This window comes from Siphateles boraxobius, unplaced genomic scaffold (genome assembly GCF_051911475.1).
Source record: "Siphateles boraxobius isolate OS27281-9 unplaced genomic scaffold, OSU_SipBor_1 41, whole genome shotgun sequence".
Taxonomy (NCBI): Eukaryota; Metazoa; Chordata; class Actinopteri; order Cypriniformes; family Leuciscidae; genus Siphateles; species Siphateles boraxobius.
Window position 1 is genome coordinate 18,476,546 of NW_027509042.1, and position 288,358 is coordinate 18,764,903.

The following is a 288,358-nucleotide window of genomic DNA, read 5'->3' on the forward strand; positions in this document are numbered from 1 at the left end:
TTTATGAAAGTACAGATGGCGCTATGATACAAAGCACACTTTCTTCTCTTTGTGGGTCTTCATTACAGAGATAAAATGTGTGTGTGTTGTTAAGGGAGGGACACATTTTCTCAGTGACCTGTTTTGGAATACTCAAGTTTAGGTATGTGATCTGCGCTCCATTCAAGGTCATTTGTGGGAGGCAGCAGAAGCAGAGGTGAACCCACCTACACCACGCATACACATGCACTGAGCCATAGAGTTTCAGTCATTCAATAGTTTTTTTTTTTTTTTTTTTTTTTCTTCACTCATTTTTCTCTCTCATAAACCATAGTGTAACAAGTGCAGGTATTAGTTCCTGCAAACTGGGATTACTGGTTCTTTATTTGAGTTTGGGGGAGTCTGTTTGACCCCAAAGCCCCATACATTACAGTTACATTTAATTAATTAGTTAAATGTAAATATTAATGTGTTTGGCACTTGAGTGATACGAGAATGTGATGTTAGAACACTGTATGCTTAAACTGCTGTATCTCTTAATAAATCATCAGTAAATGGGTGCATGTATTGTGGGTGTGGAGCTTCAAACATGTACACACAGGTGCTTCCACTAGGCCAATTATGACCTGTAATCCATATAATTCTCTCACTGCAATACGTTTCTTTTTGAAGCCCAAGGTACTTTCATTGAGAAAAAGAATGAATGAATCAATGAATCCCTATTATAGTGGTAAATGTTGTGAATGATCTAAAATGATTGATAGATTCATATCTATCATTACAAATTTTCATATGACATTTTATATTCATAAAAAAGTAAGGTACAATGTACTTATTGTGTTCATGTTGCATTGCAAAACTATTTTGCTGCTATTGAGGTGGGATATGGGTATGGTTAGGGACTGGTTTGGTGGTGTGTGTGGGGGGGGGGGGGTAGGTTTAAAGGTGGGTTAAGACATAAGGGAAAGGTCAATAGTGTAATTATAGATGTAATTACAACAAAAATATTACAGCTGTAATTACATGCAGTATTTTTAAAGTACAATGTAAAAACATGTAAACAATAAATGCATTGTATCAAATTATTAATTCAGATGTTACTACATAGTTAAAGACACTTAATATAAATTGGGGCCTAAAATCCTTATTCGTAGACAAACATATATTTGTAATGTTAAAGGGATAGTTCACGAAAAAATAAATCAGTCAACATACATTTTATTCATTTTTTTCTTCTGGAGAACAAAAAAGAAGATATTTGAAGAATGTTACGACTTTTTTTCTGTACAATGAAAGTCAGTTGGGACCAAAATAACACTGGATGCCATTGACTTTCATTTTATTGACCCAAAACACACACACACATGAGACATTTTTATATTTTTTGTGTTCTGCAGGGGGGAAAAATTTGTTGCAATGGTTTGGAATGACATGAGTATACTATGCAAAGGTTTATGTGAGAAGATCATTTAAGTGACATAAACATCAACACATTTCTGAAGTTCTACTGAGAAGGCAAGGGCTTAGTATTTACATAGATTAGGCTATTGGCAAGTCCTCTGGGAGGTTCTGCATTCCAGTATAGGTTTGCTGATTGAATGTGGCAAGTGCATGAACTGCCAGATCCCAGTTCATCAACAATGCCATACCTGTGCAACGGCACGGAAAGATGGCATCCTCTTGAACACACTCGTCTGTTCCCCCTCCCTTTGACACTAAGTAAACTCTGCCATTACTTTCAGCTTCAAAACAACTCTTTAGCTGACAAGCCGAAGTGTAGATAGTGTGTTGAGCCCTTTGATGCCTGAACTATTCTTAGTGGTGGCTTTTTTCGGTGCCCTTTCCCTCCCAGCCAGTGCATCGTCGAGTATCAGCAGTGTTTTCTTGATCTGTGTGGAACACAGTTGTGATCTAATTAAATAAATCTAGCCTGATAGTTTCAAAGACTGCCTGGAGCTCTAGACGTTTTAGAAAGCATGAAGTTTGTGGCCCCTTTTGTGTTTATCTTAATGACACTGGCTCACATTGCCAGTAGAGAGTATGGATGGTGATAAGGGTTTTTCCCCCTGGCCTCTAATGTGCCTGGGATGGATATCTCTCAACCTCAGCTGACAGCGGTGTGCGCTGCAGTGACAGCAGTGTCAAAATTCAGTGTAGATCTACACTAAATGACAGAAGAGAGGGTGACAGAACATTGTGATGTTGCTAAATGAAATGATAGAGGTATTCATTTGTGCTTATATTGCATAATTGGTTAATTACTCAACAACACTCAAAAACACTCAAAAATTTAGCATACTTTTTATATGTACTTTAAAAGTTTTCTTTGGGTAAAACATTGCATCATGATTTTGGTGGAGCGGCAGACTTTTCATGCCACCTCTGTGTCATATTTACATAGAGCCTTTGCTCTGGAATGCAACCTCTGGCTGGAAGGTGGAACATTTTAATGACTAAGAATAATAAAATGACCCCATTTATCCTCTCAGTGTAAACAGAGTTACGCATCTGTAGTGTTTAGGCCACTTCTTGCTTCACAGGTGAGTAGGCTTCATCCAAGTGAGCTGAAAAATATTTGTGTCCAGGGTAAAACAGTGAGGGTATTTTCTCAACACATGATAAGCAACAGAGCATGGTTAAAAGCTAACTTAAAAAAAAAAAAAAAAAAAAATATATATATATATATATATATATATCCTAAATTGTTTATTCACAATTATTTATAGACCTAATGATATATTAAATAATGTTTTTAAATTTAAAAATGACCTTATTTTTGTAAAGCGATTTTATTGTAAACTACAGTTCTCAGTGTTTTTCTTAATGTCAGGAGGGTAATATGAAGATCTTGGCAGTGATTCAGCTACCTAATAACTATTTTATCATTTATTATTTTAATATGTTTTAAAATGTAATTTGTCCCTGTGATTGCAATGCTAATTTTTTTGGACCCTTTAGAAATCATTCTGGTGTTCAAGAAACATTAGTAATTAAGTTTAAAACAGTTGTGCTGCGTAATACTTTTTAAAGGAAACTAGTATGCATTTTTTCCCCATCAGGATTCTTTGATGAATAGAAAGTTCAAAAGAACAGCATTTATTTTTCTTCTTTATTTATTGCTGTGTGTTTTATCTGCAGCCATTAGGACACGGTATGAGTACAGCCCTGCAGTCATGGCCTTTATAATGAGAAAAAACAGGTGTGGGGAGAGAAGAAGAAAAGAAGATGGAAGCATTTTCATTAGTGATCTCAGATATTTGGACCCCACTTTAGACTACGTCAAATATATGTACACTACAGTCAAAAGTTTTGGATCGGTACGATTTTTAATGTTTTAAAAAAAAGTCTCTTCTGCTCACCAAGGCTGCATTTATTTGATTCAAAATACAAAAAACAGTAATATTGTGAAATAGTATTACAATTTAAAACAGCTGTTTTCTATGTGAATAGATAGTCAAGTGTAATTTGTTGTGATCAAAGCTGAATTTTTTAGCATCGGTTGATGCTCAAGAAACATTTTTCATTATTATCAATGTTGAAAACAGGTATTTACATTTTTATTTCAGGATTCTTTGATGAACAGAACGTTCAAAGGAACCACATTTATCTGAAATAGAAAGATTTTGTAAAATTAAACACTACCGTTCAAAAGTTTGGGGTCAGTAAGAATTTTTATTTAATTTTTGGGGGGAAAGAAATAAAAGAAATCAATACTTTTTTTCATCAAGGATGAATAAAATTGATCAAAAGTTACAGTAAAGACATTTATAATGTTACAAAAGATTATATTTCAAATAAAAGCTGTTCTTTTGAACTTTCTATTCATCAAAGAATCCTGAAAAATCTGCATCAAATCCGCATATTAGAATGATTTCTGAAGGATCATGCTGAAGACTGTTTAACAATATTACCGCTTTCTTTGTTTGTATTTTTAATCAAATAAATGCAGCCTTGGTGAGTAGAAGAAATTTCTTTTAAAAACATTAAAAATCGTACCAATCCAAAACTTTTGAACGGCAGTGTATATCAGTATTCTCACTAACAACAAAACTAGATGTTGTGCAAGCTGAGCATAGCAGGAAGCTGTTAGATGCTAGTAAGATGTAGTTTCCATCACGTAGGTTTATTCTTCTCTCTCGCCTCATGTTTCTGTCAGGTCTTACTGGAGCCAGCAGGTCAGCGGGGTGCCTGAACTCATCTCCCCACACGCAATTAGAGGAGCTATCTAGGAAGCGATGAAGAGACAGCCAACACAGTGCGGGACACAGCCCGAGGGAAGTGTGGGCCAGACTGACAGCAAAATCAATAACCCTCCTGCTCCAAAAAAATGACACGCTATTTACTGTATGCGCTGATTTACCATCACTTATATTTAAATATTGTGTGCATTTGTGAGTTTGCAGTTGATGCTGATGTGATTAACCCTCTGCTATGTGAATACATTATGCCAAGAATATTCAGTAATAGGCTGTCTTGTTGCCAGTTTAATCTGTTTTTGTAGTTATCCATCCATCAGAGTATGAAAGGAGTGCAAAGCATACATGCACTCCTTGTCTCTCAAAGATCATCCAACATCTGGTAAACTTCGTGTCAGTGAAGAGAGTAATTCATACAAGCTAACTTAATCAAGGGTGCATCAGCCTTTCGTATTAGTAAACAGAACACAGACATCACTGGAGCTTAAACAAAAAATCTGCTATGGCAGATAGGCTCACTTAATTTTACAGGCTCGTAGGCTGCTCCACAGTGACATGTGAGAGAAACAAAAGTCAATATTGTGCTTTCAAACGAGCAAGTACTACAATTGGTCTTGATATGAAGGTAACCCACACCCCTCTGTGGTGAAAGCCACCGATAGGTGGAGAACACTTAGGCTCCGCCCTTGAGTGGTGGCTGTTTTAATGAAGCACTCTATTCACCAAGCCATGTGAGAACCCTATTGGTTATGTACTCACTAAAGGACAGTGAGACAGAGGATGTCACAAGGTCATAGTAATCAATGTAGAAGAGTGAATGAAAGTGTATTTGAAAGACCATCAAATATTTTGACACAGTAAAAACATTTAAATATATTTATTTATATGAATATATACTTTATACTATTACAGTAATACACTTTATACTAACATTCTTTGGGGTCGGTAAGATTTTGAAAAAAAAATACAGTAAATCGTGAAATACTATTGCAATTGAAATGAACTGTTTTCTATTTTCAATTTAAAATATAATTTATTACTGTGATGCAAAGCTGAATTTTCATCAGTCTTTATTCCAGTCTCCAGTGTCACATGATATTTCAGAAATCATTCTAATATGCTGATTTGGAGCTTAAAGTCCCTGTAAAGGCAATTAAAAAAAATCTAAACATATTATAAATGTTAGAAATGTATTGCTAAAACACATTACAAAGACTGTGAACTGTGAAGTACTGAATTGTGGAGTTAGACCGTTAAACAGTTTTTCACCATTGATATTTTATGGATTTTTTGGGCGGGGCTAAAAGGGTACTCGATGACGCACTGGAGTGCCTGAGCTCCTGGCCCCGCCCCTACCTGATGACGCACTGGAGCCCCTGAGGCTGCCCGCTCCCCTAACAATATAAATAGAGCACATTTGCATCAGTTTGCCGCTCAATCGCGAGTTAAGGCTGATTTATACTTCTGCGTCGGACCTACGCCGGAGCCTCTACGCCGTAGACTACGCATTGGTTTTAATTTATACTTCTGCGTCGTTGTCCGCGTTGACGCACGCAGAGGGAGCATGTGAAACCCGAGGGAGCGGTTTGAGGAGACCAATCACAGCGCTTGCGTCCGCGTAGAATTGACGCGTTGTTACATTTTTGGAGATGTGCACGTCAGGGTACGCCAAAGGGTACGCGCGCTACGCACAGCCTACGGCGTAAGTTTTATAAACTTTCGTCGGAGACAACTGGGATTCACTGATAATCTGCTGTTACTGGTGAATGTACGGTGGCCGAGAGGTGCAAAACAAATCACAATTATAAAAACAAAATAACAAGTCAGAAAACACAACGACAAATTTTTATTTTGTTTTCTGAATTGTCAATGTTTTTTCTGAATTATTGTGTTTTCTGAATTGTTATTTTGTTTTCTGAATTGTCGTTGTGTTTTCTGACTTGTTATTTTGTTTTTATAATTGTGATTTGTTTTGCACCTCTCGGCCACCGTATGAATGGGACCGAACGACTATCTCCCGCCTCGGCCTTCATCCTCCAGTCGCGCCGACAACTGGTGACATCATTGGCAGTGCGTGCCCACCAATGAGTGTAAGTTGCCTTGTGCGCTTATGTTATAATTAACCTCATAAGCTGCTAGGAGCATCCATTCCAGCTGTAGCGGGTGACAGTTGAGTGTGGCAACGGCAGCTTTACCGCGAGTGGGCATGGTTTCAGCGCAGCCAGCGGACACGCCCCCAGCGTTTGAGAGCAGAGACTGCTGCTCATTTTTTCAAGATTTTGATAGCTTATTTTATGTACTTGCCGGCTTTTTTTATCATTCAAATTTGGCTGGGTGTCTAATAACACATTTTTCTGTGATATGACAAACTCAGAACACATATTTCATTTTGACTTTACAGGGACTTTAAGAAACATATTAATGTTATAAATTAATTAATGTTAAAAGCACTTGTGCTGCCTAATATTTTTGTAGAAACTGTGATTTCTTTGATTGTTAGAGATTTGATTGTTTGAACAGCATTTATTTGATTTAAAAAATATTCTTACCGGTACGTCATAAATGTCTTTACTGACACTTCTAAACAATTTATTGTGTTCATTAGTGTTTACATTAGATGGCATCCAGTCATTGCAGTGGCCTAGAAGCTGTTGTAGTAAAAGCTGGATTGCATCCCTGCATGGTGGCAGCCATGTTGGGCTCACATGACCAGTCGAAGACTACTCATTTTATAAGAACCCTATTATCAGACACTTACACTTGTAGAATTCTACCATAGTTATCATTACAAAAACAATTAGATTAGTGTGCTATTCCGAATTCAGCACCATACACAAATATAATATAAATTAAAATAAAATAATCATGGTTGACTAGTGCATTTCCATTTTGAATGATGCTGTATCCACACCAAGATGACATATCTGTCAGAACAACATTAATACGGATGGCTAAGTGCACCTTGTCCATAAAAAGAGCAGGAGTAGGCTACTGTACAGAAAGTCAAAATAAGAAATATAGCTGGATATCAGGGCTCCTGATTCACAATAGCTGTCTGTGACTTCATGTGGATGGAGTGATAGGAACATTTACATTTATTCGTTAGCAGTCATTTTCCCCCCATGTGACTTACAAATGAGGAACTTTAAAATATTCTTATTTTCTATAGTGAGTGTCTTTGGTTTGAGGTTTTTGAGTGGTAAGATGTCTTCAAGAGGTGTCGTCAGCTGCATCTTGAGGTTGATGACTCCTTGGTGTGCAAATAGTTTTAGTTTTAATGAAAGAAGGTTTAGGGCGACACAAAGAGAAATGGCAAGAGCCTTCTAAAAGTCTTCTGAGGCGTGATTAGTTTCTAACCCATCATGCTCTTCTCTCCCATTATTCCCCTGTCAAGGCAGCTTACAGTAAAATGCCCACCGCCTTCACAAAGGCTCTCGACACTTCTTCCAAGAAACCGTGATCCATTGCTCTAATGAGGTGGGTGCCCTGGAGTCAGGCATGTGCCTCTTTTTTTTGAGAACCCTTTAATGCATGGTGGCCTTTTTAACTCTTTTCCCTTAATACATCAGTCGATCTCTCTTAATCAAAACAGATCTAAGAAAAACAAGCCCTTGCTCTATTAAACTGCACTGCCCTATTTTTACGGTATATACACACTAAATTCTTTACAGTGAATTTTATACACCTGAAATACTCTTGAGATTTAATTGTTATTTGATAGATTATGTTATAAATATTAAATATGATTTAGTAAATATTCTAGGCATTACAAAATACTTCTACATCACATGAAAGATATACATTCATTTCTGAAAATTTTCCTTAGTGACATGCTACTCAGTGACATGCTACTCAGTGACATGACATTATTTCACATGACACTAGAGTCATTTCCTGTATTATGTAATGGAGTTGAGTATTCATAAACACCAGACTATAAAGTTATCAAAACATTTAAAAGTGCATGTTGCAAACCTGGCAAATATCAGATTATTTACGGTATTATGAAGTCAGCCACTCCTCCTATTACAAGCTATTGTGTAATATCTGATAGATATTGAAAACCAAATAAATGTTTGTTTTAATAAAGCTATCAGAAAAGCTCTGCGCTTAAGCAAAATGGCATGATGTAGCAGAAATAGCTAACATTTAAAGATGTATGAAGCTGGATCATGGGAGCATCAGTTATGTGATGAGTGGATGATGCAGCTGTCAGTAAAAAGCCCTGTTGACTTTTGAAAGAAGTTTCTTATGCTCGCCACAATGCATTAAAAAGATCCAGTAAAAACAGTAATATTGTGAACAAATTAAAAATGTAATTTATTCCTGCTTAGCTGATTTCTTTTAGCAGCCATTACTCCAATCTTCAGTGTCACATGAGGATCTTTAAAATGCAATTCATCACAGAACCAGCAATATTCATATTTTCTATAGTGAGTGTCTTTGGTTTGAGGTTTTTGAGTGGTAAGATGTCTTCAAGAGGTGTCGTCAGCTGCATCTTGAGGTTGATGACTCCTTGGTGTGCAAATAGTTTTAGGTTTAATGAAAGAAAAAATTTCATTAAAAAACTATGTATGAGCATTTAACAAGATAAAACTAGGCAAGCAGAAGGAGTGCTTGTATGTATTTGGGTCAAAGGGGTGGTGATGGTTGTGTAGCCACACAAAAGGGAGAAACTGCCGTTTTTCTCTTCCTGAAAGCGTGCACTGAAGAACAGATATGCTATCATAACCACAAACACTCACTTACACGTGCAAAATGGGTTTCCACAGCCACAAGTTGTACCTTATTTGCAACTATATTTAATTTGTCAGGTGTCAAATGCTGTCAATAGCAAACATTTTGAGGGACACATGGCAATCAATTAAAAGAGAAATAAAGATTAAGTATTCAGTTTTGTTGTGGTGGAGATTATGATTTGCAGGGATGTAAATGGATCTCTCGAGTGATGTGCAGCTTTGCTGTGAGTAAACAATGATATTTAAAAACAAATTAATGAAACCGCATGTGTCCATGTGTTTTTGTTTGCACATTTTCATATTTATCTTTTTAAAACTGTTTTAATGTACACTCTAAAAACAGAACAGTCTAAAAATAAGGGTCAAACATGGAGAAACACTACTGGAAGTTTAAATGTTTGAATACAATTTTTAAACCCAATGGTTGGGGTTGTCCATGTTTGACCCAAACGTTTAAACTCTTGACACCTTACATTCCCACTCAATGGTGCAAAATCATAACCGTTATCACCTTTTCTTTCCTTATTCTTCTCTTATTGTTCACTCAAATCTCCACAATTGTAGAGCAGCTTTTGTTGTTATGGTTTGTAAATGAGATGGCTCAGTTGTGAAGGTGATTAGGGGAACTAAACCTTTTGGCCAACAGCCAAAGCTTTTTAACAGCTTTTTAGGTTAGCGTTCTGCACCTCTGCCAAGACAGTACGCTGACCCACCAATCCACTGTAAAAGAAAAAAAGCAGCTTTGCAAATCGAGTGATCAGTCATTCTCCATTATGGAACATTGGAAATGCAATTTGTTTTGCGATTAGGAGATTATGTGAATGTGTGGGCATATCGGGAGTGGCCTTAGATTGGTTTACCTGATATCTTTCTGATAGAAGTTTTAATGTCTATATTGATGATTCCCACTCTGTATCATCACCCCTGTTTTGTGGTGTTCCACAGGGTTCAGTGTTGGGCCCAATATTGTTTATTTTATACTTGTTGCCTCTGGGTCAGATCATTAGTGATTTTAACATTTCTTATCACTTCTACGCAGATGACATTCAGCTTCATTTTACTTTCAGGCAAAATGAGTCATCCAAACTTACAATACTCTTAGACTGTATAGACGCCATAAACAGCTGGATGGCTGAACGTTTTCTGCTGCTGAATCCAGATAAGACGGAGGTTTTAATTGTAGCGCCAGACAGCGCTATTCCTCTGATAATGCAGAACATTGGACCTTTGTCATCTGCGGTCCGGACTAGTTTAAGGAACCTTGGGGTAACATTTGATAAATCCCTATCCTTTGAAACCCACATAAAATCGATGACCAAATCCTGTTTTTTCCACTTACGTAATTTAAGTAAATTGAGGTCTGTGGTCTCTCACTCAGAACTGTAGATGCTCATTCATGCCTTCATTTCCTCCCGTATTGATTATTGTAACTCACTTTTCTCTTCACTTAACATATCTGTTCTTCATAGATTGCAATCCATTCAAAATTCAGCTGCTGGGTTACTTACTCGATCAAATAACCATATCACCCGATACTCTGCTCCCTTCACTGGCTTCCTGTAATTTACAGGATCCAATTCAAAATACTAACCATAACCTATAGGGCTTTACATGGTCAGGCCCCTGCTTATCTTGCTGACATAATTCATTTTCATACCCCTCTCCGGTCTCTCAGGTCTAATAATCAAAATCTGCTATCTACGCCACGCACTCGTTTAAAGACATGTGGGGATAGAGCCTTTGCCGCTATGGCACCCAGATTATGGAATGCTTTGCCAACCAGTATTAGGTTTGCTGAGAATGTGGACAGTTTTAGGTGACAAGTGAAGACTCATTTTGTTCAGGTTAGCTTTTGGGTAATCTCTGTACTTTATATATCGATAAATTTATCTGTTTTAATTTTATTTTTATATCCATTTTTGTCTATTGTAAAGCGCTTTGTGACTTAGTCTGTGAAAGGCGCTGTATAAATAAATTTAACTTACTTACTTACCTCCACGTGTGGCTCCTAGTCTCATTATCTAGTCTCATGTAAATTACATTTAGCCAAGGCTGCAAAGCCAACTCTGTGTTACAAGTATGTTAGACCTATCACTTCTGCTATTAAAGATTGCTTTATCAATAATCTTCCTAATCAGTTTCATCGTCTCAGCATCCCAGGTAGCTTAGAAGAACTTGATATTGCAACAGAAACTTTCAACTAGTGGTCGACCGATATGGGTTTTTTGATGGCCGATGCCGATATCTTAGAGAGCAGGGTGGCCGATGGCCGATATAAAGCCGATATTTTTATATATATATATATATATATATATATATATACACACATACATATTATATATATATACACACATACATATTATATATATATATATATATATATATATATATATATATATATATATATATATATACACATACACACACACACACATTTTATATTTATATAAATCAATATTTAATAAATTTGATAAATTTAATAAATATTTAAAAATCTTTAAAATAAAACATGCTTAGGCCCTATACTTTAGATGGCAACTTCTTGAATCTGCAATCCTATTACAGAATTTTTCACAAATAAAGTAATTGTTTAAAAATATATGAATATGTGAATAAAAAGGAAGTAAACACTGTAACAGGGCACTCAGTAATCTGGCAATTAATCAGTAATCACTGATAATCATATTTTTTCAAATAAAGACTTTTTTTTACTTTGACTTTTGACAAGGTAACGCTAATTTTACATACAGCACACAGTGAAAACGACATGAATATGACACAGTGGGCCACTGGATATAGCACAGCATATTTTAAAATGAAGGATTTTAAAGTGTTTCGATAGAGTCTCCTGTTAAGCTGATCCGTCACTCGCAGGAACACGTTTATGCAGGCTACAAATGCACACTTCACAAGATATCACAGCTGGATTCGATTAAATCTGCAAGGTTTGTTTATTAGATATTCAGAGATTTGTTTAAATTATGTAGATGTGCATTTGCTGAATGTTGACGGTAAATGAGAAAGTATTTTAGGCTGATTGTTTGCCTTTTTGGTTACAAATAATATAAAAGCAAACATATTACTTTTTCGCATACCATTTACTTTCTTTGACCAGTTCTGTAGCCACCGGTTCTGTCTAACAAAGTATTAGATCTGACTGACAGAGATCGTAAACTAATGAAGACGGAGAATGTGAGTGAGCGCTGTGGGATCAGGCGCTGCTGTTCTCTTCTCAGGTGCTGGTGTTCTCAGCGCCGCCCGTCAAAATAAAAGTCAGCAGCGCCGTCCAAATAAAAGGCCCGCTTCCAACACATCGGCCAATCAGAAAAACTTATCGGGCGATGCCGATATTTTAAAAAAGCCAAATATCAGCCGATAGATCGGCCATGGCGATATATCGGTCGACCACTACTTTCAACTCTCTCCTTTCCAGCACTTTAGACACAGTTGCTCCGTTGCGCTTAAAGAAGATTAAAGAAAATAGTCCAACACTGTGGTACAACGAGCACACCCGGGCCCTTAAGAGAGCAGCCAGAAAAATGGAGCGCAACTGGAAGAAAACAAAACTAGAGGTATTTTGGATTTCATGGAAGGATGGAAGGAGAGCTCGATTGCTTACAGAGAGGCTTTAAAAGCTGCTAGATCTGCTTATTTTTCAACCCTATTAAAAGAAAATAAACATAATCCAAGGTATTTATTTGAAAAAGTGGCTACACTAACAAAAAAGAAAGCTTCAAACCCAGAAGTTTCCAAGAAACACAGCAGTAATGACTTAATGAACTTCTTCACTTATAAGATTGATAATATTAGGGACAAAATTATAACTATGCAACCGTCTACTACAGCATCACATCAGGGAGTGCATTATAGTCTCCCTGAGGTAAAATTTGATTCATTTGTTGCCATAGGAGAGGAAGAATTTTGCAAAATCGACAACATGTATGTTAGACCCTATACCGACTAAACTACTGAAAGAGATGCTTTCAGAAGTCATAGATCCTCTTCTTAACATCATTAATTCGTCTTTGTCTCTAGGATACGTACCAAAACCCTTTAAGCTGGCTATGATTAAACCGCTTGTTAAAAAAACGCAACTTGATCCTACAGAATTAGTCAATTACAGGCCGATCTCAAATCTACTTTTTCTGTCAAAGATACTATAAAAGGCAGTATCCTCACAACTGTGTTCATTTCTTGAAAGAAATGGTATCTGCGAGGATTTCCAGTCAGGATGTAGACCGCACCATAGCACTGAGACAGCTCTCATTAGATTTACAAATGATTTGCTCTTATCATCCGATTGTGGTTGTATCTCTCTATTAGTGTTACTTGATCTTAGTGCTGCATTTGACACCATTGACCACAACATTCTCTTAAATAGACTAGAAAACTATGTTGGCATTAGTGGAATTGCATTAGCATGGTTTAAATCATATTTATCTGACCGCTATCAGTTTGTAGCAGTAAATGAAGAGAGGTCTTATCGATCACAAGTTCAGTATGGCGTACCACAAGGCTCAGTACTAGGACCGCTGCTGTTCACTCTGTACATGCTACCTTTAGGAGATATCATTAGGAAACATGTAATTAGCTTTCACTGTTATGCTGATGATACTCAGCTCTATATTTCTTCCAAACCTAACGAAACTCACCAATTCACAAAATTATCGGAATGCATAGTTGATGTAAAAAATTGGATGACTAGTAATTTCCTACTACTAAATTCTGAAAAAACAGAGATTCTAATTATTGGACAAAAAACTTCCACACGTAATAACCTAGAATACCGTCTAACACTTGATGGCTGCTCTGTTACAGTAAGTCTTCGTCGTCAGTTAGGAACCTGGGTGTGCTCTTTGATACCAATCTTTCATTTGAAAGTCACGTGTCTAGTGTCTGTAAAACCGCATTTTTCTATCTTAAAAATATATCTAAATTACGTCATATGCTCTCATTGACAAATGCGGAACAACTAGTTCATGCGTTCATGACATCAAGGCTAGATTATTGTAATACTCTACTGGGTGGTTGCCCTGCACGCTTAATTAACAAACTACAGCTAGTTCCAAACGCAGCCGCTAGAGTTCTTACCAGAACCAGGAAGTACGACCATATTAGCCCGGTTCTGTCAACACTGCATTGGCTCCCTATTAAACATCGTATAAATTTTAAAATATTGCTGATTACTTACAAAGAACTAAATGGTTTAGCTCCCCAGTACTTGAGCGAGCTCTTAACGCATTATAGTCCTTCACGTCTATTGCGGTCTCAAAACTCTGGCCAGTTGATAATACCTAGAATATCTAAATCGACTGCTGGCGGTAGATCCTTTTCCTATTTAGCACCAAAACTTTGGAACAATCTTCCTAACATTGTCCGGGAAGCAGACACAGTCTGTCAGTTCAAAGCTAGACTAAAAACACATCTTTTTGACCTAGCATTCACATAACACTCTATAGACTTCTATAATTCAATATTAGGCTGCTTAGATTAGGTCAGCCGGAACTGGGAACGCTTCCCTTAAATCCTGATGTACTCGTTACATCATAAGAAGAATGGCATCTATGCTAATTTTAGTGTCTTTGTTTATCCCGAGGTTTTCACGCAGCCTGCCGGATCCAGGCCGTTTCCAGATCTGACGAAGGACTTTCGCCTGGACCTGATGATAGGGCTGGCTGATTAATCGAAAAATAATCGAAACCGAAATTCAGAGCCTAAAACCGACTTAATTTTACCATGTCGGTTATTTCGGTTTTTTAATACTATTAATATTTCCGCCCACTGTGTGTTAATGTACTTTCCCCTTAAAACATATTACCGCGTGTGTAGTCACATAACTCCGCCCCGTCCAGTCTGCGACATTGAAGCAACATGAGCCCCTTTCACACAGCACGTTGATCCCGGGAAATTGCCAGAACAAACACCTTCTGTGTGAACGCAAACACGACCCGGGATTGATGCCAGGTTGGGGACATAGTTACATTGCCGTGTTCAGTCCCGGAACGCGTGCTGTGTGAACAAAAGCAGTAATGAATGCCGTGTCGCAATGATGGCGCTAAGCCGGGATCGTTCGCCAGCGTGAAACGGTTCGTAATGCCCTAGTTTATGATCGAATCAGAGAAAAAAAATGCACAAGCGTGGTTTCTCGAGAGAAATCGCAGCTCATAAGCAAACTATAGGCGCCGCTGGGACATGTCACGTGTCTTTGCGGGTTGTGTGTGTCTGTGTGAACGCATGCTCTCTTGATTCCGGAAAATCACTGGCAGTGTGAATGAACCAAAGTCAAACGAACCCGGGTCAAATCCCTGGCCACTTTATCCATGTATTTTCTGGAATCTCTGTGTGAAAGGGAAGTCAAACACTGAGTCAACTCAGCAACAGGAGCCACTTGTACCAAAGAAACACGCGAAAAAAGAGAGAGACTGACAAACGCCCAGCAACAAGTGCCTCCACTCCACAAAGCAGGTTTCGATAACACAAGCATTTACAAATGCTACACAATATGAAAAGGATTCGTTTTTTTAGTTTTATACAAGTTATATTTTACTTTTAAGATGGCAATATTTGCAATAATTTATTTTGTTTACAAAAAGAACTATTTTCTACATTTTTAGGAAACTTTCTTTTTGTATTAAAACTTAATCACTTTTTTATAAGACGTTTTTATTTCAAGCATTGTATGCTTTGTTTGATTCAATTGTTTGAAATATTTAATGAGTAAGCATTAAAAGCTATCTGTGCGTTTCGTTATTTTAGAATCCCAAAGATAGGATTATGCATTCTTTCATTAAAAAAATAAATAACCGAGAACATATTTACAGTATAAGCCTTGGCCAGTGACCCATGAGAAATAATTTTTTTGAATAATCGTTCAATAATCGTAATCGAGGTAACTTGTTCGATTAATCGCGATTATGATTTTAGCCAAAATCGTCCAGCCCTACCTGATGACAATGCAGTGCTGAAGTGCCAACTAGCCTCTCCCTATGGAGGATCCCTATACCACTCTACAGATAAAGCGTTGTGGAATTTTTCGGTTTGCGTACCTACCGAAAGTGATAAGATAAAATAAAATTCTGTATCAAAATTTATAGACAAGACAAGTAGTTTGTTTAGGCATGGTTTGTAAGGAATTACAAACCTGCTCACATATATTCAAACGCACAAAACTATAGAATCAATTCTTAATGCGCATGTGAACGCCATCAGCGTCTATCACAGGTTCACGTTTAAAGTCTGTTTAGAGAGAACGGTGTCGTCTTAGCGGCCCCTAATTTAATAACAAATGATAATTTAGACGGAAGTGAATCAATCAAAACTAACTTTAGCTGGAAAAACATTTTTCAAGAACCACTATAAAACCAAACCAATCTCTGTTACCTTAAATTATATGTTTATCTCTGTAAAGCTGCTTTGAAACAATCTACATTGTTAAAAGCGCCATATAAATGAGGATGACTTGACTTGACTTGACTTGGCTCCTGGACGGGACGAGGCAGGTTTGAGTACCCTACCACCACCGGTGGTGGCTACCATCACTTCTGCTAGAGCATCGTCCACTGACATGCCTATGCGTTGAAGTGGAACCTCTTCGTCAACTGGTGCTATTCCCACCGAGAAGACCCCTGGAGATGCCCGATCAGTGTCGTGCTTTCCTTCCTGCAAGACGGGTTGGAGCAAAGGCTGTCTCCCTCCACCCTGAAAGTGCATGTTGCCGCTATCGCCGTACATCACGACACAGTTGATGGTAAGTCCGTGGGAAAGCACGACCTGATCGTCAGGTTCCTGAGAGGAGCAAGGAGACTGAATCCTCCTCGCCCTCCTTTTGTGCCCTCTTGGGACCTCTCAGTGGTTCTAACTCCCTGCCGAGTGCTCCCCTTGAGCCTCTGCAATCAGTCGAGCTTAAGTTTTTGTCAATTAAGACAGCACTCCTGATTGAATTGGCGTCCATCAAGAGGGTAGGGGAACTGCACGCATTTTCCGTTGACGAAGCGTGCCTGGAATTTGGGCCGGCTTACTCTCACGTGTTTCTGAGACCCTGGCCTGGATATGTGCCCAAGGTTCCCACCCAGGTGGTGAACCTGCAAGCTCTGCCCTTGCAGGAGGCAGACCCAGCCTTGGCACTGCTCTGTTCAGTACGCACCCCTGCCTACATAGACAGAACGCAGTGTTTCAGGACCTCAGACCAGCTCTTTGTTTGTTATGGTGGGAAGCTGAAGGGAGAGGCTTCTCCAAGCATAGGTTGTCTCTCGGGATGTGGACGCCATCGCTTGGCTTACCAGCAGCAAGGGCCCCCTTGGTGTGTCAGCCCACTACACCCGGAGTGTGGCTTCCTCTTGGACTCCAGCGCATGGCGCCTCGCTAACAGACATCTACAGAGCTGTAGGCTGGGCGACACCCTACGCATTCGCCAGATTTTACAATCTCCGAATGGACCCTGTGTCCTCTCGTGTACTCGCTTCGTCCAGCCAGTACTAGGACCCGCTCAGGTGTCTCGCTTGCTCGCCATTCCACTCCACGGACTGGATACGTGCGATATTTCCTCAGGTGAGCTTCCCCGACAAGCCCTGAGTTCCTCCAGCACGGGTGACGTCGACGCCAGTGTCTATTGCCTGTGCGTTGGCTAGGTGCCTCCATGTGCATGGTCCCCCCTCTGGGCAACCCCTACATGTGTATTTCCACTGTAAGCCTCTCTGAGCATGTGTCTTTCCCTTGGCAAACCACCTTGCCACCCCTGGGGTTGAAATAATCCACCCTGCGGGCTGGACACCCCAGTGTTCTCCATATGTACCCCCCTCCGGGTCATATGTGTGTTCTGTAAGTACCCCCCCCCCCCCCCCCCCCCAATTGGGTTGGCATTATTTGCATATTCCCTCTGAGATATGAGATATGCTCCCAGTGTACCTTGGTATTCCTGTGTTAAGTAGAAGTCCTTCGTCCGTGCCAGTCTCACGACAGGGAGCTCAGACTTGCGCAGGGCACTGGAAGACCGCTGTGAAGGTGGCGTGAATAGACTGGAACCCCATTTATTGTCACGACGGAACTCGTAGTGACAACGAAAGGGAACGTCTTGGTTACATATGAAACCGTCGTTCCCTGAGTAGGCAACGGAGACGTTCCGTCTTCCTGCCACTTCCGCTGTGCCGCGGGGATCGCCTGAGCTCAGTCTTGGCTCCGAAGCGAAAACATATCTGCATGTTGCCGGCGTCCTCGTTTTATACCCACAAGGTGGGGCGGAGTTGCGCCATGCAAATTCTGCAGACCCATGGCATTTCTTTGCCATTGGCTCGTTTTGTAATACTCGAAGTCGATAGGCTTTCTAAGCGAAACCCCATTTGTCGTCACAACGGAACGTCTCCGTTCCCTACTGAGGGAACGAGGGTTACATATGTAACCGAGGTGCTTCCTTTACTATAACAGGGGAAATGGCAGTTGATGTTGTTGTTCAGTTTGGATTCTGTGTGTTGTTGTTTTTTATTTTTGCCTTGAGCTGCTATAAATTAAACTTTAATTACTGGTGCCACAGGACAAAATAACAGGAGAGAATGAATAAGGGAATGAACAAACAAGTTTGAATCCCACTGTCCCAAATAAATGTGCTTTTAATGGAATGATCCATCTAAAAATACACATATCTGTGATCTGCTCCATTTAAACTGATATGAAACTCAAGATGTGACTCACACACTAAGCATATGCAGTTATTTATTTTTGTACACTTTGAGAGTGGCGCTTCTCCAAACAGATCAAAGTCACTGTGCCAGATGAAGACATACAGAATTAATCTCTGTAACACAGATTTGAAGCAAAATGTAGACCAAAATGTGGAGAAATACTTAATAATATTTTTGCATCCAGATGAAAATGTAATTTTACAGAAATATGTTGTTTTTCACAAGTAAAGATATGAATTATAATATATTTTACATTTATTAAATCACAGATACCTGCAAACATTTGGGGATACTTTTATCCTGTGCATTAATACAGGAACTAGCCTGATACTCTTGTTTCAGAGTATTATGAGCTATTTATGATTTGTTAGCAGTTTTGGTGAAAGGCCTAATACACAGCACTTGTAATGTGTATCTCATTATTTGCAACTTGAAATACTCTACATAAGAACTACTGGAGCAGTGGGACTCAGAGGATTCATTTCCTCTTGGAGTTGCCAGGCTTGAACTCATGTCCCACATTACAGACCAGAAGTCATTTATTATGTTCTCTTTACTCAAACTGTACATTAGCTGATATCTGCAAATGTTTGGGCATATTTATAATAGTGATATTAAATTACTTTACAGTTATTATTTTCAGGCTTGTAAGACTTATTTTATTATTTTAAGTGACTGTTACATGTGAGGGGAGTTTACATATAAACATCAGTGAATGGATGATATAGAAGTGCAAATTATAAGGGCCTACATAAATTCTGCTGCCTATACTGAAAGTCAAGACTAAGATTAAAATCTAAACTGTCATTATTGGTCTTTTGTATAATATAATTGTCACAGCTTGATTCACACAGGGAGAGTAGAGGGTCTAACCACAAGCAGTACTTTTATTAATACAAAAATAACAACACTTGGAAACCTTAATGTATGACCTGCTAAAACTGACCTTTAACTTCTATCGAGATTCTGAGGTGTGCATCCACTGGACACCTTACTATCCTATGAGGCCATGGGAGAGGATTTGTGAATGGCATTGAAGCGACCCAACTGATGCCAGAGGTCACATGAGTGACAACATGGCTATGTCACGATGTGGGTTTGTGTCCTGTCATGTTCTTTGGTTCCCTGTCTTGTTCATTAGTTTTCCCAGGTGTTTCTGATTTTCCCACGCCCCCTTGTTATCCTGTTAGCTCGTTTGTCCCTGATTATTTAAGCCCTGTGTTTCTGCCCTGTCTTTGTGAGTTGTTGTATGTTTCAGGATCAACGTGAGTGTGGGTCGTTCCCTGTGTAAAGTTTTCTTGTTCCACGTTCTGAGTCTCTGTTTAAGTTTATAGTTTGTTTAAATAAAGCGTGTACACTGCGTTTGGATCCAGCCTCATATCTGCCTTCACCGCATCACGCGACAGAACAACTCACCACGAAATGGATCCAGCAGTTGTCAGCAACCGGGCTCTGGGAGAATACCTGTCGACGTTATTGCAAGAGGGCCAGTCCGTCCAAAGGTACGCGAAGGATTTTCTGTCCATTTGCCATCTGGGAGCGCTAGATGAGATCCAGCTCATGGACCTGTTTTGGAACGGGCTGGATTATAAGATCGCTCGATGGATGCCGAGGGATCTTACTGAATGGACTCTTGACCGGTATATTGCTCAGGCTTGCTCCTTGGATGATCTCTTCTCGATTACGGGCTTGTTCTACTCGACACCTGCCGGGCTTTCGTCGCCTCTCGTAAGCCCAACCGAGGCCGCGCTTCACGTGAGCCTCGACGAGCATGCATTTCACGTGAGCCCCGACGAGCATGCATTTCACGTGAGCCCCGACGAGCATGCATTTCACGTGAGCCCCGACGAGCATGCATTTCACGTGAGCCCCGACGAGCCCGCACTTCTCGTCCGCGCCGCCGAGTCAAGTGCCGCCGAGCCAGATGCCGCCGAGCCAAGTGAGTCAAATGCCGCCGAGTCAAGTGCCGCCGAGCCAAGTGAGTCAAGTGCCACCGAGTCTACCGAGTCAAGTGAGTCAACTGCCGAGTCAAGTGCCACCGAGTCAAGTGAGTCAAGTCCCGAGTCAAGTGAGTCAATTCCCCAGTCAAGTGAATCAAGTGCCGAGTCAACTGCCGAGTCAAGTGCCGCCGAATCAAGTGAGTCAAGTGCCGCCGAATCAAGTGAGTCAAGTGCCGCCGATTCAAGTGAGTCAAGTGCCGCCGATTCAAGTGAGTCAAGTGCCGCCGATTCAAGTGAGTCAAGTGCCGCCGAGTCTAGTGAGTCAAATGCCGCCGAGCCAAGTGAGTCAAGTGCCGCCGAGCCAAGTGAGTCAAGTGCCGCCGAGCCAAGTGAGTCAAGTGCCACCGAGTCTACCGAGTCAAGTGAGTCAACTGCCGAGTCAAGTGCCACCGAGTCAAGTGAGTCGAGTCCCGAGTCAAGTGAGTCGAGTTCCGAGTCAAGTGAGTCGAGTTCCGAGTCAAGTGAGTCGAGTTCCGAGTCAAGTGAGTCGAGTTCCGAGTCAAGTGAGTCGAGTTCCAAGTCAAGTGAGTCGAGTTCCAAGTCAAGTGAGTCGAGTTCCAAGTCAAGTGAGTCGAGTTCCAAGTCAAGTGAGTCGAGTGAGTCAAGGTCCAAGTCAAGTGAGTCAAGTTCCAAGTCAAGTGAATCCAGCCAAGTGAAAGTTTCTAGCCCAGTGAAGCGCCGTCGCAGGAGGAGGAGGACTCGTTTTGCTCGCCAGGCTCCGGAGGGCGTTCCCAGATGCCTCGCCCTGCCGGCCCCGCCTCTGCGCCTCGCCCTGCCGGCCCCGCCTCTGCGCCTCGCCCTGCCGGCCCCGCCTCTGCGCCTCGCCCTGCCGGCCCCGCCTCTGCGCCTCGCCCTGCCGGCCCCGCCTCTGCGCCTCGCCCTGCCGGCCCCGCCTCTGCGCCTCGCCCTGCCGGCCCCGCCTCTGCGCCTCGCCCTGCCTGCGCCCTTCAAGCTCCGGGAGGGCTTTCCTGAACCCGTGGATTTCCCCAAGTATTTTTTGGGGGGGGGCCAAGGGTCCGGTGAGGAGACCATGAGGGCTGCGCCGCCATGGTCGTCTGCAGGGGCTTCACCTCCATGGCCGCCATCACGTCCTGCTCCGCCCTGGCCTTCGCCTCGTCCTGCTCCGCCCTGGCCTTCGCCTCGTCCTGCTCCGCCCTGGCCTTCGGTCCAGTCTGGTCCGCCCACGCTCTGCGGCCCAGGCCCGCCTTGCCTAGGTCCAGGTCCTGTTCCCCTGCATGGGCCTGGCCCCCCATCCCTCCCCCAAGACCGCCCTCCTGGACTTTTGTTTGTTTTATTGGGCTTCAGGAGCCGCCCTTAAGGGGGGGGTTATGTCACGATGTGGGTTTGTGTCCTGTCATGTTCTTTGGTTCCCTGTCTTGTTCATTAGTTTTCCCAGGTGTTTCTGATTTTCCCACGCCCCCTTGTTATCCTGTTAGCTCGTTTGTCCCTGATTATTTAAGCCCTGTGTTTCTGCCCTGTCTTTGTGAGTTGTTGTATGTTTCAGGATCAACGTGAGTGTGGGTCGTTCCCTGTGTAAAGTTTTCTTGTTCCACGTTCTGAGTCTCTGTTTAAGTTTATAGTTTGTTTAAATAAAGCGTGTACACTGCGTTTGGATCCAGCCTCATATCTGCCTTCACCGCATCACGCGACAGGCAGATGTAGTACGTTCGATTTTCATTCACACTACACCCATTCAAACTATATACAACATATTTTTTATCAGTCGCAAAGTAAGTTTCAAACCAAATGTACCTATGTACAGTATATATCAAGAGACTAAACAAAGAAATTACACTCAAAGAACATATAATGTAATATAATATAATATATATTATTATATAATATAATATAATATTTGATTCTCTGGACCATATCCCATTTCTATTATGCATTATGTTCTGATATGCAATATTGCAACAGTGTTAACTTATACTGTCAATATTTGTTGTAATAACAAGAGCCATATGCCTGGACTGTTTTATGTTACATTTCTGCTTTAGGTGTACCAACCAGCCACATTATGGCTTTGTAGCTCTGTTAGTCGCTATGCTAGTACAAAGTTTGCTTTGCATCCATTCATTGATAAGACAAGTTAATGTTTAAACAGAACACTATGATAACTTAAAAAACTCTGCAGAAGCCCTAAACACTGATTGTTATCTGAGCTCCAGAGACAAATGTTTGTGTTTTACAAGATTGTGCCTGAGACTTATCTCTCAGATAAAGTTTTAGGGGATCAAAGGCTTATGGCATCTGATGTGGCATGACATACCAAATAATCAGTTTTTATTGTTACCAAATATTACTTACATCAATATGTTGGATTTTAAAATAAGCAGAGGATGAACTGGAATAAAACTGCAATACAAGTGCTCTGCAGTCGATTGAGCTGAAAAAAAGAGAGACTGTAATCATTGCAGGCACTTGCATTACACAATGTTCCTCTGATAGTGACCTTGAGTAACTAGTGAAGTAGAGGTAACTACCAGTATTCCCAATTCTGAAGGGTTATTGCTATTTAATATGAGCATACTTTGTATAAGTGTTTTGCTAGATAACCTAAAAACTATAACCTGCAATTCTTACTTATACTTTAAGGCCTGATATAATCTTTAAATTTAGTTTTGTTTGTGTTACTAAATTTATGTAGGTTAAAGTCAGAGATGTTAAAACATATTTTTGACATGAATTAAATCATGTCTTTAATAAACAACTTTTTAAGTCATATTGAATATATAGTTCCTGTGGGTCCTCTATTTTACCAAACTTTCTTGATTGATTATATAATCGCAAAATCTAACTTTTATTATTACTCAGTAATATTTTTTAATGGATATATAGTACAACTACAACTACATACATACAATACATACACTCACATAAAGCAATCCTATTCATAGCAAATGTCTGCTGCATGATTGTTTATTTCGACGCAAAATTTAAACTATATTATTGCACAGATCTATAAAATGTATGTTAAAAACAGCTCTAAAAACACTTCGTAATACTTTTTTACTGCACGCTATTAAGCATTAGTAATACTTTTTTACTGCATGCTATTAAGCATTAGTAATACTTTTTTACTGCACGCTATTAAGCATTAGTAATACTTTTTTACTGCACGCTATTAAGCATTAGTAAACAGTTAATTAATCATTTATGAAACATTAATATACATTTATGAGCAGTTTATAAATACAGCTATAAATACTTTATTCTTGATTTAAAAGCATATGTATAATGTGTTTAATAATTGTATTTTCATACTTTATTAATGATAAATTTATCATTTCTAAATTAAGTATTGCATCATTTACACACCAGTTATTTAGGAGTTGTCAGTGGTTCGTAAGAACGTGTAGGGTTAGTTTTTATTGTTCAGACATATAGTAATAGTTTCTTAGTGTGTTAATAAATACTTCATTAACATGTATTCTTGCTTAATTCATGTAGATATAAAGCATTTAGTAGTGGTCAGTTAACTATTTTTGTGAGCTCATCTAAAGTGAGCACTATTTATGCCTTGTAAAGCATTTACAAAGGAGATTTAAAGGCTCTTATCTTCTAAACAGAAAAATGAAACAAACACAAGTAATACAGAACATATATTTAAGATGTATGAATATACATTCTAATAGTTGATTAATCATTTACTTACACTTTCTAAGTGATCTTATGAACCTCTGAAAACTCCTAAATAACTGGTTTGTAAAAATTGCAATACTTCATTTAGAAATGATAAATTGATATAAAGTATGAAAATACAATTATTAAACACATTTTAGATGTGCTTATAAATCAAGAATAAAGCATTTATAGCTGTATTTATAAACTGCTTGTTAATGTTAATTAATGCTTTATAAATTATAAATTAACTGTTTACTAATGCTTAACTAATGATTAATAGTGTGCAGTTATTATGAAGTGTGACCTAACACTTTATTTAACAGTATCTTTGTTACACGTTACACATATGTAATTAGATGCAACTAAACCCTAATCCTAATCTTTACACTCTGTTGTTAATTGATATTACAACGTAAATGTATAATTACGCTGTTATTAAGAAACCAAGAGTAACCAAGGTATGCATATAAGTACTGGTCATCTGTCCAGGGCATTTCTCTGCCTATGGCCCAAGACCGTGGGATAGTCTTCAGTATCCTTGCAGACAGTTTGGAAAATGGTTGGGCGAAGATTATTCTTAATTCAATTGTAACCATATTGTTGTATGGTAACCATATTGTTGTCAACTGTAACCATATTGTTGTAACCCTATTGTTACAGTTGTGGTTACAGTTTGTTACCCTATGTGAATGTGAAATAAATTTTGTTAAAAAAAAAGTATTTATAAAATTACTTTGTGCGGTAATGCCTAAAAGAACTGGTCAAATATATTATTAAATGATACATGAATCTGAATTAATTTGGTTATAGCCTATAATGAAGTAATTCTTAAAGATTCAGATCAGCTAGAAAAGTTATTTGAGGTAACAACTATCCATATTTACTTTTTACAGTATATATTATTGAAAAGAACACATTGTCTTAGTCCAAATTTCATGGAAAAGTTCCACACTCCATCACACCGTTTAACACAAGGAATGATGGATTGAAAAAAAAAACCTTTCCGTTTACACAAACATTTGGCCAAAAAGTGAGATTTTTCTTTAAGACATCCAGCTTAGGGTCTACGGCAGAGTTTGTGAGGAGGCTGGAAACATCGTCCTTAACCATACAAGAAAAAGTTCAATCCCTGACCATAACTGTCTGCTTATTTAGAAAATTATCACCCCTGGATCGGGACACAGAACATCTGGACAGCACATCCCAGAGAGCCTTTAAGACGGAGGAAGCGTTGAGAGGTTCCACAGAGTTTCACTTCAGGATGAGCTCAGCATATGTTCTGAAGGCTCTGTGCCTGCTGATGCTTTTCTCCACGGTCAGTTCTCAGCAGGGCTACATGTATGAAACCGGTGAGGATTGGGTGAATACCTGGCGCCAGGGCTTCAACTTTCAGTGTCCCCATGGTGAGGCATTAGTGGCAATCAAGAGTTACTTCAGTGAGAAAGAAGGCTCGGACCGCCTGTGGAACTTTGAGTGCCAGAGAACTCCCTACGACTGGGGAGAGCCTAGCGAATGCTGGTGGGACGATATCAACAGAGCCGGGATGGAATGGTATGTCTGTATGTATGTGGATGCCAGTGTCCTGTCAAACACAGGTCTATGTAGTTCTAATGCTAATGTACAAAACACATTTGTGAGTATGTTTTAATAACATTCACTGTAGAAGAAAAGACGATGAAAGTCAGTTTAATTTTTAAAATGTGTTATATATATATATATATATATACATAGAGAATATACAGTATATGGAACTAAACAGAATATTTTTGGCTTGTTAAAAGAACTGTAATAATGCAAAAATGCCTCTTTATGAATTAAAATGATTATTTTAGAACTTTGCAGAGTTTCAAGTGTCCCAGTCAATACTTATAAATGAATGAAAGACATTAGATAAGGAACAGTTCATCAGTTTAAGCGCTTATTTTAGTTTTTGATTGTAACCATTTTTGATAGAATAATTTTTGATATTTTGCTACACAGATATCTCAAATATGTTGTTTGGTATAATAACATTTAGAAAAGACAATGAAATGACACCCAGGTTTATTATAATTAATATAATTTTTAAACGGTGTGTTTAATATTATAGAGAATATAGATGATTTTTTTCTTTTTTTTTGCACAGTGTCCAGGGAATAAACATAAATTAATGAAAGATGGATTTATAAGAAACAGTTAATTTACAGTTAATTTTTGACGCTACATAGATATCCCTTGTGTTGCAAATATTTTTCTGATGACTCCTTAAAAAGTTTTGGTTTGTGTGTGCTTGGTTTATATTAAGCAAAGTGGAGAGCTCTCTTGCATCTATGATTAGACTCAGATGTGAATGTTTACTGAAAGCACTAGCTAATGCTAGCTTTCAGTGTTGAGTGCTTGCTTTGACAACATCATGATAATTTGGAAACAATGAAAGTTTCTTAAATAGGACTGGAGAGAGACAAGCAGATGTTTGGGCCAATCCAGATTTCATAAGTATCATTTAATCCTTGCCTCAAGTCAGCTGTTCTCAAAAAACCATAAGCCACAGAAGAGATATAATGGCAACACTTAAGTTAAAGAGCCTTGTTTACTGCCTAAATGAAACCTTAACAATCTGCCTCAAATATACCTCAAACATGTTTGAATGCACATTTGTGAATCACTTCAGTACTATGACATCTTATTTATAAAATCACCATGGCATTCCAAATTTAAGTTGTGTTATATGTTGTATTAAATGTTGTACTTTGGGTTTATTGTTCCCATCACAGCAGAACATCTTGGCATGTTATTATTTCTTCTTCTCTTCTAATGAACTGTCATGTGGCCCATCCATACACGCTATTTCAATTATAGTGCCAATATCTGACATATTTCTTGGATAAACTTTACAGACACACACAAAAGCATTCCAAAGGAATATGAATGAGAAATAGAATGTTGAAGTGTCATTTAACTTGATAATATAAATTAAACAACAAAGTGTCTGTCAGCCAGCTTTCATCCAGGACCAGGAAGCACAAACATTGAAATGGAGAAATTAGACTAAATTATTTGGTGCAAAGAGCACAGCCATTATAAAAAGTGATTGTGATGATAAACAGGGCTTGACATTAAAGCTTGACAGCTGTCACATTGATGTCAAAATAATGTCCAGGATATTGCAAACAATAAAACATCACAGTCTCTCATAGTACGTGCAGTTCTGACTGTCGATTACAACTAAACCAACTTAACGAAATGTTCGATGCAGTATTCTCTCGTTTTCGCCAGGTTTACAGAGACACTATAACTTCTCAGGGTGAAATCTGACCAATGATTTCACCCTATTGCTTGAACCGTACTGAACAGTATAAGCTTTGTTGTTTTGAACACATTCAGGACAAACTTTCCCAGAAATAATAAGCTAATTCTGTACTCACAGTGCTGCAATGCCATGAATGGATGTTTTGATATTTAATAGCTGCTGCCTTGATATAAAAACATAAAGCACAAACAGAATGGATATTTTGATATTTAATAGCTGCTGCCTTGATATAAAAACATAAAGCACTAACAGAAGGTAAACACAAGCAAAAGCATATTGTGCACTAGTTTAAACATTATAGTGTCTACTTTCCTTGTCACACACCTTTGACATGCTGCTTTGGAACAATAAATATTGTGAAAATATCTTTTTGTCTAGAACTTACTCACGTGTTTGACAATGCAATAGTCTTTCCTGCATCTAGAGTCTGGTTGGCCACAGGAACGTGAATGTTTGCCCAGAACAGTCCAACATGAAAAATGATTCAGAGCCCTGTCATGTTTTCCCCTCTACTACAATAAGCATAATGTCTTGATGTGACATGGTTGCCTTATTTCTTTCTCTATTTTGTTCTAATTATGTGATGTGTGGTGTAACACCATAAATTTCACAGTAACTTAATAGCATGGCTATTACTATGACTTACAATCCACGTAATTCTCACAACAAAAGTGACCCTATTTTACCAGTTCTCCAGCTTGGAAAAGTGTGGTTGCTGCAATAAGTCTCTGAGGGCATCTGAGGGAAACAGCGCCAAGGGCCATTCAGTGTTCCAAGTTCTCTCTCCCTACCCCAAAAGCAATGCGAGAATTGTTTCCAGAGGGTTAATTAGAATCAGTATAGTTTTTCCCTGATCTACTGCCCACCTTGTGAGATTTCCTTAGTGCCAGTGACCTCAGCACCCTGTCTGCTGCTCACTGCTAGCACTTTGTGAGGGAATACTGTCTGCCAATCTTACTGCATGCTGGGAATTTCTCAAGCATGCTCAATAAATCATATTATGCAGTCTTATGCTCTTTATTTCACAAGTTTTGGTCTGCTAGCCATGCCCAAAATATATTGGTAATAAAGATAAAATATGTTTACATGCATTTACTTTCAATTAAATTTTTAGTTACTTATATTTCTTGATATGCATTTGGCTATTTTAAATATAGTTTATAATTTAAAAAATATAAATATATTTATATTGGCCAAAATATATTTAAAAAGTCAATTTTGCATTTTCCCAAATCCAAAAGGTAATTTCTTGCCACTTGAAGTACATTTTACATACATTTTAACATTTGACGGTTTAATCAAAATATTCTTTCAATTTCTATATAAATGAATTTAAAAAATATTTATTTTTGCCATATACACAGTTTTAGCCGGCCTTACCCTGTAACTTGGACATTCATCTGGATGGAGAATCAGTTTTAATTTACATAAGTTTTAAATTACATAATCTGGATATGTACCTCTAAATCAAGAACTGTCCTTTAAGAGTATCTTCTTTTTTGTCTCCCTCTTCACATCTGGAGCCAGTTGCACCAACAGGGCTTTACTAAGCCTGGTCCTAACTGCTAAGTAGGTCTTAGTTAAGACCAGTCTTTAGAGTTGACCTAACGTCGGTTGCACCAACCAAATTTAAGCCTAGGCTTAACTACGCCTGGTTTTAGCGATGTGCGCTCCTGTGAATGGCCACGGAACTATAGCGGTTGCCTAGCAGCGTGCGGTTTAACTATAGCGGTTTGCTGGAGTTACGTTGTAAACTATCTTCCGGTGTTTCATCACCGCAGACTAGGCCTCAGTGGGGAGGTGAGCAGATCGCGGAAGGTGACGGCTCAGTGCCAGTGATACTCTGCGGATGGCCTGACATGCGGTGGATTTGTGGACATTAATCATGTCTCCAACAGTGTTTTGAAACGCACCATTTGCATAAAAACGTAGCATTATTAACAGCTGTAATGCCGGTGTCAATGCGGCGTTGTGGTTCGACACAAACTGTAAGTCGGGTGACAGCTCTTCAACAAGTTCAACAAGTTCATATACATTTCTCCGACAGATTCGAAACCTCTCAATCAGCTCCTCATCATTGTAAATGTCCAATGGATTGCTTCTAACTCTCTCCCGTCTAAAAGCCCGCTCATTGTAAAGTCTGTATAAGTCTTTACTGCTGAGTTATCAAGTGGTTACTATAGAAACTTGCCTAGATTTTGACTTTACGCCTGCTACTGACTAGACGTAAGATTTACGCACAATCTTAACGTGAAGAGGACTTAAGCCTGGATGGTGCAACTGTCGTAACTATTAGGTCGGACTTAGAATGCTAAGTTAAGACCTACTTACCTTAAGACCAGGCGTAAGCCCTGTTGGTGCAACTGGCTCCAGATTTGCACTAAGGCATAGATGACATTCTACTGGGAGAAGGCTCTAGCCTACTTCATATTGGTGGAATGGTTGCCCATTGCGTTAGTGTTGCTATGACAAAAGTCTGATACTGCTGGTGGCTGGGAAGCAGTGCAGAGCTCATGATTGTGTCCCTGTTGTGATGACAACAGTTTGTATGGGCCACAAACAAGTAGTATTTACAAACCTGTATTTACAGAAAACCTTAAAATCTCACTGTCTCCTCAGGGGTGACATTTGCTGAGTTAACAAACTTGAATGAAAAGCAATTTAAGTTTTCTAACTATTGACTAGTCAAATCAATTTAGAATTGCTTGTAATGACATGTAAACTCCTTTAGCTTACTAGTCAAGACAGGTAATCATCTACTGTAACAAACATTAATGTGCTATTCAATTTGCTATTCATAGTCAAAACTCAAAGTTTATCATACCTGTGGAAGTTTAGGGTGAAATGTGCTATAAAAAAATATTATGGGTGATGCATGAAAAGTTATAAAATGGTTAGTTCCGGCCCTTGAATAAGATTAGTCTAGACTAGAGCATTACAAAGAGTCTGATATAGGACCCTGATAGACTGGGGCTGCGTTCGAAATCGCATACACTCTTGAGTAGTATGTAATATGGTAATATAGTATAAAACAGTATGTATGTAAATAATCCCACTTTAGCATAGTTTGAGCTTGCAGTTTAATAATCATTTGAAACTTAGCAAACTGGCAGCTCCAGTATAATGAAAAGTTTAATCTTAAACTCTGTTATGGAAACTAGCATGTTTAAATAATTAAACCATTTAATAATCAATTAAGAAGGGATTTATACCTGTCTGATATTACGCTGTACCCTCATTGGACCAGTGATTTGGAAAATGGATGTAAAGTGCTGTAAACACTACAGGGAAACGCCCACCGAACCCGACACAGAAATAAGCTTGCTGTGAAAACAGTTGTGTGAGCTTAATCTCGCGACCACTCGCTGATCACGCTGTCACACCAACACTGAAGAGAGAGTTTAAAGGAGTCTCCAACACAGTAGCAATCTTGTAGATTCAGAAGACAAACAGAAGCTTGATTCCGAAGTGAAAGACAATAAGTGCGTGCACTCGCTTCCTGTTTATACCCGCGCTGCGGAGCAGGGCCCGTGACTCAATTCACGTACGCCAACGTTCATTGGCTCATTCTGTAGACACTAGAATATGATAGGGCTCCCTGAAGTGATCCAAATTACGTCGTTACGTCTAACGTGAGCGACTGATAGGGAACTCACTTGAAGTATTACTGTTTTTTTTTTCCTGAATACCGCAACGGCCTGCAGTCAAATAACTCTGATATTTGGAACCTGTGGAAAGTTCTAAAGATTAATTTTAAGATCCTCATTTAAAGCCCTGCAAAATGGAACAAATGGATCCAGACAAAGGGGCATAACTTCATGCATGTTTGTCAGGCACATTTTGCTCTTGCTGTTTTAGACAGCCCTTTGGTATAAACAGGAAGATGCACACAATACAAGGTAAATTAGCTAATAGCAGGCACACCTCACAGGACCACATGCCACATTTGAGACAGGTTCTTTGAATCCACGGAATACACAAATATTCCAAAGCTTTGTTTTGAAGGACTCATATTCATGTAACAAATAACAGATGTCTATTGTTCAGCATTCGCTCTATATAAAAAACATATTTGTACTGTCTACAGGTCCTCAGTTTGCACTAACAATGGGCTGGTTGCTGGCATTCAAAGTAAGTACTTTGAAGCGGTTCTGGATCGAGAATGGCAGTTCTACTGCTGTCGATATGCCCGCAGATGCCCGTATTCCTGCTGGTGAGTCTTTTAACACCAAATGGGGATCTAATCATACAAGTTAGGTGAATGTGATTTCACCAAAAAGAACATGTTCCTGGATCAAATCCTTGTTGGAACAACTTTCCAATCAACCAATCTCGGGTGTGTTTCCCAAAAGCATCGTTAGCCAACTATGTTCTCAAGTTCCGTTGTTATCAGCGTAGTTCAATGAGTCTGTGTTTCCCAAAACCATCGTTCCAACGAACATTCGCAAACAGCATCACAAAGTTGAGAGGTTGAAATGACAGCTCTTGACCTGTAGTTAGAAGCATAGTTTCCTGTTTGCATGACATTTTGACTTAATAAATACTTGTCTTGAGCAAAATAAGCATGCTAACATTCAGTACAACCTGTGTCTCTTATTTAGAATACATACAAATGTCATTTACGTCTTTTAGTTTGTCAAGAGTTTTAAAGTGTCGTTTTTGAAGACTACTCATGTGCGAATGTGCTCTAGAAAGGAAGAACGAGCCTATGATTGAATCTGGAAATTTTTACAACAATTTACAACAATATGATTTCGGGAAACAGTCGTGACTAGCTAGTTGATTTATTCAACGATGCATCGTACTATGGGAGTTAACCAGCAAGTTACGTCGTTGTACGGGAAACGCACCCCACATTTGTTTGTTTACAGTTTAGGTCAAGTTTAGGCTTACAACCAGAGTTAGATTCTTCTACATTAGAGTTATTCACCAATCATTTCCCTCTGATTTTAGGGATAAGTTATGGGTATGGTTAGGTTTAGGGGTAGGGATAGGATTAAGACAAAATTTTCAGACAGAAATATTGTTCCAGGATCAGCAAAATATATTGATCCAGAACATGCTTTACTTGGCAAAATCATGGTTACTAAAAAACCTCTACACGTACACACCACAGGTTATTCACTACAATAGATATTAGGATTATTTGTCCTCTGGTAATTAGATTAAAACTGCACAATAGAATGACTTTCAGATCATTTATAACCTTCCTTTTAATTGCATTTTCATGGTTTATGCACAGGAAGACGTCTGATGTTCCAGAGTACCACAGAGAAGAGGGAGAGATGGTAACTCCCAGTTACGGCTACTTCATAAGGGGGGCTCAAACTACTTTCAGTGGTGTACTGAGGTTTGTGAACACTTCATCTGCTTTTGCACTTTGAGCTGGAGGTTTTGTCTGTAATGCATTTATGTCAAAATAACATGTTAATAACATAACATTTTTATAACAGATGCATGCATTATTTTATTGGCTGTTAATGCATTCAAAATTGTTTTCCTTATGTGGGAGCTAAGCCTGTTTTTTTTTTTTTTGCAATGCTTTGCAGGGATCGCCAGTGGAAGTACATCTTGTGCCGAATGACAGACTTTGATTGTCAATTTAAAAACTTCTAGACTGCATGTATCACTTAATGTCCTTATCGACACATTTATGCTAAATGTCTCCACAAGAGCAATTAATATAGCACTCACAGACAACATATATGACATTCTCCATTTGTTTTATTAGCTTAACAGTTTAAAATGATTGTTTTACTCTCTCTGTAAGTGAGCATGGACTGCCATTTTCTCATATTTTGCAGTTATTTCTATGTTTACAAATAATTTGTAATCATTTTAAAATATAAAATATCCAACAAAAAGGAACAAAAACATTTTTATATTGTTGTGTTTTATGTATAAGCTGCATATATATATGTTATGCAACCATGTAATAAAACTGCATGTTAACAGTAGTTTGAACACTTTGAGTATCACTCAACACTTATAGCAGTGTAACAGTTTACATTACATTACCACACTAAAAACACCTTTGCTGAAAATGTAAAATATTGCTATCAATTTTGCAATGCATTTTTGAATGGTTGTTGAAGAAGTTCAAAAGACTATTTTGGTAAAATTTTAAATCAAGGTCTCAACCACTCAGATGAAGCCTTAAAACATACTGAATTCTTTGGAAGAAAAAAAAAACAAATAAAGCGAGGGTTTCTCCCATGGTCTGCTTGTTTTTTCCCCCTGAATTGTGCAACACTCATGACGGTTGTTTACCTCTTTATCCTTTCTACATCTGTTTTCTGCTTTGCTTGAACAAGTTACTTACTTCTCCAATGGATCTGGCAAGATTACATTGGATCTCTGTGTATATGTGTAAATGTGCACAGATGTAGCCTATTTGTAGGTGTTTATGAACGGCCTACTTAATACATCATCTACCTCTTTTTGAGCTATGAGAGTGTATGAGAAATTCCTGCAGTAATTTAACATAGCTTGAGTCTTATGAGTTGGTTCTTTCAATGAATAATTTAAAAAGACAAATTGTCTGCTTGAATCAGTCTGACAAATCCTTTACTGAACTGAATTAACATCTCACTCAGTTAATGAACTATATACTATTGTTATTTTTAGTGATGTCTGCATTGAAAATGTTATACACATTACTACTCCAAAGAATGGGCTCAATGAGATTGTTTTTTAAAAGTATGTTACACTCACCAAAAATACAGATTTGATCTTTGAAACATTATATATATATATATATACAAAGAAATGGTAAAACATAATTCAGTTTAAGAGCAATTCTGGTTGAAGAAGTCCTGGAAGATTCTACAGTGGCCATCACAGTCACCTGACTTGAACCCCATAGAAAATTGATTGTGGGATTTGAAGAAGTCAGTTGTAGCACGCAAACCCAAGAATATTAACTAAACTGAAGGCCATTGCTCACGAGGAATGGGCTAAGATTCCTCAGAAACTGGTGTCTGGTTATACATCTCATTTGCAGAAGGTCATAAGAGCAAAAGGTTGTTCTAAGATGCTTGCCATGAAGGCGTTAAATAACTTTGAGACTGCAGAATTCATTCAAAGTTGCATTTTCAGTTGAATTTGGGGAACCACTTGAGCTATGTAAATTACTTTTGTTTGATTTGTTCACTGCAAACAGCTGACAGTCTGTAAATTTTGCCAATAAATCTGGGGCCTATACCATGAAGCCGGTTTAGGTGGCTAGCCAGCTATGTTTCAGTTTAGTTTGCGTCAACCCTGGGTTTTAGGGACCATGAAAGTGGTTTGGCTTTTAGCAGTGTTCATCGCCATAGTAACTTACGCTACACGGCTAACCTGGTCCGGGGCAGGTTATGTTCTAGGTAAGAGGTTGCAAACTGAACTTGGACCAATCAGCTGTGAGCAAAGTAACACATGTCTGATGCGATAAAGTCACTCCACCTGTTTCTACTCCAAATTAAAGGTCACTACATAGCAAATGATTTTAAAGACAAAATCGTCTGGTTTTTAGTGATGCTTATTTAGAATATTGAATTTGTATGATTTAGATATTATTTATGTAATTATTATACCCTTTATCAATCACACATGTACAATTTTAGTTCATCAATTATTATTACGCAGTTTAAATGAATAAATATATAAAGGTAATATAAATACGCTTTAGCATCAATAGATGAAGCTATAAAATGACAACATGTGAGCTTAAATGTTCAATTCTCTCTATACCTTTGTCAGCTGTATAAAATAACTTCAGAACTTTTACTTGCACTGATATATAGTAGCGAGACTTTTTCTTTTAGTTGTCCTCTTTCATAGACAGCTGTTTTCTTCTTGCTGTGTAAATTTGTTTAAATTCTTACGATTTTAATACTTTTATTTAATAAGTGAATTTCGCTGCTTCTCTCGTGAGAAATTAATCTCAGTTTCACTCTTTCTCAACGTGTGATTGGCTGTTCGCTACTGATGTCACATCTAAACTCCTAAACTCAGGATCAAAGCCTGAGTTGACAGAGAAAGTTGATGATCAGCATCATGGTACCAACAAAGCCTGGTTGGATTGTTTTGGTTTTGTCAACTCTAAACTAATCCTGTAACCTTGAGTTGGTTCAACTACCATCATGGTACAGGCCTCTGATTTGCAATAGGGGTTGAATAATTTCGGTAACAACTGAAGCATTTCAGATAGCTTGGAAAAAAATAAATGATCGCTCATTTTTACCATCTGTGTCTGACAAAATATTTTCAGTATTGAAATAAGTGAGGAAAAGCTCCCTTTTAGCTTAGTAAAAAAAAAAAACATGACAAAATATAACCAAGAAATGTTATTATTATGGATCTGTACTGTTGCCTTTAGAACATTAAAATATGTGGGTCAATTTGACTCACGAACATCACAAGCATAATAGTAATTATGTGTGTACATGTCAAAAAACAAACCAGTGTGTTGAAACTTTGCATGCATGTATGACCATAAAAAAACAGGTTAACCAGCATTTCAGTCAACTCAAAATCTGAAAGTCTAACTGACCCGCAACATAACATGAGGGTTAAAAAGAGCAAACACACACATGTGTGTGTATATATATATATACACACATACACATTTCTCAGCCATTTTGGTTGAGCACTTGCAGGGTTAAGGAGAGGGTCACTGAGGCAAATTCTGTCCAGCAGTCTTTCTACTCCCCTCTACTGTAGACGTGGTTGGGTGTAAGCCAGTGGCTCTCAACACTGTTTATTTATGGCAGCTGCCGACTTGAGGCATGGAGCCAAGCATCACAAAATGACATGGCTGTACCCAAGTCAAGCCTTTCCTTTGGGGTCAACCGACACACTGTCTATGACTTACTGTGCACTTCTACAGGAACAGACCACTGCAGGGGGTTCAGCAGGTCAGGCCACAATTTCATTCAGGCTGCTTTGCTGTTTTCACCCGGCTTCTTTCTGAGTTTTAATTACACAGGGTTACATACATGCATTATCAATAGCCAAATTCTACTTGAATGGCAATGTTGTAATTATGGTTGTTTGCAGGAACAAGAATAAAACTTTGTTAGAGTGGTGATGGGTTTTGGAACTTGCGCTCAGCTGTAATTACGGGATAAATTCGATGAGACGCCAGATTTAAGAGCAGGCGAAAATAAACAGATGCTAAATCCAATTCCGAAGAAAGCTTTGGAAAAAAAAGGAGACTGAGGGTTTACTTCTTAAGACAAACAGATTTAGCCAATATGATGTTCCAGAAGAGGTTGACATTTAGAGTATTTGCTTTTGTGCACTGTAAATTGAAATGCATGTTGAAAAATGGATTAAAAAAGACAATGAAAGGAACTCTCTGTCCCTCTTTTTATTATGACATAAACTTCATAATTGTCATGCGATGAACGATGAAGCCAGTTGCAGTGAATGCGCTTTATTACAATCAGAGGTAATACATACAAAGGTTGTTGATGAAGAAGGAGAGTAGATCACAGTAACATCAAGCTATGAATAACACATCTAATTATAATCTTTCCTTGCAGATCTCAAGAAAAGGATTGCATGCGAAGTATGCGGGTCATACTCACCCGAGACAAGATAATAGGGGTGAGTTGAGGATAAGTTTATATACCGTCCTTGATTGGAGAAGTGATGCGGGACATCACTCTGGCGAGCGTGACAATAATATCATCCAAAAAAAGCTAACAAAACTTGAAACCTCATAGGGGAGCCAAGGGTTGATTAAAGCAATTTTTTGCAATAAAAAATTACATGTAGTTGTGCCAATTAACCAACCCCAACACCAATAATATCATAATTGAAAATAAAATATAACAGTAATATTTAAACATTTACCAAACATTTAACATTTTGCAAAAGAGGATTGCTACCATTAGTGCATTAGGTATAAACTCACAATAAACAACAACAACAACAACAACAAAACACAATAGTCATTTGGTCATTGTTGGTTCATAAAACATTAACCAAAGCTAAATTTGAAAAAATTTAATGCTAAAAATGTATTTGTATTTGCATAAATAGAGCACAGCCCCTGGTCTGTATACATGTAAAGATATTTGTAATGTTTACAGAAGACTGTGAAAATGCTACTGTAACTGTACAGTAAGTTAATACTCAATTTTCAGTGACAAATAGTAAATGTTTTAACATCACATTATATGTAATTTTATTGTAAAATACATCATATGTGTGGTTTTGGTAGGTAAAATCCCTGAATGATCATATCATTTATGGTGAAAAACCGTAAAAAGACTTTTCAGAAATTTTCAGAAGTCCCTGAGCGACACATAACATATTATATATTTTATTTAAATTGTTTTGCTTCTTATCTGTAATCAGTAATGTACATGCGCGTTAACCTAATTGTGTCTTTGTGTTTATGTCCCATCTATATACGAGTATTAGCCAAGTTTTATGGACAGTTGAATCCATCATGTGGCTTTCTGTTTTACCTCTTGGTTGTTATCTTTAAATTTTGGCAGTTCTGTCAATTTTGGCAGTTCAAGTAGATAGAAATATTCTGTTTGTGTGGTCGATGTAAGACACACAACTACGGTTATGGGCCATCTTGAGGGTAAGCAAACAATGACAGAATGTGAACTATCCCTTTAAAGTAACCATGTACAGTATGCATTAACCTCATCAGCTGAGCACAGGTTGATCTTCTTTTTTCTATGTGGTTCAGCAGGACAAAATAAAGATCTAAATGGCTGAAAAGAAAACAGAACATTTCCAAGCTCCTACTGTGGTATAGGTCAGTGTAAATACCACCATCCCATTCTTTCTGCAGGAGTATATATCCACTTTCAACTCTAAGGGTCTAGGTTACCTCTTAAAAATACTACACCCCTAACCACTTCAATGTGTGAACACTTGCATAAACACACAGACTGCTGAAGTGTAAGTGGCTTCCACTCCAAAGTTTTGACAATGACCTCTGCCAGGACAATGATAATATTTCACAAATAAAAAACAAATAGCATTATTGAGATCTGCTGTGCCCTGGGAATCAACCTTTGTGACCTATTTTGGTAACCTCTGTGGTTAATAGTGGGAGAAAGCTGGATGCCTGAGTCACTTGTGTTAATGGTTATAGAGCAGATTTAAGCTCAACCAGGAAACCTGACTCTGCTGACCTTACATACTCCACAACCTGCTCGTTCCCTCCTCTTTCCTCCTTTCTGTACTCCCTCCTTCCTCCCTCACCTCCTTACTCCATTGTTCTTTGTGTCCAGTCGCAAGACACATCAGAAGTACAGGAAAGGTGAAAACCAGAATCCTGCCTAATAATGTCTCATTTCCAAGCTGTCATCAAGTTTTCATTGCCTCACGCTCATACTTGTACAACGACACAAGATACATGCTGAGTACACAAGAAACGCCACACACCAGACCTCTACGCTTCAAGGTCAAATTTCTAATGGACGCAAGAATCAATGTTTCTAATCTTTGCTCTTGTCATTTCTCCTCCTGCGCTGTGCTAATTCCTCCTTTACTAGAAATGTTAATTTTTGCATTTTTTATCATATAAGTGAGCTGAGACCTAGACAAAGTTCATTGACTTCAAGAAATGTTCTGTAATTCAAGGTGCATGTTCACGAGAGTAGGCAGGACTACAGGTGACTGAACCATTTCTGAGAAATCTGTCCACAATTCTTTTCATAATTACTATAGGAATACGTGGATACACTGGGAGTCTCCAGGAATTGCTTTCTCCTTGAATGCAAGGTTATTTTCTGTGAACGGCATATTTGAATTTTATTGCAGCCTATTTACAATGTTTTAAAGGGAACAGAACACATAAAGTATGTTGATTTCGGTCCTTTGATAGAGCTTTGCATATCAATAGGTTGTTTCCAAATGAGTGGTTTGTGAATGTTTCATTCACCATCACATCTATCCAAGCAAAGTCAACATTGGGTCACGTCTATTGTGGTCCTTCGGGAAGCAGCCTGCTGTTGCATTCTGGGAAACAGAGAGGCCCCTAGTTATAAGATGAACCAGTGCCTCCTGTTTGCTCTCAGTGTGATTTGAGAGTCATCTGACAAAGGGCTTATTATTAGGGGCTACATTGTGTAGTAGTTACTGCATGGCTGCTAGTTTGAAGCGCATGAATCACGCTTTTACAGCCTGTGATGGCATAACCAAATGAGGTGCTGTGACTAATACTGCCCCAAACTAATCCTTATTACCCCACTTTAGGTATTGTGTTGTCTAAAGAATAATGGTGATACCCTCCTGATTTATTTAGGCTGTCAGGTAAGAATTTAAACCGCATTTAAATACAATATATATTTTTAATCAGGGTGAATATAACATAGTATAGTATAGTATAGTATAGTATAGTATAGTATAGTATAGTATAGTATAGTATAGTATAGTATAGTATAGTATAGTATCGTATTGTATAACATAAAATATAATAAAAACAGTACTATTTTGAAATTTTTGAAAAAACACTTTAAAATAACAGTTTTTAATATATTTGAAATGGTAATTTATTTCTGTAATGGCAAAGCTGAACTTTACTCCAGTCTTCAGTGTCACATGATACTTTAGAAATCATTAAAACATTAAAAACGTTGTGCTGTTTAATATTTCTAAAGAAAGCATGATATATTTTTTCAAGATTCTTTGATGAATAGAAATAACAGCATTTATTTGGAGCATAAATCTTTTGTAGCATTATAAATGTCACTTTTGTTTGATTTAATGCATCCTTGCTGAATACAATGATTTCTAAAAGATAAAAATAAATAAAAAATAACACCAAACTTTTGAACGGTAGTGTTTTATCAGTGTACTGATTTTCATAATACAATCATTGGGCAAAAGGATCACAGTAATGATGCAAAGCTCCCTATATAGATACAACATACAAAAAAAATATAATATATTAATAGGAATAATATTTTTAACCACAAAACTGTATACATGCAGACTCCAGTTTGAAAACGCTTGTGTTAGGTGTGAGAGCCAGTGAAGTCAATGGAAACAGTGGCAGTACTTAGATCCTGCAACACTTTATTAAAACTTCACTCTCAAGGCATGACTGGCTTGCGTAATGGAGTAGGGGGGTGTGGGGGAATTTCAGGGTGTTACTAATCCTATGCTTTGGCTATGAGCCGATGGAAAGACAGCATCTCCATTTTCCCAGCATGGTCTTAAACTAAACTCATCCCTGTTCTCTTACTAACTCTCCATGTTTTCCAAAGCAACATGAAATATTCCTGACCAAACAACCAACAATAGAGTCCATGTATCTGTTTTAGCTCTTAATTCTGGAAATTTTAGGTTATACATGAGCAGTTCATATTCCAATATAAAACTGACTTTTAAAGCAAAGCTCAAAAATGATTTGTGTTAATGATTAGTTTTTAATTAGTTTGTATAGGTTGAATATGCTTTCGGGAGGTCTTGCTCGTGTTTCAAGGTTACTAACAGGCTCGTAAACTCCTTGTGCCTCTGGGATTTTTCCAGCAGTAGAATACAGAAAGTCACCTTGTAGCATGCATCGTCCTCTCCTGGACACAGTTTGAATAGGGGACTTGGACATTCTGTTCTCTTAATGCTCAAAACCGCTTCACATGACCTTTTGTAGCCTTATGTAACCTTTTAAACACAGGTTAGCCAGAGAGAGACAAATTATGTTACTGTCTATCAAGTGGAGCTTTCTTTCAGCATGAATGCTGTGCAAAAAACTTGAGGAAGCTTTTATCCTATTGAAGGATTCCAACGTTTGGATCATTTGACATATCCGGACAGCTGTATAGTTTAAAAAGTCTACCTTTTATAAGATGGGTCCACATTATCAGGAACTTCTGGTTAACATCAGGGTGATATGTGTTGATTCAAGACCCCAGTTCAGTCTGTACTTCCTCTGAAGCAGTTAAATCAGTTTGTCTTCCTGTTTGACCTCACAGAACCCCCATATCCTCTTACTTCCATAAACAGTAACCAAATTAGCATCTATTGTGTCTTGAATTATAAGAATTTTCCCAATTCAGTACAAGTTCAAGTTAATTTACAGCATTTGTGGCATAAGTCTGACTACCGCAAAAACAAAAAATCCTATTCCTCCTTTTTTTTCTTAATTTGGGTTACAGTGAGGCACTTCAATGGAAGTTATATATATATATATATATATATATATATACACATTTATTTATTTTTGTATAGCCACAGGATGAAAACAGAATGCACATTTACAAGATTGTAGTGTGAAAACTGCTTACTAACCTTGCCATGACAATGCTATAAAACCTAAAATAACTCACAGTTTAAAGGAACAATTGTTTGTGGTTATCAATATTATGCTACAAATTCTGTCAGTTCAGCTTAATAGGTACTTAACTCAGAATATTTCTTCACTAGAGTGTATACTTATTGTATAGGTGGATATTTGGGTGTGATGTTTGAATGTACACATGCATTTTGCACGGATATTGTCTGCAAACCTAAACTGATACTCAGTTATCAGTATGTTCTTGCACCCGTATTCAGCACTAGAGAGCCCCTGATATCTTTAATGTTCTGAACAAAAGAGCAAACACAGACACATATTCAAGCAAACTTTAAACTGCTACATACTTTTATCTTTCTCCCTGAATCATATAATCCATCGACACTCTCATACTCTTCCACATTCAGCTTGTCTGCCTAACAGGAATACATACATGTCTTATAAATAGGTTCTGATTACAGAGAGAGGCAGATGCAAATTTGATCTCTTTAGCTGCAATGAGAAATAATGGAGATTTTTGCTGAGGTATTCTGCTTTTCTGATTCTTCTCCTGTAAGACCACGCACCTGTAATCTCACATGTGTCACCTATAGTTTCTTTGGTGTCTTTTGAGTGATCATTTGAGAAATTTTGGAGACAAAGTTGATACTTAAAGGATTAGTTCACCCAGAAATTACTATTTTTCCCCCCCAGCAAACAGTATTCCTGTTGCTTCATAACAATAAGGTTGAACCACTGTTGTCATATGGACTATTTTAACGATGTCTTTACTACCTTTCTGGGCCTTTAAAGTGGTAATAACTTTGCTGTCTATAGGGGGGTCAGAAAGCTCTCGCATTTCATCAAAAATATCTTTATTTCTGTTGCGATTATGAACGATGGTCTTACAGGTTTGGGACGACATGAGGGCAGGGGCGTAGCCATCATTTCAAAAGTGAGGGGGACAGAATGTCAAGTGTAATACCAGTTTTATTTTTCTTCAGACTTTTGTTGACAGATTTTTGCTTAATTGGCTTAATATGCTATTTATTTTAAAGCAATGAAGCAGAAAAAAAGAAAGAAAGTTGTCCAGTACTTTATATTGCACATGCAGGGTTTTTCCTGGCTTAAAATGAGGCGAAGGTGGTAAAATCCTGATCATGTATTTTAATAAGATAATAAAATATGTATTTTTCATAGACCATCATATAGTCTACTGTGTTACCACAGTATTTTCGTAGGTGGATCTCTGTACCTTTAGGGGGGTCCGGGGGCATGCCCCCCTGAAAGAAAATTTTGTACATTTTAAAGATAAATTCACTAATCTGGTGCACTTTGAGTGCCCCGAATCCACTGTTAAAAATAAATAATCCAACTGCCCAAACATATGATATTCTCTGATTTAGATATCTGATCATTGCATTACAATTATTCAAATTATCAGTGTTAAGCATGATAATATGGTTAAATATCATACTGAATCTGATTTAAAAATAACATTTACTTAAAATAAAAGTTCTTCTTTTGGCAAAATTACATTTTCTTACTAGCCTAAACAAAGTCTAAACTAAAACTTTTCAATTGAAAACCTTCAAACTTCAAGCTTTTAAAACTACTACAAACTTTCTAGTTAGGCTTTTTCAAGAGAACTTAAAGTTTGTCTACAAACTTTTTTTATCTAATTGTAAAGTGTTACCAAATTATGATAAACATCATGTAGGACTACACATGTTACAACGCTGCCTGATTCAAGCAGATCGTGGCTGTTAATGCATGGAAATACAAATTCAGCATTAACATTCACCATGTTCATTCTAATTTGAAGGGCTTTGATAACATATCTGTGAAAATAACATGCATTATGAGTAAAAAAAGAATAGACAATATTGCATGTTTGTTCTTGTAGTGAATTTACAACAAAACCTGTTAATTATTCAACAAGAGAAATGGGCGGAGTTATTCATCATTGTGCAACACAATTCGGATACTACATGACAACTTACTTACAGTGCTTGACTTTTTCGTGAAAAAGGAGTGAAGAGTTTTTTTTTGCCATTTTGAACTCTATGAAACTGATGGATTCGGCGCGGGTGCGGGCGTGTCGTAAGCTAATGCACGAGTGACTGATTACCATGGAAACGTGAAAGTCACGTATAGACTATCCTTGACTCTTTTGATTTTAAATATCGATGTATACACACCCGTGAAAACCTCAGCTTGTCGTTGAGACACTTGCCCTATGAAAAAGTGCGGGGGACGAATTTACATTGTATAAAAAGTGGGGGGGACACGTCCCCCCCGTCCCCCGCGTAATCTACGCCCATGCATGAGGGTGTGTAAATAATGACAGAAATGTCATTTTTGGGTGAACTAACCCTTTAAATATCACCTTGTAAACTAAAACTTTATCAACCCTCATGTCATGATTCCAAACCATGACTTTCTTACTTCAGTGGAAAACAAGAGAAGATATTTTGAAATAACATTGGGCCCCATTGACTTCTGGTATACTTCTGGTATGCAAAAACATTGTATGAGAAGAAAGAAGGTCATAAAGGATGAGTGATATGTTGGTGAGTAAATGATGACAGAATTTTCACTTTTGAGTGAACTATCCCTTTAAATTAAATTTAATTCAATTCAACCTTAAAGAGCAACTAACCAACATTTTACTCTAGGGTCCCTTTCTTTGTTTTCCTTTACTTCCCTTCTTCTACCACTTTGTTCTTCATTTGGGCATATTTCATTATTACCATGAAACTGTAACTCCAGAAAAATATATAAAGTATATATTTCTTCCCATTTCTAAATCCATTAATTAATCCCTGTCAGTGCAGTCTTTTTGTTTAATGCAGCTCTTCTCTGGCTTCTTATGCCTGTATTGGCTAGCTGACACTGTGTTAAAGCTGAGGAAACATAAAAGACTTAGTCTGATCTCAGAAAACCAGTTCATTCCAGTAAAAAGGAAGTGTTAGTCACATACCCGGTATTTATTGCAAGCCACCTCACTTGACAAACAAATTAAAAAAAGCTATGGCTTTGGCTAATTTAAAGGTAAAGTGTGTAATTTCTGTGCAGCTAACAAAATTACAAACAGGTTTCTCAAAAAAGTCCCCCTGTATGCTAGTTCTCTGCATAGATAGGAGAAAGCATTTAAAGAATTTCTTTACAAAGTTATACACTTCTTTTTTTTTTACCATCAAAATCACTTTCCATTCCAAACCATAATTGGGTGTGAGAACGACAGACAAAAATGTTCCCAGCTCTCAATTATTGCTAATTATTGGGCCAGAGAGACAAAGAAGCCTCTGTTCTTTAAGAGAACACAGAATTTCCACTACACCTAACTATTGTGATTTGGCCTTGTGTGTGTTTTTTCCACACATTTAAATATTTATTTATACACAAATCTCAGAAAAAGAGTAAATACATACTGAATCCCTGAATCCATATGGGGAACATGTGACATTGTGAGTTGACTTCCAGGTGCCGTGACACTGACAGGTGCTGACACAAATGAGCCATTTCTGCTCTCTTCCTTTCTTTACCTCCTCTCTCTCATGAGTCAGTTCTGTTCTTTTTCTTCAGGCTTATCTCTGCTCTGTATTTCACGTCAGGTTTGACTGTTTATATCAGTGCAAAGATGCTGGTCTGTTTCATAGACCTGTATATTACTGGAATGACCTTTCAAGGTCCATAAAATCAGAATTTAACCCTATTATTTTGAATAAACGGAATTAAAAAATGAGAACATGCATCTTTAATAAAAGGCTGGTCGTGAAAGATTAGTCTTGTCACATTTTGCAGTGCCCATGTGTTTCACAAAGCACAAAATGCACAATAAAAATGTTATTGAGAAAGCGAGAGAATAAAATGAGTGTCATTTTAAATTATAACGCACCTTGACTTAGGCCTAAATCAGTCCAATATGAATTGTTTTTAGCTGAGCATTCATCCACCACATCAAACTGTATTAATGCTCACTGTGAGTGAATGTATGTGTGTACAATATTACAACTATGCCTAATATGTTTACTATTACTATTCATTGTTTGCATGAATGGTGGAAATATATCTTTTCAAACTAGATTGAACAGTTTGAAAGATAAACTGTTAGGCAGTTGCTTGTACCATAGGTGGTTGTTATGATGCTATGGATGGTTGCTAAAGTGTTGCTAAGTAGCTGCTAGGGTGTTGCTATGCAGGGTTTTCTCAGTGGATAAATAGATCGATAATTATTGCAAATACATCAGAACAATTGCGGCCTGTCTGATTCATATGGATTAGATCTCTTTATGAACTCTTTGAAGCATCAACGTGGAAGTCAACGGAGAGTCAGAAAGCTCTCAGAAAGATGAACAAAATTAATATGGGTTTGGAACGACTTGAGGGTGAGTGATTAATGACAGAGTTTTAATTTTTGGGTAAACTATCCCTTTAAAGACTCAAGAAGGACCGACATCTTACCATTCGCTGTAACAGCACCCCCCCTTCTACAGACAACAGGAAAACAAGAAGGAAGAGCTCATCTCTCTCTTTTGGCATGATAAATCATTACATTTCGTATTGTCAAAGCATTAAAACAACATAGAAAATGATTTAGAACATCCGAACCTTTAGCAAATAGCCCTCTTCGTCCTCAGTTTAAATTATATGCTATTACCCTTTATTGTTGAATGTTGAAAAATTCTTAAGTGACAACAGACAGCACGATATCCTTTGAATTCATAGTAGCTAATATTATTTTCTAAAATGTTAGACTGTTGATTACATGATTACATCATACATGATTACTGGCAAACATAATCACACTTTCCATCTGTGATTGTGAGTATGCGTGTATGTGTAGCCTATTCAGCCATTATGAAGAGTGACTTTATAAGTACGGCAGGTCAGAAGTGTGCAGGGGACTAAATGGGTCTTCTCAATGGAAGGAATGCATCAATGATAAGGATGAACTCGGCTGTGTGGACAAACTGATGCTGTGAACAACCCACGCTTTCACAGAAGAGTATGTGATGAGTCGTTTTGGTTGCCTGGCAACCCTCTACAGAGGTGCTGGCTTTTCAGTTATCTCAGTCAGATGATGTTCCAGCAGAGAGAGAGAGAGAGAGAGAGAGAGAGAGAGAGAGAGAGAGAGAGAGAGAGAGAGAGAGAGAGAGAGAGAGAATGTCAGGGGGTGTTTAAAGCTTCACTCTTTCATTAAATCAATGCAAAAAAATGCAAGATTATTACAGACCAGTAAGATTCAAATTTAGCCAGTGTGTATTTACATCAAATGCAAATAGCAAACAGTCCACTAGGCTACTAAATTTCACCCCTAGTACAAATAACATATTGCTTCTATTTGGATTGTGAATAGCATCTATAACTATTTGTATTTTGTAAACTAGTTGTTATTTGTACCTTTGATAAATAACATTTACCTACACTTTTAAGCTCATTTTCAGTAGTTGTGCCACCTGCATAAGGGGCTTAAATAACAGAGAGATAAACAAAACATCAAATGTTAGTGAATATAAATTGATTCCTCGTTTGGTTAGTCAAGAAATTATGTAGGTCAGCTCACCTTGCATAACACTGGTACGATATTGTTCATGATTAAAACCAAATTATAGTGTTTCTTACCCTTGTGCATCCTTATGGACATTTTTGTCCTTTTCAGTTTTGTTTTTTTGATAACTTTGTCTGTGTTAATGCTAACTGCATGAAATTTGCTACAGGTGTGTATTTTTATTGGAATTTTAATATTTCACCTTCATTTCCTTTAAAAAATCTATTTTGCACTAGGTACAAAAAATACTCCCACTCAGCGCCTTTTGGACAAAAATGTCCCCATTGAAACCCATTAAAACTGCGATTTTTAATCCCAGTGCCATTCAACTATAAAATGATGCAATCTTTCTTAACAGGCTTTCATTCTGTTGGCAAGGCTTCAAAATTTACATTTTTACTATTTTTTATCAGATTGTGCCATTTTTTCAGGTTTGGCATATAAAGCAAATGATCACTTTATTGTTGTTTTCTGCTGTTTTCGGCTTATGCATATTATAGAGCCAATTAGATAAATTATGAAGCTATAATTGTGTGGGTGTGTTGGTATGGATGTCAGAGTGTGGTTTGTATGTGTGTACTGAAAGTTTTAGGTGTGTGTGTGGGTTTTCTTTCTTTCAGTTTGAAAGAAAGAAATTATATTGTACTGGAAATCACAAATCCCACCACATGTAAATGAGTCACACCCTTGGCAGAGTCACAGATCCTGCCATGTGAAAACTGAAAAGGTCAAAAAGTTACTGAGCTTTGAGGATTTTTTTCATTCAAACACATTTCTTATTACTTGCTTGCACCTTTTCATTTGTTATTGTTTTTTTACAAAGATAAAAGGTGAGCTTGACTTTGATGTAGAAGTTTAGAAGCTCCACAACACATTGTTTTTGTTTTCACAGAAAATGGTGATTGTTTTGTCTGGAGGATTTTCGTTGACACAAGTGCTCTCACAGCCAAACCTATAACATATCCAAGGTTGTAATATTTAAAGAAAAAAAAATCTGCTTAGCATTTAGTATATGGAATATTTTTATTATTATTATAATTTTTATAAAAAAAACAAGTGGCATTATGTAAAGAAACCAGCGTTTAAAGGGTTAAAATTCTGAAAATTAATGACTGTTTGGTCATTATGATTAGAACTGATGCTAGTAAAAAATCTAAGTCAGTGAAAGTGGAAAAAAATATTTATCTATAATATTTTTATGACACTTTTTTGACATGGAAATTTTTGTCCTTTATGGGCCTGAGTGGTAGTTTTGTTTTTTATCTGATACTGCATAAAAAATATGATTGCATCAAAATTAATATTGTTGTTAATTATTGACATATCCAAGGCTGTAATATTTAAAGAAAAAAAATCCTGCTTAGAATTTAGTATATAGAAAATTATTATTATTATTCTAATTTTTATAAACTTCAACAGTGGCATTATGTAAAGAAACCGACGTTTAAAGGGTTAAAATTCTGAAAATTAATGACTGTTTGGTAATTATGATTAGAACTGATGCTAGTAAAAAATCTAAACCAGTGAAAGTGTAAAAAAATATTAATCTATAATATTTTTATGACACTTTTTTGACATGGACATTTTTGTCCTTTATGGGCCTGAGTGGTAGTTTTGTTTTTTATCTGATACTGCATAAAAAATATGATTGCATCAAAATTAATATTGTTGTTAATTATTGACATATCCAAGGCTGTAATATTTAAAGAAAAAAAATCCTGCTTAGAATTTAGTATATAGAAAATTATTATTATTATTCTAATTTTTATAAACATCAACAGTGGCATTATGTAAAGAAACCGACGTTAAAAGGGTTAAAATTCTGAAAATTAATGACTGTTTGGTAATTATGATTAGAACTGATGCTAGTAAAAAATCTAAGTCAGTGAAAGTGTAAAAAAATATTAATCTATAATATTTTTATGACACTTTTTTGACATGGACATTTTTGTCCTTTATGGGCCTGAGTGGTAGCTTTTTTTTAAATCTGATACTGCATAAAAAATATTAATGCATCAAAATTAATGTTGTTTTTAATGATTGACATATCCAAGGCTGTAATAATCAAAGAAAAAAAATTCTGCTTAGCATTTAGTAAATTGAAAATAATTACTATTTTTCTTTTTTTCATAAAAAAACAACAGTGGCATTATGTAAACAAACCCACATTTTAAGGGTTAAAATTCTGAAAATTAATGAATGTTTGGTCATTATGATTAGAGCTGATGCTGGTTAAAAAATTGATGTCAGTGAAAGTGGAAAAAAATATAAATCTATAATATTTTTATGACAGTTTTTGGATACGGACATTTTTGTCCTCTATGTACCTATGAGTAACTTTTTTTAATTGATGCACAAGGGTTAAAGTAGGCTATATCATATATTTCCTCCAAATATTTCGAATGTACTATGTTTAGAGTGCTAATGATTTAGTACGACACAATAAATGTCTACTTGTGACATTCGTATGTAAAACGCAGAATGGTGAAATGATTTTCTGGTGAACAGCGCCATCTGCTGGTTTCGTGACTGTCCTACGCGTGAATTGCTCGGCGCTGCTTCCGCCATTTCAAACGCAACATCCGGTTGTGCAGCAGCCATTTTGTCTGTTCAGGCAAGTCCACCCCACACGGTCAAGAACTGACGTTCCCCCTTGGAAAATATTTCATAAATATCACAGCTGATACTTTTCCGTGTTATATATGGAAGTGGAAACGGGCTGAAAAAATAACTTATTGAATTCTACGGTCGAGAATACCTTTCGTAGGCTGATGTGTCTTGTTTTTGTTGTGTGAGCGTCATTAATCGGGGTTATGTCGAGCGAGGAGAGTTATTTAGCCATCCAGCGCTACTTGACCGATGAACGGGAGCCTTACGCACCGGGCACGCACGGCAACACCAAGAGAAAGATCCGAAAAGCAGCTGCTTGTTACATAGTGCGCAATGGGATTCTTTATTACCAGAGGCGGCAGAAAGGTCTGGATGAATTCACGGAGCTGGAAGTGGTGCTGCAGGCCGAGAGGCGGAAGGAACTCATCACGGAGGCGCACATCACGTCCGGAGGGGAACACCTCAACCAGCAGCAGACATGGGAGATCATCTCCCAGAAATACTGGTGGAGAGGTACACTAACCACAACTTCAATGACCGCAGAGCTTTCCAGCTCTTTGATGCTGTGTGACAGCTGGTATCGCTGAAATGTTTCTTGTCAGTATGTCAAATATATCTCAGCAGGTGACAGGAAAGGAAGCTAGCCAGCTGTAGGATACAGTGGATAAGTGTCAATAATAAACATCTTATAGAAAGAATATAAGATGATATATATATATATATATATATATATATATATATATATATATATATATATATATATATATATATATTATGCCAGTTTCTGAGATAGAGCACCATGAAATCAAAATTGACATTTTTTTATATTTTTTTTAAATATTGCATTATTTATTATAAATGATTTATCCGTGTACCTGTTTTTTTTTAATTCAAATCATTATTAATTAAATTCCTCTTGCGATGTCGTCTCTTCTCTGATGACGTGTTTACTGGCGCGGGGGTGGGACAAACTCACTCACATGACATCACAGCAATAGCAGGCTAAACCACAACGAACCAACAATCCAAACAGTTCCTAATAAAAAAAATAAACTCTCACCATACATATTTTCTTGTTTTTTCGTCTCTTCTTTATTTTACTTTTGTCACTTTTTGATGTTGTAGTTGTTAACAGGGTTGTATACATTTGTACATATTTTCTTGTTCAAGCAGCAGTTTCACTCAGATGTACATCATAATAGGGAAGAAAAAATTGCAACTTCCGTTTAATGCAACTTGAAGATTCTTGTAGATCTAGATATTAATAAGACAGTTAGATAGACTGATGCTTTATTAATCCCATGGAAAAATAGATGTAATTTATTGATTTTTGAGACAAAGTCTGTTATTATATGTACCCTAAACCTAGTCTTCTTTATCACAGGTGTACTGAAGCAAGTGAAGGATTGCATCAAAGAGTGCAGTCACTGCCAAAGCAAGCAGGAGAAGGGGAGAGGCAATGCTGAAGATGCCACAAAACAAGCTGTCCGACAAGTTAGACGAAAGACCTCTGCCTGTGCCAGCGAGGAAGAGGATGATGAGGCGAATGATGATTTGGATGAGGAACAGTCCAGTTCAGTTGATAAACATGAACTTGTCTTTGTAAGTACAGAATGCCATTTGTGTCTCTGAATACAAAAATATGTCCCCTGATATTTTAAATTTATTTAAAAATATTCTAGGTACAACAGTTTATTTATATTAAAATACAGAACATAGAAATCACTGTCAATTATATAAATAAATGTATTATTTCTTAAATTTAAAACTAATATAAATACAACTATTTTATATTTTTATTTTGTAATCAATACAATTATTTATAAATATATTTAATATTTTGTAGATAAGTTGGTGTATATGTTTCTTTCTTCATGCATGGTTATAGGTGGACAGTAAGGGAGTCGTCAAGCAGTTCTTACCAAAGCATGGGCAGACGATGCTGGACAGGTTGAACCAGCAGCGACAGAGAAATGAGTTTTGTGATATCACCCTGATCATTGAGGGTGAGGAGCATCGGGCACATAAAGCTGTACTGGCCTCCTGCAGTGATTATTTCTACGAGCTCTTTGTGGAAAAGGGTGCTGTGACCAGTCATGAAGCTGTCGTTGACCTCTCTGGTGAGAAGAATGCAGGATGCTGTTGATTGAAATGATGAAACATGAACAATTTACTGAGGTTTAATCTTTGTTCCAAACCCTAGTGGGCTATTTCACAGTCCTGTCTTCATATACGGCATCCAAACCAAAATGTGACCTCAAAAGTGACTGATCTGAAACACTAAATATGAGCAGTAACTCCTTTAGTCCTTTTTTTTTTTTTGCTCCATCCACCATCTTGGCATAAACTTATTACTGAGCAAATTGCAATGCATTCAGGAGCTCCCATGTCGTAACATGTCTGCTTTACCGTCATATAACAAATAAATTATTTGACAGAACTGTTAAACAAATACAGTTAGAAATCAGCAAATGCTCATATCATTTAAATAAGTTATTTTAATATTTAATACGTTTTTAATTCCATAAACCCATAAAAATGTAATTCCATAAAAAAAAAAATTCTTCTAAATTTAGAAAATGATATAAAATGAAATGCATTTGATTGAAGCATGTTTAATTTACTATCCTTAAATTAAATGGTATGATATAATTTATATCGGCTTTATATCATCCATCACCCACCTTGCTCTCTAAGATAATGCCATCAGCCATCATTAACACTATTTCAGTCAAGCGTTAATGTCTAAAATGTTGCCTAGATAGGTAGCTTCCTATTTGTTTGTAATTTGTGTGAGAGCATTAACCTGTTAAAGGTAAGTCTACACTATGGAACTTTTGCCCCATCTAGTGGTTAAAAAACAAAACTGCATGTATTTTGCAGAAGAACTTTGTTTTTGTTTGTGCTTTGTTTGTGTGACTTTGCGGATGAATATGAACTCTGTTTGATAGCTGCGTATGTCAATTTATCTGTTTAATAAATGCCTTACTCATCTGTTAAGAAATAAAAACGGCATCTCGGCATCGCTTTTACAGCATTTCAAGACGCATGTATGCGATTTTCCACAACAACCATCCCAAGTTGGTAAACTATAAACACTTATTATAGGTTTACCATAGCGAATCAAGATAAGACAAAAACACGGAAGAAGGATTGATGATGCATTGACTAAATATGTAATATATGCATATTTTATGCATTCAAATCGTAATTGTTTCTTTTGTGTTGTTTTACCTACCAGGCTTCAGCAAGGCCAGTTTTCTGCCCTTAATGGATTTTGCCTACACCTCCAATCTGACCTTTAACTTTTGTGTGATGGCAGAGGTAGCCACACTGGCACGGCACTTACTGATGGCTGAAGTGCTTCAGATCTGTGAATCTGTGCATAAGAAAGTAGAAGAACAGAAGCTGATGGTCTATCAGAGAGGAGACATCCACACTGTGGTGGCAAGCCCGCCAGCGCCCCCTCAGCCAGTCACACCCACCGGTTCCGAAACTTATGTGGTAACTATGCAGAGTGATGACACACCTGAAGCAGGACAGTCCCTGGCTGTAATCGCAAGTGAAATCGGGACGGCTGAATCGCTGGCCTTGCTTGCTGGTGCGACCATCGATGGCGAAACAATGACTGTAGTTACTCATAGTGGACAGGCTGGCTCAGCTGAGTCTCTCGCCATGGTGGCTCACAGTGGCCAGGCAGAGGAGGGCGAGACCATGACTTTGGTCACTCACTCCGGGCAAGCGGGTTCATGTGAGTCCCTGGCTGTAGTACAGGCTTGTTGGTCTGTAGAGGAGCCATTGGTTGGTGACACTCCTGTTGCAGAGTGTATTCAAACGGGAGCCTATCTCATTAGTGTGGATCCAGGCAAAATGGACGCTTCTGAGATTGTGCATTTAGCTGCGGCAGCGCCACCTGCTGTGCAGGATGAGCCCCAAGCTTCTGAGCCCACACGCCAACCTGAGCCGGCAGCAGCCCCACCACAGCCAGCCCCTGCACCGGTCAGGAGGAGGCCAGGAAGACCACCTAAAGTGAAGCAGCCCGAACCACCACCACCTCTTCCTTCAGAGGAGGAGCCCACGGAGATGGAGGGGGTTGAGGATGGATCCGGTGCAGATGAAGAGAGAAAAGAAGAGGAATGCAAAGATCCCAACAAGAGATACCTCAGAAAACGATCCGTGAAAGAAGGAGGGTACATTCGTCTTCATATGGGACTTGAGACCGAGGAGGAAGAGAGAAGCACGTCACCCCCTGCAAAGGTAAGCACTCCCATTCACTGACATATGATTCATCTGTAAATGTGACGATGGCCTTGTCCCAGATGATGCCCTTTTGTACTTGGCACATTTGTAAGGTCCACAAGACCCGTAGGGTGGCCCATCTGTCATGTTGTAGCTCAAAAGTGTGCCTGCTATGTGGCTATGTGGTTCATAGAAGTAAAATGTTAGTACTTTTTACACCTCATTACATTTACACCACAAATTTAAACCTTACTTAAAAATGGTATAAAGATTTTTCAAAATCACATAAAATCAGCATGAATACATTTACAATGCAAGAGTGCAAGCCAAAATGTTGGCACAAAAATTCATGGACACTATTATTTGTCATTGACAGCCAATATGCTGTTATTGTTCAATGACCCAATGATTGGATACAAAAAAAAAATCAGCCTGATTGTCTTCATAGAATCTTTCTGTGTCCCCAGACACCTCAGAGACTTGCCAAGAGAGGTCGACCGGTTCAGTCTGTGAAGAACAATCCTGATGAGATTTCATCAGAGTCAAACATAGAGGCTGTTCCTGATGCCATAGCACCTTTAGCAGAGGAACTGGAGCCTGTTGTTGACCAGTCAGAGACTCTGGAGGAGGAGGGCGCACTGCAGGGAGACCCAGGAGAAGTTGTGGAAGGTGAACATGCGTGTAATGAGTGTGGCATGGTGTTCCAGAGGCGGTACGCCCTCATCATGCACGCTCTGAAACATGAGAAGGCTCGCAGCTTCAAGTGCAGTGTATGTATCCTTGGGATTAATAAAAAGTAATTCTTGCCCGATCTTTATGCATTTTGGTTATTTTTCCTGACCTTTCTTTTGTCCTCACAGATTTGTAATAAGGAGTTCCAGTACGCAGCCTCACTCCGTGCACATTTGGCCCGTCACAAACATCAGAAGACCCAGAGAGCCAGCATGACACGGGCCATGGCCACAGAAGATTCTCAGGGGCCCGAAGATCAGACGAGGTACCGCACCAAACGGGAGTTTGTGTGCGACATCTGTGGCAAGACTCTGCCTAAGCTGTACTCCCTGCGCATTCACATGCTGAACCATACAGGGGTGAGGCCGCACTCCTGCAAGGTCTGCGGGAAAAGCTTTGCCACCAAGCACAGCCTGAAGATGCACCGGGCGCTGCACGACTCCCTCAAGAGATTTCAGTGCACTGTGTGTGATAAGTCATTTGTCACCAAAAGAAGCCTAGAGGAGCATACAAGCATTCACACAGGTACACACACACATTTTGCTTGTGCCAGGCCAAGACGAATACTTAAATATGCAGGCATTTAAATTGGTATTATGTGATTAGTATTAATTATAGGAGTTATGATTAAAAAAAAATAAAGCATTTGAATTATAAAATAATTTTCCGATTGAATTATTGATAACCTCCTATTTTACATAAATAGTGTTTAAAGAAGAATGTTTTAGTGGGGGGGGAAAATTGGTAATTTGGACTAATGTCATAGTTTCGATTGGAATACATCACATCCAGTCTGGCAGTAACATATGGTCTAGCCACACAAGTTCAGTCTAGCCACACAAGTTCAGATATCACATCCGAAGCTCAAATCGCATCCGATTCTGCTTACACATGATCTGAACACCACACATCCTGTACTACTCTCCATTGGATATATATATATATATATTCAATAAAATGTTAAATAAATTTTCTTATATAAAAATATTTAAAAATATATTTTTTTTGTAAAAGTCTACCAAATCTAGATTCCAGCATAAACACTTTTATTTTCTCCAATTACTGGTCAGCATGGTTTTGAAAGTATGAATCGACTTCAGTAGTCAACATTTGAAGTTGATCAAAAAATGTAAAAGGTAACAATTGAGTTGAATTGTTGTCGTAGCAAATATTTACGCTTTTAGTATTAATGTTGTCATTAACATTATGATAGTGCTAAATGAGCAGTTCATAATAGCAGTTTGTTTGACAGGTGAATCAAAGTACTTATGCACAACCTGTGGAGCATCTTTTCACCGTGCATCCGGACTGAGCAAACACCTCAAGAAACATCAACCCAAACCTGATGTCCGCTCATTCCACTGTACTCAGTGAGTGCCTTTTCCCCTTTATGCATGCACACGACTGCTTTCTGTGAACCCCCCGATTAAACTTTTATTCACGTATCTTCCCACATAATAGTTTGACACCTTTTGTTCCTTCATTATAGCTGTGATAAGAGTTTCTTTGAAGCAAAAGACCTGCAGCAGCACATGAATAAGCACTTAGGCCTAAAGCCCTTTCAGTGTCAGGTCTGTGGGAAATGCTACAGCTGGAAGAAAGACTGGTACTCGCACGTCAAATCGCACACTGTTGCAGAGCCATTCAGGTGAGGGTGAAAAACAAAGTGTTTTTTTTTTTTTTTTTGTGCTTATTAAAGAAAACTATCATAAAATTTCTTAACAAATATCTCTAATGATCTAGTTTCTACACTGCAAAAGGGCCTGTTATGGAAATTATATTTCTCTATTATATGATATCTGAACTTGGTGGCTCAAGCACTTGTTAGAAGTAGATGGTGAACTATATTGTGTGTTTTGGCAGGTGTAATGTATGTGGGAAGGAGTTCTTTGAGAAGGCCCTGTTCAGACGGCATGTCAAGAAAGCCACTCATGGAAAGAAGGGCAGAGTGAAGCAGAACTTGGAGAGAGAGTGTGAACACTGTGGGAGGAAGTTCACACAGCTCAGAGAGTACCGCCGCCACATGAATAATCACCAGGGTCAGTGGAGAATCATACATAAACACATTTAGAATGATAATAAATAATTTATATGCAGATTCAGGAAATGTATCACTCAAAACAAACAAAAATGTAAAAAGGAAAATGTGGTTTTACCACAATAACTTCTGGCAACAGTATGACTTTATCAATAGCTGCGTTTACATGGACCCTAATAATCCGATTGTGATCAGATTACTAGCAGTCGGAATAAAATAGTCACATGTAACCACGTCAATCGGAATGAATTGCCCAAATCCGATTAAAATTTAATTTGGATTGTAAGGGGTGGTTTAAACCTTTTCTAATCTGATTGAGAGGACGTGTATCTGATTTAAAACTAAAACTGGAAATTACTGCGCATGTTCAATGACATAGAGATGGCGTAATGACGTATGACGGGAGGATCAAACTGTTGTTGTTGTATGAAGTGTCATAAATGACTGTCGTGTCATTCTAAAATTCTCCTTCCACTCATCGTCTGTGAAGTGGAGTAGGACAACGTCTCACCAGTCCTTGTTTCAGCCGCCTTGTTCTGGGTGCGGGAAGGGTTGTTTTTACTGCATATAAGCAGCACGGCACAACGCTTCATAGTTTTTTTAGTTCCCCACAACTATACCATTTAATTTCTCCACTATTAATAATACTAATATGTTACACACACACACAGTCCCACATGCATGCATACGTATATATTTGTGTGTGTGTGTGCATGCATAGCTTCTTCAGGAAGAGGAAAAAAAAGATTCTGCTTTAAAAACTAAAATTTATTTTAGTCAAATAAACAATTTAATACTTTCCCCCCCGATTTCACAGACAAGGCTTAAGCCAATAGTCCCAGACTAAACTTTTTGTTTTAACTGAAAGCAACTTGCGCTGACATATCTTAAAAACCAGTGCCATTGTTTTGTCTCAAGATGCACACCAGTAATGTTTTCTTCAAAGGCACGTTTATAAAAGCTACTAAAATGTCCTGAGGCCTAATTCTGGCTTAATCTAAGCCTTGTCTGTGAAACCAGGAGCCTATACCATGAAGCTGGTTTTGGTGATAGGCAGGTATGTTTCAATTTAGCTTGTGCCAACCCTAGGTTTTAGGCACCATGAAAGTGGCTCAGCGTTTAGAGGTGTTCATCGCCATAGTAACTTGTGCTCCACGGAAAAAATTTAATGCTGTTTAAACTTGTCTGACAATTTTTGATATTTAAAATTGTTGTTAAAACAAAACTTACGCTCCACGGCTAACCTGTTTCGGGGCAGGTTATGTTCTGGGTAAGAGATCTCAAAACTAAACGGGACCAATCAGCTGTGAGCAAAGTGACACATCTCTGATGAAATAAAGTATAATTATTTTATATGAATTAAATATTATTTATATAATTATTATACCCCTAATCCATTATACAAGTAATTTTAGTTTTACAGTTATTATTAAACATGTATGAGCATGAACATATACCGATAATATGTAATAATAATGTTATAATTAATTATCCAATATATAAACTAACTTTACAACTTTTACTTGCATTTATATGGCAAGCCATTTTCTTGGTGTGTTGCATTTATGAACTTCATATTCTTCAATCTTGTAATCTTTTGCAGATGAGAGAAAATCTTGCTGATTCTCTCGTGAGAATTAAATTGCAGTTTCTCTGTTTCAAGGCATTTGATTGGCTGTTCACTACTGATGTCACATTTTCATGTGCACACACTCTATGAACTCTGGATCGAAGCCTGAGTTGACAGAGAAAGTGTCATGCTACCAACAAATCCTGATTGAATTAGTTTGGTTTTGTCAACTTGAAACGAATCCTCTAACCCTGAGTTTGTTCAACTACCATCATGGTATTGGCCCGGGCCAATATTTGCTTTAAAGATTTCTCTAATTTGCACATCTGCAATGTGGCTGTAGGTGGTGCTGCATGTCACTCTTGTTGATATGTTCAGCCTAATAGACATCTTACATATTTTCATGCTTGTATTTGGCAGTTTTACAGCCAACTGACATTTTGATTTAGGTGTCAGCCACTTGCAATGCGTATAAATAGCTGAGTATAACAGATGTCATGCTGGTCTTTTTTTTTCAGGAGTGAAGCCCTTTGAGTGTCTGACCTGTGGCGTTGCATGGGCTGATGCTCGTTCGCTGAAGCGCCATGTTCGCACTCACACAGGCGAGCGCCCTTACGTGTGCCCGTTATGCCAGGAGGCCCACATAGATGCCAGAACGCTGCGGAAGCACATAACCAAGTTCCATGGAGATCAGTTGCCCGGCAAGATCATGCTGGAAAAGGACACTCTGCAGTTCCACAACCAGGGCACGCAGGTGGAGCACGCTGTCAGCATCCTCAGCTCTGAGCTGCCCCCTGAACTCCAGCCTCCACAGCCTCCCATCACAGAGGAGATAGAGACCGTGCTCATCACCGAAGAAACCGTGGAGGCCGTGCAGGCTGTGAGTGACGGCACCGTGGCCACGTTGTCCGACCAGAGTATAATGCAGGTGGTGAACTACGTCCTGGCACAGCAAGCTTCAGTCAAGGTGGAAGATGCACCAGAGATCATCCAGACCATGGAAGTGGAGGTGGCCCATGTGGCAGAGGTGGAATGAGACATAAGTTCTCAGATCCGTCGACTGCATCATAGTGACTTGGCAGTAAAAGTAATATGAATAAGGGCAGGCTTATTCTTTTTTGTTGTCATATGCACCCTGTGTGATAATGTAAAAAGTGCTCATTTATTTTTGATGTAAAATGTAAATTAAAATAAGCTTAAAAGACTCTTGAGTTTACTGACATCACCCTTCTTACAGGTGTGTGTGTGTGTGGGGGGGGGGGTGTGTGAGAATCAGTGCATGATGTGTGTGTGTGTGTGAGAATAGGCTTGATTTACATTATATTTAAGCTTCTGTATACACATGTACATAAACAGAATAATTTGCATTGTAATAGTCATGATCAAGCATACAACAAGCAGATAGATCCCAATATAAATGTTTGACTTTTTTTGGAACTAGGTCCCATTTTTCTCATTATTACGGCTGTTTTGTTTTTCTTTCTTTTTGATAATTTGTAAAGAATATAAGCTCTAACAGTCTTAGCAAAAGGGCCATAGGCTCTTGTCTGTGGTATAATGCGGTGCCTCTCGGTCTCAGCTGACTACTATGTATAGCAGCAGAAATGACAACCAAATAAAAAAACTCCCTGTCTGCAGGGAATCACCATGTGCTCTATTTCTTTTCTCTTTTTTCATTTTTTCTCTGTCTTGAAGTGAAAATGAAAATGTGTGAAGTCCATATGCACCACTACCAGCATCCCAAGATTTGTGAGATCTGCCCTAATAAAAATGTACTATTATTAGAATTGTTAGTATTTTGCTGGATGCTGCATAGAATGAGATTAAATCTATTGTTAGGTTAGTCATAGTTTCTAAATGTGTTGTGGTTTTACTTTTCTTAAAATACAACATAGCATTAGAAGCTATAGTAATATTGCAGCCAGACATGATTTTAGCTGTGCACTCTGATTTTTTTTTAATTTACAGTAAATGCTATGGCCAGAACTTCACTTAAACTTCACTAATTTTAATTGTCTATGTCATTACAATGTTAACGTACTAACTGGAGCTAATAAAATCTTTGTTACTCTTAGTGTATTACGAATAACACAGTTGAGTGCTGGAAAATGATGATGTATGAGATGATGTAAACAAATTTGTGTCAAATTAAGTAATATATAAGCCTGTATTCATAATTTTTAATATAAAACAAGCTAATTCATACTTTTACATCTAAAAATATACCGTTCTTTTTATAAAATACACAACTTTTTATGTGGTAAGAGGTTGTGGTTGGTTAGTTGGTTCACCAACGCCATAAATAAATTATTACTTCTATGGTTATAATTATGCTTAGTTATTTGAATTTCTTTTTTTAATGGTCTGTGGCAATCATATTTAGTGTCATATCAACCCGTGTTTATCCATTGTAAAATGTTTATAAAAGCGAGCTTTTTGTGCAGCAACCAGAGTTTCACACACGGGTCTGACCTTATTTGGAGAAAAACAAATATGAGCACATTATCCGGAAATTAAGTAAAACGACACTGAAATCGCCAAAGCATTCTAAATGTGCACAAATTTCTCCAGGCTTCATCAGATGGTGATCAAATGAAAGATGAGTTGTCGTTGTCTCGTAGGCTACTACTTAACGCGAGCTCATCCAGTTGATGTGCGCGCAGATGTTGCTCATCGCGCGTTAGGTGCGGCGCCTGAGGAGCCTCACATACTCTTCTTCACCATCCTCTTTCCTCATGGCGAAAAAGACCTTGGCTTGGTAAAGGACATTTGTCGTTGTAATTTGTGTTTTATATAATTGAAATGGCTTTGACCGTGAACTAATGATTTATATGTGGTAGGTTAGCGCTGTGAGATGTGGTGTTTCAATCATGGCAAGAGGTCTGATACCGTGGATCTGGCTGAAGCGACCCGTCTATATCCAGGTAAGACGCCAAATAAGCATCGCATGTAGGCTAACTTGTTCATAAATCGCACCGACTGTTTCGTTTTATAACCATTTGTGTACTTGGAATAAATAGTGTGTGAGATTTGAAGGGACGAGGTGGGGACGCTGTTATCCCGTTTCGACTCTGAAGTTTTATCTCTTAAGCGTCACTCCATCTAACTAGCTTTAATGTAGCCTACTAATCGAGCGGCACATCCGCGACTCTTTTCAACCATTTTCTTCGACCTTTATGCATTACACCTCATTGTAATATTTTACTAAAACAGCGAAATGGTATTTTCCGCAACTGTATCCGTTGCGTTTCTCCTGTGATTTAATTAATGAATGTGATGGATCAAACTGATGTTGCTGCGTTTTATTCATCATTGGGTCGGTCGTTGCTGTAGCAACCGTGCTGTTGTATAACATTTTTTATAGTCCTGCTGAAAACATTTCTCTTACCTGTCAGAAACGTAATGCAAAATATAAACCATGATTTCCCAAACTCGAGCGCTGTGATTGAAAAGATTGACGACCTCGTTTTACACTTCTATTAGAGCAACGTCGATACAAACTCATATTTAACTCAAGAGAATAATACACCTAGTTTCACTATTACATACTTTTTTTCCAGGGATATTTACTTGGGAGTCTTCAATGCTTCTGCAAAATTTTGTTGATAGATTGTATATGTTCCCCTGAAATATCCCTAATAAAATGGAATAACCGCTGTTCGGTCATTTTTGACCAAAATTTTTACTTCAATGGTACAAAACTTGGTAAAGGCTTTGGCACTTGCTATGTGAAAAAAAAGAAAGAAAAATCATGGACATGATTCGAAAAGGTTAAATGGTCCTGAAAAAAAAAAGTCACACTTGTACTGTTCATACTGTTCATGGTAAAAAAAAAAAAGACCACATTGGAAATGAATGCGAAGTGAATTCATCGAATGGAAATGTTACTGCGCCCTAACAAAATCTTACTGAAAGCTCTTTTTTTTTAGATATCAACCTCAAATTTGGAACACAACAGCTTTCACAAACAGGGTGGCTTAGATTAAGCCAGGCCTGAGTTTAAATAGGACAATATAATAGCTTTTATAAACATGCCTTATAAACAAACATTAGTACATGTGCATCTTGAGCCAAAACAATGGCACTGACATATTTTAATATTGTAAGTGCAAGTTGCTTTCAGTTAAAACAGCTCAAACATGCATTTTAGTATGGGTCTGGCTTAAGCCTTGTGTGTGAAACTGGGGGAACTTGTTTAGAAAATGGCTTTGATTTTCTCACAGTTTTAGAGTAAAACATGTTTTGGATATATAAAATTTAATTTCATATAAAATTGGAACTTTATGCATTTTTCATCATAATAAACTTAAACCTCCATAACTTTTTTCACATCAGCAATAATCTGCCACGTGTTTCTTTAAAAAGAGATCAAACTTAAGTCTGTGATCCAAAGCATTCAAAGATTTATGCCAGTTTAAACTGAACATTCAATTTTCATTTCATAATTCATTTTTTATTTATGTTAATACAGACCTGTTCCCATATGGGCCCATGTTCCTGTATGATAGGCTATTAAGTGCTTTTTCTGCATTTTACACCGGTTTAAGAAAAATGGACTGGACAAATTGTACATAAATTGGACTAACAATACCACAGATTTAAGATGAGCAGCAACTATGGCTGTATTGAGTATTTTACCAGTACGTATATAAAATGCTATAAAATCACTTTCACTGCATCATAAAACCAACTTGTTTTTGCTTCATTAAGTTTGATTTTTTTCTTTCTTTCTTTTATTGGCAGCAAAGGCTTTTAAATATTTTAAATATTATCAATGTTTGAAGAACAGAGTGTGGCACTATGAGCAGTGTCATCATTATGACCACAAACTTAATTGGTTCTTGAATGTATAACACGCTTTTTTCTTTTTTTTTCTTTGGCGCATAAGGTCTATAAGGTGAAACCTGTGGTGGCCGGTAACCCTTGATGTAGTTCTTTTACTGTACATTCCTCAAAATGAAGAAAATGGCATCAGTGTTGTGGTGGGAGGGATGAGCGGTTCAGACTAGGACGGCAGCCCTCCTTTGAGCTTTTTGTTTATTTTCTGAAGACTGTAATCCTGCATGCTTTCAGCAGTTTACTGAGATTTCTTCAGCTCTGGCTGTCCTCACACTCAGTCTGGCTTACTTTCTGGTGTTTGCTTGCTCGAATAAAAGATTGATGGGGAGAGAACATGAATGTGAGATATGTGCTTTTTAGTGAGAAAAGTGAATTTTAGAAGTACGTAGATATTAACCACTTTGCACTGGTCCTTGTACACTAGTTTGAAGCAAGGGGCAGATTTCATTTTTGGGAAAATGTAAGAGTCATATTATAGATCTGTTCATATGCCCAAAAGATCTGCTGTAGTACTTTATTGACCTCTGGAGCTACTATTCTCTCTAAATGTATAAACTCTGAATAGAACGCTTTATTTTATCTACATAAAGCATTCTGTTTAGAGGTCATGTGCTCAGAGAATTTATTGTAATATAACAGCTTTATGCTCTTAAAAATGATATGGAAGGAATTAGGAGATCTTGCCTCATAAAATTCACGAGGTTACTGAGACTAAATGCTTCAGGACACAATAGTACTTGTTCAGGAGGTGAGTTTCTCTGTAATGTTCTACATTTCTGTCAGCCAGAGGCATGATTCACATATTTCAGATACAGCATTTGCACAATGCCGTAGTGATAACAACTGAATATAATATGTGGGAACAGGTTTTTGGCTGTGCTGTTTATTACTATTCTCAAGTTAGTAATTAAATCTTGACATCTGCATTTTTACTGAAATAGGTGGGTCAATGACTTGTTGCTATTTTGTCCAAATGTATTAATTTATTCAGAAATACATTTAAAATATATACAGGTGCTAGTTATATAATTGGAATATCATCAAAAAAGTTGATTTATTTCAGTAATTCCATTCAAAAAGTGAAATTTGGATATTATATTCATTCATTACACACAGACTGATATATTTAAAATGTTTATTTCATTTAATTGTGATGATTAAAACTGACAACTAATGAAAATCCTAAAATCAGTATCTCAGAAAATTAGAATATTACTTAAGACCAATACAAAAAAATGTTTTTTTTAGAAATGTTGGCCAACTGAAAAGTATGAACTTGAATGGCTGTACATACCTGAAGAAGTATGTACAGCCCTCAATACTTAGTTGGGGCTGCTTTGGCCTGAATTACTGCAGCAATGTGGCGTGGCATGGAGTCGATCAGTCTGTGGCACTGCTCACGTGTTAAGAGAGCCCAGGTTGCTCTGATAGTGGCCTTCAGCTCTTCTGCATTGTTGGTTCTGGCGTATCGCATCTTCCTCTTCACAATACCCCATAGATTTTCTATAGGGTTAAGGTCAGGCGAGTTTGCTGGCCAATTAAGAACAGGGATACCATGGTCCTTAAACCAGGTACTGGTAGTTTTGGCACTGTGTGCAGGCGCCAAGTCCTGTTGGAAAATGAAATCTGCATCTCCATAAAGTTGGTCAGCAGCAGGAAGCATGAAGGGCTCTAAAATTTCCTGGTAGACGGCTGTGTTGACCTTGGACCTCAGAAAACACAGTGGACCAACACCAGCATATGACATGGCACCCCAAACCATCACTGACTGTGGAAACTTTACACTGGACTTCAAGCAACGTGGATTCTGCCTCTCCTGTCTTCCTCCAGACTCTGGGACCTTGATTTCCAAAGGAAATGCAAAATTGACTTTCATCAGAGAACATAACTTTGGAGCACTCAGTAGCAGTCCAGTCCTTTTTGTCTTTAGCCCAGGTGAGACGCTTCTGACGCTGTGTCTTGTTCAAGAGTGGCTTGACACAAGGAATGCGACAGCTGAAACCCATGTCTTGCATACGTCTGTGCGTGGTGGTTCTTGAAGCACTGATTCCAGCTGCAGTCCACTCTTTGTGAATCTCCCCCACATTTTTGAATGGGTTTTGTTTCACAATCCTCTCCAGGGTGCGGTTATCCCTATTGCTTGTACACTTTTTTCTACCACATCTTTTCCTTCCCTTCGCCTCTTTATTAATGTGCTTGGACACAGAGCTCTGTGAACAGCCAGCCTCTTTAGCAATGACCTTTTGTATCTTGACCTCCTTGTGCAAGATGTCCATGGCCGTCTTTTGGACAGCTGTCAATTCAACAGTCTTCCCCATGATTGTGCAGTCTACAGCAGTGGTTCCCAAACTGTGGTCCGCGGACCACTAGTGGTCCGTGAGGGTACTGCAGGTGGTCCGTGGAAAGGCAAAATAAAATATAAAATAATATTTTTTTCCTTCATTTTACCAGGAATCCCCATAAAAAAAATAAAAAGTAAAAAGAATATGTAGGCCTATATTGATATAAAATTTAAATTAAATTGTCAGGTTATTGTGTGATTACTAAAATAGGCTAGTGGTGCTCGGCCGTGACGTTCAAGTTCAGTGCCGTTAGAACCACAACATGGATCGGTGGATAGCAACAGGTTCTCTGAAGAGGAAAGCGGCAGAGGCAAATATTTTGTCATTATATAAAATATTTGTCTGATTATAATTTCACCAACAGTAATTCTGGATTGCCTCCACCAAACAAGTAAATAGGAAATAAGCAAATCAGAATACTGCATGCCAAAAACAGCAGTATGCGCGCAAGCGTGAAACGCTAGTGTTTCTTCTTGGTGCGTATCTTTTACTGGGGTCTCCAACACGTCGCTCGATTGGAGGTAGCTCATCAAGGGGCCGTTCATATATCGTGTCTTTTGCGCTCTCAAGTTCATTATTTCATGTAGGCGCGCGGCAAGTGGGCTCATAATTGAAGTGACGCACTCATTTTTTTAGGCGCAGGGAGATGAAAACACCTCAACTTTTCATAATGCCGCAAACGCACCGCAGTTCATGTGACAAGAACAAACAAAACATTGAAAGCTCAGTCAATGAAGAATGTAAGAATGCACGTGCACCCAAACACTACGTGTGTTTTTCTCTTCTCCGTAAATAAATCTTGTAGCAGAGCTACAGCAAGCGTTTTTCGGTGGTGGAAATCTATTAGCTACTAAGCACAACTAAGTTGTGGAGAGCGCGCATAGCAACGACAGACGGCACGGGAAAATCGGACCGAATTTTACTATTAGCTAATAATAAAAGATAAGCTAATGTGCATCGATGTAAATGTCAAGTAATTTATCTTTTTTTGACTAATTCTTTTTATAAAAATGATTTAAATGCTGAAATATGTGAGGTTTATCTTTTTATAAAACCTTTTTTTGTTAAAACTTTATTTTTATTTCATTTTACTATATGTGCCTATAGGGGTAGCAGGGGTTGGCGGCAATGTAAGTATCTGGATATTTGCCGCGGGGCGAGGGCTTCGATTACCTCTCTCTTTTTTGACCATACATGTTTGCATCCCTGAAATGAACCTGATTATGCCCTCGGGCGGTTGAGTAAATAAATAAATTAAATATGTGGCAGCCGTTGTGTGCAGTAAACTTTCTTTTAACAAGCTGTTGTACTGATGTGATGACCAGTTATAGTTTTAATGTTAGTAAGCCTATTTAAAGGTGCGGATTAATTCAGGAAGGACTGTGTGTAGATATATTTTATTATGTGTATTATGAGGTGGTCCGTGAAAATTCTTGATTACAAATAGTGGTCCACACACACAAAAAGTTTGAAAACCCCTGGTCTACAGAACTAGACTGGGACACCATTGAAAGGCATTTGCAGGTGTTTTGAGTTAATTAGTTGATTAGAGTGTGGCACCAGGTGTCTTCAATATTGAACCTTTTCACAATATTCAAATTTTCTGAGATACTGATTTTGGTGTTTTCATTAGTTGTCAGTTATAATCATCAAAATTAATAGGAATGAACACTTGAAATATATCAGTCTGTGTGTAATGAATGAATATAATTTCCAAATTTCACTTTTTGAATGGAATTACTGAAATAAATCAACTTTTTGATGATATTCTAATTATATGACCAGCACCTGTATATATATAGCTGCAAGCAGCGATGAAGGTGCCAATCACAGAGAAGGCACGATAAGTCATGCCATCATGTCTGGGTATATCAGACCAACTGCAACAACGAGAATTTTTTTTGTTGGCATTCATGTGCAATATGATCTGTGATCAAACTCGTAAATATGATCTGTCTGACATGAACTGAACGCACCAATAGTTCTCACAAACATAGGACCTGTTTGCACTGTATTTCATACTTTTTACTAATTGGATAGCTATCTGATTTTTTAAAACTGTTCCATTAACACTTGGCCACATAAATGTGTCTCTGCAAAATTAATATAAATCCGATCTTTAATTTTCGCACTATACATCCATTTTGGTGTGCTCTTCATCAAATTTGTTCACATATTATTCGCGAATGGTTTGACTAATCAATTTCCATTACTTTGTCAGCATGATCTGAAGATGATCTTGTTCAAATTTCGTGAAAATCGGAGCAACATCCTAGGAGGAGTTCGAAAAAGTCATTTTTTTTGCTGAAAATTGTCTGTGTACCAAATTTCATAACTTTCTCGCAAGCGGTTCTATGGGCTGCCATAGACTTCCAGACCAGAAGAAGAAGAAGAAGAAGAAGAAGAAGAAGAAGAAGAAGAAGAAGAAGAAGAAGAAGAAGAAGAAGAAGAAGAAGAAGAAGAAGAAGAAGAAGAAGTGGAATGCCAACGGATACAATAGGGGACTCCAATGCATGGTCCCTGATGACTTGGATACATCTTTTCTATAATGAACACAGTTCAGACAGTTCTGACAGTTCATGTCTTGATATCTTTGTTACTGAGTAAATAAAACATATATTAATTCAAACAACATTAATTTAAGGAATCATAAATAAGTGAATGATATCATAGAGAGGATCCCTGAAGACCTTCATAAATGTGTAAAATATCAGATAATTTCACCTTTTTATGACATGGAAAGATTAGTTCAGGTAGAAAAGTGTCATATTGTATAGCCCCACAAAATGAATGCTATTTGTTAATTGTTAATTCATGGTATTTAAAAAAATATATTTTAATCATTAAAAATTATTAACGAACCTTTTTGTTTTTATGATTTATATTATAGAAATGTACTTGGTGATTATACTATAAGACATTTTCAGACTTAGATTCGATTTAGACTTTTGTTGAAAATAGCTTTTCAAAACCACATGAAACCAACTTGAATAAGCGCACTCTTATTTGTCATAAACCCAGATGTCAAAACTCTTCTCCTCTTGGGCCGGTTTCCAGAGGTTCGTTTTAAGGCCCCTTTTTTTGCAAAGGTTGGGGACCTTAAAACACTGTGACCATCCAGCCACGAGGCAAAAAGGGCATTCAAATTAAGAAGAAAAAAATTCCATTGGGAATATCAGAAAACAAGTCCAGACAAACTTTCAGTTATCAAGGACAAGAGCCTAAGGAAAGTAATATGAGCGGCCGATTCTCACCCTAGATAGGTTCCATTACACTGTTTATATGCAAGTGTAGCGGGCAGGGTGGTTGAGACGGGAAGTGTAGCTTGAAGGCCTCCCCACTGACACTGATTATTTGGATCAATGGACAGGAGATTATTTGGAGACATGGACAGGAGAAGATTAGTGCGGTGTGAGTTGAAGAGTGAGCCTCTTGGAGTATCAGCTGTGCAAACGGGAGAGCGTGAGTCTTTTTGGAAGGTTACGCTTATTTGTAGCTCGGCCTGGCGTCTGTGCGTATGGTGACCAGTAAATGGTACACACAGTTACGAGTCTACAGAATACTTTGCTCACATAATAGCGAGTAGTGATTCTACATTTGCAGCAACATAAGTTTACTGGCCCCTTTTTCGCTTAGACGTAACATGTAGTGTTTATAGCTCTGATCGTTTCCTGTCTGATATGGCCTATGAATAGAAGCAATGCTGGCGAGAGTGTGCACAGCTATTAGTCATCCACAATGTTAAACTTCATTGGTATGGTGCATATAGCTCTAATTCATCTAAGCTGGTTTCAAAAACATAAGATCATTTAATCCCCCTTTTTTAGTTATAGTCTTTCAATCAGAGATCTAATCTTTTTTTAAATTGTCACGATGTTACCAAACATATAAACCATTTATGCTTGTGATTACAGGAGGATTGCCTTCGTCTGTCCAACTAACCACTGTTTTTCCTGTGGGTTTAATCATTCTGTTTATTTTCATTTCTTTGGATGTATGTGCGTGCCTCGGAAATCTGCCACCATCGTTCTGTGCGGACCTGGAACTAGGTGGGCCTAGTATAGTATAGGGTGGAGGCCTGCTAGTGATAGCCTACTAACCTATATGTTTGTTTGGGTGGTGATGACGCAGTGGATAAGACACATGCCTTTGGTGTGATAGACCCGGGTTCGAATCCACTGTGAGACACCAATGTGTCCCTGAGAAAGATACTTAACCCCTAGTTGCTCCAGAGGTGTGCGACCTCTGAAATATAGCAATTGTAAGTCGCTTTGGATAAAAGCGTCAGCTAAATGTAAATGTTTGGGAATCATTATATCACCGTATTCGGCCTATGGGCATTGTGCAATATCTCCTGTGGGGACAGTGCTTATTTTGCAGTGTTCATTATGTGAAGTGTGAAACGCCGTGTTAGTGTGTGTGTACGGTCTATTTGGTGTGTAGTGTCTCTTGCAGTGTTAGTGTGTGTGTATGTGAACAGTATCTATTTATTCGACTTTATTCACTGTAGCCTATGTATTATGAGACACTGTAACTCATTTACTATGAGACTTTATTCACTGTGACTTTTTTTTTTTAAACTTTTTTGTAGAATTTCGTCCACTGTTACCTACGGGGTACATTTGCTTGCTCTGATTGCCTACCAGTTTACTATTGTCTCGTGTTTAATAAAGTTATGTTTGAGTACATCAGACCCATTTCTGTTCCGTCATTGGACATAACCTGCCTAGATAACTTGAAGGGGAGCGCTGTTTTTTTTTCTAGCCTAGTCTAGTTTATGCATTCAGATTGTGCGATTGAGAGCGCCCCCTGGGGGTCACGCAAGTATCAGATGTTTTGGTGTTAGTCATAATAGTCCAAATATACTGCAATGCCGTTTCATCCATTCCAAGCAGTGATTTGGTGAAACAGTTTTTATCAAGCCACAGCAGAAAAATGCTTGAAGATATATCTATGTTTCTTATTTGGCTGACTCACTATGACTCAAAATCCATACAGTCCTCTTTCAGCCAAAAGCATTCAATTATTTTGTATAAAACCGTATGATAGCAGAGGAATGCTATATCTATATAATTCGATGAAACAAAATCTTGGATGCTTTTAAAAAGAATGTCTCTAGGATTTTAGTACATCAGAAAAGATCTTAAAATTTCACTTTGTGCCTGCTACACTGTTCTAATTCTTCTGTTGTCCTAGTTGTTGCCCGGTCCTGTGTCTTGTGTGGCTAACCTACTGTCCAGTATATTTAGAGTTTAACCTAATTTGATACACCCCTTTTCTCTTGGTTCTCATTTCAGCCATATTTCAGCGCAGTTTAGGGATCTGTCACATTCAGATGACCAATCTCCTCTATTTTGTCCCTGTGGGTATAAAAAAACCAGGTCTCCTACTATGAGTGTCAGGTTGGCCTTTTTTGCTTCCAGTGCAGCCCAGAAGAACTGTGTCACATGCTAAATGAGGTTATATGGTAGGACACATTTAAATATATCACATATATATCATGAGGATAGCAGGAAGCTGGATTGAGTGTGGAATAGGGTGTTATTTTAGGGTTTTTAAACTAAAATTCTTGATAATTTTAGATGAAAGTAAATATACCAAACTTCTGATTGTCTCTGAAAAGTAATCTTTTCAAATGATTTTTAATAATACACATATATATTAAGTATTATTAGTATTATATGTTTGAATTTCATTTTTCCCTTATATTTAATGTTTCAAATATATCATTATATATATATATATATATATATATATATATATATATATATATATCACTATATCATATTATATGTATATATATATAATATAGATAAAGGCAAATATAAATATATATATATAAACAATATATATATAAATAACACACACACACACACACACACAGTAATACAACAGAATTGATTAATAGCTTGTTTTCTTGCGTACATTTCAGTTAGATTATTATCAGGATTTAACATTTATTTAATCTGCACTGACAAATGATCCCAATCACTAAATGTGAGAGAGAGAAAACAACACAAACATTTGTGACATTAGTCTTTTCACTTAATAAAAGAGCAGCTGCTTAGATGTTGCTATGACTAGATTATTTGTTGCTGTTGGAGACACACATCACCGCATATGGAACAAGGAGCAACTGATTGTCATTCCACAATAATCATGTGCTTTTTTTAATGTCAATCTATGTGCTGAATCACAACCTTCCTGAATCACAAGCTTCCTGAGGTCCAGTAGTTAGGTTGAAGTAAACACTTTGGACTGTTGCAGCATTGAGTCAGTGTGTAGATGGATGTGTCCCATGGGGAAATAGAAGTGAGAGAAACAGGCTGGGTTGCCTGATTGCTGGTTGTTCTCACAGAGATGAGTCAAATTAGACCTGCAGTGCCTGTGTGACGTCTGCTTCCATCAGAACGCCGCCGCTTGGGACCAGAGAAACGGGGAGGAAGAGAGAGAGAGTGGGAACTAACATCTCCCATCACACTTATAATGCACCAGAGAAGCTTTTTCTTGTTCCTCGTGCCTTATATTTCCTTTAGCGAGAGAATATTCTTGTTTTCTCTACAGTTCAGGACATTAAAAAACCTTTTGTTTTTGAGTTCATGTGTGACAGCAGCCATCTTTTCTCACTCTGTCTGTCTTTGTCACTTTTCCTTGCTCTTTTTGTTGCTTTCTCCATCTATCCGTCGCTCATTGGTCTGAAGGGGAGGGGGGCATTAGGGAGAAGCAGCAAGAAATCGCTTTATGAACATGAATTATGGATGAGTAGAGAGCAATGCTATGAAAACAAGTGTCAGTGCAAAAATTCTCCCCCACTTGATCCGCTTCTTCTATCCGATCATCTTTCACAGAGCCACTGAGGGGTTTGAGGATTAAAAGCAACAGACATGCTCCATATTCCTTTATGTATGACCCATTTTTTCCGCAGAGTACCTGAAATCGAAGGCTAGGCTTTGAGAGAGCAAAGAGTAAAGCGTGTGATGGAAGCTGTCAGCACTAGGAGGTTGAATAAATAGTAAGCTTCTGCGGACCTATTAAGATATCTGTCCCTCTGCAGTTCATCTCAATAGAGACACTGCTGTCAAACCAAACAAGCTGTCACAGCCTAAGGGAGACAATGGAATATTTTACCTTTATATTTATGCTTTTGGCAGATAGAATTTCATATTACAGAAACCAAATTATTTTTGAATTTTCCTTGATCTGCCCTTGAAAGTAAAGAGTTTTAAAACTCAAAAGTCTCACCCCTATCCATATAGAATGTCCATGTCACGGAACGTGCAAGGCAAAAGGTGAGGACTCAAATGCAGGATAATGGTAATTTATTACAAAAATAAACAAACACAAAGCAAAAAAACCCACGAGGGGGAAAAACACAATGAATAAAAATGAAACAACTGAACCTTAACATGAAGCGGTTCACGGGGAACGGGGGATTAGACAATCCCATTAGACATTAGACAACGATCCGACAAAGACTGCAAACGAGAGGAGACGAAGGGAACAAATCAAGAGGGGGCAGGTGGAAGCACTCAAGCAATAATCAGGTAACGAGGGGGAGGGATCAGACAACGACAAGAGCACATGGCCCAAAATAACAAAACACCCATGTGCAACACAAGACAGGACAGGGATGTGATAGTCCATGCTGCAAGAATGGGTTGTAACTTTAATAACTTTCTGACGTCATTAGATGAATACATTAATATATGTCTGCCCACATTTGCGTGTAAGGGATGCCTGGCGTTTGCAAACATGTCCTGCATTGTCACAATGAAGCGCTAAGGAGGAAGAAGGGAATTTTTTTTTTCCTTTTCAGTAGGCCTATTATTTTCTCCGCAATATTGTTGGCTTGTTTATTAGTAAAAACATGTGACAAACAAGATAGATTTACGTGTGTAGCAAAATGAGATCATGTGAATGATATTTTTTTATTAAAATATAAAAATTTATATTATTTCACTGTCATATATATTTAAAAAAAGAAAATAAATGAACACTTTTATTTAATATGGATGCATTAAATTCATGAAAAGTATATTAAAATGATTTCTGAAGGATCATGTGACACTAAAGACTTGAATAATGACTGCTGAAAAGTCAGCTTTGCCATTACATAAATTAATTACATTTAAAATATATTCCAATAAAATAGTTTTTTTTTAAATTGTAATAATATTTCAATATTTTACTTTTTCTGTATTTTGATCAAATAAATGCAGCCTTGGTTAGCACAAGAGACTCTGAAACAAACTTATGAACGGTGGTGTATATAAGATAGAAATAATGATAAAAAAACTACATTATCACAACAAAATTTTGAATAACATTATAAGATATAAGTTATGATCCCTTTCATGCACCTCTTCACTGGCTGGTCAGCAGCAGGTTAAATGTAGCTTTGAGAATAGCAGAAGATCTTTTAAGATGCAGACTATACCTCACTTAACACACACTCCCCTTTGCCTGTATGTCTTTAGATCAGTTTTGATTAAAACGTTAGATGAAAGCCTTTGAGGGTCATTGGGATACCACTGTTTCTGCCCACCTTTTCCACAGCCACTGGTCTTCACTCACTCAGCCACTAATGAAAAGCGGACACAAAGCCTCAATCAATAACCTCTCATTACATACTTCTGTTTGGCTTTGCCTGCAGTGAGGGACGATGTTGTCCTGAGGATGAACATGCCACATTAGCTGAGTTGAAATTAATGTCTCTGTGCATTGATTGAAAAGGTCAGGTGTGGGTTTGCTTTGTTTGTGGAGTACTGCACTTGTAATGGAACAAGGATCGATCTGAGATACCATGGCAATGAGCATTACAGCATGTCTCAGTGAGCCAAGTGAAGTACTTAATGGTTTAAACAGACTAGTATGCATACATGCTTGAGTGCATATGGAGGTGCAAACTGATTTAAACTCATGGGGGGCATTAAAGAAAATAAATCACATGCAGACAATAGGCTTTTATCTGTACTTAATTTAAAGCTGTGCATTTACATATGCAGAGACAGCTATGAGTAGTCATTAATTCAATTCACATTTATTTGTATAGCGCTTTTCACAATACACATTATTTCAAAGCAGCTTTACAGAGTCCATATTACAATTAATAGGGGATAGTTCACCTAAAATGAAAATTCCTGTCAGGAGTCCGGAAGTCCAGTTAACCAAAACTTGGATGGATTAATGATCACTCTTGAAAAATAAATTTTTAATCTCAGTCTTTTCCTGGTTAAATAAAGGTTTGATAAAAAAATCAAGATCAATTTAAGATCAATAACACGCATTTTGAAAATAGACATGGTGAATTTTAATTTCATACTCCCTTTTGCCGATACTATATTTAAAAATTATTTTGACAAAAGTTTTAACAAAACTACTTATCAATGTATGAAAAACTTCTCTCTGCCAGATGTGGTACAACTGGAGTCGTGTTTGAAAAAAAAACAGAAAAGAATATCATATATAGAACGCCAGGAGACCCTCATGAAATTCAGGGTGAATGTGATTTTACCAAGTGCAACATGTTCCTGGGTCAACATATGTTGATCCTGGAACAACATTCCAATCAACCAATCAGATCAGAGGGACAAGTATACAGTTTATGTCAAGTTTTGGCTTACAACCAGGGTTAAATTCATCTACATCAGTGTTATTCACCAATCATTTCCCTCTGATTTTAGGGATAAGTTATGGGTAGGGTTAGGGGTAGGGATAGGGTTTAGTACTACATTTTTGGATAGAAATGTTGTTCCAGGATTAACAATATTGATCTAGGAACATATCAAACATACAAATCACGGTGACCAATGAGGGAGAGTCAATGATAGTTATCAGTCTTTTAAAATATCCGATAATATGACATATTAATGACAAGTTAGTTCAGTTTGTAAAATGTCATATAGTTCAAATCTCCAATTTTTTAAACAGTTTTTGATATTTTGACATCAAGTCTTTAAATTGTAGCAAAACATGAACAAAAAAAGTAAATTTTTAGGAAACTTTTCCTTTTTTTTTTTTTGGACACGCTTATTTGTCATTTACCGATTTCTGTGATGATGTCCCACCAACACATAATCATATTGACCTATTAAGACTCTTAGCTTAGAGCTCCAGCTAGTCTCAGCCTCAGACGTTACGCCCACGGACCATTGACTAAACGTCTGATATTTGCACACAAAATTGGAAACACTTCAGGAGTTTCAAAGTCTTCATCTGATTGGTTGAATTCTACAGGATTTCCAGGAGACACGTGTTGCGTTCTTTAACGGTCCGCCTGGAAAGCTATTGTCAGGATCCTCTAAATGCACGATTTTCAAAAGTATGTGAAGTATGTTAAATTTGCAGCATAGACTTTTAAAAATACGTCCAAGAGTTTTATACGCCGGTCTGTTGTAGGGACATTGATATTATATTTTCACGCACCTAAACATGATGCTGAACAAAACGAACTGTAATTGGTTGCTTTACATGTTAGTCAGACGACCTCTAGGCGGTCCTTAGCCAATGAAAGCAGCGATGTCAGTCTGAAGGTCTGGCTACACGAGACCAATCCCCGGCTAAAAAGAGTTAATCTCAAAGTGCTGACAGACCTTAAAGCCCATAATTGTAAGATGAGCTGATAGAGCTCTCCAAAAAATGAAATTAAAGTTCTTATGAAGTGCATTGGCCTAGATGCGGCTCTCATCCTTGGCTCGCTTAATAAAGTCTTGCAAAAACTCCAAAAAATATTTGCTCCTCTATGCCTTTTCTACTCCCCCATAAAAGGGTACGAAGCCTTATGTGGACTTTTCTCTCCAACTTGTGATTGAAATTCCACACAGTCTTCAGTCGGCCGTGAACCGAGAGTGATGTGGGGGCCACTGCTGAATTTTTCACACTGTCTGTCGTCACATTGCATGTGAGTTCACAGCAGCGGAGCATCTAAATGCTGTTTGACACATACATACAGATGGTCCACTGACCAGCATGATCCCAGTGTACTAAACGATGAGAGCTTCCTGACACTGCGATCCTCTGTTCATTCAAAGTGCTGCCATGGAAACACTTCCTGTCACAAGGGGGGAACCCGTCATCCCGAGTGGCAAACTATAAAGCTATTGATGTTAAACTCACTCTATTTGATTTATGAGCTACTACTTGATACTCAAGAAGCAGTGCGTTGCTGTTTGTGTTGTCTTGTTGAAAAAAAGTTTAAATACAATGAAACCGTTTACATGCATTCCAGACATTGTGGGTAATGCTTTGTCTTTCGTAGCAACAAGGTTATGGATTCCTGAATGATAAGACTTGATCAGATTAATTGTCTTAATTTAGTTTGTGGACTGACTGATTTGATCATCTTCATCTTGTTATCTTTGGAAAGTCTTTGTTAGGCTTTCTTAGCTCCTCTCTCATTATGCAAGATACGAGTATGCATTCACATTTTACAGTTATGTATGTGAAAACAGTGATCATGTAAAAACATTAGAAATACGCCTAGTGATAGCTGGAAACATTAAATGAATAACTTGCAGCTGCAGCTGAGTTTTGTGAATCATCCTGGAGAGAGATGGGTCATTCTGAGGAAATAGTACCTTTGTAATGCTGAAAATTCAGCTTTGCCATTAGATTTTCAAGTTTATTCAGATACAAATATAGAACAGTTCATTTTAATTGTAATAATATTTCATAGTATTATTGTTTTTTACTGCATTTTTTATCAAATAAATTAAGGTGAGCATAAGAGACATGTTTCAAAAACATTAAAAAATCTTTTTTTTTTTTTGAAGAATCACACCATTGCATACAAAGGGAACAATTACAATTAATGACAACCAGTTTTAAATAACTTCCTTCTGTGAACTGATGTGGCTTCTACTCACAAAATGTGGCAGAAATTATATCTGTCACAATGTTTTGTTGATTCTTCTCATGTTTATTCAGTCAAAATGTCTCTTTCTGAATTTATTTCAGCTGCGGCAATATCTTTGTCCATATTGGAGATTTCCTGCACTTTCTGTGTGAGGGCGCACTCCGGTGTCGAGAATGAATGAAACATAAATTACATGTGAGAGTTTAGCGTTCCATAATGCTCTCATCGCCCTATTTTGGATTAAAAATAGAAAAAAAATACTGCTGTCTAAAGATATTTGAAGTAAACATACGATAATATATAAGTTTTTATCCGAATGAGCACACTTTTGGACTAAAAAAACAGTGGAGTGATGTAAATTTAATAAAACACAGAAATTCATCAGCAGTTAACAAGTCAATGCAACATTTCCTCTTTCAGGACTAGCAAAATAATTAGCTCCGTCCCAATTCAGAGGCCGCATCCTTTATAGGACGCGGACTTCAAAGGAAACACCTTCGGAGGCCACGAAGATCGGACCAAGCGTTGTTAAATGGGACGGTCTAGCCTATGGAGGATTGTGCTTATCGCCTAGCAACTCGAAGTCGACTCGTCCCGAAGTCAATGGGTATTTTGAATGGGTTTTCGCTGAAATAAGGTCTGTGATTAACACAAGCTCAAGCTGCTTTCACGTTTTATTCTACGACATAAAATACAGCAGTATTACCCCACGCGTTATTTTTTTGTGTCTTGAGTTGTTATGTGTCTTGAAACAGTTGCTGTCGAGGAGATTAAACATTACGCAGTCTCATTGCGCTTATAATCGCGCTATTACAAACTATTCTAACTCAAACTTTCAGGGAAAATGTTTTTAGATAAAAACAGAAAGAATTGTTGGAAGCTGGTAGTGACGTTGAAGTCGTGGGACCGTGGTTTGTTACTTCGTTTATAGCCTACTTTTACATTGTTACTTCTGCAGATTGTATTTAGGCTTCGAAATTCATTAAAGTTGTATTCATTTGTGAAAATTATCTTCATGGACAAAGCGTGTAAGTATCATTAAAGTTGTATTCATTAGTGAAAATTATCTTCATGGACAAAGCGTGTAAGTATCATACACTCTTATTGATCACAGAGCTTATTTTCTGCAATAATCCAAAAACGTAATTTAGGTTTTTGTTAAAGGGGAACCAGTTGAAGGAACCAGTGTGATGCTGACTTCCGGGTTGGCCTACAAATTTACTTCAGACCCGCACCACTCTATTGCAATTTACTCTCTGTACAGTGGTCAAATCTGTAAGGTAATAGAGATGGAGGTGAGTGAACAGGTCGGTGGTGTTGCTTCCTTTGCTCTCACTTTTGATCAGCAAGTCCTGCATACTGGGGTGATTAACGAGTCTTTTTCCAAATCCAAAATCCAAACAACTTTGGTTGTTTTGGAATCCAAAAAACTTCCGCACCGGCGAGCTAAATTTCTTGGAGTGCGGGTAGAGTGTCTCGTTTCACTGTTTCTACTTGAGTTTTATGACAGGTGGCAGCCAGCTTTAAGGTGCAATACCGCCACCTATACTGTGAGTTGGGATGTCAACACGATACTGCTGCTGGATTATTTACGTCAAATTATCATGTGTACTATTCTTTTGAAATATTATTGTTATTGCAAATACCGTTATATATCGCGATCACCGGTAAATTTGTTCAACCCATCAATAAATTATGTTTCATTAACAAAGTTCAGGAGGATCACATTCAAATTACCTATCCAATCAGCGGGCCAAATTCGGAGCCCTCCCCTCGGACAGAACGCCCAAATATGCGTACGCTTATCTGATTATTTGTAAGTGTGAACTCAAGAAATCAAAAAGGAAGTCATCTTACAATAAGCAATATTTTTTTTAAAAAGTGGCACACTAGACAAAGTCAGATCTTTAAAATAAAGTTATGTTCAATATTCTGCTAAACATTGGTATAAAACTTTTAATTACCAGGAGTATGTCATGGAGACATTCATAGCAAACAATAGCACCATTTCATTAGAATGCCCAAGATGGTTTAGGTATAAGAATTGTAAAGTTTTTAAAATCATTTTGAACTCTTAAGCACACAGACATCAGCCGAACAGGAAGGAGAGGATGGCAGTGGGAGGAATTAGAAAACTGATTTAGAATTGATGAATGAACCTCTTTTCCCAAACCTTGACTTTGGACTCAGGGAGACGTCTGCCTACAAAACTGAGCATTCTGTCACCCCATTGCCATGGCGACAGCTCCTCTGGGCCTTGTGAGGTATGAAAGGCTGTACAGGACGCTGGCCTGCCACAACTCTCCAACGCCTGTCATCCTGGCTTAGTGAGGCAGTGAGTTTTAGACGATGGGGGGAGAGACCCTGAAGGGCATGAAATTTAAAGAGTAGAGTAAGATGGATTCTCAGATGGAAATGGCAGAATTGCATCTCACTGAGTGCCGTAGCGGAGAGGGAGTGATGGCCTGTCATTACCGAAGCCACTGAAGAAAGAGACAATGTAAGAGAGAGAGATCAGATTAAATTATAGACAAACTAACAGATGAGACCAATGAGAGGGTGACTAAAACATCCTTTCAAATTATGTTGGAAAAAACATATATGTCATCTCAGTTCTGCTGACTGTAGCCAGACCAGGCTACAGACCGGGCAGTTCCGATTGTGAGGTTTAGTTCAATCATTTGGGACTTGAAATCAATCTACTTTACATTATTGTCATTTTGGTTATTGGTTTAGATCAGCTTGGCCTGGGATTTTTGGTTTGTATCTCCAGGCTCTGAAAATAACTGGATTTGCTTTATCAAAATAGAGTACAGATAAAAACTTACTCAGGCTTGTACCATGAAATAGGAGGCTGATTAAAAGAAGCTTACTGTCAGTTAGAAATTTGGATGTTCTCGGAGATAAAATGTCATTGCGAGAGAGAAACTAGAGAGCTGATCCATAAGCACTGGGCCATAAGCAAAATAGAGTAAAGAATAAGAAAGTCCATCACTTTCCAACTGACATCTCATCATCATTAATAGAGAGAAGAGGCTCCATCAGGTCTGTTATTTGTCTGCTTTTCTTTTGCAGCGTGCATAATAGGCAACTATCTTTGAATATGTTATGAGATCATTCACTCTAGAGTATTTAAAGATTGCAGGGGAAGTGGTTATATATGCAGCATTCCTTTGACTTATTTAGTAGTCTTGGGTTTTACAATTATAATGAATAATTTAATTAATTTAATATATATATTAATCGTGTCTGTCTTCTCTAATATCTATATATATCTCTCTACAATAAAGAAAAGATACTGAGAAAAGATGGTGCTTACACTTATGTCAGTCAGCATATTTATTGGCTAATGCTGATCATCTCAAAATGGCCAACATTTGGCTCATAATTTATTGGTCAATTTGATGTTTACACTGGATTAAATACCAAAGTACCACCAGTACGGTGTTATATGCTGTTTTAGAAAACTCATAATAATCATAATATTTCATAGAAAATCATAGAAAATCATAGAAAATCATAGAAAATCATAGAAAATCATAGAAAATCATAATCATAGAAAACTTATAATAATTTATTTATTTATTTTTTTCATACAAGATGGCGCCGCGGATGGCTGCCTCGGTGTGGGTCTCTCCAGCTATTTTGTTGTTTTTATTCATTTGTTCTGCTTTTAGTCATTCTTTTCCTATCAGTTTCACCAAAGACGAACTACTGGATATTAGGAAACACACACCAGAAACCTTTTCTACAGTTTTTGATTATTCGGACGTTTTGCTGGACATTCTCGTCGGAGGGGCAGTGGTGTTGTTCACGCAAATGCGGGAAGCGCGCCGGCGCGCTGGTTAAAATCCGTGAGCACGGCCTGCACACTGCACTTCCCAGTATTCATCTTGCGAATCTCCGATCCCTTCCTAACAAAACGGATGAACTTCTTCTCCTCACCCGCACTAACAAGGATTTTTTAAACTCTGCTGCTCTGTGCTTCACTGAAACCTGGCTGAGTGAAGCCATACCGGACAACACAATACATCTGCCGGGCTTCCGGCTGTTCCGAGCGGATCGCATCGCGGAGCTAACGGGGAAAACGAGAGGTGGTGGATTGTGTTTCTACATTAACGAAAGTTGGTGTTCAGATGTAACAACACTGAAGAAGATGTGCCCTCCTAATTTAGAGGCACATTTCATAAACTGTAAACCCTTCTACTCGCCTCGGGAGTTTTCCTTTTTCATTCTCGTGAATGTATACATCCCTCCAGACGCGTGCATGAGCGCGACGCTACAACAGCTGGCTGAACAAATAGCTGAAACGGAACAAAGTTACCCAGACTCTCTTCTAATCATTCTTGGGGATTTTAACAAAGCAAATCTTTCCCGTGAACTACCAAAATACAGACAGCACGTTACATGTCCCACCAGCGACAGTAATATACTGGACCACTGTTACACCACAATAAAGAATGCGTATCACTCTGTCCCACGGGCAGCTTTGGGGCTCTCTGATCACTGTTTGGTTCATCTCAAACCGACCTACAGGCAGAAACTGAAATCAGCTAAACCTGGAATAAGGACTGTAAAAAGATGGACTAATGAAGCAGAGCAGGATCTTCAGGCCTGCTTTGATTGCACTGATTGGACTGTTTTTGAAGCTGCTACCAACGATCTGGATGAGCTCACAGATACTGTAACATCATATATAAGTTTCTGTGAGGATACATGCATTCCTACCAGCACATTCTTATCATTTACTAATGATAAACCATGGTTTACTGGGAAACTCAAACACCTTCGTCATGCCAAAGAGGATGCCTACAGAAGTGGGGATAAAATCTTGTATAACCAGGCCAAAAACAGACTGACAAAGGAGATCAGAGTTGCTAAAAGGAACTACTTTGAAAAACTGAAAAAACAGTTTTCATCCAATGACCCATCATCAGTCTGGAATGGCCTGAGGAACATCACCAACAACAAGTCACCATCCCCCCATCTGTGGACAATCAACACCTGGCTGGTGATTTAAACTCATTTTATTGCAGGTTTGAAAAACCCTCATTCACACCACACACCGGCTCAGACCTGCACTTCACACATTCACCATCACCTCCTGCACTCCCATTCCTCCCCCCTCTTGCCATCCAACCTGAGCTTAAGGTCTGTGTGGAGGACGTGAGTCGAGTCTTCAAAAAACAGAAGACTAGGAAAGCCTCAGGCCCAGACGGCATCTCATCTGCTTGTTTAAAAGCCTGCGCTGACCAACTGGCCCCGGTCTTCACACAGATCTTCAATAGATCATTGGAGCAGTGGAAGTTCCCTGCTGCTTCAAGCGCTCCACTATCATTCCGGTCCCCAAAAAACCCAAAATCACTGGACTTAATGACTACAGACCTGTCACTCTCACGTCTGTGGTCATGAAGTCGTTTGAAAGACTGGTGTTGGCCCACCTGAAGGACATCACTGGATCCCTGCTGGATCCCTTTCAGTTTGCTTACAGAGCAAATAGGTCTGTGGATGATGCAGTCAACATGGGACTGCATTATATCCTGCAACATCTCGACAGACCTGGGACTTATGCAAGGATCTTATTTGTGGACTTCAGTTCGGCCTTCAATACCATCATGCCTGATCTTCTCACAGCCAAACTGACCCAGCTCTCCATACCATCCTCAATCTGTCAGTGGATCACCAGCTTCCTGACGGACCGGCAGCAGCGAGTGAGACTGGGGAAACACACATCCAGGACTCTCACCACCAGCACTGGCGCCCCCCAAGGGTGCGTTCTCTCCCCACTGCTCTTTTCCCTGTACACTAATGACTGCACTTCTAAAGACCCCACTGTCAAGCTCCTGAAATTTGCAGACGACACCACTGTCATCGGTCTCATCCAAAACGGTGACGAGTCTGCTTAGAGACTGGAGGTTGAACAGCTGGCTGTCTGGTGCAGTTATAACAACCTTGAGCTTAACACGCTCAAAACAGTGGAGATGATCGTGGACTTCAGGAGGAACAGCCCAGCACTCCCCCCACTCACCATCATGAACAGCACTGTGGAAGCAGTGGAGTCATTCAGGTTCCTGGGCACTATCATCTCTCAGGACCTGCAGTGGGATAATCACCAGTGGCGGTCTTAGCATAGAGGCATAAGTAGGCGGCTGCTTGGGGCCCCCTAACAGCGGTCGTAGTAGGGGGGCCCCCAACCAACCTAAAAAAAATATATATAGAAAAGAAAAAACATGAAAAAGCCTCTTATCATCGTGAACGCTTCAAAAGCATAGTAAATGTTATTAATATTCTTAAGAAATACGTTGAAATGTTGAAGTAGTAGTTAAAATGTCCAGTTCATGGTTATCTGTCCCTACACATAACACCCCTTACTTTCTCAATGAAATGGACTAGTCCGTAACGGTGCGCGCCGAGGCGCGAAACGGCAAAAGAAAAACGCAATGACAGGAGGACTGGGAAGTACACAACGAAACAAGACGAGTCTAAACGCGAAAATGAAACGAAGTAACCCAAGCGGCTCAAATAAAAGAAAAAAGACGCCGATATGTATTTGGCAACACTGCCAAAAAATGACAAACTTTTTTACGCCTTCTGTTAGGGATACATGCCGCTACAGCAGCTGCAGTTAGATGTGAAGTGACGCTAGGTGAGGATAACGTGTGTAACGTTACAATCTACAGAAAGGGCAAAAGTAAATATGACATTTATTATGGGTTTATGTGATGATTGTTTGAAGTTCACGTAAATTAAAAGTTGTTATATATTTTTTGAAGCCTAATAAATGTTAATTTTTCGGCTTTCAATTACACTGTCATGTTGGATGGCCATAATTAATGTTTAAAATTAGGGGGAATAATTTTTATCCAGACATCAATAGCTGTATTAGTATCAGTGATAGGTCTACTGACCTTCATTCATAAAAAGATGCCATTAAACAAGTATTTAAAATATACTGTCTTTATGTTGTCTCTGCATTCATTTGTAGATTAGCTGTGAAATTATTACATTATAAAATATATAAACTAGTATAAACATATAAAAAATTTTGTTTGTAGAATGTTTGAAATGTCAATCTCAAGTGCAATGCCAATTGCAACCTCCCTCACTCACTCATACAAAGTCAATTATTCATCTTGGCAATATTTGTATATGGCTAAAATAAGTATATGGCTGTTTGTGGGGGTTTACCCTAACTACTTGTCTTGCTGGATATATTGATATTGATTTGATCTTAAAAATAATAATAAACAGTGCTGGTTTTCCTGGCATTTTGGCAAAGACAGGTGTTATCTGAAACCGTATTCTCTGTTGGGTTCCATCATGACTATTAGTTTGTGTAGTGCTACACTTTGTGTGTTCTCTGCTTTCCATCTTCATTTTGGAGTAAAGAAATGTATGCAGGGTTTAAAGGGGAAGGCTTTTTTTCTCCTCTCCAACCTTTACTTCCCCGTAGTTTAGCTTTCAGTCGGTACATTTTTTTTTTCGTTCTCTTTTAAAGATGGGATGGGGGGGCCCCATACGTACCTTCGCTTTGGGCCCCCAATTTGCTAAATCCGCCACTGATAATCACATTGACTCCGTTGTGAAAAAAGCCCAACAGAGACTGTACTTCCTTCGCCAGCTGAGGAAGTTCAACCTGCCACAGGAGCTGCTGATTCAGTTCTACTCAGCCATTATTGAGTCTGTTTTATGCACTTCCATCACTGTCTGGTTTGGTTCAGCTACCAAATCAGACATCAGGAAACTACAACGGACAGTCCGGACTGCGGAGAGGATCATTGGTGCCCCCCTGCCAAACCTCCAGGACCTGTACTCTTCCAGAGTGAGGAAGAGAGCAGGTAAAATCATCACAGACTCTACTCACCCTGGACACCTCCTGTTTGAACTGTTACCGTCAAGACGGCGACTCCGATCACTGGCCACTAGAACATCTCGGCACAGGAACAATTTCTTCCCACAGGCCATTTCCCTCCTGAACAGTTAACATATCTCCCAAGGCATATGCCTTTAAGTGCAATACTCCCACTGTTTAATGCAATATCCTACAACTCAGGTGATACTTATATGTAGATTTATTTATGTATAATATTCAAAACACTGTAAATATGTTCATAATCTGTAAATCTGAAAATGTCTATTCTGACTAAACCCAACTGTGATACTTTTATTCTCATATATTTATATTTTTATTTTTTATTCTTATAACTTGTAGTATTATGTTTCTTGTTGTATTTGTATTTGTATATGTCCACTCGAAGCCTCAGTACCAAAACAAATTCCTTGTGTGTGCAAGCACACTTGGCAATAAAGCTCTTTCTGATTCTGATTCTGATAAGCAAACACTTTTCGCATGCTTGGCCTCATTCACACTCAAGCAGAATAAATAATTAATGATTTTATGGTAAAAACTGTTTTCAAGAAAAATCAAGAAAAACATCTATTTGGGATTAAATCTAAAGACCCATACCAGTCCATCATACGACCCTCTCTACTTAATTTTATTGTGCAGCTCAGGGCTATCATACCCACAACATTTAAACACTAGCTACTTTGATATAGAGATCGCATGGCTGCAATTAATGCACGTTGTAATTAATAATTCAGCATTTCTAATAAATTTTGCAAGTGGTATATAGCTGTTTGCACTGAGCTGAGCAAAGTTCAGAAAACTGTTCCTCTGAGGTTTGGTTTGCACTGAAAAACAATGTGTGCTTTCCTGTTCCAACCAAATAAGATTTAGAAATCTCCTTTAAATTATATTTTATATCACCCCACCACCTTCACTATACTCATCTTCACTTTGGTAATTGCACTTTCATACTTACCTGATTTAAAACCATTAACATTGTATTCCAATTTGGTACATGTCAAAAACAACACATTATTATTATAGTACTACAGTATTTTCTATAGATCTGTTCTGTTAGTGCAGACTATCCTTGCATCCGAATATGCTTACTTCCATATAGTAGGCAAAAAGAGTATGTGAGGCAAGCAGTATGTTTGAATTCATAGTATTCTAAAACAGTAGGCAAATAGTTCCTGAATGACCTACTATCTCTGATGAGATTTTGAAGTGTACATCCAATGGACACTTTACTATCCCAAGAGGCCACGGGCAGTGAAGCGATGCAACTGATGCCGTATGTCACATGCAGTGACAACATTGTCATTTCATTCATACTAAACCTTTCAAATCATATAGAGCATACTTTTTTAATAATATAATAATAATGATAATAGTTCATTACATTTATATAGCGCTTTTCTGGGTACCTTGAAGTGCTTTACATAGAAGAGGGCTCCCTCCTCAACCACCACCAATGTGCAGCATCAACCTGGCTGATGCGACGGCAGCCATATTGCGCCAGAACACTCACCACTCACCAGCTTATTTAGGAGAGAGAGTGATAGAGCCAATCAGTATATGGGGATGATTAGTACGCCATGATGGACAGAGGCCAATGGGCAATGGGTTTTTATTATTTTATTTAACGTCTCATCTGAAGGACAGTCACGAAGTTCCAAACAAAACATAGTATAGTTCGCGATTTCTGACGTAGCGATTGTTTCTCGTCTGTCATGTTATCACATATTTTCACTTTCCTTAGTTATTTGTTTTTGCTACTGTTGCTGTGTATGGATGTGTTTGCATGATGATCAGCTTAAACTCTGCATACAGGTGGTAAAGCACTCAGCAAACCACTGCTACCACACAAAGTTCCTCTTAAAGCACAAAAATAGACACCAGGGGCCTCATGTATCAATCTTGCGTACGCACAAAAACTTTGCTTACGTCAGCTTTCACGCTCACGGTCGGATATTCTAACAGTGAAATTAACGTGAGAATGTGCGTTCCTCCACGCCAATTTCATGTCTGGCGTACGTACATTTCTCATAGTTTTTGTCCGTTGGTGACTCTTACAGGCAATGAAGTTAAGTTGCAAACATTACACAGCGAATTGTTCTACAAGTCTATCGCACTACCACCTGTGGGAAGCATTGCTATTAATTTACAATTTATAAAATAATTTACATATATTGTCACACGAGCCTTATGGGAATATTCTATCAATTATGCAATTAAGTAAGAACATATAAAAGCGTATGCAAATTGATACAACCCTTAGTCTATGGCAATTGCAGCTTTGGCCTTATTAGAGGACATTGCTAATGGCAGAATCCGAAGAGAACGAGTTTTTAGGGACCACAATGATTGACTGGCTTATCAGCCGTTTCAGATTTCCCAGGGCTATCCTCTTGGAGCTCTGTGTGGAGTTGGGTCCGAATCTAAAGAGAGAGACAGCAAGGAGCCACGCAATACCCGTTCCCTTGCAGGTGCTGACAACACTTGGTTTCCTGGCAACTGGTTCTTTCCAAAGGGAACTGGCAGACCGCTCAGGAATAAGCCAGTCGTCTTTGAGCCGCGCAATGTCAGCGGTATGGGTCAGGATCATCCGCATGTCTACCAGGTATAAGATTCCCATATGATGCAGTTGACCAGCCAAACATTAAAAACCTAATTGCAGCGATAGCCGGTTTTCCTAATGTAATCGGAGCGATCGACTGCACACACATTGCTATAAAGCCGCCATCTGAAGAATAATTCGCATATGTGAATCTGAAACATTTCCATTCAATAAATGTGCAGATAATATTGGTTACCTTCGTGGCAGTCCTGTAGTAAATCCAAGTCTCCCAGAGCAGCAGATACTACTCCAGAGAGTAAGGTGTCACCCATAATTGAGGCAACTCTCTGCTCAAAGGGTGAAAGTTCATCGACCCCTTTACCACTGCCTGTTCTGCCCACACTTTGTCAGTGCGCAGAAGTTCTCTATTTCATGTCCAGCTTTATATCAGACCATTTCTTTTTGAGGTCATTTACAGTGCGACTTTCAGATCCCACCGCAATGACGGTTCAGCCAAACTGTCCCACTCATATTTTTTCCCTTTGTTATTAATTCCGGAGAAAAAAGTTCCATATATTTTTTTTCTCGTTTCTACCTCCGATTGTAGCACCTCCGATTCACTTTCTGTAAAGTTTCGTTTCTTGCCGCTTGCTTTAGCCATTTCTTACTCCTTTCTTTTGCCAAAGTGGACTCATTACCATATTTAAATGTATTTAATTAAGGGAGGAGACTGGGTGGGGCATTGTGCTCGTGCATGTGCGCTGATTTTTACGTTAATTGGGATGTACAAAGAGAATATGTGTGGGATCCTTCGTACGCAGAGATTCATACATCTGTTTTTTTTTGTTTTTTTTTCACATTTACAGCTTTGTCCGTACGCAATGTTTTAGTATGAATTCAACGCAAGTCTTTGTACATGAGGCCCCAGATCTACAGCCACGAGGCCCAATCCTCCTCCTTAATGCTGGAGGAGAAGTTCTGTCAGCTCAGATTTTGCAGATAAGGTAATGTCAGACCATGGTGGGCTGTGATGCTGCTGAAATTAGCTGGCTGTGTGCTATCCCGCTCACTCAAACGTTTGCTTGTAGTTTCAGGCGAGCTTTGACTCCAGCTCCTCATTTGAAATCTCTCTTCCTACGTCCTGACAGTTGATCTCTCTCAAAAACTTGCAGATATATTGAAGATGAAGATGAAGCTGTAGCATACATTAGATGGCTTTGTTCATCATGTCCCAAGGAAATTCTGCCCAGAGGAAAATATAGAAAATTGACTGTATAAGTCTCAAGCACTCTGTCACAGGAACACGCATCTGGGAAATGTTCTAATGGATTTGGAAACATTTCCCTGTTGCATCATAAAAACGTTTAAGAGAAATTCTGACCTCTGTTGTTTTTAGTAATCTAGGTAAAAATGATATTTCATGAAGAAAGTGCACTCAGTGGCTGAAGTGAGGGGGCTATCTATTTATAATGGATCACACATCCTGTGTGGCTGTCAGGAAGATAGTTTCCCACTGCTCTGAGCTTTAAAAGGTCACACATAAATAAAAGATGAAAGGATTTTTCTGGGTTTAACACCTCTATCATGGTTAAACGGTTAAATGAACAAAATGAAGGATACTATTCAGTTGTTTGTCCTCATAAGTAATACATTCATTTTAGCAGTACATTTTAAGTTTATGAAACTAGAAAGCTATGATTAATAATAGTTGAAAATAAATGTTCTTACTTATATATATATATATATATATATATATATATATATATATATATATATATTAGTGCTGTCAAACGATTAAAATATTTAATCGCGATTAATCGCATTAATGCCATAGTTAACTCGCGATTAATCACACATTTTTATCTATTCTAAATGTCCCTTGATTTCTATTTGTCTCATTATTTTTTCTAATTTTAATGCTCTTATCAACATGGAAAAGTGGATCAGCAGTAAGTTTGTTCTTAGCTGTGGTATCCATGTGCTTCTGTCTGAAGTCATCCATTGTAGAGCTTAGATCGGGCCCAAAAAAATCAAGCCCGACCCGAGCCCGTGCGCATTGTGTCCGAGCCCGGCCCGACACATAAACTGTAATTATGAGCCCAAGCCCGAATTAAACCCGTCAATTTTTTTCATACGTGGGTCGTTATAACTGACGTTCTCAACTATTTTCTATGTTACTTTCTCCCGCCCGCAACATTTTTGTCCCGCTCCCGCCCGCAAATAGACTCTTTTTTTTGTAGGCTACCTCCAAATACTTTCGCCTACGTGTCGCCACCATACACATCAGCATAAATGCTCCTGATAAATTATTTGTTATTAAAGCATTAACACACAAACCACTGTTATAACATAAAAGCAAGCAGGCTACTGAGTGCATGGTTTGGCATGACTGAATGCGCGCAAAGTGCGCTCCCTTAATAATTCCTAAAAAGCTGACATCAGTTCATCGCAATCTCACACATCTGTTATTATCAGTGAAGCTGACTGCACAATGCATCTTTCATAATATATACACTTTGTTTGTTATAATTTGAGGATTTGCCAGCTTACAGAATTCAGCACTGAACAAAAAGTCTGTTTTGAGCGGTGAGGGGAGTCTATTTTAAATGCTTCTGATTGGCCATTGCGTTCAAGAAATCAACACATATGTCTGTGATTGGCTACATCCCTCAACGCTGCAAACATGTTATAAAAAGAAACTCTGGCCTGTAAATCGTTTCTATTTTGTTTTAGTTGTTCTTGTTGCTTTTCTGCAACATATGAATAAAAATGTATTAGTTTTTTTGTTTTATTCATAGATATTTCTAGTTTGCGGGAGTCCCGCGAATCGTTTTATTCTCCCGTATCCGCACACAGAGTGAGTGCATTACCGCTCGAGCTCGCCCTCGCACTCGGCCATCAAATCTAGTCCCGCGCCGCACTCTACTGCGTTGAGAGTGCACGTCTCTAGATCGGCGTCTCGCGCTCGCGCCATCCACTCAAAACGTACCGTTAGCCTATTACTCTTTGGCCGGCGCGCAAGCCCAAACAAGTACGTGCGGCGTGCCTGTTGTTTTGTTTCCGGTCTAGCTATCCGGTGTGATGTTGTTTGCTAGGCCAAAAAGAGCGTTAATCTCGCGATAAAAAAATTGACGCCGTTAAAATGTGTTTGCGTTAACGCCGTTAATAACGCGTTTAACGCACAGCACTAATATATATATATATATATACACACACACACACACACCGCATTCCAAATTATTATGCAAATTGGAATTAAGTTTCATAAACATTAAATATTTTGTTTTTCAATCAAACTCATGGATGGTATTGTGTCTCTGGGATCTTTGGATCACTGAAATCAATCTCAGACACCTGTGATAATTAGTTTGCCAGGTGAGCCCAATTAAAGGAAAATGACTCGGTTACTAACGTAACCTCGGTTCCCTGAGAGGAGGGAACGAGTATTGCGTAAGTAGCTTACGCTATGGGAAAACTCCTTTTCTCGAGAATATTGAAGTCTTTATGTAAAACGCATTGCAGCTGCACAGCTGACAGCAATGAACGAAGGAAGCTCGGTCATTGGCTGTGCTGCGGCAACTTGCTCGAACCAATGACGGGGCGACTCTGAATGCGCGACCAATGAGCGCGTTTCGCGCCCGCGCGCGTCAGAGCCCGCCAAGCTATTTATTGGGCGCCCCGTCATGAGAGTTCTTTAGGTTAAAACGACTGAAGCGAACTAACCAAGCACAAGCACGGCAGCTTACGCAATACTCGTTCCCTCCTCTCAGGGAACCAAGGTTACGTTAGTAACCGAGTCGTTCCCTTTCGAGAGGTCTCTCCTATTGCGTAAGTAGCTTACGCTATGGGAACACCATGCAAAACGCCGTGCGTGCTGAACTTCGCTTTATGATAGCCAGAGGCAGGTGTCTGAGCTGAAAAGCAAAGTTATCATCCAACTAGCCGGCAGAGGCGAGCTTTATATGTGGGAAAAATACAGAGCGGCTAGAAGGCGCTCAGTGTGACACAAGCACATACATAATCTAGATACGAACTCGTAGTTCAACTAGTATCATGCTGATAGTACATTGGAATGCAATGTCGGGACCTGTAGGTTGTAGAACCTGATAAATGTGGACGGTGAGGCCCAGCCTGCCGCCGCACAAATATCCTCGATCGGTATCCCGCTCGACCATGCCCAGGAAGAAGCCACACTCCTGGTGGAGTGTGCTTTGACTCCCCAGGGGCATTGAAGTCCCTTAGCTTCATAAGCCAGCGCTATAGCCTCAACTATCCAGTGAGAGATTCTCTGCTTTGAAACGGCGGAACCTTTCGTATGGCCGCCAAAGCATACAAACAGTTGTTCTGTCTGTCTGAATAGGGCAGAACGCTCCAAATACACTCTGAGAGCCCTAACGGGGCAGAGTAGATTAGCGTCGTGTTCGTCTGCTGGAGACGATAGCGCAGTTAGGGAGATAACCTGTGCTCTGAAGGGAGTGGTGAGCACTTTAGGAATATACCCATGTTTCGGTCTAAGGACGACCCTGCAGTCGTTAGGTCCGAATTCTAGGCAGGCAGCGCTTGTCGAAAGCGCGTGCAGGTCGCCCACTCTCTTGACCGAGGCGAGTGCCAGCAAGAGCGCAGTCTTGAGCGAGAGCTGTTTAAGGTGCACGGTTCGGAGTGGTTCGAACGGGGGCCCTTTAAGAGCGTCTAAGACAGTAGCTAGGTCCCAGATCGGCACTGAGGGGGGGCGTGAAGGGTTCATCCTCCTAGCGCCCCTTAAGAAACGAATAATTAGGTCGTTTCTTCCCAATGGACGTTCCATTACAGGGTTGTGTGACGCTGTGATGGCCGCCACATATACTTTGAGCGTGGAGGGGGTGCGGCCCGCCTCCAGAAGCCCTTGTAGAAAAGCGAGTACGTTCGTGATCTCGCATGTCTCAGGGTTCAGGCCCTTGGCATTACACCAGTCACTGAACACTTTCCATTTCTGGGCATATAAGCGTCTCGTGGAGGGCGCCGGCGCCTCAGCGATGGTTTTTAGCGCTCCACTCGTGAGGTTCCTGGGAACCCGTTGAGGGGCCATGCATGAAGGGCCCACAGATCGGGGCGGGGATGAAATATCATCCCGCTGGCCTGACTGAGGAGGTCTGGCCTCAGTGGAATCGGCCGTGGTGCAGATTGCATTTGCATCAGATCTGGAAACCATGTTTAATTCTTCCAGAGTGGGGCTATCAGAAGCACTGCGTTTTTCTCCTCTCTGACCCGACTGATGACCTGTGGCAGCATCGCGATCGGGGGAAAGGCATATAAGGGGCGGCTCGGCCAGCTCTGGGCGAGCGCGTCCGTGCTCTTCGTGAAGAAAAGAGAGCAGTGCGCGTTCTCCTTGGAGGCGAAGAGGTCGATCTCCGCTTTGCCAAAGGTTTTCCATAACCATTGAATCGTCAGCGGGTTGAGAGCCCATTCTCCTGGGAGAATCTTGTCTCTGGATAGCATGTCTGCCCCCTGGTTCAGGGCGCCTGGCACATGCGCTGCTCTCAGCGAGCGCAAGTTGTGCTGGGACCATAAAATGAGTCTCCTGGCCATTGAATGCATGGAGCTCGACCTGAGTCCACCCTGGCGATTTATGTACGACACTACCGTCATGTTGTCCGTTCGGACCAGGACGTGTTCGTTTTTTAGATGTGGAAGCAGGGCTCTGAGAGCCAAAGCGACCGCTTAAATCTCCAGACAGTTTATATGTAGGCGCTTCTCCGGGTTTGACCAAAAGCCGGAGACAGGCCTGCCCTCGTAAAGGGCCCCCCAACCTATTTTGGAGGCATCTGTCGTTATCATCTTTCTCCTTGTGTTCACACCCAGACTCACGCCTGACTGGTACCAGTCGGCGGCTTTCCAGTGCGTCAGGGCTTTTATACAGCCGTGGTTCGCTCTGATTAAAAAGTGGCCCGAACGCCACGCGTGAGTAGGGACGCGGCTCTTGAGCCAGCGTTGGAGAGGGCGCATATGCAACAATCCTAGCTGGAGTACGGCCGATGCTGAGGCCATGAGACCGAGCATCCTCTGAAACCGCTTGACGGGGGCGCGCGCGCCCGCCCTGAATGATGTTGCAAGGCGCCGGATGGTGAGCGCGCGCTCTGATGAGAGACGCGCTGTCATTTGCATCGAGTCTAGAACTATTCCCAGGAAAGAAATCCTCTGGCTGGGAGATAGTATGCTTTTTGCAAAATTGATTCTTAGACCCAGGCATTCTAAATGGCTGATAATCCAAGATCTGTGTGTTATTATCTGACTCTCTGATTGTGCTAGGACCAGCCAATCGTCGAGATAATTCAGTATTCGCACTCCCCTTCGTCTCAAGGGGGAAAGTGCTGCGTCCATACATTTCGTGAATGTACGGGGAGCCAGGGACAGGCCGAACGGAAGTACTGTGTACTGGTAAGACTGTCCCTCGAAAGCGAATCTCAGCCTGTGATGAGGCGCTATTGGAATGTGAAAGTAAGCATCTTTCAGATCCACTGAGAGAAACCAATCTCCTGGGCGTACTTGCGCGAGGATATGCTTGGTTGTTAACATTCTGAACGAGCGAATCATTAGTGCTTTGTTCAGGTGTCTGAGATCTAGGATGGGGCGGAGACCACCATCCTTTTTCGGGACGAGAAAATAGCGGCTGTAAAAACCTGCCTCGCTCATAGAGGGGGGAACAGTTTCCACAGCGCCCTTTTCTATTAGTTTGCGCACCTCGGTGCGTAGAACCTGTGAACACTCCTTTCTCACTTTCGTCTCGACCACAGTCGTAAAACGTGGTGGTCTGCGAGCGAACTGGAGCGAGTATCCGTGCTTTACTATATTCAATACCCATTTCGGCATATCTGGAATGTTTTCCCATGCCGCTGCGTGTACAGATATGGGCTGAATACAGGCTAGGGGCGGGCCGCTGTGACGTAGGGACCCGGCCAGCGAATCGCCTGAGCTCGTAGCTCTCAGAGGCGCGGGCGCGCGCTGAGCAGCTGAGTGAATGGGCGCGTGTGTGCTTACAACAGCGCGCGCTATGTCTGTAAAACTCGCAGCCTGAGCTGGGGTTGTGTTTGACACTGTAAGGACCGTGTTTATAAGTGGGGGTGCATAAACAGTGGTAGGCACACGCGTCACTTTTATAATGTTTCCAGCTTTTACGGAGGATGAATTCATAACTGTGTGAACAGTGCTTGTGTGTAGTGGTGCGTACATGACCGTAGGCACGTGATCTACATTCATGGGGCGCGCAGCCTGAGCTGGGAATGAATTTGGCACTGTTTTGACAGTATCTGGGAATGCACACTTTGTGGACATGTGAACCCTTAGTGACACTGGCAGAAAAAGACTCTTTTTGTGTTTTCTGTGCGTCGCCGTAAAAACGGCGTTTGTTTGCAGGTGAGCAAGCTCTGTGACTGGCCCATTGACATTTCCAGCCGCCTGTAAGGGGACTGGGTAATGTTTGAGCGTGTGCAGAGAGAGTGGTCCGGCTTTTGCGAGACACGCACTCTCTCTTCTCTTTCCTGTGGCTAGGACGGCTTTCGAGGCTCAGGGTTCAGCACAATCTTGGGCCGAGGACCCCGTCGCTCAGGAGGCGGCTTGTGGTTGTGGGAGCGCGAGCGGCGTCGAGCGTCACCATGAGGCGCGGGCTGAGAGGCGGTGGGAGCTGTTCTAGCCCGCTGCGGCTGTGGCGGTCTCTGTCTGCTCTGCGATGAGCTGGAGCGCTTGGGCAGGAAATGGCGCATAGCTTGTGAAGCGTTCTGGGCCTCAGTGAAGCGTTCGGCGAAACCTTTAACCGCCGGTCCAAACAACCCGCTGGTGGAGATAGGCGCGTCGAGAAACGGTGCCTTATCCGCGTCCTTCATCTCCGTCAGAGTCAGCCACAGATGGCGCTCGAGAACAGTCAAATTAGCCATGGCGCGGCCAATAGACTGGGCGGTGGCCATCGTGGCTCGCAGAGCTATATCAGTTGCGCTGCGTAGGTCCTTCGGGTTCGGGGCCAGACTCGTCCATAGAGCGGAGAAGCTTAGCTTGGAACACTTGAAGTACCGCCGTTGAGTGAAGCGCTGATGCAGCTTGGCCGGCGGCGGCGTAGGCGCGACCGGCGAGAGCAGAAGTAGTGCGGCAGGGCTTCGAGGGGTGGGAAGCTTTGGCTTTCCATCCGGCGGTGGAGGGCGGGCAGAGATGATTGGCCACGGCCTCCTCGAGGGGCGGCGTTCCCTCGTAGCCTCTTTCCTTCGCGCTGTCCACAGAGGAGAGCGACGAAGAAAAAGAAGGCTTCAGACGCGCAGAGTGGGGGGCTTTCCATGACTTGGTGAGTTCGTCATGAACCTCCGGGAAGAAGGGAGAAGGCCTTTGCCGAGGGGCCTGCTGGCGCCCCTGCAGAAACCACTCATCCAGTCGGCTTCGGGTTGGTTCTTCGGGAGAAGACCAATCGAGCCCGAGGTCCTCTACGGCCTTCGAGAGGACGCGGATAATCTCCGTATCCATGGTGGAGCCCCCGCTCGTGCTAGCTAGCGTCGACGGGGCGGGGTCGAGAGTGGAGCCCGGCCAGTCGTCCGATGCAGCGTCGATGGACAAGCTGTCATCCATTCCCCCATCGTCCTCGGACGCGCCGAAAGTCACAAGGCCCACCGCTCTGCTAGAGGGGTGTGGGTCCGGCTGGGTGAACTGAACCGGCGGTGGGGAAGGCAAGAGCGGCGGTGAAGCACGCGGAGACTGGCTCGGCGTGACGTCACTGAGCTCCGGTTCAGGAAGCCTCTGTGAGCGGCGCTTTTTCTTAGTGCGCGGCTCAAACAGAGGGGTGGCGGCGATGGGCTCGCTCACGGCGAAAGCGGCGAGGCGAGCCCGCAGTGCGGAGAGACCCAGGTCATCACATTCCGGGCATCTGCCCTTGGTCAAAGCAGCTTCTGCGTGGTCCCGGCCCAGGCAGCGAGCGCAGATGATGTTACGATCCCCGTCCGGGAGAAGGTCTCTGCACGACGCGCAGGAAGGCATTTGAAACAACGCCTCAGAAAATTGCTCTTTTACAAGTGTCGCGGGGCGAACAGATGTAAAGATACTTGCATGTGTGGCACGCCGGATGGCTCAGTAGGATGGCGTTTGAAGGCGGCTGAAGGTGCCGACGTCCTCGTAGCAATCCCGCTGGTATGCTTTTCGACGGCGGCGAAGGCTTCAATAATCCGGAGGATCCAGCGAAGAAGGTGTTCGCTGAAGGAGATTAAATCTAAAGAACTCTCATGACGGGGCGCCCAATAAATAGCTCTTGGCCACGCCCATCTTGGCGGGCTCCGACACGCGCGGGCGCGAAGCGCGCTCATTGGTCGCGCATTCAGAGTCGCCCCGTCATTGGTTCGAGCAAGTTGCCGCAGCACAGCCAATGACCGAGCTTCCTTCGTTCATTGCTGTCAGCTGTGCAGCTGCAATGCGTTTTACATAAAGACTTCAATATTCTCGAGAAAAGGAGTTTTCCCATAGCGTAAGCTACTTACGCAATAGGAGAGACCTCTCGAAAGGGAACAACTGTGATTTGTAATAGATATGTAACCTTCGGCTTTATTATTGTCGACCAAATGGACTACGCCACCCCCAAAATCTGGGATGGGGGACCCTAACAATGATCTTTTTCTTCTACACAGGCAGTTCAATTAAATGATCCAGAAGCCAGAGTACAAAATGTTGTTATTTTATTAAATGACAAACACCTTTCTTCTCCTATAACTGGTATGACTTGGTTGGCAACAATGTTACTCAAAAAAAAAAAAAAAAAAATTAAACAAACCACCACGATTCACTCCACTCTCACCCAACTTTCACTCCTAATGAAAAACAAACTTAACAATAACTTCAAAAGAAATAACAACAATGCTCAAAACCAATCAAACTCAAATTAAAGAAATACAGTTAAAGAAAATCAATAATCTACACCCCAGATTATTTAACCAGACCAATCATAATTTAAATAAAGAACAAAAGAAATAGGAATAACACTCGAAGTAGCACAAATCAATCGGAAATCATGAAATGGGAAAGACACCCATTTCATGCCATTGAGTGAAGCGCTGATGCAGCTTGGCCGGCGGCGGCGTAGGCGCGACCGGCGAGAGCAGAAGTAGTGCGGCAGGGCTTCGAGGGGTGGGAAGCTTTGGCTTTCCATCCGGCGGTGGAGGGCGGGCAGAGATGATTGGCCACGGCCTCCTCGAGGGGCGGCGTTCCCTCGTAGCCTCTTTCCTTCGCGCCGTCCACAGAGGAGAGCGACGAAGAAAAAGAAGGCTTCAGACGCGCAGAGTGGGGGGCTTTCCATGACTTGGTGAGTTCGTCATGAACCTCCGGGAAGAAGGGAGAAGGCCTTTGCCGAGGGGCCTGCTGGCGCCCCTGCAGAAACCACTCATCCAGTCGGCTTCGGGTTGGTTCTTCGGGAGAAGACCAATCGAGCCCGAGGTCCTCTACGGCCTTCGAGAGGACGCGGATAATCTCCGTTTCCATGGTGGAGCCCCCGCTCGTGCTAGCTAGCGTCGACGGGGCGGGGTCGAGAGTGGAGCCCGGCCAGTCGTCCGATGCAGCGTCGATGGACAAGCTGTCATCCATTCCCCCATCGTCCTCGGACGCGCCGAAAGTCACAAGGCCCACCGCTCTGCTAGAGGGGTGTGGGTCCGGCTGGGTGAACTGAACCGGCGGTGGGGAAGGCAAGAGCGGCGGTGAAGCACGCGGAGACTGGCTCGGCGTGACGTCACTGAGCTCCGGTTCAGGAAGCCTCTGTGAGCGGCGCTTTTTCTTAGTGCGCGGCTCAAACAGAGGGGTGGCGGCGATGGGCTCGCTCACGGCGAAAGCGGCGAGGCGAGCCCGCAGTGCGGAGAGACCCAGGTCATCACATTCCGGGCATCTGCCCTTGGTCAAAGCAGCTTCTGCGTGGTCCCGGCCCAGGCAGCGAGCGCAGATGATGTTACGATCCCCGTCCGGGAGAAGGTCTCTGCACGACGCGCAGGAAGGCATTTGAAACAACGCCTCAGAAAATTGCTCTTTTACAAGTGTCGCGGGGCGAACAGATGTAAAGATACTTGCATGTGTGGCACGCCGGATGGCTCAGTAGGATGGCGTTTGAAGGCGGCTGAAGGTGCCGACGTCCTCGTAGCAATCCCGCTGGTATGCTTTTCGACGGCGGCGAAGGCTTCAATAATCCGGAGGATCCAGCGAAGAAGGTGTTCGCTGAAGGAGATTAAATCTAAAGAACTCTCATGACGGGGCGCCCAATAAATAGCTCTTGGCCACGCCCATCTTGGCGGGCTCCGACACGCGCGGGCGCGAAGCGCGCTCATTGGTCGCGCATTCAGAGTCGCCCCGTCATTGGTTCGAGCAAGTTGCCGCAGCACAGCCAATGACCGAGCTTCCTTCGTTCATTGCTGTCAGCTGTGCAGCTGCAATGCGTTTTACATAAAGACTTCAATATTCTCGAGAAAAGGAGTTTTCCCATAGCGTAAGCTACTTACGCAATAGGAGAGACCTCTCGAAAGGGAACAACTGTGATTTGTAATAGATATGTAACCTTCGGCTTTATTATTGTCGACCAAATGGACTACGCCACCCCCAAAATCTGGGATGGGGGACCCTAACAATGATCTTTTTCTTCTACACAGGCAGTTCAATTAAATGATCCAGAAGCCAGAGTACAAAATGTTGTTATTTTATTAAATGACAAACACCTTTCTTCTCCTATAACTGGTATGACTTGGTTGGCAACAATGTTACTCAAAAAAAAAAAAAAAAAATTATACAAACCACCACGATTCACTCCACTCTCACCCAACTTTCACTCCTAATGAAAAACAAACTTAACAATAACTTCAAAAGAAATAACAACAATGCTCAAAACCAATCAAACTCAAATTAAAGAAATACAGTTAAAGAAAATCAATAATCTACACCCCAGATTATTTAACCAGACCAATCATAATTTAAATAAAGAACAAAAGAAATAGGAATAACACTCGAAGTAGCACAAATCAATCGGAAATCATGAAATGGGAAAGACACCCCATGGGAGGAAATGATCAAACCACAACACAAATCAAAATAAATCAACCATAACACAAACACAACCCAACAAGACCTCCCATAAAGATATAATTCGACAAACAGATTTCAGAAAGGAATCATAACTACCACAAAAACTTAAAGTATAACAAATAAATAAATAAATACAAAGTAATCAATTCCTAGATTCGACGAGCAACCTTTGAAAATAACAAAAACCACAAAAATTAAATTATAACAACAAAATGTAAAGTAATCAAATTCCAAGTTTGGTGAGGAAAAGAAACGGCGGCCGCTTGCCAAGAAAGGGTTTGACCTGAAATCAAAACCCATTTAGTTTATTAAGCATACAACTTTATGCATTTAAAAACAATCATATAAAATACTCACGTTCTTGATACGCTACGACTCACTTATGGAAAATTACGATAAGTCTTAATGAAAGCAGGCGTGTTGTAACGCTGCCGGCAACTCGGCAAAGTATTAATACTCCTAAAAATACACATTTTATTAACCCCTTAACTGTCACGATATTTAACTTTACTTCGCTATATTACTATTAAATCCTAATCTAATTATGACAAACTATATATCATTGGAAAGGTCTAAGACTCCTAAATAGATATTTTAGCACTGTTTTTTCTTACAAATTATGTTTGAACAGTAATATATGAATTTATGACAAGAGTGCGCCTCAAAAAATCGACGTCATTACAGGAGTTTCGGACCTTTGTCACATAATTTAGTATTTGTCAATAATAAAAGATAAAATTAGATTTTAAAAAGTAAAGTAAGAAGTCCTCTAAAAAGTATAATATATTATATATATGTATATATATATATATATATATATATATATATATATATATATATATATATATATAAATATTTTTATTATTATTATTATATCACATATTTTAGTAGTTATCATAAATTAGGTATCATTTGAAAGCTTACGAGCTCAGAATTCATCCTGTGAAGACCGTTTCGAAATTGGATGTTGCGTTACCATAGAAACGGTATTTTTTATTAGGCCCCTCCCCTTTTGGGCATCATCTTTCATAATTTATTATCAAAACCTTTTCTAATATTGACAAAACACATATTGTCAGAAAGGTCTGAGTCTCAAGGTTCCATATTTAGTGACAGAAGTGATATTTGGATAGAAATTTATGAATTTGTTACAGCAGATTGCATACAATTAAATTCAATGGAATACAATGGCATCGGTGGCTATTTTTGGTTCTACGCCTAAACAAAATCTCATGGGAACTTCAATTTTTGTGATATCAACTTGAAATCTGGATCACAACTTGGTTAGATATATGGCTTTAATTTTATAGTAATTTTATAGTAAAAAATATTTTGTAAAATATTTATTTTATATAAAAAAATATTAATAAAGTGTATTTGATTCACTGTAAATTAAAACTTCCATAACTTTTTCATACTTTAATTTATTGAAGTGCTTTCACTTCAGTAATAATCTGCTGATTGTTTTCTTTAAAACAAGACCAAACTTAGGTCTGTATTCCAAAGCATTCTTGAATTACAACCATTTAAGTTTGTATAGTGCATTTTAATGTCAATTATCAAAAGGGGGGTGACAGCTAAGGGGTTAAGTTTAACAATTTAAGATAAACAAACGAACTCAGTCGTTCACTCACATCAGGTGGCCAAAGCTAAGCAAGAGTTTGACCTGAAATCACAACCCATTTAGTTTATTACGCATACACCCTTATAAATTTAAAAACAATCATATAGAAATACTCACGTTGTTGATACGCTACGGCTCACTTAATGGAGGATTACGATGCATATAAATCTCAATGAAAGCAACCGTGTTGTAACGCAGTCGGCAACTCGGCAAAGTATTAATGCTCCTAAAAAAATACACATTTTGTTAAGTTTAACAATTTAAAATAAACAAACGAACTCAATCGTTCACTCACATCAGGTGGCCAAAGCCCAGCCGACATGGCACACCCACTATGTTCTCAGAACAATCGTTGGTGCAGGAAAGATCTTTATCGAGCTCAATGGTTGAACTCTTTCCACGCGCCAGAAGAGGAAGAAACACAAACTCACTCCTTGAGCGTAGAACGAGAGCGAGAAAGACCCCTTTCCTTAACGCCCGCGAGACTCTAAGCAGCCGGCTCACTACGTCATCTGCCCATTTAAAAGGCATAGTCTACTCATTCCGGTTACAGATAATATAGTAAAAGTAATCTTTTAAACTAACCATGATTCTAACAACTCTAACACTCTGTAACACAATGTAATAAGACATCCCGTTCTTTGGATAAATGTATGTTTTCCCTTTGGTGAAACTCATGACTTTGGTTGTTTGAGTGTAAAAATAACAAATATGGGAAATTAAACTAGACAGATGTCTAAACTTGAAACCTTGTGATTACGCAGTAAACAAGAAAACAGTGTTTACTTCTACCTAGTAACAGAAGAGTTTGCATATGAAGAACCAATCAAATTGTAGGGAAATTATGTAATGTTTCATGTCATTTTATTTTGCCATGTTCCTAGTATATAAAAACTGTTGTATTCCTTTTACCAGTGGGATTCTCTCTGAAATTTGTCTGAGATCCTCCGGCCGTGATTTACGGTGGCCGAGAGGTGCAAAACAAATCACAATTATAAGAACAAAATAACAATTCAGAAAACACAACGACAATTCAGAAAGCAAAATAACAATTCAGAAAACACAATAACAATTCAGAAAACACAATAACAATTCAGAAAACACAATAGCAATTCAGAAAACACAATAACAATTCAGAAAACACAACGACATTTCAAAGAAAACGGAAAAGGTAGGTACATTTTGAGAATGGCAAACTTGTCGCTGATTGGACGAGACACCTGTCAATCAAGCTTTACAGGAAGTAAGAAATTTGTGATCAACTTTGTTTTGCTAAATGCGAAAATGGAACACATTAACCATTACTTTGAAGAAGGACATTCATGTGCTGTGATAGTGGACATGCTGGCGACATACCCCGATATTAAAACTATTTACAAGATTACTAAAAAATATTTACATGCGATCGTGAGGCGCACACACACGCAAGGTCTCTCGCTCTCTGTCTCTACCTCTCTGCCGTGTGCTACACGGTTTGGAGGTCGCAAGCTCTAGATTCTCTAGAGTTCCGAGTTTTTAACTAATTTGCGGGCATCAGGGAGCCGCTATCAATATGCGGGGAACTTCCGGGAGACTTGGGATGTCTGCATATCACTCCATGGGACCGAACTATCTTTGGCATGTTGATGGGTGTGATAAACTTAAGCCATTTGAGCACAAGCTCATTTTAATGTCGAGGGATGTCGCCAGCATGTCCACAATCACGGCATATGAATGTCCTTCTTCAAAGTAACGTTTAAATTTCTTACTTCCTGTAAAGCTTGATTGACAGGTGTCTCGTCCAATCAGCGACAAGTTTGCCATTATCAAAATGTACCTACCTTTTCCGTTTTCTATGAAATGTCGTTGTGTTTTCTGAATTGTTATTGTGTTTTCTGAATTGTTATTGTGTTTCCTGAAATGTCGTTGTGTTTTCTGAATTGTTATTGTGTTTTCTGAATTGTTATTGTGTTTTCTGAATTGTTATTGTGTTTTCTGAAATGTCGTTGTGTTTTCTGAATTGTTATTTTGTTTTTATAATTGTTATTTTGTTTTTATAATTGTGATTTGTTTTGCACCTCTCGGCCACCGTAGTGATTAAAGCATATTCAATGGCATTGTCTGTGATTGATGCTGTGCATCAAGTCAAGTCAAGTCAAGTCAAGTCAAAGTTTATTTATATAGCACTTTTTAAAAACAACAAGCGTTTAGCAAAGTGCTGTACACAAACATACTTATGCAATCAAACCAACATGACCAAAATACAAAAAATAAAAAACAGTAGAACAATAAAACAATAAAAGAATAAAACAGAACTCTCACACGGCGTCAAATGCCAAGCTGTAATAATAAGTTTTAAGATTCGATTTAAAAATAGTAATGGTTTGAGACTGCCTAATGAACAGAGGCAAACTATTCCACAACTTCGGTCCAGCCACTGAAAATGCTCTTTCACCCCTGGTTTTCAGTTTCACACGCGGGACTACTAAAAGCAAATGGTCAGCGGACCTAAGCGCTCTTGACGGAGCGTACTGCCTAATCAGTTCCGTCATATACCTGGGAGCGAGGCCATGAAGTGATTTAAATACAAACATCAAAATTTTGAATTTAATTCTAAAAGATACTGGTAACCAGTGAAGAGAGGACAAAACAGGTTTAATATGTTCTCGCTTTCGTGTACCTGTCAGCAAGCGAGCTGCAGCATTCTGGACCCTCTGCAGCCTAGAGAGAGAGGCCTGACTAATGCCTATGTAAAGGCCATTACAATAATCTAGACGTGATGAGATGAAAATATGGAGGAGTTTTTGAAAGTCTCTGGAAGACAGAAATGATTTCACCTTGGTGAGCTGTCTCAACTGGAAAAAACTCGATTTAACTACCAAGTTAATCTGTTTGTCCAGTTTAAAATCACAATCCATAGTGAAACCTAAATTTTTGACATAGGACTTCACTAATGGATTCAACTCAACTAGATCAAAATTTTGCGATTCATAAGTACCTCCAGGGGTAAAGAGTATTACCTCTGTTTTGTTTTCATTAAAACATAAGACATTTTTTGCCATCCAGGCCTTAATTTCCTCAAGACACTGCAGTAAAGGCGCTAACGTACAAGTGTCTTTTCTATTCAGAGGCAGGTAAATCTGGGTGTCATCAGCATAGATATGAAACGATATTCCAAATTTCCTAAAAATATGACCCAGGGGCAATAAATATAAGGCGAACAACATAGGCCCCAAAATGGAACCCTGGGGGACGCCAGATGTGAGAGGAGCCGTTGAGGAGACAAATTCTCCAATGCGAACTGAAAAAGTTCTTTCGGACAAATACGACTTAAACCAAGCCAACACATTACCCTCGATGCCAACACATTCTTCCAGACGTGAGACTAAAATCCCATGGTCTAAGGTATCAAATGCAGCTGAAAGATCCAGTAATAATAAAATCGCGCAATTTCCTGAGTCCGTAGTGAGTGCATCAAGTTAGTTAGGGGAACAAGTTAGAGTTAGGGAACTCAGCTGTAGTCGATGTGTAGACTCGCTGAAGTATAGTTAGGGCTATGGTTACAGCTGAAGTTTACTGTAGACTCGAGTATACATAAACTAACGCTGACTGCAGACGTTCGGGGACGTAGATTGTAGACGAGACCAGGTAGACTTGGATGCAAATAGAGAAAAATCGACCACAGTGCATTAGACGGATGTTCCACATTAGTAAGCAGACCACAGGTTTCAAGCAATATGGGAAAGAAAAAGGATCTCTCTGCTGCGGAAAAGCGTCAAATAGTGCAATGCCTTGGACAAGGTATGAAAACATTAGATATTTCACAAAAAGCGTGATCATCATTCTGTGAAGAGATTTGTGGCTGATTCAGAGCACAGACGGGTTTGTGCAGATAAACGCATAATGAGGAAGGTTACTGCCAGACAAATTCATCGGATTAAGAGAGTAGCTGCTAAAATGCCATTACAAAGCAGCAAACAGGTATTTGACGGTGCTGGTGCCTCTGGAGTCCCGCGAACCTCAAGGTGTAGGATCCTCCAGAGGCTTGCAGTTGTGCATAAACCTACTATTCGGCCACCCCTAACCAATGCTCACAAGCAGAAACGGTTGCAGTGGGCCCAGAAATACATGGACTAATTTTCAAACAGTCTTGTTTACTGATGAGTGCTGTGCCACCCTGGATGGTCCAGGTTGATGGACCACCATTTCCCAATAAGGCTGCAACGTCAGCAAGGAGGTGGCAGAGTAATGTTTTGGGCCGTAATCATCGGGAGAGAGCTGGTAGGCCCTAGCCGAAAATCTAGACGCACCCTATAGCGGCAGCAAAATTTATTTTGTAGCCAGTGTAGTCTAGCAACTCTCCGTTGGCTTTCGAGCTTTTCGAGTCAGGCCGATCACATCGTGTATAGTGTTGGTGGGCGGGCTTAACATAATGACGTCAGAGTTGTGACGGTTCCGTGTGAATTCCCAGCTACTTGAAAACAAAGAAGATGTATTCGAATCGGCTTTGGCCGCGACTTTGGAGGACTTGGAGTTAAGCATTTCTTTGGGAAAAGAACAGAGAACGGTACTTAAGTCATTCTTAAAAAAGGAAGATGTGTTCGGAGTTTTGCCGACCGGATATGGTAAAAGGTTAACATATCAACTAGCTCCGCTGGTGGGAAAACGCATGGGACTCACTCAGCCACAACCGTTCGTTGCTCTGGTTGGTTGTAGCGCTGTCCTATTGAGTGCAGAGGGAATTTGAAAGACAGCCGTTTATCCCGCCCCTCGGATTGAGGCATGCCAATGGTGAGTTCCTAGACCTAACATCTTGATGTGGGTCTGGCTTGCCATGCTAGGTAGGCCCCTTTAGGAACCTAAAGGTGTGAAAATGACTGTGGCAAATTATATTATATATGACCACTTGCTTCCATGGTACAAAAAGAAGAACCGTGCCTTCCGTAGCAAAATCATCTTCATGCATGACAATGCACCATCTCATGCTGCAAAGAATACCTCTGTGTCATTGGCTGCTATGGGCATAAAAGGAGAGAAAGACATGGTGGGGCCCCCATCCTCCCCTGACCTCAACCCTATTGAGAAGCTTTGGAGCATCCTAAAGCAAAAGATCTATGAGGGTGGGAGGCGGATCGCATCAATACAGCAGTTCTGGGAGGCTATACTGACATCCTGCAAAGAAATTCAAGCAGAAACTCTGGATGCAAGAATTGTGAAGGTGATATCAAATAAGGGGTCCTATGCTAACATGTAACTTGTCCTGTTAAGATGTGTTTGGTTGAAATAGCTTTTGCAGTGGGGCTCGACAGCCTTAGTCAAACGGGTGGGCGCGTATGATCGGGTTGTGGAGAGGTTGTGAGAGATTGTGGCTAGGTCAAAGGAGCAGCCTCAGCAGCAGGAGGGATGTAAAGGTCAGTAAGCTGGGATGAGTTGAGTGGGGGACGGAGGGGGGTGACTCTGGGACGCCAGAGTCACTGTCGAGCCCTCTTGAGGTGTCATGGGCTAGTCGACGAAACACTGAGGACGGAAGGTGCCCACTTGAAGACCCTAGAGATGTCCCCTACTCTGATCAATCCAGACGGTTGTCATGAGGGGACCGCACTGTGATTGCAGCCGTTGAATATTAACACCAGACAGAAGGAGATTCACATCACTATTTTGAAAGTAGCGTAAATGGATGGAGAAGTATAGGTTACTGTAAAGCTACATCTTAGTTAGTGCTTATTTGTACTCGGCTGAAAGTTTGTACATCTTTTGTAATGGAAATCATGAAGATCTGGATACGTCCAGTGACTGCGGTGAATAGTGCTGCTGGCAACAAGGGAAAGACCTTGCGACAGCCTGGACAGACAGCTGACAGGAGGAAAGAGACCCCAATGGGGCTGGTAAGGGTTAGTTACCCTTGTTGACAGTATCCAGCTCTGTGTTTACAGGATGCTGGAGACACCCGCCCAAGGCTTCTGAGAAATTAAAGAGGAAAATACCCCTAGAGTCTGCGAGAGCGGGGGCGGAAGATGACTCAATGTTGGACAACATGGTTTACGACTTTGGAATGGAAACGGATATGAGTATGGAGAGTACTTCACAAAAGACTAGTTCAGGTTCTGCAGTTAGCAAAGTCATTGAACTCCAAGCTTGTGTCTGTGGCTGGAGCAAGGCGACAACGGTCAGGGGTTTGAAGATTGATCATGGGAAAATGAAATGCTTGAGAGAGAAGGGACAAGGGCCTCGCATCGTTCAGTACTTCTTACGAAGTCAGTCAAGTCAGTCGAATGAAATCCAGCGACAGGAAGCATACCACAGTTCGCAGGATATCAGCACCTCTGTCATAGAGGAGAGGAGGGTTTGCACAGTTAGTGATGAACACATTGATACTTGTGAACCCGGTCAGATTAACCAGCAAAAGAGAGAAAAGAACCTCAACGGGCATAGGCCTGGAGTTAGATGGCCAAGAGCTTGTGAGAAAACTGCAGGGGACACGGTAAACACAGATCTATGCTTTGCATTGGAAAGATGAACTGGTACAGTTGAAAAGAAGCTGGATAAATTTGGGGACATCATTTACGCATATGGAAGTGAGAGGTTTGGTGTGGAAAAAAGGAAGGAAAAAGTACAAACTACTCCTGGAATGTCTAGACGGCAGCAGAAAATTGAAGGGTTAGTTAGAGAAAGGAGGCAGCTGAGGAAGCAATGGAAAAGAGCAGAAGAAGGTCAGAAGGAGGGACTCAATCTCTTACAAAGGGCCATAAAAGATAAGCTTGCAACATTACGCAGAGCTGAGCGCCTACGGAAACGCTACAAAAAGGAGCGTGCGAGGGCTAATTTCTATAAAGACCCATTCAAATTCGTAAAGAGGTTATTCACCAGTGAGAAGAATGGCACTTTAAAAGCATCTAGGGTTGAGCTAGAGAGATATTTGGAGGAAACGCATACAGATGCAAAAAGGCATGAGCCTATGTCAATTCCATCAGACATCCCACCTATCAATCCACCAGAATACCAAATGGTGGTCTGTGCACCTAAGTGGAATGAGATAGAGCAGGTTGTGAGAAAGGCAAGGGCTTCATCATCCCCAGGGCCTAATGGAGTTCCGTACAGATTGTACAAGAGTGCTTCAGGAGTTCTACAAATTCTGTGGAAATTGATAAAAGTGGCAAGGGAAAAACAGGTTGTACCTAGAGCTTAGCGCCGAGCAGGTGGTGTCTTTATACCTAAAGAAAAATATGCTACAAGCATCAGTCAGTTTCGTCCTATTACACTATTAAACGTCGAAGGTAAGATTTTCTTCAGCATTATTGCTAAGAGATTGTCATCCTACCTATTAAAGAATGGCTTCATTGACACTTCAGTTCAAAAAGCAGGCATTCCAGGGTTCTCAGGATGCTTAGAACACATCAATGTTATCTGGCAACGAATTCAATCAGCTAAAAAGGAGAGGAAGGAGCTCCATGTGACATTCCTGGATTTGGCTAATGCATATGGTTGAGTCCCACATGAGCTTCATTGGGCAGCATTTGATTTTTTCAGAGTACCGATGTCGATAACAAATTTAGTGAAAGCCTATTTTGGAGATTTGCAATTTAGTTTCTCAACTCCAGAATTCAGCACTACATGGCAATGCTTAGATGTTGGAATAATGGCAGGATGCACATTTTCTCCACTGGCTTTTACCATGGCAATGGAAGTAATCATTAGGGCATCAAAATGGGTAGTAGGAGGACAGCGCTTGGCTTCTGGGATGCGACTACCACCAATCAGAGCATACATGGATGACATGACAACCATGACTACAACAGTAGCCTGCACTAATCGGTTATTGGGCAAGTTAACCGATAACATTGAATGGGCACGAATGCATTTTAAGCCCTCTAAATCAAGGAGCATCTCGATAATTAAAGGCAAGTTGGTAGATAAAACATTCTTCATTAATGGTGAGGCAATACCAACAGTTTCTGACAAGCCTGTGAAGAGTCTTGGGAGATGGTACGATGGGGATCTAAAGGACACAGTTCGAGTGGGAGAAGTTAGACGACAAGCAGTGGAAGGGTTGAAGAACATAAACAGCTACGCTTTACCAGGGAAACTAAAACTCTGGTGCCTTCAGTTTGTTCTACTGCCGAGGTTGCTGTGGCCACTGACTGTGTACGAGGTTTCTTTGACGACAGTGGATAAGCTGGAAGCGTTAATAAGTTCATATATCAGGAAATGGTTGGGAGTTCCACGCTGCCTCAGCAGAGTGGGACTTTATAGTAAAGGAATATTGCAGCTGCCAGTCTCTGCTTTAACTGAGGAGTTTAAGTGCGCCAAGGTCAGACTGGAAATGACCTTAGTAGAGTCACGCGACAAATGTGTAAGGGAGGCAGCACCTGTGTTAAAAACTGGTAGAAAGTGGTCAGCAAAGAAATCTGTGGAAGAGGCAAAGGCTGCCCTTCAAATTGGTGATATCGTGGGGCAGATACAGCATGATACAGAGGGGGTTTTGGGCTCACTTTAGCTCCTCCTAAATGGCACAAGGCAGCCCCAGCTCAAAGGAGGAAGCTCGTAGTCAACGAGGTGCGAAAGCAGGAGGAGAGGATGAGGTGTATAAAGGCCATTTCCCAGGCCAAGCAGGGAGAGTGGATGAGATGGAAGAGTGTGGAACAACACAAGATGGGCTGGTAAGACCTTTGGTCAATGGAAGAGAGTAGGATCAGTTTCCTTATCAGGTCAACATATGATGTTCTCCCATCACCACAGAACCTAAACCTCTGGGTAGGAGAGGATCTCTCTTGTCCTTTGTGTTCATCACCTGCCACATTAAGGCACATTTTGACAGGATGTAAGGTGGGTCTTACCCAAGGTCGGTTTACTTGGCGCCATGACCAAGTACTCCGATGTTTGGCTTTAGGATTGGAAGACAAGCGTAACATGACCAATAAGTTGCCACCTGTTCTAGCAAAACATTGCACACAGAAGACAATATTCCTCCGCCCAGGCGAGCAACCACCAAGAAAAGGTGTTAAAACCAAGGAACTGGAAAATGCTGGCTGATCTTGATCCACGGCTTATTTTTCCACCTGAGATTGCCACCACTAACCTCCGACCAGATATTGTTTTGTGGTCTGGATCAGCACGCATTGTTCAACTGATAGAGTTAACAGTGGCATGGGAGGATGCTGTAGATGAGGCATATGAGAGGAAGAAACTGCGGTATGCTCAGCTGGCCACTGAAGCATCGAGTGGAAGTGGGTTGTCGAGGATTTGTGGCACACTCCACAACCCGGTTCTTCAGAGACGTCGGATTCATTGGCCAAGAGTTGCGTTGCACAGTAAAGAACTTATCTGAAGTAGCAGAGAGGAGCAGCAACTGGCTGTGGTTTAGACGGAAAGAGTCTGGCTGGCTGTGTACAGGCCGCCATGCTACGGTTTCGAAAAATTCTTGAAAATTTGATGAGTCTGTTAGTTTATTTGTATAGTTTGCATAGTAATTACAGTTATTACGTTCCTGTGCATTTTGCGTGAATGAGGATTAGTGTTTGGACAGACATTGTGTTTTGCGGTAGTATGCCATACGGAACCGTTGCCACTGACCGCTTTAACGTCTGCAGTGGGGCTCGACAGCCTTAGTCAAACGGGTTGCCGCGTATGGTCGGGTTGTGGAGAGGTTGTGAGAGATTGTGGTTAGGTCAAAGGAGCAGCCTCAGCAGCAGGAGGGATGTAAAGGTCAGTAAGCTGGGCTGAGTTGAGTGGGGAACGGAGGGGGGGGGGGGGACTCTGGGACGCCAGAGTCACTGTCGAGCCCTCTTGAGGTGTCATGGGCTAGTCGACGAAACACTGAGGACGGAAGGTGCCCACTTGAAGACCCCTAGAGATGTCCCCTACTCTGCTGAATCCAGGCGGTTGTCATGAGGGGACCGCACTGTGGTTGCAACCGTTGTATATTAACACCAGACAGACTTAGTTGGTGCTTATCTTGGCGAAAGCCGAGTACAAATCAGCATGAAGTTTTAACATCTACTCTTGTGTAATGGAAATCTTGATTTCAGTAATATGACCTCATAATGCTGCAAATTCAAAAAAATGACCATTTTCAGTTCTTTACAACCTATAAAATGTGTTCAAACTCTGTTGTGCATAATAATTTGGAACAGTGCATTTTGAGTTTTTTATTTTTGAAAAAAAAACTGTTTTCGTTGGGTGGTTTGTTCAATGAAATTCAAAAAAATTCAAAACTTATACTGTCTGTCATTTGCATTGACTATTTAGGAAAATCTGTGTAAAATATAATTTGCATAATAATTTAGAATGCAGTGTATACTGTATATAACCCAATTCTAATAATTTCATCCTCTATTCGAGAAAGAATCAACTCTTTCCCATTTCTTTAGGGATGGAGACTGTAAGTCTTTCCACTGAGCTGTGATTTTTTTTCATCTGGTTTTTAGCAGTCCTGGCACTTATCGCTACCATTGCAGTACAACCTCCAGCAAATTATATCGGCTCATAATCAGCGTACATCAGCACACAAATGTCTTCAAAACTGCCTAGAGCTGAAATCAAAGCTTTACTACAGTCCAAAACAGTTCAGCTATCATTTTGGGAGATGTTTTCAAAGGTAAGGGGTTTATAAGTGTTTCTTTGTCCCTCTCTGTTGGTGCACAGGCCCGGTTCTCCTACCTACACATGAAGTACCTGTTTTGTTCCTGGTTGGCTGTTTTCGTGGGCAGCTGGGTGGTGTATGTAGAATACTCTTCATACACAGAACTGTGTCGTGGACATGAGTGCAAGAACTCTATTGTGAGTTTTCAGTTCTTACATTAAATATGCTGACCAATATGGTAATCATTCTATACTAGACAAGACTTCCACTGACACCTAGCAGATTGGATGCAGTATTACAAAAGTAATAGTTTGATGCAAAAGTAAAATATTACGATACTGATACCACTGCAAAAATGTAGTTAATTTATATAGCACTATTCAAGTTTTATGGTTTTATTATTATTATTATTATTATTAAATAAGGGATATGTGCAGCTCCACAGCTGTTTTACAAACATTTTTACAAACATTTTATAGTAAGGAGAGCCATCTAGAGGAGAGTAATTGTAAAGACACTGACTTATTAAATGGATCAGGCAATCTTTGGGGAGTACAATGTAATGAAATAAAATGAATAATTCAGCGTAGACTCTGACGTATGTGTGTCTCCATGTCTTTCCAGTGTGATAAATTCCGGAAGGGGGTGATTGATGGTTCAGCCTGCAACAGCTTGTGTGAAAAGGACGGTCTTTACTTGGGGAAATGTCTCTCTGCCAAACCCAGCAATCAGGTCAGACACAACAAACTGTAGTTGCTCCTTAATATAACAATAATTCTTGTCTGATCTTTCATTGAGTGCGTGTTTTTGGTGATCTGGATCTGCTCAGAATTTGCTTGCAAAGTTAAAGTAAGGTTGGATCCATCCAAAATCCATCCATTCACTCTATCTAATACTGTATCCCCCATCGGCATTGTAATGGTATCTATAATTACTTTGATGTCTAACATAACATTGTATTTAAAGACCACTGGGACAAGTTATGGGGACAATTGTGGCTAATGAATACAAGACTTGTGCTTATGGAAAATAGAAATATGAAAAATCAAACTTTAAAATGACTTCACCTTCTTGTTTAGGTATATTCTGGCAGTTGGGGAGATTTGGAAGGGATCATAAAGTGTCAGATGGAGGAGGACCCTCATTATGATCTGGGTGCAGAACTGGAGCCCCGAAAAGAGTCTGCATCCTTTAACAGGCCAACCAAAGGGACATCAATGGAGAAGTTCAAAGAAATGGTCTTCAGCCATCTAAAGGTCTCAGATCCCATGCAGAATTGTAACATAAAATTAGCATACTTGTTTTTTCTGCGCTTTAACAATTTTAGCATTGGAGATTTAACTACTGAACCAGTAAACATGTGACTTTGACATTTATAACCATCCATTCTCCAAACCACTTGTCCAATGTCACAGGGAAGCTGGAGCCTAATATAATATTATTGGAAATAATAATAATCATAACTATATTTATTAACAGTATGATTGCACAGTAAATAAATTAATTAATTAAAACCTCTGCGCTATAGTGCACTGAAGGTCTGAAGCTTTAATAATTAACCCCCTTTTTGTGTGTGTACATTTATGTAAACATTCATTACTTGTACTCCATGAATTTGCCTGTTTAGTAAAATAAAACTAGATATTTTCATATCCTAAAAGAAGACATTTCTGCATGCAGAGAAAAATGTATTTACCACATCTCTTCCAGACAGCTGTTATTAACCCGTTTCAATGACACTTCTCCCCTGACAGGCAAAAGTAGGAGACCAAGCCAACTTAGCGGATTTGGTGACCCTTGTGCTTGGAGTCGCTGACAGCAACAAGGATGGCCAGATCTCCCTGTCAGAAGCACATTCAGCTTGGGCTTTACTGCAGCTGAATGAATTCCTGCTGTCCGTCGTGCTGCAGGACCGAGAGCACACCCCCAGAATGATTGGCTTCTGTGGGGACTTGTATGTGATGGAGAAGGTTCCTTACGTACCACTGTATGGCGTCAGCCTACCGTGGATGGTAGAGCTGTGGATTCCAGCCAGCCTGCGGCGAAGCATCGACCAATGGGCTGCTCCCTCCTGGCCCCGCAAGGCTAAGATAGCAATCGGCCTGCTCGAGTTCATCGAGGATGTCTTCCACGGCACATTCGGAAGCTTTCTCATGTGTGATGTTAGTGTCACTGGGTTTGGTTATACAGAGCGCCATGATATAAAGGTGGTAGACGCAAAGCGTATTGTACCCGAAGGTGCTTTTCAGGAAGCAATGCGTGAAAGGCGGTGCGAAGAGGACAGTGACTGTGTCTATGGAAGGGACTGCCTCACTTCTTGTGACCTCACTAAACACCGCTGCACTACGGAGGTCATGCAGCCGAATCTGGCTAAAGTCTGTAGCACACTAAAGGACTATCTTCTGTATGGTGCGCCATCAGACATTAAAGATGAACTGGAGAAACAGTTGTACGCCTGCATTGCTCTCAAAGGCGCCAGCGAACAGATGGAAATGGAGCACTCCCTGATTCTCAACAACCTCAAAACTCTGCTTTGGAAGAAGATATCTCACACAAAAGACTCATAATAATACATACAACTAAGTTATTGTTCTTATACAGAACACAGAATATACAGTATGAACAGCAGACTGGGGCTGTCTGAATGATATCGACCTCCTATATTTTGCCTAATATAATTACATATTTTTGTTTTTGGCCTGCATTTGTAGAGTACTGTCAATATACTCTTTATGGCACCTTGTTTTGTTACATTACTCAGTCTTGACTCAATCCCAAATTCTAAAAGCTTAGGCAGCAGAGAAAATTTCTGCTAATGCATGTTCTCTCCAGTGCCAAGAAAAAAAGACAAATTATTAATCTTACTGCAGCTGTTCAGAAAAACTGTGACAATCGAACTGTGTCTTGTCCAGAGGTTTTCAAACTGAGGCCGGGCCCCCCATTTTACAGAAAAAAATAATAATTTTACAAAGTTTTTTTTTTATTGCAGACAAAGTTACTTTGTTAACATGATAATAGGTTAGACACAATATACATTTTTTAAATTTAGTCCAGTGATAGCATTTCTTTTTACATGAAATATATATAATGTCATTACTTTATGTCAGGGATAATTTAAAAAAAATTCAATTATGTCATTTACTCACCCTCGTTGTTCCAAACCCACAAGACTTTCGTTCATGTTTGGAACACAAATGAAGATCTTTTTGATGAAATCTGAAAGATTTCTGTCCCTCCATTGATAGCTATGCAACTGACACTTTGATGATTCAATTCCAAATTTTCTGAAGACACACATAAGCTTTATATGATGAACAGATTGAATTTAGGTTTTTGTTCACATATAAACATCAACTCACTCATCAGTTGTGGTAAACGGACGCTGAAGCATGTTCGCTCGACGTGCGTGAACCAACATGGTTCATTCTCGTGTTACGCAGCACGTTTGAGGTTCCCCAAGGTGTTTCTCGTATCAAGCAGGTAACAGGTTCAGTTGAGCTGATTAATGTTCATCATATAAAGCGATTGAGTCTCTTCAGAACATTTGGACTAAACCATTTGATTCATATGGATTAGTTTCACGATCTCGTTATGAACTTTTTGAAGTATCAAAGTGGTTGCGTATCTGTCAATGGGGAGCTCTCAGATTTCATCAAAAAGATCATTGTGTTCCAAAGATGAGCTAGTCTTAAGGGTTTTGGAACTACATTAGTAATTAATGACAGAATTTTCATTTTTGGGTGAACTAACCCTTTAAGGCGAGACACGACAGGCAAAAACATCGTTTTTTTTTCACTGGTCAATTTTGAGATTTGCAGACTTGTGGTGAAAAAAGTCAGAAATACACATTTAGGTCTTTATTTTACTACACTATGTCTGTTTGCATCTGTAGATTTCTCATAAATTCATCAAAAGTTGTCGTTATAAATCATCCTTCTGCTCCGCGATCGCGATCTGCACCCTGTCATCACACACACCGTTAGAAAGCTCTGTCTCTCCTCTACAATATTGCCGGATCCAAATATGGTAATTTCCTTTTTATCAGCAACCAATCGTGAAAGTAAAAGGGGGGATTTTACTCTAAATGCGCAATCTCATTGGCTGATGCTAAATCTTTAAAGCCCGTTTTCTCAAAATGACATTTCTCTCATACTCCAAATCCGAAATCTGCACTTCAGTAGCACCTATATACACCAAACTTTCCAGTCTTGTACCTAGTTATATTATGAAGACATTTACTGAGGGATTTGTAAATATATTATTCCTAGCCTGATTTATATAACATTTTATTCCACAAAACTTGGCGAAAATCATTTTTTAAAGGCTATTGGCAGTATATTCTGATTTACAGGATAACAAAAGTAGATATCCATAAATCCCTCTGTAATTTTTTTCCCATCTAATATGTGAACACAATGAAAAAATAATTTTGAACCTGGCTTTATCCAATACTCAGATTTCGTTTTTTAAAACATATGCAAATTAGCACATATTTAATTAATGTCTCATTTTCATATTTAAACATTAAATTACAGAAAACTTGTAATAATTTTTTTTTAATCATCTTAATGTAGGTAATCAACTGGCAAAGTTTCATGGTGATATATGCTAGTTAATTTTTTTTAACCTATTCACTTGTAGTGTCTCGCCTTAAGGGGGCCTTGGCATCAGAAATTGTGAAACCCCTGCTCTAATCTGCCGAAGATATACAATTCAAATTTCAGAATGCTTGCAATTTTAACTACTAAAGATCTAAAATCATTTGCATGATTAATAATTTTCAGACTGAACGATAACAATTATGCTGTTGCTAATTTTCTTTGAGTCAAACTGAAAAAAAAAATCATTTTTAATGCTCAACTTGAGACAAGATGTGTGCAGAAATGTTTAAATATTATTTTTGAACTCATTTCCTTTTAATAAACGTCAAGCTCTTTATTTCATCTTTGTTTTAAATATGTATTGGTATATAAGATAGCACCCTTCTATAGTTAGGACGCAGGGTCCTTCACAAAACTTACGAGACTCATGCTGGTAAAATTAGTCATAATGAGCAATTTTTCAAAATTGAGTTTCACATTCTCTAAATTTGTTGGAATCAGAAAAAAAAAAACCTACACCTGTTCAAAGTCGATAGTCAGAGTTATTTTCTGAAGGTTCTAAAACAAATATCACCCAGCAACCATAGCTTAAAATCCTTTGTAATAACACCAAATATCTAAAGAAAAAATTTACTTTTCCCCATTATACCATAATTGTTTGATTAACATTAATGAAACAGACAATATATTAAGACCTACTGTACCAGGAGGATCTAATATAAACATACACATTATATTTTCCCCCAACAGTTCACCAAACGTTCACTTAAAACATAATAGATAATGTTTGCTTGAATACTCGCCAAGACAGACATTTTGAAATACTGTAATTCTGTGTATATCGGGATCACGCACTGTCTGAGCACAGGTCACATGTTTTGAACACCTGGCCTGACAGTGCATTCAGTTTATTCACCAATTCAGAAAATTGTTCACTATAATACAGCAAACAGAAAGATTAAATTGCCATTGTACGCCATTTCCTTAATTTTGTAAATGATGAAGGTTTCCCTAAAGTCAGGTGTTTAAGCATGGAAACAAACAAACCATATTTAACATTTGAAAATACACCTACTTTTTAAATGTAACAAGCAATCAGACGGAAAAAGTCTTTTCTGAAATATTTATTAGAACAAAAGATTTCTGCACAAATATGAGGAGACAAGGATCGCGCATTAGTCCTCCTCTGCAGCTTGAGCCCGAAGGAAGCTGGCCTTCTTCTGGGCAACACGGTCTTTTCTCTGAGCCAGTGTGAGCTTGGCACGGTTCCATCTAGAAAGAGAACCACTTAATTTTAGCAAACACAAGTAGCAAGCAATTTCTCCCAGAAAAATAAACTTTAAATACAGCAATGCATTTCAATTAAACAGTCATTTAGGTGAGACTAACCAATTTTCCCTGACCAAACAAGCATTAGTCAAGGTCATTGATTTACTCCCAATTTAGTCCCAAGTATAATAGATTAATGTTCTTTGCAGTCTATCTGAAAATTCATGCCCGTTCTGAAAAAACTCCAAAGTAGAGCTTAAAAAAAATGAAACTTCCTCTAATGGATCTTAGGGCTGGGCGATACGGCCTAAAAAAAAATCCGATTTTTTCCCCACCCTACTGCAGAGGAAAAGGAAATTGTTCAAAACAAGTTAGTTTTCCCCCTTGGGGTGAAAGTGCAATCAGAAACAACAAGCCAAAAAGACAAGATGGGAGGCCCTGCCTTTGTAAACATGTAAACGTGTAAACATGACGTGTTACATTTTCACTGTTTTTACAAAGGCAACATTACAAAACACAAAATGGGTGGATTGGGACTGGGGTGATGTATAAAATAAAATTAAAAAATTGCACCACAGTAACTATTGTGATTGTCAAAACATTGTGTTGACACTAAACTTAATAAAATTATGTTTAGTTACCCAATGTTTACATGGTACAATGACTGGTATGCTACTGTTTTTATTATTGCTTTACAAATTTCACAATTTCAATTCAATTCTTGTGATTTGATTCTGAGCTTGACTCAATATTGATTCCGTTGGATAAATATTAGGTACAGTGGATACATTAATGTTAATTGTTCTCACCTAATGCTGTAAACAAAGCCCTGTCAGCTGGTATTATTATTAAAAGTTAAAAATAACATCTCAAACTAAATGCGTTGTTCATAACTTATTGATAATTCAATGATATAGGTAAAAATATAATATGTAATAGTTATATTTAGCAAAATACTCTCTATAGCAATTCTTTAAAGCATTTTTTAAGTCTAACGTGTTATAGTCATTAAATGGCTTTCATGAGGTAAATGTAACGTTACGTGACATTGTTCTCCAGCTATATGGATCTCTTTCCGCGGTTGAAAAATACTTGATCGATCGATTTTATTACATTTCGGTAAGTTGCACTGTAGGCTCTTTCAAATTATGTGACAATTGCGCAAGTCAACGCTGAGCCAGTTCGGAACCAAGGGAACGTCGGTAAATGTTAAAGAGAAAACCTATTTTCATTCAAACAAGTCTAAAAACTACACATTCGAATTAATCGATAAAATTGATTTAGCGCCCAGCCCTAATGGCTCTACTGACCCGAAATGTCCAACTATTAACCAAAGCTGCTCTCAGCCCCGTCTTGAAATATGCATCAATTGTGCAAATGTAGGACCAACCACAATTTGCTCAGTCTGCAAGGGTATCATCATCGAGCAGCAGAACAGTTATTGTGGACATCAAACCTAGTCTAAATGGCTTAATTGACTTGAGCAAAAACATGACTAAGGCCTGGTTTCACATACAGGGTTTAGATTAAGCCAGGATTAGGCCTTTTATAAACGTGCTTTAAGAAAACTACTGGTGTGCATCTCAAGACAGAACACTGGCACTGATGTATTTTAGTCTGGGACTAGGCTTAAGCCTTGTCTGTGAAACTGAGGGTAAGGCTGTGATATGCTCATGGACATCAACCTAAGAGCACAAGACATGAAGCAACCAAACAAAAAGATCTGTACCTCTTCTTCTTGACTTCCCGCTTGGGCTTCTTTTCATGCACTGGGTTCTCCCGGATGGATGCGTGTGCTTTTTTGTACATTTCTTCCATCTGAGGAAGAGACACATTAGAATATAGCAAAACGGTCACAAGATATTACAGTAAAGCAGGCTGATACACAAGTTATGAATAGTGATGTATTAATCTTGTTAATGAAAAACTGAACTTGCATAAATGTGAAACCAAGTCATGGATTTGCAATTTTAAAAGGGAAACTCAATCCCAAAATGTATGGGTGTATGCAAGGGAAAATACACTTTTAAACTATAAACTAGGGATGCACCGATACTGCGTTGCAGTGCGCTCATATACTAATAACAATGCTCCGATACGAACAACCGATACCAGGCAGCGTGTGTACAGTGTTTGTGACCAGACAAAGAATTGATTACTTCTTAGACAGCCTTTTTTATCCCCATTATACTCCGTTGTCAATGTATCTAATTAGTGGAATATTAAACTAAATATAGTAACGATTATATAGCTGTGGTGCGCAAGCTGATAAGAGAAAAACACGCAGTGGATTGAGCGCGCAGTGGCACAGACGCATGAGCTGGTCGAGCGCATCCCCTTTTCACAGACGTAAGTGGAAAGGATGTAGTTCAGTCAGATGTCAATGGCAAAGAGTAAAATAAGGGATGTAGCTTATTAACATTAACTGATGAGAGAGAGCGTGTTCTGTTGAATGCTCTTGATAGCTGATCGTTCACTCAGCACATGTGTCATTTTGATTAAAATTACATCATATATGCAAGTAAAACATGAACTATTACCTGATTTATGTATAATGAGTGGTTCCCTACATTACAGGACTTTTGCAGGCCATGAACGTAAATATCCAAAATATATATCCATCTATATTTAATGTATACAGTAATGCATATGCAGTGTTATTTTACATTTCATTACTTTATTCAAATTTCTGTACCTGAACACTACTGTTAGATTTACCTGAAAAACTCTAATAACACCCATTTCATTTGTAGCCTTTCTTTGTTCTATTGTATTTAATTATAATTTTATTAATTGTCATTTTATTACTGACTTCTTGATTGTCTTTAATAATGTTTTAAATTCACATTAATTAGGCTGGTAGTTTTTCTTGTAGTATCAAAATTGGAATAAATAATTGACATTTCACTGGTGTCTGATCATTTGTACCACTGACCCAATCCTCAGCACTGAGCCCTGCTGGAGCTGCTCTAAATGCGTGCTGTGCTATTCAATGAAAGATAAAATATGATAGAGCAATAGAATGAACAGTGAAAGAAACAGAAGCATGGAAATAACTGAAGGTAATATATTTGATTAACAAATTAAGCCAACTAATAAGATTTATATTCTTTTGGTTTCACTACCCGATACATTTTAAAATTACAAATGCAGTGAAAATACAGGTGTCCGTAAGTACCAAAGAGGAAAGTATCGGTATCATACTCATTCTGAAAAAAGTGGTATCGGTGCATCCCTACTATAAACAATCACTTCCAGCCAAAAATCATACGCAAGTCATATGTAGACCTCAGTATGTTGTGAAGCATGATGCAAGTACATTGTGAAACAAGGAATAAGTGACCATTCTCCATGCTTCCGCATCACTTCTTGCATCAGTGTTTGTCACACTTTACAACACACTGACGTTTACATCAAGCACCTTACCTGGAAGCCATGGGTTCTAGTTTATAAAGGATTCAAATATTTTCCCCCCTCACATACCTAATCGCTTTGCTTCAAAAGACACTCCGGTCGTATGGATTAAAGTGGTGTAATTTTGCAAGGTTTTTGAGTCAACTTTGAATTTTCCATCCACTTAGATTATACACTTATAAAGATGGGATATTTATTTTTATTAGGCATGCACGCACCGATATGAAACATTTGGCCGATACCAATAACTCTTTATATTTGAAAGCTGATATGTTGGCCGATAAATCTAATTCCCAATTTGTATATAATCTGAGAGATTACAAACAAAAAAAGTCTCAAAAATAAAAGTCATGTTCCAAGCACACAATTATAAATTCTCATTTCATTTTATGTAGCCAATATGACAGATTTGTGCGGCATGTTGCACTTTTTTTTCTTTCTTTTCTGCCATATTTTTCTTTTATGAAGTATTTCAATCATATTTTAAAGTTATTCAAAACTATCATGGTGAACAGTGTGCATGTGAAGTGTCTAAGCTAAAGGAAATAATCCCTTATTTATCAGCTTTAATACATCGGCCAAATTTTCTTATCGGGCCGATAACAATAACTTTAAAAATGAACATATATCGGACGATACCGATATGGTGGCCAATATATCGTGCATCTCCAATTTTTTATTTTTAAAATTTGTTTGGAGTATTATCTTTTAAGCTCAACCCACTTTATATCAGGAGTCTTTAACTACTATGTTAAAAAACACCCAGTACATACTGAATCAGGGGTAACGCCGTTCTTGATAAAGCGAGAGAACTGTTTCTTGTACGCGTCCTCATCCTCCTCCATCAAGTATCTCATGTACTCTGAGATGTTCAGGCCCAGGATGTGCTTGCGGTGGACCTCTGCATTGAACTCCTTGCTCTCAGTGTCATAACCTGGGAATCGCTTGGTGCTAAGACAAATTACACAGTATTAATGAACAGAGCTCATGCAGTTTTGATGATTCCAACATGTCATGTAAACATGTCTTAAAATCAGTCCCGTCTTGAATTGCAATCACAGCAACAAGCTGCTCAGTTTCAAGTTGTCATCAAGTAGACAAAATTATATGAAATAGGAAAACCTAGAACAAACAGTAAGAGGGTAGATCTACCTGTGAGGAATGGAGAGACCTCCATCCACCGCTCCCTTCAGGGCCCCGAATACCTTATTGCCAGTGGTGGTTCTGGCCAGGCCTGCATCCAGGTAGCAGGTGAAAGCTCCAGGCTGTCCATCAATGCTCTCCACATTAAACTCGTCCCCGGTGATCTCCACCTGGCCGTCATACACCTTGTCAAGGCCAAATTTGTTCAGCAGCTGGAAGAAAGCACACAATTGTCCAGTTAAAACCAGTGTTTGTGCCCTCGTATCAATTATCTAGAATCAAATTCATTAAAGTGTTAAAGAACTGCTTAAGGACCCATTTACTCCTGAAATTAACAGTTAGAGAAGATTGGATTGCCAGAGCATTGTGATCTTAATACTTAAACCAAATTTTGAGGTTAGGGCTGGGCGATATGGAGCAAAAAATATATATCGATATATTTTGCTATATCTCGATATACGATATATATCTCGATATCTTTACAGGAAAAATAACCCAACAAAAACTAATGCAAAAACAAATATGCCAAATACCACAGTCTTTTTTTTTATTGGAGTGCAAAGAGGTAGGCAGTTCATCTAGTCCAAAGTGCTTCTGCGACATTTAAAAAAAAAATCCCTGTATACAAAAATAATAATTGTATACAAATTAATTGCTGTATACAAAAATAATTGCCACCTGTCCCGTTTTACCGGGATTGTCATCCTTTTTAATAACATGTGCCGGGAAATGTATCGTTTTCGAAAGGCTGTGTGAATGTTCAAACCATGGTTCAAACCGTGTAGCGTGCGCACGGCAGATAGGGAGAGAGCACCGTGTACCGCGCGCACGCCAGAGAGGGACAGAGAGCGAGAGACCTTGCGTGTGTTTGCTAGTGTGCGTGTGTGCCTCAAGAAGTGCATGTAAGACAGCATTTAAGACGATCTTTTTAGACGAGTTCTGTAGCCTCCGGGCTAGTTGCGGGCGCCGCCATGTTGAATGAGACAACACGCGAGGGGAGGGGGAACAAAAGCAAGGAGGCGGGGGCGAGCACAGCGCAAAGAAGACAAAGCGGCGAAATCAGAATTAAATATAAACAATATATCGATATATACAATATGTCAAAATCCATATCGTGTTTAAAAAATATCTCGATATATTTTAAATATCTTGATATATTTTAAATATCGAGATATCGCCCACCCCTATTTGAGGTAATTAAAAACACATGCGAAAACATTCCCTTTGTACTGTCAAAGCTAATTTGTCTGGATGTTTTGCACAACAGCAAGTGATGGGCTACTTATCCAACACAATGCTGGCAGCAATGCAAGGGTTTGAAACTTTGCCAGTTATTTATGATAACATGCAGTGATGCAGATCACAAAGCATGCACATCCAAACTTCAGGTTGAAGTACTGCACTTAAGAGCAACTTGCTTGAAATTCTGCATTTTTGACATAGCAAATGAGATATATAGTCAAGAAAGCAGAAAGTCACAAGTGGTCAAAGGAAGACACTTCCAGTTGTAAAAGGCTATCAGTCTCAGCTGAGCACTCGTGATTGTTTCGCCTGGGATGACTGTTAGTACCAGGTGTAAAATGCACCCATCGTAGCACATTTACAGTTTCTTGCTCAATGAAACGTCTATATCAAGTACCATGCATTATGGGACAATTTTACGGATGCACATTTGGATTACTCTTGCACTAAAGGTAAACATGACGTAATTCATAATTAAACAATTATAAACATTCGCTGCATCCCAATTGGCCTACTTATCTAGGCCCTAAAATTATGTACACTTGTGAATGAAAATGTATGTACGTTTGAGTGTATAGCAGAAGAGTAGCCAAGTTTTGGGACATAATACCAAATCATAATTGCATTGGAAATGTAACAGGCTGTCACTGGAAACTGAACTGTCAATCATCATGTCACGGTTAACATCCTCTTATAGACACTCCACATTACAGTTTCAGTGCACAACAATTATTCCCATTGTATTGGAGAGAAAAGTAGCATGTTGCCCATCCTCAAAAAGTGGCAATTTTAACACGGAAAAAAAAATGGTATGTGGGTAATTGTGTGCTAAACCTTTAAATACACACTCTGGGGACATCAGAGACGTTAAAAAGATCTTGTAAAAAGGGGCATAATAGGTGCTCTCTAACATTTTTACATCAAATTCAATTACTGGAGGGCCACTGTCCAGCAGACTTAAGCTTCAACCAAAGTTAAACACTTCTGCACCAGATTAGCAAGATCTTCAGGATTACTAGAAAATACCAGGCAGGCGTTTGAGCTTGTTGGAGCTACACTCTGCAGAATAGTGGCCCTCCTGTGCATTGGGAGTGCATGGATTTACACTTCAATTTTCTACTGGAAACAGTAGACCATCTGGGTATCATGGGATACTATTTCAACATAGTGTTTTGGGACACACTTATTCTAATTTTGAACACCATTTAGGAAGTGTAGTATGCAAACTGGGACACAATCACTTTTCATGGTTAAACAAAATACCTATATAATGATTGATCTTACTTTGCTAAATCTGGATTTACTTTAATCTTTTCAAGGTTTGAACAGATTAAAACTTGAGGTCATAGTACATGTAGGACTACAAATAAAGTGCTACCACTTTTGCAGTTTTAATTATGAGTAAAGCAATCCATCTTGGACAAATTTGATTTCCTGCAACTGAAATTACTCTTTACAGACATATTTCTTCATATCTGTCAACATGAAGAATCACTAGATAATAAGTTAATTATTTTGATGCAACTACTCTAGTTCTTGACAGATCTGCAAGGTAAAGTTTCATAAATCAATTTCAATGGGGAAATAAGTCAAAATAAGAGGCAAGTGCAAGACTCACCCTGCGGGCGAGCAGCAGCCCAGTGCAGTAGGCCGCAGCATAATTTGTCAAACCCACACTGATGCCGTACTTCGGCAGCTCATGGGAGTAGGCCGCACACACAATCACATCCCCTTCAATCTTTGCATAGGCAATCTGGAAAAACAAACAAATCTTAAAATCACATTCGACTCCACAGGGATATTTCTTCAGTAATTTCATATACAGACAAGCTTGATTCATCTTATGATGCACAATAATGAGAACATGCATGTCCAACATAGAATACAGTTTCAAAATCTACATTTAATGCATAAAATAGAACTACTATATACTAACATTAGCCACTTTTCCACAGTCGGGCCAAACCGTTCTCTTTGCTTGTTCCGTTCCATGTCGATCCGGCCCAGCCGGTGATAACGGATTTCATTTTCCACTGTGGGGCTGATAACGGAGCTCTTTGGAATGTAATATAAATACAAATACAATTGTTGCCTAGGTAATGCAAGAGTTTACAGGTGATATATGAGATAAATATTGACCATGTTATGGAGGATGATCAGATATTTCTTTTAATTCTATTATTTTGTTTGCGAATATCAAAATCAAATAGCACGCTTAGCCAGCTACAGAGAAACTGATAGTCAGACAGACAACAGAAGTGACCCAAATTGCAAAGTCACTACACACGTTCTACCAGCACGTTTGGCCAATTCCTGGCCGAGAACGGTTTGGAATCATGCCGTACCAGTCTCACGTGGAAATATAACTGGAACCGTTCGACCCGACAGTGGAAAATCGGCTATGGGATACCCACAGGACTATGGATTTACTGTATAACTATATGTTCATTATAGAAAATTCCCACATTTATTGCCAATGAGTTTGATGTATGGTTGGGAAGGCCAGCCTTATACCAAATCAATTGCTTGATTTTTTTTATTTTCTTTCTTTTCAAACCTATAGAAGCAACATTGAAAGCTCCAGTCACCGTTTATTGCATGAAAGCTCATGTGATTACCGCCAGCTCGCTGTAGTGTGCGCAATGGCTTATAAACTGTGACCGAACAGTTTGGGTTTCAATTAGGGGTAAAATTAACAGTGTAACAACAAATTTGACCCAGGCTGGCAAAATGAGTCAGAAACTAATAACTAACTAGAGGCAAAATAAGTGAAAAATGTCAATGAATTTGAGGTTCACAAAATTGATATTGCTTGCCCATGTCTAACGAAAAAAAAGTAACTTTCCTTTGTCCATAAAAAATGCAGTTTTTCTCTGCTCACTTCAGTTTTGGTTTTGACTAGGAATGAGCAAAATTTGGTATTACCAAGGATTTTAGGGTATGGTTGCTGGGTGTTTTGTTTTGGAACTTTTAGAAAACTTGAACTCGATTTCTCTCAAAATTGACTTTGCTGATTATCAAACGGGTCTAGTTCAGTCATTTTTTGTCTGATCCCAACAAAAATCATGCATCATTTTGAAGGTTTTTTTACTAGAGAATGACCAACTCATTTTTGAAAATGTGCCCATTGTGAGTAATTTTGCCAGCACGGGTAATAAATGTTAATTAAATGCAAGTACGTTATTAGTAACTGCTATGCACCTACATGTACACATTTAATAAGTATACTGTATAGTTAAATAAGGCTACCTAATATAAACTGTGACCAAATATTGCTTTTAGTGCTTAATAGTTTGTCAAGTGACAATTAAACTTTTCCCCATAATCTCCCATCCTATTCAAGTACTGATTTTCAGCATTATAGAATATCCTGCTGCATGAGCACTTCATAAAGGGTCATGGGTCAAATGGTGAGCAGCTTTACACCCACCTGGCAGATGATGTCCCTGTTGGAGGAGCGGACAATCATCCTGTACTTGGGTGTGTTGTACTTGTTCTTGTCTTGAATAACCAGGCGCTTTCGGGCAAAGTAATCAGTTTTTCCCTCTGAAAAGCAAAGAGAATACAATGAAAATCAGACCTGTCTGTATGACTTCATATAACTGTTCATACAAGTTCTGCATTTACCTCTCCTTCTCCTGAACTTCACCTGGTACCTCTTGAAGTAGGCCTTGTTTTTCACTACTTTAACAAATCCCTAAAGGACAACAAAGCACTTTAAAAGCCAATCACATCAGAGAATCAACCTGCAGACGCATAACAAATCGAAATGTCTCCTACAATGAAAACTGCAGTGAAAGGACTGCAAAAGGGTGAAAGGCCTGCAACAAAATTAAGGCATATCATGCCAACATAAAACATGACGAGAGAGCGCGATTAGGCGTTTAATAATATATTCATCTTGTGCTTTTTGAGAGCGGGTGAGGTTGCGGAAAAACATTAGCAATATTGCCAATATTCACTACAGTGTGCAACTCTCTCTGAAACTCATGTGGGAAGGGCTTGAAATCAGCCATAAGGCCACGTTTGAACTCGGTCTATCCGAGAAAATCTTATGCCATCCTTTTATTATCTTTCATCACACTGTAACGTAAGCGGCCCAAACATACAATTAACCTTTAGGGAACACAATAAAAGAAGTATTTCGGCGCGTACTGACCATTTTGTAGACTTTTCAGTCTCCTAAGCCGGAGCCTGGAGTCAAACTAGGGAGTTTTGACTCCGCTGCACTGGAAAAGAAAGAATGATGTGCGCATGCTCGGTAAATACCATCGACAACGGGGCAACACAACACTGTGAGGAGGAAAGCACAGCGACACCTGCTCTTTTGGATGTATATAGGCGAATATGAGCTAAAATACATTTGTATGACCAATGCTTATCAACAAATGACATCTGTCCAGCTCATATTGCTTTGTTCCAAGAAATAAGCCTACTGGCTTATGAAGATGAAGTTTAGCTGTCTAGGCTACTAGCTGTTATGCTGTAGCCTACTGTGTTGTATTTTTATAGATTTGTTTTACCTTTAGACAGTCAATTAAACTATGAAGGGCTACATAAAAATATAAATGATCGCATGTTTAACACAGTTATGATCTAAAGAAACAGGCTTGTCAAATAAACGTAAGTCATTTCAATATAGTTGTTTGTTTGTTTGTTTTACTTCATGTTTTTGTTGGAATAGAATATGTTTAGATTTAATGCCATTTTTTTTAATAGATTTATTTGTATCTTGAAGTCTATTTTGTAAAATTAGATCTATGATTCATTTCGGTGTAGAACTTTTCTTTTCTTTTTTCTTTTTTACTGATTGTTTGCAACAGGTTGCAACAATTGTGAAAATTATCCACTAGAAAATTACAGCAATCAAGCTGTTAAGCTGTACAGAAATAATTGTGGAAAAATGTATTATTTATGGGAAATTATTTGTTCATATTATTATTCATATTATTTAAAAATATTCATAAATATTTAAAAAATATCTTATTTAAATATAATTTACAAATCCATTATTTTCCGAACAAATATTAGTGCATAATTTCAGATGAGATGGAAGTGACATTGTGATGTAAACAGTGGTCATAAACTATGATATCTGGAGATCAATTATTCTTTTATAATTTTAACAGAATTCTCCCTAATATGTTTTCTTTTTGGAAATGCAGAGAAAACCGTTTTGACAGCTCGACTTTTAGGCGCACATTTAAAAGAGAAGACATTAACCTCATTACATGCGAAAGTGATTATCTTTTTGTGTCTTAAAATAGGTTCCACGTATAAAGCAGTTCTAATACTGATTGCTGCGTCAATGATGCATTGTTGGAGAGTGAGAGGTGTGTCCTACATCAGAAAGAAATGAGATTAACGTCAGCAAAACCAAGGAAAACCAGAAAAGTTAGTTCCAGTGTTAGTTGCTAGCTGCTATCCGAAATGTATATATGTCTAGTCACTAACTTCTAAATGAAATATACATTTTGCAGATGACCTAGCCATCTAATGGTGAGTTGTTTATTCAGTTATCTATTCTTTTCACTAGAGCAGGCTGTTTTAATAAAATATGAAAAAGTATGGACAATCTCTATACGGAATATAATTTAAAATATTGAGAGATTCTGATTGCAGTTATGAAATACACGTGGGGATTATCCAGAAAACATTGCAACTGCTAAATTTAAACTCTTGCTCACAAAGAAATAAAGTTGAACAGCTTTGAGTTCATTCTGTTGTGACAACTTATTGGCTAAGATATAGGCTTATGGCAGGGTATTGTGAGGAACAAATAGGCCTAGATAGACTCATTGTTATGTAAATAAGTATGAAATAACTAAATTTTCTTCATTATGTCTTCAAAGATTGCCTTTTGTTTATGAATTACATCTGTACATTTAATCACTGAAGATGCACAATTAAGATCCCTGGTAAAACATAGAGGTGGACCTTGAAATTGTTAGGTGTGGCTGTTTTTAATAGTGTACTTTTCTCTTGTACGGTATATTAATGTTGTAGCAACTCGTGTGTGTATATGTAGCCAACTGTTTACAGCAGATGGCGGTAAAGAGAGGATTTAGCCCTGCAGGCAGCGCATGTGTGCGCATGCGCAGTTGTGTCCAGCGCAGCCGCAGCGCATAGCCCGTCTTCTGATGGCATGAGTGACTGCAAGAGGAGCTGCGGTAACTGCCTTGCTGTCTGCGCACACACCACACGGGCTTTATACATTCAGCCTCTCTATGGACTGGACTGTTGAAATCCTGCCTTAGTGTGAAAACTGACCGTTGACGACGGGCTTGATCCCTCAGTGTGCGCAAGGTTATGCAACCTTACCTCGCTCCATGGAAAGTTAATATTTAGCTAAAACCCCTGGAATTGAAAAAGACTTCAAGGTAAACAGTTTGAGACAGGTTTTAATCTAGTATGTGTGTGTGTGTGTGTGTCTGTGCCTGTTGCAGTAGGGAGGTGAATGCCGACCAACGTCCGTTGTTTGTTGTGGTTGTTTATATAGTTGTCCATTTAGTTATTCAGGGTCAATTCATATAGCTTCTTCTTGTCAGCTAGTAAAACACAGTTTGAATACTAAAATAAGGTTTAACAGTTGTTATTTTTGAGACTCTCAAAACAGTTCCAGCATTACAGGTTGAGATCTAGACTGTCCGTTAGCCACCACTGCTAACTCCTTTAGCCAGAGTCTCAGACATCTCAATAAGACTCAGCTTAACACTGGTCAGAACGAATGCATAATTTATCATATTCCTCTAGTCTATAGTTTATATTGATATAATCTGCCATATGTTGGCAATTTATCATTGTTATAATTAGATTTACTCTAAATCATGCACGCGTATGTTGTACGACTGATGTTATGAGCTGGGTTGTTTGCCAAGAGAGAAATGCCATTGGATTGGCTTTGTATTTTGTTGTTGTTTTTTTGCGTTATAATTTTGAGTTTTGAATAAAATGTAAACATTTGTGGTTAGAGGTTAATGCACGTGTATGTGGTCACAACATTGTCACAGATAACAGTGCCACGTTTAGTCTAGGGTGGGGTGCTACCCAGATCAGAGGAAACTAGAGGAGTTTGTGATCACTTTAAAAAGAAACAAACACATTAGTTCATTGTGTTTTTATACTATGACACAAAGCAAGCATCAGGGATTCTGATGATCTGATCATCATGGTAGTATTTCTATTGTATGCATTTAAAATAACATCTTGCCAAGCCATATTTGCCATTAGGCCTATATGTTTTATTTATTTTTTATACATTGAGTGACTAGAAGGTTTTTGAGATGTTGAGCAGGGTACCAATAAGTACTGGGACAACATGATATTTAACCTTGATATTTCATAGTGCCATTTTCATAGTAACGAAAGTATATGTTTAAAATAAAAAACAAACAAACACAAAAAGTATAATAAAGACTCACTAAATATAAAAACCTCTAAAGCTGTCATATAAAAATGAGGGTTGACTTTGATTTTACCTGCTTTAAAAAAAACATTTGCGTAGTGTTTATTTTATAATTTTAATAAAAGACAAATATTATATGTGTCAAGAACATTCTAGTGATCATCTCTAATTCAAACTTCAAAGTGTAAATGTTTGTGGAAAAGCTGTTTTAAACATATTGCCATGGTAAAACTATTTTGTCCAATGTCTAAAGAATCATGTGTCAAAGGGCATTTTTGATGGCATATATTTGCTTTTGTTATAATCTGTTGCGCAATTAAACATCACCATTTAAATCCATTTTGATCTAATAGTTTTGTTTATGAAATGTAAACATAAGGGCCATACAGATTTGTGCGATTAATTGATCAATGGCTTTAGGAAAACTGCCAACTACTTTGACGTTTTTCTCCCCTCCATTTACCCTTGGTGTTTACATTTTCAAGAGTGATGAGATTTCCAGTCCAGGAAGTGTTTACTGGAGAAAAAAAAGCACCTTCTTCCAGGTCAGATACTTACTCTCACCTTCATCCTCTGACCCCATCAAGGTCGCTATAACCACGAGTGAAACGTGAACCACTGGATCTTTAACTCTGGCTTTGCAGTGATTACAGCTGATCCCCCTCTGATCGCTGCTGATCCACTATAGTTGTGAGCCCATCTTTCTTATTCTGTGCACACAAACTGCACTGTTATGTGCTGTTGTAGCACTTAACTGGAACATGCGGATTCAGGAAGTTGACTCTAGTGTGACCTGAGGTATGTTTTTCAGTCATATGATAAGATTTCCTTGATTTGTCAGGCTGATAATCTTAAATGTACATGTCTGTTTTGGTTGGAATGCTTGTTTATCATTGATGTGTAATCTTTGAGGGAAGATTTCTTAGTGATGGTGTCTTGTGGGTGTCTGTTAATGAGATTATAAAAGAATTCATGCGACCAAATGGCTTGCCTCTACTTGCCTTCTTGGACGATTCTTGTCTGGTAGGGACGACGTTGTGTTTTTATTTTCCCTGTACAAATACTGGGATCTATCATTGTTCTTATTCACACGACCCAGCCATGTTGGCACATTGCTCCATCTCAGTTCATACAATTTGTCACGTTGAATAGAAGAAGATCCCCTGCCGGAATGCTTTGTTAAAGTCCTGCTCTAAGTGGCCTTGTCTAAACTTGCTCTTTACTCCCTCTCTTTCTCTGTCCTTCCTTTCTCACCCCTTTACAGACATACACACTCAGACAAACATCTTGCTTCCATTTGGCCTGAGCAAATGGAGCTTGTTTGCTTTGTAGACAGGCATTATTGCAGTTCCTTTTTCAAGAGTATTTTGTATCTTAGACTGCATGACTGAGCGAATTTCTAGCCTTATACGACTGAGTCAGGCAGTAGTGCACAGATGTAAGCAAACCAGCAGATTCCCTCGAACAAAGTGCTGACTGGGGAAAGAAAGCGGAAAAATATAATGCATCCAAAATAAATCTGCTTAGTATAAGGTATCCCGAAGCCCTGTTTGCAAAGGTCTGTCTCTCACAGTGAAAGGCCCTTTTTTGGTGTAACAGTGACTCTGCTGTTATGTCGTGTCTTATGCTGGCAAAGACCTTTTCATTATGCGGTATTCAGATGTATTGTTGCTGCTCTGTCATCATCCCCTTTGATAAACAATGTGGAAAACTAGTGCAGCCATGATTTACACTTACTGTTGCAGAAGATCATTAGATAAGATGCCACCTTGGAGATGGCCTTCTACTGCAGACCCATACAGAGGACATCATTAAACTTAGTGTGGTTTGAACACTTAAACATTCCAGGGCTCAACGCTAAGGATTTGTTTCTACTGGCCCAGTTCAAATTTTTAGTTGCCCTGAAAAACTTTAAGAACTGCACAGATCCAATTTACTGTTACACATGCGTTTTATTTCTCAACTCTTTGTGTTCACTTAAGATCTAACAGATTATTTATTGTATTTGTTAATGTAATTTGGTGTAAATATGTCCGTTCAAGCGCAAAGACGTGAAAGAGAGCTCAATTTAGCATTTGCACGCCGTCTGAGAAGTGACTTGTGCTTCAGATGGGTGCGCACACAAATTTCTCACGCTATTGAATTGATTTCTGTTTTTCGTCTTCTTGCACTTGAATATTTAAATTGGCAAGGCTTAAAACACGTGCAAATGATAAACTTTCGTGATGCAACACTCACTGGCCTGATTGTTTACGCTTGCCCTGGCCATCGGGCAGTCCTTTTGTCGAGCCCGTCATTCCATTAAAATATTTCCAGAATGTGTGCTACTTAATACCGAAGCAGCAGACCATCTGGGCCATGTAGTCATTGACTATGTTAGAGCTGCACAATTAATCTAGGGCTGGAACGGCGCGTCAACATAATCGTAAATTAGTCTATTTGCGTGGAATGCGTCGATTTGTCTCACTTTTAATGTTCATCTCCAATAGGGATAGCGAAAACTAAAAAATATCTTGACCGACCACCGAGCCTAATTAGCCGGTTGAAACCGGTTAACTGATTAGTTTAAAATATGCCACGCTATTTGAAATAACAGCCATTTCGAGCCGCGCATGCAATTTCGCAACTCTGTCGCATCTCTCTCTGCCGCTGTGCCTCCCACACACACACACTCCCCCGGCACCGCCCTTCCACTCACGTCAATTTTTTTAAATCCCCTACAGCGCGAAACATGAGTCCCGCAAATGCGGCTCCGAGGAGCTTGTATGTAATCGGAGGACAAATGGCTCCTTAGTTTCGAAATGGTTTGGGTACAAGGTGATCGCGTTGAAAATAAACGCGTTAGTCTAGCGTTAGAAGCTCATGTGAAACATTGCCGTGGCTCATTTAAGAAAATAACAGCTCCGAAGAGACGCAGCTTTAGTTTGAGGTAGTGCTAACAACAATAATAAAGAAAGATGATGATCATCATCACCTTATCTGTTACCACTGAAATGTAGATGTAATGTATTTCCAAATATAAGCCCATCTTATGCGGAATGTTGCCTAATAGACTCCAACACGATAAAACCAATGGATAAAACAGGCACCTTCAGAATGCGTAAAACACGCACCGGCCAAGGCAGGTCTAACTCACTGTGTGCCTTCTAATAACGGACAGAACAAGTCGCGTTTTCAGGTGATACATCATAGATGACGTAGGCCTACTGTATTTAAGCACTGTATCACACAAGTTGCAACTTACATCTGTGTCATTCTTTTTGGTGAAATGGTCCCACACACTACTTTTCTTTGCACGCTTCATCCTGTCGTCTGCCCTTGCTCTAACCTCCAGTGTTTTAGCCTGTAGCCTTTACTTTTCGCAAACCTTGTGAGCGTGCAAACCCAAACGCTGTGACCTCGCGCCAAATGTTTTTATTGGTTTATTAAGTACAAGCAGGAGAGTTATGAAAAATTGAGTGTGAGGGATTTGTTCACTTCACACAAAAATATCTTGGAATGAGATGGATAACTGTAGTAGCGTTTAGTCCACTGTCTATAATAGCCTAATTTAGAGATCACTTTTTTTTTTTTTAACCGACTACCAACAACTTTGATCGGTTAACGCTGATACGGTCAACCATCGGTCAAACGGTCATCGGTTAGCATCCCTAGTCTCCAATGATTCCCGGGCATGCTGAAAATGAGCTGTTATTACAAAAATATCGAGCCTTATCGAAAGTGTGTAAATATCGAGCCTGAACTAAAGTGTGTAATTTTTTTAAATGGAGACCGAATAAAATGGTGCTCAGTTAAATTGAAATGGCATATGCTTACCATAGCAGCACAAGTTCAATACAGGAGCATCTGAATGGAAAACATCCGGGGCTGTCCTACCTCAAAACGACGAGATGCCAGCGTAAATATTTGGACTATTATAGTGAATTTCTATACAACACTAGAATACGGTTGTTAGTCCCACATTTTGTGCTTAATACGGCTGTGTTCATACAGCAAATTGTTTTTTACGAACTGCCGTAGGTGCAAGGTGCGCAAATCAAACATACTCTCTTGAACCGGTTACAAAGCATTTAAAGCTATTGTTGGTTATTTAACATATCTAATAGATGAACTCACGCCTCAATTGCACTCATTTACTAACGCACTATCAGTCGTGGTAAAACTGCACTGTTTTTTGGACACAGCCATGATTGAAACCGTGGCTATGGTTAGTTGGAATGTGGTTGTGACTTCAGCTGTTTGTTCAAACAGCTGAATGAACATATGCAAGCAGCTAATTTAATCCTGAACGAACAAAACATTTTAGGATTCACACTTTTAAGCAATTGCTGCTGTAAAAGTGACTGTGAACGCAGACATAGTAAAAAACCTTTCCTAATAGGGCTACACTGCATTTGCTTGTCTTTTGTGATAAATCGTATCATTTGGTAAAAGTTCATAACGTAGATTATTTATGGTTATTATTTATTGGTAAATTAACCAAAGGATTATTCGGCTATTCAGAAAAGGTAAACAATCGGTTAGATTATTCGGTAGAAAAAATAATTGTTAGTTACTATTACATGTTATTTTGTTTATTTGTCTGTTAAGAATCGCGATCTTTGCTTGAAACAAAAAAAATCAAGATTCTCAGTCCATCCAGAATCATGCGGCTCTACTGTTCGTCTGCTGTTTATGCAAAGTGAATTTGTGAGAAAAATTTGGGTTAAATGTAATTTAAGCATTTTGTTGCAGAACAAATTTTCGTTGCTAACAGCAAAGGAAGTCAAAAGCAGAATTGTGACTTGCATGAATTGTTCAGTAGAAATGTTAATTAATTCATTTGTGAAGTTGTCTAATGCATCAATTTGAGGTGGGGCTACAGTTTTCCATTTGGTGGAACTTCTGGTTATATTTTACAGAAAGACAAACATTCAGTAAAATTTTAATTTGAATGAACAGCTGTTAATGCCTCTGTTAAAACTCAAACATTCGGCTGCTGTCGATGCAATTTTTTTTAGCTTTTTTTTTACGTAGAGGTGTTCTAATCTCTTTCCCATCACACTATGGAAAATGCTGGCCAACCAACCAGTAAGTTTTGCGCTTTTGGTCACATGCCCAGAGCAACTGCTCTTATGTAAAACGATGGCTTGGTGGCACTTTAGAAGTAGGCTATCTCGACTGTTTTTGTGGTAGTTCAATGAGTTACATAGACAATGTTGGTAGACCAAGTGTCAACCTACAATTGTTATAAGGGAAATTAAGTAGGATAATTACACAATAATATTAGAAGTATTATTTTGACTGAAACATTGCTTTGAACTTAAATGAGTGTGAACTATAGTTGAATCTAGTATAGGTTACTGTGAAAAAAAACCTAAGTCCTGACTACATTGATGGATTTTGCCTGTTGTCAAAAGCCTAAACCTCTCCCTCATCTCACAGCGAGATTATTTTCCTTGTACCGGTTGTTTTCTAAAGTGCTGTCTTTGTCAGTTTTCCTGAAGCTCTCTCTATATTGGTGTGTGTCTTTAGGGCAGCAGGTTCAAGTGGCCAGGTAAAACCTGGCATTAGGGCTGCTCGATTATTGCAAAAATCATAATCACAATTATTTTGGTCGGTATTCTAATCACGATTATTTAACATAAATAGCCTATGTGGGCCATATGACCAAAAGCTTATAGAGTTACCTTATAGATTAATTTATTTAATTATATCAATTAGGAGTGTAACGATACATCGCTATATAAAAATGTGATTATGTATCTTTGATGTAACGATTTGATTTGCGATGAGCCCAAAGGTGCGCGCGTCAAAAATGGAATGACTGTAACAGCGTGCGCGCCTCCGCATCCCCTAGTCACCATTTACTAAACACAATAGGCCTTTTTTCTCTGATTTTGAAAACTCTTCGCGATCGACTTAAAATGCTTCCAAGATCGACTTGTCGACCGCGATCGACGGGTTGGTGATTCCTGTTACGTTGTTTTACGGTCAATGACAAGAGTACTAATCAGCTGTCTCACGACCAGCACATTTATCCCCACATAGCAAAGTCATAACACAGCGAGGGAGAAGAACTACGTTACATGAAACAATCCAACTACATATTTTACACCACTGACAAGGGAAAAGTCACTACTCACAGTGTTTATGGCTAGCTTCTAGCTTTCTGCTGCTTCCTTTCAAGGTAGTGACGAAACGCGCTCTGTTTGTTCGCTGTCGGCTACGGTAGAAACATGACGTCACAATATGTCGACCTTCATAGAAGGGGGTGCCCGCGGTTATGTAGATATAAATGTCTCATTCTAAGGTAATAAATACATTACGGTTTATTAAGCAAGTTCTTTATACACCACTGAACACATAGTTATGGATGTCATATTGCATTTCTGTTAATAGATACTCAAAAATTTTACACATTGCACCTTTAAAGTACTAGCCTATATATAAAATGTCTAATTAATGTAAAGGGGGGGGGGGGTATTTGTGGGTCCTGATAACAATAAAATAATTATAATATTATTTTATTAATAATAATAATAAAGTAATAAAATATTCTCTCTTCTCTATTTTGGTTTAAAACAGCTCTATAGTATTGTATCGTGATTTGTGAGTTCAGTATCGTGATTTATATTGAATTGTGACGTGTATCATTACAACCCTAATATTGATATATATCAAGCAGACTATATGTTTGCTTGAAATAAGGTTGCTAAATTTTAGATACCAGCGAAATTTCACATTTCTCAAACAGCACAGCCAAATATTAGGCTAACTAATGTAAAGTAAAAAGTTTTTATAAAAAAAAAAGTAAATGGGCCAAAATACAATAAAAATGTAATTACGACAATGGGACAAATGAAATAGATTTTTCATAGAAATAGAAAAGATTCATGCAAGTAAGTCTATAAGAAAACACAGCATTGTTGAATGGAAAATCGAAATTGCGATTAATTACACTTACCTAACTGGCGTGCCACATTGATGTATCGATGTGATTGAATGTGACAGTAAATGGTTTGCCAGGGAGAATCTAGATTACCTGCAAACAACAACTTAATTTAGTGTTTTTTCACAATATTATTGTAAAACTTGAGATGACTTGCAATATAGTGCCAAAGTTGTGTGTGCTTCTTTTCTTTTCCTTTTTGAGCTTGATTGTCATGGTTGTTATGACCTGTGATTGAATGGAACAAAGCTTTGTAAAGATTCTTCAAAATATCATGAAGGTGAGTAAATCATGACAGAAGTACAAGTTCAAGTTACATAAAACATTAGTGTACGTTGCAGTGAAAACCATTACAGTTTTTAATGTTGATGCATATCATTTCAGTCTTTAGTCTCTTTATCAGACAGATACATTTTTTCATTATAAATTTTGCAATCAAAAGGTTTTTTGCACATTAGCAAGGTCAGCGAAGGACGCAATGATAACTTTATTTGCTTTTTGTCTTTAATGAACAGTCTCTTCTTTGGCTCTCACTCTGGATCTCTACTCTGTCCATTTAATGGGTTGCTGGAAAGTGCTGTGTTGACTTCAGCATGTTCAAAAGTCCATGTAGTCTGTTTTTTCCTTCTTCTAAAACCACCAGCAGTGCGGATAGAAAGTGCATGCACATCACTTTCTTGTTCACCTTCCAGGATGAGCTGAGGTTTGCCTGTCAGGGGTTTTTGACAGTATATCATTGTCAGCTGGGGTTTAGTCTGGGGTCATGAAGGAGGCTTGGAGTCATGAACTAATTAGCCTCTGTCCTGTACATATACTCCAATTTCTCTAATGAAAAAAAAAGAAGAGAGAATTGGGTCACAGTATTTTTTTTAAACATCTCTAATAGGAATGGCAAATTTTGGCAAAATCTTCAACCTATACATTTATCAAAAAATCGAAATAATAATAACATAAAAAATATATCCATTTTCAATATTCTAATAATTGCGTTTTTACTAGTTGGCTATTAGTTCTGCACCAATTACTCATGCACATCCCAAACTGTATCCTGTATACTGTAACTGCATCCGAAAAAGTGAATTATAGCATTTTTCTCTTCTCACTTTTAAAAAATGGCGTGACTTACAATTAATTATTTCAATATCATCTAATATAATACTGAAATGGTTGTTTCCTTCTGCAGTTTGTTGATTGTGCAAGAAGTTCTGTTTTTCACAACGCCTTTTCACAGAGATGATATTTCTTGTCTAAAAATTGACATCTCATTGTGGCCCATGGCGCATAGATATTACAGATGTGTCTGTGTTGCCTTTCATGTGCCTGTTTCTGTTGTTGTACTTGGTAGATAATAGTTCCACTGTTAGAAGAGAAGATCTTTTTGGGGATTTTGATTAAACATAACGAAAATGCATGAGTCCTGACCTTTATTATAATTTTTTTGTCTTGTTCAGCAAACACAGCCCAGCACCTCTGCATGAATCATTTAGAAGGCCAGGGCAGAGGAAGTGATAGTGTTATTCTGTTTCCTAGGAGTTACTCTTCTCCTCTCAGGGTATGAAAACACTCGTTCCCCTGAGAGGCTAAGTTAGGCTTACCCAATGATATTTTTATTACAGTATTTTATATACAGGAGTTTATACCTTACACTGATCTTACACTGTAGCCACATTGGACCAGCGGTTTGGAAAATGGATGGATGGATAATAAGTCTGCGGGCGCCATCTTCTGTTCAGATGCGGGAATTAATTCGGTGCGCGACTCTCACAGTGCATTGTGGGTTTTCTCTAGCCATTGAGCGTACATCGGATGTATTCTTTTGCGGTGCATTATGGGATTGAATGAGTGCCATTAATAACGTGCACTGTGGTTTCGGACACCACGACAAATGGCTGTCCCCTAAAATAGTTCCATAATTAAGGTTATAGGGGGCGATATAGTCACAGTTGTGTGAGTTTAGTTCCCTTTGCTTTCTTATTTACATGTTGCATGATATTTTAAAATGTTTTAGCTAATAGCGGACAAGAGTTGAAATCTGATTGTGGTGTATGAAACCAGGCGAATTGTATTTGCATGTAGGCTATATGTTGTAGCCCCTAATGCACAGAAACAGCTGTTTTTAAGAGGCACAGCTGTTGGCATAATGAGCGACGCAGATCTCGGATTAACTGACCAGTACTGTTTGTTGAATTATATGAGGGTTTCAATGCAAATTTGGGAGTGATTGCTGCTGACTGTATTTAGCTGCAGTGTGCATAGAATTATTATTATTAATGTTTTCAGGGTCAGAACATGCAAAACTGAGGTTTGCATGAAGGGAATGAACATTTTTAACAGCTTCAGCTGTTACTAGTCTGACCTGTGCTAAGTGTAACTAATATTTTACTAGAAAGCTTTGAGCAGACCTTGTATGACTTGTGAGCTAAATTTGGGCTGAACTTATTTAGCAAAAAAGAATAAAAAAAAAATGTAATATTATATTGTAACAAGGGATCAGTGTATCTATAGTTAATATATACATTTTATTTATATCAGATACACCTGCTAATCCTTGACTGCTCCTTCATTTGTATCTGCACTTTGTTCCTTGTCTTCCTGTCTATGCCCCGCCTCTTTCTGTTTTACTCTTCTGACTGTAACGCTATCTAAGAAAGGGTGTTTCCAACTTTGACTGCTTAGTCATTTCTAGGCATTTTGCTGGGGAATACTATAACGTTTTGTTTTTGGTGGTTTGTGAAACCACAGAAGCCTTGCATAGGCGTGTGGTCATAATAATTTGTCAGAAATGGAGATCGCAAGAGGAAACGTGATCTGTCTTCTAGAGGATTCAGAGAAGTGCCACATGCAAATGAGAAACCTGCTTTGTTGTAAAGAGGTAGACTTCCCCTGGGTTTATCATTACAGCTCACTCATGTCGCAAAGCTTGGTGCGGTGAGCTCAGACGTCACAGAGGTTTTACAGGGAAGGATTTTTTTTTTCTCTGTCGGGTGAATTCCAAGGCATGAATTAGTGTTACAGCTGTAAAAGGGAAGGCAGAAGCTTATACAACTGCTTCTGTCTACTTTACAGCTGCCTCTGTGTCTTTCTACATGAGCACTTTGACCCCAGGTGACACCTAGACAACAGTGTGACTTTGGAATCTACTAAACGTCTCAGAAGACCTCTGAGATAAATCACAAGAGAATCCTGTCTTTAAATACCGTTATTTCTCCTGTGGATTTGTTTATGGAATTAGCGAGGACCTCCGTTAGGGTGACATCTTTCTTCAGGTAAGAGTAAAGTACACCTAGGAAATCCTAGATGGAGAAGGAGGAGGAGGAGGATTCTTGCCTTTCTAATGTTACACTGTCATGGCCTGCTGCTCCTAGTTGTCTTAAGTTTTTTCTTTGTGCCTTTTTAATGTCTTCACTAGGTTCAGTGCGATTCAGTTTTAGCGAGTCAGTGTTTTTACTACTGCCGTTCCAGTGGAAAGTACACCACTGTCCAAATAGTCCCTAGTCCAAACCTTCTAGAGGTCATCTTTTGAAAATATAGAATGACATACGGCATCGGTTTCCAATCTACAGTATACACACCTAATGAATGACCTAGTAAACCATTTTGCTTTTGTAGCTGTAAGGTATAAGTGTTTCATAAAACCCTTTATATAGCAGTTTAAAGAGTACATGAAATGGCTTCACAAATACAGTTTTCTTTCCTGTGCTGATGTAGCCCATTTTTCATTGAAAGAGGAAGTTGGTCCAGGACATATGTAAGGATAATGGACTTTTTTTTTTTTTTAATTTTTTTTTTTTTAAATGTCTAAAGGATGTTGGCCATGAATCATGGTTTGATATTTGCTTTGCTATGTTAAGTCAGAGACAAGTATTTGGTTTTGGGGTAAGGGACTTGCTCATTTTAGGGAGAATTTTATTGGATAAATGATTGGACTTGCCCACATCAACTGGAAGATGCGAACTCTATATTTTGGTTATATAAAAATAAGAAAAACAGCAAATGTCTGTATCTGCTAAACTATTTTCCCAAGTTTTAGGAGTACACTAGCATATAGATGACCTCAAAACTATGGACATGGACTAAAAGACACTAAAATCAAATCCAAGTCTTTCAAAGAGCCACTTTTGAAGAGGATGCCAAACAAAAGTGACGACTGATATCATGGAGCAGTTTTTGTCTGCAAAGGCTGTCTCTTATTGTCAGATGATTACAAAGGGTGATTTACTTATTTTTTTTATGGATGCTGTGCTTTTATGACAGATGAACAATGATTCCCTTTCGAGAGGTCTCTCCTATTGCGTAAGTAGCTTACGCTATGGGAAAACTCCTTTTCTCGAGAATATTGAAGTCTTTATGTAAAACGCATTGCAGCTGCACAGCTGACAGCAATGAACGAAGGCAGCTCGGTCATTGGCTGTGCTGCGGCAACTTGCTCGAACCAATGACGGGGCGACTCTGAATGCGCGACCAATGAGCGCGCTTCGCGCCCGCGCGTCAGAGCCCGCCAAGATGGGCGTGGCCAAGAGCTATATATTGGGCGCCCCGTCATGAGAGTTCTTTAGATTTAATCTCCTTCAGCGAACACCTTCTTCGCTGGATCCTCCGGATTATTGAAGCTTCGCCGTCGAAAAGCATACCAGCGGGATTTGCTACGAGGACGTCGGCACCTTCAGCCGCCTTCTAACGCGATCCTACTGAGCCATCCGGCGTACTGCTCACGCAAGTATTTACATCTGTTCGCTCTGCGACACTTGTAAAAGAGCAAATTTTCCAAGGCGTTGTTTCAAATGCCTTCCTGCGCGTCGTGCAGAGACCTTCTCCCGGACGGGGATCGTCACATCATCTGCGCTCGCTGCCTGGGCCGGGACCACGCAGAAGCTGCTTTGACCAAGGGCGGATGCCCCGAATGTGACGACCTGGGTCTCTCCGCACTGCGGGCTCGCCTCGCCGCTTTCGCCGTGAGCGAGCCCATCGCCGCCATCCCTCTGTTCGAGCCGCGCACTAAGAAAAAGCGCCGCTCACAGAGGCTTCCTGAACCTGAGCTCAGTGACGTCACGCCGAGCCAGTCTCCGCGTGCTTCACCGCCGCTCTTGCCTTCCCCACCGCCGGTTCAGTTCACCCAGCCGGACCCACACCCCTCTAGCAGAGCGGTGGGCCTTGTGACTTTCGGCGCGTCCGAGGACGACGGGGGAATGGATGACAGCTTGTCAATCGACGCTGCATCGGACGACTGGCCGGGCTCCACTCTCGACCCCGCCCCGTCGACGCTAGCTAGCGCGAGCGGGGGCTCCACCATGGATAGCGAGATTATCCGCGTTCTCTCTAAGGCCGTGGAAGACCTCGGGCTCGATTGGTCTTCTCCCGAAGAACCAACCCGGAGCCGACTGGATGAGTGGTTTCTGCAGGGGCGCCAGCAGGCCCCTCGGCAAAGGCCTTCTCCCTTCTTCCCGGAAGTTCACGACGAACTCACCAAGTCGTGGAAAGCCCCCCACTCTGCGCGCCTAAAGCCTTCTTTTTCTTCCTCGCTCTCCTCTGTGGACGGCGCGAAGGAAAGAGGCTACGAGGGAACACCGCCCCTCGAGGAGGCCGTGGCCAATCATCTCTGCCCGCCCTCCACCACCGGATGGAAAGCCAAAGCTTCCCACCCCTCGAAGCCCTGCCGCACTACTTCAGCTCTCGCCGGTCGCGCCTACGCCGCCGCCGGCCAAGCTGCATCAGCGCTTCACTCTATGGCGGTACTTCAAGTGTTCCAAGCCAAGCTTCTCCGCTCTATGGACGAGTCTGGCCCCGAACCCGAAGCCTTTAAGGACCTACGCAGCGCGACTGACATAGCCCTGCGAGCCACGAAGGCCACCGCCCAGTCTATCGGCCGTGCCATGGCTAATTTGACTGTTCTCGAGCGCCATCTGTGGTTGACTCTGACTGAGATGAAGGACGCGGATAAGGCGCCATTTCTCGACGCGCCTATCTCCACCAGCGGGCTGTTTGGACCGGCGGTTAAGGGTTTCGCCGAACGCTTCACTGAGGCCCAGAATGCTTCACAAGCTATGCGGCATTTCCTGCCCAAGCGCTCCAGCTCATCGCAGAGCAGACAGAGGCCGCCGCAGCCGCAGCGGGCTAGAACAGCCCCCACCGCCTCTCAGCCCGCGCCTCAGGCTGACGCTCGACGCCGCTCGCGCTCTCACAACCGCAAGCCGCCTTCTGAGCGACGGGGTCCTCGGCCCAAGATTGTGCTGAACCCCGAGCCTCGAAAGCCGTCCTAGCCACAAGAATGAAAAGAGAGAGTGCGTGTCTCGCAAAAGCCGGACCACTCTCTCTGCAAAAGCTCAAGCATTACCCAGTCCCCTTACAGGCGGCTGGATATGTTCATACAGCAGTCAATGGGCCAGTCACAGAGCTCGCTCACCTGCAAACAAACGCCGTTTTTACGGCGACGCACAGAAAACACAAAAAGAGTCTTTTTCTGCCTGTGTCACTAAGGGTTCACATGTCCACAAGGTGTGCATTCCCAGATACTGTCAAAACAGTGCCAAATTCATTCCCAGCTCAAGCTGCGCACCCCATGAATGTAGATCACGTGCCTACGGTCATGTACGCACCACTACACACAAGCACTGTTCACACAGTTATAAATTCATCCCCAGTAAAAGCGGGAAACATTATAAAAGTGACGCGTGTGCCTACCACTGTTTATGCACCCCCACTTATAAACACTGTCCTTACAGTGTCAAACACAACCCCAGCCCAGGCTGCGAGTTTTACAGACACAGCGCGCGCTGCTGTAATCACACACGCGCCCATTCACTCAGCTGCTCAGCGCGCGCCCGCGCCTCTGAGAGCTATGAGCTCAGGCGATTCGCTGGCCGGGTCCCTGCGTCACAGCGGCCCGCCCCTAGCCTGTATTCAGCCCATATCTGTACACGCAGCGGCATGGGAAAATATTCCAGATATGCCGAAATGGGTATTGAATATAGTAAAGCACGGATACTCGCTCCAGTTCGCTCGCAGACCACCACGTTTTACGACTGTGGTCGAGACGAAAGTGAGAAAAGAGTGCTCACATGTTCTACGCACCGAGGTGCGCAAACTAATAGAAAAGGGTGCTGTGGAAACTGTTCCCCCCTCTCTGAGCGAGGCAGGTTTTTACAGCCGCTATTTTCTCGTCCCGAAAAAGGATGGCGGTCTCCGCCCCATCCTAGATCTCAGACACCTGAACAAAGCACTAATGATTCGCTCGTTCAGAATGTTAACAACCAAGCATATCCTCGCGCAAGTACGCCCAGGAGATTGGTTTCTCTCAGTGGATCTGAAAGATGCTTACTTTCACATTCCAATAGCGCCTCATCACAGGCCGTTTCTGAGATTCGCTTTCGAGGGACAGTCGTACCAGTACACAGTACTTCCGTTCGGCCTGTCCCTGGCTCCCCGTACATTCACGAAATGTATGGATGCAGCACTTTCCCCCCTAAGGCGAAGGGGAGTGCGAATACTGAATTATCTCGACGATTGGCTGATTCTAGCACAATCAGAGAGTCAGTTAATAACACACAGATCTTGGATTATCAGCCATTTAGAATGCCTGGGTCTAAGAATCAATTTTGCAAAAAGCATACTATCTCCCAGCCAGAGGATTTCTTTCCTGGGAATAGTTCTAGACTCGATGCAAATGACAGCGCGTCTCTCATCAGAGCGCGCGCTCACCATCCGGCGCCTTGCAACATCATTCAGGGCGGGCGCGCTCGCCCCCGTCAAGCGGTTTCAGAGGATGCTCGGTCTCATGGCCTCAGCATCGGCCGTACTCCAGCTAGGATTGTTGCATATGCGCCCTCTCCAACGCTGGCTCAAGAGCCGCGTCCCTACTCACGCGTGGCGTTCGGGCCACCTTTTAATCAGAGCGAACCACGGCTGTATAAAAGCCCTGACGCACTGGAAAGCCGCCGACTGGTACCAGTCAGGCGTGAGTCTGGGTGTGAACACAAGGAGAAAGATGATAACGACAGATGCCTCCAAAATAGGTTGGGGGGCCCTTTACGAGGGCAGGCCTGTCTCCGGCTTTTGGTCAAACCCGGAGAAGCGCCTACACATAAACTGTCTGGAAATGAAAGCGGTCGCTTTGGCTCTCAGAGCCCTGCTCCCACAGCTGAGAAACGAACACGTCTTGGTCCGAACGGACAACATGACGGTAGTATCGTACATAAATCGCCAGGGTGGACTCAGGTCGAGCTCCATGCATTCAATGGCCAGGAGACTCATTTTATGGTCCCAGCACTCTGAGAGCAGCGCATGTGCCAGGTGCCCTGAACCAGGGGGCGGACATGCTATCCAGAGACAAAATTCTCCCAGGAGAATGGGCTCTCAACCCGCTGACGATTCACTGGTTATGGAAAACCTTTGGCAAAGCGGAGATCGACCTCTTCGCCTCCAAGGAGAACGCGCACTGCCCTCTTTTCTTCACGAAAAGCATGGATGCGCTCGCCCAGAGCTGGCCGAGCCGTCCCTTATATGCCTTTCCCCCGATCGCGATGCTACCGCAGGTCATCAGTCGGGTCAGAGAGGAGAAAGACGCAGTGCTGCTGATAGCCCCACTCTGGAAGAACCAAACATGGTTTCCAGATCTGATGCAAATGCAATCTGCACCACGGCCGATTCCACTGAGGCCAGACCTCCTCAGTCAGGCCAACGGGATGATATTTCATCCCCGCCCCGATCTGTGGGCCCTTCATGCATGGCCCCTCAACGGGTTCCCAGGAACCTCACGAGCGGAGCACTAAAAACCATCGCTGAGGCGCGGGCGCCCTCCACGAGACGCTTATATGCCCAGAAATGGAAAGTGTTCAGTGTCTGGTGTAATGCCAAGGGCCTGAACCCTGAAACATGCGAGATTACGAACGTACTCGCTTTTCTACAAGGGCTTCTGGAGGCGGGCCGCGCCCCCTCCACGCTCAAAGTATATGTGGCGGCCATCACAGCATCACACGACCCTGTAATGGAACGTCCATTGGGAAGAAACGACCTAATTATTCGTTTCCTAAGGGGCGCTAGGAGGATGAACCCTTCACGCCCCCCCTCAGTGCCGATCTGGGACCTAGCTACTGTCCTAGACGCTCTTAAAGGGCCTCCGTTCGAACCACTCCGAACCGTGCACCTTAAACAGCTCTCGCTCAAGACTGCGCTCTTGCTGGCACTCGCCTCGGTCAAGAGAGTGGGCGACCTGCACGCGCTTTCGACAAGCGCTGCCTGCCTAGAATTCGGACCTAACGACTGCAGGGTCGTCCTTAGACCGAAACATGGGTATATTCCTAAAGTGCTCACCACTCCCTTCAGAGCACAGGTTATCTCCCTAACTGCGCTATCGTCCCCAGCAGACGAACACGACGCTAATCTACTCTGCCCCGTTAGGGCTCTCAGAGTGTATTTGGAGCGTTCTGCCCTATTCAGACAGACAGAACAACTGTTTGTATGCTTTGGCGGCCGTACGAAAGGTTCCGCCGTTTCAAAGCAGAGAATCTCTCACTGGATAGTTGAAGCTATAGCGCTGGCTTATGAAGCTAAGGGACTTCAATGCCCCTGGGGAGTCAAAGCACACTCCACCAGGAGTGTGGCTTCTTCCTGGGCATGGTCGAGCGGGATACCGATCGAGGATATTTGTGCGGCGGCAGGCTGGGCCTCACCGTCCACATTTATCAGGTTCTACAACCTACAGGTCCCGACACTGCATTCCAATGTACTATCAGCATGATGCTAGTTGAACTACGAGTTCGTATCTAGATTATGTATGTGCTTGTGTCACACTGAGCGCCTTCTAGCCGCTCTGTATTCTTTCCCACATATAAAGCTCGCCTCTGCCGGCTAGTTGGATGATAACTTTGCTTTTTTAGCTCAGGCACCTGCCTCTGGCTATCATAAGGCGAAGTTCAGCACGCACGGCGTTTTGCATGGTGTTCCCATAGCGTAAGCTACTTACGCAATAGGAGAGACCTCTCGAAAGGGAACGACTCGGTTACTAACGTAACCTCGGTTCCCTGAGAGGAGGGAACGAGTATTGCGTAAGCTGCCGTGCTTGTGCTTGGTTAGTTCGCTTCAGTCGTTTTAACCTAAAGAACTCTCATGACGGGGCGCCCAATATATAGCTCTTGGCCACGCCCATCTTGGCGGGCTCTGACGCGCGCGGGCGCGAAGCGCGCTCATTGGTCGCGCATTCAGAGTCGCCCCGTCATTGGTTCGAGCAAGTTGCCGCAGCACAGCCAATGACCGAGCTGCCTTCGTTCATTGCTGTCAGCTGTGCAGCTGCAATGCGTTTTACATAAAGACTTCAATATTCTCGAGAAAAGGAGTTTTCCCATAGCGTAAGCTACTTACGCAATACTCGTTCCCTCCTCTCAGGGAACCGAGGTTACGTTAGTAACCGAGTCGTTTTACCTTATGGGAGAAATGTGCTAAGACCAAAACTTCACTGACTTATAAAAGCCATAAAGCCACAGTATAGGCTATATTGAATCCTTAATTTCACCAGAAATTTTTGTTTTAGACATTTTTATATAGACAAGTAACATTATCTTGAATGATGTCACTGGCAATTTACTTAATAACCTCAATGTAATTCTCTGTTACTTGGTTTGTTTAGTATCTTTTATAGTCACAAATATTGAAAATTAGGCAAAGTCAAATTAAAGTGAACCTATATGTGACCCGAGACCACAAAACCTGTCACAAGGGTCATTTTTACAAAAAAACTGAGATTTATACATCAACGGAAAGTGTATTTATTCTTATAGGACAATATTTGGCCGAGATACAACTATTTTAAAATCTGGAATCTAAGAGTGCAAAAAATCTAAACATTGAGAAAATCGCCTTTAAAGTTGTACATTTATGTTTGCGATTTTGCTGCATCCACTCACAAAAATATATTTTTTATATATTTACGGTAGGAAATTTACAAAATATCTTCATGGAACATGATCTTTACTTAATATCCTAATGTTTTTTGGCATAATAGAAAAATCAATAAAATAATTTTGAATTTGGCTATTGCCACAAATATACCCGTGCGACTTGTGACTGGTTTTGTGGTCCAGGGTGACATATTTGAAATCATTTGTTGCTTCTTGGGAACATTATGTGGACATGTAATCTAATAATTTTTTTTAACTTCATGAACAGCAGGCCTTTACCAGCAAGTCTGTTTACCATTTCTTAAAGGGGCAGTTAACCCAAAAATTTAAATTTTCATAATTTACTCACCTTCATGTTGTTCCAAACCTGTATGACTTTTTTTCTTCTGTGGAACATACAATTAATTTTGTTTGTGTGTGTGTGTGTTTTCCCCACCTATCCATACAATGTCAGTGGTAACCAACATTCTTCATAATATCTCCTTTTGTGTTCTACAGAAGATTGAACATATTTAAATTGTTGGTCGAACTATTGCTTTAATAGTCTTAAAAATAGTGTTTGTAATGATACAGTACGGTCCAAAACAAGTATGAAAACCAGTGTGTTTGTTTTTGGTAATATAAACTTTGCCACATTTAAATCAGTCTACATACACATTTTGGACAGTGCAAAGCTGTTTTCACTGACCTGAATTTTTTCATACACAAGAATGTCTGTGTAAGGGAATTTTCGGTCTTTCAGGCCATCCTTGCATCCTCACCAACAAGGCTAAAACCGTTCCTCAAGTTTCACTTCTTAAAACATCTCATTGCAGAAATTACCCCAGTTAGCTTCACAGTTTGTAAGATTGTAGTAACATAAACAAATTCGTCACAGATTTTGCTGTAGTTATTTTATCCAGGATTAATTTAATATGCACTCTACACTAGATAAAAGATTGCTAGTGTTGTGGACATCCTGCAACATTGTTGAGATGATGTTTACTAGATCTAGTTCAGATGTTCTGATATTCAGATGTCTCATTGTTCAAAACGTGAAAATGTAGCTTTACGTTAATGTAGCTTACATAATATTGTTCTGGTTGGTCAAAACCTGCAGTCGCTCCTGTAGATTTTTATAATTTTTTCATAAGCAAGAATGTCTGTTTTAATTTGTGTCTCATTGTTCAAAATAATGCCTTTTATGCAGCTTACATAATATTAGCATTATATGTAGTGTTTATTATCATTATATATCAGGTGTCAGAATCAGTTTACAATGGAAAAAAATGTAAATTGGTCTAAAAACTAAGTTGCATTAAACACACCTTATCCAGAAGAACATGATGATGATGATAATTTTAAATATTAGTATATAAAATCAAGAAGCACAATTTATAACAAACGTAAGAAACGTCTCCTAACATATTATTAGTTTGTTCGAATCAAGCCTTTTAGAAGTTTTCTGAATTCAATGTAACCATTTTGTTCTCCCACTTAAATGATCTTTATTTAATTTTTCCCCAGGTGGCGACAGACAAGGTAGCAGGCAAGCTGAGTTCGACTCTTTCATGGGTGAAGAACTCAGTGTCGCACACGGTGAGTCAGATGGCTAGTCAGGTGGCCACGCCCTCCTCGCTGCACACCACTGTGGCTTCATCCACTGCCTCACTGTCCTCGCCCTCCTCAGCCTCCCCGTCCCAGCTCAGCCCAGACGATGTGGAGCTGCTGGCCAAACTAGAGGAGCAGAACAGGTACGAGTGCTTCACACAATGTCATCTGGATGATTTTTGCATTCTTAGTGTTTACCAAAGCACAACACTTTTAACTATTTTCCCATTCCCAAAGCATTTTGGGAGCACTTTGTCAGAACATTGCAGTGCTTATTGGGTATTAACACCGTCTATTAGGGCTGTGTTCGAAATATTGATACGCTGATGTACCGTCACATACTCCTAGCTGATATGGATATGAATACCGATACAGAAGGAGATTCTGTAGCACATGCACAGACTTGTTGGCTGCGCTTAATTTGAAAACAAAAACAGCATTTATAAAGGAATTGAGAAGTGCTGGGTTTCTAAATGAATGAACATAATAAATAATAGGGCCGTGCGATTTATTTAATTTTTAGTTTCGATTTTGACTTCCAACGATCATTAAGATCGATAGTCGAGATAAAATGATTATTGTGCCTCATTCTGTTCTTTGTAGTGCGCTTTCAGCCCTCATTAAAAGTCCAAACTTAACGAATTAGTCAAATCATGTAATGTGACTGTCGTTTTATGAGGTATACTGTGGGATGTGGGCTGGGCAAAAAAAAAAAGAATTAATTTTTTTAATTTGTCAATTAATCGTATTTTTTTTTTAAATGTGGTCGATTCGATATTGATTTGCAAAAGCCATGAATCGACATTTTTTCTGTGAATGTGACAGATGCTGGTGCACCTCTCAGCGTGAAAGACGTTCTGGACAGTTGAAGGAACTGTCAACACTGTCCCGATTCAGTGAACGTATACCATAGAGAAAGACAACACGTGTACAAGCATTATTTTATGCTGAAAAGCAGAAAGTTAAAGTCTACAAGCTTTCTTTCATTTTTTTGAAAGGAAATATTTGTGTTGTTTATTTACTTCTAATTTGCCTTCAGCCTTGGATACTTTCCCTTTAAAGTTTGTCCAAACTTGTGTTGAGGAGCTCTAGTCTTGTCCAGTTTCTCTTCTGGTGTGGTCCAAATTTAGCCTACTCTTAATACAAACAGTGATATGTCAAGAGCACCGACATGATGTTAACACAGTGAAGCCTTTACTGGGGTGGCTGTGTTGTGTTCTCAGACAAGTGGTGACAGTACATTTCCAAATACAGAACCTGGGAGAGACAAAGGTCTGTGGAGCTGTCTGCGTATCAGTCTTCCTTTTTTGTCTCTGTCTTCAATTGTTTACATTATAACATCTTTGAGAAGTTAGAAAATTTGCTCCAAACTGTGATGTTCATGTGAGTGACACTGGTTCGAGTCTTGCTGGTTATGTGTCTTGATCCTATTCTACCTCTCACTCTGCAGTTTTATATACAGGTCCTTCTCAAAAAATTAGCATATTGTGATAAAGTTCATTATTTTCCATAATGTAATGATAAAAATGTAACTTTCAAATATTTTAGATTCATTGCACACCAACTGAAATATGTCAGGTCTTTTATTGTTTTAATACTGATGATTTTGGCATACAGCTCATGAAAACCCGAAATTCCTATCTCAAAAAATTAGCATATCATGAAAGGGGTCTCTAAACGAGCTATTACCCTAATCATCTGAATCAACTAATTAACTCTAAACACCTGCAAAAGATTCCTGAGGCTTTTAAAAACTCCCAGCCTGTTTCATTACTCAAAACCAAAATCATGGGTAAGACTGCCGACCTGACTGCTGTCCAGAAGGCCATCATTGACACCCTCAAGCAAGAGGGTAAGACACAGAAAGAAATTTCTGAACAAATAGGCTGTTCCCAGAGTGCTGTATCAAGGCACCTCAGTGGGAAGGAAAAAGTGTGGCAAAAAACGCTGCACAACGAGAAGAGTTGACCGGACCCTGAGGAAGATTGTGGAGAAGGACCGATTCCAGACCTTGGGGACCTGCGGAAGCAGTGGACTGAGTCTGGAGTAGAAACATCCAGAGCCACCGTGCACAGGCGTGTGCAGGAAATGGGCTACAGGTGCCGCATTCCCCAGGTCAAGCCACTTTTGAACCAGAAACAGCGGCAGAAGCGCCTGACCTGGGCTACAGAGAAGCAGGACTGGACTGTTGCTCAGTGGTCCAAAGTACTTTTTTCGGATGAAAGCAAATTTTGCATGTCATTCGGAAATCAAGGTGCCAGAGTCTGGAGTAGTGTTGTCACGATACTAGAATTTCTAACTTCGATACCATACCTTGAAAAATATCGATATTCGATACCATTTACGATACCACAGAGAAAAAAACTGCCACAATATTAAGGGGGTCTTTTTTTATTTAAAGCTAAATATAACAAGTCTAGAACATGACAATGAGGTATATTTTACATGAAAAAAATGTCCTGAGTTCTATCTGTTAATATTATTTCATTGGACAAGAGCTAACATGAGCCGTTGTTTTTTTATTACCTACTGTTATCAAAGATTAAAATATACTGTTACAAATGCATTGTTCATCGGTCATAAATGCTGGTTAATACATTAACGTAAATCAAAGATTAAAATATACTGTAGCAAATGCATTGTTCATCGGTCATAAATGCTGGTTAATATATTAACGTAAATCAAAGATTAAAATATACTGTAACAAATGCATTGTTCATCGGTCATAAATGCTGGTTAATATATTAACGTAAATCAAAGATTAAAATATACTGTAACAAATGCATTGTTCATCGGTCAAAAATGCTGGTTAATATATTAACGTAAATCAAAGATTAAAATATACTGTAACAAATGCATTGTTCATCGGTCATAAATGCTGGTTAATAGCCTACATTAACGTAATTTGATGAACAGATTTAAATGCAAACGTGCGTGCATCACGCGCGGAAACAATGCTCAATGGATTGGCATGAAGTCAAGTCACCTTTATTTATATATTGCTTTTAACAATACAGATTGTGTCAAAGCACTTAACAGTATCAAATTGGAGTGTGAAGCGCGTCTCCGCGCTATTCTCCGACATGCCCGCTCGCGGTGTGTAGCGCGTGCCCTGTCCACACTATTCTCCGACATGCCCGCTCGCGGTGTGTTTTTTTACACGTGTCAGCGCTATTCTCCGGCATGCCCGCTCGCGGTGTGTTTTTTACGCGTGTCCGCGCTATTCTCCGGCATGCCCGCTCGCGGTGTTCTTTATCAATCAACCAAAGCCGGTCGCGGCGCCACACTCGCCATCTTCCCATTCACTTTTGCTATTTAACCAGAGCGAATGAGACGAGTGCGTCACGTGTCGTGTTTGTCAACGCGCCTTTGGCGAGAAGTGAAAGTGACCCCTCGGCTAGTATCGGTGTATCGATACTTCGGGAAATTAGTATTGGTACCGTTCCGATATTTCAGTATCGATATTTATCGAAATATCGATATTTTTGACAACACTAGTCTGGAGGAAGACTGGGGAGAAGGAAATGCCAAAATGCCTGAAGTCCAGTGTCAAGTACCCACAATCAGTGATGGTCTGGGGTGCCATGTCAGCTGCTGGTGTTGGTCCACTGTGTTTTATCAATGGCAGGGTCAATGCAGCTAGCTATCAGGAGATTTTGAAGCACTTCATGCTTCCATCTGCTGAAAAGCTTTATGGAGATGAAGATTTCATTTTTCAGCACGACCTGGCACCTGCTCACAGTGCCAAAGCCACTGGTAAATGGTTTACTGACCATGGTATTACTGTTCTCAATTGGCCTGCCAACTCTCCTGACCTGAACCCCATGGAGAATCTGTGGCATATTGTGAAGAGAAAGTTGAGAGACGCAAGACCCAACACTCTGGATGAGCTTAAGGCCGCTATCGAAGCATCCTGGGCCTCCATAACACCTCAGCAGTGCCACAGGCTGATTGCCTCCATGCCACGCCACATTGAAGCAGTCATTTCTGCAAAAGGATTCCCGACCAAGTATTGAGTGCATAACTGAACATAATTATTTGAAGGTTGACTTTTTTGTATTAAAAACACTTCTTTTATTGGTTGGATGAAATATGCTATTTTTTTGAGATTTTCATGAGCTGTATGCCATAATCATCAGTATTAAAACAATAAAAGACCTGAAATATTTCAGTTGGTGTGCAATGCATCTAAAATATATGAAAGTTTAATTTTTATCATTACATTATGGAAAATAATGAACTTTATCTCAATATGCTAATTTTTTGAGAAGGACCTGTATGTATGTATATATATATTATTTTTTCAAATGTTTTTGAAAGAAGTCTCTGCATTTGTTTGTATACAGTAAAAACAGTAAATTTGTGAAATATTATTACATTTTCTATGTTCATATATTGCAAAATATAATTGATTCCTGTCAATAATAATTGATTCCAGTGTTTTTGTAACAATGTAAAAGTCTTTACTCTCACTTTTAATCAGTTTCATGCATCTTTTCAAAAAAGTATTAATTTTTTTAAAAAAAGAAAAAAAAGTCTGAATGGTAAATGATTAAAAGTAACATTTATGGTAATGGAATACATGGGTAAGTATTTTAACTAATTTATTGGCAACTAATTTATTCAAAATTTCATCCATGATTTCAGATTGGTTCGGATAACTCGTAGTTTAGTTTAGGAAAACATTTGTTTACCTGTATGATTTTGGACAGCAAACTGAGGGAGGGGAAAAATCAACTATGAATGTGCAGTTTTCCATCTTATTATTCACTTAACCTGTGAAGGCCTCCTTCCCTTTCCTTTACCTCTGTACAGATAAAACGTAGTCAAAATGATTCCAGTGCAGGCTAGACATGTCATTTGGCAATGTCAATTTGTAAAGAAAGACTACGCGCCTGCGCACATATATATTCAAATGCGCATGCTCCTATAGACTAAACACATAATGTGCATGTGCACACCGTCACCGTTTTCACAGATTCACGTTTCTGAAGTTAACACGGAACTTGTTACACGCGTTTTTGATTGTTTACACAATAGATTTTAGAAAAATTCTAAACTTACACCTTTGAACCTATTTTAGGGTATGCGTTCTCGAGCCACCAAGCACTGTTGTCGTGCGTATGAGCGGCTGGAACACATTAAAAGTTTTCTGTTTTCAGTTAAAACGGTGTCGTGTTAGCCGATGTCTAAGTTAATTAATAATGATCTTTGCAATGGAAGTGAATCAATCAAAAACTAACTCTAGCTGGACAATAACTTTATTCTAGAGCTGCTGTAAAGCCAAAACAATCTCTTTTACTTTAATTTCCTATCAGTGTAAAGCTGCTTTGAAACAATCTATATTGTTAAAAGCGCTATATAAATGAAGGTGACTTGATTTGACTTCAGATTTATTACGTTAACCCATTTTGACCTGCAACCTTTACTAAAAAGCAGAGCGGGTGTGGTGCTCAGGCTAGCTGACCTTTGACCCCAGTCTTCATCAGGACAGCTGGAGGCCACAGCTGGTCCCAGAGATCACTAACAATAACCTATCACCCGCTGTCTCTCACAGTATGCATGCCGTCACTGTAACGCTGCCTGGCACATGTCAGAGAGTGTGTCTTCTCTCAAGTCAACACAAGCCTCAGCACTTTCATAATGCTCACGTTAGGCAATTAATCTGATATTGATAGCAAAGCAGAGTAAAACCGATATATATTTGACAGTAAGGCCTTTTAAAATCAGCTGAATTTACTTAAACTGCCACATTAGAAACCAGGAAAGAGACATGTAATAAAATAAAGGCCTTTTCCTTCCTGGTTTCACATAAGAAATTGTTACTGTATCAGCATCTGCAACTAATTTCCTGGTCTTTTTAAAGTGTTAATGGGCATGTTGAACTTTTTGTGAGTATTTATTTGAATTTGTTGTTGGCAGATGAAACACCTACCCCTTTCCTCATTGAGTATTGAATTGATTAGGTTGGAGACCTATTGCTTGCCATCACCTCGTTGTTTTTGGTATCACAGACTGGTTTCGGTATTAGAGCGGAATCAGTGTGATCCGCTTGGGCGAATGCAACACCCACACAGAGTTCTCTCTGCAGCTAGAAAGTAGGGCAGAGGATCTGTGGAGTGTTTGGAGCTCTGACTCTTTACAAATGAGCTTGTCTTACCAATGCAGAAATAGAGCCTCGAGTGCCACTGATGAATCTAAGTTAGGGCTGTGCTGATACAATCAGATATGGATATATCAGAATTTAATTTCTTACAATATTTACTTGAAGTTCTTATCCATATTTTTATTTATTGTTTAATTCATATTTTCTTCAGTTCAGATAATGAAGAAGAAGCAGCTAGTCTAAACCAACATTTCTCTGTGAGGTCAGAGATTTTAGACCTGGCACTCAACAAAACTGAGGCACGAGATTGATACCACAGATGCGCTCTGTCTCTCTGAGACTCTCTCTGGTGTATCTGGAAAAGTTTCAAACGAGTGAAGTGGGAGGTTACCACTACCCAGCTCTACTTTACACTACTGTTCAAAAGTGTGGGGTTATTTATTTGAAAGAAGTATCTTATACTCACCAAGACAGCCGTTTAAGTAAAAAAAAAAGAAAGAAAGAAATATATATATATATATATATATATATATATACATACATATACATACATACTGACCCTTAAGTTTTAAATTGTAATGTATAGGAGCTTACTCCTACTTCTGAATAAAAAATAAAAAAGGTAATTGCTTTCTCAGAATTGGACTTTATAACTCGCAATTGCGAGTTTATATCTCACAATTCTGAGAAAAGAAGTCAGAATTGCAAGAAATAAGCTCGCATTTTTGAGAAAAAATGGCAGAATTGCGAGATGTAAATTTGCAATTGTAAGAAAAAAAGTCACAATTATCTTTTAAATTGTTATATTTTGTGTGGGAAATAAGCTTCCATAGTAATGTACATGGTCAAGACACTTCATACCATGGTCCAAAATGAAAGGCCAAATTAGAGAAAACAATTGACTGAGTAAAAAGCAAAATTTTTTTCTTCATGATTTTGTAACAGGTTATGTTTTACAGAGAGAGACAAAAAATGGATATATTATGCATACAAGTGAATATGCAAAAGAAAAACTGCTAAATAATTCGGTTGTTTAATGCATAATACAGGTTCATAGCCGTTAAGAAATAAAGGCCAGTAATTATTTCTAATTCCCCCACCATTAGCAGGTGCGGCAAATGGTTTTGAGCCTTCTCCATGCATACTCGCACAGATTTTAAACTCCATTGGGATTTTGCTTTGCCGCTGCACTGGTCGAGGGCCTTTGCACTTTAGATAAGCAGTGTTTGTGTGTGTATTTATGTGGGCTCAGAGAGAGAGAGAGAGAGAGAGAGAGTAGGGTGAGACCGAGACAACAAGAGTGTGTGAGAGAAAATCAGGTTGTTTCACTTCTCACAGGCACATTTGGGATTACTTGGAGGAATCCGAGGAAAGACATGTGGATTGCAGAATGAACTTCCCATGGTGAGCAGCTTCACAGTAATACCTTTGATCAATTCTCTATTGCACAACACTGCAGATGCAGCGGAGCTGAAATTCACAGCCAGTTACGGATTTTATTAGCGCGGCCTTTTCCGCTGTCAGTCTTGTTTTTTGTTTGTTGTTGCTTTAATTAATTGAAAAATTACTTGGCTTTCTATCTGCTTTTACAAAGTAAAATGTTTTTTTGTGTGTGTGTCGTGTTTGTTTCATCTACAAGAATTTGCTTTGCACTTTAACCAGCAGTGAATCATTAACACAGAAGCAACAACTGCAATACAAATTATCTTAAATGCTCACTGAATTCATCAAATAGGTAAAGCCCTACAGTACATGTACATTATTTAACATTTAACGTAAGATTTTTTTAAACTAATAATTTGCTTTGCTTTATTTGCATTTAATATAGGCTGGCTTCTAAACATCTTTATGATGGCTTGTCTGTGGATATAAATGTGCAACCATTTGCTGGGTTTCCCCAATGTAAACTTTCTGACCTTTGAGTAAATACCATCTTGATAGAGGTTTGCATCAAGGCTGCAGTGCAGTAGTAGCAGCGCACGCACATACTCTTAAAACATTGGAGACAAGCAGGTGATGCAGGTTCAAGCCCAGCAAGTGACCTGATCTCATTCTAATTTCTCTTTCTCTCCAGTATTATTTCCTGTCCCCTCTTCACTGCAAAGATTTAGCTACTTCTAGATTGTGCCCACACAAATGCAAGCTTCATCTTGCCCCAAATATTATGGAGATTGTCTAGAGAGCTCATTATACACCTGAAGGGATAGTTCACCCAAAAAAAATTAATTTAAATGAAAATGAATTTACTCATCCTCAAGTTTTTCCAAATATGACTTTCTTTATACTGTGGAACATAATAGAAGGTATTTTGAGAAATTGCCAAAACTGTTTGGTTACCATAAATCTTCAAAGTATTATTTTTTTGTTAAACAAAGAAAGCCATACAAGTTTGGAACGACATAAGGGTGAGTAAATGATAACAAAATTGTTTAAAATTTCTTTAGTGAACTGTTCCTTTAATAATAACAAATGTTCTTCAAAGTTTCCTTTTATTTATCTTTTGGTCTTGACTTAACAGAAGGCATGTTGTTTGCCCAATGCAGTGATAGAATTATTATTCATACTAGTTAGAATAATCAGTTGATCCAAGTTTAGAGGTGACTAAGACAACCACAGTCAATTGTATTACATTCCCATGTATCCCACTGCAACTTGCGACTAGAATTTAAAGTAACCTTAAGTTACTTTGAATGCAGTTTACAGTGTGCTTCTATCAAAAATAGGTTTGAAAAGTTATATTTTGGAGGATTAAGGGCCAGTATTTGGAGAAAAACAGTCTCTCTGTTTCCCTTTCTGCCCACCTACCACCAGTAACTCATTCAGCATCGCAACCCCCTCAGCTGTGAACCCCATGAACTCTCTCTTACTGCCTTTCACCCCTAACAACCGTGGCCCCCCTTGTATGACCCAAAAGCGGCTGTAACTGGATCCAGCCTCAGAACCTTGGCCATGACGTCACCTAGTCCTGCCTTTAGAAGCCCGGGGCCCCTCTCTTTTTCCGAGATCAGGTTTCCATGGCCTTGTGTCTGTACTGTCAGCTCTTAAATGTTGAGGTTTCTCACAAGCATTGTTTGCTTGTCTTCCAGCTGATCCAGGGTCAGGTTCACAATGATAGTCCTCCCTGCTGACACTCAGTCGGAGAGGGAAAGTTTTTTTTTTTACTCAAAACTATTTAACATGCGTTTTACTACTTTGTTTTGGAGTTTCATGTTTTGCTGGAAGTGTCAGAAAGATGTAGTCTCTTTTTTTCATGCCTTATCTGACTTTTTTTTGTTTTTCGGATAGGCTGTTTTATTATTTTCCTGTTATTTTTTGTGTGAAAATGCTAATGTGATTAGCCTTGGCTTTTTTCCCCAAGCTAGCACACTCATTTGGCAAGCAGCCAAAGAGTTAATTCTGAATACTTGACTTTTAAGTCTTAAAAAGTGTGACTGTAAAGCTACTGTTAACACCCATCAAGCATTTCTATCTGCTCTGAATTGTAGGGTTTTTTTATAACAATATTAATGTCTCGAAAAAACAAGCCATCCAGTGTTTTTTTTCTCCCATCAGGCAAAAAGACTACTTTAGCCACAGCGGCTGCTACTGTTGCCCAGAATACATCATTAATGTCAACATGAACATCTCGGTACCCTAAGTTTGCCAGCAGTGACATCACAAATGTTTCAAAATGTTTCACAAATGTAGAATGGATGGAAATGTATTTTCTTTTTGCTGGCATCTTGCCCTCATTCCTGCCCCAAAAACCAGTTTGCCATTCAGTTCACTGATTATCAACTTAGAACACTTCCCTGATACTGGAAGGAAATTTGACATAAATCAAGTGTTGTGACTGTTATTGTGTTACCTAATGTGATCGCTTCTCTTATCGCTGTTCCATTTGTACACCAGGACTTCCTTTAAGGCAATACAACTTTTCACTGTGTCAACATTTAGTTAATGTTGGTTGGTATTAGGGTTGCAAAATTCTGGAATTGTCAAAGTTGGAAACTTCCTTTGCAATTAATGGGAATAAACTGAAAATGTGCAAAATTGCAGGTTAACCTATAACAGGGAACTTACATGTAGTTGAAAAAAAAAACATCTAGCTGCATAATCTTGGTTAAAACAACCATACTTAATTCAAATTCAGTTTAATTTCTACATGTAATTGGGAATGTTTATTTTATTCAACATTCATGTTTTTTGTTGTTGTTGTTCAATGAAAGAATCAATTAAAGTTCTACTCACAAAGAAATCAGTCAAAAATTAATTTTTCTTTACATTTGTATTAGTTAACATGCATGTCTGCTTAAGACCAAACACAATGTTTATATTTTGTTTGTGTATATGATACAGTTTGTCTGAATTACCCAACATTTCCATAATTCCAGTAAATTCTTGTTAAGTTTCCAAATTGAAATGTTTTCCCAGCTTAACTTCCAATGGAAATGGAAAGTTTTTCGAAAGTTTCCAGAAATGTACCAAAAATGTTCCGCCCCTTTGCAACCCTAGGTGGTATTAATTAAAGTCTAATGTCACAGTAAGACTTTGTCTTGGTAATGGTATTTATCACAATATAGATAATTTATTATATATGCAAATAAATTAAATATTTCTTAGTTTCTCTTATTGTTTGGAACTTTATCCAAAAGATATTAATAACAAATGAGTAATATTTCTGACACCAGTGCAATAACCACTGCCTCATATTGTATTACACTTGAGTTAAAAACAGAATAATTGTGATTTTCTTATTACTGTTTTTTGAACATTTGGTTTGTATAATGCTTAAGCAAACCTTCACCATGGTAAAATCATACTGCCCAGGTATGCTTTAACCTGATGTAGGTTAACATTGAGTTCATATATCAGTTTCTCTGGGTTTTTTGTGCTTCTTTTAAAAGAACAAGCAAAAATGTTAGTTTACTTTTGTATTAACTGTTATCTCCTATGGTTGTCTTTCCAGGTTGTTGGAGACGGACAGTAAGTCTTTAAAATCTGTGAATGGCTCTCGAAGGAACAGTGGCACCTCACTGGTGTCTAGTTCCTCAGCCTCCTCCAATTTGTCGCACTTGGAGGAGGATTCATGGATCTTGTGGGGACGCATAGTCAACGAGTGGGAAGATGTGTGGAAGAAGAAGGAAAAACAACTAAAGGTAAGCAGATATATTATACATCAAGCTATAGTGCGCAAATCAGATTTATGCCATTTATGATATGAACTGAACATATGGAATTCCAGCTATTATTCTTTTATTTAATCACAACCGTACATGAGATTTAGAGAACAGCTGCAGCAACATCAAATATAGTGCACAATTACACAGCTAAACAGATTTATTGCTGTTGCAAAATAGTGAAACGCATTACAAAGAGGGTCATAAAACATATGGCCCAAATTAAATATGTGAGTGATTTATTGGTAATGCTGCTGTGTTCATGAATAAAGAAAAACTGTAAATGGTCTGAATTAGGCAGCGAACAGAATTAACAGGAAGGTTGGCTCACAGAAAGAAAGGATTGTATTTACTGATGACAGCCTCGGCCACAAAGTAGCTTTTCTAGAGCACTTGTAATGATATATTTGAATAAAAAGATTCAACATTTATTATACAAATGCGTTTATAAAAACCCCCATGGGGTGTGATGGAATGTGAAATCTTTTATCAAGTAGCCCTCTCCGAAACATTCCTCTAAAACTACACGGAAACTTAGGCCTTCTGATATATTTTCCACTTTTTCCTGAATTATTATTTCTACAGTGTTTTTCACATCTCACTCCTACAATAACATTTTCGCAAAAAAGATGGGAAGAAAGAAAATGATATAAATCACATATGCAAATGTTGCAGTTGCCTGCACAATATTGCCACTTTCCCACAGAACTTACTGAGCTCAGTGAGACTGAGAAATTCAGTTTGTGTTTACTGTATGACTTCTTACTAGCCAAAAGGCAGGATATAGGCTCTTCTAGCAAAGCAACAACAGAAGCCCTTTGTAAAGTCTGGTGTTTTAACAAAGACACAATCTCCAGCACACCCATAGAGTGCTTTTGAAGAATCTCAGTGCTAACATTGTATGTAGGTGGAGTCGCATCTCAGACCCTCACAAGAATGAACAGCTGTAGATATCAGCCGTCTGAGCTGCGCAGATGAGCACAGGAAACAGCTTAATCAGGTCAAACATACTTCGCTTACAAAAATATCGAGCTGTGCTGTAGAAGTCTTTGACAAGATTATATTTAGCAGCATAAAATGGTCTTATCCTGTCTGAGTTACAAACTAAACCCTTGGGAGAACATCTGAATACTGACAATCTTGGAACCTTCAGTCATTTTAAGGTGTAATACTTCGAATAAACTAATATCTTCTTAAACCCCGTAGATGTGACAAGTCTGGGAACATGAGAACTTGCTCTTAAGTAAGGCTGTTATGTCCTGACTTTCAGTGTTAATATTTTAAAATGTTTTTTTCTTGTTGTTTTTTTCATAGGAACTGGTCAGGAAAGGCATTCCGCATCACTTCCGAGCAATAGTGTGGCAGCTCTTGTGCAATGCCCAGAATCTACCCATAAAGGAGCAGTACTCTGAGCTGCTGAAGATGACCTCGCCCTGTGAAAAACTCATCCGCAGGGACATTGCCCGTACCTACCCCGAGCACGAGTTCTTTAAGGAGAAGGACAGTTTGGGGCAGGAGGTGCTTTTTAATGTTATGAAGGTTGGTTTTTTCCTTGCATGGGCAAATAGAGCAATGATTTCCATAAGAGATTGAAAGAGAGAGTTTGAATGGACAGGGTGATAGCCAGGATGTCGACCAATTCATCAGCACATTGACATAAAAATTTGATAATTTCAGAAAAAATAAAGACAAGATATTTACTCCGGGACTGCTTATCAGTACATTTATTAAGATTTACTGCATCAAGATACACACTGCATCTCTGTAGTTTCCCTAAAACACCTTATTTGCAAGGTTATGCATATAATACGATGGCCGAGAGAGCTCAACGCGTTATGAAAACATTATGAAATAAATGTTTTTCTCCAAAACATGTTGGGAACAATTATTTGCCCCCTTTTATTAAATACTTTTTGCAACCTCCTTTTTCCAAGATAACAGCTCTGAGTCTTCTCCTATAATGCCTGATGAGTTTGGAGAACACCTGACAAGAGATCAGAGACCATTTAGGGGTGCTCCGATCAGGATTTTTGGGGCTGATCACCGATCCCCGATTACTGGAAGCTGTATCACCCGATACCGATTACAGGGTCTATTTGAAGCCTTCTATTTATCTTGTAGCATTATTTATTAAACTATATTTAACAACAATGTACATCAAGTAGTACAATTAAGAGAAGACAACGTATCATGAGTTGACACCTGTGTATTTATTTGCAAGCAACATGTCCAGCATATTAACTTAGCAGCCTGTGCTTTGTTATTGGGAACAGCTTAGGGCTTGACAAATACAACTTTCCTGTAGAATATAAAATAAAAAAAGATAACAGACAGAACATCTGAGTCTTTAAATTTAGCTTAAGACTACTTTAAACTAAAAACTGCAACAAAAAAGGCTATAGCCAAAATATTGTTTTGAGTCAGTCAGCCATCAGTTTTTATAATACACAAAAATGCAAATAACTTACAACTTCCATATCTGTATCTATAACTTAGCTTTTTTCTGGGATGCTCAGTCAGATTTTGTGGGCATTTAGAGAGGGAGAGTGAGGTAGAGAAAGAGAGAGTGGGGATAGAGATTATTAGATTAATTTCTCTCCCAAAGCTTAGGCCTAATTCTTAAGCATCAATTTTTTGGTTATTTTTTTAATTTTTTTTTTTTTTGCAAGAACCCTTGACACAGATGTACCTAATACAAATAAATAAAACATCTCCAGTTAACTAGAAGAGCATTCATTTCATATAGTTATTAAATAAGAGATCTAGCGCTAAAATGTGTTGTTTTTGAAATCAAACTGAGCGCTCGTTGCCGCTGCGATCAGTGTCATGGATACAGTGTTCTCTTGTGGCTCGCGCAGTCTTCACTCGGACACGCGCTTCAATCTATCGCCGTTGCGGACTCTATTCATTCCGGTAAAATCACAAAATAAAATGCACACAAACGTGCCCCTGCTTGATATAGACTGTAACCACTGATGAACATATAGTTTTGATGAGAGAAAAAAAAACTATACGAGTGCGGATAAGAACCCGTAACCTCTGACACGCTTGGCAAAATTATTTTACCATTTAAGAACTCAAACAAAATTTTCGGATCGATGGATTTATTTACGGGTTGAACAGAGAGGCTGCACAGATTGACAAGCGGGCAGCGGCATGGTACACACATTGCAGATTGATAATGAATTGTCTTTTCAACACCTTGTAGAATTGCTAGACTGGTGAAGCCATTTTACCAGGGCGTAAAAAATGGTCACGTGATTTTTGCGTCATCTGATCGGCTTTTCTGGATCGACCTTTATAGAGACCGCCGATCAAACATCCCAAAGCAATTATCGGCCGATTATGATCGGCGACTGAGCAATCGGAGCACCCTTAGAAACCATTCTTCCATACGGAATCTCTCCAGATCCTTCAGAATTCCCAGATCCATGTTAGCGCTCTCATTTTCTACAGGGTTCAGGTCTAGGGACTGGGACGGTCATTGCAGATGCTTGGTTTTGTGCTCAGTGACCCATTTTTGTTTTGATTTTGATGTTTTTTGTTTTTTTAATCACTGTCCTGTTGGAAGATCTAAACATGGCCCATTAAAGGATTTCAGCCACAGGCTGTCAGGTTTGAATTTTTATCTGTTGGTATTGGATCGAACCCATGATGCCATGTATCTGAACAAGATGTCCAGGACCTCTGGCAAAAAATTAGGCATTAAAGATACAGCAGAGTATTTAATTTTACACATGGGTTACTTTTTTATCTATGTATGAACCAAACCCATATTAAGTGTTTGCTGTCAAAAAAGCTCTTTTTTTTCATCTGTCCATAGAACGTTTGAAAAGTAACTGACACAACTGGAACTTCAAACGGGACGGGTTCTATGGTCAGATGAAACAAAAAAAATAGCTTTTTTGGCAGCAAACTCTTAATGGGTTTGGTGCACACAGGGATAGAAGCCAACATATAAAAATACCAGCAGATAAAAAATCAAAACCTGACAACCTCTGTTTCTCAACTGCTTCTATGCGACATAAAGACGGAATTTCAATTTCGTTGAGCACACGATCCATTTCCATTTCTCATGAAGGAGACTAGATTGGGAGGGTGAGAGCAGAATATTTCACAAGTCCAAAAATAAGGGCCACCCTAATGTGTACCCCTGTTTATAGGTCTAGGTCATTTGGAATATGAACCTCCAGATCTTTAGACACTACACCGCCTGACATCAGTTTAAGTTTAATGTCTTAAAGCCAGCTCACCCAAACAAAACACCTAAAGATCACTTGAGGTTGTTTTTAAAGAGTGGATGGGTTACTCACAGGCTTGTCTGGGAGAAGAGCAGAGCTGATTCTGCACTTAACCCCCCTATGATTTTATAAACGATTGTCCAGCTCTCACCAAATCTCACTTTTGTGTTTACAGGCTTATTCGCTGGTCGATAGAGAGGTGGGTTACTGTCAGGGAAGCGCTTTCATTGTCGGCCTTCTTCTAATGCAGGTATTAAAACAGTCAAAAATATTCTGCACATAAAGCTGTATTATGAAACACTACAGTATAATATTTAAGATAATGCTGAATGAGCAATGTAAAGCATTTTAATGTGATATGAATAATTCTGATATATATATATATATATATATATATATATATATATATATATATATTTATATATATTTATTTTTATTTTTATTTCAAATAAATTTATATCTGTTGGTAGTGTGTTTCTAGTCTGTAATTATATGATGTATAATTGTCTTCTCACAGATGCCAGAAGAAGAGGCTTTTTGTGTGTTTGTGAAGCTGATGCAAGATTACAGGCTGAGAGAGCTCTTTAAACCCAGTATGGCTGAACTGGGCCTCTGCATGTACCAGTTTGAATATATGATTCAGGTCAGTGACTGTCTGCTAAAATCGGACTTTTAAATTTAGCTTAACGCTCTAACTCCCCAATAAATTACATTAATGCGTTTTATGAATTGCATTCTTGCTGTCTCTCTGTGATTTTACAGTCTATTTTGGTTTATCCCTGCAGGAGCAGCTCCCAGAGCTCTATGTGCACTTCCAGGCCCAGAGTTTCCATACCTCCATGTATGCTTCATCTTGGTTTCTCACCATTTTCCTTACCTCGTTCCCTCTTCCTGTAGCTACCAGGATCTTTGATATATTCATGTGTGAGGTAAGACTTTATCGTTCTCTCTCTCTCTCTCTCTCTCTCTCTCTCTCTCTCTCTCTCTCTCTCTCTCTCTCTCTCTCTCTCTCTCTCAATCTCTCAGCACTCACTCACTCACTCACTCACTCACCACACACACCCCTAAGCTAATTGAGAACACAGAACACGGGTGTATTTTAGTGGTCTGCTATCTCCCTCTGTTGACTTCACAATGCTACTGCAAATATTTTTGGATCTTGAGTTTTCACCAGTAGGTGTCCTTACAGGGTTTAGAGGTAGTGTTTCGTGTGGGGATGGCCATCCTGCAGATGAATCAGGCTGAGCTCATGCAGTTGGACATGGAGGGAATGTTGCAGGTGGGGTATTTATCATAATTTTCCCTTCAAGGATAAACTTGTATTTGTCTTAATTATAGTGGTTATGTTAGCCAATACTTTCTGTAGAAGCTACCACACCATGATTAGAGTCTAGACTGTTATCAGTTTCCGCTAATCAGTACACAAATTATTTTTTTTTACAAATATGCATAATTCAATATTAATACGTAGTTGTGTTATTTTCACTGTCTATTGCAGCACTTTCAGAAGGTTATCCCTCACCAGCTGGATAGTGGACCAGACAAAGTTATCCAGGCTGCTTATCAAGTCAAGTACAATGCCAAGAAAATGAAAAAGTGAGTTTATATTATGTTAAGTGAATTTCTTTTTTAGTATGATTTTGGACACACAAAAATTCTTATCTGTTTCCTTATGCCTTCACAGATTAGAAAAGGAGTACACTACAATCAAAACCAAGGAGATGGAAGAACAGGTGGAGATCAAGGTGAGACAGTCAGCCCACTGCCGAGCTTGCATTTTGCTAAAATGATGCCTTTCCAAACATTTGATGATGTTTTTTGTTTTTTTTTACAGTTAATGACATTGTAAGTCTAGCAAAGCTTTTAATATTAAAATTTTTATAACATTATACATTGTTTTAAATTATCTTGGCATCAAATTATTTAAAAAAAAAACAGCAGCCGAGGGAGCAATAGTACTATTGGCAATCCGACTGTAATCAATTTTTCTATATAGTAGAAAGCCATTGTAGCCATTTCTGAGAACCCCGGAAATGTGAAAACAGTCCATTATCTATAATTACCTCTTATTTTCTTTACCAATTTTATAGTAGGAAATAAATTAAATGCTGTTAAATGTCTAATTGAAACCCACACTAAACAATGATATTGCCAGATAGCTCATAACATTGTCTAGTACAGTGGTTCTCAAACTTTTTCGGTCATTACCCACTTTGGACAAGGGGAAATTTTCAAGCCCCACCTGCCCCCATCGCCCCAACACAATGCTAATGAACAACGCAACAAGCTTAAAATGTTCCAATTTATTGAAGTAACAAGTAGTATCAGTATAGTAACAAGTTGTATCTAAATACAAACTAACTATCTACATCAAATAACAGCAAGTTTCCAAAATAAAGAAAATAAAAGTGCAGCTGTGTCATAACTTGCATGAAATTCAAAAATAGAGAAAATAAAAGTGCAGTTGTGTCAAAATTTGTATCAAGTTCAAAAATAGAAAATAAATAAAAGTGCCACTCGTCACAGCATCAGCACCCCCTGGTTGGGGGCTGTGGACTAACATAATATTGTATTTAAAAACGTGAAATAAAAAAAAAATTATATAGCCTATTACACATATTAAAATAGACATAACATACTGTGTTTGATATGGGATTAAAACGATGGGCAGTGTATAAGATATAAACTAATGATTCATTATTTTAATATTCCTTTGTTCCGATCAGAGCATGTGAGCGGAGAACCCATTTCTGAATATTCCTCCGCTCGCTCATTCCGCTCAGGGTCGCTCGCTCAACACAGAATGGCCTGCTGGTACGCAAATATGTGGAATAAGGGCTGTCTCCGACTAAAGTTTTTTTCTAGTCGACTAGTAGTTGTTCATTTAAGCCATTAGTGGACAAATCGCCCCTTTATATTGATTTGATTACTTAAATGGGCGATATAGAATAATGAGCGTTATATTGCTGCACTCAAGCGCACGCATAAAGCTTGCCACAAAGAACCGGCAAAAGTAATAATTATGAATGTGTAAAAAATAGGAAGGAGACATTTAATTGTTTATTAATAAACTGGTGTTTTCTGTGTCGCTGCAAAGATGAAGTTGACGATGCGGACTCGCCATCAGCGAATAAATATATAAAGGCATAAAAAGGAAAGTTTCCTCCCGTTTGGCGCGCCCCACCTGTCACGTCTCTATTCCCCACCAGTGGGGTGCGCCCACACTTTGAGAACCGCTTGGCTAGTACATTACAATATGTTATTGATGTATTGGAGTCTAATACTGTTAATGTTGACTCTATTACAGAGACTACGCACAGAGAACAGACTCCTGAAGCAGCGAATAGACACTCTGGAGAAAGTGAGTGATAAATAAGAGGCTAAGCAAACCATTAATCAATCAAACACATCCATACACCATTGCCATCCAAGATTTGCTTATCCTGAAATGGGTAATCTCCTTGCTGTCAGTTGTCACAAGTCTTTGGTGTGAAGAATAACAAATGCTCGTGCACACACCCTATTGGTTGCATCATAACTAACTGCTTGTGTGCATGTCATTGGATAACCTGTTGTGTTTTTTGAGGCTGGTAAGTACAGTGCTAACAGAAAGAAAAATATTTTGCGTGCACACATGGGTATGAAATGTTTGTGCACTACATGTATTTATTTCTGGCCAAAGTGGTTGTCTCATAGGCTTTCTTGAGCATGGGTGAAAACCCAAACCTGCACTGGTACATGTAAGAATATTCTCTGCTTGTAAAGGAATGTTTGTGTCATGCATGAAAAGAAACCCCTACAGTGCAGGTTATATATATATTAAAAAAAGCAAAAAAACACGTCCACTTGGTTTTCACCACCTCTCAGCATGGAACCATTGTACTAAAATAAAGTACTAACGCCTTCAGAAGTTCACCATTCGTAACCCAGGGCTGCATTCGTCATATAGTAGACCTAGAGCCTTTAAAATAACACTAATTCCGTTTCATTTATTCTCACCTTCCTGCCTGTCCTCTGCACGACCTCCTTTTATGCTTTTCACCCTGTTGTGGTGCACAATCTTGCTTTATTCCTTAGCCACAGCATGAACACCATGCACAAACTGTTCCTTTTTCTTCCGCACCTCACTATGATGGTTTCAAAGCTGCATATTTATTCTGATATAGCAAATGTTCATCTAGAACAGTGTCTTTACAATGTTTGTATGTAGGGGTATAAAAAAGAACACAGTTTTCTGTCAAATCAGTCTTATTGTTTTGTTCTGTGTTGTAATATCCTTTGGTCTCTCTCCTCTCTTTGCTGTTTCCTTTATGGATTTTCTCCGTTTTTAGGAAAGTGCTTCTTTGGCAGATAGATTGATTCAGGTACAATTTTCACTCTCCTCTCCATCCTTTAGCTCTGTTTTTCCCCTTTAAGAACCCTGCAGTTCTGTCTTTAGCTTTGCTTCATTTCCTTGAATTGCTTATATCTCACACCTACTCCCAATCAACAGTAAAATAAGGCAAACTCTGCAATTTCTGACTTCAGGGAAGAGGTATCACTGTGCTTATTATCTTTGGGTTGCAATCCTGATTATTGATTACAATAATTGTTACAACTACAATATTGGTTACAACTACAATAATCCCCCCTTTGATAGGCAAAGCAATTTTAAGTGCTAAATTGAAAGCCTAAAACTGCTAACAGCATGACAGAGCTTGAGATCCAGCATTATTTTTCTCCATCAATACATCCGTTTCCACCCATTCCGATTCTCCGCTCACCCCTCATCCATAATTGGTCACGTCAGGGTCAGGTGACACGAGCCCAAGAGGCGGAGGAGAACTACCTGGTCAAGCGGGAGCTGGCCACAGTCAAACTACACAATGAGGAGACCAGTGCACAGCTGGAGCAAGCGCAAAACGCCATCCGACAGCTCCAGCAACAGCAGCCGTTTGCGGTAAGGACAGTTCAGAGACAGCGCCTCCTCCTGGATGAGAGGCCTGCTCTTCGAACACAGAAACCGTATGACTAGACTGAGAAATGTTTTGCTCCCTCATGTAACAGTTTGCAGTGGCAGCTGTACTTGATTCTTTCGCGGTTGCCTAGCAGCAAAATCTCAGCGACCACAGAGCTGCAAACGGCAGCTCTTGTAATGATGCTCTTTACATGCATGACTGCAGATCAGAACAGCAGAGCTGGGGTCATTTGCATGCACAACATTGCCAAATGGGGTTTATGTACATGTAGGAGTTTTGTCAAGTATGAGTGTAACTTGTGAGAGTCTTGAAGCCGTTGCCTGTTTGATAAAATCTACATTCTCAACAGGAGGATGGGATGTGGCTCATCAATTATTAATATGCACATGCTCAACACAGAGAAAAAGTGGATAATGTGTCATGTGCTGTGGGGAAAGTGCTGTTTTACATAATGTTGTGTTGCAATCTCATTATGGTTTAATGTTGCAGATGGTAAAGCCATGAGCATGAGTGGAGAGAATCTTTTTTTTTTGTTTTTTTTTGAAGATTTCATGTAGTTGGTAAAATCAAACCACAAGAGCTGGTCAGATGTTATGTCCATGAGTATTCAATTACACTGACATGAATTACTGACAGGTTGGGATTTGATTGATAGAATTTTTAATCAAACTTTTTTTATTTCGAAGGGGAACCCACGCTACTCTGAGGAGTTCATCCTGCAGTTGGAGAGAGAACTGGTTCAGGCCCGACTTAAGGAGGCTGAGTCTCAGTGCGCTCTGAAAGAGATGCAGGACAAGATCCTCGACATGGAGAAGGTGGTAGAACATTATTGCCCTTCTCAAGCACACATATTTACCTGTAGGCAGTTTTGTTTTTCCACCATAGTGGTGCTGGTACTCGTTCATGTTTACTGCATTAGTTGGCCGAGATTTTTTTTTCCTTAAGAAATTCAAACTATCGGTATCAGCAGAGAAATATGGTATCGGTGCATCTCTAATAAAAATTTTGTATATACCTGTATATATATATATATATATATATTAGATGGACGGTGTGGTTGGAGTTGCTTTGCAATTCAACACACATGCTGTTAGAGGAGGCCTTTTTTTTTTTTAAAGGATTTAATATTTTTGTTCAGTAAGGATGATTCAAATTGATAATAAATAATATTAAATAGTTACTTTTTTTTACAGAAATTCTGTTGCACATAAATACCACTGAACTTTCTACTCATCAAAGAATCCTAAAATATAAGTATTTATAATAATAACATGTTTCTTGAGCAACAAAAACAATATTAAAACTCCAATATATATATTATTGCTATTTGAATCAATTTTAAATAATATTAAAATGGAAAAGTTGTTTTAAATTGTAACACTTTTTTATTTAAAAAATCTTCTAAACTTAAATGTTGCTTCAGATGTTTCTTGCATAGACTGCTTCAATGATTTTATTGAAAGTGACCGAGTTTGGTGCAATCTAAATTTGTTTTGCATTAGCCAGGCTGCTGTTTTTCTGAAAACATTTCTGTGTCCCAACACCTAAAATATGATTTCATCCGTTATTTGTTTGAGGCCAACATGCTTGAGTGGCAGAGCTGCCTTTTCTGCTTGTTTTTCTACACATTGAATTAAGTCCAGGTTTGGCACGACTCCAGCAACCTGACTGCAGAAAATGGCTTTCTAGTGTATAAGCTGACCTTTGTGTATATTTGTTTCTGTTATAGAGAAATACATCCTTGCCAGATGAGAATAATGTGGTACGTCTTCAGGAGGAGTTAATTGGTGTAAAGCTGAGGGAGGCAGAGGCTCTTACAGGGCTTAAAGAGCTTAGACAGCAGGTTAGAGACCTGGAGGAGCACTGGCAGGTGAATACACACACTCTCATAGATAGCGGTTTCATTCTCAGTATTACAATGTGTGTAATTCCCACAAGCTTACTGTGTTGCTGTTATACCATATGCTCTCCTTTTCATGCATCTAATTAACACACAAATGTTTTAGTAAGATATTTTTGCCGTTGTGTGCAGAGGCATCTGGCGCGAACGGCGGGCCGCTGGAAAGACAGTCCGCGGAAAAATGCAATGAGCGAGCTTCAGGATGAGCTGATGAGCGTGAGGCTCAGAGAGGCAGAGGCACAGGCTGAGCTCAAAGAGACCAGACAGAGGATGCTGGAACTGGACACTCAGGTCTTGACACGCATGTCCCTCACACACTCACACCTTTGCTGTGTGTCGGGCATTCATGAGAAGGCCAATTTCTAATCCTATTTTCACATCTTTACTCATATTTTTCAAAGAATCATAATTTGTTCTGGACTTAAGAAACAGAGTTGCTTAGCCAGACTTTTTTCCTGGCTACATCTACATGTTTAGGATGGGTAATCAGATATTGCCAAAATAATTGACTGCAGTGCAACAAAATAACACTTTATTCTAATAAAACTACTGAAATTATTGTTTTGAGCCCTTTGCTGCTGGCCACTGAATTTAGGGAGGAAATAAGTCAGAACATATACCTCCGGTTTCACAGATAAGGCTTAATCTAAGCCCTGTCTGTGAAACCGGGCCATAGTCTCGCGCAGCCAGAACTTTGCCTAACGACATGTGGTCTGGGCTCTACAGCCACTGCAGTTGTCTCAGGAAGAGGCCATCTGACTGACATGTAAAGTGAACAATCACAGTTTTGTTTTGTTCAACATTATGTTTAGGAGTGGGCACATGTGGTGACAATTACAGACCTTTGTGCTATTACAGAAAATTTAATTTAAAATCAACTAAGTATCACAAACAAAATGCTCTGTCTAGAAGTTTCTTTTAGCTTTTTTTTTTTTTTTTAAATCTAGCTTTTAGTCGCTTTCTGAAGTGTTCATTGCTACAGTATCAGAACTTTAAACACAACTTTGTTTCCTGGTGGACAGTTGAAGATCACGGCACACTTGGCTCCCAGAAAACCTGTAGAAGTTGGCCAATCAGATTCAGACTTTTGCCTTCGAAAGTGTTTCCAGTTTTGTGCGCCAAATGCATTAGTTCAGCTAGTGGGTGATGTCTTAAAGGTGCCTTGTGTAATATCCGCAAAAAAATCAATCCATACTCCACATTCCATACCAGATGGGGGCAGTCTACCTCCAGAAAGTGAATTAATCTACTCTAGAGTAACAAACGAGAAACGGCATAGTCTCTATGCTCCGCCCCTACCTTCACAACGACCCTAGAGCCATAGCAGAAGCCAAGCCAACTCCTAATAGAGGACGTTTTGAGTCCAGAGGAACTTTGGTTGATGTCAAGTGATTTTTAAATGACATCTTAAAGCTACTCCCCTTCACCAGTGAATGTTCATATTCATTTTGTTCATATTACATTTTTATTGTTAGTTTGAATTACATTAATTTGACATACAGCATTCGCTGCCGTTGACCAAGCTAGCGCCATTCAGAGCTGCCAAATCTCACGAATTCACCGTCATCGATTCTGTCAATGTTATTACGCAATTCAAACAAAAAATACCGTTTTGGCGCTTGTAAATGTTAACGTTACACGACAGATCCCTAGTGCACGTGAACCGATTATCTCTACTAGCTAATATTAAAAACACATGAACACTGTTGAAAGATACAGTATGCTACAACTTACCAAAATGTATTCTTCATACATAATACCGACCAATCATTTTTTTAATCAGCGTGCAGAGGTCAATAACATAGCTGGAGAACAAATATGTCAGATTTACCTCAGGAAAGCAACTTAGCAAACATAATATAGCTCACGTAGTTCTCATTACACCTTTCAATGTAGCCATCGCTAACTTTAGAACTTATATCGAACAGCCTTCGATACATTTCTATGTTATAACTTCCCGTAAAAACTAAACAAACATATAAAACAAACTTCTAGCGAAATACTAACAGCATCTTACTTACCAATCCAAAAGAAATTTTGCAAGTTCGGAGTCAAACCTCATTTCTTTCATTTCCATTAGTTGTCTCCAACGATGGAAAGCATCGCCAATGTTAACTCTGGTTCTGCTCCTTTTTTTATCCGATTTTATTTGTGATTCCGAGCGCGTTTTTTTCCCTGCAGCGGGTGGTTGTGGTAAGGGTCTCTTGCCAAGGGCTTCAGCCATTCTTCCGCTCTCTTCCCTGAACTGAACTGTAGTAGTGGGGTGTACTTTCCACACGATTGACATCAGGTTCAAATACGCCCACAAGCCGTGCGACTTATTCGTGTATTGCAGTTTGGCTGGTGTTGCCCGCATACCGCCTCCCAAACTGGTATTATGACATCTGTCGGGCCGGGGCTAGTAATTTAGCATGCTAATTCAGGTTGATATCTCTGCAACACTATAACTTTTCATTTTTTTAATGACATCATCGCCCTTTATTTCTTCTCATTCTTTTGATCCGTGTAACTCATTTTTTGTATATTTTTAACTCAATTCTGACACATGGCACCTTTAAGTATGGAATGTCTAAAGCTGAGACTAGAGAGCATACACAGATTTTAGGCCAGTAGAGGGAGACAAAGTTAACGCATTTTTACTCTGAAATGATAGGCTGTATCTGTTATCAGAGTTGGCACTGCTGTCTTTTTTTTTTAAGGAAAACTGCAAATTCTTTGAGTTTTGAATTCATAATTATTTTACTCACTTACAGAATCAAAGACATGGTAATCAACTGCGGCGAGCAGAACTGGAGGCACGAAATCTACAGGAGCGACTGCAGGGTTTGACCAACCAGAACAAGATGTTGCATGCAGAGCTGCAGGAGATGAAACGGAAACAGGCTGAAATAGAGTGCAAGGTGATGATCATTTACATGACATTAACTGAGTAGTCGCAGTCAATACCACAGCAAAGTGCAAAAATGTAGTCTTTATGCTAATAGTATTATGATTTTACAGAAGGATTTATTTTATTCTAGTTACCATTACACCTTTTATGCAATTAGTAATCTGCCAAAAATAAAAATACTTTTTAATGATACAAAAAAAGCAAAATATGCCTCATTACCACATCTTTGTATGATTTAGTTGCATTTCCTCATTCATGACTTAGCTTTGAATAGGGTTTAGTAGTTCCTGTCAGCGCTTCAGTTTTTAGAGATCAGCAGAGTAGATGCTGAATGTGTTTCTGCTTTCAGTTAAACATACAAAAATAAACCATTCAATAAAAGCTGAATATATGTTCACAGTTGTTTCATTTCACAGTTTTTTCTCTTTCTCTCTCCAACAGAATAAAGAAGAGGTAATGGCAGTGAGATTGAGAGAAGCTGACAATATTGCGGCCATGGCTGAGCTTCAGCAGCAGATCTCTGAGCTTGAGATTCAGGTACAAATAAGCAAAGAATCACACTCCATCGGTCCAATTTAGTCTTACACAGCCCAGCACATCACAGCACAGTCTATCTGTCCAATACATGACAGTAGTCTTTCCATTGTAGAGCTGCTCATAGCTCATGGCCTTTCATAGTATTGGTTTATTTTTTTTATTTTTTTTAGTTTCTAGAAAACCCACTAGATATTATTTTTAAAAATGTGATTATACTTTTCTGCGATATCTGCATATCATTTTGATGATATTTGGTAGATTTGGTAAGACATGTAATTTTTGTAAATAATTTTGATTGAACCAAAACCCACACAAAAAGTGCACATAATGTAGGCCTATGTTAGATGCCTTCAAATGTTATAAATAGTATCTGTAAAGCTTCTTCTTATCTAGCTTTGCAACATGTTAAAAAAACTTTCTTATACACAGTTTTTCAGCATCAGTAAGATGCGTACACTCTTTTCAAGTAAATCTGTTGAAACATACTGCAATTACTGCAGCTTTGACATTACAGTAAATAAGAGCATACATGTATGTCAACCGTAATTGAAACGCAGGTGTTTTGATTTAAGGGAAAGATTATATTAGTAAAATTTACTGGATTAAAGTGAGAAGTGAGATAAGCGTTTGATCTCTTCAGAGAAAATGAAAATGTTGCGTTCCCCATACAGGAAGACAAATTATTTTAAAGATTGGCTATGTATGTCATCGGTGCTGTTTTATATCAGTGTGGGGTGTTTGACTTTACTTCCTGAGACGGATATAAAGCGGGCTTTTTTGTATTCGAAACTAAATCTCACCTTTATGAGAGTTTGTTCATGTTTGTTGAACAGAGTTTGTTCATTTTGGTTGTAAGCTTTTCTCTTCAACACTTTTTTACCTGTGTATGAAGTGTAATGATGTTGGACAGTCTGCGTAATCTAACGTTTAGCTGTTTCCTTTCCTTGAGAGATTTGTGTTTTGCTAGATGTATGCAAGTGATTTATGTGTGCTGAAATTGCATCAAGTTCGCAATATATCAGATTAGACAAGCATGCTCTGTTTAGGCATGTGCAGCTCTTAGCTGTGGTTCTGTGGTTTTGGCTACCTACATGGCTTTTACCCTCAGGGCTGTGGGCAACAGATCTGGCTCACCATACTTTAATTCACTTTTTGACTGTTGGTACAAGACAGTGAAGATGAGAGAGAATGAGAAAAAGAAACTACCCATTGTTTGTTTATCTATCAGTCAAGAACACACCAAATGAAAGCTTATTTTCATGATTGAAATTCATGATTTTAATTCAGGCTAACACAGTTATTGAATGCAGGTCATTATAAGTTTCCCCACAATTTATTAGTGCTGTTAATGCATTTATTTTACATGTATAACTGTTCATTCTGTTCTGTGTTATAACTTAGATTTACTAAAACGTTTTGTAGCTAATAAGAATTGGAACACAAAAAAGAACACCCATTTATCAGTAAATGATAGCAAACATCATTGTTATGGTAATTTATATATACATGAAAACTTAACCTAAGATGTCAGCAGCATCTTTACACATGCGAGAGTAAGTCCATAAAGTACTAAGGGAAGATTCTTTATTATTTTGCAGTGTTCAATGTTTTTTTGTGTTTTAATGCAGTTAAGTGCAAATTTAAACTATTTGTCATCCACACAAGTTACACGCACACACACACACACACACACACACACACACACACACACACACACACACACACACACACACACACACACACACACACACACACACACACACAACACGTACGTTATACAATTTTATTATATTATAAAGCATTAAGAATTTGCATAGGTATTTCTCAGTGTTGCCGACATGGCATCAAACCAATAGTTTATGTGTTCACCTTTCGCCCACTCTTAGCTTGACATGACCCATTGCTGGAAAATATAGCACCATGATGTCACCATAGCCTTATTCCTCTGGACTGACTCTGAGTCACCTGGTTAGAGTGTGGTTTTTATTTTCACTGGAAAGATCCACTATAAAGAAAACCTACAGGTCTGTCTGACACCAGACACCAACACTAACCCAGCTCCCCAGCATACAGGAGATGTAGACACCTTTCAGAACACCCACACAACGTGTCAGTCCCGAGTCTGTTAATAGTTATTGTGATTGATGTGCAAGTAAGACTGAATGAAGCCTTCACAACGAAAATGCAGAGCATCAGCATTGCTTCTTTTCAGCATTGTTATGAGCTCTTGCCTAACTAAGAGTGGAGTGGGTTTTTTAATTTTTTTTTAGTTTTAACACCTAGCAGAGCTCAGGGTTGAAACGGCTGCTTGCATGGCCCATGGGACCGCAGCTTAGCTATCTTCATTACCAGATGAGAAACCACTTCCTATCAGGCAGAGAAACGCACTAAGCAATAATCAAAGCTCACATTTTGCTTTATGCTTTACTGCTCTGCATTCACCTTTTTCGACTGTAAAAGAGAGATTTAGCTAGGAACATGTTTGTAAGATGCATGCATAAATGTGAACAAAGAAAGGGCAATAAGAGAAATCTCAGTAGTATAGTTATGAGTTGCTGAAGAGAGAAAAAGTGACATTTAGTAGAAGTTTTTCAAATCACAAGCACCCGAAACACTGAAATGACAGTGTTTGTTGCCATGCCAACCTGATATAGAACAACAAAATACTGTACGTCCCGAAACATGTTTTTGTTTTGTTTTAACATTTAAGGTTCTTTTCTATATCTGATCTGCAAAGTTCCTTGTAAAGTTACAGGTTAAAAAAAAATTTTTTTAGCATGCATACAATTTTAAAAAGTAGTAATGTCACAATAGAGTTAGTTCCATCAGATAAGAATTGCTCAATTTAACGAAGTTGAATCTTCCCTAGAATCAGGCCAACAGTTCAAACCTAATACATCAGATCATCAGCATCACCATTTGATCGAGTCATTGTGGCTCAGGTCTGTTCTGCTTTTTGCGTGAAACGGTTATGCTGTTTACCTGTTGATTTATAAAGAACGAAAAGGTTGTTGTGCAAACTCAAATCTTTGGATATGCTGTTTTTAGGAAAATGTTTTCAACTCTTTCTGAATGCATTTTAGCTTCTGATCAGAGTTGTTTAATTTTATATTGTATTAAACTTGGCTTAAAATTTCGTAGTTTCATTTCAATAAGTGAATACAATTTGCATTAAACTGGGACTCATACTTGCATTGTAGTGTACCTTTAAGTCTTAAACTGCACAAATTAGGGATGCACAATGTTTGGTCCTATATTGGTTATCGGCTGATATTACACATGTCAAATTAAACGATATCAGTTAGCATGGGATACATCCATTTACATTTAAATTATCTTTGCCATCATCTAACACTCACTTCAAGTTAATCTTCAAACACACTAATCCTGTAGTAAAACTGTTAAATGTACGCTTTAACAAATCTCATTATGATGTTGTTATGCCTAAATTTACTTTGTCAATAGTCAGCCCTACTAAAAGCTAGAATAAATATTTTAAATGCAGATTTTATGATTTTATTTTACAATGCACGAGCTCTTAATTTAATTCCCTTTTAATATCATATACTGTATATCCGACAGGTACAGTACATGTCAGTTTTTCTTTAAACAATTCTTTCTCAACTAAAGCTGAAAACTTTACAGGGAACCCTGTCAGTTGGTACAATACTATAATATTTACAGGTTAAAATTAATTAGGGCTGGAGCTAACGATCATTTTTCGATTAATCTGATGGGAAAAAAATAAAAAGATTATACATGATTTCTTTAATATAATTTATAAAAATATAATTCTAAAAAAGGGTTCAAATACATTCTAAACCTAAAAACAACTGACTGCTTACTATTTTAAAGGCAGAAATTAAAATTACTAAATTAAAAATAAACAAAACCACAAAATGTTAACTTGTATAAAGGCATGAAGAACACACACATTAACTCTTCTGAACATAGTAATTATAGTAATTACAATAGTGCCTTTACTGTTACACATATGATTACTTGTGTTACATGTAGAATTTTAAACCTACACTTAATTTCTAACAAAAATATTTTAGCAAAATGTGTATTTTAGTCAGAATTATTGCGCTCCTATTCTACTACGCTCCGTCCGTTTGACGCACATGCATCCACCGGCGCTCGTTCCGTGTAGTCTGTGATGTTTCACGATTTGCTTGTTGTCAGAATATGCTAAATGATAATACTCGTGGGACTTTCTAACATTTACAGATAAGGATATAACCATAAAATGTAAGTTAAAACAGAAAACCTTATGCGTTTTGGACGTTCATTTACACGACAACAGCATACCATCTCCATGTAAACTACAAAAACGCAAGATTTTGAAAATGGTGATGTCATGTGCATAATGTGTTTAGTCTGTGCATAGTGTTTCTTTACAAAGTGACATCACAAACTACTGGCCTGGCATAATACAGCATTTTAGTCGTTTTCACGGATCTGTGTGAATGGGGATTGTTTTGACGATGTTGTCATCTTTTCAAAAATGCAATGGAAAACTTTTTTCCTTTTTTAGTATGTTGTCGTGTAAACGCTCTAAGAGGTAAAGTGAAAATGTAATGAATGTTATACAGTGCATATATTTAGCAAAATACTTCTCTCTAGATTTTTTCTAATTGACCAACGAGCTATGTAAAAAGTTGGCTGAATAGCTTTCCTGAGGTAAATGCAACGTTTCATGACATTTACAAGATTTTTCAATCGGTTGAAACACTGATTAAGCGATTACATTTCGATATAAAACATTTCAGCAAGTAGTACTGTTTCTTTCAACATACCTTCTGATGTTTGTTTTGTGATATAACTAGTTGAAGAGAGGAAGAGATGATCGAGTCACATGTGCTGGATGCTGGCATGAGCTCAGACCTCATTTCTTGCACAAGTTTTTAGTGTTTTGTTTTTATTATAAATAGTATAGAATAGTATTGGCTATAGTATATAATTTTAAAATCTACTGTAATATAAAAAATTGTAGGCTTATTATATGAGCCACAATTGGTGCATCCCACAAATCAAGGATTTTTTTAACCCTCTGGTCCTCTTCATTTAGGGGTCACACTTGGCTCGTGGTCAAAAGTGACCGAAGCCTTGAAATGTAACTTCTTTTTTCCCAAGAAAGCCAATGTAATATATTTTTGTTCAATAATATTTTTTGATTATTATTTTGAAGGGATTTTATGATACTATGCAATATTTATACATTTTTTATGAGCTATTTTTTCCATTAGAATTAATATTTATTTGTATTTTTTATTTCAATAAATGCAACATTTCACATTATAATATAGTGGATGCCTTTTAAAATCCATTTTTTGAAGTGAGAAAAGTGCCATCTGGAGGCTTTAAAAAAAAAACTTGTGTAATGTCCTGTAACCACCTGTATAGTTCCCTATATAAATATATAGAGAGGCTTTTTGATCCCCATTGTTTTTTAGACCTCATTTCTTAACCTTATTAGGTTTTGCGTTTAGATATATATTTAGACATTCTAAAAGACTACTTTTTGTCAAGGTTTAGATATTTTTTGGTTAGTTAAGTATCAGGTTTTACATTATTACACATTCAAAAAGACTACTTTTTGTCAAGGTTTAGATATTTTTTGGTTAGTTAAGTATCAGGTTTTACATTATTACAATCAAACAATAATATTTGGTTAGAAATGGGAACACATGGATAGCTTTTTTGTTACTCAGTATTTAATAATTAAAAATTAATGCATTTTTGATATTTTAGAGTGTCACCCCTTTGCTGTGCACTTTTTTTTCTGCACAGTGGCTGATTAGTAGTTTGTACCACCAAAAGTTTCTGAGTTTTCGTATTTTTTGTATTTGCCATTCATTTACTATGTCGGTCATTTTTGACCGCGAAGGAGCCAAGTGTGACTATTTTTTCAACGACCCTTTAACATATCCAAATCATGTCCATGATTTTTGTTTTGTATTTTCACATAGCTAATGCGACAAAAGTCACCAAGTGTCATCCCATTCTGATGAAGCAAAACATTTTAAAATTTCAAAACATTCGGACATTTTTGACCGAAGAGGCTCAGAGGATAAAGTTTTGTATTAAGGGTTGAACGACTTGATTAAAGTCGAGTTGAAGTCAACTAGTTGCCGTTGAGGTCATTAATGAACAAATCGAGCTGAGAGTCGAACCGCGGGTTGCCTTGTGAATAGTAATGACAAATGACACAGCGCTGCCCACAAGGCTATTGCTCCTACATAACAGCTTATTTTTATCGGTTCTTTTGTCTTTGGGTCGTTATATTTCTCAGAGATTTCTGCTCGTTCTAAATCAGATTCTGATAAAGTAGCACAGTAAAGATTACATTTATATGAATGCATTAGTGAGAGAGCGATTGCTTGTGAATTAATTCTACCTGGCAGCATGTCTCTACTAATAGTGAAGCTGTGTGTTTTAGTTACTAAGAAATAAATGCTAGAACTTTTCAGTTTCTAAGCTATTTTTATTGATAAATCACATAACAGTGTTGACAATACATGTCTGAGCTACTGAATGTTTCTGTGTACGCGGTCTGCGAGCTACTGTCTGTATGTGTGTGAGTTACAATGCAGCAGCACATTAGATCAGAATGGCTATTAACTTACGTGTACATTAAGTTGTTTAAAACGTGCATTCACCAGATTAATTTTGAGCATCCAGATGGTATAATCAAACATATCTTGTGGAGCGTTCTCGGAGTATGTATTTAATTGCTATTTTAATTTAATTTAATTTTTTATTTTTTTAAATGGAGCTTATATAAGTGGACTTAAATATTTCTTATCCTGTTGCGCCCTCTGTAGGCCATGATCAGCGACTAATCGACGTCAAGCTTAAAGCATAAGTTAATTGGGAAGAGCATGTTTTCTGCTTTTTCTGGGGGGGGGGGGGGGGGGGGGGGGGCTTTTTATTACCCTAGCTGCAGTCTGCCACCTGCTGATTTCATGCAGCTGAGTGTAAGGAAGTCAGCTAACTGCCTTTCCCTTATCACAACACTATGAGGGGGGAGGGGGAGAAACCTCAAGAAAAACACAAATTCTTGGAAGAACACTTTAGATCCCTCTACATCCCCATCTTTGGCCTATCAGAGAACTGCATGCACAGCCGAACGCAGACCACAGGAATTGAAAACACCCATCCCTGCTAGGGTGTGTGTGCATGTTGATCTTACCTCAGTACCTATATAATACACCCTTCTCTGCTTCTCCTTTTTCACTCTTCACTCTGTCCTTGTGTGGCTTGCCATAACTGTACCGATACAGGGGAAAACGGCTCTTTGCAGCATGTTTGTAGTGTATGTTTTGATTTCCCTTTTTGACAGGTGTGAATGTGGTGGGTAAACATGTTATGTAGTGTGTACACATGTCTGTTCAATACCGCAGCTCCCCCAAGGTATTCAGCAGCAGTGAAAAACTAGTGGTACAACGGATCACAAAACTCACGGTTCGTATCATATTATGGTTTTTGAGTCATGGATCGGATAATTTTTTGGATCAGCCAAAACATTTTTTTTAAATTAAATAAATATTTTGTTGGGGTGAAATGACAGTGTCCACTGTATAATGATAAAGATAGCAACAGGCATTTATAGGATGGTTTTAGACCTAATGATACACATCTGATTTCTCTCAATTGTTTACGTTCACTTAATGCAGTAGTTCTTAAACTTTTTGTAGTGGCGTACACTCTGCAGTCTAAGTGGAAGAGGGGGTACGCAGACGGATGTTAAATTCCTCAGTCATACCTTTTTCATTAAAGGGTTAGTTCACCCATAAAATTTTATTATGTCATTAATTACTCACCCTCATGTCGTTCATCTTCGGAACACAAATTAAGATATTTTTGGTGAAATCCTAGAGCTTTCTGTCCCTCCATTGACAGCAACGTCACTGCAACTTTCAAGGCCCAGAAAGGTAGTAAAAACATTGTTAAAATAGTCCATTTGATTACGTGAAAGAGAAGAGATTGTTGAATAAATCGTTATTTTAGGGTTTTTTGCGCACAAAAAGTATTCTCATCGCTTCATAAGATTAAGGTTGAACAAAGGTCTTACGGGTTTAGAACGACATGAGGGTGAGTAATTTATGACAATTTTAAATTTTTGGGTGAACTAACCCTTTAAGGGACAACATTTACCCCCTTAAAATCGATTTTTCCATTTTTTGCTGCAATACTGCTGTGGCTTTCATTGGAACTATTATTTCGTTGGCAAAATAGAGCCAAAAATACTGACAATATTATGTTTAAAATGAACATCACTTACCCTTTCGTTTGTTGAACTGTTGTATAAAATCAGTGTCACATTTGCAATCGTAAGTTATGCACTGAGGAAATTATTGGATGTCACTTAAGCTTAAAGTAACACTATGTAGTTTTTCAACCTTCATTATATATTTCCAAGACCCTTGTGATGGTACATCGACTTACAAAAGGTTGAATGACACGTCTGCCATAGTCTGACAGTGTCTGTATCGCTTTTACTGGCACTATTGGCGCTTTTCCATTACCAGTACCAGCTCGACTCGACTCGCCTTGGCTCGCCTCGACTCGGCTCGCTTTTGATGCAATGATGACGCAGTGAATAGTGACGATTCTCTCTGACCAATCAGCAGTCGGCATTGTTTTCACGTCACATTTTAGTATCGCCTTAGCTCGCCTCAGCTCGCTTAGAACCTCGCCGGAGGTGGTACGAAAAAAAGTACCCGAAAGCAGATACAGGTACAACTTTTACACAGTGGAAAACCAAACAAAGTCGAGTCGAGCCGAGCCGAGGCGAGCTGGTACTGTGTAGTGGAAAAGCGCCATATGTAACTTCGGGTTTCGGGTAGGCACCTGAGCACAAAAAAAACTACAAAATTCGAATGCTTTACGGCATACGTCACTTCCCCCACTTCCTCAGATTCTGACGTGAGAGCACAACTAGCGTTTGATGCATGTTGTTGTCATGACCGATACAACAACTAAAAGGAAGAAGGCAAAGGTTTTGTCAAAGGAGACTAAAAGAAGAAAAAGGGAGAGTGACAAATTAAAAGACCGGACGAGGATCACTAGTGGAGGGAGAGCAAGACCGTTTGAAGACGGTGAGAGTGTGCGCGCGCGACCGGCTCTCTCTTCTCGTTCTTTCAGTAACATGCACCCTGTCACAAGCGCAGCAGTCAGTCATCTGTAAAGTGTTTATACATTTATAAGTAAATCAGTGAGTCAGGGAGCTGACTATCGTGCGAATTGTAAAAGGATGAATAACATGGCCTGGCCATGTTACGGAATCTATCTGGTCCTCCATTTATCTTCATGAATCAAGTAATGCTAGTAGAGTAGCAAAGTAGAATTATCAATCTGGTAGCAACACTAACATGCTAGTTTACGATGGTTATAATAAATAATCTTTCAGGATAACTATCCTAATGTCTGCAGGCTGATATGTTTGTGTATTTATTTTTCTGGTGAAAGTGTCTTGCCTCTGGCTATAATGCAAATCGATTTTCAAATTTGCAGATTCATCTATATGGTAGCTTGATATTATAATATTGACGATATATGGCTATTACCTACCACACAAACATTGAATTGAATTAGCATATCCGTTATGTAAAACAGTAGACAATAGACTACTATAATGACGCTGTCTTGTAAACGTGAGCTACGCGATCTTTGAAACGTTTGACGTTTGAAAAAAATAAAACCCATGAAATTATATTCATATGACATGCTGAAATATATGCCAATGTACCTGGGATGAAGACATTTCACACGCAACGCTGGCAGTCTGCCCGCGAGAACTCAAGACAGTATCAGCTTGTCAACAAATGCACACGTGTATCGCCTGGTGTAATCATGACAGATTTTATGACAGGAGTAGAAGACAATACTGTTTCCCAACTGTAGGGGGACCCCGAGAGCAAAAACCCGCAAAAACGACAGTGTTGCTTTAAGGATTATTAATAGAGGTATGTTTGTACCCACCAATCGCTGCACAAGTTAAGGTTACGTATGATGACGAAAGCACGTTAGTGCAAGCCCTCCCGGAACCCATAGAGAATGCATTGCAGTGCCTGCAGTTCGAAAAAAATCTATATTTGTATGGAAGTCTAGGGGAACACTCTGGGCGATTCTCGGCCAGAGTGAAATCGCCCAAAAAGAGGCGGTACTCCACAGAACGTGATTGGACTATATCCAGAGGCAGAAAAACCTTGGCACTGATTGGACTATATCCAGAGCCAGAAAAACAGTGACGGCTTGCGTAACTCTGTGGTTGAATGCCAATGTGATTGAAAAAGTCCCTTTCACACTTTGGTGGTGCGTCGCCCAATCGCCCTAATGAAGAAACTGCCCCTAATTAACAGTATACCACTGGTCATGTATTACCCCTAAGCAAAGGATGAAAAAATATATTAAAAAAATGAATATATCGGGGTCTCAAGGTTAGGACAGGACATTTTTGGTGGTATGGTTAGGTTTAAGGATGGGTAAAGGTTTAAGGGAAGGGTCAACGGTGTAATTATAGATTTAATTTACATCTGTAATTACATGGAGATTGGATGTTCAGTTTAGCGGGCGAGTCAATGCGCGAGAATTAAAGCGAAAGTGATGAAAGAACATGTAAGTCAAGACGGCACAGACAGAAGGCTTATCTCATGTTATGTTATCCTACCTGAGCATTCCAAAACACTAATATTTTCATAACAATGAGCCGCAAGTCACACCTTTCCTCATAAAATTGAACTGGTTCCCAATTGCGGCTCGCATCAAATTCAATGCACTGATGTTTGCCTACAGAACAGCCATTGGCTCTGTACCCCTTTACCTAACTCACCACTTCAGACCTATGTGCCCTCCAGAAGCTTGCGTTCTGCTAGTGAATGGCGCCTTGTGGTGCCATCCCAAACAGGCACAAAATCACTTTCACAGACCTTTACTTTGACTGTTCCAAGCTAGTGGAATGACATGCCTAACTCAACCCGAGCAGTTGAGTCTTTAGCCATTTTCAAGAAACTTCTGAAGACTGAAGATCTTTTTCATCAACACCTGACCCAATAATACTAACGCTTATTATTCTATATATATTTATAAATGTAAAAAAAACCTTGCTATGTGTACTGTGCTAGACTAACTGGGACTAGTCACAGCACTTGCATTTTGTTCCCCTATTGTTGGTTTGATTGCTTCTATTGCCCTTCTCATGTTAGTCGCTTTGGATAAAAGCATCGGATTAAATGTAAATATTGATATCTGTCATGGCTTTGTACAACATTAGTGGAGAACGGGTCGGAGTAATGGGCGTACCGAAAGGTACACAAGGCTACAACAGAAACAGCGTTCGCAACCTATTATAAAGACCTTTCTGCATGGACATTATTCTGACCTGCAGAGACCCACACTTGCATCAATTAGCAAAGTGATGTTCCGCCAATACATTTAACACCGTGTCCTAACCAGATGTGATGTGAAAGGATTCTAGCGACAAGAAATTTGTCTGTCCACACCAGACACTACATGACTATGAGACAAATTTAATCAAAAATCACAGCTAATCAGGAGAGCACTGCACCACTGTAAACACTAACCATGTATCACGGAATAGTAAACAATAATAAAAATACATACTGAGTGACTGATACAAGCTTTGTCGTAGAATTGCTTGCTTTTTTGTTTACACTGAGTTCTCGTTTCCTTACATTTATTTTCAAGATCTGACTCGAGATTCAAACTCACATTAAGTTCTTTTAACAATAAATAAAGCACATCATCAGTGCCTGAGATTATCATTGTCATACTTTGTATGTTGTTGTTCCTGCTGCAACGTTTCTAAAATAGAATTGGCATGGCTGATTAGGACAAAAACACTGATTAAAGGGTTAGTTCACCCAAAAATGATAATGCTGTCAGTATTTACTCACCCTCATGTTGTTCCAACCCCGTAAGACCTTCGTTCATCTTTGGAACACGAATTAAGATGTTTTTTGATGAAATCTGAGAGCTGGATCATGTAGTGTACATACTACTTACTCCTCCATAGGCTTCTTGAGAGATTGAACTTGCAAGCCCCGAAAAGTTACTACAGACATCGTTAAAATAGTCTAAGTGACTACAGTGGCTCAATCTTAAGTTTATCAAACGACGAGAAAAAACGCAAAAAAACTAAAATAACGACTTTATTTCAACAATTAATTTCCTTCTCTGTGGGCCTCGAGTCAGTTCACTAGTGTAAAAGCGTAGAGCCTCTGTTGTTGTACGTCACAAGCATCACCCACATGACCAGCGTCGGCCAATAGTGAGCCTACGTGTGACGTAGCTCTACGCTATTACACTAAGTTAACTGACTAGAGGCCAACAGAGAAGGAAATGAATAGTTGAAATAAAGACGTTATTTTCGTTTGTTTTTGCGCACAAAAAGTATTCTCGTCACTTGATAAACTTTAGATTGAGCCACTGTAGTCACTTGGACTATTTTAACGATGTCTTTAATAACTTTTCGAGGCCGGCAAGTTTCAATCCCTTAAGAAGCCTAAGGAGGAGTGATCCAGCTCTCAGATTTCATCAAAAATATCTTAATTCGTGTTCTGAAGATGAACGAAGGTCTTACGGGGTTGGAACAACATGAGGGTGAGTAAATACTGACAGAATTTTCATTTTTGGGTGAACTATCCCTTTAACATAAATACACCAAGTCAGATCTTTTCAGTGAATCGGGTTATACAGTTCAAAAAAACTGGTCTAATGGACTCATTAACAAATACGACTGGTTCGGTACTCAAGTTACTTTATGATTCAGTTGCAGCAGTTACCTGCTGAAGATGATGACACCGAGATGAAGACTCTACATTAGACTTTGAATGTAGTGCGCATGAGTCATATGGGCTACTTTAATGGTACTCAATAATACTTTTATGTTGCTTTTTCAGAAAACGGCAAAAGGGTACAATATTCCTGAAATAATGTTTCTTTTTTATTCACAGAAGAAATCATTTTGTAAATGGTTTCTAGTTTTTCTAGGTGGTTTGCATATTCACTCATTCCTTTTCTTTCTTTGTTTTTTTTCCATTTAGAAAGAGGAAGGAAAGGTCCAAGGTCAGCTCAATAACACAGACTCCAGCCAGTACATCAGAGACCTCAAGGATCAGATAGCAGATCTCAAACATGAGGTAATTTCAATGCGTTTATAAATATTTTGGTATATTGATAAAGCAGAAGTTTATCGTAGTAGTCAAAGTCAACTAGGCGATTCTGATTTTTTTTTTTTTTTTTTTACCCACCTAAGAGATGCTTCTTTTCCTGCCTGATGTGTTTTTGATCTTTACTATTTGTTTTGTGGTTAGCTTCATATTTTTCACATGAGCGCTTTGAGCACTTTGAACAGATTTGTTAGTTTATTTCACAGGGCTTTTTAAGTGTTAACTACGCCCTGTGCATGGCCTCTTCCTGCACTTCAGTTTGCCCTGCTCACGCCCCGTCGCACTCTGTAGCGCTACACCTATCCGCTCACAGGTAGTGTAACCACCCTGAAATCTGTTCCGTCGACCCTGTATTTTAATAAATCGACTGGACCTGTGACTCAAGGTCAACCTAATGGAGTTGTCAGGTCATCAATCAGACAGATAAACGGAGAGGTAAACACAGATTTTACAGTGACACGTGTTCCCGGTTTACTTAGCATTACCTTGGCTCTGCAGTCATTGGAGCTGGCACACTGAAAGAATTATAAACAAGTAGCAGTTAAATCTATTTTTATTTATTTCTCCTTTTTTCTCCAATTCATGTTAAAGTGCATCTATTTTTTTTATTTTTCCTTTTTTATTTAGTGTGTTATAGCAGTATGTGCACGTAAACCAGTACACAACTCAAGGTTGTCTGTAGGTGATGTCGTTATTTTGTGGCTAATGTGTTGTTTTGGTTGTTGCCAACTTCTGGTAGTGGGACTCAATTCTAAACCGTTAAACTTCTCTGTGTTAAATAACTACTGAGGAAGTATTATAAGTAGATGACTTGGCGTCTTGAAAAATTGATGTATCAATAAATTGATCAAAATCAACAATTAGTTATAATTGTTTTAAGGATAACTTAAAAAATAACCCATGGAAACATTTGTCCTATATAGAGATGGTTTGGTCGTGGAATGATTCAAGGGCTCACAAGACCACTTTCTGAATTAAATAAACATATTTCAAAAAGTAAATATAAATAACTATTATCATTTTTTTTAAAGACAACTGATTGGAGTGTTTTACAAAATTGTTAAATTATTCTCATCAATCCAGATATGACATCACTGTGTGGCGACTGACTGCTGTGGTGGCGGCAGTCGGTGTTATCGTAGATGTTACTTAGCTTAAAAGTTTGAGAACCACTGCTTCATGTGTCTCGGGCTTATGGGAAACATGGATAGTGCAAATATGATAGTTAATTGGGTTAATTTACAGTAAGTGTTATTAAGCTATTAGACCATATTCTTAATGCTTATTTTGCCAGCCAGTGATGTTTCTTATGTAGGTGGTATAGGTTGATATAGATTGTGTAATGTTTATTTGGAATTTGACATCACTAGCAGTTGTAAGCGCATTGTGTTGGGAAATGTGTTGACACAATATGTGCAGTGAGCATGACTTAAAAGATGTTTTTCTCCTTTGATGTATTTACGGAACCAGTTTTAAACATCCCTAGTGTGACGTCTAAGAAATCAGTCAAATGTCACATAATTTTTTTTCTTAGCTAGATATTATTTTACATGGTAAGGGAGCTAAATTGAATGTGGAGTGACAGAACAGAAAATGAAAAGCATTTAATTGATTTATACAGAGGGCAGGATGTAGTGTGATTTTTCTCCTCCTCCCTAATACTGACAACAAAAGGCTGGTGGTTTGCGGTCAAACAACTTTCTACTAAATCCATCTCAATCCCTATCTACAAAGTGCAGCAAGACAGCTTTACCTCTTAAAACCTGCCAGGTTCCTCTTCGTACACAATCAAGCAGTAGCATGAATCCTGTCTGTAGCCACAAACCCTTACGAACAAGACTGATTTGGATGTTTGTGAATGTGTAGTTTGAGAGAAGAGCCATTTAATAATAGTCCAGTTAAATTAACGTTTTTTTTGTGGTTTTTTTTGCTTCATGGAATGTTGTGAGGACAATTATAGTTAATTAATTAGAATTTTTGTTAATGTTTTTACATTAAAATTTATTCAGATATATTGCATTTGGTTTCATCCAAAGTGAGCTATAAATGAGGAACATCACTACCAATTTGTCAAGAACCAACGATAATCAGTCCATAACGGCAAGTTTAGTAAAACCTCTCACCTTTACACAATATATATCATTTATCTGCAGATGTTTACTAGAGATTTGTGGAATTAAGTTGTAAAGTTGTGCTTAAAAGATCAGCCACACTAAAGTCGGCTTAGTCATAACCTTAAAACAAAAGGACGGATGTCTGGTATCTGGTTGCTATTTAAATCACGTAGTTGCTAAACAGCGAGAGGTTTCCAATCAGCCGCATTTGCACCAAGCAAACCAGACTCAAGCTAATCTCTCAACATCACAGAGTCATACTTGTGGCCTCGCTTGCCATTTTGACGCTGTCTTCCGGCTTGTTCTCTTTTTTCTTTCTTTAGCCTCCACAAACTCACACATCAGCCCTCTTCTATGAGCACTGCATTCAAATCCCACATGAACACTGTGTTCTCATTTTAAAAAATCTTGGTTGTTTTGTAATTTGGTTAATATTAGCTGGAATGACTGTACATTGTGGAAGGGACATAAAACAGAATGTTACTGATTGTGGTTACACAGTAATACCCATGAATACTTCTCTCCCCACATGTCTGTCTTTCTGAGGCAGAATGTTTCAGGTAAGAGAGTATGCATCTCTATCAACTGTGTGTTATACCACAGAGCAAGTTTCTCAGTACAAAACCACATTTCACACCAAGACTTTTATGTTATTGGCTTACGGGTGGCGATTCAATTTACTTGTTTTTTAGCATGGACTTTTATTTTAATGTAATGGACTTTATAATGAACATTGTATTCTAATATATGATACATGGTTTAGCCTTCAAGTCCAGATGACCTCTTGACTTATTTGTAGTTTCTTAAAGGTATAGTTCACTCAAAAATATTTTGCTCACCCTCATGTTGTTCCAAAAAGCTATGCATTTATTTCTTCTTTGGAACACAAAAGATGATATTTTGAAAAATTACTTTTATTTAAATTTTTTGGTCCATACAATAAAAGTTATTTTTCAAAACTTCTTTGAACATCATCAGGGTAGGTTAATAACAGAATTTAAATTTTTCGGGTGAACTGTCCTACCTGATCTCAACGGAAAACATAACTATTTTACTAGATGCGAATTCGTATGAATTTGTACGATTTTTAGGGAAAAAAAGGTCCACCCTTAACCCCAACACTAAATACAACCGTCACTGGGCTGTAAGCAGATCATATGAAAACATATGAAGGAGAATTCATACGAATTAGCCATCAATTTGCTAACATTTTAAATAGTTCTGATTTGCCATCAGATTGTGTTGTTGACCGACTGTAGTTAAAGTTGTTTGTGTAGAAAACTGATTTTGGCCCTATCATCCCACTATATGTGCTTGTTTATATTTATGGTGCTGTCCAGAGATTGTGCATTGGTGTGTGTTTGGCAACTGTTACCTTTCCTATTATTATCTTTTGTGAAGAAATGGTTTCCTGGTGCTTGTTTGCATGTTGTAAAATGAGATGTTAAAGGCGTTAAAGTTTCAGTTGAGCTGATGTTCTCTTTCCTCTTCTCATAGATCCGATGCTTAAGAGGGCAGCAGGGTTTACCCGACCAACCCAGTTTTGATGGGATTCATATAGTCAATCACTATGGAGGTGACAATGAATCCTACCAGTCCTCTGATGAAGATGGAGTGAAGCTGTCACCCCACCTGACCAGTCATCAGGTAAGAGGCCGGATCACACTACATCCAAACCTCGAGGACTCAGAAAGTGAGGGTGATGAGGAAGGAGATACCCTACGACTTACTGTGCCCTCAAATGGCAGCCATAAGACAACTACAGTATGATCGTATGGATTGGTGACACAAACTGCCATCAGAGGTCTGGGAAGGTAACATGGTCTGTTAGCTCGTCCTACAGCATTGAGCATTGGACTCGAACTGGAGAACTTGAAAAGCCCTCATTCATCTTTACAAATGGACTTGTGGAGTCTTATCTCTCTGAAGGTCATGGTTTACATCTGCATTTGTTTTGTTTTTGCCAAAATGCGTCAGATGTTTGTCCTGGCACTACTTTTAATTTTAGCCACAATAAAGATGGCTATTGTGCCTTTTTAGGCTCTTTGAGACCCTTGTAATAAAAGTAATAATTTTGTGGCACAAGATTCCCAAACCTTAAAAGGGGGTGTTTCTAATACCCCACAATTTTTTTCACATTATGAGAAGCGACTTTGTATAGCGTAGTGTTTTATGCATTAAGATTTTGCATTGTCATAGCTTTTATTTTTTAAGTCATCCTTTTTTAAGAAACCTTGAGAAACCAGTCAATGCATAACTTTGAGGTATATTAAAGAATGGAACACTATCATCTTTATAAGGACATATGTTCCATATTTATACAATGGTGTCATATCTGAAGTTATCAAGTCCTTTTTTCCCTGGCACGAATTATAAGATTGGGTCTTGAACACATTATGAAATGTGGGTCAAGGAACCAGCATCTATGTAAATATGTACATGTTTTGATTTTTTTTTTCATCTCCATTATTACTTGAAAATATGTATTCAGTGGATGTCATGTCTATATTGTAATGTATTGTACAGTTAAAGGAAGTATTACTGAATTTGGGAGGTCTTTGGAGGCAACAACTCTTCCTGGCACAATGTTTTCCAATAACTTTTATGTACTGTAGCTTTGATGTAGTCATTTCTCTTTCACAGGATGGAGTTTTGATTTGTTTTTGTGCCTGGAAAGATTCTATGAAATTCTTGCTGATTTACAATATTTTCTACAAAATGTGGTATGCTGAGCATGTTATGAATCCTTAATACCTGCAAACTGATGCAATTGGAGGCAGAGAGCGGTGTTTATCGAAACAATGTACAATGTTCTCCAATCTCCGGCCTTACTCAAGCCAAGCACTCGCAGCTATCACAGGCAATGAGAATACAAGTATACACACACTGTCCCACAAATTTGTACTGACTAGCTTTTGAATCAGTTTGGATTTTTGCACATATGCATATGACTTCACGACAATGAAAAATACTACTTATCCCTGTTTATGGCAATATATTTAATTGAGCTTCACTCTACATTGTTGTTCTCCAATGAGTTTTTGTGTCTCAGTTGACTTTGGTAGTCATCTTCAAAGCAAAAGAATGAAGTAATTGCAGAGAGCAAGCCTTAATTACCTAGCATGATGGATGTAAAGTTGGTACACTATTTGTCCACCTTGCCCATATACAAAATAAAGACTTTGCTAAACGAGCTTGCAAAGCACAAAACACTAAAGTGATTTAAAGCAATTAAGAAAAAACGTTGTAATATAACTAAAACCTTTCAAAAGTTGAGTGTTTAACAGTGAATTCCTGTGGAATGTTCCTGTGGGCATGAAACGCTTTACAGACTGTTGACAATGCAAGATAAGTGTGTTGAAGATGATGGACGTGTTGATTCATATCACAATAAAAAGACCATTTGAAAGTAGCCTGTGACTCTCATGCTTTGTTAGCTATTTTCAATGCAGCAGCATTAGTCGATTAGTCAAACCAAAATGTGTGGAAATCCAATTTAAAAATTTGTAATTATTCACAACCTTTAATACAATACTATTTTGTAAATCGTTTTCTCTTATAATCGAGAAAAAAAAAACTCGTACCAATATCTGGGCGTGTATTTTTTCTTGTACTGTACTATTAGGGTTTATTTATTTATGAATTATTTTGTGTAACGCTGTTTTTCAAGACAAATTCGAGCACAAAAAATTCAGGGCACAGAAATAAACAGCTTTTGAAGGTGCAGCCCTCTTTACACTGGAATACTATTGAGATGCGTCGCAAATAACGTTCTTCAGGAAGATTGTGTGTGTGTGTGTGTGTGTGTAGATGCTCGAGTCGTGCGCTTAAAACCCATGAGAGGAGATTGACTGTGCGCTCTTTGCCTTAAACGAAAACACCTGAAATCAAATGAAACTGTCCTGAAATCATCTAGCAACGAATTGTGTTAGGCTATCGGGTAAGTAACCTACTGCAATTCATGTCGGGGAATGAGCTCTCGCTAAATTTAAAGTGACTGATAAAACATAAATCTTGAATCAAAGTTTCGCTAGGAGCAATCACAGTTCGCGCGTTTCCAGTTATGCATGACATTTCATACTGTAGTTTACGTATTTAATATGAATAAAACTCGACTTATCTCTGGAACGTTTTACCAGTAAGCAACAAAATGTTTTAATTTGAAACGCTTGGTATTTCGTTGATGACATTGCAGAACGATAAACATAAACCAACAGAAAATAAGCTTTATAAAGATTTTGGTAGCGTTAATTGGTTGCTCATAAATATATTATTTAGCCTATCTTTATAAGAGCAGGCTCTGTAATTTAGAAGTAGAATATTTAAAGCACATCTTTATATTAAAAAATATTTTTTAGAAAAAAGGGTAGCATCAATGGTCAGGATATTGCTTTTTTGTCTTCGTTTGTTTATTTTGTTCTGAGAGTTAATTCATGTATCATGACACTGACGCAGGTCTATGGAACGACATAAAAGTATGCTATTTTGTGCTGTTAATGAGATACTCATTTATTTCTTTATTCCCCTCGTGTTCGGTAGCCATAGCTGGCCGTGTTTCTGTCACTTTCGTTATGTGGGATAGCCTAAATATGATTGTACAGTAGCCTTTGCGGAGTACACAGAAAATGTGAGATAATGTCAGAACATCAGTCAAGATATTGGCAACAGTGTCCTTGCATTATCGGTATCCTATCTACCGGATACCCTGTGGTGGCATGTCTAATCGACGGAGGGCACATTTCGCTTTGATTTCCTGCGCTTCGCTGCTGACAGTAGGCTATCAAACACACTCACTCTTCCTAGGATCCTGGACTGTGCGATTAGGTAGCCTATCTGATGGGCGAGACAGATTTCATAAATCCATACAACTGGTCATTGAAACGTGTCCAAATAACGAGATGAAGCAGAAGCAGTAAAGCTGACGGTTAGCCCCACATCAATTTACAGCGTTTGCCCTAAATGACAGACTGCAATAGAGCTCTAGAAGTGAAGCGATTACAATGCGAGACGGCTGTCACGAGTCAAATGCAGGTGAGACGGAGACTGATTGGCTGATGTACGGGCTCCCACTGATTGTCTGCCGCACGAGCTGAATGTGTGTCCCTGTTGTGTCCACGACAGATCACCAGCGTCCACTCTGAACAAGGACGCTCTGTTCACTGAGCAGGCACGAAACTCGAGATCACCGTGACCCCGCTGGCGTGTGGACAGCTTTATTTCATGTCTACTAAAATCAAGTTTTACTTGATCACCTTGATAAAGTCCGGTTAATGAACCTATAGCCTAGTCAATTATGAATTCAACAGCAGCGTTTTTAAGAACTTTAAACTGCATTCTAATTTCGGACATTAACTTTAGGGGTGAATTCTGGTTGATTGGGACACTTTTTGCCATAGAGATGATTGGAATATAAGACTTAATAAATAAATAAAACTTCATTTTGAAAATGAAATAAGTATATATTTTTTTTAAGTAGCCTAGCCTAAATATTGAATAAAATTTTTAAATTTTTATCAAGAAAAAGAAAAAAAGGATTTTGACTGTTATTGAGTAGAGGTAACAGGGTTGACAGATTTACTGTTCATTCGGCAGTTATTGGCCTTGCGCAAGGTCACGACAATTCAATGTGTTTAATATAGGCTATTATCTAAAAAATCATGATAACGGGGTTAATGACTTCATAGGCGTGTTTGTAGCAAAACATATGATAAAGTGATTAAGGGGGATATATTTTGGCTTTGAAGAGTTTAATAATGATGACGTTTAGATTGTCATATAGTGTTTAGTTTATGGAACTGTAACTGAGAGGGTGTTTTGGCGCATTACCCGAAACTTAGGCTAAAATTATAAATAGTTAATATATTTCAAATTAAATATTTTATCTAGACCTACTTTTTAGATGAAAGTGTGCATATTTGCTACTAGCCTACAGCAAACAAAAATAAATACATTTTGTCTGCACGATTTTTTGTTTGAAGAAAAAAAAGCTATTACAATATATATACATGCCTATAGCCCATTTTTAGCATTTTATATGTTTATATGAAGGACTCAAAATGCCCCCTTGTACATCCATATGTGAACGCAAAAGAAATTAAATAAGCAGTTCCTAAATTGATCAAAAAATGTTATATAAAAAAATGAAAACATAAAACATTTTGTTATAACAGCAAGTTCTTAACATAAAAACCTGCGCAAATCGTTAGCTGCAGAAAGCATGCACAGGATGGGTTGCCGTCTCCTCGTTTCCTCTCCCCCTGCAGCTAGGGATTGAGTAACACATTGATAAAACAGTGTATCACTTATCCTGATAGCCACGGTTCCCCGAGGACCAGTCTGTCCTCTCATAGAGGGGCGGACCAATCACAGGCCTAAGGCTTGGTAGTTGTCCCTTTAAAGCACCTGTCTTCATAACACCTGGCAGACGAGAGAATTGCTTTACGCATGCTCCCACTCTGCCATCCTCTATACAGACGCGTTGCTCTTCAACCAAATAGTCTTCAAATCTTTTCAGAGATAAAAAGCCACCGCATCTGTGGATCTGACAGATTGCCTGATCTTCACTAATGACCGAGGACATCGAAGGAAGGAACTAGAGGAGACACAATGCCTAGGTCTTTCTTGGTGAAGAGCAAAAAAGCACACAGCTACCACCAGCCACGATCTTTGGAGGATGACTACAAAAGACTTGATTCTATTTTAGCTCACATATGCGCAGGTATGACAAAATTACATTTAAAATTCTAAATTACATACGACTAACAGAGAAGAACAATGCACAATGCATTGCAATTGTCAAACAGAAAATGTATATTTGTGTAAAAAAAAAAAACCGCTTGTCTAGCCTATTTACCTTTCTTGTATTTTTTTTCTTTTTATTCCTACATAAACATAATGAATTCATTGTTTATTTGTCTAAGAAAGAAAGTGATGGTAAAATACTGAGAGTACAGCTAAAATTTTGTGTGGGGAAAACTCTGGATTCTAGATTTTCGTTGTAGCCTATCCTATCCATAGCCTATGTTGTGAGATTCAGATTCAATGGTTTACAGCTGTGGTTTTGACGAAGAAAAAAAAAAATCATTACAGAAAGCAAAACTTCATACGAGTCAGAGTGCTGTACGGATGCTCTGACAGGCGACACGACTGATGCTTGTTCACCGGACTCTCACCTGGTGGATCAAGCTGATATTTCCTCCAAGTCTCCTCTCAGCTCTGGGGGAAGCGTGTGCGACCGCTCGTCAGATTACGAAGACTTTTGGCGTCCTCCATCACCATCAGCATCACCGGGTATGGGTGTACTTTATTGAAGATATCTAAATATTTTAAGCCCATCAAATTGTACCTATAGTGTAAAAGCATGGGATAGTTTTTTATTATTATTTATTATTTATAGGCTAATCTTAATGGCTTTCGTTCATTTCAGATTATTATCGGACATAAATTGAATAAAACCATGTTTATCAAATATCAAATATATATATATATATATATATATATATATATATATATATATATATCACAAAAACGTATGTTTTGTTTTGAAAGTTGACCTTATAAGCACAAAACGTACGTAAAAAATAAATAGCCTACCCAGATAGCACATAGGCTATAGCCCCACGTCTCTAAAATGTCTGTTACAGAGCGCTTAATCTGAAAAAAACATCTAAAAGACATTTTAGATAAAGCAGTTTTACATATGCTACATTCTTAATCATACTAAACAGATATTTCCTAAATGTCTATTTAACATCTGACAGGAAACGTCTTTGAGACATCCTATTGCAGATGGGCAAGCAATCATCTTGCTGATAGCTATCATAGTCACTTTATAATTGTACACCGAATAACAGCATATTTAAAACACGGAAATCATTAGGCTAATTGATCGTTTTTCTCTTTTAACAGAGTCAGACAAATCTTTTTCACCCTCTGTTGAGGAAACACAGCCCTTCGCCGTCCCTTTCAGGCCTTACCCGTGGAGCAGGTACTCGGGATGTGAAATCAGACAGCTGGTACATACTCTCAATCATCACCACTCTCACGAGCGGCCAACTCCTCCAGCCTATTACAATGAGCGCGTGCATGTCGAGCCCTCTCTATTCACTGAACGAGGATCTGGCGCAGGCATTTACGGCTCCACTGCCACCCTATTCGAGCGCGCCACTGCCTCTGGATTTTACGATGACAGCAGCATACTGGGAAAAGGAACTGAGATAAAGTCCAGCTCCGAAGCGATGTGTAGTCGTCTCCTGCTAAATGGCGCATACAAATGCATCAAATGCAGTAAGGTAATGTTTAGGCCTATCGCGCAAATTAGCTTGACTGTATTTAGAAATCACGATTAGACATTATTTATTAAAGATGGTCCTCTCTGCTTCACAGGTGTTTTCCACACCACATGGCTTGGAAGTTCACGTCCGGAGGTCGCATAGTGGAACAAGACCCTTTGCTTGCGACATCTGTGGGAAAACGTTCGGACACGCGGTCAGTCTGGAACAACACAAAGCTGTTCACTCACAGGTGCTCGCATCATGTTCATATTTAGGGATACAAATCATAGCACATTAATGTTTAATTATTGTAACTGAAACAAACACGCCTTTTATCCCACAGGAGAGAAGTTTTGATTGTAAAATCTGTGGGAAAAGTTTTAAAAGATCGTCCACTCTTTCCACTCATCTCCTTATACACTCCGATACACGACCCTACCCATGCCAGTACTGCGGGAAGAGATTTCACCAGAAATCAGATATGAAGAAACACACATTCATCCATACAGGTGAACGAAATAAAGGTGTAGCCTATAGGAATGTATCTAGAACTTTATCTATAAAAATAGAACTTTTGACGAAAACGTTGACGAGTGCATTTTCTCTCCTAGGGGAAAAGCCACACAAATGTCAGGTGTGTGGGAAAGCTTTCAGTCAGAGCTCCAATCTGATAACGCACAGTCGAAAACACACTGGATTCAAACCGTTTGGATGTGACCTCTGCGGCAAAGGATTCCAGCGCAAGGTCGATTTAAGAAGACACAAGGAAACACAACATGGACTGAAGTTAGGAAACATTGGTTAATGAGTCAAGGACTTTACCAAACACTATTGAAAAACCCGTTCAGGATTTTAACAGGCTTTTTAATTTAACAAGCTACAAATGCTCATTCATAAATCAGTGTTTTAGAGTTGGCGACTAATAGCGTTTACATTAGTTGTAGAGCTGTTTATGCTTTGTGAGATTTGCCTACGAGTCAGCAGCAGGCCAGCAGGTCTGACAACAGGGTATCTTCATTCAAATCAATAGTCCGCTGCAGAAACATGTCAGGCATCGTGTCTGAACCCAAAATATTTTCACCAAAATAATCAGGGACGAAATATAACCGCCGCGAGAAAGGACACTGTATCACCCAAAATATCAGCTGAAGGAGAGAAAATCACCGCATCTCAAAAGAATGTCACTTTGTTTTCAACGCTGCAAATGGGATGCTGGCAAAACAAGCACTACAATAGACTGCGAGATTTCATCAATAAAAGGATTGTTTGTGTATTATAGCCCAACTTAAATTGTTTGGCTTGTCGAACCATTGCAGTCATTTCTTCTTTTCGTTTTCTTTAGCGTAATAAATAGCCTCAATATACCTTGTCAGATCAATTAAATTGACCAATACCCTATTTGTTTTATATAATTTACACTATTTATTGAAATAAAGAATATTACGAAGAGATATTTCTAGCGTGTATTTTGTGTGTGTGTAATAAACAAAGTTGTTGTTTCATACTGATTTGTAAAATCTCTGTAGGTTACTGCGCGCATCGGATAACTTGAGCTAAGCATAGGCCATTTCATGATTGTAAATAAAAGCATTTCATTACGTTTTAAATAAAAATAGCCTATATGCCTATATTTATTCGCAACAGAGCTGTGGGAAATTCCTCTTGTCACTTGTTTCGCGATCAGTGCATTCGCATTATCTTTTATTTTCAAGATAATAATTATTAGAACAACATTAATAGCCTAAGTTAATGGGAATCAAGAATTATTCGATATTTGAAAAGAAAGGGACGAGAAAAATAAAGACACCTGATCAATTATTCATAAATCTCAGTATTTAGACCGCAAAGAAAGTGTCACATAATAAGATAGGCTACACTGAAAAAACATTGAAAAAGGGAAAGCTAGGCCACTCCATTGACCTGATGTAAAAAATACAATTAAATCAACTTTATACATTTATGTTTGAAGAGAACATAATTATAGCCTAAAGTTTAAATGAAATTCAACACCGTCATCAAAGTGATATGATCATGTTGCAAATAATTGTTCTTTTTGATTCAGGCCTGATTTTTTATTGCTCTTCAATTTACTTGATTAAAATGAGCGAATGCAGCACAATTCTTTTGAATTTGATCTCAATTTAATTTCAGTTTCCTCTAGCTACATTTACTTAAATAATTAAAAACTGTATATTTATAGGCCTATTGTTAGTTATATTTAAAATTTTATGGCAGATAATTTTTTTAACTTTATGCTCAGCGTTAATAAAAATAAAAAAAAGACACAAGAAAATATTTTTCATCTAAAATTTGGAGTATAGCCTAAACTTTTTACATCTGTCCATTTGGTTTCAGACGCTGCCGTTAATTTTACCACTGATTTATTCCTCGGTCTGAGAAACACATTTAAAAAAAATCGTATTAAAAATCGTTATTTTTAATGCTTAACAATATTTATAATTGCATCGAATCATTAATTATATGGCACAATAGCCTACTTAACTATTAGTCCTCCTCAGAAACAAAGTGAACCTGACCAAAATCGCCATATTTCTTATAATTAATTTTTTTGCGCAAATGGTGCAGATATCTTCAAATCAAACGCCGTGTTGCCCCGTCTTATCTGACCATGACAATTATTATTCCCTTTTATTTACACACTAAACACAGTTGGATCTCCGCTGTTAAACTAGCCTACGTGTAAATAAAGGGAGTTTATTCAGCAGTAACAGTTCACTCATGCCCACGGAATATGGCGGGTCACTGCTTTCTGCTGCCCTGCAGTCTAAAATGGCCCCGGGATATAACGTCAGCTTAAAGGGATCTGGCACAATCAAGGTAATATACGGTTTAAATTATGTTTCCAACAACGCAAACGCGCTGCATTAGCCAGGAAAAACTGTAGCCTATTTCTCATTTTCCAAAAGTACCCTAGCCTCAATACTTTTCGAGATGCCATGATTAGTTCTGTGTTACAACTTAGAAGCACAAGTTTTGGTATAGTGTGAAGAAACAATCAAAGATTGAAATCACTGACTTTTTATAGCTCAAATCTTAATGCTTTCAGGCCCGCGAAAATACTGAATATTTTAAACCCCCGAAGATTTGACTGAGAGGAACAGGAAAATGCATTATTCCAGAGAAAAGAGAGATAAGCACATGCATGGTTGTGGGATTTACATGTCCTCCTGCTGTGAGGGAAAATCGAACATGCCTGGAATTAGGATAATATTTAGAAAGTAACAATATTTGGAATGAACCAAATATTCCGTCATTTCACATTCAGAATTCGTCATTTCCCTTCTAGACTAAAAAATATTTTCATGATTTGTTATCACAACTTTTTATCTTTTGTAAAATCAAGTAGACTAATTAATGTGGTTCAGATAACATAATATTTTGAGTTTCTATGCATTAAAGCAATCTTCTCTGTTTGACACAACAAGTTGTTTTCTTTGTATACAGATGAGAACATTTTCAAATGATTCCCGTTCACGCAGATCTGCTGAAATGACTAAAACGCTATTATCACTGCACAGCTGCTTTGAAAAAAAAATCTGTATTGTAAAAAGCGCTATAAATGGTGACCTGACGACTTTTATTAACTAAAATGTTTCATTTCAATGAACTCAAAATTTTAAGGCAACCAGGTAACTTACTTTAAGTTAAACCAACAATCATTTTATATTACAGTGGTCTGAATTAGAGTAGACAGAGTGCAGTATGGATGTTGTTTCGAGTGGATTGCAATGCCTTTACGCAGGTCAGTATCCACCACAGTTTCAATCCTCTGCAGTTCACTCAGAGGGAAAGTGCAAACTTGGAGCATTAGGCCAGGCCAGATTTCAGTGAGGTTTTTAAGACCGTTGCCCCACAGCCTCCAGGCATATCAAATATGAATAGAAGAAGTCCTGGAAAGAGCCCAATCAATTTCAGTGGCGAGTAATCAGAGCACTTCATTCTCACACACACACACACACACACACACACACACACACACACACACACACACACACACACACACACACACACACACACACACACACACACACACACACACACACACACACACACACACACACACACACACACACACACACACACACACACACACACACACACACACACACACACACACACACACACACACACACAAAATGTCCATTTATTTTGTCCTCATAACTTGGGGTTTACCTGAACTTTCTTGAACATATTTTTGAAGAAATAATTGGTTACCATTGACTTTCATTTTATGGACAAATCAACAAAAAGTACATCACCCTGCCACAGTGGTCTCAAGACATGTTTAATGATAGACAAACAATGTTTCTATCTATGAAAGAGTGAAATATCACCAGCACACTCTCCTGGTTTATATGGCCAATAAAAGAATATTAAGGACTGAATCCTAGCTAGGAATCCTCCAAATTCCCAATCATCATGACATCCTCTGCTGACTTGAATAATTCAGTTCAATTCACATTTATTTGTATTGCACTTTTCACAATACTGTGTTACACATGTGGAAAAGGGGAGATCTAAAAAGAGGGAAATCTGGATTGCTTGGTGTGTTGTTTAAAAAATAATTTCAACATTTCCCAAGCACAAGTATCGTGCAAGCAATCAAGCATAAACAAGGTATGTATGTATCACCTGTGAAACATATTCTGGTATTTTGATGAATTACACAGCAGTCTCTCACTTGGAAAGATAAACAGAGGTGACAGAAGAAATGCAGGGCGTCTACACCTCTGTGACTGGAGAGCAGTGGAAGGTCTCAGGGAGACAGAGCTCAGATACGGTGTTCTTTTGTTGTTGCGCTTGATTCATTATTTACTTGATCTGAAAAATAAACTGCAAGACAACTGCACAGCTGTCATCAGGCAGTAGGTTGGTGACACAAATTATTCATGATTTTAGAAAGAACAGTAGAAAAAAAGGGAGAAAAAAACATAAGGAATTTGGTTGACACACATAACAGACCCTCACACTATCTGTGAGAAGAACAATTTGAACAGGATTACATGAACTATGCTTGATAAAAAGGTTTGCTTTATTTTATGTACTGTATATGAAATCTGTAAACTACAAAATTCCATTAGTTAATAAAATGGTTTTGTGAAAATGTTGTGCATTGTGAAAAGTGCTATACAGATATAACTTGACTTTTTTCATGAAACAGGATACATAATATATGCTAAAAAACTGAGAATAAAACGGACTCACTAAGTACATAAGTACACAAAGAAATACAAAAATTAAAAAGTTATCTCAATAGAAAAGTCTGATTTGTCTTAAACTGCATCAGGTTACAGTGTGTGAAGCCATCAGAGTACAGTGTCTGTCTGCTCCTATTCCAGCTTGACATGACACCTCAGCACAGACTCAGGGGAACAGGGAGCATTTTCCCAGTCTGCTCTGGGATGTCCCAGCTGAGCCTGAGTACCACGCTTTTACTGCCTAAACTCTGCACACTTTTGTTTTGCGGTCCTTGTTGTTTTCAGGACTGTTTAACAAGGCAAGTCTCCAGAGTCCTGGCATGCTCTAAAGTCAGTCATTCCAGAGTCCAATGGGGCTGGAGTACATGTGTGTGAGAGAGTGTAACAGAGAAAGGCTGTGTGTGTGCGTGTGTGTGTGTGTGTGGGGGGTGGGGGTGGGGGTGGGTTTGTTGTCATGATAAAAATGGGTGGGGGGGGGGGGGGGGGGGGGTTGTTGTCATGATAAAAATGGGGGGGGGGGGGGGGGGGTGTTGTCATGATAAAAATGGGTAAGAGCAGCGGTGATTGCCACAATTGGGAGACATTAGACCTGGGTGAGCGGCCAAATGTGAGCTGACATTTTCCTTCAGGTTAAAGCCCTGAAAGCTTTTCCATTAGTTCTCTCGCAGTGGGTCCCACCAACCCCAGCACAGCACGCAGTCGGGTTAGTCAGCTGCTGAAAGGTGGGTGCAGTAGGTTGCTGCTCATTTAAAGACATGTTTATCTGCTTCATTTAGCATTACATATCACTACCACTACTTGGATGCTAGCTGTCGCTCGAATGGAGCCGTAAGGGGATGTTTCATATTTGTTGGATTTTTCAGTGCACCTGTAAAATTTTGTTTAAATAATATGTTCATAAAATATAATTTAATAATATAATATAATTAAAATATAAAAACAATATATTCATAAAATTGCTAGATATGTGTAAATAGCACTTGATTTTAGTGTCAGATAATCAGTTTTCCACATCAGACAGTTTCACAAGATGGGATTGAGACTATTATGAATGGAAACTACACCTAAAAACTTTTTTTTTTTTTAAAACATAAAAAAAAAACATTTGACATTTCCCAGAAATCTAACCCTCACTCTTATTAATAAGTCAAATTTCCATGACATTATTCATCCTGCTAGGCAGCAGTTTCTTTAGCCGTAGAACGTCGGTTAAGTTCTGTTTCATCAACATTTAAAGAGTAATCTAATAGCATATGAATCCTGACAAAAGCACTAAAAGGATTCATGTTGGTAAAAGGTTGGACAAAAAGAAGCTTTCTGGTCAGAAACAAATACAATGTGACAGACAGGCCCAGGCTGCACAGTTACAGTACAATTAAAAGCTATAAATATATGTAAGAGTCTTTTTTCCCCACTCTGTTACCAAAGCCCTTGTCTACATTTCAAGAAAGATAAAAATAAAGTTCAAGTGAGTTTCGTAAGGGAATGTTTTAGTATACTTGGGAGTGTATAACAGTAATATTATTAGTAGTCGTCCATCATTATCGGTAAGCATAAATCCCTCTTCTATAAAGAGTTTGATTTTTGAAAGTGCACACATGCAGCCTAAAAGGTTGCAAATTGATACAATCCTCCACTTAACCAGGCCTGACTAGAGCAATGAACCCCTCTGAAAAATTCATAAGATCCATTTCACAAAATACCATGCCAAAGCAAAAGGATGTATCAAACTAGAAGAGAGAAGGAGAGAGGGATGCAGGCAAGCTGATATGCAGAGACAGAGAGGGAAAGAGAGAGAGTGCAAAAAGAGATGGTGGTGTTGAGAAAAAAAGACAAAAGATTTATTCTCAGTAATAATAAAAAATTGATGTTGAGGCATTCAAGTAAAGTTCCTTTTGATGTTCTGATTTAATGAATGATTTGAGGCTCAGATGTAGGTTTGCTGAAGCTTGTGCTAATGTCTGTTCGGGGTCTGTGTAGTCATGTGTCAGTCTGTAGCACCATCAAGCCATTGCACTGCTTCTCAACAGATCAAGCAGTCTACAGTGAGCTGGTAAGTACTTCCAATGTCCCCGAGGTCCAGCACGCACACGCGCTCGCATGCACAGCCTCCTCCCATAGACACATTCTGACACTAGACGCACAAAATACACCAACACGTTTGCTCACTAACTCAGACACACTGATATGTTCCTGAAGCACTAGAGATAAAAGGCTGTTTCATGTATTGGTGTATGTGGGAACAGCTGTGATGTTTTTCTGCTGTTGTGTGAATGTGGTTGGTGTTGACTCTCTGATGGGCAGTGAAGTGTGAACGGAACAAAAGAGCAAGCTTTAACAAAACTAACGCAACGTTTATTTGTGTAGGGTCCGCTCTATTTAAAAATATATGGCAAACATGATCTTTTGGTGGATAAATCTCACACAATCTAATTGCATTAAATAATAATGGTCTCATGACTAACAGAAAAGGCAAAATTAAACACAAGAGTCAACATGTTAGAAATAAGTAAATTAAATTTAAACAAGAGTGTAACAATTAGTTAGTAATTAGTCATTTATTTCTGACTCAAGCTATTTTATACAATAAAACTGGGGGCTTATGCAGCTACACATATAACTATAAAATGAATGTGTCACACATTAAATATTTCAAAGAGAGAAATTAATCTTAAGCTCCAAATTAGAGACTGCTTCCATTTGATTCTGGTTACTGTAAAAGACTACAGAGATCTGAGGACAAAGATCTGGGTTGCAGGGGTAGGTGAGACTGGCCCTGCTCGTTTCCCTGCTGTTGTATGCTAAATCATTAATGAACACAAGCAGTACCTGATCTGCTCAAATCAACTCAGAGTTTTTCCAGCCTGCTTTCCACACAGTCCAGTTATAAATGTTTGCACAACAACAGTGTGAAGAAGCAGGTGTGGCTAATGACCTCCAAATTATATTTACCTGATTTATCACATTCACTTTGTTGTAAAAGAAACCTCAGAGAGAGAGAGAAAGGTAACTGTGAGATAAAGTTTAAAAATAATACATAAATTCACATTGTTAGACAGAAGTCACACTGTGAGATATAGAGTTGCAATTGTGATAGTAATATTGTTGAAATTGGTAGAAATACAGTTTGAACTGCAAGATAATGTCACACTGCAAGATTTAAAATGGTATTGATGTAAGATATAAAATCACAATCTAAGTAGAATTTATGCAACAAAAAAAATATCACAATTGAAAGACATACAGTTATAATTGCGAGATGTAAAATCACATGGCAAAAAAAGTAACACTTTATTTTGATGGTCCCTTTTTAACATTCTGTTGACTAGAAGTAACTTTGCAACTACATGTCAACTTACTCATATTAGAGTAGAACTGTCTGCTGAATATCTGCTAACTCTTTATTGTGATGCTCCTCCAAAAGACAATCTACTGACTAGAAGTAAATTTGCACCTAAATGACAGCTTATTCTAACCCTAACCCTACCAGTTTACTAATACTCTACTATCACTCTAATGAGAGTTAGTAGACACTTAGGTGCAATGTTACTTATAGTCAACAGAATGTGTGAAAGGGACCAACAAAATAAAATGAAATAAACAACAACAACAAAAAACTTGCTGAATATAAACTTAAGGATATAGCCACATTGTAAGATTTAAAGTAATATTGTGAGGTGGAGGCAGAAACAGAAACATTTTATGGTCTGTTGTGGTCAAAAAGTTTGGCCCAAATATTTGACAAAAGACCAATATCACCCAGCTCGGCAAAGTCCAGAACAGGATATAATAGGACATGACACTCGATAAGTGTCAATAAAAACCATCACCTGTATACATCACACAAGTTGTTAATTTAAAGTTAAACGAAAAAATAATAAAACTGATGATCTGTTGACCTGAATGACAGGCAAACAAGGTGGTTCAGAGACGTATTTGGCAGGAGGAATACAAATTAAAACACTTGTACATGTACTCGTGGATAAAAGGAGAGAGGGAGGGAGAGAGTGGAAAAAAAACACGCCTAAAAGCTTCCATCACCTTAATAAAATCATGGGAACCAGTACACAGTGTGTCAGCATCTCTAAACACCAGAGAATGAGCAGACTGACAAAATTGCTTTGACAGCCTATTCACATGTAACATCCCAGCCTCTTCTGCCATTGGGGGTTGCCTACAGAGATGAAGACACAGGGTACCCGAGCGCACAAGTGGACTCTGTCGTGCTGGTGAGCATGGTATTGATCAAAGGCAGACAGCGTGTCTCTCCTTCAGAAAAGAGGCCAGCGTTATCCTTGTCAATTAAGGTTCACACACTGTACGTATTGATTTGGAACAACTCAACACGGGGAATCGCCATCAAAATGCCGATTTACAAAAGGACAAGCAGGCATCGGCAATAGAAGCACCTGTATGGTTGTATGGATCTGTTGTTTTCTCCTCCTCATGATCCCAGTCACTCTGGCAACACTCTAGATCTACCATTTTAGCTTTACAAATGCTGCTTCTCCCTTGAAGATTGAGCACATAAAAACATATGCTGCATGTTTTCATTTGCACGTTTTAAATAAGGGAGTTAACTTAAGGGAAAACACTAATTTGTTATCTACGATATACCATACATAAAGGCCTAGCTGATTTTACTTGACTCTGATCCCTCCTCTGTGTATGGTAAAGGTTCACGCAGGGGCTTATAGCTATTACTTGAGTAGTTTCCATTAATCTAATATTTATTGTTTCGTTTTTTTTTTAATCTTCCTGCAGTTACCAAATCATGGGGAATGGAAAATCTGAGCCATGTCCATATAAAGTGCACTGTTGCAAATCAAATGCACAAGTCCATCTGTAGGCAAGGCAGTGAAAGCTAAGGCACAGACTCTAGGGAGTGACCCCTAAACAGCACAGTTTTTCTTGACATGCTCGCTAGGGTTTAGGGAGGGATTTTGGCAGACAGCTTCAGCTCCAGACATGGCCTCTAGGGGCCTTCAGGGCCACTCTATTGCCAAGAAATAGGCAAGAGAGTGAGAGAGTGTACAGTTCTGTCAACAAGCCATTATAAAGAATAGCAAGTGCAAAAAAGCATAGGTGTCTCACAGTATGTGTTTGTGATGGAAGGTGCATTAAACTCAAATATACTTTGAGAGATATGATTGTTGTTTATATAATTTCATAATCTTTAATGTTAGCTTTCCTTATGCAAAAGTTTAAAATAAAAACTATTAAATATAACATAATGCCTTATTTCTCTTCGTTCAGAAGTCTAAGCTTGAAAAGCTGATGTGTCCATCAGATAGTCAGGTTACACTTTTGTTGTCCTGTTGCAGTTCCCTATTAAAAATACATGGATATATGATAGTAGTGACCTGGGACAGGCCTATAACACACATACACTCAAAGAAATGCTGCATAAAAGAGGCTTCAAGTGAATTTAGTGCATCTCATGCAAAAATATTACAAATATAATACTCAAAAGTGTCACCAGAAACAGTATACAAATGTCATCATACTTCTGCCAAGGCAGCAGTGTACAGAACACACCTTTCTCACTAAATGCAAAGCCAAAAATGTTAGTTAACTAGCAAATGTTTTTAAAATATTTTATATTAATTTGTTTTATGTGGTATCATATAAATAAATTAGTCAAGTCAAACATTATTTAATATCTGAAATAATTTGGTGACATAAGGTTACACCAACAAAGGGCCCGAACAAAGGGCCCGAACAAAGGGCCTGAACAGGAAGAAATTGCTCCTAAAGATATTGATTGCCTGTCATCACTTTTTTACAGTGTATTCTGAAGCGATATTGTGGCTTGTCTGTTAATCAAAATTACAAATGAATGACTGATTTGTCAGTATAATATCTGCTTCTTTGACATTTAAAAAAAAAGTACTTCATTCCATGCTATATTAATATATAATTAAATAATTACATTCAAATTCCCTTTGCAACACCTTGTGAACATACATTGGCCCTCATTTATCAAAAGTGCGTACACCAAATTTCCAGCGTACACCTGGCGTACACCCAAAACCACGGTGACTTTGATATTTATCAATATGGACGTTGGCGTACGGCACGCTCAAATCCTACGCCAGGTCAGGAGGTGGTGTACATGTACGCACGTTTTGAGTAAGTGCGGAAATGCGCAGAAAAACAATTCCTAACACCACAAAACGCACTGACAAACTAAAAGATATGAGGAGCTCTTTTCCAAAACACGATAAACACCATTTTTAAAAATACATTTGTATTTTATTTCTATTAATAAACTAGTGTTGTGTCTGCAAAGATGAAATTGATGATCACCATCTCTGTAGTGAACGCGCCTATAGAGAGAGTAGCCTATTTCTTTTCATTTATAATTGTTTCGTTCAAAGACATTTCAAGCTTTCTTTATAGATATATTTCTCATGTCTGTGAGGCATATACTGAGTTTCGGTTAATTTGTGATGAGATGCGCTCCAGTTCACGTGCAATGCAAGGGACCGCGCCTGCGCCTCCATGTCATGACTCTTGATTATATTGTCTGCTATTTGCTTCTTATTTATTAAATCCAGGCAATTGGTTGATGAAAAAAATATTAAAATTAAGATACAATTTATACAAATCGAAGTTCACTTTAAAGAAAGGCTTTCTACAAAACAAAACTTAATTAAGTGGCCAAAATCATGTCTGAGCATGTCTCCCGATATATTGCGCATCCTATCTAAGCCTATGTTCACTTTTCATAATCAACAAAGATGGGGAAAAAATAACATTATTATTTTTTAACAAATATGAAACTAAATGCACTTAGTTAATGGCTACAACACGTAGCCTAATAGTAGGCCTGAATATTGTTATTACTTTTTTCAAGTTCGGCACGAATTACTTATTAGCCTAAATGTGTTACTAAATGATTTGGATGTATTTTTAACATTGTTGTATTTAAGGACGTTTTTGTGTGTTATTTTTAAATTATTTGTTTTATGTGGTGGACAATATTGGAACGTGACATTGGAAATATTTATTTTTACTATTTAATTTATTTTACTATTAATTTTGTTTGGCTTTTATTTATTTCATGCAGTTGCACTTATTTAATTTATATTAATTTATAGTATGAGTCCCTGATTATATGTTGCATGTTCTCTTGTTGTTGTTTTTGTTGTTGTTTTTTTAGACAAAAAATGGATGGATTTATAGCGTTTTGAAAAAAAAATACAATTAACTTTGAATTTATCATCAACAATATTGTTGTTTGATTTAATAATAATTTTTCATGATGGTGATGGTCTCGATCTCCAGAGAAGTGTCTCCTCTTTGCCGTCTTCCGTGTGGCCATGGCGTAAAATGAGGGCGTGGGGGAAGCGGATACTTGAATATATAGGGGCGTGTTTTCTAATGACGATCGTTTTCAGCCGCGGCATTTATCAAGGGCAGGTATTGCGCACACCTGGATTTCAAAGGTACGCACAGCTTCATAAATCAGACGGTGAGAGGAGTGTAAGCGTAATCTTACGCCAACATATACGCCCGTTTCTACGCAAGAATGATAAATGAGGGCCATTGAGTGCAAAAGGATATGGGCTGACCACGCAAAAACAACAAACCTGTTTGTCTGTCAGCAAACTGTGAGAGATCTTTTTTTTTTTTTTTGCACTTCGACTTTCATTACACACAGTCTGTTCACTGTCAAAACACTAAATCAGCAGTCTTCAATTAGCCACGGGCAAATCTGAAGCTAACAGGCAACCAGCCTGTCCTTTCCTGTTATATTTACATTGTGCCTTTTGTTAAAGCCTTTCACCACACTGTAATAGACAGAGCAAACTTTGCAGCTGCTGCTTAAATCATATTGCTCAAACCAGGTTTGTCTCCATACACCTGAAATCAGGGTCTACAATACCTGTCCATGCAGGAAGTCAAAGACATGGATCATATCAGGTTACATGTCCATTGGAGCAATGCTGGACCTATTAGGGATTTAGCTAAGGGTTAGTACACACATGCTCACCAAAGATTAACTAAGCAATTTCTGATGCGCTTTCATTATTTTCATGGCATGACTTGTTTAAATAACGCCAGGGCTTATCTGAGAGCAGTCTACTAAGGTTATTATGAGTCAGCATGGTCTTCTGTATAATCATATGTATGAGAGCGAAATGTTTAACCAGTTATACTTGGAACCTCTAAAAGTCAATTGAACAAATAGAATTTGTTTGAGTAAATATTAATTGACTGTAAATTATAATGAGAAATCTCATGACTGTTTTCCAGGGCCTTTGAGAGAGTTCTTCTGTCTGTCTATTTTAGATTGCTTCTTAATCCTATTAGCAGACACTCAGCTGCAATGCTTACTAAGAGGTTTACAAGGGTCCCCAGTCAGATTGCCTCGTGCCCGATTCTTTTCAAACATTCTGACCTCCATTGTAAACCTAGCTATCCTATTCTTTTGTGCTGAATTTTTATTGCAGATGTCATTCAGATCTTGAGCAGAAAAGCCTCGGTTATAATCCTGACCTTGAAGAGTCACTTGTATGGACTACTTTTGAAAAGACCAGCTCTGAAAATGGCAGTGAATCAACTAGAGGATGTAGTTCAAAGATGGGTGAGGAAACAGAAAATTAAGTGTCATATTATTTTGCTGCCTTTTCAATTTGTTATAAATGTTTTGCGTTTGTATTTATATCAAGCATAAATTTAATATGTGTAAATCAGTATGCATTATGATAATGATTGTAAAGAGCATAACAAAAAGGGAACATGCAAGAGCGAATATGCTCTGAATAGTTTGTGCATTTGTTAGTTATTATTCATTTGAATGCCATAAACATGACAATTTACAGTGTGATTGTTCTGTTGTTTTTTAAATCAAAGATTTGACAATGACTCTAGTCCACATTTTCAGAGAACAACAGAAGACTTTAAACCAGAGGACCATGAGCTCTTTCTGAAAGCTGGTCGTACCTGCATTGCCCAAGGTGACAGCAGTCAACTACTGGACTTCATAAAAGAGGAGGCCAATCAGGTAAATCTGGAAGCATTGGCATAATGCTTTTAAAAACTCATTTTAAGATCTTGGTATTCGAGGGCATTGGAAAGTATTTATGACCCATTTTATCATTTAAAGCTTTTTGCATCAACTCAGATTCTATAACACACTACTGCAAACAAGAAGGTATCCTTAAGAGACAGACATGGTGCCACAACATATAGATATATCACAGATATATCCCGGGCTCATTTTTATGACATTAATCCACTGGGATTGGGAGACTTTGATGGGCTGTATCTGTACTAAACCGCCACTTTGTCCTTCTGCCAAACTGACAGGCGCTATGACCCTTGGGTGTGGGAATGCAGTTTAGTGGAGAACCAGTCAGATTTCTTGCTTCACTGGAAGCCCTCTCAGGAGCAGCACTCCATTAAGTGCTGTTGATTTACCAATTTCTTGCACTGCTCCACTTTTCCATGCATGTAGAACATACTAAATAACACGCCATAGCGGTTTTAAAGCAGAGCTTAAATGCATCAAATATACACCATATTTCCAAATGACAGATTTCAAAATAATAACAGCCAGTATCCATCAAATGCTAAATTGTCATGAAAATGATTGTGAATCAATCAATTTCAGGCATGTGAGGAATATAGGTCAACATATGCAAATACATACAAAAATTATAAAAAATACAAAAATGTTTATTTTAAAATAAAAATGTAAAAGGATAAATGTCTTTCTAGCACATATTAAGGTCTATGGGCAGTGGCTTACTGCCTGCACTGGTGAATGAAGTGCTGAGAAAGGACCGGAGTCCTGCCCACTGTCAAGCTATCCTCAGTCAACTTGTACAGGTATGATTGTGCTTACTCAAATATGTGACCCTGGATCACAAAACCAGTCACAAATAGCCCGGGTAAATTTATGGAAATAGCCAACAATACATTGTATGGGTCAAAATTATTGATTTTTCTTTTATGCCAAAAATCATTAGGATATAAAGATCATGTTCCATGAAGATATTTTGTAAATTTCCCACCGTAAATATGTAAACCATTTATTTTTCTGCGTAAATGCAGCATAATCGCGAACATAAATGGACAACTTTAAAGGCGATTTTCTCAATGTTTCGATTTTTTTGCACCCTCAGTTTCCAGATTTTCAAATAGTTGTATCTCGGCCAAATATTGTCCTATCCTAACAAACCTTACATCAATGGAAAGCTTATTTATTCAGTTTTCATATGATTTCCAAAACATTTACCCATGTGACTGGTTTTGTAGTATAGGGTCACATATGGTTCTTAAATACTAGGAATAATAAGATGATGACAATACATAAGCATAACATCTATTGCAGATCTGCAATGTGAAAGAACTGCTCGATATTTTACTTCACCAAGTGGAGAACACTGATCCAAATGCCATCTCAGACTCCATAATTGTTCTCATGCCTCTTATTCAGTCAGGTAACTGAATTAAACCAGTATAAAAAGCATGTTTATAACTTAAAATAAAAGCCAAAAACAAACACGGCTCCCTCTACTGCAACTATAAAGAATGAACACATTTCCTGTTTTTTCCCTTTCTAGTGCTGTTGAGAATGAGCGAGTCGAAGGCCCATGGACTGGCTTTGGCCCTTGATTCTTTGCAGAAACAGATTTCAAAACTGCCTGTACCTTACTCACACAAACAGGAAAAGGAAGATGTGCATGGGCTCTGCCGATGCTGCACTGCAGTACTGACCTTTGTACAACCCTTTGTACAGGAAGCCAAGAATCAAGACACAAACTCAGTGTCCACCAAACTAAGGGCTGCTCTTCTGAAGTTGTATGTTTTCAAACCTGTTCTTACTAATGCAATCACAATATTTGTTTAATGGAAAATATGTACTGCTAAAATTAGCCATTCATCCAAGTATGTCAAGTCAGTTTATTTGTATTGTGCTTTTCACAATACATGTTTCTTACAGCTTTACTGGGCTGGGCAATATGACACTATATACCAATGATAGAAGTAATCCTCTCAATTTAAATCTAACTATACTGCATTTATAGTGCTGTCATACTGTATATCAGTGCTGCAGTTGGTATTGTTATGTTAATAGATTTTATTTTTAATATTAGTCGGTTTGGTTCTAAACAAGAGTAATCGGTAAACAAAAAGTACTGATGAAATGAAAATATGATCGTTGTCACAGGTGAAAAGTCTGAAAAAACTTATCAGAAATCTTATCAAAATCTTACCCCTGATGCCTAGACTGATGCCTATAGGCACATGTCTGAGCATTCAAAACTAATGGATTTGGATAATGTTCAGTTTTGTCCTAAATAAGAATAAACAATAATTTGTCTTAAATGAAAAATAGCCTGTTGTCAGAGAGTGAGTGAACATTTTGCAAATTTAATTAGCAGTCATTTAAGCAACAACGTGGAGAAACATGTTACCCTTCATAGATTATAAGCATATGATCTTAGGCAATATTTGACCTAATTCTTGACAATTTTCTTTCTTTCTCTAATGGCTCAGTTGCATGAAGAGTCTAAGCGAACCTCTCCTCCAAGTTCAGCTGGACAGAGAGGCAAACATGACAGAAATTTCACCACTGTGGAATTTTGCCACAGAAATAATGGTAATGATATCAGTCATTACCTTGGTACTATTAGGCATGGTACTTTTGGAAAAAGAATGACCTTCTAAGTGCTTCTTTGCTTCTAATACTAGGCAATCTTAGCAGAGATCCAAGAGTCTCTGCCAAAAATGCTGTTCTACGATCCTTTGAGGGGGAAAGAAGATGATATACTGGAGAAAGGTGATTGTCATCCAAATGAATCAAGAGCTTGCATGGCTTACTTGCTGTTTGTCCAGCTTATTGCCATAGAAGTGTTTCCTGCAGTTTTTAGGTAAGTTACAGTTAGACCTAAAAACTTTAAATATGTGTTTTTTCCCCTCTCGCCATGTGTTTACCAGACTCAAAGAGTGTGAACTGTTGAGACCACAGATCTCATGGGATTGCAAAAGCAGTTTAAAATCCCCTTCATTTGAGAATCTTGTTTTGTGCTCAGGCCTTCAGATACACCAAAAGGGTTTAGAGCTTCTGTTTTTTTATTTTTTATGCTACACAATAACAGTGTCTTTATGAAAATGTTTTACATGACTGGTATACTTTTAATGTACCAGAGCTTTTACGTAGGTTTTATTTGACATTTTATTTCAGCCCTGTTTTCGTCCTGCAGTGCAATATGGAATACATCAATCTTCTGTTGAGTAGGTGTGTACACAATGCAATTTTTATTTTAATAAAAAAAAAAGCCAACATTGTGTACCATGTATTTAGTCCAACTTCCCTTCCTGCTTTGTATCCCTATGCAGAAAGGATGAATCTTGGATTTTGAAAGGACTGGTAAAGTGAACTTCCACCAAAAATAGTTAATACAAGTGCCGAAAATTATGTACATACTTAAGTACTGAGTAGTAACTTACTAGCGCTGTATTTTTGCATTTTAAGGACTTATATGTTAAAAGTTTGGAAAGAGTAACAGACTACAGTCTTCCAGCGGAGCTCTTAGAGCTGAGACCGTTTCATGAGGTTCCACAGGTATGCAACACTATGTATTGTTATGGAATAAACAAAACAAATACATTTTGAGTTGAAATGTACTATTGTGTTTTATACTGTGTATGTTAAAAACTGAAATAAACATCACCCCACTTCTTAAAACCTACATAATTACATGTGGGTGAAAACTAAGGATACACAATATATCGGTACCATCAGTTTTTCTTTTCCCCAGAATTTGAATAATTGGTGAATCCCTGTTGAAATCAAAAGTGCTTTTCAGCAATGTTTACTTTTTAATGACATTGTTAACTTACAAGAAAACTTTTGTTATTTGTTCACAGAACTTAATTAAAATTATGATTGACTGTCCTATCCAGCATTTGGTGAGTATAGATGAGACACAACCTGCATGTAAATCTGATCTATGTGAATTAAAGCCAGTTTTATTGTTTGCTGTCATTTGAACTCTTTCATTAAGAGAGCAAGAAGTCTTGTGGTGTTCCAGCTCTTTATTGAGAAGCTTAGTGGTGAAGCAAAGCACACATTTTTCAGGTATGGTATCTAGATAGTTTGAATCTATGTTTAATTATTTTTAACTATCAAAATTTGAATGGAATCTGTTGGTGTATGTCAATATAAAAAGTCAGAACATCGCTGAGTATTAATTGCTTATTTCTTCTTTGTGAATGCTCTAAGACGCATCATGAATACTACCCATCATGCAGGGGTAGAAAGTATCATCATCAAAAACATAAGGTATCAAGTGGAACTGTGCAGAAAGGTAGTGTACAAAACAATCAGATATATATTAATGAATCACATGCTTAAATGTCCACTTGTCCAATTGATACGATTGTTATCAACTCTGAATCACTGATGTTAGAAATATTTATTTTCTTTTGTTATTAAAGTCAGCCTATAAGGATGGCTGGTTTGAGGGGACATGGCTCATCTCATTGCTCAGAGACACCATCACTCTCCCACAGGGCCACGAAACTGACCTGCTACATGGGATGGACAGGTGAACAAGTCCTGTATTTTTACAAAGCTTTTACTAAAGGACAAGCCACTGAATGCACATAACTGCATCTTGATGGATCTAATCAACTTTCATATCAACAAATCATTGACATGAATCGTAACCCAAGCACAGAACATATGGCAGCTGTCTCTATTTTAAATGTTAGATCTCCTACTAACTAAATACAATCCATCCCTAACCATAATTTATTTATGAGTGTATAGTCCAGGTTTACTGCCACGATCCCACAATGCAGAACAGATGGTGAGTAGTCCAAAATTTGAGGCAGATCCTGTGTCATTCCTAAAATGATACTAAAACCTGAGTGATTGACATACCTTGTCTGGATAATCTGTCCCTGATAAATTACTTAGGCCTTGCTTCAAATATCTAAAGACAATTTTTGACTAAGAAATAAGAAATATTTGTGTTTGTATTTTTCCATATTAATATTTTCTTCTTTATTGTTTTTAAAGGGTCATGGAGTCTCTGAGTCTCCTGCGGTATTTATTGATAAAGGAAAGAGAAATTTCCGTAAGATTTTTATAACAGTTTGTCAAAACACCAATATACTATATGTGTGTATAATATATATATATATATATATATATATATATATATATATATAATATGGTATTTTCATCATGTTCTGTTAATAATTAACAGATAATAATTAATAATTCTGTTAATACCCACCCTGTTATTTTCAGACTGGAATATGGATAGACCTGTGCCACATTGCAGAAAGTTACACAAAATTATTACGAGTATGTCTAAGCATGTCAAAATCATACTATGGAAAAGAGTTAAAAAGACTTAGAGAGGATAAAAAGATCAAGGCTAAAGGTAATACATGCTTTGTGTTCTTTCTCAGTTAAATGTATATATTATGTAGTGATAAAAAATAGAATATGACTTGTAGTAACATCTTTGTTTCCCCACAGAATTTAAGGAGGCCTCTGGGAAGAGATCAGTTCAGAGCTTGATTGTGAAAAATGAGACACTTGGCAGCATGCCACGCGAGGCACAGGATAAGGTTAGATTATCAGTAGGCCTACGACTTATCTAAATTCAGTTTAAAAATAGTGACAATAAGTCATACATAACACTAAATATATCATTTGCAGGTCTTGCAGTGTGCCCTGGTCACATATGACTTAATGGAAAGTCTTGTGGTTCGTATAGAGGAGATCATTGAGGAGAGTCAAAAATGAACAAGTGGGCACAATTACTGTGGTCTGAACTAAATAATGTATTTATTTATTTATTTAACGTTCCCTGTACCATGCTGCATTTTGCAATGATAAAAAAACGATGTGAGAGCTACAAAATCTATATTTTCAATACTGTATTAGTACTCTGAAGTCTTTTCCAGCTAAGTTTACACTTTGTTTTTTAATGGTTTATGAACTATTTTGCTATTGTGAAGGAATTTTTTTTTTACAAGGATATGAACAAAATAGGAATGGCAATTAACAGTTTTTACACAACTTACTATGAAACAATACTGACATCTGCTGTTAAAAATAAGTATAGCAAACATTAAGAAAATAAATGGACATGAACATAAATATCACTAGAACTGTATCTCTTGAAGCATCCCCCAAACTGAGCTATGATCAACGATATGAGTACAAGCCAAAGACATCTGATCTCTCAAATTCTCCACATTGGGTTTACTTGTGGCCTGGAATAAAAAGGCCATTATACCTTTTGCAAGCACCATGCTAATACACTTCTTATATATGGAAGATAAATTATGATTTTTTTAGTATAAATACTTTTATAGTATAACAAAAAAAATTCACCTCTAGACAGCATTCATTGTGAAATAAAGACATTACTAGAAAATTATAACAATAAAGCAAAATCAAACTGAAGTGCAAGACAACACAGGTTACCTTAGCGATGATCAGCATTCCCTTCACTACATCAGCAGTACTATGCACGGGCATGACCCTGAGGTTACAGCCAAGGAATCTGTTGCAAAAATTAAAATATCAGAATTACACCATTTATTACATATTCTTTTTTTTTTCTTCCCCAAAATAAAACATTCGTAACTGCTGGCCAGAGCTGAGCTCTTCAACACAGTGTGTTCATTAGCTATTTATTATTAATCATCTTTGGAAAATAATTGTGCCACACAGGCATCTTATTCAATGAGTCTGAATGAATCTCTAGATGCCATGTCTAGAATTCTGACTGTTTGGCTGTGTGTAATGTATGCTTTCAAAATAATGTTGTACATTTGTAGACTTTAATTGATCATGCACCTGTTCTGCACTGATGAGAATATGTCCCACTCTCTTTTTCCATAGACTGGGGCTTGAAGTAGAAGAAAACTGTTTCTATGGACCTCCATAAACTTCTCAATTCTCTCAAAAAGTTCTGTATTCTCAAGCTTAGCGGAAAAATCCTCCAGTGTGACCAGCAAGAAAGCCGTACCTGTGCAACAGAAAAGTGAAGAGAAGGCAACTCTTCAGCGTACACCTGGAATCTATTTTCACAGACTGTGTTTCCACATCAGTTATTAACTTCATTAATGTAGTTTTTTATATTTAAATTTTGTATTTATTTATGTACATTTACAAAACTTTAAGTAATATATCATTGGCATTAAATAAAAAAAAACTAGGCATCACTGCAGCAAGGGTGTTTCTACAACTGAAATTTGACATCTTTTTCCCTTCTGGCTGCCATAATCAATCTCTCTCTCTCTCTCTCTCTCTCTCTCTCTCTCTATTTTTTTCCTGCTTTGGAAAGTCGTGGAAAGGCTATTGTGGATTTTTTCTTTTAATATTGGGACAAATGAGAGTGTTAGAAATCATATTGGCTGTAGAAGTTTACTCACCTATGACTAGTGACTTCACTTTTGAGAATTCCGGAAATGTGAAAAGAGTTCTTAATAAAAAACAGTGTTGAATAGTTCTCTTTTTGGCTTTCTACTAATTAGGCCAAACTGATTAAAAAATAAAAAATGTTTTGCATACTTTTCTAAACATTCTAACCGAATAAAATATCAAACTCTAGGAGTTTGCTACAATACTTCTGTCGTCAGTACTTTAGTAACTGTGTAAGTGCTTGCCTGAACTTCTCAGTGGTTTCCTAACAGAGAGAACAACATACCGGTAGTTCTGTAGTGTATGCCAATTGGCCAAACCACAGAAATAAGTTAGCATTTTAGCACTTCCAGCTGAAATCAATAGGTTTTTGTAATTGTTATTGTGTTAAATGCCAGAAATAAGGTCTATGGTAAAATATTTTTAACCAAAGACATTTTCACATTTTATTTTACAACATAAAATAAATATATCAGTAATACCCCTTCGAGTTTTTTGATGATTTGATTTTGTCTTGAAAAAGGCATTGCTAACAAGTGGCTAAATGGGACTATCGTCCTTCTGCCAACTGAATTTAGGGTTCAAAATGTATCAAAGTTTTTGGCGATGCTAACTTCCGGGCTGGCCTAGAAATATTGTCATCACTGCAGGAGCACTCTACATGGGTTGCATTACGTTTAAATAATAATAATAATAATAAATATTTACAAAGTTTACTATCAATATTAGACACTAACAAAGATCTATCCACAGTGAAAAAGGTGTAAGAGAATCCAATATTTATCCCTCCCACGTAACTTATCTCGAATATTTTCGCAGCGATTTGGACTACGACTACGATTTCCCAAGCGCATGTCAGTTCGAACTTACAGCGTGTAACGTTACATGTTCTCCGTCACAGTTGGCATTGTCCTATTACATTTTGTTGCAAGGCTGATTGGTCTACATTGTGATATACAGGCAGGACAGCAGTTCTGAACTAGCGGAAGCTTCTGCACATTGAGCTGCAATGCTGCTGCATACAAGTTTTCGTTCGTTATTACTACTTTGAAAAAATAAAAAATAAAGTAGGACATCGTCTATAAAGGATTAACTTTACCGATGAAGTTTAACGAACGTTACTTTTTACCTGACAAGGGGAAAACAAAAGAAGAGGACAGAATGTTGTCCGAGCGGCGAATCCTGTGCTGCTGCGCAAGAATCTGTGAAGGTTCATCACACTGCGAAGACAACACAAAATAAAATCAGATACGCGCATAATTAAGTGTGATTCAGTCGGTCAATAAGTCAAATTAATACAATCTAAAACAGAAAAAAAAATATTTTAATTAAAGCTATGGCAACTACAAACTATATAATGTAACAGCAAGCTGTAGCCTGCCAACGTAAACACGGAAAACCAACCTGAGGTGACGTGCTGATTATAACGGTTGTTTTCCAAGAAGGGTTGGTATCGCTTGCCATTTCCAGTTTGTTGGCTTGATATTCAGTAACGATAACGTAACTAACAGTTTTCTTCAACAAAGTAGCCTAAAAAAAAGAAGAAGAAGAAGAAGAAGAAGGTTTTAACCATAGACATAATAAATACATAGACGCCCTATTGGCCGCTTTGGAACGTTGCTGCGATACGTCAACGTGTCCGCCATTTTGCGGAGGGCAAGACTGCTCTGTAAACAAATGCAAGTAAACGGGTGAGCTGCGGTTTTCCTGGATAAAAACAATAATAACGATTACATTTATCAGCCGATTTCAGTGGTTTGTATGTGGTGTACGTTTCTATTACTAATTATATAATGACCAAATACAACCAAAAAAAATGTCAGTCTTGTTTGTGAAAGGTAATTCCCCGAGACCTGTTTTCAATTGTGTGGCGACTTGTACAGCCCACGCAGCGCACAAAACATGCATTTTTCTCAATTCCCATAATGAGAGGTATGGGAAAGTTGCCCTCCTTGATATGGCGGCGCCATTGACGTACGCTCCAGCAGCCAATAGGGTGTCTATGTATTTATTATGTCTATGGTTTTAACCAGTCCGTCAACTGACGCACAGTCGGCGCCAGAGAGCCATTCCACCGAAAGGGTGACATTTATGTCCCCAGGACATTAAATGTATAAAATTGCATGAAATTTAACTCTACAATACATTTTATTATTAATGTCCTGCACATTAAGCTAACTACAAATTTAAAATGTATAATTAAAAACATTAATAAAAACTACATAGAACACTAAAAAATTGCATTTTCTGCATGTCCCCACTCTCTATCTCTAAAATGTACCATGAAATATGATGATTAAAATCCTTCAGAAATCTTAATTTGTTTGGTTTGCATTGTTGTAGGGCTGCAACTAACGATTATTTTGATAATCGATTAATCGGACGATTATTTTTTCGATTAATCGATTAATCGGATAGAAATTAAATTAGATTTTTTTTTTTATTATAACTAAATAAAACCGTAAATCAGGGTATTTATGTGTAAAAGTGTACTTTAAAAAGTGCAAAAGCCACACATTGAGTTTTACTAATATCAATATTTGCATTGTTTTTAATGATAATTGCTGATGGCAAGTTGACAAACATGATTATTGTTAAAAAAATGATATCCAACATATTATGTTTTAACACAATTTTTGTTAAAACAAATTTACACAGACATGTTGTTCAGATGTGAATATCTGAACTAAAAACAAACTAAAAACATCTAAAATATATAATTCATTTAATTTTTATTTAAAATTAATTATATATAAGGAATATAAGGATAAAGAATATAATATATATTATATATATAATATATAAAAGAATATAATATAAGGATAAATTGATTAAATAAATATAGAAAGACTGAAAACAATTGTGTGAACGTAGAGCCGCAGTAGATCGCGTTTGAAAAACAATTAAAACTTAGTAGACAAATGCTATAAAAAGAGAACGGAATGGAGGTAACGTTACCCAGCAAGCTAACAGGCTTGAGTAAAGGACAGGAGAAATTATGCATTAGTGCACAAGCATTCGCTGAAAACCACTGAGTACAGTGACTAAAAAACAATATTTTACTGCTGCTGTTATTAACTGCCTTTGTATTTAATGCTTCACTTTGTAAACACCGTTTTAATTTAACCTATTTCTGCGGTAGCGCTATTTTAATCCATCACTTACGTTGCGAGCGAACTGATTGCACAACCTGATGCTCGAGACAAAATACAGACATCCCGGAAGTCCCGGGAGTCTCCCGCATATTGATTGCGGCTCCCTGATGCCCGCGAATTAGTTCAAACTAATGCTCGAAAATCTAGAGCGCGCAAGCAAGAGCGCGCATGCGAGACAGAAGAGACTGCTCCAAACCGTGTAGCGCGCGCGCTCGGCAGAGCGCCTGAGGGAGAGAGACCTTGCGCGTGTGTGCGTACCAGTAAACGCTCCCCGTGACGTAAGCAGACCAACTAATCGATAATGACATTCGTTGACAACGATTTTCATAATCGATTATAATCGATTTTATCGATTAGTTGTTGCAGCCCTACATTGTTGTGTGACTTTATATCCAATCTATGCTTTAAAATGTTTTTTTTCATGAGAAAAAAATATTTTAACTAATGTTTTAGATAAAATAAAAATGTTAGTCGTGTCTCCGGGTTTTCACTCTGTCCTGTTATCCTAACACCCCCCCCCCCCCCCCTCTGAAAAACTTGGAATATTCCACAAGACACATTTTCAACAGGGAGTTGCATCATCTGGATCTTCTGAAGGCAATGGGAAGACCATAAGTAAGTCCTCTCATTTTAATTTCTGTATATTCGATGAAATTGTAGCTATGACTGAGAAGTAGTGATGGCGAGATGAAGCTTCATAAAGCATTGAAGCGTTCCACCCAATTGGTTCACTCATGTGCCGAAGCTTCATGGTGCTTCATTTGCTCTATTGTGCCATCAAGTGGACAATAAATGTAAAACTTGCAGTGTGATTATAATTAAGGATGGCTGGCGCGAAACAGACGTTCCGAAGCTCTGCGAGATCCCGAAGCAAAGATGATTCGAAACACTGATCCGAAGCGTGATTCAAAACACCCACGTCACGTGACAACGGCTAAATGAAGCGTCTAAAGGCTTGTTCGACTTCATGCAGCTCTGCGCAGACCGATCGGCGGCAGACTTGAAGCAGTGCATGCCGGTTAGAAATTCTGTCCGACTTGATGCAGCGCTGACTCCACATGACTGTGACGTGTGCTATCAAAGTACCGCGAGAGCGATGCGATAGCAGCCGCAGGATTCAGCCAGCGCAGATTCTCAAGAGCGGCTGCACAGGTTCTGATGACGACACAACTGATCCACGATTGGCCGGATTCACTGACAACACCGATGACGTGCGTTTCAAGTTTATTGCGAGGAATTCAGTTCCAGAAATTCTCATATATGGACTTTTAAAACAGTTCATTACGTTTTAATGTCGTCTTCATCTTATAAATCATATTTATTAAATATTGTTTTACTGTATTTACTTTATTGTTAAAAGCCTATAGGGTTTGTGTATGTTTATTTGGCATTATTTTTCATAAAACCTTTTACAGTAGCCTATTCAGCTGCATAACCTATTCAAATGAGCTTTTTTTAATAACTCAAATGTTAATCTTAAAAACATACAATCTAATGTGGTTATAAATGTATGCTCATATACAAATGATGCATAATAGGCTACATCATGTTCCTCCATTTGTTCATATGGTTTCTTCATATTCTCTAGTTTATTTTGCTGTGTTTATACTTCACCTGCATGTGGTTAACAAACTGCTAACAACTTGCTGTATCTTCAACTTAACAACAGGACAACATTCTGTTCACTTTCAAAGAGTTGGTCTAAATCACAAAATAAATCCAACAGAAATGTGCTTTTTTTGCATATGAAAATGAATGGTGTTTTGTCTCAAATGTTAAAAAGAGCTCAGGTGGAGGGTAATGTAAATCATGTTGCTAAAAAAAAAAACATACCCAGCAGGGAATATAGCCTATATATTTTTTTAAAGGTAACTTTTATCATTTTGCATTAGCAGAAACACCCATGTCAAACTGCTAAAGTATATATCCAATATGTTATCTTGTCCAAAACACCACTTATACACACATCTCAAAAGTGTGTTAATACCATGGTTAATACATAAAGTTACTTAAAATCACTAAATCACGAAAACAATGGAAATCACTGCTAATTAATGTTGAGCCAAAACTGAAGGTTGACTTAAAATGGTAATTGCATTTGTTGCTAACTATTAGTAATAATGAATGCAACAGGTGTCGGCTATGGTCCCATGGTTCCTTAGGATATATAAATAACCTGGATTACCCTGTGTAACACACAACAAAATGGACAACATAACCATTAATGTGTTAGACAGCAAAGGTAATGTTGTCATGCTAACAGTTTCCAAGGACATTGCAGAGAGGATGCAAAATGGTAAGTAAACAGCATAACTGAAATAATTACAAGTCACCAATGATTTGTGCAAGTGTTTTATTTATCATTTATTCCCCCAGATCAAATGTTCCTTTCTTCTGTCATGGAGCAAGTATCAGCTGTTGAAACAAAAGGTATACATTTACTTAATGAACAAGAATATACTGGAATTATTTCTTGGGTGACACTGACCACATCTTCTCTCCAAACAGCTCTCCTCAGTGGCCCAGCTTCTGCTGCAAAGCTCCTCCAACCTCCTATTTCATGTCTCACTAGGTCACCTGTACCCCTAAACCTCAGTTTTGTGAAACCATCATCCAGCCAGTGCCCCACTAGGCCCTCTGTACCACCATCATCCAGCCAGTGCCCCACTAGGCCCCCTGTACCACCATCATCCAGCCAGTGCCCCACTAGGCCCCCTGTACCACCATCATCCAGCCAGTGCCCCACTAGGCCCCCTGTACCACCATCATCCAGCCAGTGCCCCACTAGGCCCCCTGTACCACCATCATCCAGCCAGTGCCCCACTAGGCCCCCTGTACCACCATCATCCAGCCAGTGCCCCACTAGGCCCCCTGTACCACCATCATCCAGCCAGTGCCCCACTAGGCCCCCTGTACCACCATCATCCAGCCAGTGCCCCACTAGGCCCCCTGTACCACCATCATCCAGCCAGTGCCCCACTAGGCCCCCTGTACCACCATCATCCAGCCAGTGCCCCACTAGGCCCCCTGTACCACCATCATCCAGCCAGTGCCCCACTAGGCCCCCTGTACCACCATCATCCAGCCAGTGCCCCACTAGGCCCCCTGTACCACCATCATCCAGCCAGTGCCCCACTAGGCCCCCTGTACCACCATCATCCAGCCAGTGCCCCACTAGGCCCCCTGTACCACCATCATCCAGCCAGTGCCCCACTAGGCCCCCTGTACAACTTACCTCCACTGTCAAGTACCCACCGCCTGCCACTCTGCAACCTGGTGCAATGTGTGGAAACCCTTCAGAATCCATTCAACCTTCATCCCCCTCCTTCCAGTCAGACAGGCATGAATCTCAAGGTATTGCATCAAATAATATAAGGAAGATTAATGTCAATACTGTGGTTAATTTACATTTTTCTTTGTTTTGTAGTGTTAATCTATTTATCTCCTTATCCCCTCCATTTTACAGAAATAACACATCAAATGACACTATTTCTACTGGACCTTACAAAAACTCATCAGCAACTTTATTTTAGGAACAAAATGGCCTTCTATAAAAAAATGCAAAACTCCTTCTCACAAAAGGGCTACAACTTATCAAGTGAGAAAATTAGAAAAAAACTAGCAAACATGTTAACCACATATAAAAGGGTAAAAGACAGGCGCCGTGCAACTGGGGAGGGGAAGATCACCTGGGAGTACTATACAGTAAGTTGAAGACTGCTTTACTTTGTTTCTGAAATAACATTGTCATGTCTTACAAGAAACATTGGTTATTTTTCATTTTACATTTGAAATTCACCCCCACCAGCTAATGGATGAGTTATTTGGGTCATCGGGAATCGGTACTGCACCACCTGGCACCATCCACTCCACACCTCTGGGTTTGGAAGAGACCTCCTCCAAAAGTAGGCCCACATCATCTTCCCAAGACCAGCCAGCAAGTGCTAGTATAGATGAACAGCCAGGAACCTCTACCATACCAAATACAAACATCACAAACAGGCAAAGACGATCACAACCCTTACAGTTTCTGGAGGCGTATGAAGAGCATGCCGAGAGAAGGACTGCTGTGCTTGAGTCCCTGGTAAGGCCAGATCTGGAGAGATGGCGGCGACTTAAGGAGAGGCGCAGAAGGTCCTTTGAAAAAAAGATGTTGACCAGCTTGGGAACAATTGTTGAGGAGCTAAAGAAAATGGGAAAAAGACAAGAGCAAATTATGCATCTATTACAGAACCCATGAACCTCAATAATGTAAAGGTTTTTTTTTTTTTCTTGATTTGCAGCTTTCCCCAAAATGTTTTTTTGTTTTTGTTCCCAAAGAACACAATTTCCAATGACAAACTAATCATGTTCAATAAAATATATTTCCTAATTTCAACACAAAATCTGTTTTTTTTTTTTATCATTTGTTGACTATTTCTGTACATTCAAATCTTTTTTTTTTTTTTGTATGTTTAGTATACATCAGTTAGATCTGGCCACAAATCTGGTCTCTATGATGACATGCATTAGTGTTGTGGGGTTGCTGGTGGTGTGGTTCATCATCAACACCATCTACCACAACAACTTGATCACTGGGCTCTAAACAAAGATTATGCAAAATGCAGATTGCTGAGACTGCTGAACTGATATTAGAAATGCTTCTCATTTGCAGGTAATGGAGCCTCCTAAACTTAGATTTTAGAATGCCAAATGCATGCTCAATGACCACACGAGCTGCATTGAGCTTTCTGTTAAAGTATCTTTGCCTAGCAGACAAGTGGCCATTGTCTCTATAAGGCCTCATAAGTTGAGGCAACAAAGGGTAGGCAGAATCCCCAATTATGTGCATTCCCTGTGGAACAAGGGAATGAGGATCTTCTTCAAGAAGACGACAAACTTCTGTCAAGCGAAATGCTCTGGCATCATGCCAACTCCCAGGGTGACCCACACTGATGTGACAGAAGCGTCGCTGACTGTCACAAAACCCAGTTAAATTTACAGAATAAAACTGTTTCCTATTCATGTATGCTAGGGGATTATCACAGTGGGGTCTCATTATAGGAATGTGACACCCATCCACTGCACATACAGTGTTGGGGAAACCTGCTGCGTCAAACCCTAACTTTGACATCTCCAGCCTTTGACCTCTGGGCCAGGAAATGTGGTGGGCCATGTATGTGTTCACATTAAAACAAAACTCATGGAGATGCTTGGCAAGAGTGGATTTTGACATGTTGAATCTATCTGCCACCCCACGATATGACTCCTGATTCGCCAATGTCCAAAGGCAGGCAAGAACACTGTTTGTGAGTGGAAGTTTGGTCTGTTGTAAATTCATATAAACAGGACCAAGGGTAGTAATGACATCCTGCAAAGGTAGAAAAATAGGTTATCAAGACAACATACTAACACTTGTTTTCAATTAATTGTATATTAACCGATATTAACCAGTACAAACCTCCACTTGTTCTTTGGAGAGCCTGAAATGACCTCTAAATTCTGAGGGACTGTAGAGAGGGACAACATCTTCCACAAAATTGTCTATTTTTGGAACCATTCTATATAAGAACAAAAGGAATTGTACTCATATATATATATATGTAGCCTAACTGAACACACATGTAGTCAAAATTTTATTATCAGTGTTTTATGTTGAATGGGGATTTTAATGAAATAATTAGTGTATACATAAGTGTTGAAATTGGAGTAACACTCCATTATTCTTTGTAAGAATGAGTAATTTTCTATTTAAACCAAAATAATAATAATAATTATTATTATTATTAAAAGGCAAACAACAGTAGCTATTGATTACAAAAACCACCCATTACATTAGTAATACATTGCAAAGACTACAGTACAGTATTGTAAAGACTATCGATACAGTATTTGTATTCAACATATAATTGTCAGATATAGTAACTTGACAAGTAAATTGATAATGTGTCTATAATTTGTTTAAAAAGATACTCCTTACATTTAACCTTTACTCACTTTCGTTGCTCATTGTGCTCAATGTCATGCAATAATAATGGAATTTCTATCGCTTCCAGCTCGTCTGCGATAAAGAAAGCAAACACCACGTGATCTGCCATGACTGACGTAATTGCAGCAAACTACGGCAGCCACAACGTGTCCGGCTTTATATCTCCGTTTGCAGCTCCTCCCCGCCTGCACGAGGCTACTCTCGCCGATCGCTTACATCCAGCCGCAGGTTACTAACGTAACCTCGGTTCCCTGAGAGGAGGGAACGAGTATTGCGTAAGTAGCTTACGCTATGGGAAAACTCCTTTTCTCGATAATATTGAAGTCTTTATGTAAAACGCATTGCAGCTGCACAGCTGACAGCAATGAACGAAGGCAGCTCGGTCATTGGCTGTGCTGCGGCAACTTGCTCGAACCAATGACGGGGCGACTCTGAATGCGCGACCAATGAGCGCGCTTCGCGCCCGCGCGTCAGAGCCCGCCAAGATGGGCGTGGCCAAGAGCTATATATTGGGCGCCCCGTCATGAGAGTTCTTTAGGTTAAAACGACTGAAGCGAACTAACCAAGCACAAGCACGGCAGCTTACGCAATACTCGTTCCCTCCTCTCAGGGAACCGAGGTTACGTTAGTAACCGAGTCGTTCCCTTTCGAGAGGTCTCTCCTATTGCGTAAGTAGCTTACGCTATGGGAACACCATGCAAAACGCCGTGCGTGCTGAACTTCGCCTTATGATAGCCAGAGGCAGGTGCCTGAGCTAAAAAAGCAAAGTTATCATCCAACTAGCCGGCAGAGGCGAGCTTTATATGTGGGAAAGAATACAGAGCGGCTAGAAGGCGCTCAGTGTGACACAAGCACATACATAATCTAGATACGAACTCGTAGTTCAACTAGCATCATGCTGATAGTACATTGGAATGCAGTGTCGGGACCTGTAGGTTGTAGAACCTGATAAATGTGGACGGTGAGGCCCAGCCTGCCGCCGCAGAAATATCCTCGATCGGTATCCCGCTCGACCATGCCCAGGAAGAAGCCACACTCCTGGTGGAGTGTGCTTTGACTCCCCAGGGGCATTGAAGTCCCTTAGCTTCATAAGCCAGCGCTATAGCTTCAACTATCCAGTGAGAGATTCTCTGCTTTGAAACGGCGGAACCTTTCGTACGGCCGCCAAAGCATACAAACAGTTGTTCTGTCTGTCTGAATAGGGCAGAACGCTCCAAATACACTCTGAGAGCCCTAACGGGGCAGAGTAGATTAGCGTCGTGTTCGTCTGCTGGGGACGATAGCGCAGTTAGGGAGATAACCTGTGCTCTGAAGGGAGTGGTGAGCACTTTAGGAATATACCCATGTTTCGGTCTAAGGACGACCCTGCAGTCGTTAGGTCCGAATTCTAGGCAGGCAGCGCTTGTCGAAAGCGCGTGCAGGTCGCCCACTCTCTTGACCGAGGCGAGTGCCAGCAAGAGCGCAGTCTTGAGCGAGAGCTGTTTAAGGTGCACGGTTCGGAGTGGTTCGAACGGAGGCCCTTTAAGAGCGTCTAGGACAGTAGCTAGGTCCCAGATCGGCACTGAGGGGGGGCGTGAAGGGTTCATCCTCCTAGCGCCCCTTAGGAAACGAATAATTAGGTCGTTTCTTCCCAATGGACGTTCCATTACAGGGTCGTGTGATGCTGTGATGGCCGCCACATATACTTTGAGCGTGGAGGGGGCGCGGCCCGCCTCCAGAAGCCCTTGTAGAAAAGCGAGTACGTTCGTAATCTTGCATGTTTCAGGGTTCAGGCCCTTGGCATTACACCAGACACTGAACACTTTCCATTTCTGGGCATATAAGTGTCTCGTGGAGGGCGCCCGCGCCTCAGCGATGGTTTTTAGTGCTCCGCTCGTGAGGTTCCTGGGAACCCGTTGAGGGGCCATGCATGAAGGGCCCACAGATCGGGGCGGGGATGAAATATCATCCCGTTGGCCTGACTGAGGAGGTCTGGCCTCAGTGGAATCGGCCGTGGTGCAGATTGCATTTGCATCAGATCTGGAAACCATGTTTGGTTCTTCCAGAGTGGGGCTATCAGCAGCACTGCGTCTTTCTCCTCTCTGACCCGACTGATGACCTGCGGTAGCATCGCGATCGGGGGAAAGGCATATAAGGGACGGCTCGGCCAGCTCTGGGCGAATGCATCCATGCTTTTCGTGAAGAAAAGAGGGCAGTGCGCGTTCTCCTTGGAGGCGAAGAGGTCGATCTCCGCTTTGCCAAAGGTTTTCCATAACCAGTGAATCGTCAGCGGGTTGAGAGCCCATTCTCCTGGGAGAATTTTGTCTCTGGATAGCATGTCCGCCCCCTGGTTCAGGGCACCTGGCACATGCGCTGCTCTCAGCGAGCGCAAGTTGTGCTGGGACCATAAAATGAGTCTCCTGGCCATTGAATGCATGGAGCTCGACCTGAGTCCACCCTGGCGATTTATGTACGATACTACCGTCATGTTGTCCGTTCGGACCAAGACGTGTTCGTTTCTCAGCTGTGGGAGCAGGGCTCTGAGAGCCAAAGCGACCGCTTTCATTTCCAGACAGTTTATGTGTAGGCGCTTCTCCGGGTTTGACCAAAAGCCGGAGACAGGCCTGCCCTCGTAAAGGGCCCCCCAACCTATTTTGGAGGCATCTGTCGTTATCATCTTTCTCCTTGTGTTCACACCCAGACTCACGCCTGACTGGTACCAGTCGGCGGCTTTCCAGTGCGTCAGGGCTTTTATACAGCCGTGGTTCGCTCTGATTAAAAGGTGGCCCGAACGCCACGCGTGAGTAGGGACGCGGCTCTTGAGCCAGCGTTGGAGAGGGCGCATATGCAACAATCCTAGCTGGAGTACGGCCGATGCTGAGGCCATGAGACCGAGCATCCTCTGAAACCGCTTGACGGGGGCGAGCGCGCCCGCCCTGAATGATGTTGCAAGGCGCCGGATGGTGAGCGCGCGCTCTGATGAGAGACGCGCTGTCATTTGCATCGAGTCTAGAACTATTCCCAGGAAAGAAATCCTCTGGCTGGGAGATAGTATGCTTTTTGCAAAATTGATTCTTAGACCCAGGCATTCTAAATGGCTGATAATCCAAGATCTGTGTGTTATTAACTGACTCTCTGATTGTGCTAGAATCAGCCAATCGTCGAGATAATTCAGTATTCGCACTCCCCTTCGCCTTAGGGGGGAAAGTGCTGCATCCATACATTTCGTGAATGTACGGGGAGCCAGGGACAGGCCGAACGGAAGTACTGTGTACTGGTACGACTGTCCCTCGAAAGCGAATCTCAGAAACGGCCTGTGATGAGGCGCTATTGGAATGTGAAAGTAAGCATCTTTCAGATCCACTGAGAGAAACCAATCTCCTGGGCGTACTTGCGCGAGGATATGCTTGGTTGTTAACATTCTGAACGAGCGAATCATTAGTGCTTTGTTCAGGTGTCTGAGATCTAGGATGGGGCGGAGACCGCCATCCTTTTTCGGGACGAGAAAATAGCGGCTGTAAAAACCTGCCTCGCTCAGAGAGGGGGGAACAGTTTCCACAGCGCCCTTTTCTATTAGTTTGCGCACCTCGGTGCGTAGAACATGTGAGCACTCTTTTCTCACTTTCGTCTCGACCACAGTCGTAAAACGTGGTGGTCTGCGAGCGAACTGGAGCGAGTATCCGTGCTTTACTATATTCAATACCCATTTCGGCATATCTGGAATATTTTCCCATGCCGCTGCGTGTACAGATATGGGCTGAATACAGGCTAGGGGCGGGCCGCTGTGACGCAGGGACCCGGCCAGCGAATCGCCTGAGCTCATAGCTCTCAGAGGCGCGGGCGCGCGCTGAGCAGCTGAGTGAATGGGCGCGTGTGTGATTACAGCAGCGCGCGCTGTGTCTGTAAAACTCGCAGCCTGGGCTGGGGTTGTGTTTGACACTGTAAGGACAGTGTTTATAAGTGGGGGTGCATAAACAGTGGTAGGCACACGCGTCACTTTTATAATGTTTCCCGCTTTTACTGGGGATGAATTTATAACTGTGTGAACAGTGCTTGTGTGTAGTGGTGCGTACATGACCGTAGGCACGTGATCTACATTCATGGGGTGCGCAGCTTGAGCTGGGAATGAATTTGGCACTGTTTTGACAGTATCTGGGAATGCACACCTTGTGGACATGTGAACCCTTAGTGACACAGGCAGAAAAAGACTCTTTTTGTGTTTTCTGTGCGTCGCCGTAAAAACGGCGTTTGTTTGCAGGTGAGCGAGCTCTGTGACTGGCCCATTGACTGCTGTATGAACATATCCAGCCGCCTGTAAGGGGACTGGGTAATGCTTGAGCTTTTGCAGAGAGAGTGGTCCGGCTTTTGCGAGACACGCACTCTCTCTTTTCATTCTTGTGGCTAGGACGGCTTTCGAGGCTCGGGGTTCAGCACAATCTTGGGCCGAGGACCCCGTCGCTCAGAAGGCGGCTTGCGGTTGTGAGAGCGCGAGCGGCGTCGAGCGTCAGCCTGAGGCGCGGGCTGAGAGGCGGTGGGGGCTGTTCTAGCCCGCTGCGGCTGCGGCGGCCTCTGTCTGCTCTGCGATGAGCTAGAGCGCTTGGGCAGGAAATGCCGCATAGCTTGTGAAGCATTCTGGGCCTCAGTGAAGCGTTCGGCGAAACCCTTAACCGCCGGTCCAAACAGCCCGCTGGTGGAGATAGGCGCGTCGAGAAATGGCGCCTTATCCGCGTCCTTCATCTCAGTCAGAGTCAACCACAGATGGCGCTCGAGAACAGTCAAATTAGCCATGGCACGGCCGATAGACTGGGCGGTGGCCTTCGTGGCTCGCAGGGCTATGTCAGTCGCGCTGCGTAGGTCCTTAAAGGCTTCGGGTTCGGGGCCAGACTCGTCCATAGAGCGGAGAAGCTTGGCTTGGAACACTTGAAGTACCGCCATTGAGTGAATCGCTGATGCAGCTTGGCCGGCGGCGGCGTAGGCGCGACCGGCGAGAGCTGAAGTAGTGCGGCAGGGCTTCGAGGGGTGGGAAGCTTTGGCTTTCCATCCGGTGGTGGAGGGCGGGCAGAGATGATTGGCCACGGCCTCCTCGAGGGGCGGTGTTCCCTCGTAGCCTCTTTCCTTCGCGCCGTCCACAGAGGAGAGCGAGGAAGAAAAAGAAGGCTTTAGGCGCGCAGAGTGGGGGGCTTTCCACGACTTGGTGAGTTCGTCGTGAACTTCCGGGAAGAAGGGAGAAGGCCTTTGCCGAGGGGCCTGCTGGCGCCCCTGCAGAAACCACTCATCCAGTCGGCTCCGGGTTGGTTCTTCGGGAGAAGACCAATCGAGCCCGAGGTCTTCCACGGCCTTAGAGAGAACGCGGATAATCTCGCTATCCATGGTGGAGCCCCCGCTCGCGCTAGCTAGCGTCGACGGGGCGGGGTCGAGAGTGGAGCCCGGCCAGTCGTCCGATGCAGCGTCGATTGACAAGCTGTCATCCATTCCCCCGTCGTCCTCGGACGCGCCGAAAGTCACAAGGCCCACCGCTCTGCTAGAGGGGTGTGGGTCCGGCTGGGTGAACTGAACCGGCGGTGGGGAAGGCAAGAGCGGCGGTGAAGCACGCGGAGACTGGCTCGGCGTGAAGTCACTGAGCTCAGGTTCAGGAAGCCTCTGTGAGCGGCGCTTTTTCTTAGTGCGCGGCTCGAACAGAGGGATGGCGGCGATGGGCTCGCTCACGGCGAAAGCGGCGAGGCGAGCCCGCAGTGCGGAGAGACCCAGGTCGTCACATTCGGGGCATCCGCCCTTGGTCAAAGCAGCTTCTGCGTGGTCCCGGCCCAGGCAGCGAGCGCAGATGATGTGACGATCCCCGTCCGGGAGAAGGTCTCTGCACGACGCGCAGGAAGGCATTTGAAACAACGCCTTGGAAAATTTGCTCTTTTACAAGTGTCGCAGAGCGAACAGATGTAAATACTTGCGTGAGCAGTACGCCGGATGGCTCAGTAGGATCGCGTTAGAAGGCGGCTGAAGGTGCCGACGTCCTCGTAGCAAATCCCGCTGGTATGCTTTTCGACGGCGAAGCTTCAATAATCCGGAGGATCCAGCGAAGAAGGTGTTCGCTGAAGGAGATTAAATCTAAAGAACTCTCATGACGGGGCGCCCAATATATAGCTCTTGGCCACGCCCATCTTGGCGGGCTCTGACGCGCGCGGGCGCGAAGCGCGCTCATTGGTCGCGCATTCAGAGTCGCCCCGTCATTGGTTCGAGCAAGTTGCCGCAGCACAGCCAATGACCGAGCTGCCTTCGTTCATTGCTGTCAGCTGTGCAGCTGCAATGCGTTTTACATAAAGACTTCAATATTCTCGAGAAAAGGAGTTTTCCCATAGCGTAAGCTACTTACGCAATAGGAGAGACCTCTCGAAAGGGAACACACAATCACACAGTATAAAAGTTTTGTCAACGCATTTTCATATCGTGGGTTTTTGTGAGAGGAGTTTGGTTTTGAGATAGCGGATTTTTGGTGATATAGTGACATTTATAGTGCGATTTGTTTAGTTATATTTAGGATTTAATTTACATTTACACATTGACTTAGAGACATATAGTACATATAGTGACACATTAATAGATGCATTGATAGAAATATATATATATATATATATATATAGATTAATAGATAGATGCATATATTACAGATACATATAGATTATTAGATAGATAGGCTACATATAAGATAGATAGATAGATAGATAGATAGATAGATAGATAGATAGATAGATAGATAGATAGATAGATAGATAGATAGATAGATAGATAGATAGATAGATAGAAATGGAGGCTCCATAGAAGAGATGCCGTACATCTGTGGTGTGGGAGCATTTCCATTTGGAAACCCCAAATAAAGTGAGATGTGTGTATTGTGATCGGCAGCTAGCCTACTGCAACAATACATCATCCATGATGCGCCATTTGAGGAGCATTCATCCTGCCATTCTGCAGGGTGCAGAGGATGGTAGTGTTCCCCCTGTACCAAGGCCTGCTACTGACACTGCTGGGCCATCTAAGCAAGGTATGCATTGTTTGAAATATAGGCTAATTATAAGTGAAATATAATAACTAAGTGTTGGGCCATTGTTTAGAAAGGCCATGGACTAAGACATGCCTAACATCCCAATCACAACTGCCAATCACTTTAAAAACAAATGTTGTCAATATAATATTATACTTTGTGAATATACATTTTATATGTCTACATATGAGTACCCAATCTACAGCCAAGACATCATTTTGTTTTTTTGTAATTGTTGTATTTCTATAATGCACTTTATCTTTCTCTGCACACTGAGCATAAATATTCATAACATAACTTTGTTTAGGAAGGTTTCCAAATGAACCAGTAGACTTTTTTCACGGTAGGCTACTATTTTTCCAATATATTTGTCTGAAAGTATGTTTTATCTTCTCTTTTAAAAGGCAGACAGAGGGAATTGGATGAGGCTCTTCTGAACATGGTGGTGAAGGATCTGCAGCCCTTCACCATCGTGGAGGATGAGGGTTTCAGGGCCTTTGTGAACAAGCTTGATCTAAGCTATGTCCTCCCATCCCGGAAGGTGCTTAAAACAATGGTCAGCGAAAGGTACAACACAACCAAGGAGAAGACAATGGAGGACCTACAAAAGGCGGAATTTGTTAGCCTTACGGCTGACATGTGGTCTTCCATTAATATGGATGGATATCTTGGTGTAACATGCCATACACCAGAGGCAACAATGGCAACTGTTTTACTGGGTGTAAGGAGGTTTTACCAAACCCACACAGCCCAGCATCTCATGGAGGCTAAAGCCTTGCTAATGGCTGAGTGGGGAATAACCTCCAAAGTTCACTGCATGGTGACTGACAATGCATCCAACATGATCCTAAGTGCCCAGCTACTCAACCTTCGCCATGTCCCATGTTTTGCTCATAATTTGAATTTGATAGTGAAAAAGGCCCTGGATCAAACCCCAGTCATCAATGAAATTCGCCAGAAAGCCAGAAAGATAGTGGGGTTGTTCAGATCCAGCTGCAAAGCAAAGGACAAGCTTGTGGAGATGCAGAGCTTGATGGGCAGACCAAGTCTGAAAATGATACAGGAGGTTGAAACGAGATGGAACAGCACATTCGACATGCTACAACGCTTGTATGAGCAACGTGAGCCAGTGGGTGCTGCACTTGCCAATTTAAACAGTGATACTGCTCCCCTGACAAGTCTTGAGTATGACATTATTCAACAGTCATTGACACTTCTTCAACCATTCAAACTAGCAACAACAGAGATGTCAGAGGAACAGAGAGTGTCTGCTTCAAAGCTCATACCATTGTATAGGATGTTCCAGCACAAGCTTGCACAGAAAAAAGGAAATGCAACGCAGGAATCAACTGTACAATGAGGTAGGACACTATGACCATACGTGTAATTGGCCATAACTCTCATATTGTTGTCATTATTGTAATTAATATGGTTTTCTCTTGTGTTGGCTCATAGGCTCACATCTACAAGAAGGTCTGCACTCCAGATGTGGAGGGTACGAGACTTTTAGAGCCTTGGCACTGGCTACACTGCTGGACCCAAGGTTTAAAAATGTGGCTTTTGGAAATCCTGCCAAAGCCCTGGATGCTGAAAAGCACATCACACTGGAGTGTGCTTCACTGATGCGTTCAAACACAACTCCTGGTGAGTTTCAGTCTATGTTATCTTATGTAATGTGATTCATGAAATTTATACTTCATATGTGTTGTCAGTTTATGATTTGTTACTAATTGCCGTTTTCTTTTAATTCAGAACCACAAATGTCAACATCAGGCCCATCATCATCAACACCAGTTGAAATACAAGACAGTTTATGGGAACATTTTGACAATCGTATCCGTGAGACCCAGATGATACACAATCCTACAGCTGATGCCACAGTGGAAGTGAAAAAATACCTCAGCGATGCGTTTTTGCCCAGAACTCATGATCCTCTAACTTACTGGAAAGAGAGAGCAGTAATCTTTCCTCATTTGTATGTCCTAGCTAAAAAATATCTTTGTATGCCAGCAACAAGTGTCCCTTGTGAGAGAATTTTTTCAAAGGCTGGAGAAATTATCTGTAAAAAAAGAAGTAGGCTGAGTCCTTCAACAGCAGAGAAATTAATATTTTTGAATAAAAATCTATAAGAAAGGGAGACATTGTGGCTTGATTTATTTTTATTAATATTCATTTTTCATGACCAAAATCACATTATGCAATGTGAAGAGACTACAGGTTACAAGCTTCATATATTAAAAAAATACAATAAAAAAAAAAAAACCAACACATTTTTTTTATTAGCTCTTTGTAAAGGTTGTTTCAGATCAACACCTGCAAGTGACCACTAGGTGTCACCGTGGAGACGGGTTTCGGATTGATTCGAAGCCTCGAAACAAAATGGCACATTTGCTTCGACTGTTTCATTGCTTCACGAAGCCTCGATCTGCCCATCACTAATTATAATGACATCGCATGGTTCCATCGAAAAAAAAAGAAGCTTGAATAGATCGCTAAAAAACTAGCAAAGTCCCAAGTCAACAAAATGTGAGGGGGAATCCATTGCATTTTGCTGGCCCTTATATTTCAAATAGACCGCCAAACCAACCGCGAACCACTTCCTGAAGCAGTCACGTGGTACAGGCGGTTCGCGAGGCTTCAAACGTCACCACATACGTCACTGACACAAGCCTCGATACGCGCTTCACAGAAATCATCCCGGATTACTCGACACACGCTTCGAAGCCTCGATACGGGAGGACACATCACTACTCAGAAGGTAATTTATTAAATCCAGGCAATTGGTTGATGAAACATTGATTAAAATTAAGATACAATTTATACAAATGAAGTATAATGAATTAATTAGTATTAATGAAGTGGTCAAAATGATGTGTCTCGATATTGCGCATCTTATGATTAGGCTACTCACGCTGTTCACTTTTCATATAATCAACATATAATATGAAATGGAAAAAATAACATATTATTTAAACATAAATATGAAACTAACTTTTCTTTAATTGCTACAACATGTAGGCCTACAGTACAGAGACATTTTATGTCGGAGCGAACGCCGTGTTACCGGTGAGCATGAGGGGCAGAGGTGCGTTTTTTGAATAATAATCAAATAATTCCCAGCGATTGTCGAATATTATTTTTGCTTGAAATGCCCATCTCTACAAAATACGAAATGTCTTAATCCGACAAAATACAAGCATCATAGCATAAGAAAGAAATATAAACAAATAAAGAAGTAAAATAAAGAAATAAAATAAAAATACATTAAAGTAGGCCTAAATAATAAATAAAGAAATAAAAGAGGCTCAGTAGCTTCTGAAGCATGAACTCAAGCAAGTAGTCGCAGTCTACTGATTTAGCGCGTCTGACTAGTCGACACGTGGGTGATGACATCATCGTTTCACAAAATATACGGATTGGCCGTACGTACACACGAAGACGCAAGGGTGTCGTTTTCAGATTTATCCACCCTGGGACAAGGTGTTGTGCCGAATTTTGACTCCCTGCCAAATTATTACCCCCCTCGTTGAAATCAGTATCTGATTGCCTAATCCTAACCCCACCCCTAATCCAAACCCCTCCCCCACAACTAATCCTAAACCTACCATACTAGGGGAGTCAGAATTTGGCGGGGGTCAGAATTCGGCACCACACCGGTTTCAAAAAATAGCGGTTTCAGTCTCCCAAAACGCCGGATCCGTCTGGACGAAACGCCGATCCGATAAAAAATTTGTACGTAGGCCTATACAGCTAAACGCGTATCCGTGTGGACAGGGCCTTAAACGTTTTGTCTTTGTCTTTCTTATATTTGTAGAAGATGGAGAAACCCATACTATGCAGGTGCCAGAAACACCCACCTATGTCATATTGCAATGGAAGGAGCGAAACACACACCGCAACCCTCTCTTTTCCCCCTTTTTTATCTTAACTTCCCTTTTTCTCCCTCTCTCTTCTTCTCTCTCTCCTTCTTTCTCTTTCCGCCTCCTCTGTGAAGTAGGCTACTACTAGCACATAGTAGGCTACATCACTTCAACAGAAATCGTATGCACACACAGTCATGTACACTCTCTCTCGTGCACACACATGGACACTCATTCCTGTTACATTTTTTTTCAAAAAAAATTAAACCAGTGTTTTTTATCAGTTTGGTTTGGTCCATTTATACAATAGTTTAATACATTAAATTATTAAAACAATTATAAACTTGAGGGTTCGGTCTTCTTTAAAATGAAAAAATGGCTTTGTGTTTTTTATTAAAATATATATATGTGTATATTGCACTGCCGTGCCATTTGAGAAATATTTTGACATCATAGTCCAACACAGCAGAAATGCTATTACGAAACACCTTTTTATTATTATTATTATTATTTGCGAATTTCCCCACCACTTTTTACCAGGGTCGATATTGTCCCCACCACCTTGGAAACATCTCGCGGCACGGATGTAACGTTAACTAATACAAATAAATAAAACATCTCCAGTTAACTAGCAGAGCATTCATTTCATTTGTTTGTTAAATAAGAGGCTAGCACGCTGAAATGTGTTGTTTTTTAAATCAAGTGATCAAAGTGCCTTACGGGGGCGGGGGGTATGGGGGTCAGTGGGGATATTTGCCCTCGCTTTTACTATTTGTAAAAAGTTTTAATATATGAAATAAATTCTAAATATTTGCTTTCACTCCACTTGCTTTTAATATTTGTAAATAGTTACATATATTTGAAATCATTTTGAAATATTTGCTTTCCCTCCATTTGCTCTTAATATTTGTAAACCGTTGTAACATTTTATATCATTTCGAAATATTTGAAATATTAAAACATTTCATTATAAATTATTGCAATGGATTTATTTTAATAGAAAATAAGTTGCCCCTGGTTGTATGTCTGTTGCGGTTCACCAGAGTGAATTTGGAGAACATCACATTCATTCTGGGTGAAATCGAGGGGGGTAACGGAATTCGGTGACCTGTAAAATAGCCTTATCAGATTTGGTGACCCTATACACCAGGCATTCTCAACCCTGGTCCTCGAGGGCCACTGTCCTGCAGAGTTTAGGTCCAAGCTTGATCAAACTCACTGCCTGTAGCTTTCCAGTAATCCTGAAAGCCTTAATTAGCTGGCTCAGGAGTGTTTGATTTAGGGTTAGAGCTAAACTCTACAGGTCAGTGGCCCTCTAGGACCAGGGTTGAGAATGCCTGCTATACACTGTATGTCTGTTGCTGTTCATGTCAGCCCAAAATTATGTCTACTGTATGAAGCTGAGGAGATCAGACATCACCAGAGTGAATTTGGAGAACATCACATTCATTCAGGGTGAAATAGAGGGGGGTAACGGAATTCTGTGACCTTTAAAATAGGTTTTTACGAAATGTTTATTTTCATCTGCGGGAACCGATGCTTCTTCGTGGCTAGTTAAGTTTGATTAAACAGCACAAAAATAGCTCATTCACACATTTTGAGTAAAATAGAGGTGTGTAACATAATTCAGTGACCTTTAAACCAGATTTCTTACTGCCATTCTGAGTGAAATTATTGTAATTATTCTGTGCATTAATGTAATAATTTACAAAAAATAATGTACTGTCATTGTATTAGCCTTATGTTGGTTATTCGATAAATAAATATTATTCTGAATTGCAAAACAAACTGAAAAAAAAACCCTTTCCTAAGCGTGCTCTTGTTAAACGTGCACGTCTGCCAGGGTCTATGATGTGAATAACCAGCATTTATAAACAAACGTTCCGCAAAGACTTCACTTTTGGTTTAGAGTCGGAAGTTACGCTATTTGCGTAGATCACACAGCACAGTGACAACCATGCCCTCTACGGTCACAGATTATGATGGTCACAGAATCTGGTGTAACAGGGGGGTTCTGGGAGGTATTGCACAAAAGTAGAATTAAGAAAGCCAGGATAACAGAACAGTCGCGGCTTGACCTAGTTTAATCAGTACATCCTGGCTTAATCTGTTGCACGTTTGCTATGGCGTTATTTTTTTGTCAAAAGTTATGAGCGTGTAAGACATGCTCACGAGCACATTATGTTATTTCACACGCGCAAAAATGAACCTTCAGCTGGCATGATAAAAGTACTCGCGCACAAATTCAACAACCGAGAGGTGTACAGGTAGCTGCGAGCGAGCGCCTGGCATACTCTCATAGGTTAACTCTGCTTGTACAGTGGAAACCTGCTCGCGCGCAGCGGGCTTCTGCTCGCGGAGTGCTGTTTTGCTCGCGCAGTGGATTCCTGCTCGCTCAGCTGATTTCTGCTCCCTCGAGTCTACATGACTTTTGACAATTTGGGGGCGGAAACCAAGGAGGGCACTGACCCTCTTATGATTGGTCACTTTCATCGTAATGGCAACCACAGGGACATCTTTGTACCTTGATTGACAGCTCTCATTACAGGAAGTCAGAGTCAAAGGATCTGACGGAGTTTTTTTTTTTTGTTGTTGTTGTTTTTTTAAATGAATTTAAACTGTATATAAAATCCTTAAAAACTTTGAAAGGTCCTAAAGCACAAAAAATATATGATACCCTAAAACACTTCCCAACTAAGATAGATGGATGAACAAAGACTGAATTCTCCCCTTATGTCATGTTATATTATAATTCCTTACCGTTTATTTATTAAAATGTTTATTTTGCTTACAAATATCCTTATTTTTGTACTAAGACTAAATTTATATTCTTGTTATATTAAGAGCTGCTCCCTCTGACTATATTGTCCTTGTATCCTATTCTAAAGAAAAGGAAGTTATGCAGCCATGTTTGTCTGTAAATCTTGATATTTCAATAAAATAAAAAAAACTCCGTCAGATCCTTTGACTCTGACTTCCTGTAATGAGAGCTGTCAATCAAGGTACAAAGATGTCCCTGTGGTTGCGATTACGATGAAAGTGACCAATCATAAGAGGGTCAGTGCCCTCCTTGGTTTCCGCCCCCAAATTGTCAAAAGTCATGTAGACTCGAGGGAGCAGAAATCAGCTGAGCGAGCAGAAATCCACTGCGCGAGCAAAACAGCACTCCGCGAGCAGAAGCCCGCTGCGCGCGAGCAGGATTCCACTACAAGCAGAGTTAACCTATGAGAGTATGCCAGGCGCTCGCTCGCAGCTACCTGTACACCTCTCGGTTGTTGAATTTGTGCGCGAGTACTTTTATCATGCCAGCTGAAGGTTCATTTTTGCGCGTGTGAAATAACATAATGTGCTCGTGAGCATGTCTTACACGCTCATAACTTTTGACTAAAAAATAACGCCATAGTTTGCTGAGCCAGGATGAGAACGCGCGGATATGTCAAGCCAGGTGTATATAGTTTGGATAAATGCACGTGCACGGCATTCTTAAAAAGAGCACGAAATCGATCACAGAATCACCGATCCAAAAATGGACAAAATGCGTGCGGCATACTTTTCGCCCAATGAGCCACAGCTTCTTATGGAAACGTATGAAGAAGTAAAACATATAATATGTAAAAAGGCAATACAGCTGCTGTAATAAAACAAAGAGAGAATGTCTGGCAAAAAATAGCAGACCGATTGAATGCGTGAGTAGTCCATAAATAAATAACCAGTGCTCCACTGAAACCCTCATAATTACAATTCGAGGAGTTACTTGTCATTTAAAAAAATAATTGTATACTTTGCCTTAAATGGAGGGTGGCCCTCCAACCCAAGACTTCACCACAGCAGAGGAGCTGGGCCTGGACTTAAATAAAGGGAAGCCAGTGATTGAAGGGATCCAGGGAGGGACAGCCACTGACTCTGGCCCAGCAAGCGATACTGGCCTCTTCATACAAAGTACATTATTCCATGTTACTACTGCACATGGAAAATATTGAAATCTCTATATATTTTGTTATGTGGACTGTGTGACTTTGCCTTGCCTTGCAGTGGCTGGTAGCACCCTTACACTTTTGGAGCCACCAGAATATGATTCGCCGGTGAGTACTCTTTATTAAATGATAGTCTTTGCATGTCCTGTCAAAAATATCAATACAAGTATTAAATATGGCAGAGGGAAGCCACATCTACAGCAGTGGAATGCACTTCTGCCGATGATGAGATCGTGTTGCTGGATTCCAGAAGGCTTGAGGTATTTTGTGAAAATAGACACATTTTTTTTATAAGTTCATAATAGATAAGTCAGGGAAGTGGTACTAATAGAAAATATCATTTGTTACAGGATCCTGACATTGGATAGCCTGGTAACATAGTGAGTATTGCCTAAAGTCAATTTACATTACGCAAAAATTCTGTTATGCTAACTAAAAGGTGTTCACAGAATTCACAAACTGTCAGATATCTCTACACAACGCATCTAAAGAGACAGATCGAGCTGACAGAAGTCAAGATTGATGTGAACAAAAGAAAGCTGCAGGACATGGACCTTGAGATGCAAATTAAACGCAAGACACTAAGAAAACTAGAACTGGAAATCCAGAAACTAGAAAGAGAAGTAAGTGACTTTAGTTTATACTGTAAACATGACTGTAACAGAATGTATTAATCATCTCTTTTTCTCTCCAAAGCTCCAAGCTGACAAGTGATAAAAGCAAAATAAGAAAAATATTCCAAAACCATTGTGGTCTTGTAACTTTTTATGAATGTCAAGTACACTTTATAGTTATTGATCCAGTGAAGTGGAATTAGAATTTGGGAAGATAACCACAGTTTGTGCTACCGATGCCAAATAAAATGCATGTACACATGAATGTTATATAGCCTATACATTATCCTTTATTAAGAGATGGGGTAAATCAAAATTAAATTAACTGAAATAATTTGCAATGTATTGTTCTCTAACAAGTCTACCATTTCTGTTATCTGGGAATATGGCAGCATTGTCCCAATCAACATCCAAAGCAACTCTGGGAGCCCTTTCTTTTCTTAGGCTGGCAATATTGTGCAGCACTGTGCAGGCAACAGTCACGTCACATGCTCTGTCCGGGGAGACCCTCAGGTGGTGCAAGCACTGAAATCCTGATTTCAGGAGGCCGAAGGTCATTTCAATTCGAGCCCTGGTTTTGGCATGGGCATGGTTGTAAGCTTGCTGTGCTGGGGTTTGGGGGTCTGTAAGGGGAGTCATCAGAAATGTCTCACAGGCATAGCCTTTGTCCCCCAGGAGCACACCAGAGAACTCACCTATGAAATACAAAACATAATTCTTACAAGTACTGTACTCTTGCTTAAAAAAATAAAATGGGGTGGCTTACCTACAGAGAGTCTCTGGTAATTCTACTGGCCCGAAAGATTCTGGAGTCATGCACTGAGCCAGGCCACTTTGCCTCTAAATTTGTGATAAGGCAGTCAGCATCACAGGTCATCTGTAAATATGTATTATAGCCTATTAAGGTCATTTAATGCACAGAATAATTATGTAGCTAACAGTAAGCATAACTCATTCTTACCTGAACATTGACACTGTGGAAGGAGTTCCTGTTAACATAATCTCCCTCATGTGCCCCTGAGGGGCGTTGGATACGAATATGGGTGCAATCCACTGTACCAATTACATTAGGAAAAGCTGTAACACAAAATAATGAGTGTCATAGACTGTGCTAATGTAAGATTTTGTATTAATCTGTTGTTCGTGTTACCTGCAATCTTGTAGAACTCCTTGATGTGGATGAATCTTCTGTGACCAGGGAAGGTGATAAATATGTGCACAACAGATTTCAATGCCAGACTTACATTTCTTATTGTGCGGCAAATAGTGGCTTTATTGAGGCTTTCTGCATCACCGACAGAATACAGAAACATGCCACTTGCAAAGAATCGCAGTGCTACAAGACCATTGTCCTGTCCTGTGCTGTATGTTTGACCCAGCAGCCTACACTAATATCTGATGCCATCACCTGAGAATCTGTACCTCTCAGTCAGATATTCGTCTGAAAAGGCCACTGGGTCTGCCCTATCTCGGAAGACTCTTTCATGCCTGAATGCTCGTCTGAGTATTAAAACTTCCTCATCAACTACATCATCCAACAAAGGGCAAGCCATTGTGAATAGGAAAAACAAATCTTTAGTCTATATATACTACATATTGACCTCGTTACAGACTTAATTGAAACCACATTTACAACTTAATGAGCCATTTCTTATTATCTCATCTACTGCAATAAAATAGCCTATAATATATTGATATTTTTTCTCCTTCAACTGTACATTTCTACTCTATACTTGCATAGATAGCTATACATAGTCTATATTCTATTTCTCATATTGTTGGAATTTATTGTGGACAGCAAAGGAAATTATAATTGCTCAGGAAAATCTGCTTTCCTCACTGCAGGTGTATGCCAATAAACACTTTAAATCTTGAAAAATATATATATTCATCAAACCTCTGACAGTGAAATGAACAGCAGTTTTCAATAATAACTAAAATAGCAGTACGCATACTTAGATGAATGACAGTATATCTAGTATTTTAATGCAGGACCATGAAGTGACTAAAACATTAATATCTAGTAGGATTTAGGGAGGAACTAGCCGATAAATCACTAAGGATGGCTGGCGCGAAACAGACGTTCCGAAGCTTTGCGAGATCCCGAAGCAAAGATGATTCGAAACACTGATCCGAAGCGTGATTCAAAACACCCACGTCACGTGACAACGGCTAAATGAAGTGTCTAAGTGTTTCATCAGGTGGAGTGCTCCTCCGAATTCATTGATTCGTTGGTTCGGGAACAAATCACACAGTATAAATGTTTTGTCAACGCATTTTCATATCGTGGGTTTTTGTGAGAGGAGTTTGGTTTTGAGATAGCGGATTTTTGGTGATATATAGTGACATTTATAGTGTGATTTGTTTAGTTATATTTAGGATTTAATTTACATTTACACATTGACTTAGAGACACACAGAGTACATATAGTGACACATTAATAGATGCATTGATAGAAATATATATATATATATATATATATATAGGCTATATATATATATATATATATATATATATATAGGCTATATATATATAGATTAATAGATAGATACATATATTACAGATACATATAGATTATTAGATAGATAGGCTACATATAAAATAGATAGATAGATAGATAGAAATGGAGGCTCCACAGAAGAGATGCCGTACATCTGTGGTGTGGGAGCATTTCCATTTGGAAACCCCAAATAAAGTGAGATGTGTGTATTGTGATCGACAGCTAGCCTACTGCAACAATACATCATCCATGATGCGCCATTTGAGGAGCATTCATCCTGCCATTCTGCAGGGTGCAGAGGATGGTAGTGTTCCCCCTGTACCAAGGCCTGCTACTGACACTGCTGGGCCATCTAAGCAAGGTATGCATTGTTTGAAATACAGGCTAATTATAAGTGAAATATAATAACTAAGTGTTGGGCCATTGTTTAGAAAGGCCATGGACTAAGACATGCCTAACATCCCAATCACAACTGCCAATCACTTTAAAAACAAATGTTGTCAATATAATATTATACTTTGTGAATATACATTTTATATGTCTACATATGAGTACCCAATCTACAGCCAAGACATCATTTTGTTTTTTTGTAATTGTTGTATTTCTATAATGCACTTTATCTTTCTCTGCACACTGAGCATAAATATTCATAACATAACTTTGTTTAGGAAGGTTTCCAAATGAACCAGTAGACTACTTTCACGGTAGGCTACTATTTTTTCAATATATTTGTCTGAAAGTATATTTTATCTTCTCTTTTAAAAGGCAGACAGAGGGAATTGGATGAGGCTCTTCTGAACATGGTGGTGAAGGATCTGCAGCCCTTCACCATCGTGGAGGATGAGGGTTTCAGGGCCTTTGTGAACAAGCTTGATCCAAGCTATGTCCTCCCATCCCGGAAGGTGCTTAAAACAATGGTCAGCGAAAGGTACAACACAACCAAGGAGAAGACAATGGAGGACCTACAAAGGCGGAATTTGTTAGCCTTACGGCTGACATGTGGTCTTCCATTAATATGGATGGATATCTTGGTGTAACATGCCATTACATAACACCAGAGGCAACAATGGCAACTGTTTTACTGGGTGTAAGGAGGTTTTACCAAACCCACACAGCCCAGCATCTCATGGAGGCTAAAGCCTTGCTAATGGCTGAGTGGGGAATAACCTCCAAAGTTCACTGCATGGTGACTGACAATGCATCCAACATGATCCTAAGTGCCCAGCTACTCAACCTTCGCCATGTCCCATGTTTTGCTCATAATTTGAATTTGATAGTGAAAAAGGCCCTGGATCAAACCCCAGTCATCAATGAAATTCGCCAGAAAGCCAGAAAGATAGTGGGGTTGTTCAGATCCAGCTGCAAAGCAAAGGACAAGCTTGTGGAGATGCAGAGCTTGATGGGCAGACCAAGTCTGAAAATGATACAGGAGGTTGAAACGAGATGGAACAGCACATTCGAACATGCTACAACGCTTGTATGAGCAACGTGAGCCAGTGGGTGCTGCACTTGCCAATTTAAACAGTGATACTGCTCCCCTGACAAGTCTTGAGTATGACATTATTCAACAGTCATTGACACTTCTTCAACCATTCAAACTAGCAACAACAGAGATGTCAGAGGAACAGAGAGTGTCTGCTTCAAAGCTCATACCATTGTACAGGATGTTGCAGCACAAGCTTGCACAGAAAAAAGGAAATGCAACGCAGGAATCAACTGTACAATTAGGTAGGACACTATGACCATACGTGTAATTGGCCATAACTCTCATATTGTTGTCATTATTTTAATTAATATGGTTTTCTCTTGTGTTGGCTCATAGGCTCACATCTACAAGAAGGTCTGCACTCCAGATGTGGAGGGTACGAGACTTTTAGAGGCTTGGCACTGGCTACACTGCTGGACCCAAGGTTTAAAAATGTGGCTTTTGGAAATCCTGCCAAAGCCCTGGATGCTGAAAAGCACATCACACTGGAGTGTGCTTCACTGATGCGTTCAAACACAACTCCTGGTGAGTTTCAGTCTATGTTATCTTATGTAATGTGATTCATGAAATTTATACTTCATATGTGTTGTCAGTTTATGATTTGTTACTAATTGCCGTTTTCTTTTAATTCAGAACCACAAATGTCAACATCAGGCCCATCATCATCAACACCAGTTGAAACACAAGACAGTTTATGGGAACATTTTGACAATCGTATCCGTGAGACCCAGAAGATACACAATCCTACAGCTGATGCCACAGTGGAAGTGAAAAAATACCTCAGCGATGCGTTTTTGCCCAGAACTCATGATCCTCTAACTTACTGGAAAGAGAGAGCAGTAATCTTTCCTCATTTGTATGTCCTAGCTAAAAAATATCTTTGTATGCCAGCAACAAGTGTCCCTTGTGAGAATTTTTTCAAAGGCTGGAGAAATTATCTGTAAAAAAAGAAGTAGGCTGAGTCCTTCAACAGCAGAGAAATTAATATTTTTGAATAAAAATCTATAAGAAAGGGAGACATTGTGGCTTGATTTATTTTTTATTAATATTCATTTTTCATGACCAAAATCACATTATGCAATGTGAAGAGACTACAGGTTACAAGCTTCATATATTACAAAAATACAATAATAAAAAAAAAAAACCAACACATTTTTTTATTAGCTCTTTGTAAAGGTTGTTTCAGATCAACACCTGCAAGTGACCACTAGGTGTCACCGTGGAGACGGGTTTCGGATTGATTCGAAGCCTCGAAACAAAATGGCACATTTGCTTCGACTGTTTCATTGCTTCACGAAGCCTCGATCTACCCATCACTATAAATCACTAGGATTAATTTTAGCCTGGTTGTTAGCCTGCTCCAGAGCAGGCTAGCTGCAAAGTGTAAATCTCCATAGTAACTTAATGTAGATTAATTTAGCCTCCCTTCATGCAACCGAGTCAGGGCTAAATTCAGCCAGGATAACTGGAAAATCCCAGTTTAATCCCTTATCTTGCTTTTGTGCAATACCCCTCAGGTGTTACATTCACAGGTGTTGTGCCGAATTTCGATCCCCTGCCAAATTATTACCCCCCTCGTTGAAGTCAGTACCTGATTGCCAGTCCTAACCCCACCCCTAATCCTAACCCCTCCCCCACAACTAAATAGTAATTTGGGGGGTGTCAAAATTCGGCACAACACCGGCCCTGAACTGACGCCAATGTTAGAGCGGGTGCGGGCAAACTGTGACATACAAAGAAATGCTGAATGTTCACCTTGTTACTCATCATTTGGTCTAGTTTATTTGAGTTTATTTGGCAGGAGAAAAAAAGACACACATTGTTCAACTGCTTTGAAAATATGTTTTTTAAAGGAAATTATATTTTTACTCACAATAATGTTCTAAATTGACGAAGAATTAAAGATTCTAAATACACAATATTTTTTACATGGAGTACATTTTTTGTTTTGTTAAGCAGTGACAACTTTTATCTTTTCGCAGTTTTATTTCTAATAAAGCTAATCAGCCTAGGAGAAGTGAGAGCAATTGTTGGATTTTGTTGGTTTCTTTAATAGAATCATACAAGTTAATACAAATTAGGCTATACAATGCAATGGCCAATTTACAAGCTACATTGCAGGTCACATATTGTACTGATATCTCAAATAAACAGGGAAATGTGTACTCTTAAACCATACTTCTTTTTGTTTTAACTGTTAAAATCCTTCACTAAACAAATCAAATGGTGAAGAGTCACACAAAAACCCCAAACATTATAACATGACATACACATTTGAAAATAAAAAAGGTAAAATGCAAAGTACATAAAGATAAAGTACACTGAACAAAATTATAAATGCAACACTTTTGTTTTTGCCCCCATTTTTCATGAGCTGAACTCAAAGATCTAAGACTTTTTCTATGTACACAAAAGGCCTATTTCTCTCAAATATTGTTCACAAATCTGTCTAAATCTGTATCAGTTAGCACTATTCCTTTGCCGAGATAATCCATCCACCTCACAGGTGTGGCATATCAAGATGCTGATTAGACAGCATGATTATTGGACAGGTGTCCTGTTGTGGAAATTTTAATAGTCATTGATCCCAAACAGGTATCATAAGAGAAAGAACCTATTCAATGTATAAAAGTATATGTGTGTACGTGCTTGTGCATGACTTTTCAGGAACATATGGGACAGGACCTCTGACCTTAGGGATGGTCAGTTTTGGCCAGTTTAGTTTGTGTCTTTAAGTAGAAACTGAACAGCAGTAAGGACCTTATCTGAGTGGGTGAAAGGTACAGCGGGTGAGGAGGAACCTTGAAAACAGTATAAAGGCTGTCTCATGTCTTCCTGTTGTGTGTCACTCTTCTGCACAGGGTAACAACTGTGTATTAGACTGCTCCTATTCTTGCAAGAATAAATACTTCTATTTTATATAATTTGACTCTGAGTGTCTCTTACGCAGTGATGTTTGTTTAAGATGAATTTTTGCCACAACAGATTGGTGTCAGAATAGTGGGATTCCTTGGAAGTGCCTTCTGGACCTGAGAGCGGACGGTGTTTGGCCACCTGGACTGAGCAGTTCCAGCTCTACCTCGTAAATTTCAGAGAGAGGGGCCGACCGCTATCAGGGCCAGGAGAAACTCCACTGGAATCAATTGAAAGAACCCGGTGGCAACAGAAGCATCTCTGGTAAGAGACAGTTAAATTTATTTTCTTTTGGGTAAGTTAATTAAATTCAGTTTAATTGGGAAGAAGAGTGAAATTGAACCATATTGGCTGAAGGCTGTTTCTGTGGTACGTAATCTGAGATTAATTGAGATCTATATAGATCAAGAAATTTCAAACAGATACGAGGGAAAATGATCTGAGATTAATTGAGGTCTGTAACAGAACAAGAAATTTCAAGCAGATAAATAATCTGGGATTAAGTGAGAACTGTAACAGATCAAGAGATTTCAAACAGATAGGTACCCTGAAAATTATTTGTTCCACGACGGAGCAAATTGTTTTTAGGTACTGAGGCTAATTAGGGGGAACCAGAACAGTTTTTGGTAAACCTTAATTAGGAGGGCACTAATAGTGCAACCCGACCGATTTGGGTTAAAAGAAAAAATCGGGTCTGTTGGGGACGCCTAACAGATCAGGAAAACGCGCGTTGAAGAGAAATCCACAGAGAACAGAGAAGCAGCCAATATGGGGAAGTCTCAAGGTAAGCATGCAAAATTTGATACACCGGTTTTTCTATCAAATGAGAAAATTATGGGGGAAAATGTATGTTTTAGATATTGAAAAAACTGAGAAAATACCATGATTTCCCCAGGGAGGGAACACTGAGCACAACTAGACTGAAAGTAGTGCGAGAATCAGTTGAACAGGGCAGTGAGAAACAAAAAGGTTGTTATGGCTGCATTCAACATGTGTGAATAGGCAGATAAAAAAGTCGAACTGCCAGGAGAAATAAAGTTTTTACTTCTTCATCCAGTAAATGGATGCATGACATTAGATGTCTGAGAACTTAAATTTACATGATAAGGATTGAAGTAGCAAGCAGCAATAAGGCTGCCTGTGTGAAATAGAGGGAACTGTAAGTGAGAGACTTGATGGAAGAGGGAAGTGAAAAACAAAAAGGTTGGTGTGTGAGATATGTGTGTGGGGATTTTTAGCAAACAATCATGTACTGGTTAGATAATGAAGGAACTGGCATGTAGAGAAAAGAAAGAATTAGCATGTAGAACAGAGGATGCAGAAGGAACTGGACATGTAGGGAAAGATTGAGAAGGAATATAGTAGAAAACTATATGTGATGAAAATAAAATGTCTGACAGAATTTATGGAAGTCAAATTAACTGTATGAAAAATGAGTTTCAGAATAAAAATAAGGCATTGAGTATGATTAACGGGGATTAATGTGATATAAAGATAAGGAATGCTTCATTAAGCAAAATGGGGAAAAATTCTATATTTTAATGGTAAAATAATGATTGAAATTAGGTTTAGTTTTAGTTTGATAACCATTGTGTTTTGAACCTAGGGTCCAGCTATGCTGGGGGTACAGAAACAGGGTTTGCTTATTCACCTCGGTTTCAGGATGTTAGATAAAAGTACTTGTTCTGTAATTAGGGTTGTTGATGATAATACCAAATTAGTAAAATGTAAAGACAACTTTGACCAAAAATTCTGAAAATCAATAATGTATAATTTTGGATATTTGTTGATATTAAGTAATTGAAGCAAAAGATATTGTCTGTTTTATAAATGAAATTATGGGTCGGGGATAATTTCCCTGGACAAGTATGACTAAAGTTAAATGAAAACTTTGTGAAAACAACTTAGAATATTTTGAGCATTTCGATGCAGCTTATTAAAATTAATGTGCGGCCAATGATAATGATGAAGATTATGATTTGGCTATTGTGATTAAATCCGCCACTGGTGGACTGTAAAAGAATACAGAGAACTGCTTAATCAGTGGCTCTGTTTACATTCCTGAATGGGACACACACTGCTTCAAGGGTGTGCAGTAAGTTGGAGCCGTTTGCAAGCTCACAGTGATCAAACTATAGTCAAGGACAGGTGTCTGATGCTGTAGTTGAGGCTGACACATGAACCCACTAGATGACAGAGAGTGTTTTAATTGTGGTCAGCAGGACCATCTAACATGTAACTGTAAATGCCCACCGAGAAGGTGTAATAAACAAAGGGTAATTAAGTGATATAAATTTCTGGTGTTAATGTGGGCTTGAAAGTAGATCAGTGTTTAATATGATGATATTAACATTTTCGTCTGAGAAGGAACAAGAGATAAAAACAAGGTCAAGAGATTGAAGTATTAAAGTGAATCCTTTTAAAGAAAAGATCTATAATAGTAATTTTTAAAAGTGAATTGATGAATACAGGTTGATGTAAAATTAATGACTCCAACAAATGTGAGTAGCAAAATATATCAAAGTAACTAACAGGATGATTGTGTTGTAATTAAACATTTAAAAAAGGATTTTAGAGTATATAGAGAGACTAATCTCACAGATGATTTACAATAACTGCAAAAGTATCACAAGCAGAGAGTGCTTGCCTCGTCAAAAAGTAAATCCTAATTGGAGATTGAGAAATGTGAAACGTTATTGAGAACTAGAATAATTATTTTTATGTAAGAACAAATAAGCAGAAGTAGTAGGCTACCGAATTAACAGTTGCTAAATGTAAAATGTGTTGAAAGGCATCTGATTAAACAAACAGCTTGAAAAGTTGACCATGAAAGAGCTAGAAGCTGATGTTTTGCTTTCAAAAGATATGCTTGTGATTTGGCTGAAACAGTTCGCTTATCTGAATCTGGTGTGTGCTGTGGCTGAAAGTGCCAGGGCGACAGAGACTCAATCTGAATGGAAATTTGTAATGTCTAGATTCCCTGACGTGGGCAAAAGACAACTGTAAAACTATGTTTATTTGAAAACACATGTAATTTCTGGCAAAGATGCCTTAAGCTGGGCTAGAGTTAAAATATGGTAGATAAAGTCTGATGTTAAAAGTTTTATGAAAATGCAGTGTACCAGTCCTGAATGCCTCAGAGTCTCTCTCTGGTTCAATGTCAGCTAAAAGCTGTTATCTGAGCCTGTGTCATAAGTAAAGCACAGTGTTTAATTTGAAAATCATAGACATGGAGAGGTTAAAAGAAATCATTGCCGTTCAGAGGGCAATTTGTATTTGTAAATGGATTTAAGTAAAACTGAATGACTTTAAAGAAGTCTTTAAAATAATGCAGACCTTAAACGATAGAGGTGACATTTTGATTAGCGTATTTTAGGACCAGTAACAACTTTGTCTCATTTAGTCTCCACCATTCAAGACCGATGGCTCCGGCTACAGATGAAGTACGCTGAATGTATGGTTGTTATCTAAATTCACTGAGTATAATCTAAGCAGCTAGGTTTCTGCTTTTAAGATAGTTAATGGATTTAAGTGATTAAATACTGTTGTTATTGACCTGTCTCCCTGTGTGAACACTATTAGGCAATCCGAATGGCCCTGGTGACTCTTGAACGTGCCTTACCTAAGCTCCAGAAAACAGCTGAGGTCTGTTGAAGAGAACTGATTGTGTGATTGGAAAGAGCGGTCACCAGTGGGCACGAGTGACCATCTCGATGACGGGTAAGACCTTCTTTGGCCAGACAGGGGGCAACCTAAGCCAGAGTGGATCACGTAAAGTCATTGGGCATCTCCTGAATGGAGGTGTGTTATGTGAGACAGGTTTGAGGGTTGAGCAGGAGCTGTGAGGCCAGCAGCGTACTTATGCCGTTAAGGGGAGATGACGCGGTGACGAGTCACGGCATGTCTCCTCAATAAAGCAAAGCTCCTCTATATATACCACTCACCGGAAGAAACCGCATTAATTGTATGGCTTGTTTTTTTATTGTGACAAGTGTCTGCAAATATGCCAGGGGAAAACACCCTGATGGAGATTATAGATAAAGGGCTAACAGGAGTGGGCTTTCAAGAGCCAGCTGAGGCCATGAAGTGATTCCCATTAGTTGTTGTGGAGACAGTAGCAAAACTTTTTATGTACTGGTTTGCCTTATGGGCAAGGAAAAATCATAGTGTTGATTTTGAACTAATAGGTCTATGACATAGTTTTAACTCTTGAAGGTCATTAGGCATGGTGGTGGCTAAAGATGAAGACAGGCTTTTGTAGATTTGAGAAGAGTCTGGATAACAAAGGTGAATGGTAAAAGGTTAATGTAATAAATTTAATATTACAATTTGTCTAAATTACAGTCTTAGGAGGCTGTTGAAAAAGATTATTTGTTTATAGTGAGAGAGACTGCTTGAGTGGAGGAAGGGATGGTAACTGTGTCTGTCTTTCTGTTATCGGCCTGCTAGAGCAAGCTAAAGAACAAAATAGTGATAATGAACCAAAACAACCCAGCTGACTTTGCTAAGATGAAATGAATAATTAACAGACATGCTTTGAAACTGGTTAAGAGACCATGTAAAATTAGGTAAAAGCTACAGTAAAATGTGAAGTTTAAAATCTTAAAATTTAAATCTTTTTAGAGATGATATAATGAAAAGCGAACATTGAAGATGAACAGTTAAAATATGTGTCTAATATGAGTGTGTGTGATGGTGACTGCACTCTATGTCTTGTATGTGTTAGTTTGGGGTACGAATACTGTGTCTGAATAGTGTGTATATTGTGTCATTAACCTCTGGAATGAGGGTTTTATCATTACAGATGGGTTAAGGCTAATGACAAGTTTTAAGGAAGCTAATAGTTTTGAGTCAATCTGATGACAAGATGATGCAGAAAATGGGACGAGCTTTAAATGGATTAGTTATCCAGCTCTGTCTGCTACTGGTAATTATGAATCAATCTATGGATTAAAAGCATTTATGTAAATTGGATTTGTGAAGTTGTAGAGAGATGTCCATCATGGGTTGAGATAAACTAAAATGTTATAGATTTGCAGGCAATAACAAAGTGACATATTGGCTAAGTCAATATCAAATTATCCAGAGAGTCCTTCACATTTATGAATATTGTGAACAAAGGGGGAAAATGTTGTTTGACTGACATTGACGAAGTCTGCACAGCACGACCTGACCTGATAGGGAAAATTGATGACTTTGGAAAAGTTTGTAGATGACTGACTTGAGAGACCAAACAACAGGCCTGAAAAGCAGAATACGCTGTGAAACTGAGGGCCGTTGCCTTTCAAATACTCTGATAAGAAGATGTGTTTGTGGCTTTAAGTAATATTTTTGTTTCAGAGGCAGAGAAAGATGTCTGGAGGAATTTTGGCTTTGGGACAACGTTTGGGTTAGTGTTGATGGCAAACTTTATCCAAACACCATTATGTTAGATTGATGCACGAGATGATTCATGCATCAAAAGGGGGGATGGTAACAATTTGGATAACAATTGACAAAATTTGGTTTAATAAGGGACGGTATATGTTGGGAGGACAAGGGGCTTAATAGGGTAAAAGCCTGGCAAGAAGCCATTCTTCTCCCTAACAAAATTGCTGTCTGTAAGTGTGCCGCACACGCTGATAACAAAATTGCAGGACTGTTTCAACAGGAGACGCCAGGGCAGATGCAGCAGCGAAGGCCGTGGCAGCACAGCAGACAAAGGAAACTACGTGTACTTTACTATCTGAAAATAACTTCGACATTTGTTTTTCTTTACAGAGCATGCAGACTTTGATGCAGGGCAGAATGTGCCTAATAAAATAATGGTTATGGATGAATTTGACTAACTATCCTGGCCTGGGTTATTAGTGTGGAAGAAAGAAACAAGGCCACACCTGCGCAGCGCATAACTTAAGATTTTCCTTTTGCAGAATGTCAGGAAGGATTGCAGAAAACAGAACTAATTCTGTTCCAAATGTATACATATTGTGTTGTGGACATGAGCAAAGTGGATTGAGTGTTTTTCATGGTAAAAGGACCCCGAGTGGTATTAAGTGAGCAAGAAATTATCCGGAGATAATGTTTCGGGTTGTTGATTACACAGGTCACACCAAAGGGGACGAGCGGCAAGACAAGCGGTCACTAACAAAGTACTTAAGGTCTCCATTCACAGGTGAAAGCAGGCAAGAGATGGTTCACTCCAGTAGGGGTGCATCGTGATCTAAGGGGCAAATCTGGTAATGATCAGAAAATGGTTGGAGAGTGGGACACCGGGGTCGAAGCCTCTCACCTTAGACTACACCGACAGGCCTCAACAATCAAATATGAGGACAACGTGATGGGTCAAAGGCTCGTGCTAGTAACAGCCTCCCTCACCGGCGATGGAAGACTACGGCAACGACTCGCAAAGAGTCACCCTGGTGAAGACGGAATGTCCATGGGGCAAACGAGATGACCAACACACCTGGAGGAAGATGCACCAACTAATGGTTTGAGTTTAGCAAAATAATGAGTTTTTGTGATGATTTTGATGATTTTATTTGATTGAATCAAAATAGGGCTTAGATCAAATGATTTGATTGGTTAAGGATTCATTAGAAAATATTTCAGGTAAATTATAGGGATTATTATTGAAGAAACTTGATTAGGCTTTCCATTAAGGGTAAGAAAGGCCGATCATGGGAGAATATGTATGGTAATAAGCTAAAAGATGGTCCGTATTTGAAATATTAGAGTTAATTTTGAACAACTACATTGGTTAAAAGAATGGATAAAAAAATATAAAACCTTTTCTGGATAGATTTTATTAAATATGGTGTTAAATAGAGCTTACTAAGTAAAACCATTGGCTGAATCGAGTTAAAAGTTAAGAAAATATGGTTAGGAAAATGGAGGTGATATATGGAAATGGGCGTGGACTGATGGTAAATGGATAAGATTGGTTAATCTTTGGGGGGTTGGGGGTACTGTACTACCAATTTCAGCGATAGGATTATCAATATTGTTATGTTTACCATGCATTATAATGTGTTTCCAGCTCAGTACAGAGACTGGTTAAAGCTGGGAGTCTGTTCAATTGGATGAACAAAATATGATGATGCAAGTAGTGGGAGCTACTGTGACATGTGTTAAATTGTATGGTTTCCTTTTCTTTTTTTTTCTTTCTATGAATGTTTTTGATATGAACAGAAGGTTAAAAGCTGTGGTTATCCGCTATGTGATGACGTACAAGGAGAGGGGTCGAAATGAGGGATTTTATTCTACTTTATTTCTTCGTATTTCTTAACCTGTTGAAATGCCATGTGGGTTTCAAGATGTTAAATTGATGTGTTTCCTACTTAAACTATACACTATTTCTTGTTTATACTGAGGTGACTGAGGGTCCGACCTAGGTCGGAAGTGCAATAACAGTGCTTATTCATTCAGCCCGGCTGCAGATAAAGTCTTTACTTGCTTGCTAATACTTAAGGGACTATCCCCACAAAAACAGCCTAAGCTTTTTACTTTTCCAAATGTTATTTCACAAATGTTTAAGAGAGTGGTCAGTTATGTGAAAACCAGAGATGAAGAGCATAAGTGTGATGAAACGACTTAAAATTTGTTCTATTATTTTTATTATTGTGATTGGGTAATCTGAATGATAAAAAGGGGGGAATTGTTGTGGAAATTTTAATAGTCATTGATCCCAAACAGGTATCATAAGAGAAAGAACCTATTCAATGTATAAAAGTATATGTGTGTACGTGCTTGTGCATGACTTTTCAGGAACATATGGGACAGGACCTCTGACCTTAGGGATGGTCAGTTTTGGCCAGTTTAGTTTGTGTCTTTAAGTAGAAACTGAACAGCAGTAAGGACCTTATCTGAGTGGGTGAAAGGTACAGCGGGTGAGGAGGAACCTTGAAAACAGTATAAAGGCTGTCTCATGTCTTCCTGTTGTGTGTCACTCTTCTGCACAGGGTAACAACTGTGTATTAGACTGCTCCTATTCTTGCAAGAATAAATACTTCTATTTTATATAATTTGACTCTGAGTGTCTCTTACGCAGTGATGTTTGTTTAAGATGAATTTTTGCCACAACAGTCCCTTAGGCTGGCCACAATAAAAGATCACTCTAAAACGTGCAGTTTTATCACACAGCACAATGCCACAGATGTCGCAAGTTTTGAGGGAGCGTGCAATTGGCATGCTGAATGCAGGAAGGTCCACCAGAGCTGTTGCCCGTGAATTGAATGTTCTTTTCTCTACCATAAGCCGTCTCCAAAGGAGTTTCAGAGAATTTGGCAGTACATCCAACCGGCCTCACAACCACAGACCACGTGTAACCACACCAGCCCAGGACCTCCTCATCTAGAATCTTCTTCACCTCCAAGATCGTCTGAGACCAGCCACCCGGACAGCTGCTGCAACAATTGGTTTGCATAACCAAAGAATATTTGCACAAACAGTCAGAAATCATCTCAGGGAAGCTCATCTGCATGCTCGTCGACCTCATTGGGGTCTCGACCTGACTGCAGTTGGTCATCGTAACCGACTTGAGTGGGCAAATGTTCACATTCGATGGCGTATGGCACTTTGGAGAGGTTTTCTCTTCACGGATGAATTAGTCAGGTTCACTATATATTTTTGTGGGAATTTTTGGGGGATTTGCTAAACTATACACTTTTGGAAAGGTTATTGTATAAGGAGTCAGAAAATCAATGTTTGCATTTGCCCAGATGTCTACGTGGTGGCCATATTGAATTTTTAAAAAATGGCCGCCGTAAAACTTTAATTTGTACTATCTCGGCTTCTGAATAAGCTTGAATGTTGATTTTAACTGATAAACCCACATTTTCAGGGTCAGGGAATCCAATGGTACTAGTTAAAAAGCTACAAGACGTTACCACATTAACCCAAAGATGCATAAGTGGGTAAAACTTGTTTTCTTGCAATATCATTGTAATGAAAAGGTGTTCGTGTCATGATTCTGCCTTCTCGTCCCAGATCTTCTCTTGTCTTGAGGCAGGATCATGACAGACTCATGTTTTTATGTGTAAGGACATGGCCATTTTTTTGGGCTGTGTGCTTGCGTTGTCCTGTCACCCCGCCCCCTTGTTATCTCATCTTGTAATTATGTTATCGCTTTCACCTGTGTTCCTGATTAGTTTGCTCCCTATTTAATCCCCTCATGTTTTCTGTCCTGTGTCGGTACATTGTCAATCATTGCGTGTTAATCTCTGTGACCGGCCTGTGAGTACTTCGTCTGAATCCTGTTCAATGAGAATTGTGAGTTTGTGTAGCTGTTTGTTTCCTGTCTAGTCATCGTCGAGTCAGTATTTATCATCTTGTCTCCTCCAGTCCTGTTTTGCCCCCTCGTGGGTTTTGTTTTCTGTTTTGTGCCATAATAAACCTTGTGTGTCTGCATTTGGGTTCTCTCCTTCAACCACATGACAGAATGTACCGACCAAAGAAGAACCCAGCAGACTGTATGTCTTCTCCCGCTAAACCACAGCCGACTGACCAAGAACATTGGTGGCAGTTGGCCATCGCCGACAGTAGAAATGGAAGACTTCCATTCCCTCCCCAGGGTGAGTTGTCCCTGAAAAGAGAAGAGATTCTTCCTGCCTGAGGTCCTGGTTTCTCGCTATTTCATCGTCGGTCTCAATTCTCCTCTGCCTGAACAAGAGGAGCTGATTTGTCGCCCATTTTGAGCATTTGTGGATTGCTTATCTCCGAGAGAGCCAAGGGGTCCCACAAGGATTTCATCTGCCATGCTTCCAGTGCTCCCGGAGGGTCGAGTCCTAGCTGTCGTCACTCAAGGGGATCAGGGTCTCTCCGTTTCTTCTCCCGAGGTTTCATCCACACCCGCTGATCTCCGTGGCAAACAATATGTATTGTGAAAAACGCTATACAAATAAATTTGAATTGAATAACTAGGAGTTCCTTTTATTGAAGAGTTTAAAATTAGCTAATGTAAAATGTGGATGTTCTGGAACTATCGACATGCACATTTAGACCACAGTATGATTAAGCAACCTTTTTAATTAGACAGTTTCTATACATCATCGCTTTCATACATCACGGCTTGGGAATCGTCATTGTTCTGGCACTGGCTGCTGCACTGACACATGTCAGTACAGGCTAAGTCCTTAGCTCTGCAGGAGCATCTCTCAGAAGGGCAGTCAGATTTACACTTGCATTGAACCAACTCAAGGATGGCCTTTGGGGCTGGGAGGACCTCTGTGGTCACTAGTTTGAGCATGCCATCCGAGTGTTTGAAGTATCTGTTTTGCAGAGGTTCCAGCGGTGGATCCTGCAGAGCAATGGCTGCCTGTGCCCATACTCTTGTTTGGACATGGACTCTCAAGATGTGCTGCTTCAGAGTTCCAAGTGTGCTGGTCATCGGGACTACCGGGAGCGAATTCTTCTCCCTCAGGATGGTAGAGATTCCCGGTGGGCTGACGTGCTTTTTGGGCTGATACATAATACTTTTTTTTTTTTTTTTTTTTTGTCTTAGTGGCCCATAAAACTCGTATATCGGCCCTTTTATTTTGTTTCATTGGCGGCCCTGTGTACCAGATGTTTTGTAAAACAATGTTCTTGAGGGATGACACAGCTGATATAATATGTTGTTCATATAATATATATATAAATATATAGCTGATATAATATGTATAACTATACCTGTATATCAGAAGTTTGAGGAGCAAAAGTCATATATGACACACTATACAGAAATATTATCTAGCTTAGTTAGCTTTAGTCATATGTGTATAACTATGTTGTTGAAATGTATAACATTTTCTGAGGTAAAATAAAAATAATACTTACTATACATGCGTTCGATGCTCTGTTAAACAATGTTCTTAAGGGATGACACTTCTGATATAGCAGGTCTGAGGAAGAGCCATTGGCTCAAAAAATCACTGCAAATAAAATCTTTCAACAGGAACTTTGCTATTTTGTGTGGGGATCACTCTCAGCATGCATTCTAGTAGGTTTGCAATGTGCATTTTTTGTAATTATTCCCACAATAAATGTAATAACAAATTGATATAAAGTGATATAAATTTTATTTTATTTTTTGAAGAACAGCTGGAATATGAAATAACTTTTCATTACAAACATACTGCAAGAAAACCACACAGGGTAATCTTTTACCTACTTATGCATCTTTGGGTTAATGTGGTAACATCTTGTAGCTTTTTAACTAGCACCATTGGATTCCTTGACACTTACAGTGTGGGTTTAGCAGTAAAAATCAACATTCCAGTTTATTCAGAAGTCGAGATATTACAATTTTAAATTTTACGGCGGCCATTTTTTAAACTTCAATATGGCTGCCATAAAGACATCTGAGAAAATGCAAACATTGATTTTCTGACTCCTTATACAATAACCTTTCCATAAATGTATAGTTTAGCAAATCCCCACAAAATTCCCACAAAGGTTAAAATCTGAATATAACGAACCTGACTATAGAGTATTGGCAGCCCTGGTGAAAAAGAAAATCCCAAGTATTCTTGCAGCCAGACTAATTATCAGTATACTATTTGTGTTATATCATACTATAAGTGTACTATTTTGAAACAACTAATTTTGTATATTTTAGTTGTAATTAGATTGTAGTAAAGCATAACTTTAAGTGTATTTAGTGTACTTTTGTGTGCTAAATTGGACCAACTTCAAGTATATGCCTGTGTAGGGACTAATTACATGCTTGATTGGTAAAGTGTACTTTATTAAGTTGGCTTGTGAAAGCCAACTTACTGAAATCCTTTTTAAACTTATTATTATTAAGTTGGCTTGTGAAAACCAACTTACTGAAATCCTATTTAAACTTATTAAGTTGGCTTGTGAAAGCCAACTTAATGAAATCCTATTTAAACTTTTTCTTCTTCTTCTTAACCAAAATTTTCTGACTCTAACTCCTCCTAGAGTTTTAACTCTACAAACTCCAAACTTGGGTCAGACCTTCAGACTGTTCTGACTCGAGTTGCTATATCTTTTCAGACTGATTTGACTTTCAGTTTTCTTAAAAATTAATATTAAAAACCATAAAAATACCATTGACTTTCATTGCAACAGTTCAAATTGAGCCAAGACTACGGTGGCCCAGTAGTGTACAACACAAAAACTCAAATCTAAACTCCCTGAAGCCCTAGATTCAATTAAACAACCATTCTATATGTACTAATGAACTTATCTATCTATCTATCTATCTATCTATCTATCTATCTATCTATCTATCTATCTATCTATCTATCTATCTATCTATCTATCTATCTATCTATCTATCTATCTATCTAATAATCTTTCTTTCTAACTAATCTTTCTTTCTTTCTTTATTTCTTTCTACTTAATCTATCTTTCTTTCTAACTAATCTATCTTTCTTTCTAACTAATCAATCTTTCTTTGTCTTTCTTTCTTTCTAACTAATCTATCTTTCTTTCTAACTAATCCATCTTTCTTTCTTTCTAACTAATCTATCTTTCTTTCTCTTTCTTTCTTTCTTTCTTTCTTTCTTTCTTTCTTTCTAACTAATCTATCTTTCTTTCTTTCTAACTAATCCATCTTTCTTTCTAACTAATCCATCTTTCTTTCTTTCTAACTAATCTTTCTTTTTTTCTAACAAATCCATCTTTCTTTCGAACTAATCTTTATTTCTTTCTAACGAATCTTTATTTCTTTCTAACTAATCTATCTATCTTTATTTCTTTCTAACTAATCTTTCTTTCTTTCTAACTGATCTATCTTTCTTTCTAACTAATCTATCTTTCTTTCTTTCTAACTAATCTATCTTTCTTTCTTTGTTTCTAACTAATCTATCTTTCTTTGATTCTAACTAATCTATCTTTCTTTCTTTCTAACTAATCTATCTATCTTTCTTTGTTTCTAACTAATCTATCTTTCTTTCTTACTAATCTATCTTTCTTTCTTACTAATCTATCTTTCTTTTTCTTTCTGACTAATCTATCTATCTTTATTTCTTTCTAACTAATCTTTCTTTCTTTCTTTCTTTCTTTCTAATGTGGTAATGTAGGTGATTTGGTGCACATGCATGGTCACATGACCAGGTCATGTGACCTACAGCTAATCAGGAAGTGATAAAAGGCTTGCTAGTCTCAGGGGAGGGTATTTTACTTCCCACTGAGCACACCTTGCAGGGTGACAGCCAGACCTGAGTTTCCCGTCCTCCCTGGAGGGAACTGGAAAAGATTGATGGTAATGCCTTACAGCATTGAAATCTGTATGGTGTAGCATTGAATGGTGTCAGCTAATTTTGTTTGGTTTTCACTCATGTGACTGCTTGTTTGTGTGATGCTTGCTATGTTAATAGCATTTGCTCAATCTGTAGTTTGTTCTGTGTAGTAAAGATTATTTGTATGTTTCAGTCCACAGCTGACGTAGCCACAAATTCAGCTGCTGTGGTTGTAGAGACCCGGAGATACGGTAAACGATATACATGCATCTATCTGTGTATCTTAATGAGTTTAGCCCTATATTTATAATGTTGTTTTATCTTTAGCATCGGAATCCCCCCCCCCCCCCCCCTTGCTGCATTACTGTGCTACAGGACTTTGTGTAACCTTGCAAAGTAGGCTTATATTCTATTCCTTTGTTGATTATGTGCAAGGCAATGTAACTTTTGAACTTGCAACTAATGTTCTAATGTGTTTGTTTGTTTAAAGGCGGACCAGGCCAGCCACTGTTTTCTATTGTTATTATTTATTTTTCTTGTGTGTGTTTCGTTGTCAAGTGGTTTCTTTTTAGTCAATTTCAAGATGTCTAGTGCCCTACTGTGATTTAGAATTGATATCCTGTATTGGGTATCTACGGGGTGTTATATTTTGAATGGTGGTTTAAATACAGGTTGCTCTCCTCTCTCTTTGTATATCCACAGCGTGATATTGTACAAGGCTGGGTCCGTATCGGCACACGGCCCCTCTTTTCGTGGTGAGACTGCACTGGTTGACATTTTGTAGTGGTGTGTATACTCAACTTCGACGTTGCGAAGTGTGTAGTGAATAGTTAGACGTTGAGTGTTTAGTGCATGTACTTCTTGGTGTTGGGTTTGCTGTCTCCCTCTTCTGTCTACCACAGTCACTGATCTGGGTGGCGTGTACGAGCCGACCTAACCTTCTTATCCTGAGGAGAGTAACACTGTTTTCCCCAACCCATGTATTTTCGGGCTAATTTTAATTATGCTGTTGGTATTTGAATTGTTTTTTAACGAAACACTTGTAATAAACTTTATTTACTTTTGTATAACACATGCCTCTTGTTCCTGTTCGGGGGTAAATCAGAGTTCACGACATACAACCTTATATACTAAGGGTTCAAAAGGGTTCCTCCTGCCCTTACCAGGAGGTGGCGTAGTCAGTATAAAAAAGGGGTTTTCTTTCCACCCTATTAGTTACTACATTTTGGCGCAGTCGGCAGGGTTGACTTTTTAAAAAAAAATAAAGGGGCATGAATTGTTCTATGTATTTTGGTTTATTTTAAATTTTTGCTGGAAAAGAAACAGTGGCTGGAGCTGGACTACCGGAAAAAGGCTGTTGGACTGCGTGACGACAAGTTCATCTCATTGCTTGTTTTTTTGTTATTGTATTTTTTTTCCCTTTGTTTCTCATTTTAAAGTCGTCAACTAAGCTGTCAAAATGAGTGTGGATCAGGAAATGGAGGAACTCTTGGCTCTGCGTGAGGAGGTACAGAGGTTACGGGTGGCTAATGAGCAACTCAATCAAGGAAGAGGCGCCAGCTCAGATATAGGTACTATTTCTGCTAGTACCAATGCTGATGGCTGGTCTCCCGGGGATAATTTGGCTTCACCAAATTTACTTGTAACACAAGCAGAACGTTTTATCTACATTCAGAGAGAGAGAAAATGCCCCCATTTCTCAGGTTCTAAATCTGACCTATCAATTTATGATTGGATAGAAAATGTAGAGTCATGTTTGAGAGACAGGCAGACGACTGCCCGAGAAAAGGCCCTCTTCCTTTATGATCATTTGGAGGGTGAGGCAAAAGTGGAGATCAGATTTCGTTCATTGGCAGAGCGGGAGGATCCAGACAAAATTTTAGCAATTTTGAAAGAGCTTTATGGTTCCTCTGTTTCCTTTGTTAGCCTGCAAAAACAGTTTTTTGATCGCAAACAGAAAGATGGAGAGTCTTTAAAAGAATTCTCTCATTCCCTGCGTGCATTAATGGAAAATGTTCAGCGTGCTTATCCCGATAGGTTGACTGACCCAGATATGCTGGTTAGAGACCAGTTTGTTGAACATGTGCATGATGTATCATTGCGGCGAGAATTGAAGAGCATTATAAGACAACGCCCCTCCATTTCTTTCTTAGCCCTGCGACAGGAAGCTATTAGGTGGGTGGAGGAGGGTGAGAGACCCCTTAGGCAAACTCGAGTTGGACTTCATCGTTGTGGGGTTGATGTGAATGTAGAGGGGGTCTGTAATGTAGTGGGGGCTGGAAAGGGATCAGAGCTCCTTGTTTTGCAAGAACAATTTAACAAACAACAGTTGCAAATGGAAAGCATTATAAAGAGTCTATCTAAGATGGAATCTGCATTTGACCAGGCTGCTTCTCGTTCCCATAACCCCAATTATCACCTGGACATGTCCTCCGCCAGTGTCGCCAGGGGCCGAGGCAACGAGCATCCAGTGTGCCCAGTGTCCAGCCAGAATCAAACCCTGCTCCAGCGACTATGGGACCTTCAGGTACGAGCTCTGTGGGAAATGCAAATGGTGGTTATGTAAGTAATTGTGAGAAAATGAATGAGAGTAATTTTAGGCAGATTCCCCCTGTTGCAAACATTTCACAACCCCTCATAGGAAGATGTCCTGTGGTAGAGGTGGCGATGGGTGGTGTGAGGGTCAAGTGTTTGTTGGATACGGGTTCGATGGTAACTACCATTACGGAGTCATTTTTTAAAGAAGTGTTCCAGTGCTGGGGTGCTCCAAGACTTAGATCATGTGGGTGGCTGGCCTTAAAGGCAGCAAATGGGTTGGATATTCCGTATGTGGGATACCTGGAGTTGGACATCCAAGTGCTAGGTAGAAAAATTCCAGGTCGGGGGGTTTTAGTTGTGAAAGATACCCCCTGTGCATTGCAGCAACACACTGTTCCCGGATTATTGGGGATGAATGTGATCATAGAATGCTACAAAGAGCTGTTTGCAGAACAAGGGGGTGCCTTATTTGCCTCTTTGTCTGCTACGCAGGCAGAGGCAGGTTGGGAGCCAGCTCTCCGCCATTGTCACAGGCTGGAGGTTGGCCCATGTGTTCCAGAGGGTCGTGTCCGCGTTTTTGAAAGAACTGGGGAGTTTATTCCAGCTGGTTCGGTAAAGTTTGTAAAGGTTACCTGCCCAAAAGTCCCACACATTCCGCCCACCGCCATGCTCTTGGAGCCCGGTGGTTCAGATCTTGCTCCAGGCCTTTTGCTATCTCCCTCTCTTGTGACCGTCGACAATGGCTTGGCTTATGTACCTGTGGTTAATGTGGGAGCCACTGGGGCTACAGTTCACTCAAAACAAGTGCTGGGAATGTTGCATCCAGTTGGGGGGATAGTGGAACAACAGCTGAGTTTTGAGGGAGGGAGTGAAGAAGTTGCCCAGGTGACTGTAAACAGCGCATAGGCTGCAGGAGGCCCACTTGTTACCATCTCTGACACCATTGCAGCTTTGAAATGGCCAGGGCTTTTACCTGTAGAAGAAAAACAGGCAAAAGAGTTATTGGAGAGGTATAATCATGTCTTTGCTAAACATGAGGGAGATATAGGGTGCACAGATGAGATTGTACATGAGATACCCCTTCTTAATGAGGCCCCAGTCCGTCAAAGGTATAGGCGAATACCCCCTACACAGTGGCAGGCAGTGAAAGATCACATTCAGCAGCTCCTTAATAGTAAAGTGATTAGGGAGAGCAGCAGCCCTTTCGCGTCGCCGATTGTCTTGGTGCGGAAGAAGACAGGAGAGCTAAGGATGTGTGTTGACTATCGGTTACTAAACGCTAAAACGAGGAAGGATGCTTATCCATTACCCCGCATCGAAGAGTCTTTGGACGCCCTTTCTGGTGCTCAGTGGTTCTCTACACTTGACTTGGCAAGTGGCTATAATCAAGTCCCTGTAGCTGAAGGAGACAAAGCGAAGAAAGCCTTTTGTACCCCATTTGGCCTCTTTGAATTTGAGAGAATGCCATTTGGCTTATGCAATGCTCCTGGGACCTTTCAGAGGCTCATGGAAAGGATATTTGGTGATCAGAGCTTCCAGTCAGTCCTCTTATACTTGGATGATGTCATTGTCTTTTCCTCCTCCATTGAACAACATTTGCAAAGGCTGGAGATGGTTCTCAGCCGCTTCCAACAGAAGGGTCTGAAGGCCAAACTAAGCAAATGTCATTTCTTTAGGAAGGAGGTGCAGTACCTTGGGCACCGTGTATCCAGTGAAGGGGTGGCCACTGATCCGGAGAAGATCTCCACTGTGGAGAACTGGAGGCAACCTCAGGATGTTACAGAAGTCAGATCATTTCTTGGCTTCTGTAGCTATTACCGCCGCTTTGTAAAGGGTTTTGCACAGTTAGCAGCCCCCTTGCACCAACTTGTGGCTGATGTGATCAAAGTAGCCAAACAAAGCAGAACAAGGCCAGCTGTAGTCCTACCCAGTATGTGGACTGAGAAGTGTGAGCAAAGTTTCAGTGATCTTAAGAAGATGCTCACAAGTACACCCATCTTAGCTTTTGCTGATTTCACCAAGCCGTTTGTCTTAGAGGTTCATGCTAGTCATCAGGGGTTAGGGGCAGTCCTTTCACAAGACCAGCAGGGCAAGTTAAAGCCAGTTGCCTATGCCAGCCGTTCATTGCGAGGTTCTGAACGTAACATGGAAAATTATAGCTCTATGAAACTGGAGTTCTTGGCACTGAAGTGGGCAATATCAGAGAAATTCAGGGAATATTTGCTAGGTAGCAAGTGCACAGTGTACACTGACAATAACCCCTTAAGTCACTTTCAGAGCCTCAAACTGGGTGCAACTGAACAACGATGGGCAGCCCAACTAGCGGCTTTTGACTTTACTGTACATTATCGACCAGGAAAGAATAATGGTAATGCTGATTCTCTCTCCTGCCAGTACAGTGACCAGGCAGAACACGAGGAGCCTGGCCAGCAGGCCAGGAGTACTCTAGACACTTGCGATGCCCCTAACGGATGTGAGCTGGTGACACCGCAGCAAATTGAGGCCTTTCTGAGTCGATCAGTTGCTCAACTGTCAACCCTGCAGAGCGCTGATCCAACTCTAAGGGTCTTTCTTTCTTTCTGGAGGGTGGGAAAGCCACCAAACAAAGAACAGCGTTTGCATCTCCCAGAGGATCTCCAGCGTCTACTTCGGCAGTGGGATCGCATCCTGGAAAAAGACGGCTTGCTGTATAGACGTGCCACTGCTCCTCATGGTGAGTCGTACACTCAACTGCTTCTGCCCACATGCCTTCGTCAGGAACTTCTAAACAGCTTTCATTAACCAACATGGACACCAGGGTGTGCGGCGGACCACCGATCTGGCGAGGCAAAGATGTTACTGGACAGTGATGGGGGCAGAAATCGAAAAGTACTGTCAAAACTGCCAGCGTTGTGTACTGTCCAAAGCTGTCCAACCTAAGGTAAAGACTTACCAGGGCGCCCTTCTTGCCAGTCAGCCACTGGAGATACTCGCCATTGACTTCACTCTGCTTGAACCTGCAACGGACCGGAGGGAGAATGTGTTGGTCATGACAGATGTCTTTTCTAAATACACCCAGGCCGTGCCAACCAAGGACCAAAGTGCTGTTACAGTGGCGAAGATCCTGGTTGACAGCTGGTTTAACCGGTTTGGGGTGCCCAGAAGGATACACTCTGATCAAGGGAGAAATTTTGAGAGCGCCCTTATCCGGCAACTCTGCCAGCTATATGGGATTGAGAAATCCAGGACCACAGCATACCATCCACAAGGAAATGGCCAATGTGAGAGATTTAACAGGACACTTCATGACCTGCTCCGATCTCTCCCCCCTGAAAAGAAGCGTGTATGGCCAAAGTATATCTCTCAGCTGGTCTGGGCATATACCACCTCCACACATCGCTCTACTAGTCATTCCCCCTATTTCTTAATGTTTGGGGTTACACCCCATCTCCCGGTGGACTTTCTCTTGGGGGCACTTGCGTCTGAAGAAACGACCAGCTCTTGTGACGAGTGGATTCAGCAGCACCAGGAACGGCTACAGGTAGCACGAAATCTGGCCCGGAGAAACCTAGAAGAGGCAGCAGAGTACCGCCAGCAACATCATAACCAACATGCATGCGACCTTGGTTTTAGAGAAGGACAGTTGGTCTACTTGAAGGATCATCATAGTCAAGGTCGTCGCAAGATCCAGGACATTTGGTCTCCAGTCCTTTATCAAGTGGTTAGAGTGCCAACAGAACCTGGTGGGCCATATACCATTACACTAGCTGATGGCACTGGCAATGTGAGACGGGTGAATAGGACTGAGATGAGGGCAGCACAGCTTGAAACTCTGCCATCCGCACCAGTGGTGCCTACGCCTCTCATACCATCTAGCCCTCAAGACAGTAATACCATTACACTAGCTGATGGCACTGGCAATGTGAGACGGGTGAATAGGACTGAGATGAGGGCACCACAGCTTGAAACTCTGCCATCCGCACCAGTGGTGCCTATGCCTCCCCTACCATCTAGCCCTCAAGCCAGTAACATCGATAGTAGCGAAGATGAGGATACCCTGGCATGGTTGGTAAGAGAATCGCTCCCTCAGCCAGCTGCTGTAACCCCACAGGACGTTCAAGAGCTCATCCCCAATAGAACATGGGGCCCCCAAGGACCGGATTGTGGGGCTCCTGAGGATGATCCTGCCATCTTTCTTGGCAAGCAGGAGACGTCAGCCCTTCGGCGTACCAACCGGGCTACTGCTGGGAAGAATCCTAACCCACACAATCTGCCCAGGTCCACAGTGGCAAAAAACAATGTGGTGGTGGAAAGGGCTGCTGCTCCCCTGAGGCCTGAGGTAGCGAGTAATTCCCAGTTTAGGCCATGGTTGTGAGTGAGTTGAGCGTCGGGACGACGACACTTTTTTGGGGGGGGGTGGATGTGGTAATGTAGGTGATTTGGTGCACATGCATGGTCACATGACCAGGTCATGTGACCTACAGCTAATCAGGAAGTGATAAAAGGCTTGCTAGTCTCAGGGGAGGGTCTTTTACTTCCCACTGAGCACACCTTGCAGGGTGACAGCCAGACCTGAGTTTCCCGTCCTCCCTGGAGGGAACTGGAAAAGATTGATGGTAATGCCTTACAGCATTGAAATCTGTATGGTGTAGCATTGAATGGTGTCAGCTAATTTTGTTTGGTTTTCACTCATGTGACTGCTTGTTTGTGTGATGCTTCCTATGTTAATAGCATTTGCTCAATCTGTAGTTTGTTCTGTGTAGTAAAGATTATTTGTATGTTTCAGTCCACAGCTGACGTAGCCACAAATTCAGCTGCTGTGGTTGCAGAGACCCGGAGATACGGTAAACGATATACATGCATCTATCTGTGTATCTTAATGAGTTTAGCATCCCCCCCCCTCCTTGCTGCATTACTGTGCTACAGGACTTTGTGTAACCTTGCAAAGTAGGCTTATATTCTATTCCTTTGTTGATTATGTGCAAGGCAATGTAACTTTGGAACTTGCAACTAATGTTCTAATGTGTTTGTTTGTTTAAAGGCGGACCAGGCCAGCCACTGTTTTCTATTGTTATTATTTATTTTTCTTGTGTGTGTTTCGTTGTCAAGTGGTTTCTTTTTAGTCAATTTCAAGATGTCTAGTGCCCTACTGTGATTTAGAATTGATATCCTGTATTGGGTATCTACGGGGTGTTATATTTTGAATGGTGGTTTAAATACAGGTTGCTCTCCTCTCTCTTTGTATATCCACAGCGTGATATTGTACAAGGCTGGGTCCGTATCGGCACACGGCCCCTCTTTTCGTGGTGAGACTGCACTGGTTGACATTTTGTAGTGGTGTGTATACTCAACTTCGACGTTGCGAAGTGTGTAGTGAATCGTTAGACGTTGAGTGTTTAGTGCATGTACTTCTTGGTGTTGGGTTTGCTGTCTCCCTCTTCTGTCTACCACAGTCACTGATCTGGGTGGCGTGTACGAGCCGACCTAACCTTATTATCCTGAGGAGAGTAACACTGTTTTCCCCAACCCATGTATTTTCGGGCTAATTTTAATTATGCTGTTGGTATTTGAATTGTTTTTTAACGAAACACTTGTAATAAACTTTATTTACTTTTGTATAACACATGCCTCTTGTTCCTGTTCGGGGGTAAATCAGAGTTCACGACATACAACCTTATATACTAAGGGTTCAAAAGGGTTCCTCCTGCCCTTACCAGGAGGTGGCGTAGTCAGTATAAAAAAGGGGTTTTCTTTCCACCCTATTAGTTACTACACTAACTAATCCATCTTTCTTTCTAACTAATCCATATTTCTTTCTAACTAATCTATCTTTCTTTTTTTCTAACTAATCCATCTTTCTTTCTAACTAATCTATCTTTCTTTCTTTCTTTCTATCTAATCTATCTTTCTTTCTAAATAATCTATCTTTCTTTCTAACTAATCTATCTTTCTTTCTAACTAATCTTTCTTTCTTTCTAACTAATCTTTCTTTCTTTCTAACTAATCTATCTTTGTTTCTAACTAATCTATCTTTGTTTCTAACTAATCTATTTTACTAATCTCTTTCTTTCTTTCTAACTAATCTTTCTTTCTTTCTTTCTTTCTTTCTACTTAATCTATCTATCTTTCTTTCTAACTAATCTATCTTTCTTTTTCTTTCTTTCTAACTTATCTATCTTCCTTTCTTTCTAACTAATCTTTCTTTCTAACTAAGCTATATTTCTTTCTCTTTCTTTCTTTCTAACAAATTCATCTTTCTTTCTAACAAATCCATCTTTCTTTCTAACTAATCTTTCTTTCTAACTAATCCATCTATCTTTCTTTGTTTCTAACTAATATTTCTTTCTAACTAATCTTTCTTTCTAACTAATCTATCTATCTTTCTTTGTTTCTAACTAATCTTTCTTTGTTTCTAAATAATCTATCTTTCTTTCTAACTAATCCATCTTTCTTTCTAACTAATTTTTCTTTCTATCTTTCTTTCTTTCTAACTAATCTTTCTTTCTTTCTTTATAACTAATTTTTCTTTCTTTCTAACTAATCTATCTTTCTAACGAATCTATCTTTCTCTTTCTAACTAATCTATCTTTCTTTCTTTCTACTTAATTATATATCTTTCTTTCTAACTAATCTATCTTTCTTTCTAACTAATCTATCTTTCTAACGAATCTATCTTTCTCTTTCTAACTAATCTATCTTTCTTTCTTTCTACTTAATTATATATCTTTCTTTCTAACTAATCTATCTTTCTAACTAATCTATCTATCTTTCTTTCTCTTTCTTTCTCTTTCTCTCTTTCTAACTCATCTATCTTTCTTTCTTTATAACTAATTTTCTTTCTTTCTAATCTATCTTTCTTTCTAACTAATCTTTCTTTCTTTCTAACTAATCTTTCTTTCTAACTAATCTATCTTTCTATCTAACTAATCTTTCTTTCTTTCTAACTAATCTATCTATCTTTCTTTCTAACTAATCTATCTATCTTTCTAACTAATCTATCTATCTATCTTTCTTTCTATCTACTCTATCTATCTTTCTAACTAATCTATCTTTCTTTCTTTCTAACTAATCTATCTTTCTTTCTAACTAATCTATCTATCTTTCTTTCTTTCTAAGTAATCCATCTTTCTTTCTAAGTAATCCATCTTTCTTTCTAAGTAATCCATCTTTCTTTCTAACTAATCCATCTTTCTTTCTTTCTAATTAATCTTTCTTTCTATCTAACTAATCTTTCTTTCTTTCTAACTAATCCATCTTTCTTTCTTTCTAACTAATCCATCTTTCTTTCTTTCTAACCAATCTATCTTTCTTTCTAACCAATCTATCTTTCTTTCTAACCAATCTATCTTTCTAACTAATCTTTCTTTTATTGAAACCAATCTTTCTATCTAACTAATCTTTCTTTTCTTTCTAACGTATCGTTTTCTTTCTAACTATTCTTTCTTTCTAACTAATCCATCTATCAAACTTCAAACTATTTTATACTTCTTCAAACTCTCTGGTCTGGCTTTCTCCAGCCAACTTAAAGTTTGTCTCATCAAACTTTTTTTCTAGTTTGTGTTAATATTGCAATTCAGAAATGCATACATATGCAGTTCTGAGGTTTAAAAAAAAACAAGCAAAGAAAGTATCACATTGCTTGGAGATGCTGGGGATTAACCAGGACCTCATACATGCAAAGCATGTGCTCTACCACTGAGCTACAATCCGCTGATTTAGTTTTTGTTTTTCTCTTGTTTAAATATTGTTTTCTTTATGCACAATGGGTCTCATTCATGAAACATTCGTAAATATACGAGTAAATATGCGAGTGATTTGCGCATAAAAGAGACCTTCCCGAAAACTCTTCTCCTGATTCACAAATACTTCGTAAACGTCAGATGTGATCGTGAAATGTGTGTGTGTGTTAATGAATTCCAATCAGTCGTAAATGGGATGCGCGTGCACGTTCATTCTCAATTAGGCCTACCATAAATCCCGCCCATTAAATCCGACTGACAACTATATATGGGCATCATATTATGACATGAATGCGAATGAAAAAGAAAAATTTATCAGATGCAGAAATTGAAGTTTTATTATCAGAAGTTAATTCAAAACGCTACATTTTATTTTCAAGCGTACATAGTGGCGTATCGGGTCCTAAAAAAAAAGGAAGCTTGGCAGCATATTACAGACGCATTCAATGGAGTCTCATCTGTTAATCGAACATTCCCAGAAGTGAGAAGAAAATGGTTCGACATTAAGCTTGAGAGCAATAAACGAATTAGTTCACTTCGGAAAAATCGTATTTCAAACTGTAGAAGGACCACCATCGCAGATGCTATTACTGGCTATCATAATAAGAAAAACCGTATGTAATTAGCCTACTATATATAATATTTTTTCAAAATGCTGTGTAAATATGTACCCGATTAAGGTGAATTAAAATGCAGCCTTATTAATGAGCAAAACGCTCGGGTGTTAAGCGCACTATTTACGCGTGGCTGGGAGCAGGTGTAGATTTCTTGCGTACCAACTAACATTTGGAAAATATGAACATTTTAATGAAACCGAAAATTTACTCGAGAACCACTTTACACACGATTTACACAAAAATTCGTTCTGCTCGTTTTTCATGAATGAGACCCAATGTGTATGTGATATATGCCTTTGACTTAAAAGGCTAACATTGCTTGAAGATGTTAGGGATTGAACCCACCTCATACATGCGCTCTTCCACTGAGGTACATCCCCTGATTTAGCTGTAGTATTTCTCTTGATTAAATAATTTTATCTTTATGCACAATGTGTATGTGATATATGCCTTTGATTTAAAAGTCCAACTTTGTTTCTAGATGCTGAGGATTGAACCAAGGACTTTATACATGCAATGCAAGCTTTTAACTCAAAATTTATAGGTAATAATGTTCAACACTGGAATGCATGTACATGTAGTTCAGATGTTTAAGAAACGGGGAAATAAATGAACGTAAAGTTCCAAATTGCTTTAGAGAGGGAACACAGGACCTCATGCGCTCTACCACTGAGCTACTTCCCCTTATGTTGAAAAGAGTCTTCTGTTATTTACTTACATGTGCCTTTAAATCAAAATGTATAGGTGATAAAAGTCAGCACTGGAATGCATACATATATCTTTAAGAAAGAGAGAAAGAAAGGAATGGAAAGTTCCATTTTGCTTCGGAGATGCTAGGGATTTAACCCAGGAACTCATACATGCGAAGCATGCGCTTTATCACTGAGCTACATTCCCTGCTTTAGCTTTTGTATTTCTCTTGTTTAAATAATACTATCTTTATGCACGATGCGCTATATGGCTTTGACTTAAAAGTCCAGCATTGCTTGGAGAAGCTGGGGATTGAACCCATGACCTCAACATGCGCTCTACATCCCTCATGGTGATATTCGTGTCCTGTTATTTACCTACATGTGCATTTAAATCAAAATTTTTGGTGATAAAGGTCAACACTGGAATGCATACATATGCAGTTCAGATGTTTAAGATATTAAACCATATTGATATATAACCATAACCAAGATATATAACCATATTGCTTGGAGATGCTGGGGATTGAACCCAGGACCTTATACATGCGAAGCATGCGATCTTCCACTGAGCTACATCCCCTCAAAATGGTTAGCCTGTTCTGTTTTTTACTTACATGTATCTTTAAATCAAAATTTATAGTTGATAAAGGCTAACACTGGAATGAATACATATGCAGTTGAGATCTTTAAGAAACAGTTGAAGAACCCCATTGCGTGGAGATTGAACCCAGGACCTCATACATGCAAAGCATGCACTCTACCACTGAGCTACATCCCCTGCAGTGGCTGTTGTATTTCTCTTGTTTAAACAATATCTTTATGCACGATGTCTGTGTGATATATGGCTTTGACTTAAAAGTCTAAGATCGCTTGGAGATAATGGGGATTGAACCCAGGACCTCATATATGTATATCATGTGCTTTACCACTGAGCTACATCCCTTGCTGTGGCTGCTGTATTTCTCTTGTTTAAGTAATATCTTTATGCCTGTGTGATATATGGCTTTGACTTGAAAGGCCAACATTGCTTGGAGATGCTGGGGATTGAACCCAGGACCTCATACAGGCAAAACAAGCGCTCTACCACTGAGCTACATCCCCTGCTTTAGCTGTTGTATTTCACTAGTTTATAATATCTTTATGCATTATGTCTTTGTGATATATGACTTTGACGTATGAGTCCAATACATGTGAAGCATGCGCTCTACCACTGAGCTACATTCCCTCATGATGATGATAGTGTCTGTTATTTACTTACATGTACCTTTTAATCAAAATGTATAGGTTATAAAGGTCAACACTGGAATGCATACACATGTTTAAGAAACAGGGAAAGAACCATATTGCTTGGAGAAGCTGAGGATTGAACCCAGGACCTCATACATGCGAAGCTTGCGCTCTTCCACTGAGCTACATCCCCTGCTTCAACTGATGTATTTCTCTTTTTTGAATAATATATTTATGCACGATGCCTATGTGATATATGGCTTTGACTTAGAAGTACAACATTGCATGGAGAAGCCGGGGATTGAAACCAGGTCCGGGCCTCCGTAATTTTTTTACATTCAAAAATAAAATGTCAAGCTCTCTGAATGATTAATCAACCGTTTAAACCACCTCATATGAGTGTTTGCAATTGATTTTGCTGAGAGAAGCTAGCCCAGTGAACGGGGCTTGAGAGCGCGTTGTGAGTGAGGGCGCGCGCGGGTGCAGCCTCCGTGTTGCCAGATGCACCTAATGGAAAGGTGAAAGTAGTATTCTGGACCTGTTTTTCTTATTTAATGTGACACTTTATGAATTTATTAAAGTGTAAAGTTGCATGTTAGGGTTAGTGATATATTAATCTTATTTCCAAAACACAAGCTTTGAACTTCTTTCGGATTATTATTATTATTATTTTGTTTTGTTTGTTTTTCGTAGCAATATCTGGCAACATTTTACTGTCGGCATTAATAAAAATAAAAAAAAGCTTATTGAAATGAAGAGGTTCGATGGTAGACTAATTTGAATGGATGTGAAACGCAGCAGGCAGTCGGTCAGAACTGTATAAGCTGACACTTAGTTGAACAGACACACCAAGCAGAGTTCAAACTTCACTTATTTACTGAACAGCTGGTAGATTTACATATGGGGTATGTGGGTGTGGTTTTGGCATGTACGCACACAGCAACTCAATCTATATGTATACCAGCTGAATAATCGTCGAACACTACCGATTAACTAAACTGAAACTGTTGAGCATTTCCACTAACATTTGCGATGCATCTTCTCTCTCCCTCACACTTCGCCTCAGCACGAATGTCACTATAGCAACCTTGTGCGCTGTGATTGGTCGAAATCGTCCAGGCCATTTAAGGACATCCGGGCCTTTTGTACAGCCGCCCCCGAATTCAAGAATTGAATTCGATCATCTCGAAAAGGCCTATATTTTGTCCTGGTCATCCTCAGGTAGAGCCAGAAGCTGGATGAGGCGAGCTGCGATCCGCGTATAAGTCCTACCCTTGACATCTACGCTGGCTGTCCGGACCCGCCCATCGGCGCCTGGAAACACCTGAGTGATCTTGCCTACTGGCTAGAGAGCACGAGGAAGTTGGGGGTCGACGATCATGACCACATCTCCACTCTCCAACAACTTCTTCTCGGTCCTCCACTTCTGACGAGCTTGGAGACTAGGTAAGTAGTACTTGAGGAAATGTCTCCAAAAATGGTCGGACAGCAGTTGGCTGTGGCGCCAGCGTCTGCGACTCAGGATCTCGGACTCTTGGTAGACTACTTGAGGTAAGGATGAGTCTCGACGGCCGATTATGAAGCAGTATGGGGTTATTGGATCGGGATCAGCCACATCCGAGGAGGTATACCCAAGGGGCTTTGAGTTGAGAATACCTTCAACCTCGACCAGAACTGTTTTTAGGACTTCCTCAGTGACAGTCTGAGCCCCGATAATCACTCTGAGGGCTGTTTTGATCGAGCGGATCTCTCTCTCCCAGCAACCGCCGAAGTGCGGGGCGCCTGGCGGGTTGTAAACAAACTTTCTCTGCTGGCTGGCGAGGTGACTCTGTAGCTCATCTTGGAGGATGGCGAAAGAGTCATCTAATTCCCGTTCTCCTCCCTTAAAGTTGGTGCCTTGATCGCTCATACGGTTTCATACGGTTCCCCTCGTCGTGCAATGAACCGTCGTAGGGACATCAGGAACGAATCAGAGTCAATACTTGTGAGAAGATCGAGATAGAATACCCTGGTGGTCATACACTTGAAGATTATGCCCCACCTCTTCTCGTTACGACGGCCGGTCTTAATTATGAAAGGGCCGAAACAGTCCATGCCAGTTGAGTAGAAGGCTGGACGAAAATATCTCTGTCTGGTCAGGGGACGGTCAGCCATGAGGGGAATTTCTGGACGACTCTAAACTCTAAACACTGGCGCTGGTGTCGGCGGACAGCTTCTCGGCCTCTCAGAATCCAGTATGTCCTTCTGATCTCTGTGAACAGTCTTTCTGTTCCGGGAAGACGCAATCTCTCATCATAATCCTTGATAATTAGCTCTGTAGTAGGATGTTGAGGGTCGAGGACCACTGGATGAGCAACATCCGCTTCTAGTACTTCACAGTGTCGGAGACGGCCTCCAACATTAATCAATCCAGCAGCAGCGTCAAGCTCAGGGGAGAGTGAAACCAATCTGCTTGAGGCTGACACTGGTTTGTCGGACTTCAGAAGTTTCAACTCAATGGGAAAGGACTCTGACTGAGCTTGGCGAAGGACTGCTTGTTGAACATCTCTTTGGAGATCAGCACTGGAGGAGTAGGCCGCCCCGTGAAGCTCCTGCCCATAGGCATTCAGACACTCTGACAGCGTGTTATAGTGAGGTGACTGAAGTGATTGTGCAGTTGTTGTCACTAACCCGGAGAATGCTGACTGTCTTAACTTACTGCTTGGCTCTTCAAACGACAGAGGGGGCTGCCCGGGCCAATTAGCCGGTGGCAGCTTGAGGAAGGCCGGTCCCTGGCTCCACCGGCTCCCTGTAGCAAGGTCACGTAGAGGCTTGCCTCGATTAATGTCATCCGCTGGATTATCTGCGGATCTGACATAGCACCAGGTGGCCGAAGCTTTTATCTCTTGGATCTCTGCCACCCGTGTTCCTACAAACACCTTATAACGACATGAGCTGGAAGTAAACCATGTGAGCACGGCGGTGGAGTCTGACCAGAGCGTGGTGGAGTGAATGGGAATTGTAAGCTCTGTAGTCAGGAGTTGGGAGAGTTGTGCTCCAGTAAGAGCGGCACACAGCTCTAAGCGGGGTATAGATTGCTGCTTGCGGGGCGAAACGCGGGATCTGGCGGCGATAAAGATGACTTCTACTTGACCTTCTTTGTCTTCTGTCCGCAGATAGGCCACGGAACCATATGCCTGCTCAGATGCATCACAGAAAACGTGGATGTCGTATCTACAGGACGGGTGATCCATCTGTGAGCTGACATAGCATCGAGGTAAGGATATCTTCTCTATTCCACTCAACTCTTTCTCCCACTCGAACCATGAAGTAAGGAGTTCCTCAGGTAACTGCGGATCATCCCACTCACGCTTCTTATCCCATAAACGCTGGACCAATACCTTCGCTCGGGTGGTGTAAGGGATAATACAACCGAGAGGGTCATATTGGCTGGCCAGCACGTGGTAGATACTGCGCATTGTCACAGTAGAGCAGCGGCTACCTCTGTGTTTGTAACGTAGGGTGTCAGACAGACAATGCCAGTGTAATCCGAGCGTAGACTCATGGACGTCTTGTTGGCCGTGACTAAGCCAGAGGTCATAGGTATTTGATCTTGACTCAGAAGGGAGGTGAGTAATCACTGACGGGCAATTGCTGGCCCATTGTCGAAGCTCAAACCCTCCGTTGGTTAAGAGAGAACATAATTGATCAACTAGGTCTCTGGCCTGTGTGGGGGAGTGAAGACTATGTAGACAGTTATCAACATAGAATGATCTCTCGATTACTTCTCTGACTGGGTCTCCAGACTGGCTGTGATCTATGACGTGCCTCTGCAGGGCATAGGTGGCACAAAAGGGACTGCAGGTGGTACCAAAGGGGAGGACTTGCCACTGGTACACGTCAGGGGGTATTTCTGGCTTCAGGTCACGCCACAGGAATCTGAGTAAGGGCATGTCATCAGGGAGCATCCTCACCTGGTGAAACATACCCCGAATATCACTGCTTATGGCTACCGGATGCTCTCGGAAGCGGAGCAGAACTGCTAGCAGGGATGAGCCTAGCGTGGGTCCTGGAAGAAGGAACTCGTTCAGACTGTGACCTTCATATTGGAAGGAGCAGTTATAGACGACCCGATTCTTGTTATTATGTTGCACCATGAGGCCTTGTTATTATGTTAATGAGGCCACAGATACTATCACCGATTATATCAACTTTTGTGTTGACAATGTGCTGGAAAAAAAATGTGTGACTGTTTATCCAAACAATAAGCCATATATCACAAAGGAGATAAAAGACTGTATCAATCGGAAAAAACAAGCCTTTCGAGAACATGATCGAGTGGGTATGAGATTGATCCAGAAGGAATTGAATTATCTGCTAAGAAATGCTAGGAAAAAACAGAAAGATATTTTAGAACAGAGTTTTATGTCCACAAATTCTAATAAATTATGGGACACCATTAAAATTATGAGTAATATGAATACAAAGGTTGACCGTCTTATTACTAATGATGACCTGAGGAAGGCAAATGAATTAAATGACTTTTACCTCAGGTTTGACACACAGGACTGTGCACTGGAATGTAGAGAAGCTTTGGATTCACTTGTAATTGAGAACACATCTGATAGGATCATTGTGGACCAGCAGAAAGTTTGTTCAATCTTCAGTCGACTGTGTACCAAGAAGTCCACAGGTCCTGATGGTATCTCGGCATTATTGTTAAAATTTTGTGCCGAAGAACTAACTGTGGCATGGTGCCCAATTTTTCAGCAATCTGTGGATTCTCATGTCATACCTGATCTATGGAAAAAATCTATTATTGTTCCATTACCAAAAAAAACAGGTTCAAGTGATAATAAGGACTTCAGGCCAGTAGCCTTGACATCATGTGTGATGAAAAGTTTTGAGAAGTATATCGTTTCTATTTTAAAGACTGAAGTTAACTCTGTACTTGACCCATTACAATTCGCATACAGGCCGGGCCGCAGTACAGAAGATGCTGTTAACACTGTGACTTATTATATAACTAAACATCTGGAAAATCCAAAAGCTTATGCACGTTTATTATTTGTTGATTTTAGTTCTGCTTTTAATACAGTTCAGCCCCACCGTTTAATTCAGAAATTGAAGATGTTCAATGTTAATTCCTTTTTAATTAAGTGGTATCTTTCTTTTCTGACTAATCGGACCCAACAGGTTAGAGTCAATCATACTTTATCGGAGTTGAAACATATCAGTATAGGCGTTCCACAGGGATGTGTTAGTTCTCCGATTTTATTTACATTGTATACTAACGAGTGTTCAAGTTGTGATCATAACAATTTTATAGTGAAGTTCTCAGATGATACAGCGATACTTAGTCTTTTGTATGAGAAGAATGATTTGTCAGTTTATTTCTCAGTGATATCAAGGTTTGCAGAGTGGTGTGATCTAAATCATCTTATTTTTAACACAGAAAAGACTGAGGAGATGATTTTTTATCTTAGATCAATAGGTGATCACACACCAGTGCTTTTACATGGAAAATCAATTAAGCAAGTACGTTCCTATAAGTACCTTGGTATCTACGTGGATAATACACTTAGTTGGGGGATTCACGTTGATATAATTTGTTCTCGTGTGCAGCAAAGACTGTATTTTTTACGTAGACTCAGACTTTATGGAGTTGACCAGAAAATTATGTGGTTGTTTTATCAGGCAGTTATAGAGAGCATAGTCAGATATGGCATTACAGTTTGGTTTGGTAACCTTACAGTTCAGGTAAAGTCGAAGCTTGCACGTTTGGTTAGAATAGCGATGAAGACCATTGGGAGAAAAGAATTTTTGTCTCTTGAGTCATTATATGAACAATCGGTCCTGAGAGAAGCACATAAAATCGTGGTTGATCCATTGCATGTTCTGTACACTGAGTATGAATTGTTACCTTCTGGAAGACGATACAGATTTCCGATGTGTAGATATAACCGTTTTAAGAAGTCTTTTATCCCTTTTTCAATTAAATTGTTAAATGATGAATGATGTGTATATATGTGTATGTATATGTATGTGTATGTATGTGTTTGAATAGGAATTGTTATTTATTATAATACTAGTGATTTTAATGTATGCATTTGAATGTTTCAATGTCAATGTAAACACCTTGAGTCCAACACAAATTTCCCCTTTGGGGACAATAAAGTGTATTTCATTTCATTCATTCATCACCATATGGTGGGGAATGTACCATGACTCTGCAGATCTCATCAGTTCCCTCGGTGGCAGCTTGGCTATGTAACCTGCCTCCTTCAGCCTAGTGATCTCCACCTGGTAGGCCGAAGCCTGATCTAGATTCTTAAGCAGTCTCCTCTCGACACTCCTAAGCTGAGGGAGAACGGCTTCTTTGGCCATGGTTAGCTGTGGCATGCTCTGACTCCTCAGCAGCGGCGTAGCATACCGTATAGTCCCTTCCACCTCCACTCTCACAGTCTTCTCCTGCAAGAGCCTAATAGCTTCTTGGTCTAGCTTGGATCTCGTCGCAACCTTGTTGCTGCGGTACGGAATCACATCCATCTGCCATAATCTCTCTACGTGAGCAAACAGATCTGCGTTAAGGGTGACAGAGATAAAGAAGCACTGGTGCGTGTTAATCTCACGACGAATCTCATGCGTAGGACCTTGAATAGTCCATCCTAAGCGGGTCTCAACTGCAGCGGGTCCACCTGGTGGGCCTAACCGGACTGGTTCAACAGGCGTAATGAGGTGTGGGCAATCTGACCCTATCAGCAACATCGGCTGCACTTAATCCATCCGCTGCAACGGAAGGCCTGTTAGGTGTCGATACATCTTCTTTAAGGAAGCCACCGAGTAGGTATGTTCAGCAAGACCTAGTTTTTCAGCTGTAAAGACATGTTGGATGAGGTATTTCTTGTGAGGATGAGACACAGATGATACATTGAAGGAAACGGCCGCCCCATGAAGCACCTGCTAATCCTGTCTCACTGTTCTGAGTATCAGATCTTCTGGCTGTCCTCTGAGATTCAGCTGCTGTGCGGCTGCTTGAAGGAGGATAGTCCTTTCAGACCCGTCATCAAGCACTGCATATGTCTCTAACGATGCATCTCCATTCGTGATAATCACCTTGCTCACCTTTAAGACTATTCTACGGCTACTGACAGAACGGTCAACGTACAGGATGTCTTTTGTGGTACTCACAAGACAGGAGTTCTCTGGGGGTTGGAGCGTTGTACTGACAGTCACAGCTTTATTGTTCAGATCATGCAATATAATGAGGTGTTTCCTGTTGCAGGTCTTGCACAAGGCTTTCAGTGTGCATCTGGAAGCGTGATGATTGCGGCCGCATCTCCAACAACGATTATTCTTACCAGGCCTCTTTCTGGTCCCTAGTTAACTCTTTGAAGTTGTGACATCCATTAAGGAAATCACTAGCATTATCACAATAAGGGCAATAGGCACGTAACTTCTCTTGATACCTGGCGGAGCTGGGCCGGGACTCTGGAGCGGACACTCTGCGTTCACTGTCTACAGCAGGCTTCTCTGTACCCAGCAGGAAACTTGTAGATCTCCCAGGAGGCTTGGGGTTGTAACGACCTTCTCGCTTCCAAATAGCTAAGGGTGGAGCATAAGTAGCTGTCTTGGCAGTGTCATCTTGGACCTGGAGCTCATACTCTAACCAGTCCGCAAAGTCTATAAGGGTGGGGACTGTGATCCTAGATGGGTGGACATATCTCTTAAAGCTGATCTGGAGCTCGTGGGGAAGCTTGACCTGGAGTCTGGACACGTGTGAGCCGCATTCCTACACGGAGGGCGAAGAACTTGAATGCTTTAACATCACCTTGCTTGAGATTGGGACCTTCTAGTACTTCAGCGATATTTCGCAGCACAAGCTTGTGGGGTTGACCATACATCTTCACAAGAGCTTGCATAGTGTGGCGGCCATGGATTGTTCAGCTAAACAGTTTCCCATTCATTTTCAATGGTAGTGCTAAAACACTACGGATGTAATATTCCTTTGGCCGCTACGCCCTTTTGGCGCTGTTCCGAGTTTTTACAGAGCGTTTTTGAAAACCTTTATTCTAGACAAACTTCTGCGGAGACATCGAATCACTACCATCATTCTTCACACTGATTTTTCATCTATCAAAGGTAAGATATGTTTTTTGAGATTCATTTAAAACTAAAGGGTAAATTTACAGTCATTGGTACAGTAGCATCGGTTGCATGATAAGAGATGACGTGTTATGAAATGAAGAGCCGAATAATTAATTAACATGATCGTTTTAATTATTCATGTGTATAGTTTTCATGTCATGACGTTAAATAAATAATCTTGTCAGTCCGTTTCTGACAAGGTTATGTTGATGAGTTAGCTCAGCATCGCTCATTTTAGATGGTGGGGTGAATACGAGCTAAATAATGAATGAACATGATAGTTTTTTAGATTCATGTGAATGGTTTTCATATTGTGACGTTAAATAGCATACATTTAATGTGTTGATAACTCGCCTACAGATAGGCCTATTGTCTGATTAATTATACATTGCACTAACCAAAATCTTGACTACCAAGTTATCAATACAATCTCAGACTGAACCATTATTTTTTTATGCCATTAAAAACATTAAAATCATTAAAACAATTTTTTTAATTTATGAAAAAGTATTGTCTTCTTGACCTTTTGAACTACAGTATGTGACTGAAGTTTAGAGATCAAAGATTGAATCAAACATTGATCAAACCTTGTGTGATCCATTTCTAAATATTTGTAATTTTTTCAAAACTCTACGCAGTTCTCCAAACCAACTTTCATCTAGGCACATGCACAGCAATTAATTTCACATTCAAAATGCACTATATCTATCAATACACTTTAGCCTATATCTCAAATCAGCTCATTCTTACAGAACACTAGCAAAGTTTTTCAACCAACAAACACACTTTGGCAATCATAAAACACAGACCAAAAAAAAAACACACTAACATCAGGAGCATTATACAATGTTTTCTTTTTTACAATTTCTTTACAAAACAAAAAGAGTCTTTAATGTGTAATGTGTAATTCACTGCAGTTTATGTTATTGATGTTTACATTACAGTACAAAATGATCCTTAAGTTTTCCCTTTTGAATGGATAGTAATTAAATTGAAAGACTAACGCTTGTGTAGGTGTTCAGATTCATCTAATTGCTTTGATAGTAGACAAAAACATTTTTTTAGACTCAAAATATATTTTCATTACAATATTACTGTAGAAATGTAGCACATTTCTTTCTTATTCAGTTTTGTATTATGTTA

The 288,358-nt window shown here is 39.4% G+C and overlaps 9 protein-coding genes, 3 long non-coding RNA genes and 3 other non-coding genes across 28 annotated transcripts; 9 read left to right on the forward strand and 6 right to left on the reverse strand.

Annotated features, from left to right (window-relative positions):
* Positions 1 to 25,230: 25,230 nt before the first annotated feature.
* dpt (dermatopontin) lies at positions 25,231 to 33,720 on the forward strand. Its single transcript, XM_077198847.1, has 4 exons — positions 25,231 to 25,766; positions 31,592 to 31,717; positions 32,747 to 32,854; positions 33,054 to 33,720. Exons 1-4 carry the CDS (start codon positions 25,477 to 25,479, stop codon positions 33,118 to 33,120), a joined length of 591 nt encoding a protein of 196 aa, XP_077054962.1. The 5' UTR covers positions 25,231 to 25,476; the 3' UTR covers positions 33,121 to 33,720.
* Positions 33,721 to 36,893: 3,173 nt separating this feature from the next.
* LOC143707218 (uncharacterized) lies at positions 36,894 to 38,449 on the forward strand. Its single transcript, XR_013193109.1, has 3 exons — positions 36,894 to 36,937; positions 37,032 to 37,095; positions 38,198 to 38,449. It is a non-coding gene; the product is annotated as an uncharacterized LOC143707218 (long non-coding RNA).
* An 11,406-nt stretch (positions 38,450 to 49,855) lies between these two features.
* Positions 49,856 to 60,134, forward strand: zbtb11 (zinc finger and BTB domain containing 11). The gene is made up of 10 exons (XM_077198782.1): positions 49,856 to 50,411; positions 51,283 to 51,500; positions 51,787 to 52,018; positions 53,140 to 54,155; positions 54,605 to 54,907; positions 54,998 to 55,394; positions 56,122 to 56,239; positions 56,359 to 56,517; positions 56,733 to 56,908; positions 58,996 to 60,134. The coding sequence occupies exons 1-10, from the start codon at positions 50,102 to 50,104 to the stop codon at positions 59,511 to 59,513; spliced, it is 3,447 nt and encodes a 1,148-aa protein (XP_077054897.1). The 5' UTR covers positions 49,856 to 50,101; the 3' UTR covers positions 59,514 to 60,134.
* Positions 60,135 to 60,990: 856 nt separating this feature from the next.
* dipk1ab (divergent protein kinase domain 1Ab) lies at positions 60,991 to 117,100 on the forward strand. 2 transcript variants are annotated; one of them, XM_077198783.1, is made up of 6 exons: positions 60,991 to 61,235; positions 61,318 to 61,401; positions 112,220 to 112,354; positions 112,782 to 112,889; positions 113,237 to 113,413; positions 113,912 to 117,100. In XM_077198783.1, the coding sequence occupies exons 1-6, from the start codon at positions 61,077 to 61,079 to the stop codon at positions 114,722 to 114,724; spliced, it is 1,476 nt and encodes a 491-aa protein (XP_077054898.1). In that variant the 5' UTR covers positions 60,991 to 61,076; the 3' UTR covers positions 114,725 to 117,100. The 2 variants fall into 2 exon arrangements, with proteins under 2 accessions (XP_077054898.1, XP_077054899.1); XM_077198784.1 differs by having other exon boundaries at positions 61,135 to 61,235; positions 61,323 to 61,401.
* Positions 100,163 to 101,971, reverse strand: LOC143707219 (uncharacterized). The gene is made up of 3 exons (XR_013193110.1): positions 101,717 to 101,971; positions 100,333 to 100,434; positions 100,163 to 100,258 (listed from the first exon to the last, which is right to left on the reverse strand). It is a non-coding gene; the product is annotated as an uncharacterized LOC143707219 (long non-coding RNA).
* A 767-nt stretch (positions 117,101 to 117,867) lies between the features above and the next one.
* rpl5b (ribosomal protein L5b) lies at positions 117,868 to 128,110 on the reverse strand. Its single transcript, XM_077198785.1, has 8 exons — positions 127,986 to 128,110; positions 127,454 to 127,523; positions 127,257 to 127,372; positions 125,445 to 125,579; positions 122,594 to 122,796; positions 122,215 to 122,392; positions 119,757 to 119,845; positions 117,868 to 118,030 (listed from the first exon to the last, which is right to left on the reverse strand). Exons 1-8 carry the CDS (start codon positions 127,986 to 127,988, stop codon positions 117,934 to 117,936), a joined length of 891 nt encoding a protein of 296 aa, XP_077054900.1. The 5' UTR covers positions 127,989 to 128,110; the 3' UTR covers positions 117,868 to 117,933.
* A 1,073-nt stretch (positions 128,111 to 129,183) lies between these two features.
* Positions 129,184 to 195,154, forward strand: evi5b (ecotropic viral integration site 5b). 11 transcript variants are annotated; one of them, XM_077198798.1, is made up of 21 exons: positions 129,206 to 129,325; positions 150,558 to 150,784; positions 158,086 to 158,151; positions 161,696 to 161,885; positions 163,221 to 163,445; positions 166,323 to 166,397; positions 166,665 to 166,790; positions 166,933 to 167,076; positions 167,337 to 167,426; positions 167,646 to 167,743; positions 167,832 to 167,892; positions 169,455 to 169,508; positions 170,479 to 170,511; positions 170,937 to 171,086; positions 171,792 to 171,920; positions 172,835 to 172,975; positions 173,138 to 173,296; positions 175,759 to 175,905; positions 176,337 to 176,432; positions 189,503 to 189,598; positions 193,240 to 195,154. In XM_077198798.1, exons 1-21 carry the CDS (start codon positions 129,323 to 129,325, stop codon positions 193,510 to 193,512), a joined length of 2,583 nt encoding a protein of 860 aa, XP_077054913.1. In that variant the 5' UTR covers positions 129,206 to 129,322; the 3' UTR covers positions 193,513 to 195,154. The 11 variants fall into 11 exon arrangements, with proteins under 11 accessions (XP_077054919.1, XP_077054913.1, XP_077054923.1 ...); XM_077198807.1 differs by lacking the exon at positions 158,086 to 158,151 and having other exon boundaries at positions 129,306 to 129,325; positions 150,558 to 150,629; positions 150,721 to 150,784; positions 170,937 to 171,084; positions 171,787 to 171,920; XM_077198805.1 differs by lacking the exons at positions 129,206 to 129,325; positions 158,086 to 158,151 and adding an exon at positions 130,070 to 130,206 and having other exon boundaries at positions 150,558 to 150,629; positions 150,721 to 150,784; positions 170,937 to 171,084; positions 171,787 to 171,920.
* cunh1orf146 (chromosome unknown C1orf146 homolog) lies at positions 138,809 to 223,201 on the reverse strand. Of its 2 annotated transcripts, none has more exons than XM_077198849.1 (5): positions 223,050 to 223,201; positions 222,775 to 222,865; positions 221,079 to 221,250; positions 220,704 to 220,782; positions 138,809 to 138,987 (listed from the first exon to the last, which is right to left on the reverse strand). In XM_077198849.1, exons 1-5 carry the CDS (start codon positions 223,107 to 223,109, stop codon positions 138,943 to 138,945), a joined length of 447 nt encoding a protein of 148 aa, XP_077054964.1. In that variant the 5' UTR covers positions 223,110 to 223,201; the 3' UTR covers positions 138,809 to 138,942. The 2 variants fall into 2 exon arrangements, with proteins under 2 accessions (XP_077054964.1, XP_077054963.1); XM_077198848.1 differs by lacking the exon at positions 138,809 to 138,987 and adding an exon at positions 220,246 to 220,489.
* On the forward strand, positions 195,516 to 201,464 carry gfi1ab (growth factor independent 1A transcription repressor b). 2 transcript variants are annotated; one of them, XM_077198838.1, is made up of 7 exons: positions 195,516 to 195,682; positions 198,257 to 198,460; positions 198,832 to 199,032; positions 199,651 to 200,033; positions 200,128 to 200,265; positions 200,359 to 200,524; positions 200,627 to 201,464. In XM_077198838.1, the coding sequence occupies exons 2-7, from the start codon at positions 198,349 to 198,351 to the stop codon at positions 200,818 to 200,820; spliced, it is 1,194 nt and encodes a 397-aa protein (XP_077054953.1). In that variant the 5' UTR covers positions 195,516 to 195,682; positions 198,257 to 198,348; the 3' UTR covers positions 200,821 to 201,464. The 2 variants fall into 2 exon arrangements, with proteins under 2 accessions (XP_077054953.1, XP_077054952.1); XM_077198837.1 differs by lacking the exon at positions 195,516 to 195,682 and having other exon boundaries at positions 198,162 to 198,460.
* On the forward strand, positions 213,655 to 222,130 carry glmnb (glomulin, FKBP associated protein b). Its single transcript, XM_077198831.1, has 19 exons — positions 213,655 to 213,827; positions 214,128 to 214,247; positions 214,964 to 215,074; positions 215,580 to 215,688; positions 215,812 to 216,049; positions 216,749 to 216,851; positions 216,944 to 217,122; positions 217,437 to 217,490; positions 217,592 to 217,622; positions 217,728 to 217,817; positions 218,123 to 218,164; positions 218,260 to 218,333; positions 218,478 to 218,562; positions 218,693 to 218,802; positions 219,279 to 219,336; positions 219,513 to 219,648; positions 219,747 to 219,838; positions 219,930 to 220,020; positions 221,124 to 222,130. Exons 1-18 carry the CDS (start codon positions 213,789 to 213,791, stop codon positions 220,014 to 220,016), a joined length of 1,758 nt encoding a protein of 585 aa, XP_077054946.1. The 5' UTR covers positions 213,655 to 213,788; the 3' UTR covers positions 220,017 to 220,020; positions 221,124 to 222,130.
* Positions 223,202 to 239,103: 15,902 nt separating the features above from the next.
* Positions 239,104 to 240,045, forward strand: LOC143707220 (uncharacterized). The gene is made up of 3 exons (XR_013193111.1): positions 239,104 to 239,144; positions 239,239 to 239,427; positions 239,536 to 240,045. It is a non-coding gene; the product is annotated as an uncharacterized LOC143707220 (long non-coding RNA).
* Positions 240,046 to 250,345: 10,300 nt separating this feature from the next.
* On the forward strand, positions 250,346 to 251,531 carry LOC143707222 (zinc finger BED domain-containing protein 4-like). The gene is made up of 3 exons (XM_077199962.1): positions 250,346 to 250,459; positions 250,554 to 250,742; positions 250,851 to 251,531. The coding sequence occupies exons 1-3, from the start codon at positions 250,396 to 250,398 to the stop codon at positions 251,159 to 251,161; spliced, it is 564 nt and encodes a 187-aa protein (XP_077056077.1). The 5' UTR covers positions 250,346 to 250,395; the 3' UTR covers positions 251,162 to 251,531.
* A 26,838-nt stretch (positions 251,532 to 278,369) lies between these two features.
* trnaa-cgc (transfer RNA alanine (anticodon CGC)) lies at positions 278,370 to 278,441 on the reverse strand. The gene has a single exon. It is a non-coding gene; the product is annotated as a tRNA-Ala (tRNA).
* Positions 278,442 to 278,890: 449 nt separating this feature from the next.
* Positions 278,891 to 278,962, reverse strand: trnaa-ugc (transfer RNA alanine (anticodon UGC)). Its single transcript has one exon. It is a non-coding gene; the product is annotated as a tRNA-Ala (tRNA).
* A 247-nt stretch (positions 278,963 to 279,209) lies between these two features.
* trnaa-cgc (transfer RNA alanine (anticodon CGC)) lies at positions 279,210 to 279,281 on the reverse strand. The gene has a single exon. It is a non-coding gene; the product is annotated as a tRNA-Ala (tRNA).
* Positions 279,282 to 288,358: the final 9,077 nt, after the last annotated feature.

What these genes read in the sequence shown, in the direction of transcription:
- dpt (XM_077198847.1), top strand. Translation starts at nt 25,477, where the DNA reads ATGAGCTCAGCATATGTTCTGAAGGCTCTGTGCCTGCTGATGCTTTTC. An exon ending in AACAGAGCCGGGATGGAATG is followed by an intron (nt 25,767 to 31,591) that starts GTATGTCTGTAT and finishes TACTGTCTACAG; the next exon opens with GTCCTCAGTTTGCACTAACA. An exon ending in AGATGCCCGTATTCCTGCTG is followed by an intron (nt 31,718 to 32,746) that starts GTGAGTCTTTTA and finishes GTTTATGCACAG; the next exon opens with GAAGACGTCTGATGTTCCAG.
- evi5b (XM_077198798.1), top strand. An exon ending in AAGAACAGGTGGAGATCAAG is followed by an intron (nt 167,893 to 169,454) that starts GTGAGACAGTCA and finishes ACTCTATTACAG; the next exon opens with AGACTACGCACAGAGAACAG. An exon ending in TCTCTGAGCTTGAGATTCAG is followed by an intron (nt 176,433 to 189,502) that starts GTACAAATAAGC and finishes TTTTCCATTTAG; the next exon opens with AAAGAGGAAGGAAAGGTCCA.
- cunh1orf146 (XM_077198848.1), bottom strand. Translation starts at nt 223,109, where the DNA reads ATGGCAAGCGATACCAACCCTTCTTGGAAAACAACCGTTATAATCAGC. An exon ending in TTCTCATCAGTGCAGAACAG is followed by an intron (nt 220,783 to 221,078) that starts GTGCATGATCAA and finishes TTTTTGCAACAG; the next exon opens with ATTCCTTGGCTGTAACCTCA. An exon ending in GAATGCTGATCATCGCTAAG is followed by an intron (nt 220,490 to 220,703) that starts GTAACCTGTGTT and finishes TTTTTATTCCAG; the next exon opens with GCCACAAGTAAACCCAATGT.
- dipk1ab (XM_077198783.1), top strand. Translation starts at nt 61,077, where the DNA reads ATGAGTTGTCGTTGTCTCGTAGGCTACTACTTAACGCGAGCTCATCCA. An exon ending in CTGCCAAACCCAGCAATCAG is followed by an intron (nt 112,890 to 113,236) that starts GTCAGACACAAC and finishes CTTCTTGTTTAG; the next exon opens with GTATATTCTGGCAGTTGGGG. An exon ending in TGGTCTTCAGCCATCTAAAG is followed by an intron (nt 113,414 to 113,911) that starts GTCTCAGATCCC and finishes CTCCCCTGACAG; the next exon opens with GCAAAAGTAGGAGACCAAGC.
- glmnb (XM_077198831.1), top strand. Translation starts at nt 213,789, where the DNA reads ATGGCAGTGAATCAACTAGAGGATGTAGTTCAAAGATGG. An exon ending in CTTGGATTTTGAAAGGACTG is followed by an intron (nt 217,623 to 217,727) that starts GTAAAGTGAACT and finishes TTGCATTTTAAG; the next exon opens with GACTTATATGTTAAAAGTTT. An exon ending in ACTGTCCTATCCAGCATTTG is followed by an intron (nt 218,165 to 218,259) that starts GTGAGTATAGAT and finishes TCTTTCATTAAG; the next exon opens with AGAGCAAGAAGTCTTGTGGT.
- gfi1ab (XM_077198838.1), top strand. Translation starts at nt 198,349, where the DNA reads ATGCCTAGGTCTTTCTTGGTGAAGAGCAAAAAAGCACACAGCTACCAC. An exon ending in TTTAGCTCACATATGCGCAG is followed by an intron (nt 198,461 to 198,831) that starts GTATGACAAAAT and finishes AAATCATTACAG; the next exon opens with AAAGCAAAACTTCATACGAG. An exon ending in ACAAAGCTGTTCACTCACAG is followed by an intron (nt 200,266 to 200,358) that starts GTGCTCGCATCA and finishes TTTATCCCACAG; the next exon opens with GAGAGAAGTTTTGATTGTAA.
- LOC143707222 (XM_077199962.1), top strand. Translation starts at nt 250,396, where the DNA reads ATGTTGCAGCACAAGCTTGCACAGAAAAAAGGAAATGCAACGCAGGAA. An exon ending in GGAATCAACTGTACAATTAG is followed by an intron (nt 250,460 to 250,553) that starts GTAGGACACTAT and finishes GTTGGCTCATAG; the next exon opens with GCTCACATCTACAAGAAGGT. An exon ending in GCGTTCAAACACAACTCCTG is followed by an intron (nt 250,743 to 250,850) that starts GTGAGTTTCAGT and finishes CTTTTAATTCAG; the next exon opens with AACCACAAATGTCAACATCA.
- rpl5b (XM_077198785.1), bottom strand. An exon ending in GAAGTTCAGGAGAAGGAGAG is followed by an intron (nt 127,373 to 127,453) that starts GTAAATGCAGAA and finishes TTTGCTTTTCAG; the next exon opens with AGGGAAAAACTGATTACTTT. An exon ending in GGTCTCTCCATTCCTCACAG is followed by an intron (nt 122,393 to 122,593) that starts GTAGATCTACCC and finishes AATTTGTCTTAG; the next exon opens with CACCAAGCGATTCCCAGGTT.
- zbtb11 (XM_077198782.1), top strand. Translation starts at nt 50,102, where the DNA reads ATGTCGAGCGAGGAGAGTTATTTAGCCATCCAGCGCTACTTGACCGAT. An exon ending in CCAGAAATACTGGTGGAGAG is followed by an intron (nt 50,412 to 51,282) that starts GTACACTAACCA and finishes TCTTTATCACAG; the next exon opens with GTGTACTGAAGCAAGTGAAG. An exon ending in GCACGTCACCCCCTGCAAAG is followed by an intron (nt 54,156 to 54,604) that starts GTAAGCACTCCC and finishes CTGTGTCCCCAG; the next exon opens with ACACCTCAGAGACTTGCCAA.